This window comes from Acinonyx jubatus, chromosome B3 (assembly GCF_027475565.1).
Source record: "Acinonyx jubatus isolate Ajub_Pintada_27869175 chromosome B3, VMU_Ajub_asm_v1.0, whole genome shotgun sequence".
NCBI classification, from domain to species: domain Eukaryota; kingdom Metazoa; phylum Chordata; class Mammalia; order Carnivora; family Felidae; genus Acinonyx; species Acinonyx jubatus.
The window spans coordinates 107,388,931-107,610,174 of record NC_069386.1 but is presented as its reverse complement, the minus strand read 5'-3'; the positions used below and the strand labels follow the sequence as shown (position 1 = coordinate 107,610,174).

General features: G+C 41.1%; 2 protein-coding genes, 1 long non-coding RNA gene and 1 pseudogene across 3 annotated transcripts; 2 read left to right on the top strand and 2 right to left on the bottom strand.

Annotated features, from left to right (window-relative positions):
* Positions 1 to 4,932: 4,932 nt before the first annotated feature.
* On the top strand, positions 4,933 to 43,329 carry LOC113601333 (uncharacterized). The gene is made up of 5 exons (XR_008299450.1): positions 4,933 to 13,613; positions 13,993 to 20,396; positions 24,848 to 25,536; positions 36,382 to 36,542; positions 40,999 to 43,329. It is a non-coding gene; the product is annotated as an uncharacterized LOC113601333 (long non-coding RNA).
* Positions 43,330 to 45,357: 2,028 nt separating this feature from the next.
* Positions 45,358 to 53,303, top strand: GPHB5 (glycoprotein hormone subunit beta 5). Its single transcript, XM_053224533.1, has 2 exons — positions 45,358 to 47,726; positions 52,542 to 53,303. Exons 1-2 carry the CDS (start codon positions 47,523 to 47,525, stop codon positions 52,728 to 52,730), a joined length of 393 nt encoding a protein of 130 aa, XP_053080508.1. The 5' UTR covers positions 45,358 to 47,522; the 3' UTR covers positions 52,731 to 53,303.
* LOC106971298 (60S ribosomal protein L21-like) lies at positions 50,972 to 51,467 on the bottom strand (annotated as a pseudogene).
* Positions 53,304 to 63,150: 9,847 nt separating the features above from the next.
* Positions 63,151 to 150,914, bottom strand: RHOJ (ras homolog family member J). Its single transcript, XM_027065871.2, has 5 exons — positions 150,112 to 150,914; positions 90,921 to 90,979; positions 80,648 to 80,812; positions 78,206 to 78,301; positions 63,151 to 68,349 (listed from the first exon to the last, which is right to left on the bottom strand). Exons 1-5 carry the CDS (start codon positions 150,353 to 150,355, stop codon positions 68,203 to 68,205), a joined length of 711 nt encoding a protein of 236 aa, XP_026921672.1. The 5' UTR covers positions 150,356 to 150,914; the 3' UTR covers positions 63,151 to 68,202.
* Positions 150,915 to 221,244: the final 70,330 nt, after the last annotated feature.

The following is a 221,244-nucleotide window of genomic DNA, read 5'->3' as shown; positions in this document are numbered from 1 at the left end:
TGACCTGACTGTTGCACTCTGTGACATAGTTAAGGCCGTACTTGCTGCATTCACAGCAGCCCCCTCTCTCTGTCCTTTCCCACATTTCTGCTGTTGTTGCAGCCTGACTTAATTGTGACAAATGCATCTTTGTGTTCTATTTTGTTGGCTTCATAATTTCCAGAACTATATATAAATATATTTTTTAAATAGCAAATATTGTAGTTAGTGAGTGACGATCACTCCAGCCTCATCCCTACCATATTGGTTTCAGGGATAGGATAAAGAGTGTCTTTGGAAGAAAAAAACAAAAAACAAAAAACAAAAAACGAAATCAAACCAAACCCTGTGGTTTTAGAATGATGCCGAGGTCTTAGGCTGTGGGCCTAGAACAACCATGTGAGTGAACTGACCCATCTCATACTTTGAATCAAGCATGCATTCCTTTTCTCGTTGTGCAAGTGGTCCCCAGTTGTTTCCCTCCCGTGTTGCGTTTTTGTTCCTTTACATTTTATTATATTTTGCTCTCCCTGACATCTGACTTTTTTATAAAAAATAAAATAAAATAAAAAATAAAAAAAGTAAGAAATAACTAATACCCTCGATGCCGCTGGATACTCACAAGCAGGGTTATGCTCCTTCATCTTGGGCTTGCTTGCCTAAATGGAAGGGTTTAATTTATTTTGTACCTCCTTCTATGCGTGGGACAGTCCAGGAAAGAGCCAGGAATTGCTTGTAATTGCACCTGCTATACAGAAATGTATAGCCCTAGGCTCAATCACACTATGGAAAGAAAAAAAAAAAAGTATATTTAGAGCTTTAAAAGCTTTTTTATTTTTTTGTGGGGATCGGGGGGTGGGAAAGGGAAGATGTATGGATGTTACTGGCATTTTTAAGTCTTCAGAGTTTTTCTGTGTTTTTTTTTCCCCCTTCTGTTTTGTCCTTTGCCTTTAATTAGGTGCACTGAGCTGGCCCAGGAAGTGAAGAGATTCTCTCTTTTGATGCTATTACCAATGTTATCACAAAGTTGTGTCACCTGTAGCAAAAAGGTGGCACCAGACATGATCAGTGGTGTTTTATTTGCACATCAATATTTTTATTTTTATATTCTGGCTCAGCTGCTTCTCTGAGTGAAGTTAAGGAGTGACCCACAAAGGATTTTTGTAGTAGGCATATTGGCAATGTGTTTTATATTTCTCAGTATTTAATTTTGAAAATCTAAAAGGATTGTGTATCTTGAGAGAAAGTTGAGCAAATTTTGATCTAGTGGAATGTTAATTTGTGCTGCTTCCTGTGCACGATAGCAGCAGTAATCTCTCTCTTGGAAATAAACATCCCAGTTTATGATGTCTATGAATATAGGTTTCCTTTTCTTCCCTTCCTCCTTCCCACCCTTCCCCCCGCCCCACCCTGCCTCCTTCCTGCCTTCCTTCCCTTCTACCTTCTCCGTTCCCTCCCTTCCTTCTCTTTCTTTACTTTTTTTTTTTTTTGAAATCACTTATTGTAAATAAGTTGTAATCCAGACCTCATGTATCAATGGGGAACTTTCAAATATAAATATTACCAATACATTTTCTGGTTGTTGTCTGATTTTTGATTGAGGTCTCGTGAGAATGACATATCCATTGGTTTTCGTTTGAAAATTTCGCTTTAGCCTCATCAATCTTTTGGTATTGTAGTATTCTGTTGTTTTAGCAGGAGAGGGCAGCAAAAGTTTATGTTCCCTGTTAGAAATGCCGTGGTTCGTATTGGTTTTTCAATTTAATTGTGTGTGTGTGTGTGTGTGTGTGTGTGTGTGTGTGTGTGTGTGTGTGTGTGTGTTTAAAACAGCATCTGTTTGTCGGCAGAGGTAAAAATGAAACATTTTTGATATGAAAAGTTGCATATGAAAATTATAGACTGGTTTAACCAGACAGTGAAGACTTCTGATCCACATCAAAGTTCAAATGCCACAAAACAATCTTCCAGCTCTGGCTAAAATATGCTACTTCCTTTTCAAACACAACAAAATGCAAGCTGAATCTGAAACACTTGGAATTTAAGATGTCTTTCTTTGAAAAATGATTTACTTTCTTCAAAGTGGTAACAGAAACAAAAATGAAGGTGCTCCCAAAGAGAAATGTAACCTTCCCCTTTCACAGCCATGTGAGAGGCTCTGTACTGTGGGTGCATCCTAATAAAGCAGTGAAGAGTTTTCAGGTGCCTGGCGGTGTGTGTGTGTTTGTTTCTGTCCTCCGTGGCCATTTGAACCATACAAATAACAGATTTGATCTGCTTAGTTATGAGGCAGTGGGGTTGGTATGTTCAGGCTTTCATCTTGAGATGATTAGGGGGATGTAATGTTGGGCAGTGGTCCAGCGTCTTTTGCTTTATGGGCAAACTACTCCAAAACTGAGTGGCATGGTCCAGCAGTTCATTGTTTCATTCACAAGTCTACAGTTTGGGTGAGCTTGGCAAGGACATCTTGTCTCTGCTCCTCAAGTGTCGACTTGGGTTTATCAAGTGGGGCAGGAGAATTCACTTCCAACGTGGCTGGGACTCACATGGCTGGCAAGTTGGTGCTGGTTGTTGGCTTCAGGGTCAGCCAGAGGCCTCAGTTCTTCAAGACATGGGCCTTCTTGGGCTTCCTTATAGGGTGGCAACTGGGTTCTAAAAATGATTATTCTAAGAGACAGGAAATGTAAATTGCCAATTCTTTGAGGCCTGTGCCCAAAGACTGTCATGGCATCACTTCTGATGTATTTTATTGGTCAAGGAGTCACAGGGTCTGCTCAGAATCAAGTGCAGGGGACATAGACCTCACTGTGATGTGACAAGAGGGGTGTCCTCTTTAATCAACCATGGTATACTTTGTAAAGCATTTGATTTCAATGTGATCTGCTCTCTTGGCTAATGAAATCAGATTTGGAACTATGTGGAGTTAGTTAATGTTTCATGTTCAGATTTGGGGAGGGAAAAATCCTTGTAAATTCAGCAATTTTATATTTCAAAACATAACCATTTGTAACATCCGAAGATCACCCTGTTGGTAAGTTACAAGGAAAAGAAACTGGTAACAAAGAATTTTAGGGTTCAAAGAAATCTAAGTTGATTTCAATGAAATATCTAATTCTTTGTATAATATTGCCTCCTGCCTGTAAATAAATATTTATAATAATGGAGGCAAAGTAATGTATAGTCCAATTCCTGTTTCACAGATCTTTATATAATAGTGTGTCCTGTTAGGGGTGCCTGGGTGGCTCAGTCGGTTAAGCATCCGACTTCGGCTCAGGTCATGATCTCGTGGTTCATGGGTTCGAGCTCTGCGTCGGGCTCTGTGCTGACAGCTTGGAGCCTGGAGCCTGCTTCGGAATCTGTGACTCCCCCCCTCTTTCTGTCCCCTACCCAGCTCATCCTCTGTCTCTGTCTCTCAAAAAAATAGACAAATGTTAAAAAAAAGAAAATAGTGTGTCCTGTTGTTTCTATTAGATCAAGTTCACATTAGATTTGTTTTTAACAGGGACTAAACTATGGGATAGCTAGGGGAATTCAATTTTTTTTTTCAATGATACATGTTCATGATATAATTCCTTAAAAAGGCAGATTAAAAAAAAAAAGTTGCATAGTTGCTTCTCAAACCTAAAAGTCTGCTACAAGGTGTGCATTTGTAGATTGATTGGACCAGTGTTTTTTGATTGGCTCCGTTCATGGTCTCGCCCATATCCTGATGTTCATATTTTCTGTTTCTTCATTTTCTAATTTAGTTCACCTGTTTTGAAACCATAGTCTGAACTGGTCATATAGTTTGAGTCAAACTTTGCTGCCATTAGATGATCTAAGGCCTCAGAACCAGGATGGATGTCAGCCACAGCCCCCTTCATCCTTGCCAAATCTCTCAGGTAAGAGGTCTCTGGCTGGAGCACCCCACACGACAGCTGTGGACTTGGAAATCAGAGACCTTGGAATCGTTTGGCTTCTACTTTCAGCTGTGTGACTTTGGAAAGTTTCTTGATCTAAGCCTCAGTTTCATTTGTAAAGTGCAGGCAAAATGGTACTTTATAGTATTGTTGTATTTATTACATTAGATAATATGTATAAAGCAATTAGCACAAAGCTGGGCACATGGTAACCTGGGATTATTACCTGCAATAAATGCTTGTGTTATTTGCAGTAGTGACGTAACTATGAATGAATAACTACAATAGCTATCATTTATCAAATGCTATATGTCTTGTATTATGCGAAGAATTTTATATTTATCGTTCGGTTTTCACAACAGTCCTGGCGTAGAAGTCCCCATTTTGTGGATAAGGATAAGATAGCTAAGGCTTAGAGAAGTAGCCTTTCTGAGGTCACACAACTACCAAGGATTGAAGGAAGATTCTGACTCCCAAATTGCTCTAAACAGTGATTGCTGTCCAGTAGGATGACTGACTTATTCTGAGTACAAACACAACATTTTATGCCCCATAACTTAAAAGATTGAAATTTACTCCCTTGCAAGAAAGAACCATATTTCCTTTATCCTTGCATTTCCACTCACCATCCTGTCCATTCTAGGAGCTACCCCAAACTTCTTTTTTTTTTTTTTAATTTAAAAATTTTTTAATGTTTGTTTTTTAAGAGAGAGAGAGAGACAGAGTATGGGTGGGGTTTGGGGCAGAAAGAGCAGGAGACACAGAATCTGAAGCAGGATCCAGGCTCTGAGCTGTCAGCACATGGACTGACTCGACATGCGACTCGAACTCATGTACCATGAGATCGTGACCTGAGCCGAAGTCAGACACTTAACCCACTGAGCCACCCAGGCATGGAACTACCCCAAATTTCCGTGCCACACTCTTCATGTTCTTCATCCCAACCCCACCCCCTTTAATGTCAGTAGAAAATAAGATTACCAGCTGCAAACTTCTTTTACACTGACAAACTTAGCTGTTTTAGCCGCCCGCCCCCCCCCGCCCCCAGCCAAGGCTTCTGCCCAACACCCTAGGAAGACCTCCCTTCCAGTCTTGGCTCATACCCCCTTAGAGGGCCCCGTATCCCACTTTTGATTTTTTTGTTGCACTGTCAATTGTTTTCTCTTAAAATTACTGTTTGGGAAAATATTATATTCCCATGAAAATAATTCAAACATTATCTAACGTCTTTCCAGGCCTACATCCTTAGCCTCTCCCTTAATGTAGTCACTATTCAAATTCTTTTTTTTTGTTCTTTGTTTTGGGAAAACCCAACTTGAGTGAGATACAGTTCACATACCATAAAATTCACCCATTTCAAGCAAGTGAGTCCGTGTTTTTAGGATATTCACAGTTATGCAACCACCACCACTAATTTCATAAAACTTTTATCAACTGAAGACAAAAGCCCTCAAAATCATGAGCAGACTCACTCTTCATTTCTACGTAGTCCCTCTCCCCCCAGCCTGAGGCAACCACTACCTATTGTCTCCATAGATTTGCCTTTTCTGGATTTTTCATACAGATGGGATCATACAACATGTGCTCTTCTGTGACTGGCTTCTTTAACCTGACATAATGTTTGCAAGGTTCAGCCATGTAGCATGTTATCACTGCCTTATTTCTTTTTATTATGAAATGATACTCCATGTTGTGGATTTACCATATTTTGTTTTAAAGGTTTTTTTTTTTTTGTAGTCATCAAGAAAACTTTTAATGTATGTCTCAGCATAATTATACTCTTAAAAATCGTAAAAGTGTATGCTGATGGGATCACACACATTGTTCTGCCTTTGTTCCCCATTCCCCAGCTTTTATTATGAAAAACTTTAACCATTCAATGAAAGTAAAAGAGTCTTACAGTGAACACCATATATTCGCCCTTAGCATTTTACTATGTTTGCATTTACTGCTTTTGTATCCATTTATCCTTTATCCGTCCATTGATCCATTTTATTTTAAAAATACATTTCAAGGTAAATTACAGACATAAGTAAACTTTCCTCCTAAATACTTCAACATGTATATCAAACAGAATTTAATATTTGTTTATAGTTGTATTCTTTTGGGGTATAATTTACATACAGTGAAATGAGTTATGACAAACCCATACACCTGTAAAATCCAAATTCTTACCAAGATAGAGAACATTACCATCATCCCAGAAAGTCCCTTATGTGCCTTCCAGTTAATTCCGAAAGCTCCCTGATATGAGAGAACTATTGTGCCTTTTTCTCACCGTAGATTAGTTTTGCCTATTTAGAATGTTGTAAAAGTGGAATCATGAAGTGTGTATTCTTTTATGTGAGGCTTCTTTTACACATTGTATTTTTGAGATTAATCCACATTGATGCATGTGTCAGCTGTTTATTCCTTTATATTATAGAGTAGCATTCCATTATGTAAATATAGCACAGTTTGTTTATCTAGTCTCCTGTTAATCGACACATGGGCGCATGGGCTGTTTACAGTTTTTGGCTTCTGTGAATGAAGGTGCTATGAACATTCTTGTACAAGTTTTTTTTTGTGGATGTGCTGTTAGTTTTCTTGCAGATATATCTAAAATGGAATATGGGGGTCAGATAGTAGTGTATAAGACACTAGGACTCTGGAAGGAGGGCAGAGTAGGGAGCATCAGGAATCTGTTCCCCCCAACCCCCACCCCACCCACCTAGACAACAATTGCGTTGGCAAAACATGAGGTAACTATTTTGGAACTCTGGAGCCCATTGAAGGCTTCTTAATCCCAGAGGAGGTTGTGGAGGGAAAATTACAGTTAGTTCTGGTCAATTTCAGCTTTTAATTACTCATCCCCCACTCCCAGCCACGTGACAGGCGACTATGTACATTCCTGGAGTAGTGTGCACACAGTGTGGGAGCACTAGGGTGGGAAAAGGGGGATCTGTCCTCCAAATGTTAGAGATCTGTATTCTGATTGCCAATTGCTGTTTCTGATCATGAAGTTGCAAAGAGGCAGGCAGCCATTGTTTTTGCACACCTCCATTGTCCCTGCCCCCTCCCCACCCCCCCACCCCCCCCAGCTGAAGTGACTTCCAGAGGATTTGAAGGGCTGGATCCCTTTTTATTGCTCTTTTATGTTTCATTTTTCTCCCTTTCAGGAGCCAGCCATTAAAAGCTCAGACTTTTTTTTGTTTATTTTTATTTTTATTTTCATTTATTGTGAGAGAGAGAGAGTATGAAAGCAGGGAGGGGCAGAGAGAGAAGGGAGAGAGAGAACCCTCAGCAGGCTCCACACTGTTAGTGCAGAGCCCCATGAGGGGCTCCATCTTACAAACCATGAGATCATGTCCTGAGCTGAAATCAAGAGTCGAACACCTGACTGACTGAGCCACCCAGGCACCGTATGTCATTATTTTTAAATGTCTTAGCCTTTGGGCTTGATTTCAGCTCAGGTCATGTTCTGATGATTCATGAGTTCAAGCCCTGCATTGGGCTCTGTGCTAACAGTGCAGAGCCTGTTTGGGATTCTCTTTTTCCCTTGCTCTCTTTCTGCCTCATCCTCCATTCTGTCGTCTGTCTGTCCCTCTCTCTCTCAAAAATGAATAAATAAACTTAAAAAAAAAAACAACCTAACGATAACAACAAAAACCAATGGCATATATGGGAAAATAAGAAAGTGACCACAAATGCCCAAGAAAAGGCTCAGAAAAGACGTGAGAAGACATTAAGTTTCAAGCCAGGCTGATCCTCAGCATAGAAACAGCCTACAATAATTAAAATGACAACAACAGCAAACAAAAACTAATAAAATATAGTTAACCCTGGAGAAAGAGGAGAATCTGATTTCCAGTGTTACCACATCATTAGATACAAATGTCTATGTCCAACAAAAAAATTCCCAAAGCATACAAAGAAACGAAAATATGGCCCGCTTAAAGGAAAAAAATATATCAACAAACCTCCCAAAAAAGACCTAATGGCAAGTATACCAGGTAAAGAGTTTAGGGATGCCTGGGTGGCTTAGTTGGTTAAGAGATCAACTCTGGATTTTGGCTCAAATCATGATCTCGTTTGTTCATGAGACTGAGTCCTGTATCGGGCTCTGCGCTAGCAACACAGAGCCTGCTTGGGATTGTCTCTCTCCCTCTCTCTGCCCCTCCTTTCCTCTCTCTCTCAAAATAAATAAACTTAAAAAAAAAAAAAAAAGACTTTAAAACAACTGTCTTCAAGGTGCTCAAAGAAAAAGAAAGATGTGGAGAAATTCAGAAAAATGAACAAGCAAAATGGAAATAATCAATAAAGACATAGAAAACTAAAAAAAGAACAACCAAAAAAGACATTGTGGAGCTGAGAGTTAAAATAACTGAAATGAAAAATTCACTAGAGAGATGCAAAAGTATTTTTGAGGAGGCAGAAGAAAGAATGAGCGTGCTCAAGGATAGGACAATAGCAATTATTAAGGCCAAGGAACAGAAAGAAAAATGATTGAAGAAAAGTGACTAGAACCTAAGGCAACTGTGTGGGTCACCAATAAGTAGACCAACATATGCATCATGGGAGTTCCAGAAGAGAAGAGAAAAGGGCAGAGAATATTTGAGGAAATAATAGCTGAAAACTTCCCAAATTTAATGAGAGATGTGACTATAAATATCTAAGAACTTCAATGGACTCCAAGTAAGATGAATTCAAAGGGATCTAGACTGAGACACATTATAATCAAACCATAAAAAGCAATAGAATCTTGAAAGAAAATATTGAAAGCAGCAAGAGAGAAGCAAGTCATCACATACAAAAGACCTTAACACAATTATCAGCAGATTTCTCATTGGAAACTTTGAAGGGCAGAAGACAGTGAGCCAACATATTCAAATGTTAAAAGAAAAAACCATCAACAAAGAATTCTGTATCCAGGAAAACTGTCCTTCCAAAGGGAGAGAGAAATTAAGACATTCCTGGATAAACAAAAGCTGAGGGGGTTTGTGAACATTATACCTGCCTTGCAAAAAAATGCTCAAGGGCATCCTGCAGGGTGAAATTATTGGTTTACGTTTGGGGTACACAATGTATGTAGCTAAAATTGTGTGTCATCAACAACTGAAAAGGGTGGGAACAGAGCTATAAGAGAGCAGTATTTTTATATTGTTGAAGTTAAGCTGGTATAATTTCAAATTAGAGTGTTATAACTTAAAGATGTTAAATGTAATCCCCATGATAACCACAAAGAAAGTAGCTATAGTATATACACAAAATGAAATGAGAAAGAATATAAACAGTTCAGTATAAAAAATCAACTGAACCCAAAAGAAGATAATGCAGGAAATGAGGGATAAGAATGCTATAGGGCCTAGAGAAATAAATAGCACAATGACAGAAGTAAGTCCCTCCTTATCAGTAATTACTTTAAATATAAATGGATTAAATTCTCCCTATCAAAAGACAGAGATTGGCAGAATGGATAAAAACATATGACCCAACTATATGCTATCTATTAGAGACTCACTTGGGAAACAAAGACACAAACAGGTTGAAAGTAAAAGGATGGAAAAAAGACATTTCATGCAAATAGTAATCAAAAGAGAGCAGGGATGGCTATAATATCAAAATAGGGTTTAAATTAAAAAAAACTTTACAAGAGTCAAAGAAAGACATTTTATATTAATGAAAGGTTCAATACAACAATAAGATGTAACAATTATAAACATATATGCATCTAACGATAGACCACAAAAAGATATGAAGCAAAAAACTGACAGAACTGAAGGGAAAAGTTTACACTTATGAATAATTTTATGGCAAAAAATTTAGATAACCTAGACAAATTTATAGAAACACAAAATTTACCAACACTAAATTACAAAAAATAGAAAACCTGAATAGACCTATAACTATTAAGGAGATCTACCAGTCATCAAAAATCTCCCAACAAAGAAAAGTTCTGGTCCTAATGGTTTCACTGGGAACTTCAAACAAACATTTAAAGAAGCATTAGTATTAATTCCAGAATTAAATAATTATTAATTAATTCTAGAATTAATACTAATTCTTCTTAATTACTTCCAAAAAATTGAAGAGGAAGGAGGATTTTCCAACTCATTTTATGGCCAGCATAATCCTGATATCAAAGCCAGGAAAAGATAACTACAAAAAGAGAAAACTATAGATCAATATCCCTCATAGGCATTGATGTACAAATCCTTAAAAAAAATACTAGCAAACAGAATTCAGCAGTGTTTTAAAAGGATTATACACCATGACCATGTGGGATTTATTGCTGGAATACAAAGGTGATTAAACATGGGAATATCAATCAATATGCCAGATCAACAAAATGAAGGGAAAAAAACACATGATCATCTTAATTCATGCAGAAAACTCATTTGACAAAATTTAACATCCTTCTTAATAAAAATACTCAACAAAATAGTAATAATAGGGAACAACCTCAACATAGTAAAACCACATATGAAAGACCCACAGCAAAGATGATACTCAATGGTGAAAGACTGAAAGTTGTTCCTCTAAGGTCAGGAACAAGGCAAGCATGCCCACTTTCACCACTTGTATTCAACACAGTACTGGAAGTTCTAGCCAGAGCAATTAGGCAAGAAAAAGAAATAAACTGTATCCAAATTGAAAAGAAAGAAGTAAAATTATCTCTGTTTGCACATAATACAATCTTATGTGCAGAAAACTCTAAAGACTCCATAAAAAAATTTTTAGAACTACTAAATAAATTAATACAAAGCAGAATACAAAGTCAACACACAAAAATCAGATGCATTTCTATACACAATGAACAATCTGAAAGGGAAATTATAAAACAATTCCACATACTGAATAACATCAACAAGAATAAAGTCCTTATGAATTAACTGAGGAGGTGAAAGATTTGTACAATGAAAACATAAAACATTGCTGAAAGAAATTAAAGAAGACATAAATAAATGGAAACATATACCGTGCTCATGGGTTGGAAGACTTGAATTTGTTAAAATGTCAATAGTACCCAAAGTGATCTATAGATTCAATGCTACTACTATCAAAATCCCAATGAAATTTTTTTTTTAGAAACAGAAAAATTCTTTTAAAAATTCATGTGGAATCTCAAGGAATCCCGAATAGACCAATCTTGAAAAAGAACAAAGCTGGAGGACTCACACTTTCTGATTTTAAAACTTACTACAAAGCTACATATAGTATTGGCATAAGGACAAATATATAGACCAGTAGCACAGAATAGAGAGCCCAGAAATAAACCCTCACATATACGGTCAAATGATTTTGCCAAGGATGCCAAGACTATTAGATGGAGAAAGGACATTCTTTTCGACAAGTAGCGCTGGGAAAACTGAATACCCACATGCCAAAGAATGAAGTTGTGCCATTGCCTAACACCATATTAAAAAATTAACTCAAAATGGATCAAGATTCCAAATGTAAGACCTAAAACAAAACAACTCTTAGAAGGAAACTAGGACAAAATCTTCATGACATTGGATTTGGCAATGATTTATTGGAGATGATATCAAAGGCATAGGTAACAAAAGAAAAAATAGACAAATTGGACTTAATGAAATTTCAAAAAAATTTGTGCATCCAAAGACACTATCCCCAGAGTAGAAAACCCACAGAAAGGGAAAAAATGTTTACACATTGTATATCTGATAAACAGTTGATAGCCAGAAAAGACAGAGAGCTTCTAAAACTCAATAACAAAACAACCCAATTTAAAAATGGGCAAAAGACTTGAATTTCTCCAAAGAAGATACATGTATGGCCAATAAGCACATGAAAAGATGCTCAACATCAGTAATCATTAAGAAAATTAAGAAATGTAATCATTAAGAAAATTAAGCAATTAAGAAAATTGCTGTGGGTTTTTTATATACGGTTTTTATTATACTGAGGTCGTTTCCCTCTGTTCCTATTTTGTTGAGTATGTTTATCAAGAGAGTCCCAGGTCTTTCCTTATCTTTCATGACTGACACTTTTGAACAGTACCAGTCAGTTATTTTTTTAGGATGTCCCTCGATTTGGGTTTTCTGATATTTTCTCATGATGAGGTTGAAGTTATGCATTATTTGGAAGGATGCTTCAGACACGATGCTCCTCTCTTAGTGCATATATTATAGGTACATGATGCCACTGTATGTTACTAGGCTGCAGAGAATATTCACATAGTCTTATTAATGTAATCCCTGATTACAGATGCAATTAAAATGGTGATAGAACTATGTTAGGAGGATGGGAAGCATACATAGGTCAGGCAAAGTTAAGCTAAATCATTATTACTAGTAATGTGTATAGAGTCGCTAAATCAAGGAATAGTAGTAAAAAGAATTGGAAATGTGGGAGCAACCATTGACAGTTTAAGGAGTTCAAGTTAACTAAAAGTAGTCAAAAAGGACGGGAGAGAGTTATCCTACAAAAGAAGCATGACTGTCTTTCACCAGAGTCTTAATGCCTGAGAAATAGGTCAAATAAATCGTGTGCATTCTTTTTTTCAAAAGCCTAGTAAGACAGACCGCAGACAGCCTCAGCAGCAGATTGAGACGTGCCTGTTGGTATAAAAGGGGCTCTCTCTCTGAGGCCAGAGTAATTACGATGTGGAAGGATAAAGCAGATCCAGGTCAAGCATTACGGAGTAACATGTTGAGCCCACATCCCCCTAAATACATAACTTTTTTTTTTTTCTGAGTTTTTAAGAAGGCAAGCGTCAGGGATTGACCTGTGCCACTGTTTACTGTATCCCAGATTAGAAAGAAAGCTGGCACGCAGAGCCTTCTAGCTTGCTTGAATGAGGAAATGTGAACATCAGATGGTGTTAATTAGTTAGGCATTTCCAGGCTATTTCACGGACACAAAAAGGATATTATCACTGTTCCACACGGCACTGCAACACCTGGTGTACTCAGACAATAGCGAATTCACATCCCAAGCCATGTGAAGTGTCAATGATTGTGATCAAACAAATCAAGCCTGTGGAATCTCGAAGGCAAGCCCTTGCCTTGTGGAAGCCCGGGGGTGGCTGCAGGAGGGTCTGAGAGGAGGCAGTTGGAAGATGGAGGGGAGCTTTCATTATCGCTTCCCCAGCCTCTAAATCTGAGGCCCCCAAAGGTCGCGAGGCTTCTTTGTGGGGGTGTAGTCCTGCTCTCTTCTAATTGGCAATTTGGTGAGGAATTATCACAGAGGGAAACCTCTGGAGATTCATAAAACGCGGCATGAACAGATTAGCTAAATTACAGCAGTGAGAGAGGGAAGGGAATTGCTGGGCAAAAGCACTTTTAAAAGCTCATGAATAAAAAGCACATCAGTTTGGGAGGCTTTGTTTTCATTATGAAATTGCATGTCTCTTTTCATCTTTACTGCTTCCTATAGTATCACAGCTTTGCAGGAAAGTGTGCACGTCCCACATGAACAGCTCATGAGGGTATTTACTGATCTCTTTTTAAAGATAAAAGTGAGAAACCAAAGTGAGAAGTAGAGGACAAGTTGGGAGAGACTATATTCTGCTGTCACCATCCAGGGACCAGTGGCTCGATGCTCCGGGGTACACCAGGTGGCCAGGGGTGGCCGCACCTCTCTGGAATTGTCTCCACTCCTTGAAGGGCCTCACGCATGAGCCCCTGTGGGGATGCCCGCAGCTGTCGTCCTGCTAACTTCATGCTGCAGCCAGCAACACCTCGGAAGGTAGTAAAAGTCTTCAGGTGCGGCCTGAACAAGAAATAGGACTACAAAGTCTTAAAAACTGAGAACAAACTGAAGGTTGATGGGGGGGTGGGGTGGGAGGGAGGGGAGGGTGGTTGATGGACATTGAGGAAGGCACCTTTTGGGATGAGCACTGGGTGTTGTATGGAAACCAATTTGACAATAAATTTCATATTAAGGAAGGAAGGAAGGAAGGAAGGAAGGAAGGAAGGAAGGAAGGAAGAAGGAAGGAAGGAAGGAAGGGAGAGAGAGAGAGAGATAAAGAAAGAGAGAGAGAAAGAGAGAGAGAAAGAAAGAAAGAAAAGAAAGAAAGAAAGAGAAAAGAAAGAAAGAAAGAAAGAAAGAAAGAAAGAAAGAAAGAAAGAAAGAAAGAAAGAAAGAAAAGAAAGAAAGAAAGAAATAGGACAAGTGAGTAAAGGGATACATGCAAAGGCCCTGCTGTGGTTTTCCCAGGAAACTCATGGTTTGTTTCCATCCCATGACTCATCACTGATTCAGTAAGTGAAAGAAAGCCTGAAGGAAAGCCAGTGGATTGTTCTGAATATCACTGTTCTGGGATCACAGGGAGCCATCTTTGAATCTGCTCACCACTGTCTGCCTCCTGGCTCCCAGTGGTTTACCCCCTTCTGCGTATCCCTCCCATACACAAAGTACATTCACCTCCTTCCAAGGGGAGCCAAGAGCCTCAACATCCAGAATCTCATGATCTAAGTCAGGAACTATAGTCTTTGTGTGAAATTCCACCAGATTTATCAATTGTTTAAACCAGAGAGACAAGTTATCTGCCCCTTGCCTCTGTGACCTGCAATTATGGAATAGGCATAGATTAATACCTATGGACACTTCAGTTCAAAAGGCAGAAATGGGAGGTACAGAAGAGTGCTGGGAATAATTCTCCTTGGCTCTGCCTCCTGGGTTCTTGATTCCATCCTGTCTTTTTAAATGAAAGAAAGGACATATTTACAGTGTAATAATGCCATCAGTCTGCTTCCTGCAAGTGGGATTTTGTGAGTCCAAACGCCTCTTTTCTTGGTACTATTTCTATCCCTTTCAGCCCAACGTGGTAGTATTTTTGATGAAATAACTTTCTCAAAAACTTTAGGCATCTTCCATGGATTTCACTGGGGCTCGTTCCATTCAACAAGAACCACTTCTTACAGATATTTTTGAGATAAGCCCTTTTGAGATACGCCCTTCTCCACCATCTCCTGCTGGGATGGCTGTGGGACCAGGCTCCTAAGCTTCCCCCTGGCCCTTTGATTTGATTTAGAGGATCTGGGAGACATAGCCTTAATGTCTTGAGAGGACCCTTTACGTGACTCTGCTTTTCTGATCTGTCTTGAGATTTTAACAAAAGGTTGTAAAGTCACACTCTTGGTTTTTTCTCCTTGCCATATTTTCCTGACAGTGCAAGGAAGCCATTCCTTAATTTTAACATCATTTGCCATCTGAGAAGTCTAATACTTTTCAAAATTAAGTGCTGTTCTTTGTGTAACGGGTTTCCCTCAATTTATCTGTCATCCTTGTGCATTTTATTATTATTATTATTTTTTTTTTTTTAATTTGAGAGAGAGACAGAGAACATAAGTGGGGAAGAGGGACAGAGGGTGTGAGAGGGAGAGAGAAGCAGGCTTCACGTTCAGTGCGGAGCCTCATGTGGGGTTCAATCCCACAACCCTGGGATCATGACCTGAGCTGAAATCAAGGGTCAGACACAACTGACTGAGCCACTCAGGTGTCCCTTCCTGTACATTTTAATATGAGCAGCAACAAGGAATCAGGTGATACCTTCTTCACTTTGCTTAGAAATCTCTTTAGCTAACTAATCAAGGTCATTCCTTACATGTTCTGCTTTCAGTTTAGCTGCAGGAGACAACTTTGCTGAGCTATCTGCCACAACGTGGTAAGCATTTCCCTTTCTCTGTTTTCCAATAACATGTTCCCCACTTCCTTCTAAGACTTCATCAGCAGTGTCCTCAGAATCCCTTCTACTAACAATCTATTGAAGCCAGTTTAGGTTTTGCCTCTCATATCCTTCAAAATTCTTCCAGTCTCCACACAGTTCCAAAGTCACTCTTGTATTTTTATGTATTTGTTACAGCAGCGCCCCACCTTCACATACCAGTCCATATTGATAGGTTTTATGTACGTCTCCCAAGCTGAGTTAAGGGAAATTGAAGGTTGACGCACTCTGATTTATTTTGTTTTTTATTTTTATTTTTAACATTTATTTATTTTTGAGAGACAGAGCATGAGCGGGGGAGGGCCAGAGAGAGAGGGAGACGCAGAGTCCAAAGCAGGCTCCAGGCTCTGAGCTGTCCACACAGAGCCCGACGCGGGGCTCGAACCCATGCACCGTGAGATCATGACCTGAGCCGAAGTCGGACGCTTAACTGGCTGAACCACCCAGGCGCCCCAACTCACTTTGATTTCTTAAGTGTTGAATGAAAGCTTAGCGAACTTCAGCAGCATGTTAGGTGTAAGAAAAACAATTTGATGGCATTTACCTTTTTGTGAAATGTTGGCACTATTGTCCTGACTCTATTATTCCATCATAATAGATAGATTTCTTTTCTCTGCACATTTATAGGCCTGTGGGGTTCAGTCTGTCTTCTGAGTGGGTAGGGAAAATTTCCTTGAAGCAAAGCCACCGGGTAAAGATTCTAGGCTTAGCATCAAGGACAATGCGTAAGTGGCTTAGAGGGTATTAGGGATGGAACATTTGGTGCTGGGTTTGTGTTTTCTGATCTCCAACCCATTTCAAAACATGGATTCCCCAGTAGGCCATTGGGCCACTGCCTGCATGTTTCCTCCAGCACCCTGACCTTTGAGCAGGATGAGAGTTCCTATGATGGCTGTCCCCTGGGGTAGCAGCCAAGGTACCCAACCATCCTGACACATGATAAAGAAGCTTCAGGCTAGAAAGCACTCCTGGCAACCCTGTTCTGCCTCTAATGAGTCAAGTTGGCAGTGAGATTCCATGACCTGCGTCCACTTCTGGGAATACACCCAGAAGCCCTGGGATCCCACCTGGGGGCTTCCCACAGCTCAAGATACTGCTTGGTATTCATTCTTGGTCCCCACTAATCTGGAACATTTCCTGTAGCAAATACCAGGATGACAAATCTATAGACATCTGAATGCCCTAAGAATCATGCCTGTCTAACTTGGTCTGTATCACATGAGCTTAATTCAGCATGATCTCATGAGTGCCACGGGCACATCCTTATAACTTAGTGTCCTTATATCTGAATTGATTGAGTGAATCATTCTTCTGCATGGGAAATTGTTATTACACGTACGGCACCCATCTTTATAGATGTTTCCATTTCATCTAGGTCAATGTATTCCTCAGTTCTAACTAGGATCCTGTTCTCCACTCTCACATAAATATATTCTCTTTCTTCTTTGAAAGATTAGTTTTTACTTCTTATATATTAGGGAAGCTCTCTCAGTCATGGGTGGCCCTGTCTTGTAATTACCTCCAGGAGTTTTCGTCCAACTTTCCAATCAGTTTTAATTAAACTCATTATCTGTTTTCCTTTTTAGGTGGATAGGAGGCAGAGTTCCCAGGAACAGGGTTGTATGGTAATAATTGTTTCAGTTGATGTGAGAAATAGGCAGTCTTAGAGTCTCTTGCTAAGCAGAAAATGCCAATTCTTTAAGAAGAAAAGTACTTATAAAGGTAACTCTTGTTTTATTAATTATTTTAGAGTAGGTTCCTAGGCAAGTCAAGATGAATCACATTATTTTTGATCATCAGTCCTGGAGTGTAAGTTGTCCACAGGAAAACAAAGGATAAGCTGGTTTGGTAGAGACAAGCATACCATTTCTTCATCTGTGCCTGTCTGCTCTCAAGAACAGATGGGCCCTTCTCTTTTCTCTTTGCCTAAGGTGTAGTGAGTTTAATGGTAGCCTCTAAAATATATGTTCAACCAGAACCTGTGAATAGGACCTTATTTGGAATGGGTCTTGGCTGATGTAATTATGTTAAGAATCTTAAGATGAGAAGAGTGCCTGGGTGACTCAGTCAGTTAAGCTTTTGACTCCTGGTCTCAGCTCAGGTCTTGATCTCAGGGTCATGAGTTCAGGCCCCACATTGGGCTCCACACTGGGCATGGAGCCGACTTAAAAAAAAAAAGGATATTAAGATGCGATCATCCTGGGTTTGGAATAAGCTCTAAAATCAATGTCAGGTGTCTTTAGAAGAGAAAGGCAGAGGGAGACAGAGACACAGACACAAAAATATGAACACACAGAGAAGGTGATGTGAGGACAGAGGCAGAGATTGGAGATATGCAGCCAAGGAACACCAAGGGTTGCTGGCAGCCATGAGAATCTAGGAAGAAGTCAGGGAATGGATTCTCCCTCAGAGCCTCCAGAAAGAACCAATCCTGCCCACACCTAGGTTTTGAACTTCTGGCCAGAATTATGGGAGAATAAATTACTGGTTTGTGCTAATTTATTATTGCAGCCCTAAGAAACTAACACACATGGCATGTGGCAGGGATGTGGTGGGTTACTATTTGCAGTATCTTTTGGTATCATGGGATAATCTGGGTTCCCTTCAAGAGAGAGATTTGGGGACCAGAAGGTTATTTGGAGCTGGTGGGTTCAGACTGGCTATTTCAAGGCCTTTGAAGTCAAAGGAGGCCAAGACAGGGGCTGGAGGTCTCCTGGCCCCATAACACCAAGCACTTGGCTGAAGGAGGATCAGAAAGGAGTCTACTTCTGTCATGTGAGACCAGTCCATGCTGTCTGGGTGGAAAACTAACACTTGCTGAGACAAGATTTATTTGGGCTTAGATAAGCATAAGGAGATTTCCACAGATTGTCCTCTCCTAGGCAGTACTGCAGGCCAGAAAAGAGGTAGCCAGGCCCATTCTGGGTATATTTGAATCTTAAGAAACACTAGCCTACACTGTGGAAAACAGTATAGTGGTTTCCCAAAATATTAAAAATATTACCATATGATCCAACAATTCCACTTCTGGGTACATACTCAAAAGAATTGAAAGCAGGCTCTTAGAGATATCTGTACACCCATGTTCATAGCAACATTATTCACAAAAGCCAGAATGTGAAAGCAACACGAATGTCCATCCACAGATGAATGGGTAAGGAAAATGTGGTATGTGCATACAATAGAATATTGAGCCTTAAAAAGGAAGGAAATTCTGACATGTGACAATACAGATGAATTTTGAGGACATTATGTTAAGTGAAATAAGCCATTCATAAAAAGATAATACCTATATAATTCCACTTAGATGAAGTACTTAGACTAGTCAAAATTATATTTGAGATTTTCCTTGCTTTTTGAGGTAGGCTGTATTGCTATAAACTTCCCTCTCAGAACCACTTTTGCTGTATCCCAAAGATTTTGGACCATTGTGTTTTCATTTCATTTGTTTTCATGTAATTTTTAACTTCTTGGTTGACCCATTCATTGTTTAATAGCCTGTTATTTAACCTCTGTGTATTTGTGCTCTTTTCAGACTTTTTTCTTGTGGTTTATTTCTAGTTTTGTAGTGTTGTGATTAGCAAAGGTGCATGGTATGACTTCGATTTTTTTGAGATTTGTCGTGTGGCCTAACATGTGGTCTATTCTGGAGAATGTTCCATGTGTATTTGAAAAGAATGTGTATTCTGCTGTTTTAAGATGGAATGTTCTGAATATGTCTGTTAAATCCATCTGGTCTAGTGTGTCATTCAAAACCACTGTTTCATTGTTGGTTTTCTGTTTGGACGATCTGTCCATCAATGCAAGTGGGCTGTTAAAGTCTCCGACTATTTTTGTCTTACTACCAATTATTTCTTTTATGTTTGTTATTAACTCCTTTACCTATTTTGGTGCTTTCATGCTGGGTGCATAAATATTTACAATTGTTATATCTTCTTGTTGGATTGTCCCCTTTATTATTATATAGTGTCCTTCTTTGTCTGTTGTTACTAGACTAGTCAAAATTATAGAGACAGAAAATAAAATGGTGGTTGTCAGGGGCTGGGGAGAGGGAGGAACAGAGGAGTTAGTGTTTAATGGGTACAAAGTTTCAGTTTTACAAGAATGAAAAGATTTATGGATACAGATGATGGTGATGGTTGCCCAACATTATGAACATACTTAATATCATTGAACTGTATGCTTAAAAATGGTTAAGATGGTAAATTTTGTATAATACATATTTTATCATAAGAAAATAATTGGAAAAAAAAAGAAACACTGGACTAATGGACTAATGCCTTGGCAGAGTCCCCTGAGAGAGAAGTTGAGAGATAGTCTATTTGACATTTTATCAGTCAGGGCTCTCTACAAACACTGGCACATTTAGATCCCTACAGAGTAAAAATTAATTGGAAATAGCTAATCTTAATAGAGAAAGAGGAAAGAATGGCCACTCTCCCTTGCTGGTCACCTGTTGTGGAGAATCTATAGACTTCCACTAGTGATGTCATCCTCAAAGCTGCCAGAGGGGCCAGAGGATCTGAGTTCTAACTGGGAGCAAGTTTGTGCAGGTACTGTCTTCACTGAGACAGAAAAACGTGCTACACAGAGGGGAGAACAATTCACTTATGCCCATGAGACCTGGGTTCTAATTCTGGCTGTGCTGCTAATTTCTGCTTGGTATATATCCATTGGATTTTTGACTGCCAACATCTGAATCCCCTTCCTACCCATGGGAGAATCCACAGAGCTCATCTCCTGCCACTTTCCTGGGCTTTAGGATCTAGAAGATGTGTCCATTTTTCATCCAGTGATGAGGGTCCACTGTGTGCATCCGGTGTCCAACGGAGAAGGTCCAAGCAGAGCTGGTCAATATTATGTGGTGGTGGTGCCTGTGGTGGCTTGTGACTAGGTGGTCTCCCTGACCAGGTCATTCCTGCTTTGCTTGATACCTGAACCTAGGCTCCAGCCTTTCTTCTCTTTTCTCTTAAGTCTATCAAAGTTGGTTTCTCCTGTTTGCACAATAATGTAATTTTGTATAAATTAAACTTGCTGGCATTCAGTTTCAAATTAAGCTCCTTGGAGTTCTAAGATGAAAGATTGGAGCTAAAGGGATCAAGTTTTTGGCCATGGGGTTAGAATATAAGCATGCTTATACCTTCCCCCGACCAGGAGATGAAAGGCTGGGTTTAAGAAGCAGTCACGTATGTGTTCAGTTATTGATTACGGCATGGGCTGGGGTAGTAGAAGACTGGCGACCATGAAGCAATAGGGTATTACATATGGAATGCACTATGGCACCAGAATACGCTAGAGCATACCATACAGTTAGTAATGAAGGATGAGGGAGATGTCTTAGAACTGATAAGAAGAGAGCTCCAAAATACATCACTGGGTAAAAAAAGCAGTATTAAAGAGTTTATACAGCATACTTACATTTTTTTGTAATAAAAAAAGAGGGAAAAATAAGATTTAAAAAAAAGTTGGTTTTTTTTTTTTTTTTTGTATTTGCCTAAAGAAATATTGGAAAGACAAGTAAGAAATTAATATAAATGGTTACCTGTAGGGACGAGAGCAGAAAATGTGGGAGCAAGACTTTTAATATTGGTCTGCGTTTTTAAATGTTTGTTTGTTTATTTATTTTTTAAAGTTTATTTTGAGAGACAGAGGGAGCCAGGGAAGGGCAGAGAGAGAGGGAGAGAGAGAATCCCAAACAGGCTCCACACTGACAGCATGGAGCTCTATGTGGGGCCCAAGCTCATGAACTGTGAGATCATGATTTGAACCGAAACCAAGAGTCCAACGTTTAACTGATGGAGCCCCCTGGGTGTCCCTAATATTTATTTATTTTTGAGAGAGAGAGTGCGAGTGGGGAAGGGGCAGAAGCAGATTGGGTTGGAGGATCCAAAGGGGCTCTGCACTGACAGCAGAGAGCCCAATGTGGGGCTTGAACTCAGAAACCGTGAGATTATGACCTGAGCTGGAGTCTGACACTCAACTGACTGAGTCACCCAGGCACCCCAATATTGGTTTGTTTGTTTTTTTGGTTTTTTTTTAATAATTTTTTTTCAACGTTTATTTATTTTTGGGACAGAGAGAGACAGAGCATGAACGGGCGAGGGGCAGAGAGAGAGGGAGACACAGAATCGGAAACAGGCTCCAGGCTCTGAGCCATCAGCCCAGAGCCCTACGCGGGGCTCGAACTCACGGACCGCGAGATCGTGACCTGGCTGAAGTCGGACGCTTAACTGACTGCGCCACCCAGGCGCCCCTGGTTTGTTTTTTAATTAATAAAATATGTAACTTTTTCAACAAAGGGTATGGATTTATAAGATTTAGGCTTTTTCTTCAAATGTAACATATATCATATATATAAATAAAATCTATCTCTATCTTTCAACTAAAACAGCTTTTTTAAAATCTATAGAAGTTTGATTTTGAGATTCAAGAAGAAATCTCAATAATCAATGCCAGTCCATATACTACTGACTTCATAACCATTAGTGAAAGCTAGTTGAAATTGTGTTGTGATGTATTTATTTTTAGTTCCACCATGAATAAGTGTAGGTAAAAAATGACAATGAATTCTAGAAACAAATTAACCAAAAATCAAATTCCTCTCTCTCTTGCTTCCCTACCTCTCCCTTCTAGTTTCAGTTTAGCCATCTTTTCTCGTAGGGTGGTGCTTCTCAAAGCATGATCTTTGGATTCTGAGATCCTTTTGGTGTTTGCAAGGTAAAAATTATTTTCAGAATAATATTAAGGTGTCACTTGCTCTTTTTTCACTGTATTGACATTTCCACTGAGAGTGTAGAATCAATGGAGATTAAAGTGCTGGCACCTGAGCATGAATTACGACAGTTGCACCAAACCATAATACAGTAGCAGTCATTGGCATTTTCACCCACGCATACTCTCAGTTTTAAAAAATGATGCCAGTTTCAATTAAGAATGTCTTTGGTAGAAAAAAAAAGAAGGTCTTTGATAAAGCAGTATCAATGATTAATTTGACTAAATCTCAATCCTTGAATCATTTCAATATTTGTGTAATGACAATATGGGAAGTATACATAAAGCACTTTTGTTGCATATTGAAATATGACGTTGTTGAGGAACAGCGCTTGTATGATTGAGCTAAGAGTTGAGTAAGTGGATTGCTTTTCATGGGACACCATTTTTACTTGAAAGGATAACAGGCAAACTGGTGATTTAGAATTGGATATTTGGCAGATATTTTCTAGAAGATGAAACCAGTGATCTGTCACTTCAAGGAAAATAACTGGCAGTGTTGGTTGCCAGAATGAAATTTGAGACTTTAACGGAAAATGGGAATTTTGGAAAATTTGTATTCAGTACGGTGAGATTCTCAGCTTCCAAAAATGTAAAGACTTTTACAATAAGAGTATTGATGAAATTAATGAATGTGATTTTGTGATGTGGTATGATGAAATGTGCGAAAATTTGCAAGATGTGCACCATTTAGTGAGTTAATGGTCTCTAAATGATCAGTGCAGGATGTTACGATATCACGCATGGGTAAACAATCCATTCAAAGTGCAAGAGAGACCAATGGATTTTTTTTTTTTAATTTTTTTTTTTCAACGTTTATTTATTTTTGGGACAGAGAGAGACAGAGCATGAACGGGGGAGGGGCAGAGAGAGAGGGAGACACAGAATCGGAAACAGGCTCCAGGCTCTGAGCCATCAGCCCAGAGCCTGACGCGGGGCTCGCACTCACGGACCGCGAGATCGTGACCTGATTGAAGTCGGACGCTTAACCGACTGCGCCACCCAGGCGCCCCAAGAGACCAATGGATTTTAATGTAACTCATTCTGAAAAGCTTATTCGTAGGGTTTCAAATTCTGAATTACAACCAACCTTTTAGAAACCACTACATGTTGACTTTTGGCTTAGTATCAAAGAATACACATTATCTGAAAAGGGTATTAAAATATTCCTCTCATTTCCAACTATGTATCCTTGTGAGGGTATATTTTCTTTATATACATCAACAAAAACAGCATATCACAACAGGCTGAGTATAAAAATATGTATGAGAATCCAGATGTTTTTATATGCCAGATAGTGAAGCAATTTGGAAATGTGTATAACAGAGCAGTTTCTCTATTTTATTGGAAAAAAAAATATTTTCCACAAAATGTGTTATTTATGTTAATATGTAATAGGCAGGGAGCCTGGGTGGCTCAACTCGGTTCAGTGTCCAACTCTTGGTTTTGGCTCAGGTCACGATCTCACAGTTGGTGAGATTGAGCCCTGCATCGGGCTCTGTGATGACAGCATTGAGCCTGCTTGGGATTCTCTCTCCTTCTCTCTCTGCCTCTCTCTCTCTCTCTCAGTAAAATAATATAAACATTTAAAAATATGTAATAGGCTTATTGTTACTTAAAAATGAATTAATTGGTAGATATTTAAAACACATCCATGGTTTTAAATTCTGCTATGGTAAATATCCATGGATGAACAAAAGCTTTTGGGAGTCCTCAAAAAAATTTTTTTTTTTTAGAGAGAGAGAGAGGATGCAAATGAACAAGGGGCAGAGAGAAGAGGGATGGACAGAGAGAAAGAGAAGTGAGGCTCACCCAGGGCTCCTGCTCACCTGAACAGGGCTCGTGCTCACCTGATGTGAGACTCGAACTCACCAACTGTGAGATCATTACCTGAGTGAAAGTCAGATACTTAATGACTGAGCCACCCAGGGACCCAGGAGTTCTCAAAAAATTTTAAGAGAATAAAGGGATCCTTAGACCAAAGCATTTGAGAACTAGTGGTCTAGAAAAGATTTGTGTCCATTCATGTGCACATTCAATGCTATTCTTATGCTCAGTGATTTCATGTGCTAGTCTTTCATTTCAAAAGTCTCAGTTGAAATGCAGCACAAACTAATATGCACCCAGGATAGATGATGAATGAGATTTTTAAGATTTTAAATATCACTCTTGGCAGTTTATTATTTTCTTTTCCTGTAAAATAAGGTTAACATCACCCATTTCATAGGGTTGTTGCTGGAATTAGATAATGCATGTACAAGCATGATGTGATTCTACTTGTCTCTTGATGGTCTTGATTATAGATGTCCAAAAATGCTTAAATATATTTACTTTATCTGGATCTTATATTCCTCTCTGATGGCTTTACTAGTACATTCCTGGGATATGGACAGTCCTATATCTCCCCCCCCCATTATCAAATGAAATTTCCATATTAAGAATATTTTAGCTATTTTTCTTGATGTCCCATAAGGAGAATGAATTCAAGTGGTAACCTCTAAGTAACGATTGTTGTTGCTTTTCTAAACAGAAAAAGTGATGAAGCCTGCCACAGAATATTCTTTATGGAGCGCTGAAAAACCCGCTATGACACCATAGTATCCTAAAGCTATCCTGGAATGTTAGTGATCTTGAGTTACAAGTTCTTAAGAGGAAAGATTACAGAACTCTGTGATGCTTTGAAAAATTCCTACTCACAACCTTTTCTCTTTTTCCTCCACCTGACAAGCTATTCTTAAAACCATTGTCATTACTACTATTTTCTGTTTCTTCAGATTCACCTGCAACCCCTCAAAAATCCTTGGTTGTGACATCTTGAGATTTTGGAACAATCTGGCTCATTATTGTGACTAGAAACCAGATAATGAATTTTGTGTTTGGCTTAACTACCAGGGAAAGGAGCATGGAGACATAAGCCACACATAGTCTTTCTAGTATCTTACTTTGATCAAATGTCAGGGTTATGAATAATAGAAATCCTGGTTTAGTTGGGGAGTTGACTAAATATCACAGAGTTACTATGTTATTCTAAAGTAAACAAACATGTCTTTTGTTGTCTTTGTCTTTTTGTCCTACAGATGTATTTTTAAAAGCTTTATATTTTAATAATGTGGATTCATTGCTATTGATGACATCTGATCAGTAGCTTACGAATATGAATTGGAAGATTAATTATCTAGGGGAAACTTTGGAAAGGGCTGGAGAATGTTTCATTAACAGGTAGGTATCCTTTCTGAAGGGAACTTTCCCAGTATCTAGGCATGGGAGAGGTGAGATAGAAACCCACTCAAAAGTATGCTAGAGAGAAATGGGATAATGGAATTGGAAGAAATGGATGTAAAGTTGATTTTTCCATATTAGCTTGTTCTAAATTCTGAATAAGTTGGCTTTATTTGCCCAGGCCCTGACGAATTTATTCTAACGTTGGGTTGTTAGAGTCTCCTACTTTTCCATCTTTTTTCTTTTACTTCGTGATATTTTTGTGTATTTTATTACTTACAAACATTTACAACCAAGAATGAAGGTTATCACAGAGAAGAAATATATGGCAAGATGGAAGTCTGATGGCTACTTTCTGCTTGCCCTTCCTCATTTATAAAATAAGAATGATGATATTTCTTACTTTCTAAGGCTGTTATGAGGATTAAAAAAGATAATATGTGTAAAGTGCTCAACACAGTGGCCTGTACAAAGTAAGATCAACAAATAAGAATTGCAAACCATTTTCTGTGAATTAGTTTTGTTGATTGAGAGGAAAAAGGGGGTCAAATTATTGGGTGGCATGAGACTTAGATTTTATCTCCGTTTCCATCAGTCTCTCTTGAATTAGCTGGTTAGAAATGTTATCAACAATATATTCATGAACCCACTCAAGTAATGGTGCAACTTTGTAAACAATGTTTATTTATTTGTTTATTTTGAGAGAGAGAGAGAGAGAGAGAGAGAGAGAGCAAGCCAGAGAGCATGCGTGCAAGTTGGGGAGGGGCAGAGAGAGGAGAGAGAGAATCCCAAGCAGGCTCTGCACTCTCAGCTCTGAGCCCAAGTCATGAATGGTGAGATCATGCCCTGAGCTGAAATCAAGAGTCAGATGTTCAGTTGACTGAGCCACCCAGGTACCCCAGTAATGACGCTTCTGAACTGCCTGATGTAAATGCATGAATATTTCATTTAAGTGACTTCAGTGCTGGGGCCCCTGGGTGGCTCAGTCGGTTAAACATCCAACTTTAGTTCAGGTCATGATCTCACAGCTCGTAAGTTCAAGCCCCACATCAGGCTCTGTGCTGACAGCTCAGAGCCTGGAGCCTGCTTCAGATTCTGTGTCTTTCTCTCTGCCCCTCCCTTTCTCACGTTCTGTCTCTCTCTCTCACACACAAAAATAAATAAACGTTAAAAAAAAGTTTTAAGTGAATTCCGTTCTACCTCCTCACCACAACAGCCTTTGTTCTTGGTCTCATTGTATGTTGTTGGGTGGGATGCGGCTGCAACTAACAGAAACCTGACTGATAGTGGCTTAAATAGTGAACATATTTAAAAATTCACATAATTAGAAGTCTGAAGGTTGGTTAACTTAGTGGAACAATGAGACCCGGGGACTTCCATCTTCTCACTTGCTGTCTTCCTCACACTGGCTTTTGTTCTCAGGCTTGTCTCCTGATTGCTAGATGGCTGCCACAGCCTAAAGAATTAATCTTGTGCTTTCTACGGAAATGATGTGAAGCTACTGTTGACCCCATCACATGCTTAGGAAGGGATGATGGGAGAAAGTTCTCATGTCTCAGAACTAGGAATAGCTGTGATGCTTTTGAACAACTTGAAAAAAAATTTTTTAATTGAGTATAGTCGACACACGTTATGTGAGTGTCAGGTGCACAGCATAGCGATTCAGCTTCTCTGTATGCGATGCTTTGCTCCTCACAAATATGGCTACCATCTGGAACCATAAGACGTGATTACAGTATCGTTGACTAGATTCTCTTTTGAACAACTCTGTGTTGCATGTATCTGTGTATATCCTCATGGTTAGGTCCATGTATGTCCTTAAGGGTATTTAGATCTTCACTAGATCTTTGCTTTGGATGAAAAAAAAAACCTCGGAGCTGAATTTGTGTTTGACTATAGGACATGACCAGGAGTTTTACTGTTTGTATAGCAAGACACATCAGAAAGGACCTGGCTGCCTGGCTGAGGGAGAACTTTGCCACAGCAGGAGTAGTGTTGTAGCAGAAGGAACCCTGAGTAGGGAGCCGTCATCCTAGAGTCTGCTTTTAGCTCTGTCCCTTGCTGGGTGCCTGTTCTGGGGTAACTTGTATCCACTTTCTTGGCTGTGAATGCAACGCCGTGCGTCTTCCTATCTTACACTTTTTCCTTTCGTTCATTGCCAAATTGGTGGATGTTCTTCAAGAAAGAGCTTATAAATGCCGGATAAGGTTGGGGCTAGTGTCTTGTGAGTTAACAGAAGCCCTTTTGAAGATGATACCCTTGCAGGACAATTAGAAAGAGCAGGAAAGTTATACTCAAAGCCTTGTCTTTTCTGTGTTAGAAACTAAAGGCTTGTCTTGGCTGTGCATCGTTTGCAGCCTCTTAGCATTGGGAGTGGGGGAAGGAGGCCAACTTGTAACGGTGTTATTGTATCTAATGTTGAGAAAATGGCATTTTCAAGTCACCCCCAAATTTTTTCGTGTAGTGAGCAACAACCCAACAGCTAATTAAAAAGACACGAATTATATGGGATTTAAAGCTTCTCAGTGAAGGAGTCACAGTGTAATAAAATGATCAAATATCTTTCAGGGGTGATATATTAGAAGTCAGTTTGTGCTTTTGCAGCAGGTGACATAGGATATTGTAATATTGATCAAAAGGACAGACAATACTTAAGATGATTTTCCATGTCTCCTTGTGGCTCTATTCCCTGGTAAATCACCCTGATGCAAGAGCTGTGCCCCGAGCAGTTTTTTAGTCAAACTATTTGTTTACCAGTTCAGGGTATCTGGCTGGTGATACGTTCTCAGTAATTCACAGGATTGCCCATTTTGCTGACAAAATATTTTCTCCTGTGCCGAATTGCTGTCTCTATTCACTTTGTCTGAATGTGAATTAAATGACCTTTAATTACTGTGGAAGAATATTGTATTTTTGTGTATGCTTCACGTTTTGATACCGATTTGCAAGAAATGCTCTCCCGTGAAATGTGGTTTGCATTGCTGTTTCCATCTCCTTTTCCCTCCTACAAAAGGCATGTATTTGGTTCCCTTTCTCCCAGGGCTCAGGCTCTTCTGGGAGGAAAATTTTTGAGGCAGCTCCCTGATCTAAGAGGGGTATTTAGCTCAAGAAATATCCCAAGGAAACGATCATGTTTTAAGATCCCTAGAGGCCAGTTACTCTAGAGAGGGTTCCAGGGGCTTGAGGAGTTCCCTGAAGTCAGAGATTGTCGCACTCCCAGCTGGTTTTCTCTCTAGGACAAGCATTCATCCACTCCTTCCTCATTCCCATGGGAGGCAGTGGAGGCTGACTCAGCTCTTCTCCAGCAGCAGGTCCTAATTCACATGAGCCAAACTTGGAATTCGTGCCTCCTTTTCAGGGATTGGTTGTAATAAGGAGGCTCAATCAGACTGAAGGGAATGACTTTTATTCTCTGATAGGAGTGTGATGGTTAATTTTACGTGTCATCTTGAAAGAATTCTGACTAACACAGGGGGAGAGTCTTGTTTTCTCTCAAATGGACAGGAAAGAGAAAGCACATGGCTCCAGTTGCTAGAGCAGCCATCTTGTGACCCTGAGGGCAGCCTCCATATGAGGACAAAGACGACATTCAAAAAAGGGGAGAACCCAGAGAATTGCAGAGAAAGAGAGAGAAAGCCTTGGGCATCTAGCCTCGTGAGATAATAAATTCCTTAACTGTTTAAATCTGTACGAGTCAGAGCTTCTTTTGCTTTAGCAACACATTTAATGTATTTCTACGTAGCAGCTGTTAGGTGTGAGGTACTGTCCTAGGTACGGGCTGTGCAGCAGTGAACGATATGGTCAAAGTGCCTACCCTCATGAAATGTCCTTTCTGGTAGGAGAGAAAATACCACATGAATATGTAATATGATGTCAGGTAGCCAAGCAGAGTATGAGATAAGGAGTATTGTTGGGCGGTCAGGTGTCTGTGAGGCATGCCATTTGGGCAGGGAAGTGAACAAAGTGAGGGAGCCAGCCATTAAAACATTTGAAGAAAGAACTTTCCAGGCAGGAGGAATAGCAACTTCCAAGTTCCCAAGGCAGGAAAGTGCTTGGTGTGCTTTAGAGAAAAACCTACAGCCGAGTGAGATGGAGCTTGGTGGTAAGAGGGAGGCAGTGGTGAGAACACTAGAGTGAGTTCCTAGAGGCTGTAGGAGGGACTTGGAGTCCCCTGTCTATGTGATGGGAAGCTATTGGAGAATACTGAGAATGGGGGTTATTTGCAGCTCAAGGCATCCTAACGGTTACAGAGTAAAGTAACTTGGACCCAAAGCTGCAATCTGCAAACAGCAGGCCACTGTGGTACCAAGGCTTGCCTTTGAGCCTTGGAAAGGTGGTTACACTCACTTAGTCTTCAAGGAACTCATCAGATCAACTAACTGTTGCTGCATTTTTATAGTTCTGAATAACCAATAGCTATATATATAGGGGAATAACTATATACACATGGGAATATACATATGATATTGAGAAAGTACCTATTTTCCTATTTTACTAAGAATTTAAATACTACTTTAAATCAAGAATAATAGTGTTCATTTTATCACATGCTTTGGCAGCCTCCACCGAAATGATATCATGCGTTTTTCCTCCTTTGACCTAATAATGTGGAGAGTTATATGAACAGACTTCCTGTTACTGAATCATCCTTGCATTTTGAGAATGGCAACTTGGCTGTAGTATATTATTTGTTTAATATATTGTTGGAGTCAATTTGCTAATATTTCATTTAACATTTTTACATCGGTGTTCATAAGAGAAATAAGATTATAGCTTTCTTTTCTGGTGCTCTCTTGTTCTGGTTTTAGGATTAGTGCTTTTATAAAAAGAATTGGGGCATTTTTTTTCCCCCTCTCTCTGGGATTGTTTAAATAGTGTCAGAATTTTCTCTCCTTGAAGATTTGAAATCATTCAGTTTTTACAATTGGCACAATCTACTCACCTCAATAAATTATTTGTATGATTATCCAGTTTTTGTCCATAGGCTTGCATAACTGTTTAACAGATGTAGTTATGCCATATATTTTTGCATTCTGATTTTTTTCCATCAACCATATTATAAATGCTTTTCTACATTCTACCGTATTTGTAATAATTTTAATTGATAAATCTCATTCCATTTTGTAATAATTTTAATTGACAAATATTATTCTGTTGTGCAATAATTTTAACTGATAAATATCATTCCATTATGTGGATGGACCATATTTTAATACTTCCCTGTCCTGTGTGAGTAGAATATCTCTTGTTGCTATTTTTGTAAAATAATGCTGCAATAAATGCATATTTGATAAGTTTTATTCATATTTTAGAATTTTTTTTCCCCTTAGGACAAATTCCCAGGAATAGGAGAGTAGAAAACTTTCAAAGACTTTGAGACATATGGACAAAGTGTTTTCCAAAGGTTTGAGCCATTTTATGCGGTCTCCAGAATCCATTTGCACAGCATTCTTATCAGTATTGGGTGTTTTATATATATACATATTTTCTTCTGCTATTAGGTATGAAATGGCATCATCAACTTCCCGATTCTGGTCTCAGAGGTGGGAGAGTGAGCGCACTTTCCATTAAAAGTTGACCCTCCTATTGAGATTCTGGAGTTGACTTAGTTGCTGAGGTTTCACGGTGCAGTGAGAGTTAGTCCTGAGCTTCTGAGTTTAGTCTGGGCCCCTCGTCTTGGCTCTTGGCTGCACTGTACTAACCGAAGCCAAAGCCAGAACTCGAACCTTGTCCCCTAACCTTGTCACCTTTTTGTTTTTATTTGTTTTGCTTTTTCGTTTACAATATGCCCAGCACAAAGTCTTAACTTGCATTTGCTTAGTTAGTTACCAAGCAGGACACAGCGGCTGAGGAACATGAAGACTTCTACAGGCAGATGGAGCAGGAACCTGCCACTGGTGGCCTCTTTTCGAAGACACAATGCCTTCTCTCTTTACTGTCTTTCAAACTTGCTAATTTAGTGACTGTAAACACAAATCATTATCTTCTAAATGGGCTGGCAACTGGCTCAGGGAGGGGGAAAAAAATCTTGGCTCTTTGACACTGAACTTGTGGTTCTTCCCTGGTTAATCTGTATAAAACAAAACACTACTTACCACTTCAGCAAAGAAGACCTCTTATTTTTGTGAGATCAAAGCACTTTGTAACCATGACGAATTTCCAGTGTCAGTAAACTGTCCCAGGGAGAGGTTCTGATTAAAAAGCCTCACGTACTTTACCTTGAGCTGGAATTGTTACACACAATTCCACATAGTGTCTCCAGATCTAATCCTGCCCACTAGGGGCTCAGATGATGGTTAACTGAGAGCAGAAGCCAATCGGAATTATTTCTGTGGTTTTTAAATTTAGTTTAAAATTTTTTAATGTTTATTCATTTGTGAGAGACAGAGCGTGAGGGGCAGAGAGAGAGGGAGACACAGAATCCGAAGTAGGCTCCAGGCTCTGAGCTGTTGGCACAGGGCCTGATGCAGAGCTCAAACTCACGAACTGAGAGGTCATGACTTGAGCTGAAGTTGGACACTGAACCAACTGAGCTACCTAGGCACCCCTAAATTTAGTTTTAAAAGTGAGCTCAGGGAAGCCAGAAAAAGGGTGAGGAAAGGAAGCAAATGGTAGAGAATAGAACCACATTTTTGTTCTGAAGTGGGTAAAGAGAATGAGGGGCAGAGAGTAGAGGTGTGTTCTTAGATTAAAATTCAGTTGGCTGGGACGCTTGGGTGGCTCAATAGGTTAAGCGTTTGACTTTGGCTCAGGTCATGATCTCGGGGTTCGTTGAGTTCGAGCCCCATGTCGGGCTCTGTGCTGACAGCTCAGAGCGTGGAACCTGCTTCAGATTCTGTCTCCCTCTATCTCTGCCCCTCCCCTTCTCACACTCTGTCTCTCTCTCAAAAATAAGTAAACATTAAAAAAAATCAGTTGGTTAAGTGGATCAGTCAGTTAAGCATCTGACTCTTGATTTTAGCTCCGGTTATGATATCATGGTTCGTGAGTTTGAGCCCCACATTGGGCTCTGCACTGACGGTGCAGAGCGTGCTTGGGATTCTGTCTCTGTCTCTGTCTGTCTCTTTGTGTCCCATGCATGTGTGCGTGTGCTCTCTCTTTCTTTATCTCAAAATACATAAATAGTCTTTAAAAAAATTCATTTTGAATGACATGCTAAAGCCTCATGTTTTCCTGAATTTGAAGCATACCAGACTTCCTATTTTTTGTCTCTTCCATAAACTATATGGAACTATATACAATCATGTTTAATAAACATTTATTGAATATGTTGTTGTGTACTTAACCCTAGGGATTCTAAATCAAATAAGAGTTTGTCCCTACCTTCAAGTTGATTGTGCCTAATTCAGGGAAAAAAAGTATGTGGACATAAAAATGAAGGAATTTAGGTCAAGGTGCTATGGGAATCCTGAGGAGATAAGCACTTTGGTCCAAGTGAGCCACGAGCCTCCTTATTTGACTTCTTGTCCCTTTTCTTTACTACACGTCTTTCCTGGGAGATCTCATTCATCCCCAAGGGCTTTCACCACCCCTGTGTGCAGATCACTCAAATGTTTTCTGTCTTGCCTAGACTTTTCTCTGGATGGCAGATCTCCGTGTTTACCTGTGAGTAGACATCTCTACTCAAAAGTCTGGGGGATATTTCAAAATCAAGACCAAGTGAATTCATGTGACCCCAAACCTCTGTGGGAACAGAGTCCCCTGCTGGCCAGTGGTACCACCACCTATTGACCCAGCAAAGTCAGACACTTGTACCATCTGAGATGCCTCCCCTCCTTCATCCTTTATAAATAGATCTGGTTGGGTTAACCTCCCAAATAGATTTCAATTGCTCTCTCTTCTCTTTTATCCACACTTCCATGTCTTAGTCCACACTCTCAGGATATCCTCCCTCATTACCTCAATGGTCTCATGTCTTCTCAGGGTCTGCTTTCTCCAATCTCTCCCTCCTTCCCTTACATATACCCACTTAAGTTCTCTGGGTCAGCAAGATCTATTGGAAACTCCTATCTAATCACATCAATCCCCTGAACAAAATCCTCCAATGTCTGCCCAGCAGAACATATCCTTGCTCTTCTCTGAATATGCCCTCCCTCTCCCATCACTCCTTCCTATGCCCAAATGACTTTTCATTCCCTGACTCTTCTGAGTTCTAACTTCTGAACTTTTTCATACTCTTTCCTCTACCCAGAGTGTCCCTTTCCTTTCTCTCAACATGTTCACTCCTAAGTCCTTCACATGCTCACAAGCTCAAAGGATGCTTCATCCCAGGAAGGCCTTCCTTCCTCCTTGAGGATGCCTCAAGTGTCTTTCTTAACCCATAGTCTTCATGTCTACCAAAGCCCTTATCACTGATGAAATTATTGGATTAATTTTCAGGGTATTCCTTTAGACTAAGAGCTCCTCAATACAATAACTCTGACTATATTTTTTCATTTCTATGCACCCATACCTAGAATGATGTTCAATAGATGATTGCAGGGTGAATGTTGTTGAAGAGGCGGCTGATACCCCACACATTCAAAAGTGTGGTCAAGTATTTAGGAACAAGTAAATAATATTCAAATCAGTCTTCTAGAGCTGACACTAGAACCATTGTTAGTTAACTTTTGGAAGCATGGATAGCATCAAGAGAGCCAAGAAATGGACAAATGTTGCCTAACTTAATAAAAAAAACCCCAAACAGATGAATTATGGAATAAGACAGGTAAGATTGATAGGTGACAAATACTTAGGAAGTATTTGACAAATACCCACTTTAGGCTTGCACAGTCTTGGTGGCTCTCTCTTCCCCTTGCAGGGCGTTCTGTAAGCCACATCATGAAGATGGTGACATCATCAGATGGGTTCTCTGCCCCTTCATGATTGAAGAACCCTGCCCTCTGCTTCTGCTGTGATATTGATTGATTGATTGATTGATTGAAGTATAGTTAACCTACAACGTTATATTAGTTTCAGGCGTACAACGTAGTGATTCAATAGTTCTATCATTATTTAATGCTCACTGTGATGTAAGTATAGTCACCATCTGTCATCATACAATGTTATTATAGTACTATTGACTATGTTGCCTATGCTGTACTTCTCATTTCCAAGACTTACTTATTTATCTTTTTAACTTTTTTTTTAACATTTATTTATTTTTGAGAGACAGAGCATGAGCGGGGGAAGGGCAGAGAGAGGGAGAGACACAGAATCCAAAGCAGGCTCCAGGCTCTGAGCTGTCAGCACAGAGCCCGACGCGGGGCTTGAACCCACGAACTGTGAGATCATGACCTTGGTCGAAGTCGGATCCTTAACCGACTGAGCCACCCAGGCTTCCTGAGACTTATTTATTTTATACCTGGAAGTTTGTACCTCGTTTTATCGTGAGTCATTGAGACTTAGGAGCTGTTGTAGTTGACCCTGGTTAATAAGTAAGTCATATGCCACTCTGATTCTAGTTCCTTCTTATGTGACTTGTTTTCCAATCTGTTTTTCTCTTTGGAAGATGAATGGGAACTACACAGCAAGGGTATGACATTTCAAGATATTCCTGAAGGAAGAGTAGGAGTCTCCTGGACAGAAGGAGCCGTATAAGCTAGGTCAAGGTGGTATAATAGAGTGTGTTTGCAGAAGACTGAAAAGTCTGCCCAGGAAGTCATTCATTCATGCATGCATTCTTTCAATATTTATGGTAGCATCTACTAGCTGTCAGATATAAAACTAGGGAATGAAGAGAAAATGGCTCTTATGTATTAGTGCAGAAATAGAAACGTAAACAAAAATTTAAAGAAATATTTAAATATGGTCAGAGAAATATAACAATGGTTAAGGGCATGGGCTCTGGACACAGGCTGCCTAAATTCAAATTCTGGCTCGACCACCTTCAGCTCTGTGACCTTGGGTACGCAGTTCATTCATATGTAAAATGAAGATGATCTAACAATAACAATATTCTTGTGGTAAGGGTTAAAAGAGACAACTAAATGTAAGGTGCTTTGTATATATTGAGCCGGAGTAAGACTTCTAAAATATTAGCTGTTGTTATTTGTATTGGGTATGTGTGGATGTAGAATGGTGATAGTCTGGAAAGGACCTTTTGTAAAACTTGTCAGGGTTTTGGGGCTCTACCCTGTAGACATTAGAGGTTATTCTGATACAGAGATGAGGAGAGATCCATTTTTAGTGCCTTGTCATTCTGTTTGCCTTACGAGGCGCCCCTTTCAAAGGAGCAGTGATTTTCCTAAACTCTTGTAAACCCATTATGTGGCAACTCTCAGTACCATGCCTGGGGCATGGTCACAAGTTCTTTTTATTATTAAACTGACACTGGCTTTAAAGTTCATCATTATTTACAAGTTTTCATTCCCTAAGGCTAATGTGAGTCAATGTGAGTCAAATTTCTTCTTTTCATAATATTTCTTAGGCTACTTATGATTTAATTCACTGCTTGGAGACATCTAAATGCACAGGCTTAGAACCAGAGACTTTCAGGGCTGGAAGGGGCTTTGGAGATGCACTCATCTAACCCCCTTGCTTTCCAGACCAAGAAGCTGAGGTCCAAAGGGATGGTGGTGGTTGATTTTCCCAGAGTCAACAATGCTTCTGGCAGTCGCGTCAGGGTTTGGGGGTGATGAGTAACCATGACCCTCTCCTTGCTCTGAGCTTGGAACTAATAGAAAAATAAGACACGGGAATCTGACAGGAGGAGGTAAAAATATTGGCTTTCTTACCGAATGAATTTAAATTGGAGAATACAACTTGATATGTAGGCAAATGGCCTTAGCTCTGAATATCAATACATTTGACAGGCACTGGTGATGATTTCCGCTACAAATATTCCTCACTTTTCTCCTTTGCCAGCAGAGCTGGGTTTCCACGTAGATGCCGAAAGCACTTCCGTTCCCAGACCTCCTTATAGCTCTGATTATGTGTCCTGATTCTGGCCAATGTGATTAAAGAGGAAATCAGCAGGAAACTTCTGTAAGGCCTTTCCTCTCTTAAAAGAGAAATGCTTGTGACAGGTACTTTCCTCTCCTTATTTCCTTTATTTATTATTATTTTTTGTCTTTGGACACTGTTACCTAAGGGCACTCAGTTTGGAGCTGGAGCAGGTCATAAGGGGAGGCATGTCGGCACGCTCAGATGGCAGATCAGAAAAGTGCAAAACACCTGGGTCCTTGATGACATTGTTGGGCAGCCACACCAATCCCTTCCCCCTGATTCTGGACTTCTTCTTCCTTAAACTTAAGTATGTTTATGCCACCTTCAATGGTTTGTACTTGTTACTTGCAGCCCAAACCATCCTAACTGGTAAATCTACCTGAACTTGGAATGTCCATGGTGTTGAGTCACCATGTTTATTCCCCAGTCACACCAACCGATCAGATAAGAGATTCATGGCGGGAGTGTGGAGTAGAGAGAGGGAGCCTGAAGTGTCCTAGGCATACTCTTCTCTCTTGCCCACTATGGGAAAGTGGGAATGGGAGATGAGCACCCCCTCTCCCCAACAAACCCTGATCATAGCATTGGAAGAAAAAGATTAGACTAGAGTCCAAAAATAAAAAGGTTTTGTAATTCTTTAAGTTGAGGAATTAGATCCATAATTTTACGTGAGGAACAGAACTGAATTGGGTGTATGTGTGTATGTGTGTGTGGATTCTGACAGTACTTCTTAAAGCTTCCCGCTTCTGGCTCAGTCTGCCTTAGGCCTCATCAACCTTCAAGGCAGTTCAGAAAGTGAAGCATTAACGACAGTGTTAGGCATGCCTGAAATACGCATCTTGTTTCCAGAGCGCTGGACATGAACAATGCCAAAAGGATGAATCTAGCGACTCCATCTTTGAGGCACAGTCATTTCATTGTGAAGTCTTTTTCTTTAATTTTGCCCAAAGAGGAGTGGATTATTAAAATTATGTCATTGCCCATCAGGCTGTCAGAAAAGCCTGAACTCCTTTTTTCAAAGAGAGCTATGGAAGAGCAGAAGTAGGGAAGCAGAGAGCTGGCTGCCCGTCAAATCTAATTTCCACACTCCCCACATTTCTTTGATGAGATATTCCACGCTGCAAAAAGGGGAACTGTTTTTTCGCTTCCAAGTAATTGAAGTGAGTCATGAAACCCAACCAACCAGACCGAGGTGCCAAGAAGTGCCAAGAAGTGCCAAGAAGCATATGTATGCCCTGACTGACCACTCACATGGAGGAATCTATCAACATGGGAGCAGGTGGCAGGGGGTGGGGTGGGGGTGGAAGCCACCAGGGTTAGTGTCCTGGGATCAGAAAGAAGATGGTGGGGGAGATGTGCACTGACCCACTGCCTTCTTATTTACATGTGGGAAGGCAACTCTTGTTGGATTGACTATTTGCTGTTCTGGAAATATTTGCCAAACTTTCATGGAGACTGGTAAAGTTTTGAGTTGGGGGAAAGTGGGAAGAAGTGGCATCTGGCATTTTCCACAATCATTCAGCCATTTACTCATTTACTTCAGTGTTTATTGCCTACTGTGTGCAAGCGTTGCCGATGTAGGAGTGGACCTGAGAGTTAGAGTAGGTGCTTGTAGCTGAGCATCTAGTAAGGGTTGGAGGCAAGCTAACAGTACTGACAGAATCCTGTGGTTGTATGTGGTGGGGAGTGGCAGGGTTTGGGACAGGAAAGAGCCTCGAAAGAATCTCGAGGGGTTTCATTCCAGAGATGGAAAATGCCAGATGAAGGGTGGGGGGTGGAAAGAACCTGGAGAAAAAAACACCCAAACAACTTTGTTTGGGACATAATGAGGTTGGAGTGTTCGTTTCTGTGACATCCTGATAAAGAGGTCATGTAGATAGTGAGGAAACCAAGGAATAGTATTAAATGGTTATTAATATTCAGTCCGTTTAAGCTTTATGCTCTGGGACTAGTTTGCTTTTTACCCATGACTTGTTAACTTAGAATCATGGGTTTGAGAGCTTTGCTTTGCTCAGCTCTTAAAAATCTTCTGATTACCTCCCCACCCAAACCTATTTATTATGAAATTCCTCTATCCCCTCGATTATGTAAGTTTCCCTTCTCTGGACCTGATTACCCTTGTGGCTTCATCACTCAATAAATGTCAGGGCCGCCTCTACTTAGGAGAGATATCTCTCTGTAATTTATTTTGATGTAGGCTCTTCAGCAATGTTAGGTAAGAAAATACTGAGACTCTCAAATCATGTAATTAGGCCCAGCAGATCAGAAATCTGAAAAAATAAGCATTTTCATAAATTTCACTCCCCCACTCACCTTTTTTTTTATATACTCTTTACTGCTTTAAGTTTTGAAATTTCACATGCATCAGCCACACAGGCTCAGCTGGTGAGAGTTCAGGTATTTCTAGAAGATTGAGCTAAGGATCCCCTCACTGTAAGAAGGTTTCTCACTGGAACAGCATAACAATGTGGCTAAAGCAGCTGGATATAGTAAAACTCAGCTGAGTTTGAATCTTCAAAAAAAATTTTTTTAAGTTTATTTACTTTGAGAGAGAGTGAGCACAAGCCAGGGAGGAGCAGAGAGGAGAGACAGAATTCCAAGCAGACTCCACGCCATCAGTGAACTGTGAGATCATGACCTGAGCAGAGATCAAGGGTCAGACGCTTAACCGACAGTGCCACCCAGGTACCCCAGCGAACTTGAATCTTAGCTTCATCACTGAGCACCTGGAAGGCCATGGTCACTTTTTTTTATTTTTAACTTCTTTTGACCTCAGTTTGTTTCTCATAAAGAGTAGATAAAAATACTTCATAGCATTATCGTTGTCGTGAGAAGTAATAGATGTGACACATGGAAAGAGTCTAAGAGTTCAGATAATTACTCCTTGCCACCGTGTAGCACGTCTGTGATTTAGACTTGTGCTGTCCAACATGGGAGCCACTACAGGAAGTTCTTGAGCCCTTGAAATGTGACAGATGTGAACTGAGATGTGCAGCCAGTATGTATCAATACAAATCAGACTCCAAAGTCTTCGTATAAGAAAAAAAGGATGTAAAAAGAGCGTACAATATTCCATTAGTGATGTTGATATTGATTACATGTTGAAATGCAGAAATTTTGGATATTGGGTTAAATACAATCTTATTTCTGGCACTTTAGTGGACACCCCCGCCTTGCACATAGGACTTAACCCAAAGGACTTCCAACATTTGAAGTTGTGAACAAAGTGCTCACCTGGATCACCACAGCAGCCTCCCCAGCCAGTGTCTCAACTCCAGTCTATCTCTTCACTAAGCCCATGGGATCTTTCTAAAACACAGACTTGGCTCCTATTTGTTTTTAATTCTTTTTTAAATGTTTATTTGAGAGAGAGAGAGAGAGAGAGACAGACAGACAGCACGCAGGGGATGGGCAGAGAGAGAGGGAGACACAGAATCTGAAGCAGGCTCCAGGGTCTGAGCTGTGAGCAAAAAGCCTGATGCCTGATGCGGGGCTCAAACTCAGGAACAGTGAGATCATGACCTGAGCCGACGGCAGACGCTTAACTGACTGAGCCACCCAGGTGCCCTTGCCTCTAGTTGTTTTAATTCAATTTCTTAACAGTAATACTTAAAAATGAACTTCTTTGTTTTGCTTTTCTTAATGCAGAGTAATTCTTTTTTTCATTAAAAAATTGATATATAATTGATATAGCATTGTATTAGTTTTAGGTATATAATATAATGATTTGATGTATGTATATATTATAAAATGATTACCACATTAAATTTTGTTAACATCCATCACCACACATAGTAACACATTTTTTTCTTGTGATGAGAACTTTTAAGGTCTACTCTGTTAGCAACTTTCAACGATACGATACAGTATTGTTAACTATAGTCACTATGCTGGAGAGTGCATCCCCAGAACTTATTTATCTTATAACTGGAAGTTTGTACCTGTTGACCACCTTCCCCCATTTTGCCTACCCCCTAAATGAAATGTTGATTTATTTGTATTTATTTTATTTATTTATTTTTCAATCAAACTTTTGGTTTTGAGATCATTGTAGATTCATATGCGGTTGTAAGACATGATACAGAGAAATTCTGCGTGCCTTTTATTCAGTTTCCTGCAAGGTGTTTTATACTTAAAACTGGAGTACAATATCACAACCAGGGTACTGACATTGACATAGTCATCCACCTTATTTAGACTTAACCAGTTTTACTTGTGTTTGTGTATATGTGTATATTTCGTTCTCCGCAACTTTGTTACGTTTTGATCTTCTATCCACGACCACAGTCAAGAGATAGAACATTTCCATCATCAGAAAAATCCTACAATGTTGACCCTTTGTAACGACACGCACTTCCCCCCTTCCCTGAGTCTCCTGGAAACCATTAATCTCTTCCCCATTTCTATAATTTTGTGATTTCCAGAATGCTATGTAAATGGAATTATACAATATGGAAGTTTTTGGGATTGACTTCTTTTCGCTCAGCTTGATTTTCCAGAGATTCATGCAAGTTGTCATGTGTTTGTTCCCTTTAGGGTCGAGCGGTATCCTGTGGAATGGACGTGCCACAGTTCATTTAACTACTCACCGCTGAAGGACACCTGAGTTGTTTCCAGTTTGCAGATATCATGAAGAAAGTTGCTGCGAACATTTGTACAGATTTCTGTGTGAAGATAAATCTCCATTTCTCTGGGATAAATGCCCAAGAGAGCAATTTCTGGGTCATCTGTGTGTTGGTTTATTTATCATTTTCACTGGAGTATTGACTTTTGAGGACAGGTTCTTAGCTCTTGGATTTGCATCACATATACTCAGCATTTGTGTGACATATGGTGATACTCAATAAAAAATATGGAAGGGCAGAAGAAAGGAAGAAAGAAAAGATAAAGAAAGGCCAGGAGGAGAGAAATCTATCCTTCCCTTAAGTTGTTAGCTATTCCACTTCCAGACCTCCCAGCATCATTTTTTTTTAATGAGTCCGGTAGCTCCAGGGCTGGATAGTGCCCAGCACAGAGTAGTTGCTTACTAACTATGTGCTACATTATGCAATGAATATTCTAGAGAGTAGAGCAGCTCTTCTCTTCTCTGGCCCCATCCTCCCTTTGCCCTGCGCCGTCACTCAAGCCCAAGCACGGGCACACAAAGGCACACGCGCACACTCTGGGGCCATGTCCTAGGGATCTTTTTCTGGAACCAAGCCAACAACTAACAAATGAGGTGCTGTTGCTTCGAAGCTGAGCTAACAACAGCCTTGGCCTTGTCTGTGCAACTGCCTAGGAAATTACAAATGCAGGATTTGGGGACCCAGCCGCTTTGTGGACTCATTCCAATGAGAATACAGGATGCACTTGAAATAAAGAATGCTTCTTTGTGACTCATTAAGCTCTTCTCCGTTCCTCTCTATTAGGCATGTGTCTGCCATGCCAGGCAAAGCTATGACCTTCAAAAGTGGAAGAGTCAGGCGGAAATAAAAACATTCCACTTCAGCGCCTAAACCATGTGCCCCTTAATCTGAAATAAATCTGTGACAACTGACAGCTACTTCTTTCAGACAGTTGTGGAGAAAGGCTTGACTTGTCCTAGTAAATCAGACACAGGCTTCATTATTTTTAGTCTCGTTAAAAAAAAAAAAAGTTACCATAGCAACTGCACCATCATCTAGGGCAAATATTATCTAAGTCAATAAAAAGAAGAGCTGTCCCAAATACCCAGTACTTTGAAAGGAAGAAATATCTTTTCAATAAAATTAATTTCTTCCAAGACGTCACCATTTGTCTTCATTTATAAACCCAGATTTTCCCCCCTCTGAATAAGGGACATTAAAAGCAACATACAACTTTGTAAAATCTAAGGCTGACCTCTCTTGTATCTGTTTGCAGAAAATCATTAATTCTATTAATTCCTTGAAACACATAGCTTCATTTGTGGCTTTTTAATTCATCCACAGGAGGCATAATGCTAATCGATTTGACCCTTGGTTAGAGCATTGTGTATTCTGAGAGGACAATGAGGAAAAATGTATCAGAGCACGCACATCTCAACTCTTAAGAGATCATCGGAAGTTATACAGCCAACAACTCTGTGCCTGTTGGCCCTCACTGAGTAGCTGTGGAACAGAGTGGGTATTCAGTACACGTTGGATGACTTGGCTAATTTGACTCTGTTCCTGGTCAGAACTGAAATGGTTTGGGAGTCTTTATGAAGATTTATCCATATACTGAATTTTAGAAACATGGTAAAAAGAGTGTACCCCCAAAGTGTGAGATTTGGACCTTAAAAAACTAAATCTTACCCTGCAGACTTTTTTCCTACTGAAAAACGTGTTGTTAATTTTAGCGTCACATCAAAACACCATAGGCTGGCCGGGGAAGCAATTTTGGTGCCACCCCATGTCTCCTGGTTTCAGATGCTGGTGGGCTCTCATAGTCCCCAACGACTGCTTTTTCTATTCTCAGACTTACACTTTTTTCCTTTTTTCCACATTTAGTACCTTTGAGGTCAGGGTATGTGTAACACCGATTGGCGTCGTATAATTTCTTATTGGCAGCTTCTTATTTCTTAGAAGTACACACAATAATGACGGGAAAGAAAGAGAAGCAACATTTGTCGCCTGCTTATCATGTAAAAAGCACTGAGATGAGCAATTTATAGGTGTCATTTTGTAGAATCGTCACATGAAGCCTATGAAGGAGGCATTTTCTGTTTTGTAGAGGGCTGAGACCCCGGGGGTGACGAGACTTGTCCAAGATCACAAGTTGGCAAGCGTCAGAGTCAAGATTTGTGTACAAATCTGGACGACTTTATTGTAATAGGACACTTTGGGTTTTCCGTCTGACTTGCCCTCAGCTTGTTCTGTTCACAGAACACTTTAAATTAGTGTTAGGTGGGGGCGCCTGGGTGGCTCGGTCGGTTGAGTGTCTGACTTCGGCTCAGGTCATGATCTCACACTCCGTGAGTTTGAGCCCCGCGTCGGGCTCTGTGCTGACAGCTCAGAGTCTGGAGCCTGTTTCAGATTCTGTGTCTCCCTCTCTCTCTGCCCCTCCCCTGTTCATGCTCTGTCTCTCTGTGTCTCAAAAATAAATAAACGTTAAAAAAAAAAATTAAAAAAAAAATTAGATGTTAGGTGTTACCTTGGCGTTAGGAAGGACCTTATGAGTCATAGGGTTCAACCCCATCATGTTACAGATGAGGAAATTAAGGCTGAGGGAAGGGATCTGCCCAAGCCAGCTAGGAAGCTGTACCACTGAGAGGCAGCATGCCTGAGCCAGGGAAGAGAGTTGCCAGGCTCTCGTAATGTCTTCATCTCCTGCATACACTGCCCACCCCCAGACACTCCCCGTTTGGGGCTGTCTCCATGGGCCAGGCCTCGGTTGCTTAGTCTCCTCCTTAAGGCACTCAGCTCATTCCTCCTCTGTTGTCCTGCCTCCCCAGACCTCAAGACGATTGCTCATCTACGCCCCTTCTCCCCTCTCCTTGTCCCCAGTGAAGCTGTTTCTCGTCACTTATCCTCCAAGGTGACAATGAATCCATATGAAGTTGAAAATAAAGCAAGATAAGAAAAGGCTCTCCAGGGCCTGTGCCTGGAGACATCAAGTTACATCTTTGTTTGCTACCTCAAGAGAGTGACATCAACGGTGTAAGTGTCAACAGAGGTAGAAGAGAAGGTGGCATATGCCCAGACTATGGCACCAAGATAGTCTGTAGGTATTAGAGCCTTGCGTAGCCTTTAAAATCCCAGAGCAACCTCTCGCTCTGCTTGTAGAGAGGCAAGTGGTGTGGCCTAGTGCAAGGATTGCAAAAAAGTGGCATCCAGACGTCATTCCCCTTTCCCATACCCGTGAAGAAGGTGATGAGCCTCTGCCCTCCGCACTGTGACCATTCGGACGTCTTCTTGACACAGTGTCCCAGGCAGCACCTTCTGACACTTGGTTGTAGAGATGAAACAAGCTTATTTACCATCCCCAGTGCTGTCGAAGGCTTTGGAGAGGAGCAGATGACAAAATAACTGAGCCTCTACTTCTCCCAAAGGAAAAGGGAGAAAAGAATCACTGATTTACGGAATTATTGTAAGGCTGAGAGATAACATATGTGAGAACACAGCAGATTCCAAGGATCCTGGTACACAGTAGGTGCTCAGTGACTATAAACTGTAATTCTTATTAGGCTGATGCTGATGGGGAGGTAGGTGGGATGCACAGCTCTATACTATGAGGAAATTGGAGATTGTGAAAGAAAGGTGCTCTTGGTGTCTCTTTGTTGTCCTTCTCTTGTGACATTGCAGATGGAACTATGTATGTCTCAAGTCTAATCAATAAGGGTTGAAGAGTCCTCTTTGGAAACATGGCTCAGGATGGCAACTCACCATTGGCGAACTCTAGGCCCAGCAGGTTAAGAAGATCACACCCGGGGGCGCCCGGGTGGCTCAGTTGGTTGAGCGTCCGACTTCGACTCGGTTCATGATCGTGCAGCTCGTGAGTTCGAGCCCCGCGTTGGGCTCTGTGCTGACAGCTCAGAGCCTGGAGCCTGCTTCAGATGCTGTGTGTCCCTCTCTCTCTGCCCCTCCCCTGTTCACGCTCTGTCTCTCTCTCTCAAAAATAAATAAACATTAAAAAAAAAAAAAAAGAAGATCGCACCGGGTAAGCAGTCTGTCCCACAGTACCCCAGTTCTGGTTATGCTACTCACAGGCTGAAGGGCTGAAGAAAGCCCTTTATTCTGAGCCCAGTTCAATTTTCGATTAAACACATAATAATCTGACTCTAGAGATAGGTATATTGATGGTATAGTGATGGATTCACTGAGGGTAGTTACATGTTTTGAAAAAAAGTCAGGCTCTGAATGAGTAGTTTGTATTTAAAGAACACTTTTCTTTGCAGAAAATAAGAATTCTTTTTTTTAAAAAACTTCTTTATTTAGTATTATTTGTTTAATGTGCTTCTTATATGTCTCTGGCTATGTCATTATTTGCTGTGATATGTAAACTCCTAAGGGCAGGGATGATGTCTGCTTCATTTATTTTTTAGAGCACCCAGAATAATGCCATGACCAACAAGGTTTTTAATCCATTTGTATGCTACTGTTGTAGATTGGAACAGAAATTGCATCCCATGCTCATAAAGAATACTCTTTCATTCTTAGACTTTCCAGAGCCAGAAATCTAATGAAATATTTCTATTAGGACACCATTCAATATCATTACATGCAGCACAAATGTATACTTATTGGTTTATTTTAATTCCTGAAGTATCAATATTAATTGATTTTCTGTTATAAAAGCTGCCCAATGTAGAAAATGCGAAATATGCTGAAAACTATATGAAAGAAATGAAAAATCATCTTTAATTCCCATGCCAGAAGGTAATCACATCAAACATTCAAACTTTTTTTTATATGACTCATTTTAAAGTGTTAATATTATCTAATACTTAACTGATTTTAAGACTTTCAAAAGGTTTCGTCCTTTTGATTTCCACCCTTTCAGTTAGTGATCCTGTGTTCTTTCCAGGAAGAATTATCGTTTTGTTATTTTCAATGTATTGAAATGTTCTGTGAATTAAGGGAAAGCGTTTGCTGTCAGCTGCTAGTAACTGACTCCTGCTTCGAAGGAAAAGCTGTGGTGCCCGTGAAGGGAAATTAATCCATCTTGCCCCAGTGCATTTGTTCCCCTGAGAACCAGGTGAACTACTTTTGACTGTTTCCCTAGGATTATGTCACCCACCAAGGTAACTTTCTGTTTCAGCAGGTGATGTTAAGAAACAAAACAACACCCTGTAAGTTAATCAGTTTTGGAAAATAGAGACTGGCTTTATATCCCAAGGCTTTGATGTGTTTAGTGGTTCCTGTAGGGATCTGCCTCTCTTTTGTTTTGATTGACAAGACCCTTCCTATATATTTGAGCAGTCAAGCAGCCCAGTGACAGAGGGTAGAGACATTTACCCAGAGCAATCTTCTATCACTCATCGTGATTTTCAGGAATCTTGGGTGCAAGTGTGAACCTTAAAAGGAGTTAGCTCCAGCAAGATCAGGTAAGTGCTTCTCCATATTTGTAACTTCATTCCACCAGAAGGGAAGTCTGAAGAACCCTGCTAAGGTGACAGATCAGAAGTGGATCAGTAGAAGTGCATCAGACCGAGAGATCAGATTTCAAAGTAAATAACTTTGCAGCAATAATGAATGATTTTAAGCAACAACAAATTGAGGATGTTCCATAAATGCAGTGTCCACTCTTACTTTAACATCCAGGTAGGCTCTGTCCAGCGGGCCAAGCGTGAAGGGAATGATTCTGGCTCCCGGAAAAGCACAGAAAGTGACCAAGACCCAGAAAGAATAGACCTGACAGTAAATTGGGATTATGTTTTAAACACTTCTAATGCTTTCCAATATGTAGGTTTAAACCGAATCACAACCGGGTGCCTATTACAGGGGAGGCATAGAGCAGAGGCAATTGGTAGCTAATACGATACATTTTTATGATGTCGCCAAGTCAGGTGCCAGGTTTCATAATATCTTGTGCATACCCATGTTTTATGGTGGGTTGGGTTAGTAACCATACATCTGGGGCATACAGTTTTCATTTATCTACGCCCCTCCGATTTTCCAGCCACGACACTGAAAGTGTAATTTTGTGTAGGTAGGTGACAGGGCACCAAGTACCCTAGATCTGAGCATAAATAATTTCATGTGTTATGTTAGGGTATGCATTACTTTTGGTGTGACTCATATTTTGAATTTATTTTGAAGAGACCATTGGAACAAACTTCTTGAACACATAAGTTAAGTCCAGCAGTTGGGTTGCAACAAGGAAAAGCCTGAGGATGCCCTGGGAGGTTTGGGTGTCTAATGAGCACAAGGAGTCCATGGAAACCATACTGGAGTCAGGGAGAAGAAAATTCGGGCACTGTGTTGGGAGTCTGTGGGCGTTTACACATACTTGGCTCATTTCTTCCGAAATGCTAAGAGCAAGGTGCCTTTGACAATGACCATCATATCATTGGTCGCCCCCTGGAAGAACGCTGGCTCTGTTAATAAACTCTCTTCCCTTTCCCTCTCTGAAGGAACGCCATGAAGCTGGCATACCTTTTCCTCGGCCCCATGGCCCTCTTCCTCCTAGCTGGCTGCAGCTGTGTTCTCAGCACGTCCAGTGGGAACCTGCTCACCTTTGTGGGCTGTGCCGTGAGGGAGTTTACTTTCCTGGCCAAAAAGCCTGGCTGCAGGGGCCTTCGGATCACTACGGATGCCTGCTGGGGCCGCTGTGAGACCTGGGAGGTGAGTCTCAAGACAAGCCCAGGTAGCAAAGCCTTCAGGGTCGGCCACCTGGGTTGAATCCTAAGTGTTCACTTTTTAAACAAAATGAGGTAGAGTGGGGGCATTTCTGCGGAATTTCTTTAAAATAACAATTATTTGGCATTCTCCAAAAGTAATCTGAAAGAAGCATGATCTTGCCCCTGTAACAAAGCACTGATAAAATTAATATTTTTATTTTACACAGTGTCGTATATTTGGGAATCATCTTTAGGGGGTTATGATGTGCTATTATTCTATCCATTTTACAGATGGCAGGAGAAATTCAAGGAGTAAATGACTGCAAAGTTACATAGACAGTCAGTAGAAAGTTAGGGATAAATCCTTGGTTCAAGCATGTAACCCACACTTCTCTATATTCCTCTACCTGTGATACGGCCAGCCAGTCACCAAGAGGCAGGCCTTGAACTATCTAGCAGGTGAGGGCAGGTCCTCAATTCTTCCCTCAGTGGCTCATGCACAGCCCTGCCCTGCCCCAACTCCCCATTGCAATTTTTAGGGACCTCAGGGATTATCATCCACAGATCCACGAAGTCCCTTTGTATTCAATGATACCCAGCCTTTTAAGAGGCAGTGCATTAAAAATGAGGATACAAATCTTGGACAAAGTTCGAACCCTATTGGGCTGAGATGAGGAGATGTTTGCCAGGTGAGCAGAAAAGAGGCCCATTTAGCACCCTATCCCATCATACCCCAGAGTGACTGTTGACTCTTTCTACTGAGGCCTGGCTTGGTTACTAAGCACAAGCTCTGATTCAAAAACCATCACCCTGGCTCAGAAACCTTAGATGACTCCCCACTACTGCAAATTCCAAAACCAACTTCCGAGGTCTTCAGCAATATGAAGTCTGCCCATTTTCCTGGGGTCTGTACATATTCCGAGCCCTGGTCTTGTCAGACTGAGTTTGAAAAGGGTTATTAAGCACCCCTCATGAAATCTCACTTTTGGTCTTTTTCTCATGTCCCTTCTCATGTCTGTCATTATGAAATAAATTCTTTGATGTTTGCGTCCAGTGCCAACTCCTTCCCCAGAGGTTTTCTGAGTTGCTGGCCACCCCTGACTTGTGTTCACCTGTTGCCTTATTCTTTCCCCCACCACACAATGCTAGGTTCTAAGTTTTTTGAGAGCGGAGTTTCATTCCTTTGCCTTTGCCAGCCCTTGTTGCAGTGTCACGTATGAAAGAGACCTTCAATAAATATTTGTTGAATTATGTGGGATTGACCTCTATCTGGAGGCATACACTTTTTTTTTTTAAAGTTTATTTATTTTCTTAAGTAATCTCTATACCAGACATGGGGCTTGAACTCATGACCCTGAGATCAAGAGTTGGATACTCTTCCAACTGAGCCAGCCAGGTGCCCCTGGAGTCATACATCTTTTAACCTAATTGATGCCAACTTAGAAGTCTGTGAACACCATGAGAGGACACTGCCATTGGAAAAAACAGCCATCCATTCAGGGACTCAAAGAGCAACCTGCTGTCACTTAGATACAATTATGGCCCCATAAACGGATTGGGTCCTGGTGACAAAATTTCCAAATTACATAAAATGACTCCACCTAATTAGCTTTATTTTTGCATCATCCAGGGGCTTGAGACTTAAGAGCCAAATAAAAATTCAATTGCTAAGGATACTGTGGCTATGACTTGACATCAAACTTACTTGGGCGGGGGTGGGGGGCGGGGGGCGGTTGGCATCTTCTCATACTCAGGGCTCGGCCTGGCCATGCCTATCCCCACTCAAAGTTCATCTCTCTGGTCTTTGGAACTCTCTCTGGGCCTACATTTCAAACCTTGTTTCCTTCAACTCAGCTCGTTTTCGCTTCTCTTTAAAAATTGATGAATGTCTTTACTTGGATCCTCGTCACCCGCAGGAGGTCAGGGACTGTCTCCTCACTGGAGAAATAGAAGCACCAAGACCTTTAGACAACAAGATTCTCCTTAATGTTAGCCAGCTTTTATTTATGCCCTTACTGTACTAGGTACCGGGAGGTTATGTATAGAAAATTTAAGATAAGAGGCCAAGATTTATTTTCCCAGTAATCTAAAAGTTTCTGAGATATAAAGTGCTTATTTTTGGTAACTGGAGAGCATGTCTGAAAATGAGGATGTCTGTGACAGCAAAGCAGCTGGATTTACTTCAAAGGTGGAACTATTGCTGAAAAGAGCCTTTGTTCATGGCCTGGGGTTAGGGTTGCCCGATTTATCAAAAACCAAGTCAAACCAAACATGATTTCACTTAAATGTGAGTGTCACATAAACAGCAATTGTTTTTTGGGACCCAGCTGGTCCCAAATCGAGGCCTGGCAGGGAGGGAGGGGAGGGAAGAAATTACCCCAGTCTCACTGTGCTCCGTGCCCCGATCTTCTGCTGAAGCACATGGGAAGGAAGGGAGCACGGGAGCTCGTTGATTCGGTCCATAAATATTCAACCTGGGTAGGAGGTTGAGTAAGAGCAGAGAGTGGGTCTGAGGGAGCTCATGGGTGAAGTCCAGCATAGCTATCTTCTGGGGTGCTTAACCAAGATGCCACAGGCAGGGTTGTTGGCTGTGAGAGTCATAAGGCATCTGTAGGCATCTTATTACCCATGCAATGAGTAGAGCCATTCTTTATACTAAAATTTTTTTTGTTTATTTGACATTCAGATATTACTGAGTGTCTTAGATTTTACCTGGCACGCCTGCTTGAGATTCCAAATTACTGAGGGTAAGAGGACGTGCAGCAAACTGAGGAGGGTAAAATGCTACCTGAAAAGTAGGAGGAGGCAGTGATATCGGATGGAAGTCCTTGTCAAAGGCAGAGCCATTATTCCCGCGACAGTCACGTAAGAAGTTCATCCGGAGCCTCCGTTTAACATATTTTATTTACCCAATACAGGTGAAGGCGTTGGTTTTTGAAAGCTTGTAAGTTGTTATTTTTATTGTTACTTCCTTATCCTTGCAACTACCCTGATAAGAACAATAGATTACATTTACTGAGCACTTACTTGGTGCTGGGCCTTGTGCGGTGTGCATGTCATCCTACTGTATCTCCACAACATGGCTGTGAAGTAGAGATTTTGTTTCACAGAGGAGGAATCTGAGGCTTCAAGAAGTCAAGTGGACTTTCCAAGGTCTTCAGCAAGTGGAAGAACAGGGGCTCAAAGTCAAGGGTCTGACCGCAGTATTTGAGATTGTTTTTTTTTTTACATGGTCTTTTGGTTATTTATTTATTTATCAACACTCATGGCCATGAATTCATAGGGAATGGGCCCCAGCAGCTCAGGCTCCTTCCCACTGGTTCTCACAAGGCGTGCTACTCTGGGCAGAGCAGGCTGGCGCTTCAGCTGGACCCAAGGACCTTTCTCTTTGGCTTCCTTCTGTTTCTGATCATTTTCCTTCACGCACTTCAGGAAGCTGTCTCAGCAATTTGAGTGCTTAACATGCTCAATACGTACATTAATTTTCTTGGCGAGAATATTGCCCTTAACTTGTTTGCTTACAACAATGCCAAGAGTTTGCTGGGTGACACCGTAGACTCTGCCAGTCTTGGCATAGTTAACATTTGTGAGGCACTCTGTTTTGAATAGCGCCCATTCCCTTGATGTCCACAATATCACCTTTCTTGTAGATTTGCATGCAGGTGGCCAAAGCAACTCCATGTCTCCTAAAAGGCCTAGAGAACACATAGCGGGTACCTCTTCTCTTCCCCTTCGTGGTGGTCATTTTGGTGAATTATTGGAAGACGGGGGTTCCGCTACAGGGTTTGGGATTTTAACTACTACTTTGTGCCGATTTCCTGATCTATATGCTCTTCATGAAATTATCTTTGAATTCAAGATTTACGAGAGTTGAAGGCAGGAAGTGAATCCTTTGATTATCAGAACAGCGCACAGGGCATTCCAGAAGCTGCCTTGCTGTTTTCTGTCATTAAATCAACAAATAGTTATCGAGAACCTCCTGGGTGACAGATACTACTCTGAGTAGTAGAGGCGCAGCAGTGAGTAAAATGGGCAAAAATCCCTGTCCTGATGGAATTTGCTTTTTAGAGTGGGAAAAATACAACACAAATTAATAAAATAATGTAATATGTCCTGTGGTACTGACAGGTGCTATGCAGAAGAAAAAGCAGGAAGATGGTGGGAAGTGGCAGGGTGTGGAGGTGGGGTGTTGCGATTATAAGTAAGATGGTCAGGAAAGGATGTTCTGGGCACTGGGAATAGCAGGCCAAAGACTCTGGGGCGCTGCTGTTCTTGGTGGATCTGGGGGACAATCAGGAGATACTGTGGCTGGAGCAGAGTGAGGAAGCCAGCAAGACAGGGTGGCCGGAGACTTAGCAGGGGGTGCAGGGGTGGGGAAGATGATGGAGGGTCTTGAGGCTGAACGTCTTTGACTCTTACTCTGAGTGAGATGGGAAATCATTGGGGCTTTGAGCAGAGAAGAGAGAGGAATCTGACTTACATTTTGAAAGAATCACTTGGGGCTGCTGTGCTGTAAATTGACCGTAGGGGGTGATGGTAGAAGAGAGACCAGTCAGAAGACTTTTGCAATGATCAGGATTATTCATTTGCTAAATATTTATTGAGCACTTGCTATGTGCCATGCGCTCTTTGGGAGCTCAGGATATGGTACAGAAAGCAGGTTGCTGCTCTCAGGAATTTGCTTTCTGTTGGGAAGAGACAGATTCACAAGTAAACAAGTGACTAACGAGTTAATTTCTGAAAGTGATTAATGGTACGGAGGACAAGAAACAAGATGGCATGTTCTAATGGGTTCCCTGTTTTCTACCCGTGAGGATAGAAGCCCATTCTGGAACCCCCCTACATTGAAGCCCATCATCGAGTCTGTACCTACAACGAGACCAGACAGGTGACGGTCAAGCTGCCCAACTGCGCCCCTGGAGTGGACCCCTTCTACACCTACCCCGTGGCTGTCCGCTGCGACTGCGGGGCCTGTTCCACTGCCACCACGGAGTGCGAGACCATCTGAAGCTGGCGTGGCCTACAGAACACAGCTGGCAGCTTTGAGCTTCACGGACCCAGGTGCACGGGCAGCCTGAGCAGCTATACCCCCTGGATTCAAGGACTGTTTAATTCTGACCACCTGTGGAGGAGGTTATCCATCTCCCTTAGGCCCAACTCTGGCCTAAGGCCCAGAGGCAGCATACTGATGCTAAAAATCCAAAACAACATTTGTGTTTTCGCTGAAATAATTTCTCTGGTTCACACACTTGCAAATTAATTTATCTTTGCCTTGAATCTCAGAACATAATTTGTATATACCACAATCCTCCTCCAATCTGGATTTATAATACGCCAATAGTTTGAGGGCAGTGGGAGTAATTAGGAAATGGGTCTAGAAAGTCTTTAAATTCCCATCTCTTATTTAACAATTGGTCTTCAACTAGATTTAGGATCAAAGGGCCAGATATTAATAAAACCAAGGCTTTGTCCTCAAGCCCCCAAAGAAAATCCAATTGCAAGCTTCCTTAGAGAAAATACTCCCTCCTTCCTTTAACTGAGCACTTATCTCAGGTTAAAAAGTGCTCAGATTAAAAAGAGGAGGGCAATAGTAGCTCAAATTGAAACGTGTTTGGTTCTGGGTGATTCTTTTCCCGAGCAAAATTCTTGAAGCTCCTCCTTAATGAAGAGGCCCCTTTGTGATAAAAACAAAAACAAAAATGAAACAACACTCAGGAGAAAATGTGAACTGGGTCCATCACTTAGGTTTAAAAATGTACAGAACTAAACTCTGGTTTTAGACTCATGGGATGCTCTCCCAAAGCTATGGCCAAAATGATTAATCACAAATATTCTTTCCCATTTAGCATATTTTAAATTTAAGTTGTAATTTTTTAAATTTGGAAATTTTGCATGTTTATAGGGGTAAAACTGCATTGCTAGCTTGGGGGAAAGTCCGTGATCATCTAGGCCTTGTGCTAAAATCTTACAGCAGCTGATTCTCTGTGACTTTTTTTTTTAAACTCTGGTATTGTGCAAGTGTCTTTAATTCCGACATTTTGAGGGTTGAAATGAACTCTGTTCCTTTTTTCACAACACGCCAGGAAAATCTGTGTTAATGCCAATAAAGCATGTTCTTTGTCTTTTGGATTCATGAAAACTTTCAAAAAAGTCTTTTTAGTCTTTAATAGACTTGGAATAGCAATAGCAAGCACATTCAAAACGAATTTAGAATGTCACGTTTAGTAAGAGACACAGACAAATGACTGGATATGGTAAGTCCCAAGGTGGCTCCATCTGGACTCACATCCTTGGCATATCCGAGCTGGGAGCCAGGAGCCCCCCTTGAGAGAGGAATTGGAAAAGTCCTCATGAAAACAGAAATGTGACTGTTGGGGTTGACGGTCAAGGACTGGGATGCTGAGGTGAACACCTGGGAACAAAGAACAGGAGCAAAGTCCACCCCAGTCCTTAGTGCAGATCTGTTGTTAGGCAAAACACTCTAACACAAAAAGTAGTGGGGAGCCTGGGATCTCGACCGGACAGTGGGTGGCGATTGGGAGTAACCCTGGGTGACACCTCACGAGTGTTTTCAACCCATCCCTAAGAACTTCCCTCAGAATTTTCTGACAGAAACGGCGGCTTCTTAAAGAAACTTAGGGAAAAAGGGCAGAAGCAGTAAGGGTTTGCCACAATTTGAGAAGTGACTACAGCATGAGTAAGGGGCCAGGCAGGAAACGAGTGATACACTGTAGCCAGACACTGAGGACAAGTGAATGGAGTCGCTATTTATAAATGTGCTGGCAGAGTTAAGGAAACCAACAAGGGGTGATAAAACACTCTGAATGCTTGTTTAGAAGCAATGAACATCCCTAGGCTGAAGGAGAAGAAGAGGAAGTGACCATCAGACCCCAGAGAGAGCTGTGACCTTCCTTTCTTAGGACCCAGCTGGTCCGGAATCAAGGCCTGGTAGGGAGGGAGGTGGGGGAGAAGATACCCAGTCTCACTCTGCTCTGTGCCCTGATCTTCTGCTGAAGTACATGGGAAGGAGGAGAGCACGGGAGCTCGTTGATTCGGTCCATAAATATTCAACCTGGGTAGGAAGTTGAATAAGAGCGGAGAGTGGGTCTGAGGGGGCTGATGGGTGAAGTCCAGCATAGCTATCTTCTGGGGTGCTTAGCCAAGATGCCACAGGCAGTATTGTTGGCTGTGAGAGTCATAAGGCATCTGTTGCATCACAGTTACTAAGACTCCTTGTGATGAATTGGGACGGGATACATATGGAAAGGTATGTACTGGCTAATCAATATCTTTAACATTGGAGAGATGTGGGAACAATGATAATTGTCAGGACTGTGGGATTAGTTAGTTGTTAAGTACAATCGAAGCACTCAGGGGATGGTGTAAAAGCCACATTTGAAGCCACCCTCTTCTCCTGGAGCTGAAGGACAGACTGTGCTGAACAGCAGGCCTCAGACCTAAGCCGGAGAGCAGCTGAATTATTAAAAAGGCTTGGGGCATGTGGGCGGCTTAGTTGGTTGAGCATCTGACTCTTGATTTCAGCTCAGTCATGATTCCAGGGGCGTGGAATGGAGCCCCACGTGAGGCTCTGTGCTGAGGGTGGAGATTCTCTCTCTGTCTCTCCCTCTGCCCTTCCCCTCTGCTTCCTTTCTCGATCTCTAAAAATGAATAAATAAAGAAAAGAAAAAAGAAAAGTCTGGATCCCCAGCCGTCTTCTATCCTTAAGTCAAGGTCCTCCTAGGGAAGGAGTGGGACAGGAAGACCTGGAATGGGGACAATTAGTGGATGAGCTTGAGGTTCCCTTACAGAAGGGGCCCACTCCTCCTTGCGAGAGATCAGCTTCCCCTTGCCGAGACTCCATCCACAGAAGATGTTTTATATGATAATACCTGCCTTCCTCAAATACTGCCCATGACCTCTCATGGATAATTAAGGTCAAGTCTAACGATGACTCCACTGGGGAAGGACTCTCTGTATGATGGGAGAACAAGATCTTCCATTGAAGCTTCCTGAGGACCTGATGAACATAAACAGAGATGGGGTAGAACACAGTGAGGATGGACCTGCAGGGCGTCAAACTCTCTTATCTCAATGGATGAGGGGGAGGGTGGCAGAATATAAGACAGGACAAGAGCTTTTTAATGGGGACGTCGACCCATGAATCAGCATTTAACATCTTTACCAGGGCACGTGGATCTGGTCCCAATGCGCTATTGGGATGGCTCTTTAAAGTTTGGGGGAAATGTGGCTTATATTAATGGATAGAAGATGCCAGAACTGTCCTGGAAGGATATTTGAGGATAAAAGGCTCAAGGAAGTGGGCCTGCTAGAATGGATTTATTACATAAGACCCGAGAACTCACCAGTGGCTATGTTCATCTGGAGGTTCAATGGACTCCCTTCGCTAAAGTGCTAAGGAATGCACCTGTGAAGCTGCATGGTGGTTGTCCTTTGCAGACTGGGGTGGAGGGCGGGAGAAGCCGCCATGGAACCAGGCTTTCTGGTTTTGGCAGAGATGAGTGGGTCTGGAATAGCAGAGACCCAGCAATGACATGTAGCTCTAAGGGGCAAGGTAAACGTAATTGCTGTAACAGGCAGCACAAGCACAACAGCAATCAGAAGACTCTCATCCACAGGCCCTGTGGTGCTGGGTAGTATTCCACGATGTTCCTGGTCCTTGGTATTAAAAGACCTTCTACAATAAATATATATTAGAACTAAAAAAGCTATTAATGAAAAAGAGTGGCTCAGTCGGTTGAGCGTCCGACTTCAGCTCAGGTCATGATCTCACGGTTCAGGAGTTCGAGCCCCCCATCAGGCTCTGTGCCAACAGCCCAGAGCCTGGCGCCTGCTTCAGATTCTGCGTCTCCCTCTCTCTCTGTCCCTCCCCACTCACACTCTGTGTCTCTCTCTCAAAAAATGAATAAACATTAAAAAAAATTAAAAAATAAAAGAAAAAGAGTGAAATACCTCTCTCAATGCTAACCTTGAACCTTTTTTCAAAGCTCTTTCTTCCCTCTCCCTTTCCCTCCCCTTCTCTCTTCCCCATCCCTCACTTCCACAAATATTTTTTTTCCCACAAATACTCATTACCCCTAATTTTGTGCAAGGCACTGTTTGGGAAATAAAGATATAAATATTATTACCATTTATGGATTTTTTTCACTCTGAGCAGGATCCTTTCTGTTAATTCTTCGGAATTCTTGTGTTGCCTATGCTCCTAGTCACTGGAATGGCCATGTTACCATTACCACCTTACACCTGATGAAAGCGAAGCTCAGAGAAGTCAAGTGACTTGCCCAGGATCCGACCGCTGATAGGCAGCATGTGCAGGTTTCACTGCACACTCTTAACACTAGAGCATGATGCCTTTTTGGAGTGCTCCTTCCTAGTCGTTACTGCTTGGGGAAGTCTTTGAAGTCATTGATGTTAGACTATCTCTTGCCATTGGTTAGCATGTTGGCAGCCCCTCCTGGAGGTGGCTCAGTGCAAGTTTGGGTTGTTTTATGGAGATGGCAATTTTTTTCTAATTTCCTGTATAACCTTTAGGAAGATCATGCTTTGCGGTAGCCCAAATCAAAGCTTACAACAGGAGAGCTGAGGGAGAAAAGGATTGGAGCCTCGAAGGGAAATTCAAAGACACTGCTGTGGAAGTGAAGGCTATGTGCTCTCAACTGATTTCACAGGCACTGGGAGCACCGGGTGCAGAGTGATGATGGTTCAGTGCCTTTAGGCGAGCTCTAGATAAATGCTCAGAAACTCCTTACTCTTGGAAATATGTTTATTTTGCAATAACAAAAGGTGAGGAGAAGGGGGATTTCCTGAAATTTTTTTTTCTATGGGAACGCTTTGAATGAAAACTATAAATTCTCACAGCTCATTCTACTTCTGGGTTTATTAGCTCCATTGATTGAACCAGTAGGTCATGCTTCTCTTCTTTTATTGATTGGGAAGTGAAAGGGCCACCCGGAGAGTACCAACTTTTGCTGCAGTGACCCAATGAACACTTCAAGCTATTTAGGTTTTAAATGTAATAAAAAGCATTTCTGAGATAATAAATGAAGTGTATATCTAATTGAAAACAATGCGGCATTAATTAATAATTGTTATTTCACAAAGTTTGCCAGAGGACTACTTGTAGTCTTCATCCAGGAGATGCTTCCTATAAAATAATGTGCGCCTTATCTTTTTAGTTTTCTTCAAAACATTAAAGCAAATTATTAAGAAGCAACTTTGAAACCATTCTTTTGCAAATTCTGCAAATTTTATTTTCTGTGCAAAATTTCTACTAGTGAAAGTTTACTGGAGTAGAAGAATTTTGGTCGTTATTTGCTAGATGAACCTTCTGGCATTTCTTTTACAATGAGTTTCCTTTGTTTTAATGAATGGGATTGTTTGGAATTGTGTACAGGGAGATCCAGAAGGCTTAGTGCCTTGTTGTGATCCCAGAGTATCTGAAAGGACGCTGAAGACCTCTGAAGAGGTGATGTCTAATAGCTCGAAAAAGAAACAGAGAAAGGATGAGAAAAGAAGGAGCAGGTGCAAAGCACTGTAACTGATAGTGTATGGCAGAGACTTGTCTCTAGTGTTAAGGAATTTAGAGGGATTATTCTCTCCTCTGTCTCCTCCGTTCCTGGTCCTCATTATCAGAAGTAAAGTAAACATTTCCTAAGCTCTTTGGCTTTATAATTGACTCTAAGTTCCCCCAACTGTACAATTTCTTTAGCATACTGAATAATTGAGGTGTTTTTTTTTAAAGGCTTCCCAATATACAGGATCAGTTATATGCTTCAACCTTGATTGTGGACCATTGGGGCTTCTGGAAAGTCATTCAAACCCCAAATACAATCATTCCCCAACAAACAAACAAACAAATAAACATTCCCCAAAAGAGAAGAAATTTTGCTTTAGCAGCAAGATGAGAATGGTAATATTCTTTTGGTGATGTGGAAGATATGATTACCAGCAAGAAATAAATATAGCTATCCCTGAGTCATAAATAATATGCAACATGAAGTTACTTAAAAGAGCATTTATTCACTTAAAATAAACTTAAAATATACATACACAAAAAAGGTTATGATGAATTATTAATTGCCATTAATGGCAATTATCTTGAGGAAGCATACATGCAGAGCTATGCACTTAAAATAGAAATTTAATCCTGTGACTTTGTAGGTTCTTTCTACAGGAAATGTATGAGCTGATCACGCTTTCTTGGCCTCACTGTATTCCTCATGCAGAGATTCCCAAGGCTCTACACTACAGTGAGGTACACCATCTAAGGAAGATGATCCAAGCTTCCAGGCTGTTTTGAACCTCCATCTTCTTTTTTTTAAAAAATTTTTTATGGTTATTTATTTTTGAGAGAGAGACAGAGCACCAGCAGGGGAGGGGCAGACACACACACACACACACACACACACACAGAATCCGAAGCAGGCTCCAGGCTCTGAGCTGTCAGCACAGAGCCCCATGAGGGACTCGAACTCACAAACCATGAGATCATGACCTGAGCCAAAGTTGGACGCTCAACTGACTGAGTCACCCAGGTGCCCATGTTTTGAAACTCCATCTTCTGTCTCCCTCTTGAAATTTGCATATCAAAATTAAAACATTGGTGAGGCGGGGAGCCAATTTTACTGAGTGGAATTAAGACATCAGCACTTACAAATATGTTGGAAATGCTTCGAAGAGGAAGATTTTGTTCAGCTTTTAGCTCCTGCTTGAGCAAGCTCGGGAAGCTAGTGCTGAAACATTTCCCTATTGAAACATAAACATCAGTTAATGAGAATAAAGTCCAGTTGAAATGGGCTGCAAATTTCAGCATTAACAAAACCTGAGCCAACTTCAGGACAGAGCCCAAAGGAACTAACGTGCCATCAATCTGCTCATGCCAATCTCTACGGCATAAACCGTAGACAAGCGGAGGAGTAGAAGCAGGCGGCCTCTGAGTAGGGGACTCTCTTCTTCAGCACTTGATCATTTCAATGTGCTTAATTTAGTAGAAATGTTTTTATTCCAACAGGGGGAGGCTTTCAGATATCTCAAACTGGTATTTTCCATTAGCTTTGCCGTGAAGGGACTGGAAATCAAACATTCAAAAATGATGAGTAAATGGATTCTTGACGAGAGATTGGTTGTTGATGCCAGTTTTCTTCCTCTATTAGTTTTTTATGAAGAAGAGAAGATAGGCTTTACTTTGTGGCCTGGTGAAGGAAGTGAAGGGTGGGTGTGCAGGGCTGTGGTGGTCCCTGGTGTAAGAAGCACTTTTTGGCAGCTTATACCAGTGGTTATGAGCAAGAAATCAGGAATACATTTACAATAATGAAAACAAGCTTTGGTAGTATTCTGTTTTGGGATTTGACTAGACGCCTCCAAGAATGCTAACCACTTTGGTAGCCAAACTACTCCCACGTGTAAAAGCTGTCCTAGTTAAAATATATTTTCAGTGTTGGGGCACCTGGGTGGCTCAGTCAGTTAAGTGTCCAACTTTGGCTCAGGTCGTGATCTCGTGGTTTGTGGGTTCAAGTTCCGTGTCGGGCTGTGCTGACAGCTTGGAGCCTGCTTCGGATTCTGCCTCCGTCTCTCTCTCTCTCTGTCCCTCCCCCACTTGTGCACATGCTCTCTCTCTCTCTTTCTCTCTCTCACTCTCTCAAAAATAAATAAATCGACCTAAAAAAAAGCGTTTTCAGTTTAAAAGTATCTTGGGACACAAATGGGTTCCTGCAGCCTAGAGCGTGAAGAGGGACCCCTGATTTTGAGCACCAAAGTCAGAACTCTGTCAACAGTGGAAGCAGGAGGTGGTCCTTTGCAGAGTTGGCGGTCCCTGAGTGACTCTGTTTGCACAATGGCATCAAGTCCTTATTCTGGGATGGAATCGCTGATGCCCTAGTCGAAAAATTAATAAGCCATTTGCAGGTATAATTTGCCTTCAGGACCTCTTCAGCAACAATGGGATTTGAATATGATACATTTCAGTGTGTGTGTGTGTGTGTGTGTGTGCATGTATACGCAATTTTTTAAAATGTTTTTTACTTTGTGAGAGAGAGCGCGTGTGTGAGTGGGGGAGGGGCAGAGAGAGAGGGCAGAGAGAGAATCCCAAGCAGGCTCCGTGCTGGAGCACGCAATCCCGTGCCGGGCTCCAGCTTACGAACCATGAGATCATGACCTGAACCAAAATCCAGTGGGATGCTTAACCGACTGAGCCACCCAGGTGCCCCCTGTGTGTACAATTTTTAAAGAGCTCTTATACACTGGGGGTGTGTGTGTGGGAAAAAAAGAATGGTCCACGGTGATGTTCAGTAAAAATACATTGAATAAATGAATACAAGTCTGTCTGTGCTTAGGACTGAGGATATAAATCTGTGGAATGCCCTGTTTGTTTTATTTATTTATTTTTTTAAATTTTTTTTCAACTTTTTTTATTTATTTTTGGGACAGAGAGAGACAGAGCATGAACGGGGGAGGGGCAGAGAGAGAGGGAGACACAGAATCGGAAACAGGCTCCAGGCTCCGAGCCATCAGCCCAGAGCCTGACACGGGGCTCGAACTCACGGACCGTGAGATCGTGACCTGGCTGAAGTCGGACGCTTAACCGACTGCGCCACCCAGGCGCCCCTGGAATGCTCTGTTTAGAGGACACGTCTGTCGTCCATCCTTATTGTGGTATCTACCATGCTCCCATCTTAAGCAATGCAGACAGAAGCTTCACCAAGAGTTTATGCTTCAGAAATTTGTTTTAGCTTCATTTTTATAACTTCCTGTGATATGAGTTTTTCTCATTTCTTCCTGGAAAACAGTTTTGGAGGGCATTTTTTTCTCTCTCTTATAAACACCAAAAAAAACCCCTTTAAGAACAGAAGCACTTCAGATCTTTCAAACCAGATGCTCTGAATTTCTGCTTTGAATTTCAAAATATACTTATTCCTTTAGTGCAGCTGGGCAGCACATGACGAGAAAAAGAAAGGACTTCGGGAAAGCCTTTTTTATTCATCCAATAAACATGAACAACTCAAATATTAGCTTAAGGAGTAGCCAAAGGGTAGTATCACAGAGACAAGCAAAGCTGATGGTTTCTTCATCAGGCAGCTACATGCATGGATGTAAAAACAGAGGGTAAACTTGGTCATCTCATAGATCAGTACCTCTCAAATTTTAATGTGCACACAGATTGCCCGTGGGTCTTATTAAAATGCAGATTTGGGGGCACCCGCGTGGCTAAGTTGGTTGAGCGGTCGACTTTGGCTCAGGTCATGATCTCACAGTTTGTGAGTTGGAGCCCCACATGGGGCTCGTTACTGTTGGAGCAGAGCCTGCTTCGGATCCTCTGTCCCCCTCTCTCTGCCCCTCCCCTGCTTGTGCTCTCTCTCTCTCTCAAAAATAAATAAAACGTGAAAAAAAATGCAGATTCAGATTCATTAGATCTGGAGTGGGCCCAAGTTTCTGTAGTGCCAACTAACTAGCTCCACAGGAATGCTGCCGGTTGGATCCTGAGACACACCTTTCAGTAGCAAAGGACTAGACAAGTTCATTCTAACTGAGGCCTTTCTCAAGTGGCTGATGAAGACACCCTCAGATCACTCAGAAATGAGAGTAAGGGAAAAAAAGACTATTTAATGACGTAAAAGTCAGAACATGGCATAAAACAAAGTGCAAGGTTAAAGAGTACATGAAGTAATATTCCGTTAATTACAAAAGCGTACATAGAACAGCCATTCTATAAGAAGTAGGTTGTAAGAAAGCCAAAGTTATTTCCCTTGTCTATCATTTCCCCTGTAGCGATCACATGGGGAGGCACATGGACTCTTTTCAGTTGGGATAAAATTCTGCTGAGATGGACTGAGCCAGTAATTACTGTTTACTCAGAGCAAAAAACAATTTAAGCCAGGCAATGAGAAGAATGCAGAATTCATTAACCTTCTTGCCCATGGTTCCTCTAGGAGAACAAAATCCGATTGCTTTCAAAAACTTGCTTCAAAACATGGCAGGTGGTGGTAATTTTAGGTGTGTGTTTGCAAAGCTGCCCCAAACATACCATCATGCCATGAAAGTATTACGGTTTTCTCCTGCAAAGAATTAACATAAAGTCTGAAGAAGACTGGTGTGTGCGGGGTTATTGGGAAGCTCAGGGAGCTAATATGGCTTGTGGGTGAGACTCAGTTGTGGGCCTTGGGGACCATCTCCTCATATTGCCCCAAACCTCCTGTCCCCTAAAACACTGGTCAGACCGTGTTCACCAAAGATAACTGCATATACCGAGAGGCTTGGAGAACATGGCTGAAAATACAACAAAATCACTCTGCCTATAGCAGCATGAAGCTCAAGGACACAACGAAATTACCGGGGTAGAACATGTTTAAAGCACAAATGCACAAAACAACTTCAGATTTTGACATAATATTCCCTGGGGAGAAAAAAAAAATAGATTGTGACCAAAATTAATCATGTAGCTTTTATTTTAATCTCCTGTCATGGAAGTTAAAAGCCAAGAACTAGGGGTGCCTGGGTGGCTTAGTTGGCTAAGCATCTGACTTCAGCTCAGGTCATGATCTTGAGGTTTGTGCGTTCGAGCCCCCGCATCAGGCTCTTTGCCGTCAGAATGGAACCCCCTTCGGATCCTCTGTCCTCCTCTCTCTGCCCCTCCCTCGCTTGTGCTATTTCTCTCTCTCTCTCTCAAAAATAACTAAACATTTAAGAAAACAAAGCCAAGAACTGTTGCTGAACTTGCATCCCCGAATTCACAGATGAGCCAAACCCTCCTTGACCTATTCCTCCCCTAACCCACATGGATCTGCAGTGAACACCACCCAGCCTCTGATGCCTGAAGTACCTCTGTCTAGAGCTCGGCATTTCATCTCATTTCTCGGCTTTGTTGACCACGGAGGCACCATGAATTGTTGCTTATCTCATGTGTTTGTGTTACGTTATTGTCATTTTGCATGTCAAATGCCATTGTTCCATTCGGAGATATTCCACTGAAGATGAATAAATGGCATTCCTACCAGTAACTGTCTTTCCAGATATCATTAAGTCACCCTTTTCAGGTTTTACGTCATGTTAGTGCTTCAGAAACTTTCAAGATAATTTCTTCACTCGTATTCCTCGGTAAGTTTCCCTTGACTGTCTGCTTGAGGATGGACAACCGTGATGACCTGCCCGCATTCCTACTGAGGACCCAAAGAGCATTGGCCAGAATTTCATCATTTTTCATGAATGGTGAGGTGGAATTATCTAGAATTATCATATGATTAACCCTGTTGGCTGACTCTGGAACGCTCTTCACACGAACAGGCCTCCTTTCTTCCCTAGGCCTCTGGAGGCCCCGGGCAGAAGTTTTCCACTCTCTGGGAGAATCGTCAGGTTGTGTGTCTTTGCCTTGTGTTTACTTTTAGTTTTCTCTCCATTCTCTAAATGTTTCCTTTTTAAAAGGACCTAACTTCCTTTGTAAGAAACTTGGTTTCCCCATCTTCTTTTTCCTTTTCTGTTTCTAACAGTTGTGGAAATGAAAATATTTTGTTGAGTTTCCTTATGTGTACTTGGGCAGCCTATTCAATGACTCTTAAGAGAATATCTGGTGACCTGTGGCCCTCACCTTTGAGAGAGAATGCACATTTTGCATTCTGGCATCTGATCATAGGGGCTGAAGACATAAATGGCTAGGTAATCATCTCCAGCATGGTGTCCATTTAAACATTCCTTTAAAGCAAAACCTCAATTTCTAATTTTCCATCACTTTGGTCTCCAGGATGAGTTTGCCTTTGTGAATGCAATACTGCATCTTTATAATGCTAATTTATTTTGAGGAGGGGAGGTGAGAGAACTCTTCAGAGAGAGAGAGAGGGAAGAGAGAGAACTGACTGAGCCACCCAGGTGCCCCAATACTGCATCTTTAAAGGTTTACCTCAAGTCCGATATTGTTTTTCTGAAGACTCTCTACTTTGCGAGGTTATTGCTCACAAGAATCTATACTCTAAATAATAACATTTTTGTTGGCCTCAAGTTTTGGGTTTAACTTTCTTTAATTTCTCCTAAAATTGTGAGCATGGTTGTGATTACTTCTTTACTACCATTTAAATATTATTTCCTTATTGATGGTTCTATGGCAATTGCGTATGGTTATATCCACTTTACCTGGCATTTCTCTTACAGACTAGAGATCTTCCAAGTGGTTCTTTGCACCATGATCAGACATATTGTTATTGGAGTCTCAGGACCAAAATTTCCTTCCTGTCATATGTATATGAGTTATTTTTTGGATTTCCCAGTTTAGAGTTTCCTGGTTTAGGGTTGCTGTAGTTATTGCATTCAGTAATTCTTCTTTGAGTATAACTTTTCTTGGCAGAAATCAGCCCAGATTACTTACTGTGACATGCCTTTGACTTGCGTGTATCCTGTGTGTTTCCAAAATAGCCCAAGGAGTCCATTAATTCTACCAAGTAACCAACCATCTGATTGAAAAAAATATCTACCAAACTAGCTACTTGGTTAAGCCATTAGATTGAGATTACATTGTTGTATACTGTGCAGTTAAATTGGGATACAGTATATTGTATACTGTGGATTCCAAGCATACTGTAGATCAAACTCTTGTCTCTAGGTTATTACTAGTGTGACAGATTATCTAATTTATAGGGCCTAAGTTATGCATTTGACATGTGGCTAACGTCTATAGAGTAAACAGATGCAACTCTGGTAATACACCTGCAAAACTACAACTTAACATCTGTGATTATGAATCAACTGTAGTGTGAGGTAAGCATACTCACCTGGGAAGCAGAATAGCTGAGGTCTGTTCCAGCTCTGCCATAACATACCTCTTTTGACCCATCTGGACTTGAGTTTCCTCATCTGTACAATGAGGGGGTTGGACTATATTTTCTGGGGTCTCTTTTAGTCTGAAAAGCTAAGACTTTACCCTCCAATGGAGATCGGCTGCCCCTTCTTGACTTTGGAAGATTGTGTAGACCGTTAAAGGATCCTTCTTCAGATCCTTCTTTCAGATGTCTTCTTATCTTTGGCGTCAGGATATAGTTTTGTTTAATCTTAAGGCACGAAACACTTTTCAGTGAACTACCTTTTGCCTTGAAACAGGGAATACATGGTTAATTTGGTGGAATGACATTAACTCATTTAGGTTGCTTTGTTCTTTGTTATTTTATTTAATAATTAGCTCCTAAGCACCTAAGGGCTGGAGCCTCTCCACCCAGACACTAACGGTCTCTCTCCGGGTTCTTGTTCTAGAGGAGAGAATGATCTTCCCACTGTGGACAAGTTAATCTCTGTGTTCCAGTAGGGAGATGATGGCTTGGGCAACCATTTGCCTGTTGAATGCACACATCTGGAAAATCCTCCTTGGTGGAGCAAATATACAGCATTGGATTTTTCATCCACATCAATGAGAAGTGAGGAGTGGCCCCTTAGCAAGATGTAACTATGCAATCATGCAACAAAAGTGGCTAACAGCACTTCATTTATTACAGGACTAAATGCTCATTGTTGTTTGTAAAGAATGAATCCATAACCTCTGGAGGGTTATAGTTTATGCACAGTTGGTTTTCATTTACAGAGGCAGAAAGTCCTTGTCTTCTCTGTCAAGCTTTGACTTACAAAACTCCCGTTTTCTTTCAGTTTGGGGTGTGTGTGTGTGTGTGTGTGTTTAAGAAAACGTTTAGCAACTAGATGGGAGGGAAGAGAAATAGAACTTGCAATGTGGAAGAAGGGAAACACATTTCAGAAATTCTAAACAAACAAACAAACAAAACCTAAACAACTGAGGGGGTGTCATGGAAAGTCCTAACGGAAAAGACCTACATCATATGCTTCTTTTTTATGTGCTTCCTCCAAGAGCAGAAGGGACTAGAAAGACTGGATTTTTCCAACAGAAGGAGTGTGAATGCAGAGATTCTTCTGCTGAAATTGGTGTCATTTGATGTTGCAAAGAGGCACTTGGCTTATGCAATTGAAATAAAAAGTAAAGTGCCTACCTGGGTGTTTCCAGGGTAATTGTAAGCAAATAAGACTAATTAGGAGACTTTATAGTCTCTAATTAAAAGCTAGGAAAAAACTCACTCTGTGAAACAAGAATCCTAGGATGTTTGGAAGAAGCATATAGAAAGGGCACATAATTACTTTCTGGGGGCTTTTACTTCCCAAGACCGAAATTCCTGTTCTACAGAGCACATCATTTTGGAAGCAGGGGATAAACAGATCCAGAGCTGAGTATACACAGATCCATCCCCTAAATATACATTTGGGATAATGAGTGTAGGAAATAGGGAGAGGCAATATTTTAGTACCAGCTGTACTTGGAAAATGTCGTTTAAATAGAACTGGGAGCGTGCATGGGGTAAGCTGAGAAGCACTTCGGGTTGATGCAAGTGAAAAAATTGAGGCACTTTGCTTAACCTTTGGAGACTTTTAAACATTTGCTTTTTCGTGCCCTGTGGCCAGGTCTTTCTTTTAGATCAGGTTATCATTGGGCATGGGAGTAAGTGTGAATTCAAGGGAGGAAACAGGTCTGCCGTGGGGAAGGGAGGGAGCAGGAAAGTTCACTTTGCTGAATAAAGAATATTTTAAAAGATTTTTAAAAGGTCTGTATATTCCCCCCCGGTCAGTTTGATTGAAAAGCAGAGAAACTACTTTCTTAAACACAGTTCATTTGTAGCTTGCCACAATATAAATATGGAAAAAAAAAATAACGCTACTCATCAGCAAAAGCATTTCCAGGGTGAATCTTTGGCAAAAATGTGGACCCACAACAATTCAACCGGGTTCAAAAATCTTGGCTTTGTAAATTTCCAGAAGTTTAAACATTTTCTTGTTTTCTTCTTACAGTCAGGCAGGCATTCAGAGGTACATATTGGTTCTAATAGCTTTGGTAGAAACAGGCTGAATATGGAAATGCATATAAAATACATTGTCTTTAGGCTAACTTGGTATGGATTTGTAAGGCCTGAGTAAATTGGTATATTAGTAAACTTCTTAGAACAATACAAATAAATGCAAGACACATAGGGGGAACAACAGATTCAGGAGGGAGGGTTAGTATGGTATTCCCGTGTTTTGTAGAAGACACCGGGTAAGGCCACTAATATAGGAACCAAGTTCCTTTTTTTTTTTTTTTTTTTTGGTGATGATTTTCCATCAGCTTCACGTTCATGGGTGGGGGTGGGGGGGGATGCAAAATGCAACATGGTCTTTGCCTTTGTTTTCAGCATGGTCAGCAGCGGCACTGGCTGAAATCCGGGCTCCGCATTCTCCGATTTGGATGCTTCTGGCTGGTAGAGAGGACGGGCAGGTGGCTGACGGGTGTGCTGCTGTGCTCCTGGAGGGCGGTGTGTGTGTGGGGGGGGGTCTTCCTGGCGTGCAAGGGCAAGCCTTCGTGCTTGCGAAGGGACTTCCTCTCTGGTCGTGCCTTCCTTCGTGGTTTGAGCTTGGTCTCACCCTTGGATGCGGGTGGAGGCTGGTCCCCAGCAGCCTCAGAGAACTGAACAGCAGCTGTGACACTCGCAGCAGTGTTTCTTCTTTTTCTTGGGGTGGAAAATGGTGAGGATTGCTTCATCAAAAACTGCTTTGAGACCTTTCTGAGTTAGGGCCGAGCACTCCAGGTAGCACTGCGCTCCAATCTTAAACACAAAAAGAGAGAAAGGCGTGAGGGGGAAAGGAGAGAGAACAGCAGAGTGGTTTCAGCCCCCTGCCCTGCCAAGTGCTACCGCTCCTGGTCCCACAGACGGCGGGGGGTTGGGTTGGATTTTTTTTTTCCCTCTTTTACATTTCCATTTGCATCGGCTATTCTAATTTTTGTATTTTTTACTTTCTGGTATTAGCAATAAATGGCCATGGATTGCCTTTGGTAAGCAGCAAGTTCTGAAAGTGATCCGTAACCACTCATCCCGAATGTAAGAATACAACAAATGTACAAATTGAGAGAGGATTCAAAGCCAGTGATATGGTTTAAATATACTTTGTGAACAACAGGGCTACATGATGTTGTTTTTAGCACCCTTTCATATGCATGCAGAATGTGTAAATCTGGTACAAGTGAAATGTATCTCCTTCTGTATGTGAGAAGGCAGTGTCAGCTTGGTTGGTAAAGCACATAGGAAGCGTGGGGGATGAGGTTTGCTAGGTCATTCTTCACTAACACGCACTGCCGATGAGGTCTCTCTCAGCAAGGTAATATCCAATTGATATTATTATTTGGTTTTAACATACTCATTTTTAAAATTTTTATTTATTTTTGAGAGAGACACACAGAACACAAGCCGGGGAGGGCCAGACAGAGAGGGAGACACAGAATCCAAAGCAGGCTCCAGGCTCTGAGCTGTGAGCACAGAGTCTGACACGTGGCTCGAACCCACAAACCATGAGATCACGACCTAAGCTGAAGTCGGACGCTCAACCGACTGAGCCACCCAGGAGCCCCAGGTTTAACATACTCTAAAGGCATACTTTAAGGAGCTGAAAAACCCAAAACATGTACAAATAAAAATCATAAAATACATTTACTGACAAAGACACCCTCCTAGTTGGTATACATTCTATGTGTATTTAAGTGATTAAATATTTTGTTCTTGCTTAGGGCTTTATTTCAAAGCTGTTGATGATTTCATACTGTGGTGTATTTGGCAATCACAAAATCTCTTTGAGAAATACAGAAATTCAGTCCAGAACTATAGCTTCTTATTTAAAAAATGGCACGCCAGAGGGAGGCCTGCTTGGCTCAGTTGGTTAAACGTCCAACTCCTGATATAGGTTCAGGTCGTGATCTCCCCAGATGGGGCTCCGTGCTGAGTCCAGAGAACGCTTGGGATTCTCTCTCTCCCTCTTCCTCTCTGCCCCTCTCCTGCCTGCTCTCTCTGTCTCTCAAAATAAATAAATAAACTTAAAAAAAAAAAAAGAGAAAAACTGAAGAATTAAAGCAGATGCGGAAGAGGGTAGTTGGATGATGGTGAGCCCCTGGAAACCATAGCAGATACGTGACTAAATCAGGATAGCAAAATTACATGCCTATTCCAGTAGCTTATGTTAATAAGGGAGGCAGGGCTGGTGCCAGACCATAGGGAGAGGTGAGGAATGCAGTGAGCTGTGAAGCACACACCCCCTCTAGAGCTGGCAGTCTTACTCAGTTTTAGACCACTGTTGCCACGGTTCACTCACTGGTGCCCATCTTTGTATTTTTCAAGATGAGATGGACTTTTGAAAAAAAATTCTTTTTAGCCTTTATTTATTTTTGAGATAGAGAGGCAGAGTGTGAGCAGGGGAAGGGCAGAGAGGGGAGGGAGACACAGAATCCGAAGCAGGCTCCAGGCTCTGAGCTGTCAGCACAGAGCCCGACGTGGGGCTTGAACCCACGAAAGTGAGTTCGCGACCTGAGTCGAAGTTGCACGCTTAACCGACGGAACCACCCAGGTGCCCCAAGATGAGTCGGACTTTTGGATTTTTAGTTAATAATTACCAACTTAAAAAATGCTCTGTGGGCCAACCAAGGCAGGAATGTGGGATTTCTTTGTCAGCGACCAGTCGTCTTGCAACTTGTGGAATAAAGGAATTTGTGGTTTAGCTTAGGATAGAGTGGGAACAGCCCCAGAAGGTAAAATGAACTGTTTAAGGGCACCCAGCCAGAAAGCGGAAGAACTGGACTAGAATCTGGGTCTCTTGGTGTGTGTTCTTTTCTTTGTTCTGCGATGATCATCCTTATCCCTCAACTCTGCAGGAAGTTGCTCAAGTCGACGATTAGCCCACATACATGAAAACCACACATGAAGTAAAGTTTTTCTGGCTGTGTCTGGATATAATGCACTTTTCCCCCCCTATAAACAATAGATACTGTATGAGCTAAAGGAAAATACCCAAAGAAAAGATGTTGGCTATTAAAAACCTATTTTGTGGGTTCATTTTAAGGTTTGCCCTTTGGATTAAAGAATGGCTTTTGGAATCATTAAAACTAGTTAGATGCAAAAGAGGGATGAAAAGTAGAGAACATTTTGTTAATAATGTCATGAAATATCTTACATTTTGGGATTGTGGCCAGTGCTTGATTTGAACATGTGAAATGCACCTTACTCTAGTGAAGATGTCAACTGAATGGCTGCTTGCAACGTGCTAGTCCTTCTCTGTCATCCTGAAAAAATACGCAGAGCGTGCTGTGGGGCCGTCCTACCTGGAATACCTCCCTGCTAAGATCACGAGCCTCACTTGATCCTGGAAATCATGGGAGACCTGGGCTCAGCTCACACATGGGGTTCTGGGCCCTCTGATCCTCCAAGATGGGCAGGGGCATTCCATCCCCCTCCCTCACCTCCCAGAGTGCAGCTGACAGCATGGCAGCGCTTGCCTTTTGAAGGTGAGGGAAGAGCCCACACTTGTCTGTCCTAGTTCAGATATTTTGGAAGATAGTGAAACAGTAGATCAAGACATTATTGGGTAGCCGTGTTAATACAGTTTTGGACTGATAGTCCCAGGAAAAGTAGCAAACAGGGTGTGATTTGGGAAGAATGTGTGAGAAACAGAACTCAGGTAAGAGGTGAGTGTTTCGTGGGGCGCCTGGGTGGCTAGTAAGTTCAGCGTCCCACTCTTGGTTTCAGTTCAGGTCATGATCTCATAGTTCCGTGGGTTTGAGCCCCATGTCCGGTTCTGCGGTGGCAGCACGGAGTTTGCTTGGGATTCTCTCTCCTCTCTCTCTGCTTCTCCCCAGCTCACGGTGTCTCTCTCTCTCTCAAATAAATGAATAAACTTAAAGAAAAAAGAGGTGAGTTTTTGTTAACCATGTATCAGTGGTCTGAGGGTCAAAGAACTCGCAGAAGAAGGTACAGCCATGTTAGAGAAATTGCTAAAGAGAAACCACCTCATTTATGACCTCAACAATGTGAAATGGAAAACTGTCCCAAAGAAGCATGACTTCCCTTACAGTTTCATCTACCCCTTGGAACAAAGTGACCTACACAGCCAAATATTTAGAACAATCTGTAAGAACGCAGGATTTGTGGATCCTTGTTTAGATCCACATGTTATCTGTGACGTGCTTTGCCAAAACGATTTATTTTCCAGAAAAAAAATAGAGACTGAGGAATGTAAACTGAGAGAACACTTTCCTAATAGCTTTATAATAGCTCAAATTTATCATCCCAAGGCTGGGAAATTTATCAGATGTGCACAGAACATACAAGAGTCCGACAAGAAGAAATTAAACAAACCAACAGACAAACAAAACCCACGGTGACCAATCGAGTGAAAGAAAACCAACTACTTCTTCCAGGTTGTCTTTGTGGAGGTGGGACATGTTACAGAGTAAGATAGAGCATACCCTGAAAAAGACCATGAAGTCTTCCCGGCTGTAGACGCACCTGAGAGGCACACAAATTTAACAACAATTAGAGTTTCCTGAGCAAACCTCAGGTGTCACTGGGTCACTAAATCGTTGTAAGAACTTTGCAAGGTAGGTCTGTCACCTCGTCTGCAGTTCAGAAGAGTGATGCTAGAGACGATAAGTTACTTCCGTAAGGTCATGCAACTGAAGAAGTGTCAGAGGTTTGAATCTGTCTGTCCCCTGAGCCAGAGTCTTAACACTCTGTGGGGATGACGCTAGCAAAAAAAAAAAAAGAAATGTGTCCGAAAGAGTAAAACTAATGAACAAAAGAGACGTTGTTTTGGAGGCAGTGAAGGTGATAAGAGAGGAAAGAAAGAAAAAGTAAGCCATTTCCCTCTAAATGGAGAGGGGAGCAAATACTAATGGAATAAACACAGTAAGGTGGTATCTAAAGAACCAGCTAATAACAGAGAAGTTCTCTATTTCTTACTTAAGAATTAGGAGAGGTACAGGCAACACGAAAGCCAAGAAAGAAAAAAAGGAACCTAGTGACTTGTGAGAGAAATTTTATCGTAACAAGTTGCTGAAAGAGGCAAACGTTTCTAGGCTGGATGGATTTGCAGCTGACTTTTTTAAAAGACTATAAGGCAGAGATTGCCAACTCAAGGGTGGATAGATAATGTAGTGCACCGCTTCAGTGAAGGTTAGTATGGAGGGGTGGGGATTGTGAAAAACTGAAGGATACATCCCTTGTCTGAAAGACTGTTTAAATGTTGCAGTTGATGAGGAAATGCTAGCCTTGTGTTGCCAGAGCTTTTGGGGTGTGTGTGTGTGTGTGTGTGTAAGAAGTCAGAAATGTGTATCTTTATGTAAAGTGTCCATTGTTCAGTGTTACCCTCTAAATCACATTAAAAACACACATGTGTGGGAATGCAAGCTGGTGCAGCCACTCTGGAAAACAGTATGGAGGTTCCTCAAAAAACTAAAAACAGAACTACCCTATGACCCAGCAATTGCACTAGTAGGTATTTACCCAAGGGATACAGGTATGCTGTTTCTAAGGGGCACATACACCCCAATGTTTATAGCAGCACTATCGACAATAGCCAAAGTATGGAAAGAGCCCAAATGTCCATCGATGGATGAATGGGTAAAGAAGATGGGGTATATATATATATATATATATATATATATACACACACACACACAATGGAGTATTACTCGGCAATCAAAAAGAATTAGATTTTGCCATTTGCAACTATGTGGATGGAACTGGAGGGTGTTATGCTAAGTGAAATTAGTCAGAGAAAGACAAAAATCATATGACTTCACTCATAGGAGGACTTTAAGAGACAAAACAGATGAACATAAGGGAAGGGAAACAAAAATAATCTAAAAACAGGGAGGGGGACAAAACAGAAGAGACTCATAAATATGGAGAACAAACTGAGGGTTACGGGAGGGGTTGTGGGAGGTGGGATGGGCTAAATGGGTAAGGGGCATTAAGGAATCTACTCCTGAAATCATTGTTGCACTAGATGCTAACTAATTTGGATATAAATTAAAAATAAAATAAAAAATAAAATAAAAAAAAAAACTACACATGTGGACTGATCAAAGCATTTGTGGGTGACATTTGGTTCATCACTTGCCAATGTAGTCGCTATGCTTTTTAAAAAAAAGTTTATTTATATTGAGAGAGAGAGAGACAGAGCGAGAGAGCGAGCATGGGAGGGACAGAGAGACAGGGAGAGAGAGAATCCCAAGTAGGCTCCATGCTTCCAGTGCAGAGTCTAAGGCGGGGCTTGATCCCATGAACAGTGAGATCATGACCTGAGCTGAAATCAAGAGTTGGATGCTTAACTGACTGAGCCACCCAGGTGCCCCTGTACTCCCTATGCTTTAAAGGACACCTTTTGCAGGCACTAATTTCTCTCTTTGGAAGTTTTTCCTCCCTTGTCCCTAAGTTTGTCCCCCTGATAAACTTGCCTTTATCCCTCATACTTGGCTCAGATGTCAATTGCTTCAAGAAATTGTCTCTGAGTCCTCCTTCCCCGAATGTGTCCATCACTCCCTGCTCTCTGCTACCTCAGTACTAAAAGCATTCTTGGGGCGCCTGGGTGTCTCAGTCAGTTAAGCGTCCGACTTCGGCTCAGGTCATGATCTCACGGTCTGTGAGTTCGAGCCCCGCGTCGGGCTCTGTGCTGACGGCTCAGAGCCTGGAGCCTGTTTCGGATTCTGTGTCTCCCTCTCTCTGTGACCCTCCCCTGTTCATGCTCTGTCTCTCTCTGTCTCAAAAATAAATAAACGTTAAAAAAAAAAATTAAAAGTATTCATTCAGGTGACGTGCCGTTGTCTGCAGTCACCCTCTTCTTCTGGCCTATGGGCCCCTTGAGGCAAGGAGCTATCTCTCCTTCATTTCTGTGACCCAGAGCCCAGTTGTGGAGTGACCAAGTTTCAAAGACCGTGAGAGAAGGAAGAAACGGCCAGCATACAAAACAAGGAGGGTAACGGTGACTTTTGCAGTCTGTAGGCAGGAATGCAAGACTCAGTTGATTAAGACGACTGAACATTGGGGCACCTGGGTGGCTCAGTCGGTTAAACTTCTGACTTCAGCTCAGGCCATGATCTCACAGTTTGTGAGTTCAAGCCTCACATCGGGCTCTGTGCTGACAGCTTGGAGCCTGGAAACTGCTTCAGATTCTGTGTCTCCCTTTCTCTCTGACCCTCCCCAACTCACGCTCTGTTTGTCTCTGTAAAGTACATAGACATTTTTTTTAAAAGATGACTAAACATTGATTCCAGGATTTCTACAGTGATTTGGCTGCTTTAAAAATTTTTTTTAATGTTTATTTATTTTTTATTTATTTTTAATGTTTATTTATTTTTGAGAGAGAAAGAGAGAGAGAGACAAAGACAGAGACAGAATATGAGCGGGGGAGGGGGAGAGAGAGAGGGGACACAGGATCTGAAGCAGGCTCCAGGTTCAGCACAGAGCCTGACACGGGGCTCGAACTCACTGACCGTAAGATCATGACCTGAACCAGAGTCGGATGCTTAACCGACTGAGCCATCCAGGCACCCCAGCAATTTTGCCGCTTTAAACCCACTGGTGCATACATGTTACAAAACCAGCAGGAAACGGGTACCAAGACAAAGAGTGAGAACAATCATAAGGAAGGCGCGGGGTGAAGAAGATAGCAGAAGAAGGCGAAAAAGAGGCCAAAGGCTGCAAAGAGGGAGAATGGCAAAGCGTTTTGTCAAGACATACCTTAGGAAGTCTGAACTTAGAAAATCATGGTCAGGTTGAATCAGATGGAATTGGGAAAGCGAATGCCCAGTGAATTATAATCTTAGAGCTCCAGTGCAGCAGGGTGGCTGGCGCATGTGAGGTGTTCAGTGAGTTATTGACAAGTGCGGCCAGTAGTAGTGTGGACATGCGCCCATGAGGAAGCTGGCTGGGGATGAACAAATGCAATAACGACAGGAGAGGGAGGATAAAACAAGCAGAGGCGTAACAATGAATATTTATTACCAATGGATGCAAAAATATTTATGTAAATGTGGTAGACTTTTGACAAGTGTAAAGAATGGTAACTATGTATGGTATGAAAGTGGCCTTTGAAAATAAAACGCCCTTTGCGGCCAAAGAGAGGTGATAGAAGAAATGGAAAGGTACTGACCCAAAGGAGTTGAATATGAAAGACCTGAACTTGCAAAGCACTTGAACTACGGGGAGAAGATGCACATTTAAGTACAGGGCTTCAGTGTATAGAAAAGAAGCCCCAAGACTCCAGGTTTCTTTACAGACTACAGGAGGGAGCAGAGGAACATGTGGGTTAAAGCAGCGTCATACCCCAGCTCTGCTGCTTTCTAGCGGTGCGACCTCAGCCTCTCTGAGCCTCAGTTTCCTCTAGGAAACTGGAAATAATAATAGACACACCTCGGGGGGTTGCTGTGAGAATTAATTAAGACATGGCATGTGAAGCGCTTGGCAGAAAGCCTGGCACACTGCAAACACTCCGTAAATGCTAGCTGTTATTATCAACTACTTGACTGGAAAGTCAGGGAGCAGAGAGACTTAAAGCATCTCTATAATTACATGAATTGTGATGAAACAAGTTAAACTCTTGCTTGGATTTCTTCTAAATTGGGTTTCATAAGCTAAACACGATTCTCTCCGTATCCGAGAGCAGTTGCTAGGAGAAACTGGCAAAAGGCACTAAAGTGGTGAACTCAGCCGTTGTTCCTAAAATAAGTACGAGACGAGATGGGAGGCTTTGGAGTGACTTCTTTTCAGAGGGAGAAACAATTTCCTAAATGAGAAGTCAGGCTAGGACACTGACAACCTGATGGTGGAGATAGGACGGAAGCAGGGGAAGCGGAAACCAAGTTCATGCAGAAAGCTGGTGCTGAGCCTCTGGGACCTGCTCGTGAAAAACAGATAGCTGGGAATCACATATGATTGTTTTCGTGGCTTGATGTTTATGTACCTTTAGTGAGAGAAGTTAAGCTGAATGTTTGAGGAATAGGTAGAAGAACCTCCAGACATGCACCCATTTTACAGAAGGCAAGATAAATGGTTGGAGGAGACAGTTTACATCATGGTCAGGTACACAGCGGTGACATCCACAGATCTGGATTAGAGTTGCTTGTGTCATTATCAGCTGTGTGAATCCAACATTTTCATCTCCCTAAGACTCTGTTTCCTTGCCTGTGCGATGAGACAAACACTGTCTGCTTCCGCGGGTTACCATGAGGCTGAAATGAGACAGAGCCTGTAAAGGGCTTAGTATCCCAAGAACTCGATTAATGGCTCATACTAGTAGTTTTAAAATGACATTCACAGAAGTAGGAAGTGTTGTCTCAAGTACTTGTGAAATATCCTCATGTATTGTGTCCATATAAACATAATTCTACTTAGTTCATTTCTATTCGAGTGTATCCCTTAGTTTTGGTGCCTATAAGAAAATTTCCAGAAGAGAAACACACACATTTTTATTTATGAAGAATTTGTACATAATATTTTTCTTGGCCAGTTTAAAAGGGTGACTCCTATTCTGCCCAGGGCACGCAGTTTTGCAGGGTTAGTTACTTTAGGAAGTAAAAGAGGGGCGCCTGGGTGGCTCAGTCGGGTAAGAGTCTGACTTCGGCTCAGGTCATGATCTCGCAGTTTGTGAATCGAGCCTGATGCTGGGCTCTGGGCTCACAGTGTGGAGCCTGCTTTGGATTCTTGCCGTCTCCTCTCTCTCTATCCCTCCCCTGCTTGCGCTTTTGCTCTCTCTCAGAAACAAATGAAAGAAACAAACAAAAAATAATACTGGTTTAAAAAAAAAAAGAAAGTAGAAGCAATTTCTGAAACTTCTAGTCTGGGTCTATGGGTTTGCGACTCTATCAATGAGGAAGTGACTCAGGTTATGGAAATATGATTTAAAAGCCTCCTCTTGCATAAAACACCTCCTCTAGTGTCCATTTTAGTGTCTGTTTTTGCACACATCTTGGTGGTCATTGGGAGACAAAGATTTGGTCTAAAAAAATTCCCCATCAAAATCACCATTCGTGTTAAGCTCTCAAGAATGCAGAAAGGTCTGTGATGACAGTTTCAGCTGTGAGTTAGTTGCTATTATCTGTCCTTAGCCACTTGGATTCTCCAACTAGTTATCTTCTTTCTGGTCCACATGAGTGCTCTAGATGCTGTTTGTGAGATAATCTGGCCGCTCTAAGTGGCTATTCATTATATGGTGAGAAATATTGAACAAATATAACCCTGCCAGATGCTAATCTAAGTTTTCCCCAAGAAAATCACTAAATACCTTTTATGGGGTCATTTAAATAAATTACATTGATAGTAAGTAGTGAGATGAGTCCCTTTATTCACACTAAATACAGAACTGGATATTCTAAATGTTGCTAAATCAAATGACAAGTGCTTCAGGAGTTGAAATTCACCAAGTTTTTTTCTAAAAGAAGAACAGACAATGGTGGCTGGGAAGACGCCAACCAAACGGTCCCTTCCAGTGTCACTAGAACAGAGGGGACAGTATGAAGCAGACAGAGGATCCTTGAACACACTGCACTTTAAAGCAAAAGTCCACGTAGCTCACTCATTCCAAACCATGCACCAAATTCTTCCGTCAGCATATATTTCAAATTAAATCCAAATCTGACTGTACCGCTTTCGCAAGCTTCACACCGTGCTCGTAAGTGAGAGGTTTCTCTTTCATATACAGCAAACGGGCCAAGGTTTTGGGGTCATCGCGGAGATCAATCTGGCAAAACAAACAAACAAACAAACAAACAAACAAAAAACAAAACAAAACAAAAAAAACCCCACGCGTGATAAGCTTACTTATTTTTTTAGGCTAAGTAGATATTTTAAACCGTGATATGGTAGAGATTCTCCCCACCACCACTTTACATCTATGAAGTTGCCGACTGACTTTTCTTTAAGGAGGTGCATACATACACATGCCCATATTACATCGAAAAAATAAAGGGATTTCTTTGTAAATGTCAACATCAGGTTTTCCATGTGCTTTCTTCTCCAAAAGCAATTCCCCCGGGGGCTAGACTCACTCTAATAATTCTGTGGTTGTTTCAGGCGTTTTTGAAATTTCCTACTTATTTTTAGATCCCACTTACAGGATATTACAATGATTGATCAGTCTTATTACCTTGCAGTGATGCCTCATTTGATCCCAAATTATATTACTCATTTCTTAATAGTCTATTTCCTGGCTGTGAATACATCTTTGTCTTCACCCTCATGGGGATAAAGATTTGTCTCCTATGAGGATATTTTAAGGAATGTTGATGCAGACTTGGAAGGCATATCCTAAAGAGGAATTTCCAAAGGTCTACCTAAGGAATGAGCATTAATCTTTTCAAAGGTAGAACTACTTTGAAAATAGCCTGTATGTTGGGATTAGTTTTCATAATTTAAATAAATATTTTAGTTGCTTTACAATCTCACTGTGTTGGGGTGTCGGGTGGCTTGGTTGGCTAAGCATGTGACTTTGGCTCAGGTTGTGATCTCACGGTTTCTGAGTTCGAGCCCCACCTCGGGCTCTGCACTGACAGTGTGGAACCTGCTTGGGATTCTCTCTCTGCTCCTCCCCCACTCCCTCTCTGTCTCTCTCTCTCTCTCAAAATAAATAAATAAATAAACTTAAAAAGATCTCAATGTGTATGTGAACCTATGCACACATGAATGGGTGTAAATGTGACTTTTAAAGAAAAACCGAAATATATATACATTAGAGTACCATTTATAAGCACATTGCTCTGCTTTAGCGATCTGTGGGTTTTTTCTTTTTGGTCTATTTATTTATTTAAAAAATTTTTTTAAAATTTATTTTGAGAGAGAGTACATGCTCATGGGGAAGGGGTAGAGAGGGGCAGTGAGAGAGGGAATCCCCATCAGGCTCCGTGCTGTCAGCACAGAGCCCAGTGTGGGGCTCGATCTGACCACGACCTGAGCCAAAACCAAGAGCTGGATGCTAAACCTATTGAGCCACCCTCGTGCCCCTCTTTTTTGGTCTTGATTGTCCAATGTAGTGCCACCAGCTATAAAAGAGGCGCAAATTGCACAGAGAGGTTTATGTCCTGTCACATATTTTGGCAGCAGGGATCTGGGCTCTGTCAGTGTGGTCAAACATCATCATCTGGAATTAGGGTAAAAGCCTGCTTTTAAACAATTCTCTTTCAGAGTAGAAGCATTAACTATACTCTGATTTTTGGATGTGTTCATCTTCTGTCCATATCTTCTCTAGGAAATGCTTTTACTATTTTTAAAAATTTCTCTTTTCAGTCAGAATATAAAAGGAGAAATAGAAAACAGGAACCTATGAAACAGATAATAATAAAACCCTTCCATATTATTACATTTCTGTGGCTTTGGATAGTAATTTAGCAAAGAACAAAATCCTTTCAAAATTATAAGAAGGAGGAACAATCTTGAACACATTTGTGCAATTGGCTTCCTGTTGGTAATTCAAATTATAGAACTTTATTAGCTTTCAAAACATTTTAAGGCCCTTTACAGCCACAGGTTTGTTTATCTAGTACATCTGTTTTTAACTTCTTTCCTAAGATCCAAAAGACCAAGAGGTTTAAAGGGAACAGAGAAGAGTGAATTTCTGTCTTTCTCCAGTGGCGTTATGGAGCTCCTGGAGTAATGTGCCCATTTGGACTTTTGGGGTCACTTTGACATCCATACCTATTCTGTGACTTTCAAACAATTGTAGATTTCAGATATAAAAAAAAAAAAGATTAGGTAATTAGCGCGATCGACGTCCGCACCTCGTTCCTCTGGCTCAGGACTGGAGAAGGGCGTCTACTTCAAAAAGTACTTTGTTACTTAAAAATAAAGAGCAGAGGGATTAATTTTTAAAGATCACATCAAAACCTCCTCTTCGTGTAAATAGCTCTGTTGTTCTTTCAACCACGAGCTAAATAATCATGCAGATCTTAGGCACGGCTACTTCTGGGGTTGATACATCAGACACACTCTTCCCTAGTGTTGGTGAAATAGGCTGTTCAAGAGAAGCCTGGTCTTTCCTTTTTTGCTGCCCGCCTGCCCTGCCCACCACACCTTGCCATCACCCGCCTCTAACCTGGGTCCCTATGAGGACGTAAGGCACGTGAGGCATGCAGTCCTTCAGCTCCGGGACCCATTCCTCCTGGACGTTGTGGTAAGAGGCAGGATTTACGACAGAGAAGCAGATCAAAAACACATCTGTGTTGGGGTAGGAGAGCGGCCTCAGCTGGTTGTAGTCCTCCTGCAGGTAGAGCAAAGAGTTTGTACAGACTCGGGAAGGCGGGCCCTACGTGCTTGAGTGTTCAGGGCAAGATTCCACCACAGCTCCCCGTGACCTGCTCCTGCTCCCGCCCTGGGATCTGGTGGTTCCCTATAGGCATTGCTAGAAATAAAGGAGCCATCAGTCAGAAAAACACCTTTTTGCTGTGTATAGAGGTTGTAAATAGCACCCCCCCCCCCACAGTTTCAAAATTAAAATTTATTTATTTATTTTGTGAGAGAGAGAATGCACACGCTCATGTGCGTGTGCACCAGCGGGGGATGAGAGAAGGATAGAGAGAGAGAAGGAGAGAAGAGCGAGAAGGAGAGAGAGAATCCCAAGCAGGCGCCATGCTGTCAGGACAGAGCCTGACACGGGCTCAAACTCACAAACTGTGAGATCATGACCTGAGCCAAATCAAGAGTTAGATGCTTAACTGACTGAGCCACTCAGGTGTCCCGTAAATATCTTCCATTTAGGAAAAACTTAGGAAGCAATTTTTTAAGGAGCTTTAGTGAGATAATTTACATACTATAAAGTTCACCCATTTAATGTGTATAATTCAATAAGGATTATTACAGTTCCCCGTTGCATTGTGCTGTATTGAATGGAGTTGTGTTGTATTGAATGTGGACTTAAATTAGTGTGCAATCGGCTAAGGCACAGTAGTTCTCTTCTTACACAATTTTTAAAAATTCCATGCAAATTTAATTTAGAATACGCTAGCTGTAAATGTAAAGCAAAGAGTTGCTGCCAAATCAGACGGCACAATTTTGTAGAAATATATTGGGTGAGGGTTGAGAGTTCAGAATTCGGGGTTTCCTGTGAAGTCTACCTAGAGGCCACAGTGTGGCCTAAATAATAAAATACCAGATTGATTCTTCTTTCCCCAGGTTTCAAACCAGAATACGTTCTGGTTGGAGAGTTCTGGCTTTCGTAGGTTGTTTATGTATATGCTGTCAGAGCAGAAGAAGATAAAGACAAAGTAAAACATTGGAACATCTCACCTTTGGGAAAGTGTCAGCAAGTAACTTTCACCGTATGTGAAATGTTCTAGGAGGTTCCGAGGTAAATCCGCTATTTCAATATAACGTTTATATTTTCGTAGAATTTAGTAACACATAAGCCAAAAGTAATTTTATGTGTGTGTATACTTGATATTACATAAGTATACACTATGTATACATACATATCTGCACACACCACAATATGACATACTTGTCATACACACCATGGATCGTTCATATATATATGCACACTGCGTACATACATTAGGGCAACCAAATCTGTATGTTCACACTTACCACATACACATAGGCATGTGCAACATAGCTATTCATTTACTAGGGTCCTGACTCCTCTTCTTAACATGAAAAAACATTATTAGACTCATATATGCTCGTTGCAATTCAAATATGTAATCTCTAATAGTTTTTCCTCTCTTCCTAGAGGAAGCCATGGTTTAACCGTATCCTTTTGAATATTTTATATTTATTTACATATGTAACAGACATGTGTTCATTTTAAAAAAGATAAATTGATTACATAGTTCATATTGTTGTATCCTTTGATTATGTGTGTGTGTATATATATATATATATATATATAATGTTTATTTCTTTTTGAGGGAGAGTGAGAAAGAGAGTGTGAGCAGGGGAGGGTCAGAGAGAGAGAGGGAGACACAGAATCTGAAGCAGGCTCCAGGCTCTGAGCTGTCAGCAGAGCCCGACACAGGACTCGAACCCACAAACCATGAGATCATGACTTGATCATGGTTCTGAGCCACCTGGGTGCCCCTTGTGTCCCTTGATTTTTTTTAACCTTAATAGGTCATGGATATTTAAAAATATCAACCTTGCTATCTTTCTACTGAGTCTCATGATGTCTTTATAAAAAGGGAGTACACATATATATGTACACGTGTGACTAGAAGGAAGTCCTTTAGTGGGTTATGTGGCATCTCTGGTCAATGAGCATGTGCTGATCTCTGATTCTGTTTAGATACTCCAAGTACCCAGCCCACAGGGAATCAGTACGCATGGCCGCAGCCATCACTCTTGCTAACACTACTAAAACCTAAGCAGAGGTGTTTATTTACTTATTTATTTTTAATGTTTATTTATTTTTGAGAGAGAGACAGAGTGCAAATGGGGGAGAGGCAGAGAGGGAGACCCAGAATCTGAAGCAGGCTCCCGGCTCTGAGCTGTCAGCACAGAGCCTGATGTGGGGCTCGAACTCATGAACCGCGAGATCCTAATGTGAACCGAAGTCGGACGCTTAACCGATTGAGCCACCCCGCCGCTCCTAAGCAAAGATTTTTAGTTACCCAAACAAAATGCAGCATAAGATGGCAAGGATGCCGAAAAATCCAAGTCCTAGAAAATAAACTAAAAGAATATAAAAAAATCACGGATCGTGGCTCATTTATCACTTTTCTATTAAAGCAAATAAGTAGGAGGTGGGTGCATTGCTGAATAAACACTGGTCACAGTGGACAGCTGGGCCCAGCCTACTGGCTGCATAGCAGCTGAATTGTGCCCGTGCGTGTGTGTGCGTGTATGTGGTGGTGGTGATGGGGGGGGGGGGGCGTGACAGGGCAGTGGGAAAGTGGACAGCTCATTTCTTGTCACTCTCCCCTTCTCTTTACCCAACGAGCCCTGTAACCAAAACTTCTTGCCCCTGGTCTCTGCACTGCTTTCCTTACTCTCTGGGGCTTTCTGTTAGAGGGGAGCTGTGAGGCTGACAAGCTAAGAACTCTCCTTCCCAGGCCACAATCTACAGCTGCTCATGATACCCCACCTGCCCTTTGCCACTTCATCTTCCCATCTGGATTGTGATAAATGGAGCAGGGACCATCCTGGCTTTTTTTTTTTTTTTTCCTCATGCCCTGCTTCTACTCTGTCCACAGCGAACATTCCATAAATGCCGTTGACTGATTGGATGACACCAAGTTCTCCGCAGTGAATTGCCAACGAACACGTGACTTTTCTGTGGGGCATTTATTGCAGGGTTTTCTTTAGAATCACCTGGGGAGCTTTAAGACCATCCTGACCCACTGCTGCCTCTCTCCCCACACTCCGGGACCAATTAAATCACGATTTGTGGAGAGTGGGCCTGGGTAGCTGGGCATTCTGATATAATTGGTTGGAACTGGCATGGAGTTGAGAACAAATGATTTGCATTATCTTTATCTTCGTCACTGAGGATGGATCAAGGGCTTATTACGAAGGGCCAGGCATTGTTTCAGGCATTTACGTGTCTTGAATCCTTACTAGCACCGGAGACATGGCAGCATCAACATTCATATTTCAGAGAAGAGGAACGTAAGTTCAGAGAAGTTCAGTAGTGAACGAATGTCTCAGAGCTATTAAATACTGGGATGGGCTCTTTAGCCCGAATCCAGCTCCAGCTCTTCATTGTGACCCCATTATTTGTTTCAGCTCAGAATTTTAAGCAGCAGATTAAGCATTTTTTTGGAAAATTCAGTTATCTGGATACCTTAATACGGATATATATCTTGACCTAGGAATCTAAGAAATGTTGGACCTTCAGATACAGGATCTATTTCATGGCCTGCACTTTCTAGAAATTACCAGCAGATGGCAGCAGACACTGTATATTTAAACCCTCAACGCCAACCAACAAAATTGCGTGTTCAGAAGGGTCACTACTGGATCAGGTAGGAACAAATAACTGGTGGTCTGAAAGGATCATGTTTATCTGATTTTTTACCCAGAAGCCATCAAAGAAATTCTGCTTACATTCTGGAAAAGTTAGGAAGACCAGGGTTTGCCTGTGGGACTGTGGGTGGGCATGGGAGAAGAGTTTGGGTGTTTTTGATCATTTACCCTCCTGGCAGGGTAGCCAAGGCTCTCAGCTGAGTGACTTCTGACCTTCGCCTTTAGTGGGCTTTATCTTGCTCTGTGTTCTGGATATCTCTCCTGTGGAAAGCTTAGTCCAGCTGTGTAACTCTGGGGTGCCAGGGTGGCTTAGTTGGTTGAGCATCGACTTTGGCTCAGGTCATGATCTCACCGGTCATGAGTTGGAGCCCCTTTGAAGGAGGTTCACACCTGGACCGGCAGGACTCCCGTCGGCCCCCATTTGCCACAGGCTGTGGCGATGAAATGTGGCTGAGCGTTCAGCATTAATAAAGGCAAGTGTCCTGGTGAGATGGAGGGCTGGGTGCTGGGAGGCTGGGGGATTTGAATTTGTATCAGCTGATGAGTTTTTCTCAATAGGGCACATTCCGAGCCTGGGTTGGATGACCACATGTTGGGATGATGGGAAGGGGCTCTGGGAAATGGATCAATGGTCTAGCTGGTATTTCACGCCCCCCATTCTCATGTCAAAGCTGAGAATGGAAGACCAGTCTTGAAGGCTTCTTGAGGAGACAAGGTGTTACTCTAAACTTGCGACGTGCGTGGGGCTCTGGAGGGCTAAAATGGGCAAGGAGGCTGGCTGGCTGGGGGTCTCAGGGGATAGGGAAGGATTTGGGGCAAGGTGGGCTCTTGAGTACTTTCCACCAACTTTACCCCAAAGGCAGGAGACTGGTTTGAAGGCAGATCTGGTGCTCTTGGATTGGGCAACTATTAAGAAACTACAGCTCAGGGACAGCCTCATCAGATGGCCAAACACCCTCCACATGTGTCTGGAAGAGCCACGGCATGATGGCCCGGGTGGGGAGCAAAGTGAAATTATTTGACCAGTCCTCCTCAGACCTTAGGCACACTCGAGTCATGTTAATGTGCAGCTTCTCATGCAGCAGCAGGTCTGGGGCGAAGGCCACCGATTTATTTCTGACAAGCTTCCAGGTGACGCCGATGTCGCTGGTCCAGGGACCACATGTTGAGGGACAGGAGAGTTGCACTGAGTCTCCCCTAACCCCACCGCAGCCCACACCCACATTAAATTGGATGTAGAATTCGGCTTCAAAGTCCTCCTGGGCTTAGTGACATTTATCCCAGATTTTAGCACATGTCTCATTTTTGGATTCTCCCATCAAGTACACTCCTATCTGTCAGGCTTGGTTTGGGAAATGTGGGTAACATCCAGAGGGTGGGAGTGTAGCATAGTACTTAGGAGCATGGGCTAGGGGGACACATTCTTTGGGTTCCAATCCCAGTACTTCCTGTGACTACTCTGTGACGCTGGGTAAGTTCTGCCTCAGTTTCTTCACCTGTAAAATGAGGTCACCTGTAAAATGAGGTGCTTGCCCCATAGGGTTGTTTGAGAATAAAACGTGTTAGTATGTGTAGACTGCTTACAGCAGTGTCCTGGATGTATTAAGTTCTTTGGTGGTCAAGAGTCCGTCTTGTCAACAACGGCTGTAGTGTCCCTACCCTCATTGGCTCCTGGGGCTGAACCCAAAATTAACTTTTTCTAAACTGAGTAGTAAAGAGACCCAAGTGCTTGCATACTCCAATTGCACCTCTGAATCGATGTCTCTACGGCTCTATTTTTTTTTTTTATAATTTGAGAAGAAATAAGTTTGTGTCCTAAGGTTACTTTTACCAATAACTTGTCACGTGAGCAAACTTCTTTCACATCCTCCAAATTGCACACTTCTAAAACCACGTTAAGATGCATGTGAGCAAGAAGGTTGGGTTGCTTATTGAGGAAAAACATTTGTGTTGAGGCTTTAGGCAAAGCCTAGAGTTTGTTTTAGGCAAACTTTCCATGGAGGATGCCAGGTTCTGTGCTCTTGATGGCCCCACTGGGTCAGCCGATAGCAAAAGGGAAGGCTTGTGTCCTTCCAAGTGGACCCTGGGTTGCCATTAATGGACCCCACCTGTACTTGCCTCCCTGCCTGGCCACTTGCCTCTTTAAGCCCTTGGGGGCCGAGGGGCTTCAGAAATCTGGGCAGGTGAAGACAAGCAGTGTGTAGTCTCAGCTGAGGGAGGGGTGTGGCTGACGGCCTTTCTGCTCCCACACTTCCACGGTCATGGGTGACAGCTGAGCTGCTGGGGGCTGTGGTTTCTCCGCGTCATCCTGTGTTTGCTGACAAATAGCACTGCATCGTGGGGGGCCTGTGTGCAGAGAATCTGGGGGTTCACCCTGCTGAGAAACGGGGCTCCCGACACCAGGAGATCCTCATTCCTCCCTGGAAGTGCTGCCTTTGAGATATGTCTATCCTGGAGTTGGGTCTGAGAGGCCACAATCTGAGCAGACCTTCACCCACATGGCTCGTGTGCCCACCCAGAGCGGGAGGCAAGATGCCTCACTGCGGTGGCTGGTTCCACTCTATGTGGCCGGCAGCAGGGTGGGAAGACGCCTGGCTCTGAGCCATGACCCGGGACACACCGGTTCGGCGTTCCTCAGCTGGCAAATGCCCAGGCTTTGCCGCAGCGTCCCCACCCCGGCACCCTGTCGTCCCCTAGTCTCTAATGACGCACTCGAAATGGACTGGCCTGCAAGTACGTCATGGAAAAGTTGGCTCTGGGATTCTTTGTAGCTGAGCCAAAGATCTGAGCCAAAGATGGGCCGTGCAGCACGACCTGGCAAGACCTAGATAGGTTTGGCTTTATGGGCCTGGCCTTCTTGCCTCTCCAGCGTCAGCTAGGGGGTAACCTGCAGAGTCAGCCTGCGAACAATCCCTCACGTTGCCTCACTTCGTGTTTGGGATTCCACCTAATAGAGGAACTCTTTGTTTTCAAAGGATTCCACTTGAAGTCCCAATATTTGTTTGCTTCAGGGATTCGGGGCAGGAGCTAATTTAATAGCAGCCGCCATGTGCTGGCCGTGTATGCACGTGGCTTCGTTATAGACCGTCTGTGGCGAATGCTTGGCAGGCTCGTGAAGGGCCAAGAGCACATCCGAGGAGGGCCTGGTGGGGCTGCAGTGGTGTCCGGGGCAGACTGGACATAGCAATGTGGACGGAGCCGCGTGCGACCGTTTTTGCCTTGGGCTGACTCTGAAGGCAGAAGTACTGAGTTCCTATCACTTTTCCGTTCAGAACCTGTGTCTCTTGAGGTTGTTTTCATCAACGCTGACCCACAGTGAGCTCCAGGCACAGAGGAGGGACACTACTCCTTGGTTTACTCATGTAGGAAAATCGAATGATTCACAGCAAGACAGAACTCTATAGTTGGTTTCAGAGATTTATTTCCTTTTGTGCGGTTCGGGAATGAATCAGTTGGTTGTGAGATCACCTCTCTTTCTTCTTAGTAACTCTGGCCATATGAGTATGTTTGAATTAGTTAAATGTTCCTTGAGCATGTGACCTCAGCGACATTTGCTAGAATATAACTCAGGATGATGGATTATCCTGCCTGAGGCTGGGAGTGGAAATTTGGGGATCACGCTTGTAAGTTAAAGCTGTTACAAAGCCTTATTGGCAGAGTTGTAGGACCATGGGAATCCACTCAGGTTAGGGTTGTTTTCTGCTGCAGCCTCTGAAGGGCGAGGAGCCATGCTTCGACCACCAAAGACTTCCAGAGTCGTGTTTCTCAAATTTTTATTGCATACGGATCATGTGGGGATCTTCTTAAGATGAATTTTCAGATTCAGTAGGCTGGGGGGTGGGGCCTGAGAATCTGCATTTCTAACAAGCTGCCTGGTGATGCCGATGCTGCCGGTGGGTGGGCCGCACTTTGAGTGGCAAGGTTCCAGAACAGTGATTCTGACAATACGGTGTTCCGACCAGCAGCAGCAGCACCAGGAAATCTGTTAGACGTGCAAATTCTTGGGCCCCATTCCAGACCCGTAGAATCAGAAATTCTGAAAGTGGGGCTCAGGGGCTGGGTTTTAACAGGGTTCACAGGTGATTCTGACGTCTGTTCAAGTTTGAAAACCACCATTATCCTGCAAAATGAATTGCACATCACCCTTTAGTGTAACGCACTCCAATATTTAACACTGCTTTACTGCTGGGAGGTCTCCCTTGAGTCTAGCCTCCCATCATTTAGCTTAATTACTCCAGATCTTGTAGGCCTTCTTGAAGTCGTCTATTAAAAGTCCTAATCATAGAATTTTAGGCCTAGAAGGAACTTTAAGATGTGTCCTGACTCCTTTTCCCTATGCTGCACGCTCCTCTGTGAACCTTGTCCACCTTTGAGCTTTCAAAGGAACTGATGGAAAGCATTAGAGTCAAAGTTAAGTTGAAGAAGTATCTACAACCCACTTGTTGTGATATTTTATCAGTGCCCATCACTTCACCTCTGTTGGAGGTTTGGATCATTCTACTTCCTTCAATTTGGAGTTTAAAGATATTTCTATACTGCCTTAGAGCTTCAACTCCTATGCTTGTGTTATTTAAAATTTTTTTCTAAAAAGGACAGCAGTGGGAAAGAATAATTAAACTCTATAGGCGCTTTTAAACAGTTTTATTGGATTTGAAATTAAACAGAGGCCTGAGGAGGTTGCTCCGGGGACAGTGAATGCCCAGAAGCTAACAACTGTCAGGGGTTGCTATAGAAGAGGGGAGCGTGGGGGCACAGGGAGCTTTTCAGAAGGCAAGAGGCTTCAGAGTCAGGCAATAATCCTTGCCTCACGGAACTTTTCAAACTAGATTACATTCATAAACTCTGACTACGGGAGTGAAGGGTGTAAACTCCTCTCTCTTTCAGGCTGTGAGTTTCTGATGAATGGGGACAGCCTAATGACTCTACGACTGAATGAAAGTAGGCAAATCCAGTCCAAACAGCAGTGTACCTCTATTGCCAGGAGGCTTTCTGGTGGAGGCACAGTTAAGCAGGAGGTGCCCGGAGACCCTTGTACTTTGACTAGAGGAGCCAAACCAATTTTCCCATTTGGGCATTTGGAGCATCCTTTCTTAGTTGAGTGTCTTGATATTGAGGTGAGAAGTCTCTTTCCCCACCCAGTTCCTGAGAGTAGCTGGCTACAACAGCCATCTGCAAACAAAGGGAAACTGGACACTCTTATGAGTCTTGAGTCTGGTGCAAGATTTTCCAGTTCCCCACTGCCCGGGCCTGCCCGGCATCAGCCTCTGGTGTCCCACAGACATTTATACGTGGTCCTTGCAAATGCACACAGAAATCCCAAAGAGAATTCCATTTATTCTTAGTTTTCCTAGTGGAGAGTTTTCAAGTTGAGCAAAAAGACATATCTCCAGATAATTGTGGGAAAAAGGCCCAGACAAATGCATAACTACAAAGAACAATTAGCAGGAAACTCATAGTGGGAAAGAGCCTGGTCAACGTTCACTCCAAAGGACTTAAGATGTATGAATTTGGACAGACTGAACAACCCGCTGATTTTGACCTAAATAAATGACCCAATGGTAACAAGAGCTCTATGAAAGAAATTGGGCCACGGCCATCAATTGCTTAACCATTTTGCCTCCAACCCATGAATTTATAACATTAGAAGCCTTTCAGAGTGGAGTGTGGGGTGTGAGGAAAGAAAGGTAAGGTGGCATTTTCATCTAAGTAGGGCATGTGCTGACTGAATCAGTGTTGAGGGTTCTTTCTAGTCTATGGCCTTACGTAATTGGTTGGTTACATTCTCCAACCTGAAGGCATCTTTGACAGAGTGAGAATATTTCAAGAATCTCAGAGAATTTAGAGTCAACCTCCAGTTGGGCAGGGGTTGACCCTCACTTCTGGAAACCATTCAGGATTCTGGTTTTTCTTCTTTCCAGCACTTAATCCCTCTCCCGTGCTCCCCCGCCCCCCACAACCCGCCCACCCCCCATCTCTTTTTGGACCTTTCCACAGCTTGTTAGGCAATTCAAATAATGGCTGGGCAAAGAGTATAGCATGAAAAAAAAATAATGAGTGAAACTAATATGTATAAAATTGACTCATTAATCCTGAATCTGGCATCGGTATGGGCAGGAAGAAATTGAGACTCTTGGCAAATGTGTTATTTTGGTTACTGATAACCGTCCATCAATGAACTGTTACTTGCCTATCAACACCTCGAGTAACGTTTCTTTGAGTTAGTTTTTTTGTGATTATAAATGTTTTTATGATATGAAGAATGTGCCTTTAGTTTCACTTAGACAGACCATAAATTTGCCCCAAATGATCAGAAAATGTAATATCTGTACTGCTAGTCCCCCTGTGCCTAGCCAAATGGATCATTCTTCCCACTCCCAAACCCTTGATGAATCAAAACAGCAAAAACGTACCTGTCCTGCCGTGTCATACAGTCCGAGCAAATGTTGCTTGCCTCCCACTGTCACAGTCACTAGGGGAGAAGAGAAGAGGAGAGTCCATAAATGCAAGCTTCCATCAGGAGGCTTCACATGTCTCCATGCCAACATCTTCCTGGGAGGCAAGGATAAGCATATGCCTCACCCATGTATATTCTAAACCAAGCCGACAGCATGATTTGCAAGTGAAAGGCAACCTTGGCCTGCAGTGAGAGCAGATGAGCTCAGCCAAGTCCAAATTTCTCAACTGAAATGAATATCACTTGTGCCACTAGGACACTCTGTAGGCTACTCATTGATCCCCATTAGGCCCTGGAATATCAAGATCCTGAAGCAAAAGCATGCTGGACCCTTTCTTGGTTAGGGTATTTTTTCCTTTTTTTTTTTTTTTTTTGTTGGAGCCACTTTTCAGGATACAGAATCGTGTAAGCAACTTCTCCGTTTGAACTCTCTCTGCTTCTGTCTGTCCCTGAAATATTGATTAAGCCACGAAAGCACAGAATAGAAGCCCACTGACATAGTTTAGAGTCTATAAGGCAAAGCTAATAATGAAACAAGAAGAGCTTCACCTTCATTTTAAAAAGGTTTTTTTTGGTTTGTTTTGTTTTTAAATTGAATAGTCCAGTGCGTTAGCCCAACTGATTTATTACGATTTTGAACCTCAGTTGCCAGAGGAGATGTTGCACGGGTTCGCTTTCACATACCTAAAGGGTGCATATAGAGGGAAAAGTGGGCAGTTTGATTTACCCAGCAGGTTCACTGCCTTGCCAAAAGTGAGAAGTGATATAGGGACACCCACTACTCTGCACATGTCTGGAAATGAAATAAAGTCTCATCTTGAAACTCAACTCAGATTGAACACATGCAATGCAAAAGCAATACAATTCTCATGATGAATGAAAAGAGCCAATTTAAATTCCAGCCCCTCCCCCCAACACCCCCCTCTCCGTTTAATCTCTTTTTAGAAAAAGAAAGTAAAGTATGTGGGAGAATGTGATTTTTTCCCCCTACTTGATCAAAAAATGTGCAAATGCAGGGAAAGATGATTTTTGGCTCCTTCTACCCTTAGCTGTATAGGAAAGACAGACAGACGGCATAGCAACCTTTATCACTGTATCTCCTATAGAGGCTGGCCAGATTCTCCAGTCTGCTCAGAGTTGCTGATTCTGTTATGCTGTTACTTTTATTTGTTTTCAGGTTCCCGGACTACATGTATGCTAAGTACTTCTCAATGGCTCATTCTTTGAAAAGCACTTGTTTAAAAGCACTGCCTCCCTAGACCCCAGGAACGATTTTTCTAATCTACCCAGATCAACATGGGTTCAGCTTGATAACATGGCTGTAGCCACTGCGACGAGCTTTCAAATTGTGTTTTTAAGCAGTGAACCCTGTTCCATGCATCCCTGGTGCCGATGCTGACAGAAGAGGGGGCATTCAAACATTTTTATTTCCTTTCATATTTCCAGAGCTTTGTTCTGTTATATTTTCCTCTTCCTGCATGTGTGGAGCCCAGTCAGATGTTCCTGAAATCTGCCTACATGGTTTCTTTAATGACCAAGTCACTACCTAGTCATGGATCAGGAATGAATGGAACAAATCCAGCCATTACAACATGGAATTTCCTGCCTCTGGTGAGCCCACTACATGCAGGTCAGGGCCAGCTGTTCTGGAGACCCTCTCGGAGCCTCCCACGACCTCCAAGCCCAGAGCCATCTGTGGAGTGAGGCCCAGATGCCTAGTTATCCTCATGGCTCCTTTGGGCCCTGGATATATTCCCAAGAAATGGCACTGACCTTTGTCATGGGGGCGCTGTTGGGGTTTCCCTCCAGGCTGCTTTCCCTCAGGCCCCACCCTTCTCTCTCTGGGTACCTTTGACTGCAGGGACTTGTACCAGGCCTGTGTGAGTGCCAGCCCAGTGAGTTTGGACTGTGGAATGAGAGTCTGGGCGTAGTTTTCCCTTCTGTCTGTCCTTCTCTCACTCAAGGGTTGATCGGGTTCCTAGACCATGCTCAGTGTTTGGTGTGGAAAGACCAGATACAGTTCCTCCTGTCATGGGGCCTGGGGAGGAGGGGTTTAGTGGCAAAGCCTGGGCACCGCGCAATGTAGTAAATGCTATGTCGTAGCATGGAAGGGTGTGGGAGCACACAGCGGGGGTATTACTGTATCACTATGCATGTGTGCATGTGTGTGGGTGCTGGTGGCGTGTGGGAACATGCAGGGGGCCCTACTGCATGTGTGTGCATGTGTGTGTGATGCGTGCGTGCACACACCCCCACGCACCTTCTCTGCTGGAGCTTCATCAGAGAAGGCTTTCTGGAGGACATGTCTAAGCTGAGTCCCACGAATGGCCAAGAGTTGCCCAGGGTGCACTGGGGAGGGGCAAGGGGTGGTTCACCTGCTACCCAGGGTGCACTGGGGGAGATGGGGCCCCATGGGTGAGCATGGAGGGCTGTCCTGACTCACTAATTTAGACATTTTTGCTGAAGGCTTTGTTAAGCCATGAAATCCAGAGTTCTTTTCTCCAGAGAAAATGAAAGAGAAGGAACTGAAATAATTTCCTTGTGTTAAGGCAAAGTGGTGGGAGGAGAGAGGGTGGCATTTTTTGGGCGGAAGCCGTGTTGGCTTTCAGCTTTGCTGTGTAGGGACTGTCTAGTCTGTGTGTTTGGTCAGCCCTGGTAGAAAGAATCCTAAAGAAAGGGGCAGAGCCCCTGGAAGGCGCTGTTATTCTCTCTTTTCTGCCCTCCTATTCTCCTATTCTATTGGAAGGAAGATGAGTGGATCACACAGATGATTCTAGGGAAGACCGAGGGACAGATCCGAGCATTAATCACACCTTGTGGAGATTGCAAATGGCTTTGTGAGTCCGTATCTCAACGTAGTAGTGGATGCCTTATTGCTTGCTATCCTGTATCCTACAAAGTTCCTTGATTTGGAAGCAAATCAGTCACAACAGCACAGAAGGAAGACATGCCCCAAAATGCTAATAGTAAATGTAGTGAGGTTGAAAGAGCAGGATCTTTTAAGTCAGATGGTTCTGTGTTCGACACCTGTCTCTGCCATTCACTATCTGAGTGACCTTCGGAAAGCCACCTAACATCTCTGAGCCTCTCCTTTCTCATTTGTTAAAAATGGGAATAACATCACTTCCCAAAGAGAGCAAATTAAATGAGAAAATGCCTGGTACACAGGCTGGCCCATAGTGAGTGCTCCACAATTGTTACCTTCCCTCCTCGACAGATCTTTCCTGAACCTTTAGTAACGACAAGAGCCAGTCTGCGCTGCTCCACTGTATACGCAGTGCATATTAACTGGCACAAAATTTCATGATATTTGTGAATTACTGGTCACTTTCTATCCCAGATGATAGCTGTTTAGATCTGTGTCTTGTATCTCCTACTGGATCGGAAGACCCTTGAGGACAGACTCTCCATGCTTCACATCCTGCAGAACACACAGCACAGTTGCTGGTATATGCAACAGATGCTTAACACATAGTATAGGAATGGAGCACCAGAGGTGACTCAGGCAAAAGAAAGTCCTTCCAAATGTGCAGAGCCGCGCGCGCGGCTAGAAGCTCTCTGGCAAGACACTAATGCTGGGAAGCACCTGCAGCCAGCAAATCTGCCTGGTAGACAACGTCAGGCTAAAATCCCAGACCACCTTCTATTCTTGGAGCTATCAGAGTTGTTTACTGAGCTTAGAGAGGCTTTTAAGAGAATGGGTCAAAGGACCTGCTAAGGGCTCAGATGGTTCTCTCAGTAGAGTGTGAAAAGTTGTCAGTGACCTGTTAAGTATGTAAAATGAAGGCTGTCTTCTCCAAATCCATTAAACTCTTTGCTTCCTTGTGTTCCTCTGTGCAGATTGGAGTGGTTAATTTTGTGAGCTGGAAGAGGTGCTAATAAAGTCTAAGTCAGGGGTTTGCTCTCTGGAGGGTCGGCTAGCTTCACCCAGGCAGGCTCTGAGCCTTCTCCTCTTGACATTTAGTCACCTCCTGGCACCGAGTGGATGAGGAAGTGTTGGCCATTCCCTGTAAACCAGCTCAAACCGCCAGCCCAGCCCAGCACTAGGAATCTGATCCAACGTCCCTCCCCCTGCTATGTGGTGGACTGGAAGGTCTCATCTGCCAAGAGCAGTCTTTTGAAGTCAATGTGATGAATATACGATGAATCCAAAGGACTGGAATGGTGAAAATTCCAGGTCAGGAGGGAGCTTCCGTTCCTTTCCCAGCACATGCCCTGCTCTCTGCATCGCTCATGTTGAGCGTGCTCTCTTGGAGGAGGTAGGATGAGGCAGATCTGAAGAGGTGTGTGGATGTGATACCTTAAAGGTGCTGTTTCAGAGGAAGAAACACTAGAGGATATACATGGCAGGAAACAGAATTTTAGGCAAGTTAAAAACATGGCTCTCAGCTAAATATAGGATGAAGATATGTCTAAGTTTTATTAACTCATTGATGAGAGAACTAGTAAGATGATAAATCTTGTACAAGGAGCGTTTTGAAGAGCTGACATTTATTTATAGGTACTTAAAAAGCAAAATGTTGACATGAGGTGACTAGCTTCACTAGGAGACTGAATGTTGTCCTATGGAAAAGATAACCTGGGGTGTTCTCTTTTCTACTGAACAGGAATTATTTGCATGTCTACCTGACAAGATTTACAAGTTAACATGCACCTTCAGACCATCTCAACTTTTAGTTAATAGCAGAATCAAACAAAGGTACATTCCCCTGGATTATTAATGCCTGGGGGGAGGGTGCTAACCACTGTCCTGGCATGACAGCAGAAGGACAGTTTCATGCTCTTGGCCTTATATCCAAGCTTCAGAGGAGTTCTGCTCATGTCTGAGTTCAAGTTCATACTTTGTGACTCATTTGGTGAGATATGGGGCAAGACGGTAGGTCTCTATCACCTGGAAATGAACAAATTGCGTTTACCCTAAAGGGGTATAAAAACTCTTTCTTGGGAATGCATGCTGGTGCAGCCACTCTGGAAAACAGTATGGAGGTTCTTCAAAAAACTAAAAATAGATCTACCCTACAACCCAGCAATTGCACTACTAGGCATTTATCCACGGGATACAAGTGTGCTGTTTCGAAGGGACACATGCACCCCCATGTTGATAGCAGCACTATCATCAATAGCCAAAGCATGGCAAGAGCCCAAATGTCCATCAATGGATGAATGGGTAAAGAAGATGGGGTGTATGTGTATATATATGTGTGCATCCACACATATATATACACATACATACATACCTACAATGGAGTATTACTCGGCAATCAAAAAGAATGAAATCTTGCCATTTGCAACTACGTGGATGGAACTGGAGGGTATTATGCTAAGTGAAATTAGTCAGTTAGAGAAAGACAAAAATCATGTGACTTCACTCGTATGAGGACTTTAAGAGACAAAACAGATGAACATAAGGGAAGGGAAACAAAAATAATCTAAAAACAGGGAGGGGGACAAAACAGAAGAGACTCATAAATGTGGAGAACAAACTGAGGGTTATGGGAGGGGTTGTGGGAGGGGGGACAGGCTAAATGGGTAAGGGGCACTAAGGAATCTACTCCTGAAATCATTGTTGCACTAGATGCTAACTAATTAGGATGTAAAAAACAAAACAAAACTCTTTCTAAGCTGTTCATAGCTAGGGGTAGTCATTACAATGGCTGGTCTGGTGTCCAGGGGGCTGCAAGAAACGGAGATTTAAATGAAAACTCTCGATTCTGACTCTTATCATGCTTGCTGACTGGACACCTTCAGCATCAGCCACTGACCTTTTCCCACTCTGAACTTTTCTGACCCTCATCCCCTGCTCTTCTTCTTTTCTGGAAGAATGTGTCTGGGACAGTGATTTACCCAGCTCCACTGGCTGCTCTCAGGCGCTGCTTACGTGCATTTGTGACCTGGTTGAAGCCTCAAAGTGTGCATGTTCATTTTTTAAGGGACCAACTCAGAAGCATCTGAGATTTCCTTCAAGTTAAAATAAGTTAGAAAACTGTATGAAACTAGAAATAAACAATACATTTTCCTAAATATGAGTTGGTTGTGAATTCCTTCCTGGTGGGTTGCAAACTTCCATTGTATATATTTCTCTTCATGTGGCTTGAAACCTTTCTCACCCATCTACGCTGGCCTATCCCAGCCAGCTCTACCCTCTTCTTTGCAAGGAATGCTTCTTGTTTGCTGAGTTGCAGACTCTCCCCACCCTCATTCCCTCCCATCCCCCCTGAAATAAAAGTTGCCTGGGGAAGTCTCTTACTTGATGCGTAAGCCTGAGGTTGTTGTTCCTGCAGAATATAGACTGTGCAGAAAACCAAACAGCCTTCCCGAGAATCTGTTAGGACTCTGAACTGAGGGCTCTTTTGGGGGTTAGGTCTGCAGGTATGTCCTACAATAATGAGAGTTCCATTGGAACAGGGTAACACATATCCGCTATACGTCTCCCATCTCCGGTCCTATTCCTTTCTCCTTTAGGTATTTAGGTATTATGAAGGGGATTTGGTTTGTAGTTGTTTCGGGTTGTACCTGCCCTGGATTTGAAGGCAGAAGAACTGGTTGGAACTGTGAACTCACTCTGAAGGAACTCTGGGGGAGCTTGAGCAAGCCGCAGCTTCCCGAAGTCTCGATTTTCTTCTTGGAAGTTTGAGGAGCAAAAGGGAGCGTGAGCAGGATGATTTTGTAGAGCAAGACTTATGCAGGTGTCAGGTGGCATCACTGAACAAATGGCTTCTGAAATAACAGTACTTTTGAGAACAGAGCTTGTGGGAATGAAGCTGCCTCGGTTCTGGGTTGGGGTGTGTGTTCCGGAAAGGTCTGCCCCCGCCAGTACTTGTTTGACGACGGAAGAGAAGGAGGAGGAGGAGGGGGAAGAGCTTGTTTAGTTCCAGGGCTTTTGGAACCGACTGGGGAGGCTCACATTAATAGTGTGTTCCCATCAAGGGTTTCCAAGGAATTTCAAAGAGCTGTGATTCCATGACGTCCACATCCTGGAATTTCAGAGTCCTGCTTGGCCGCGCTTTTCTTTCCACAGCATTCATTTGGTCGCCACATCCTGCCAATTCCACCTGCTAGGTACCTCAGGAATGGGACTCTTCTTTAGCCTTTTTGTAGCTGTTCCCGTGCAGTCCCTCACTCCCAGCCTTGTCAGTGGCCTCCTGATCCACATCCGGTTCTCCCAGGCTCATCTGCTGGTTTTCCTTCCTGCCATCAGAGTTCATGCAGCTATGGCTCCTGAACAGCTCCAAGATAAACTTCAAACACCTTCCAAGAGTGTACAAAGTCCTTGTAGTCTGGCCCTGGCTTACCATTCCAGCTCTCTTTTATTTCTTACCCGCCAATGATCCAATACTCATGATGCCTTTGCTTAGGCTCTTCCCCCTGGAATTCTGGGAAAAGAAATTCTGGAATGCTTTCCCCACACTTGTCAGTCTGGGAAACTCCCACAGTCATAAACACACTTCCATAATTTTTTCTTGATTCCCCCAAATAACATTAAGCTTCTTTCCATGCTCTTTTGCTCAGTGGGTCATAAAGCGTTGTGTATTCTTTATTCTCACATCTCGGAGTCTAGCATGGACCTTCCATGTAACTCCATAAATATTGGTTGGGTAACTGAAAAGTGTATTATTACCATTTAAAAAAAATTGAAATGTTTATTTATTTTTGAGAGAGAGAGAGAGAGAAAATGTGAGTGGGGGAGAGGCATAGAGAGAGGCAGACACAAAATCCGAAGCAGGCTCCAGGCTCCGAGCTGTCAGCACAGAGCCTGACGTGGGACTCAAACCCATGAACCATAAGATCATGACCTGAGCCGAAATTGGACACTTAACCAACTCAGCCACCCAGGCGCCCCCGAAAAGCGTATTAAACTCATCCCAAAATGAAGGTTTTCTCTGAGACACCTATTTTCTGCAGATGAATCTTTGGCATTTCCCAAAGAGTCACCATGAGTTTTTCAATACACTAGCAAGATGGGGTCACCAGCAGTGTTGTCCTGCATGAGAGCTGGCCTACCTGTTGTAAGAGGATGCCTCGGCAATGGGGGTCCCCTGGGTGGGATCTGTGCTTGGGTCACTCTGCCACTTTTCCAGGCAACCATCATTAGCTACAGAATTGCCAGATTCTAGGCCACTGGGGCAGGACGACTGCCAAGGCGTCCTGAGGTTCACTAAGGCTGTGGAAGCCATTGTAGCCAGGCAGCTTGGCATTAGCCACAGAGTACAGGGGAGCCGTCTTTTAATTAAGACTTTGAGAGGAAGTGACTGAATTATAAGTGAAGCCTGCACACAGGCTTGTGGTGGCAAACCAGAGCATGCCTTTTGCAGAATATCCTATATAAAGAGATACTTTAAAAAATGCCAGATTCTTCATAAATTGCTAAAACCCCCTCACAATTATTAAGTTTCCACTGAGGTATGGTAGAATAAATGCCTAAGATGGAGGAGGAAACTTTTCAATTTTAGCCTTTTGACTGCGTGATCTAAATGTCTCATAGTAGGCCACCAGGGGGAGCTAGTGAAAAAAAAAACAACATTCCCTGGTTTCACACTCACCCCTCAGATTTTGAGGAATAGGTCCCGGGTGGGACCCAGATATCTGCATTTTAAACCAGCTCTCCAGGAGAGTGATTCAGATCTGAGCCTCTGTTTCCTCATCTTTAAGATGAGACTAATAACTGGATTACTGTAGAGAATCCCATCCGCTTTAGACGGGCGTTGTGAAATTAGGTGAGGTAATATGTGGGAAAAACGTAAAACTTACAGAATGCTGGTCAGATATTATCTTTTTGGCCATACCTGACCCACAATCCAGGAAGGAGGGAGTTTGAAAGGAGCAACAGCACGCTCCCCTCCTTGTCTAGAAGTAGTCACTTTGGAAATGCAAACACCTGGTGACGATAAAAGTGGAATAGTGTGTTCCTGTCAAGAATTTTCAAAGAGTTATTAGGCTCATAAAAATTCTATCAGGTGCCAGCCATAACTAGTTAGAAAATATGATGGAAAACATCCTTTCCACAATAACAGCAAAAACTATAAACTGCCTAGTAATGTGCAAGACCTTTCTGGAACAAAGCACTCTGTTGAGCTACCTAAAAGATGGAAATGGAGAAACACTCATGGATTTGGGTGGGAAGCTCTGTATTATAAAGATAACATGTAGGCATCCTCTATTTAATAAGTGTAAAGCGATTCCAATGGGATTTTTGAATTGGGAACACAACAGAGTGATTACAGTAGTCATATAAAAAATTAAACTAGTGAGAATAGCAACTAATTAAAAAAATGACAGGATAGCCATATTAATATATGTTAACATGTATTTTAAAGTTATGAGAGAAGCATGACGCCAGCATAAGAATGAATGAAACAGAACAGGAATCTCAGCCACAGAGCTGTTGCTACATGTGCAAGGAGTTAGGATCTAAGTGGCAATGGAAAAAGATGAAGCATTCAATATATTGTGTTTAGACAGTTGGTTACTATTTGGAAATAAAACAGCACGTGAAGAACACTATGAAGAAAATGATTGACATATTTAATTTTATTTCAGCATGCTGTCTTGACTTGAAACCTGCGTGTTCCTTTCTCAACAACAATACTGGGTTTAAAAATATTTTTTTAAAAAGTTTCTTTTTGGAGCAATTTCTACACCTAAAAGTGGGGCTTGAACTCATGACCCTGAGATTAAGAGTTGCAAGCTCTACCAACTGAGCCAGCCAGGCACCTCTGATGTATTTGAATTTAAAAAAAGAGGGGCGTCTGGGTGGCTCAGTCGGTTAAGTGTCCGACTTCGGCTCAGGTCGATCTCATGGTCCGTGAGTTCGAGCCCCGCGTCGGGCTCTGTGCTGACAGCTCAGAGCCTGGAGCCTGCTTCAGATTCTGTGTCTCTGTCTCTCTCTGTCTCAAAAATAAATAAACATTAAAAAAAAATAAAAAAAGAAAGAAAAGTAAGTGTACTGGGAAAAAAATGGTCACAATATATGAAGTTTAGAGAAGGTTATCTTTGATACATAGGGTACATTCTAATCAATGAGAATAATAATTAATCCAAAAGAAAAGAAATAAAGACCTGGGCCAATAAATATTGGAGTGAGAAATATTCAAGTTAAACAAGATACAATTTCTGGATTATCAGACTGCCAAAGATGAACGGAATGGTACCCAGTATTGGTGAATACACGAGCTGTGGATGCTCATACACTGATGGAAGAAATGTAAGTTGGTTCATGTTTGTCAATATAGGTCAATATAGGTCAAAAGCCTGAACATGGGTCTACCTCTGCAGCGTGTCTCCCCAGCATATCTGTGCACAATAGTACACACACACACACACACACACACACACATTATGACAATTTATCACCAAAGATTTTATAATTGCTAACAGCTGGAAACAATCTAAATGTTCATTGACTGGGGATTCAGTTCAGTTATGGAACAACCTGGCAATGCAACCTTTTAAAGAATATGGAGAAATGAGACAAAATAGGGAGGATATAATGTCTAGATAGGAGGAGGTAAAATTCTGCATTGCATCTGTAAAAATATTTATAGAAAAGACTCTTCATGTTTTCCATACTTTGTTACCATGAACATGTAAGTCAGAAAAAAATGATATTTGGGTGCCTAACAGTTTCATCCTGTTGTGATTATCACTGTTCTATATGGATTAGATTAAATGTCATCTGGGTTGTTTCCCGTCACTTACATTCTACCATTTCTTCCAGTTCACTCTATGATTTTGTCTTAGGCTTATGCAGATTTATTTTAGGCTGTGGGAGCAAGCTCATATTTTTACAAGAAGGCACCTGTGATATCCCTGTGGCAGCGGAAGGTTATAAACTATATTGTGGAGCCCCTCATCATCTTCAGAGAATTATGATGAGCCACTAATGCTCTATCCTTGCTTTTCAAAGGTACCAAGAAAATATTGTACATTTAAGGATGCTGGGATCTGCTGAAATGTATTAGTTGTAAAACACAACAAGTGTATGAGCTGTAAAGACAACGGCAGTAAATTGGTTCCAAATATAGCCCTTTACTGACAATGTCTAGGTGTAGTGAAATACACCAGCCCAGCAAACGGTTAGAGTGTGTGTTTCTGCTCTCAATAACTTCTCTACCAAAGAATTACTAGATAATTTGGAGAACATTAAGCAATTCTTCTGTTTTATACTTTTGTGCATGGTTGTTGTCCCAGATTATATTTACTCGTCTGCCTCTTTGTTATTCAGAAGCCTAGAGTTTTATGCGCTTGAGTTTTTTCCTCTATTTCATTTATTGTAGTCTAGTATCCCCCAACAAAATAGGGGCTCTTTACAGTTTTATTTTTTACCTGTTAACAACTGTCCAGAAATATTAATACTTTCTGGTTAGTTATGATCAAAAGAGGATGTATGTGTGGCAATTTGAGATAAGGCAGATCTTGGAAGCTTTCTGCAATAAATGTCTGTGAGATCATCTTGTAATTTTTAAGTATTTTCTCAGTTTGTATAAGGTAACATCTACCACTTAGATGTCCCTGTTCACATGTTTTTCCCTAACTATTTTTCCTCAAACGATCTAACAATAAAATGGAGTTTTGAAGGATGCTAGCCACTTCTGTTAAGGACACGTTCATAAATAGTAGAGGGATGCACTCAGTGAGGCTACCATCAGGCTTTGTGATTTGCACTGTCACTCGAAGCTAGAAAGAAACCTTGTACAAGGCTTGGTGCCTCAGGGTACCTGGGTCAGCAGATTGGCCACCTAAGGCTTTGAATTCTTATTCTTGGTTTGGTGATGCTTTTCTGACCATAAGCGAAAGACAAAGACACCGAAGGGGGATTCTAAATAAAAAATTGTAGCACCACATCCTAAATTCATCTTCTCAGTATTTTTCATAGTCTACCAACAGCCTCGAAGATCTGACCCATCCTCATTCTTTACCAGCACACCTTCTTTAAATACTTTACTTTTCTTTCTGCAACACAGGAAAGCCCAGGGCTTGCCTGGCACTCTCCTTTGGGCTTTGGAGGGGAGGGACGCTGAACAGTCAAAGGTATTTTCTCTCTTCCATAGCAGTGGGGGTGGAGGCAGGAATGGGGGGAAAGGTGACGATAATACACATTTTTAATTTAATATACTTTCTTGTATCCCTGACACATTTATAATGCAGATATTTGTTTTTACAGCTCAGGGGGTCACCTGCCAAGCTCTCGTATGTCTCGTATGTCTTTCTCTTGGAACCCATAGATACTCAGTAGTTGAAACTACTACATTGCCAAGGATACCAAGGGTAGTTGGAATTGCAGTTTCTACTAGACCAGAAGGTTAAAGACTCAAGGGTTGAAAGGGGAATTAGAGATAAGATGATGGTCCTTCTGAGTCATCACTAATTGGTCAGAAGCAAAATGAGCCTGCCAGTGAAAGTCACGTAGACACAGGACCAGGTGGTTGACAGATATAAGTGGGCGGGGAGGTATACTCCACAAAAGAAATGCAGGAAGGAGCCGGGTGGGACAGCAGCTAGACAGCTCACTCTCACCTGCCCCTTCACTGGTCTTCAGGAACTAAGGGGCCGGGGACATAATCACATCATTGGTCCAACTAAGAGCAAAGCCTCTGGAGATGCCTGCTAGTTTTCTCAGTGGGAATTCGAGGCCTGGAAGGAGCTTGTGCCAAAAACGAGGACTGTAAAAAGAGGAAATTATAAACAAGTAATCTTGAGGTTTGGAAAATGTTGTCTCATTCCCCTGGGTCATCACTGAGAGGAAATTGACCGCAAAATGTGAGAGCCTGAGTAAAGGGAGGGAGACAAGTGATTTGGGCAAATGAGACCATGAAAAGGGCTGATTTCCTCAGTAATTTATTTCAATATTTCAGTAGATTGTACCCGGCAGCGTGGAGCGTAATAAAAACCAATGTGCTTTTTTTGTATATGGGGATTTCTGAGCATCTTTTTGAAGTTCTGTGACCTGTTTTTTTTAAATTTTTTAAATTAATGTTTGTTATTTATTTTTGAGAGAGAGAGACAGACAAGAGTGTGAGTGGGGGAAGGGCAGAGAGAGAGAGAGAGAGGGAGACAGAATCTGAAGCAGGCTCCAGGCTCCAAGCTGACAGCACAGAGCCTGACACGGGGCTCCAACTCATGAACCATGAGATCATGACCTGAGCCGAAGTCGATGCTTAACCGACTGAGCCACCCAGGCGGCCCTCTGTGACCTATTTTAAGAAGTGTGCTTCTGGATCTGTGGAAGTGTCTATTATTGCTGTCTGTCTGTCTGTCTGTCTGTCCAGTGTAAGGTCCTGTGCAGTTGTGGCTTTAGGAGCAGCTGGTGATGTCAGACAAATTTCATTTCCCTGGGTGAGCTCCCCTCACCCTGTGGGTTTTTTTGTTTTTTTTGGTCTCTGGCCTAGTAATTGGTATGTTCCTTTTCCCTGCTCCCTTATCAATACCTATGGATCTCTCCCCCCTCCCCCACTGACGTTCTATAAATGATTAATAACTGACTAGATTGTGAATTTTTTACAGACAAAGACAAACTTCTAGGGTCCAGCAGTGTCTTTATATTCAATAAATGGGTACTGGTTGAATGAATGGATAGCCTAAAATCCACCCCCCCCAGGAGGGTATACATTAAAAATTTTTTAAATATTTATTTTTTTTTAGAGAGAGAGACACAGCACAAGTGGTGGAGTGGCAGAGAGAGAGGGAGACACAGAATCTGAAGTAGGCTCCAGGCTCTGAGCTGTCAGCACAGAGCTGGACGCAAGTCTTGAACCCACAAACCATGAGATCATGACCTGAGCTGAAGTCGGAGGCTTAACCGACTAAGCCACCCAGGGCGCCCCACATTTTAAAGATGATCATGCAACTGATAAAACTCTAATAGGGATCTCAAGAGCATCTGATAGGTTGGAGGGGAGTTTGTGGAGACTTGCAGCTTTCCTCACACTCAGGAAATCACAGCAGAGGTCCTGGTGATAATTTCTGGTGTGGACGCCAGGAAACACAATAGTCGAATTGAAGCCGATCAATTCTAGAAAACAAGGAAAGCTATTGAGCCCAAGGCTTGGGCACACTCCAAGACAGACAACGATGGAGTGTTTGCCTAGTTCCCAGTATTGCCACTTGAGACAACCCTGATCTGGTCTTGTGTGACACGAAGCCAGGCCCTTGAGCTTGTCAATTTCAGGGCCCGGGGGGAGCAGCCCAAACCCTTGACCCCAGCCTCTGCCAGGGACCGGCCCCACCATCACTCCAACCACCATGCTGCCTGGGAGCCCTGAGGGGATGGTGCTGGTGCTGCGGACCCTGCTTCCAAATCTCACTCCCCAGCCAGGAAGCCGAGAGAAAAATAGCAAAGCACATATGCTAACTATGCTCCAGATAGTTTTTTGAAAATATAGAATTGGTGAGGGATGAATGAGCATTAACCATACTTCTTGAGACAAATTCACGCTTTAAAACAAGAATCGTCCCATTGGCTGACCCTTCAACGGTCAGCAAAAGGTTTTCTCTTTTAGACTTTAGATCCAAAGATCAGGTCTTCTGGCTTTCCGTGACTGGCTGTGGTTAAATGATCCCGCGGAAGAGTGAGAAGAGAGCAGCCTTACAGACCAGTAAGTGCTGACCCACCTGAAAATAGAGATGGCTGCAGGAAAGCAGAGGTTAGGCAAGAAGAGGGCAGTGGTCTAAACCAGTGAGAGAAAATACCGAACAAATCACTTACGAGACAGTCTAAAACCTATGTGCTTTTGAAGCATTCAGGTGAGTGTATTTTTAGCAGGTGAGGGAATTAGGAATTAGCACTTGCAGGCACATGACAGCCGGATGCTCATGATTAATGACAAACAAGTATCTATTGAATGTCCCTTTGCACGTCACCACCCTGAATTCTGAAGGGTTTTCACCTTGAGAATCACAGAGGCCTTGACCTTTTGTTCAAGTGTAAGGAAAGGCGAGAGGAATAAACAATATGCATAACAAATCTAGAGCTAACAGCATGGCTAGGAACAGTGTCGAAAAATCCTGCCAATTCTTTTGAAGAGTTGTGGGAATTTCCTAATTTCTCTGTCAAATATGTCATGTTCACATTCCCGTTCTTAGGAGATGCTTCTTACCCTCCCCCGCCCCCCCCCCATCTTCGTGTCCCTGTTCTGATGCTGCTGCATTTCTGGGAAGAGGGCTGTCCGAGTGAGGAGTGACCAGAGGGCAGGAAATCCCAGGAGTGGGGGTGGAAGGGGCGGGAAGGTTTAGAGGACCACAGAGACCGGTTGAGTTCCAGGCTGGGGGTGAGGGAGTGTGGGGTTGTGTGGGGTGGGCAAGTGTGTGTGGGGTGGGGTGTGTGGAGTGTGGGGTGTGTGTGGGTGGGGGGGGAGTGTAGGGGGTGCGGTGTGTGTGAGGTAAGGGGGTGTGGAGGTGTGAGGGTGCATGGGTGTGGGGGTGTGGGGGTGTGGGGGGTGTGGGGGTGTGTATGTGGGGTGGAAGGGGTGGGAGGGTCTGGAGGACACAGACCCTGGTGTGTGGGGGGGAGTGGATAAAAAAACAGTTCTTTTATCACACCTGCATGCTAGAGGGTTATTGATTAGGAGGCAGTGATGTTTTTGTTAGGGTCAAAATCAGCTTTAGAAATATTCCTGGACTACTTTCCCAGGGCGAAAAAGTATTTTATATCATTCTTTGGACTAAACTGTTGGTATAAGGAAGGAATTGATTTGAATGGATGTTTCCAGATACTGGAGACAGTTCTTTAATATGGTTTTAATTATATCTCAAATTCATATCTTGGCATATCCACAGATGCCTAATTATTTAGTGTAAAAATGGTAAGCAGAATAATGGTCCCCCAAAGATATCCACCTCCTGATTCCCAAAACCTGTGAATATGTTACCTCATGTGGCAAAAGGGACTTCGTTAATGTGATTAAATTAAGGATCTGAGTTGGGGAGATTTTCCTGGATTAGTTGGTGGGCCCGATGTAGTCGCATGTGTCCTCATAAGGGAAAGAGAGACACAGGAGTGTCAAGATCAGACATGTCAGAATGGGAACAGAGGTTGGAGTGATATGAAGAGGTCCATAGAAGCTGGAAAAGGCAGGGAATGGGCTTGCCCCTAGAGCTGGTAGGAATACAGTCCTGTTGGCATGTTGATTGCAGCCTAGTGAGATACATTTTGGACCATCGGAAATGTAAAATGAAAAGTTTGTAATTTGTTACAGCAGCAATAGAAAATGAATATAGTAAACTGTATATTGTAAAATATCTACTAGTTAAAATAAATGTTTGGAAGTTAATGATGTTTGGGGAGAGAGGATTTTCTTTGCCTCGGCTTAAAGTTTCCATGTGAAGGGTCTCAACTACTGTTAACACTCTTGGCGTGACCTCTCCGAGGAGAGGAGAGAATTAGGATGTTCTGATTGGTAAATCCGGGAGTGATAACTGGGTGTGCTCAGCCCTCCCATTTTCCCTTTGGGATCTGTCTCTCCAGAAAAGTAAAAGTTCAGAGGTCTCTTTGGATACAGAGGTCTTGGTCTTCCAATGCTTTTTGTGATGGATTAGGAAGCCCACTGTTACCCACATGCCTAAACCCATTCTGGTCTTTTTCTGTTGGATTCTTCCTTCTCTTTCTCAAGCAGGGAAACGAGGTCTTATGTATCGACTCCCCGGAAACACGACTCATCACATAGATATGCTTTCTCTTTTCCTTGAATAACGTATTTGTCATTATTTAATTTATTTATTATGTCTTGCTTAGTTCCAGACAGTATTTAAGATGGCTTATAAATACATTATAATTAAAAATGAGGAGCAGAGGGAAAATGAAGGGAGGGTTGATTAGATGAAACCAGAATGAGGTTAGAATGCAAAATACATATCACGAGAGTCTCCTCTAATGCTGGCAGGGGTTGAGGATGGGGAAGCTCACAAATTTGACCCTGAACTTCTTATCAGTCAAAGTGAAGAGGGAGGCCTAACTGGTTAATGATTTATAGAATCATTACAGAAACAAAATGGAATTATTTATGGAATATGGCAGCAAAATTGGTTAGTCAAGAGAAACACAACTATGCTGAGGACTGAAACTGTGGAAAACTTTGTCCTGGGTCTTCATAATGGGAATGCTTATAGAATATAGTGAACAGGATTCTAAACACTATGTTGAGTAAATATGGCTATATACTTCATGATCCATTTCTTACCTCAGTGTAAGTAAATGGTACAATGGTACAATAAAACACACTTCTTTTCTTTACAGTGAATATTTATTGAGCATCTACTATGGGTCAGAGAAAGTGGTGCTGGGGCATAACAGGTGACCAAAACAGAATTGTCCTTGTCTTCAGGGAGCTTAGAGTCTAGAACAGGATCCAGAGACTGTAAAACTAACCCCACATTAGAAAGGTATAAAATGGGGCACTTAGAGAGTGTAAAACATGGGACTCACTTTAGATTAGGGGTCAGGGACAACCTCTTTGAGGAGGTGACTTTAAGCTGAGATCTTAGCAATAAGCAAAGTGATCAAGGCAAAAATATGTGTGTGTGTAGTGCGAAGATATCAGGTGTGTGTGTGTGTGTGTGTATGTGTATGTGTTTAAGGGAGAATGAACAACATATACAGAAGCCCTGAGATGGAAAAGATGTGGAGGAAATGAAAGGTCCAGGTGGCCAATGTGCAGTAAATGAAGGGAGGGAGCAGACAATGGCCTGGAGAGCTTGTGTATTTTGTAGCATGAGCAGTAGGAAGCCTTTGAAGGTTTTTGAGGAAGGAAGTGACATGTTCTTATTTATATTTTAAGAAGCTCAGTCTGGCTGCTTTGTGACAGCTGGCAAGAGAGAATTAGGAACCTATTGTAGTGGTCCAGGAAGATGACGATGCCTTAGCCCAGGCGATGGCAGCACAGACGTGGTGTGTCTGTGGTGGTGGGGGAAAAAGTATGCACCAAGAGATGGACACTTCTCCCTATTTCTAAACTTTATTTAATCCTATATCAATGTTAACTCTTTACCTGATCGACTATAGCATTTAAGTTAGTTACAGGTGCAAATTGGACATGTTTCCTAGGAGACACTTCATCTCTAACAAGGTTCTACTTAGAGCAGTGGTTCTCAACCTTGGCTGTGCTCTGGACCAGTGCTAACAGAATCTCTGGGGCTGAGACCTAGGCATGGGTACATCAGAGACCTCCCCAAGCGATCACAACGTGTGGCCAAGATGAAGGGCCACTGAGTTAGAGGATTGAAGATGAGGTGTAACAGTGAGATGAGAATTGAATTCAATATATAAGGCTGTAAACAAGGGGGAGAACAAATATTTCTACTAATGTGAGGTTTGAATGGAACCAACTATTCAGTTTTCTGTAACCAGCGCTACATGGGGAAAATTAAGTCGTGATCAACTGAGGAAACTGACATCCGTGCAAACACTTTAACTTTCAGTAGCTCTTGTTAAATTTATCAGAGGCCTCGAGCTTATACATAAAGGTGAATTCTTAGGCACTGCATGAATCAAAGTGTAGGCTAATTGGACATGAAAGGTTTCACCTCTAAATCGCTGCCAGAGGCCAGCAATTTTGAGCATATGGCAGCTGCTTAGTGGTAGTTTTTAACAGAAAAATCAGCCTGAATTCTGTTGCTAGGGGAAAATTTCCAGGGCCTCACACTCGTTAGCCCTCATGTATCAGAAATGATTCATGGATGCACTGAGTTGTGAGTTCCCGTCATCCTGCCAATTCTTCAGACGCTCTTAGCTCTGTAGGGACAGGGAGTGTGGTGGATGTGTCTTGTTTCTTCCAGCACCAATTTCATACCTTCCTCTGTTTTCTAAAAGTGCCCCGAGCTTCTCAGCATTATGCAGTGGGCTCTGACTGGTTGTAAGAGTGAGCTGTGATTACTATAAGCCTATCACATGTTCTATATCCCTTATCTTGTTAACTGGTTGGAAACTGGCATATAACCCAAGTCAGACCAATTGGGACCAATAAGTCTCATTCCAGGTCCTTTATTTGAGCTATAGGGGAATGGACTTCCTTCTGGCTGGAAGTGAGTGGATAAGGACGTACCTCCAGGAGCTTTTGGTAGCCATTTGTAACTATGAAAAGAAATCTGACAGCGGAACCAGGGTTGAGAAGGCAGGGCTGAAAGACGTTGTTTGCGTCATGTTAAGGTCTTCATCTAAAGCTAGAACTACCCCTGTAACTTGTAATGATGCAGACACCATGTCCTTTATTCACTGTGGTTCCAACATGACAATAAATGTTTGTTGAATGAATGAATGGTAAACTGAGGAAAGAGAGCAATGTTAGGAGATAGAAATCAATATTGAATTTATGTAATTACAGAAGAAAAGATCATTTTCTAAGAGACCAAATCCCATCATTTTTCTGACTCTGAAATCTTCTTGGATTAGCAAAATATGGAATTTCCTTCTGATTACCTTACAACAACAAAGGGAACTGAAATGGAAAAGAGTAGTAATAAATAATAATCTGGCCATGGGGTGGATGGGAGGGAACAAATCCTTTTTCCTTAACACTAGTATCAAGGGAAATCTGACTCAGATTTAAGTCATGTAAGTTGATGAGTTCCCAAACCAAAGTATTTTAATTCCTTAGATTTAAAAATGGCTTACTTCATTTAATCACATTTACCTTGACATAAATTATCAAAATTCTGCCCACATATGAATTTGTAGAATCACTATATCATGAAAGAAAATATATTCATGTGTTTCAATACACTAATCAAAAGACAAACATACCTGGTCAATGGTCCACATCATAATTTGTTACCTTATTGGGGGCTATAAGCATACTTTATATAAGGAATCTATCTCATCTCACCCCTAACACGTAGGTGAGAAGAAGGCAAAAGGAACAAGATCTCTATGATGACCAGTGGTCAGACCAGTGACCCCCATGATGATTTTTACCTGAGGACATAGTCAAATATGGGAAAGAGACGATTCACTTTTATAAATGAGAAAAAAGACAGTTTTGCATATGCCAGTAGAAACTTATACAGTCTCTTCCAGCACAAGATACAATGAAAATTTTCATAATTTCTTCCCTTCTCTATTTTTTCCCCCTACTCACTAGACCGCACTAGATCCTGGGCCTACAGGAAAGGAGGAAGTAGATAGGGAAAATGATAAACAAAGGATAGAGTCTGCCAAGGGGAAAAGGTTTTAATTTCCAATTTCATGCTTTGGAAATCCAGATACATTTGGTGAGCAGGGACCTGCCACTGGGGTTGCTGCTGTAGAACTGTGTACCGCCCGTAGGACATACCCTTCCAAGTCTTCTGCCGAAGAGACTTGTTGAGGGTCTACAGAGCCACTGTAACCCTGAGTGTCTACACGGAGAAAACCTCAGTGTATTATTTCACTACAATCTACACAAACTTACTCTTTGATCTGCCTACTCCATTCTTCACTTCATGTAACAATAAAGACTTTTGTATGTCTCTTGGGAGCCTCCCTGATTGGCTCTACTTTCTGATCTTAGCTTTGTTCTGCATCCCCTTCCAATTCTGTCTCCAGACCTGTGACATGGATCTGGGTAGGAACACAGGGAGTAGTTAAAAGAAATTAATGAGTCTATTTCCACTAAGGACTGACTTTGAGATCTCCTACAAGGTGGTAAACGGATCGTGATCTGAAGTTTGTCAAGATGAATTTGCAACTTGGAATATAGTCTCCCCGCCCCCTCAATGTTTAGGTTTCTAGGCTAGCCACAATAGCCTAGATCCTGAACTAGCCTACAGCTGAACTCTTATAAACGTATATAAAAACAGTAGTAGGAAGTATTCCTATTCTACACACTGTTAAACAGAAAAAAATTGTTAAAACTATATCTTGAATCTTAGTGGGCAAAGGAAAGCTAGGTGCAAGAAATAGGAGGAGGGAGCTAACAGGATTAATAATAGCTAACAGTCACTGCATACTTGCCATGTGGGCACTGTGCTAAGTGCTTTACGTGAATCATCTCATCTAATTTGTCACTTTAACAGTTAAGGGAAAAAAAAAGTCTCAGGTTATATGATTTCTCCAAGAACACACTAGTAGTAAGAGTCAGATTTGGGTGTAGAATGGAAGCTTGTCTGGGGGTGCCTGGGTGGCTCAGTTGGTTGAGTGTCTGGCTCTTGATTTCAGCTCCAGTCATGATCCCAGGGTTGTGGGATTGAGCCCCATGCTGGGCTCAGCACTGAGCATGGGGTCTGCTTAAGATTTTCTCTCTCCCTCTCTGTCTCTTAAAAAAAAAAAGAATGTAGGCTTGCCTTGTTTCAAAGTCCAGAGTTTAGCCACTATGTGGTTTTTGTAGAGATTCTGAAGAAAACTTCTGGAAACTTACCAGGCTCTTGATGTCACTGGCTTATTATTAAGGCAATTTTCCTAAACACTCAAGACTCTTGATTTTTAAAATTGCATGTCATGCTTTTAGTTTACACATGAGATGAGAGAGGAGAGCCTGAGACAGAAGTATTTTGAGGCCTAAGGTGTAAGGTGAGTGTTAGAGATGAGCAGAGAGAAGCAAAGACATGACAAGAAGGAAAGAGAAGTGAGTAGTTGAGAAGGTGATGGGAAACAGACATGGGGTTTGGCCCAATTCCCTTGATTGTTGCCAGGAGGGAGATGGGGTGTGGGGAGAGAAGGGAGAGGAACTCCAAAGCTGGGTCTTTGGAACACTGGGAGTCCTTGCGCACAAACTATGGAAACTTCTCTGGGTTTAGGAAAAGTCATCAAGCATCTAATAGTAACAGCAGCTGCACGGGTAACAGGTGACAAAACAAGAATTAGAATCCAAGTCTGTTCAAATTCAAAGCCTTAATCACTTCCTCTTTTTGACGTTTCCAATGGTCTGAGCTACTGTGGGTGGCTGTGGACGTCTTCTATGACGTCGCTACCATTGGTGGTTATGGATTTTAGAAGTTTTCCAGATGCTTCAGTTTGTAAGCATCTCCCCACAAAGAGATCATAGTCCCAGATTTATACTGGTCTACACTTAGGTCAGATTTGGACTATTTAAGACATATATATTTTTCTAAGCATAATTAATTATGCAGCCAATTGAGTATTCTGCCTTTCTTTTCAATGGAACAAAATAATCTTGCACTTTTTCCTACTATTGAGTCCATACTGTGATCACTCAAAGGTAAGACAAAGTGATGCTGAGAAACACCACTGAAAGAGCTGCTTTACTACCTTAGTGCATACAGAACTATTTAGAACTAGATGGAAACACTTTGGGCTTAATATTTCCATAGACACGATTGAGGAAAATTTTGGTTTTTAGTTAGTCAGTGACTTGATATTACTGGTTATTTATCAATAATTGACACGATTCAATTTTGTTCTTTATGCATTCAATATTATGCTTTTCCAGGACCTGTTTAAAGGGGGTTGTTAAAACAAATATAAGATTTTTGTGAAGTGAGGAAATCAGGAAGAAAAAAATTAATGCAGGAAAAATTAAGTGAGGACAAAGATGCTCTTACACAAAATGCACAGTCTAAGCTGGACTTGTGAGAAGTAGAACACAAATTTGGTCCTCTAATTTCTGCAGCCAGTATGAAGAAGGCCATGGGATGACTCACAATGTCCATGTGAGTCCATCTGATAGTTAAGGACACTGAGGTGCAGAGAGGGTCACCCAGCCAGTAAACCCTGGACATTGTATTTAAATTCATGCCAGTGTGGCTTCAAGCTCATGCTGTTTTCAGTAAGCCGTGATGCTTTTATGTACACAAATACCCATGTGTGAGTGGACTCAATCAGAGACCAGTATAATGACATCAAAGGGAAAGCTTTGCTTCCTTGAAAACTCCCTTAATTGTTGAAAATTAATTTTTATGTAATACTCCTTGAAACTGGGATGTTAACACTTTTGTGCAATTCTTGTAAGGATTAGCGATAATGTGTAGACATACCACTAATATAATGCTTGAGATTTGACAGGTGTTCAAAGATGGGAGCCATTATCAATTTCCAAAGCGGCTTGTTTTTGACCAGGCCTTTCCCCAATAGTGTCACAAACTAAAATGCTAACATTTCTTGCCTTCTTGCAATGTGTGAGCTGCCAAGCACTTTTTCTGAGCATACTGTATCTCACCTATTCTTCCCCAAGAGCCCGTGAAGACAGAGCTCTATGGTTCCCACCTTAGAGATGATGAACCTGGAGATGCGGAGTTAATAGAACCATCTCTTTCAGAAATGACTGCGGTACATGTTGTGGGTGGGAATAGGTGCTGTTGACCAATCGATATTGGTCAGTTGTAGGAGTTCAACTGTAAAATATGCTAGCCATGATGCTATCCTTTTAGCAGCATATCAGAGATAGTGCCTTTTGCACAAGTGTGTCAATGACTACTAGTTGTCTTGGAAAAGTCTATGACTCTGACAGCCTAATTCAAAAGAAGGCCATCATTTGAGAGTAGTCACTGTTGTTGTATTTGCCACATCACGTCCAAAGGAGTCATGAGTTAAGCCTTCCTCAGTTGCTGAGGAGTTGTTTGATGGCAATATTTTTCAGGCTATTCTTGCTATTTAAGTTAAATATGGTGGGTGGGTCACTGTGTGGGTCATTAGGTCAAATCCTTTGCTGGTGCATCAGAAATACCAAGTTATGCACAGGCATGTCACTGCAAAGGGCAGGAGAATAAAAGCAACTAGCTTTGGTGCTTATGGGTGGGTCACTGTAATTGACAGACCAGTTAATGATGCTATCTGGGTACCTTGAGATATACAGCGGGAGAAATTCTTTTCTTTCTCTGGCTTTTAGAAGGGTTTGTTCAGGTAGAAAGTGGGGAGAGTCTGAAGGTGTATTTTATCACTTTTTTCCCCTGGGAGTTTTTCTTCAGTTAGTTTTTCGTTTAGTTCTCCATTTGGCCACCCTATCATTTTGAATACTTCTATGCCCACAATATATATTCCAATGCCCCCTAGAATCCAGTGGGTTCCTTGTATTTGGTGATATGGATGACACAGCGCATGCCTTCTATTGATTTGACTGCAAAACTCAATAGGCGATGAATTAAATTCAAATGAGTTTGAATTATTTGGCAGAGTTTTTTATTTGTATAAAAATATTGCATGTAGCAAATAATTGTGGCCATTTAATTTTAAAACTCTGACTTACCTCTCTTGTATAACTATAAAACATAACTGCTTGTATAGGTCTGTTGACAGTTGTATTTGGTTTGGATAAGAGCTTATGGATTTTTCTCTCAAAATGGTGGTGGAGAATGGCTTATTTAAAGAGAATTATGGCAAAGAAACTTACAGTGATTACTAATGTGTGCCTTTTCATCAGGACTGAGCCTCTGAAACTGGGTTTGAGGGATATGGCATGGAGAGAAAAGGTGTGCTTCTTCCTGCAATATCAACTTCCAATAAAACAGCCAAATGACAACACTTCATTTTCACATGAAAACAAAGAAAGATATATGATGGGATAGAATGCCAATTTCAGAAGGGTATTAAAGACAAAACATGGAGCTCTAAAGAAATTTTCTGCTTGTCACTGCTAGGTGCTTGCCCTACAGTGCTCTCTGCCTCTTGCTCCCGCTGTTTCCACCTTGCTCATCCTCCTCTGGGCTTACCCCCAAAGGATTTACTTGGCAGTCTTTTCTACCAAGAGATGGCATTTGGTAGAAACCTTTGAGAGGCACCGGTGATTCCACCAGGACCTTTTAATTCTCTTGAGGGTAATTTGGTCTTCAAAAATGGAATACTTATACCATTTATCCATTTATCTTCATATCATGGAGTCTTCTGACCAGAATATATATTAGCTTGACATTTGGCTACCAAATCAAGCAGCATCGACAGGGGCTGTGCTTCCTCAGACACCCTGCAGGGCGCAGGCTGACTCCCCAGGGTGCCCTGGGTGCCAGCCCGTGCTCTCTCCTTGTAAGTTCTTAACAACATAACTAACTGCTCTGCAAAGTTAACTGGATGTTGATGCCCTTGTCATTGGCAAAGCCGCAGAAAACACATAAAGGTAGTTAATGTGAGTGTCTTTTGCTTATATTTGCTTTTCTTTATATCAATAACTCCTTAACTTTCCCTTGAAGTCACCAAAAACGACTGGCAAGTCATTCTTCTGAATGTATTCCCAGAGACGAAGGGAATACATATTTGTTTAAAATATAAAAATAAAGCCTGCAAATTGTTGCTGGGGCTAGAAAGCTCTTCCTCTCTACCTCTTTCTTTTTCTTTAGTGATTATGGCTGTATCTAAGACATGGGAGGAGGCAAACAACTTTTGGTCCTTGCCTTCCCAGAAAGCTTCAAGGATGGATGACCAGTACTATTGGGATGGCATTGCATTTCTGACTTGCTGTTTAAAATTAACATTTTTTAAAAAAATGCAGACCTCCGATGACCATGGAGTGAATGCATGTATGGTGTGGTCTCCCATTGTGTAAGAGCTGTCCCCAAGTAGCATTTGTGAACCACTCTAGGGAACTGATACTAACTTCAAAGGAACTTTCCTGGGTAGTCTTTGATATCTGGGATTTATATTAGTCATTATTTCTCATGAGTGCTCTGGGAAGAAAGCAAGTGAAATATTGGCAAAGGATTTGCCATGGGTTGAATTTGAAATCAAAAGCTTTTAGATAGTCTACTGTTGAACATATTCTTAACAAAATACAGTTTTCATCTCATGGAACCCTTATCACAAATGAGGAAACAAATACATTGGAATCCTGTTATAAATGTCTTAGATTATCTTTTAAAAAAATCTTTATTTATTTTGAAAGAGAGAGAGTGAGGGTGAGGGGAGAGAGAGAGAGAAGGAGAGAGAATCCCAAGCAGACTCCACACTGTCAGCGCAGAGCCCTTTGTGGGGCTCGATCCCACAAAGCCTGAGATCATGACCTGAGCCGATCAGACATTTAACCGACTGAGCCACACAGGTGCCTCTGGTCTTTTTTATTTTGATTTCTTTAAAGTAAACTCTACCCCCAATTTGGGCCTCAAACTCACAGCCCTGAGATCAAGAGTCACATGTTCTACCAACTGAGTCAGTCAGATGCCTCTTAAATAGCTTGGTTACATTAAATGAGTTGAAAATTTTCTTTCAAAAATCTAATTTCATGAAAATCCTGATACAACTTGATTTCATTATGTTCTTATTGGTTCTACAAAGCCAGGAGGTATTTATGCAGTATCCATTGTGAGGCTTAATCATAGGATTATAAGGTGGTCCTACAGTTTGTGGGCTTGGTGGTTTTTCTTGACATTTTGAGCTTGGCATTTATCATCTCCTCCTCCCTTCTTGCTTCTGCCATGTATACAATGTAAATATTCCAGTATCTTTCTGTTTACTCACTATTTCTCTTCTGCTGCCCAGAGCCCTTCACATCTTCAGCCATATCATTTTTTTTCCTCTGAGATCAATCAACCAGCAAGTATTTGTTATATTGTTGTTGTAACAGGCTTTGCAGGAATTAAGCTATAATTCCTAAAGGACTGTGGAAGATTTCTGTCCAAACTGCTTGACACAGCAACTAATAGAGTAATATTTCATGCCAAAGAGTACTTAATGGTTTTGATGACAATAATAAATAAATACATTAGAAAAGGATGGGATCTTTACTTTCTTTCTTTTAAACACAAGAAAACTTAGACTATTCCAGAAAGAAAGTAGAGTCACATACTCATATTATTAAAACTTCTTATGTTTTTGTTTGACTGTGAGTCACCTCCCAGGCTTTGCTTCTTCCTATTAACCAAATCCAAGTCCTTTAGGGTTTTCTCATGGGTCCTATTTTCAATATTATAAATTATTCACTTTTCTCATTCCACCATATTCACAGAGTATTTACTGTATGGAATCAAATATAAAATGCCATGACACTTTATAAAGGTAGTGCAGGTCAGGGCCATTGGTCCTGAGGATTAGAAATAGTGAGATTCAGATAGCCACAAAGGTTGCTATTTTAGTTTTTCAGAATTTTATCTCTGGTCTTTTAGCCTGGAGCTAACTTGCATGATGACACTTACCACTGCCCTTATCCAGAAAATATCGCAAACGGATTGGTAAAGAACCTTCTGTTTCTCTTCCTCTACTTGTCTTGAGAGAAGTCTGCTTTTGTGTATTTCTGTCCTGAAAGTGGACAGCCATGACCATCACAAAATTACAGCCAAGACATCCTGACCTGTTTCTCTTAACCCCTGAAATGCAGAAGAAGCCCTTGACTGGTGTAGTAGGTAAGTCATATCAGGTTCCGACAGCTAAATTAGGGGTTCTGGGCAAAGCAACCTTCAGAAACAACTTGAGGCCATTTTAATTTCCCAAAAACATTAGTAAAAGTACTTGGACTGCTGGGGCATCTGGGTGGCTCACTCAATTAAGCGTCTGGCTCTTGATTTTGGCTTAGGTCATGATCTCACAGTTTGTGAGATTGAGCCCCATGTTGGGCTCTGTGCTGATAGTGTGGAGTCTGCTTGGGATTCTCTCCCCCCACCCCCTCTCTCTGCCCATACCCTGCTTGCATGCACGCTCTCTTTCAAAATAAACAAACTTAAAACAACGTATTTGGACTGCTGACTTCTAATGTTCTAGAATGACTTGGGACCACAAAGATTCTATGAGGCTCCCTTGAAGTTTCTCTGGTAATATGGGTCAAATTCGTTGGGTGAACTCTCATTTCAATTTCCACTTTAAAAATGATTTGTCATTCATTCAAATAAGTTGTGTTTGGCAGTGTGTAATGATCTAGAAAGACCACAGGCTGAGTTTGGGCCCCTCATTTACCCAGCACTTCAGCCTACGGTGTGATAAGGCAGTGTGGTTTCATGGTTATGAGCATGGGATGGGATGTCAGCTGCGTCACTTGCTCATACAGGACATGACTATGGGCAGGTATCTTGATTGTGTTGCATTGTCCTCCTCTCCAAAAATGGAGAAATCACTGTCAACTCCCAGCATCACCACGAAAACATGCTGACATATATGAAAGTCCTCCTCATAGTTCCCGAAGTACAAATGGCACTCCATAAACTCCATGCTACTGTGTTATCACCCTAAGCACGACTAAAAGGACATAGCTTGAGACTTTCCCTGACCCTAATTTTTGGCAAACTAACTTTATACCGTGCTGATGATGACTGTTGCTTTAACTATTTCCACAACTTCCTAAACGTGGCCCAGTCTAAACTCTATTTTTAACTATGCCTGAGCAAAACCAAGAAACAAGCAAACAAGAAAGCAAGCAGAATATGGGAGCTGTCTTTAATACTTCTAAGATGAATCTGACTTTAGCTTTCTCAATATACCTTAACTCTATATTCCCCACCCGCCCCCCCCCCCACCCTTCAGCTTTCACTTAGGAGTTATTAAGAAAAAAATTTTCCTGTGAAAAATTTGCCATGCTAGGCCAAAGATTTTCTGCTGGAAATCTAGGCCATTATCATGACTCTAAAGTGTGTTGAATATGGTCCGAATCTTGTCAATGCTTAGCAGGTAGAGGACTAGCAGGACAGAGAAGGGTCAGAGAACAGCTAGTTTAAGTGGCAAGGAAAATTCCTCTCACAGCTAAGCTGTACTTGCAAAAGAAGAAAAAGCATGTGAGAAATCCCTTGATCTCCCCGCGCTGAGAGAGCAGGACTGGGCGTGATGGAGATGGTCTGATGAGACACATCCGTTAATTCAGCCTAACCTTCAAATTCAGTAGAGCTTCACAATACAATCTGACTTACACAACGAATATCTCAATTTGCGTCAGCGTTTCTCAATTATAGCTCTTGTTTTTTCTATATTCAGATACTATTGGGAAAACTGAACAAGACATTACCCTTTGGAGCCATAATTAAACCGAAACTTAACAAGAGTGGAATTGGAGTTTTTGACTAACAGCTAGCAGAATGTCGTGTCACACACTCCTCTCCTGCCACTGGCCTAAGGGAAACCAGGAGGATTTCAGAAATCACACAGACTCTCAAGAGCAGATATGTTTTAGTGTTTAAAATTAAATTCTTCCAGCGATTGGTATTGATCTGACTGGTATTGGGTGCCAGGGACTGATATTGAAACATTTATACTATTTCAAGTGCTGTGTAGAACACTTTGGAATCTGAAGAAAGTTATCTTTTCATGTTTTGAAGTTTTTTTTCTCACGAGATAAACTGAGCTGGTTAATGTTTTGTCAAATCATGCTTTCTAGGCTATGTCATCTTGTTGCCTGCTAGCGTCTAGCTCTATTTTTTCATAATAGAGAAACTCTGATTTTTTTCTCTTGCTATATTCTCTTATTTCAACCGGCAAACTATATCTCACGAAATATCCTCTCTTCTCAACTCAAGGCCCATAGACTGTGTGTGTGTGTGTGTGTGTGTGTGTGCACGCGTGCGTGTGCGTGTGTGTGTGTGTGTGTGCGTGTTTCAGACTTCTTTCTACAGAGAGAGAATTTTGGGGCTTTCACTGCTTTTGCCTCTCTCGAGAACATTCCATGCCCCATACAGATGCTGGAAAGAATATCTCAAAAGGCATTCAGCTGGGTCATCTACCATCATTTTTGGTTCACATGGAGGGTTTTGTTGACAAGACTCTGTTTAAAGCAAAGGGACTATGCCAAGTGATTCATGACATCTGCAGCCTCTTCTACAACGTGCCGGCCACTTAAAAGACTTTCTGGAGTCAGAGGAAAGAGAATGGATATAGAAGGGGAGATTTGACGTATGTAGAAAATTTCAGAAACCACTTACAGTCTTTGTGAGAGCTGCATTTAGCTTTTAGAACAATGAAATCATGAAATGTGTTTTTGAAGGAGAATTTCTTCCCTGTGTCCTGTGTGCATATTTTTCCCCTGGGGAAATATTTATCCAAGCAAAAAAAAATATTTGTTAAAGAAAGTAATACATTTGCGTTTTGAAATTTCCTCTCTGGAAGAAAAGAATTCTAACTCCAGGTCTTTTGGATGGTTCTAGAGTAGGATCAGATAATTTAATCTTCTGACTGAAACACAGGTCCAGCATTAATAATCGGAAACAAGCACTCCCTTCTCTGTATCAGTTCCAACAACAGATTTATTTAACTCTAATACCAAGTGACCACTTCAATTTGAAAAACGTGTGTTGCAGCACAGAGCACAACTATTATTTTTGTAAAAAAAACCTTTTTTTGAAGTAGATTTTATCCCAATTTTTTTTGTTTTGAAAACTTTGAAACATACTGAAAAGTTGAAAGAATGATCAGAACACCCTACCCCCCCCAACCTAGATTCAATGATATCAACATTTTGGTGCATATGCATATGCTCTATAACTTCAAGTATATGGAGTACAGATTTTCCCTCTGAACCATTTGAAAGTGATTTGCAGACGTATGGGTGACATTTTAGCCATAAGTACTTTAGCAGCATCAACGAAAAATAAGGACGTTCTCCCCCAAACCACAATACTATTATTATATGCAAGAAAATTAACCTTAAGTTATAATATAACCTAAATTATTGCATATTAAACATATGCATTGCATATTAATTGCCCGCAACATGTCTTCAGTAGTTTCTTTCTTTTCTTTTTTTTTTTAAGTCAGGATCCAATCAGGTTAAAACATAGTATTTAATCTAGAGTGGTCTCCTTACCTTTTCCCTCTCTATGTTGCTTTTATTTTTTTGAAGAGTCCAGACCAGTTTTCTGGTGGAATGTATCATATTTTGAAACTACTAGTAGTCTTGATATGCCTTTGGCTAATTTAGAATCACAAAAGAAGCAAGCAGCCTAAGAACTTAGTTTAATATATTAGTAAAGAGAGAGTTACCAAAGTGGTGAGTGCTTTTATATTAATATAGAAGCCTCAGGAGATTTAGATTAGATGGAATAAATTTGGCAGGAAACATAGGAGTATTTTGGGATCACAATGTTTCCAAGTTTACTGGTTTTTAAATATTCCATAGTCAAAAGAAAGGGAACTGATGTCTTTAGCGGGTCATCATTCTTCAGTGGATACATTTAGTAAATGGCAGGGAATGCGGTTTGCAGTTTGCAGGTGAAACTGATGTTAAAGAAAACAAAGTTTTGTGTAACATTGTAGATTGGGAACTGTGGGGACAGGAAAATTCACCTATCTTTCCATAAGTACAAGTTTATATATGTTTTTTTTAAAAAAAGACCTGAAAAGTCAAATGTGAGAAAGCTATCTTATTTTATTTTTATTATTTCAAAAAATATTTATTTTGAGAGAAAGAGTGCGGGCACATGCGGAGCGGGGGAGGGGCAGAGAGAGAGAGAGGGAGAGAGAGAATCCCAAGAAGACTCCTGTCGTCAGGGCAGAGCCTGATGCGGGGCTCGATCTCACAAATTGTGAGATCATGACCTGAGCAGAAATCAAGAGTGCTGTGCTCAACCAAGCGAGCCACCCAGATGCCCCAGAAAAACCATCTTATTATTTTTTTTAATGTTTATTTATTTTGAAGGAGAGAGGGACAGAGCATGAGTGGGGGAGGGGCAGAGAGAGAGAGAGAGAGAGAGAGAGAGAGACACAGAATCCGAAGCAGGCTCTAGGCTCTGAGCTCTCAGTACAGAGTCTGACACAGGGCTGGAACCCACAAGCCGTGAGATCATGACCTGAGCCGAAGTCGGAAGCCTAACCAACTGAGCCACCCAGGCGCCCCAAAACCACCTTATTTTAATGGTCTATTTCATTGTTCAAATATGAAAGTATATATAATTATATGTGTGTATGTGTATTGCATTTCCGTATTGTTTAGATCTGAACAACCAAAACATGGCATTACTGTTACTAATACCAATAAAACATATCTCTTATATATCAGGCATTTTATATTGAAGTGAAAGGGGGGGAGGTTTGTCAGTAATGTTGGCAATGTTCAAATAATCTCTGTAGTTTCCTTTTTTCATTTATCCACGGAATTATTAAGCATTTACAATGTACCAGGCAGGATACTTGAGGCAGGGATGCGAGGATGGACAAAAGAACACGATGCCTCCTGTTGAGGGATCATAGTCTATTGGGAGGGGCCTGCAATGTAAAAAGTGACAGCTGTATGAGATCTGGTATAATAAAGGGTGCTATGTACAAGGTGCTATGTGTCTGACCTACAGAAGACACTCAAAATATTTTTGGTGAATGAGTGGATGAATGAAGGAATCATAGAAGAGGAATCATCTAGTAGAACTGGAGAAGCAACGATTGTAAGAAGGAGGTGAGGTTTGAGCTGTGTTTTAAAGGATGTGCAGGAGTTTTCCAAGTGGGCGAGGACGGTGGGACGTACCAGGTGGCTTGTACAAACGTGGAAGCGAGAGTGTGGGGAACACATATTGTTCAGTCTGGCCCAGTGTCAGGGTCCACGTGGGGTGGTGGGGGGGGGGTGGGAGGAGTCGGAGCATGAACAATTAAGGACAGACAATTCTATGCTGGAAATGGTTGGGAGCCAGTGAATCATATTGAGTGGAATACTGACATGCTTGGATTTTTTGTGTTTGTTTGGAAAACCTTTCTGGTGGTGGTAGAGAGGATGAATCGAAGGAGAGAAGACAAGCTGATTAAGAGGCTGTTATAATGATTCAGGGAAAGAACAATGAATAAAGCAGTGACAGGAGAAATAGGGATGAGGGCAGACTGAAGAGTGATTTTGCCAAGTAACCAGTTGTTACTCTAGCTGTCAAACTATAGCTGTCCTGAATATGCATTCAGGAATCAAGAACTTTGATACATCTCTGTAAGGGCTAGAAATGAAAATTTCCCTCACGTTATTTCAGTCTTTAGTTACTACCCAGTTTCAGTTTAACTTTTATAAGCAAAGAGGTCACATTAGTATCTTCACTTTTTTCCCGTTCCCGATTATTTTTTCACAGCTTTTAAAATTGAGATATAATTCATATGCCATAAATATAATCCATCCATTTAATGTGTACAATTCTGTGGTTTTTTAGTGCAATCACAGAGTTGTGCAACCACTCCCACAATCAATGTTAGATTATTTTAATCACTTCCAAAAGAAACCTTGTAACCGTTAGCAGTCCCTCCCCATTTACCCATTTCTCCAGTCCCTGGAAACCACTAAGTTACTCTCCATCCCTATGGATTTGCCTGTGCTGGGCACTCCATATAAACAAAATCCTACCATATGTTATCTTTTGTGACTGGCTATTACCTTCACGTTTGCTCATCGTCAGAGCCAGGAAATTGGCAGTGGACTAAAAAATGGAGAAATCGTTTGAGATTCTTCCCACCCCCAACAAGAATATCAAGTTCAGAGAAGGTACAGTTAGTTACTTAGAGCTCTGTAAGAGGCCAGATAGAGATAAAAAATACTTTTTCAGTAATGATGCTACTTCTAAATTATCATAAAAATATATAATAATATTTCCATGCATTCAATGCTTGTTAGATGCTTTATGTACTTCAGCTCATTTATTCCTTACAACGTATCTGTGAGGTAGGTATTTAACTCTTTTACAGGTGAGCAAACTAAGAGATTGGGAAAGAGCTTACTTATTTCTTATCTCACTTTGTATGAGCTCAAAAGCCACGTTTTTGACTACCATTTGAGAATACAAGGCATTCTAATTTTTTAATTCCCAGGTAACCTTTCCATTTCTTTTTTATATGCTACTTTTCATGACCTTCACATTTTCCTCAACTTGGAATGGTTCACCTATCCTTTGACTACTGGCCACTGACCTCACCTTTTAAAGCATTAAGAAAACTCATGATAGATGAATGGATAAAGAAGATGTCATATATATATATATATATATATATATATATATATACATACATATACACACACACACACACACACACACACACATCCATACATACAATTGAATATTACTCAGTCATAAGAAGAATATCTTGTCATTCGTGACAACATGGATGGACCTAGAGGGTATTATGCTAAGTGAAATAAGTCAGATAGAGAAAGACTAGTGCCATACGATTTCACTTATATGTGGAAGCTAATAAAACAGATGAACAAACATAAAGTGGGAGATACAGGCTTCCAGTTATGGAATGAATAAGTCATGGGGATAAAAGGTATAGCATAGGGAATACAGTCAATTGTCTTGTAATAGTGTTGTATAGTGACAGGCGGTAGCTACACTTGTGGTGAACATGGCATCATGTACAGATTTGTCCAGTCACTATGTTGTATACCTGAAACCAATGTAATGTTGTGTGTCAACTACACTTCAATTAAAAAAGAAAATAATAGCAACCAAAGATACTAAGATTTTTAAATAAACACAATGGGCATAGCGTATCAGAGAAGCATAAAATCTCCACAGCGGACTATGGAATAAATATTGCAACAAGCAATAATAAAGAGAACTCATGAAAATATGTCTTTCCTAAGAGATGATAGGATGTAGAATCTCACTGTTTCCCCATCCTTAGATGGGGTTGGGGGAAAACGCCATTGTGAATGTGGGTTGGGGTGATTCCTGATTAATCACTTAGCCAAATGGGTAAGACTCACTACTTGAAAGATAGAGGCATTTATATAATTATTATGACTACAGAAATCACATTTTGTTTATTATTTCTTCTCAATGCTTTATGAGAAACATGGTAATCTGATTTAATGTTAAACCAACTATGGTTTACTGTTTGGATATGGACTGTGCCATGGAGAGCTGCCCATGGGGGGGTCAACTATGTGTCAGCTGTCAGCTCCATATTCTGGCAAACTTCCTTGAGGGAAGTGGCACTAAGAAATAGACTGTGTTTATTTTCTTTCTTTCCCACTCTCCAGGTACCCTAATTCACCTTCCTCCCTTGTGCTGTTGTCTAAATCTTCCTTGGGATTATTGTATCAGCAAAGTGTAGTTTTGGGAGAGTAAGACAGCTTTTCCTATCTTGGATTTAAATTTAATAAGCCCTTGTGAAAATTAATCTTTTCAAGTATCAGAAGGGAAGAAAGTATGCCTGAATGCCCAAGAATGTAAGAATTTACTTGAGATTTTCAGTTAGGATTCTCTAGTCGAAGATGATTTGATGAAACCCACAGCGTGGGGGCGGCTTTACCAAGGAAAATAAAACGCAGGTCTAGAAGGGACCCCAGAAAGTTGTTTTCACGTGATCCACTGCTTTAGGCATGTCAGTGTCCAAACCCCCAAGTACCATGAGTCTGTTCTCTTTATGAAGAAATCTTCATATATGTATATTTCATTACTCCCATCCTCATTGTAGTCTCTTATGAACCAAACCGACTAACATCAATCTAAATTGAGTTACTCTATGGGACATTTTGTGTTGTTTACTCTTCCCTGAAAGGTGGAAACTGACCACAGTTAGGGAAAACACAGTCTAGTATGTCAGATGTTACAGGACAAAGAAGTTGGATCAAGTCTCTCTCCCACATCAACAAAAACAACAAGAGCAAAAGCTACTGACATTTACTCAACACTGTTAAATATATTGACACATTGGCTCAGTTAATCTTCATATGTCCTAGATGAAGTAAGTCCCATTATATCTTCATTTTACACGTAAAGAAACTACAGACTAAGGGCACCTGGGTGGCTCAGTTGGTTGAGGGTCTGACTCTTGGTTTCAGCTCAGGTCATGATCTCATGTTTCGTGAGATTGACCCCACACTGGGCTGTGTGCTGATAGCACAGAGACTACTTGGGATTCTCTCTCTCCTTCTCTCTCTCTGTCCCCTTCCCCACTCACACATACATGTTCTCTCTCTCTCTCTCTCTCTCTCTCTCAAAATAAATAAATAAAATTTAATGGGGCATGTGGATGGCTCAGTTGGTTAAGTGTCCAACTCTTGATCTCAGCTCAAGTCTTGATCTCAGTGTCATGAGTTCAAGCCCTACTTTGGGCTGCATGCTGGATGTGAAGCCTACTTAAAAACAAAAAAACAAAAAAACAAAATCAACTCCCCTCCCACCCCCAAACCACTACAAACTAGAGAGTTAAATGACTTGACCGAAATCAAAATTACCAGTGAATGACAGAACTGTGTGTCTAATTTAGGTATGTCTGATAAAAAGCATCTTCTTCTTCTTCTTCTTCTTCTTCTTCTTCTTCTTCTTCCTCTTCTCCTTTTTTTTTTAAAGATTTTATTTTTAAGTCACCTCTACACCCAACATGGGGCATGAACCCACAACCCTGAGATCAAGAGTAGCATGCTTCACTGACCAAGTCAGACAGGTGCTCCAAAAGCACATCTTCTTGACTATTCTACGTACGTATGCATCCATTCCTAACATGGCTATGCAAGATAATTATATGATAAAAGTTTGCAAAAGCATGGCTAGTTCTTTGCCCATATAGCCAGGAAAAATGACAGCTCAAGCATGGCATGTTATAAAGACAGTGATTTTGATTTATTTGACTAGCTGTTAATGTCACCCAGCAAGATGGTTGGGTTCACTGAATTATGCAACCGGTCAATTTTCTGTGCTTTTTCATAAACATGCTCTAATATCCACTATAAAGGACCCATAAAATCACAGGAAAAAGGTAGAGTGGATACAAATAATTTTGGGAATTAAGGAAGAGCCAACATATAAAAACAATTACAAAGCAACATATCCTTGTGGGGTGCCTGGGTGGCTCAATCGGTTAAGCATCCAACTTCGGCTCAGGTCATGATCACAGTTCGTGGGTTTGAGCCCCGCATCGGGCTCTGTGCTGACAACTAAGAGCCAAGAGCCTGCTTTGAATTCTGTGTCTCCCATTCTCTCTTCCCATTCCCCATTCACACACACACACACACACACACACACACACGCGCGCTATCTCTCTCTCAAAAAGAAATAAAACATCAAAAAACAAAAAAACCCCATACTATTGTAAATGTTCATTCATTCATTCAGAAGATATTTATTGAGTGCCAAGCATTCTTCTAAATGCTAGAAGTATGGCCCCTCATCTTACTAGACAAATGATATAAGAATGTGATGTGTGAGTGCACACATATGTGCGTGCAGTATTCTAGGTGGTTATAAATGCAAGGTAAGTGGAGAGTAGTTCATTATTATACAGTGTGATTGAGAAAGACCTTGCTGATAAAATAACATTTGAGTGGATTCCTGAGGGAAGTGAGCAAGCCAGTCACATGGTTATTGGGGCACAAGGACCAGACAGGGGGAACAGCAAGAACAATATCTCTAAAGGGGAAATGTGCATTCAAGGAATAGCAAAGAGACCAGAATGGATGGATGTGAGAGAATAAAGCTTTTTTTTTGGAAAATACCTCTAATATTTTTCTCTCATCCAAGTGCATCATCCTATACCTCCCATAAGATGTTAAATAATAATGGTAATATGGGAATGTTTGCCTTAATCCTGACGTCAGTGGAAATATTTTTCACCTTTCCCTATTAAGCATGATGATGGCTTTTAGACTAAGATAGATATATAAACAAAATCCCTGTGTGTTTGAGTTGCCTATTGCTGCATAAGAAGACACACCAAAATTTAGAGACTTAAAATAATAATCACTTTATTATCTCATGCTTCTATGACTTAACTGGGCTTGGTTGGTCAGTTTTTCTGCTTTATCATACCTCAGCTTGCCTGGAGGCTTGACTAGGTTGGAGCTACCAAGGTGGCTCATGCACATGTGTATCAGTTGGTGCTACATTGTAAGGAGGCTCAGCTAGAGCTATTGACCAGAGTGCCTTAGTTCTTCTTTTTTCCATATAGCTTGGGCTTCACTGCATTGACAATTGGTTTCTATGAGGAAGGAAATCCTAGGCTCCAATGTGTTAGAAAATCAATGTCTCTTCATGGCTTTGGGCAAGGCAGTCACAGGTCTAGCTGAGATATGTGGGCTGGGGAATAAACTCTACCTCATGATGGTGGAGTGACATATTTATAGAAAGAGGGGAGGAATTGGCAATGGTTTTCTTTGGAGGCTATCACACCATCAATTCCCTATTTTGCTGTTGTTATTAAATCAAATTTTAATATTAATTTTTATAATGCTTTGTCAATCTTTGTGAAGATGACTATACTGTTCTTCTCCTTAGACCTATTAATATGATGAATTTTATGAATAGATTTTCTAATATTGAAGTGTCCTTAAATACTTGGAATAAATATCTTTTGCACATGGCTTTATCCGTATGATTCTTCATGACTAGCTTCCACAATCTGAACGAGGTCTATGGAGGCTTGTAAAACCCTCAGTTTCTTTTCTTTTCTGCACGCACTCCTTTACATACATGGTATATCATTTTTTCTCTTCTACATGTGTCTCTCACCTTAAAAAGTGTATTTTTGTTTGTGGTTTTTGAGACCGGTCACCACTGGGCTCTATCTCCTCAACTTCTTTCCCCCTCCTTCCTTTTTTCTTCAGTGAATTCTGCTGTTTGGGGCACCCTTTTAAAAATATTTTGGAATTTATGTCCTAGCTTTACTGGAAATATAGTTTATATTTTTGTTTACCATTTTTTTCCTTTTGGATGGTTTTCAGGAAGAGGAGAAAACTAGCATCATGGTCATGTCAGAAGCCCCAATATGTAAATATAAAACTTTTACAGAATATACAAATATTAAATTGATTTTCCCAAGCTCTCAATAGGCATTTTAGAGTTAAAATTGAGAAGTTAAAGATGTCATTATTTGTGAAAACAGGGATGAGATTATTACAAGTTAATTGTTTGTCTTCCTTTCTTTGGTAGCAAATACAACCCTCTTGTGGAAAGCTAGAGGCAACTTCTATTGCTTCCATAGAAAATTTCTCTCCACCATCAACTTCCAACTGTATCTTAATTAGGTGTAAAAGTGGTAACAATTGTTTAAGTGATAGTTGGATGCAGTTGGGGAAAATGCCTTTCCTTGAAGATCGGCCTCCATCACTTCCCAAATTGTGATGGGTTGAGGGTGTGAGGAACAATCCTGGGAGCTGGCAAGAGGCTCCAGGATGGGGGTACAGGAAAACGGTGAGCCTTAGCTTAGAAGTGAGAGAATTCTAGGAAATCAAGAAAGAAACTAACACAATCTTCCAAACAGCCAAATTCTGGATCTACCCTAGTAGGGACTAATTGTATTTATTAAGTACTCTGTGCATTTGGTATAAAGTAGGCCTGGATCCTTCACTAGGCAATAGGTTGTTTGAGGTATATTATCAAGAGTAAACAGCACAATTACAATTATGTCTTTAGAATAGAGTGTTTTAATATCCAAATGTTCTTATTGTGAGTCTTTTTAAGATCGTAAAAATGGATTTACATTCTTGATTAGAAACGATTCTTCTGGTAATACAGCTGGGTGATCTGGGCCGTGGAGACCCTCTCTCAGCCCCTCCTCACACCTGCTGCTGAGATAATGCCAACAGTCTTGAGGCATTTCCACCCATAAAAGGAACAGGCAGGCTGTATGTACAAGTTACAGTACGTGAAGCATTTATCTCCGGTTCTGAGCCCTATTTCTGGCACTCACACACCCATATTGCTTATGAATGTGTGAAGGAACAAATCAGGATTAACTGCGTTCTTAGAGATGCAGTGCTGGGGATAGAAGACGTATTTGCTTTTATGCTATTGCTGTACTTTGTGGCTAGTGACATTTTATGTCATTCTACACTTGTGGTGCATTTAATAAATAAAGTGATTTATTACTAGTAGGAAACAGTAACATTTGATAGTGTTTTCCAACACACAAAATATGTTCATGTGCATTATACAATTTGTGATTTCTTGGGGATGTTTGGCTAATATAGATTAGTTGCCTCGGGACCACTACAATGCTGTGTTATTAAGAAGACAGGTTACTTCCTAGACACCTGGTTTTCAATGCAAAATTATGTGTTAGAGAGAGTTATGGTGGTAATAAATTTGCTCAACAAGCTATCTTTAGCGGCTTTCCTGGTGGAATGAAATTGGACTATGAAATGGGACTATAGACATTTTTAAAGAGTTTTAAGTATAATACCATCTTTTCTTTCTTTTTGAAAAATGTTTCTTTTTGGTAGAGAGGATGTGTGCATGTGTGCACGTATGAGAGTGCGGGGGAGGGGCAGAGAGAGAGGGAGACACAGAATCTGAAGCAGGCTCCAGGCTCCGAGCTGTCAGCACAGAGCCTGATGCAGGGCTTGAACTCACGAACCATGAGATCATGACCTGGGCTGAAGTTTGATGCTTGACCAACTGAGCCAGCTAGCTGTCCCTAATACCATCTTTTCTTAAAAACAAACATATTGAAGCTATCTTGTCAGGATGAACCATAATCTGGAAAAACAGAGTTACCTATGTAATGGCAATACATAAGGAATATGTTAATATATATCCTTCTGTCTTTCTTCTACCAAGAGAGTTGGGGTTTCTCTCCCTTTGTCTTCTACATCTGTTTCTGTCTCTGTCTCTGTCTGTCTGTCTCTCTCTCTCTCTCTCTCACACACACACACACAGACACGCAGATTATCAACAATGAGTTGGATTGCACTTATTTCAGTCTTCCAGAGATGTCCATGAAGTTCAAGGTTGGAATGCTCATATTGAAAACATTGCTGCCAGCCTTCAGTTGATAAAATTGGTATGAAAGTTAGCCTCTATGACTAATTCACAAGTTTCTCATGGAATTGCAGACAGTAACCTCCCTGGGAGGAAAACACTGATTTGTGGGTGATAGAATGAAGCTTTTGGGCAATAATCAACTCACTGAATGTGCTCCCCCATTCTGTGCACCTCTGTGGATCACCTAGGATGATGGTAGAATAGGGCATTTGATAAAAATGTCATGTGTAAATGCAGAACTTGGATGGAAATGAGAGAAAAGACATCCGTAACTCCAAGGAAGGGCATCTGTCGATGCTGGGAGTTCACTGCAGAGAGATGTGGTGGGGATCTAGAGACAGGCAGAACCATAAGATCTCTTTCTTAGACTAAGAGGTCCTACTCTAGCAATAGTCTGCATGATTGATCACAATTTCCTATTTTTCCACTGTATGCAGCAGTATGGCTAACACTTGGAGGTGCCTCCAACATCTTCACAAATGGCTTTCAGCTCTGAATTCCAGGAGAAGCAAATTTAAGGTCCATTTATCTGCCCCTGAGCCCCAAATTTTGTTCTTACTCATTCTTGGCACTGATCGTCAACAATGATAGGTGAGCTTAGAGCAGGAGGGGCTACTCCGTGTCCTTCCTTCTCTCCTCCCTAGCTCCTTTTTTCTTGTTCTCCAGATACACAGAGGTGAGGAGAGCAAGAAATAAAACCCGTTTTGAAGAACATGCATTCCTCCGCCTTTGTTCTCTTGACCTTCAGACCCAACACAATACCAGGCTGCTCCCATTATGAAGGGGGTCCATTCACACCCAAATCATCTCAGATCCTTTGAAGGGGGAGATGCCAAAACCACTGTGGAAATTGTACAGCAATGTCATTTTTAAACCTGTCTAGTCTAACTCCTTCATTTACGTTTTAAGACAATCATCTTGGGTGTCCGTGGAGACATGTGAAGCACTTCTCATCAGTAGGGCATCCACTGTGTTCCTCACCCTGGAAAAGGTGCTACCTCCTTTCTTTGGTGTTAGAAATATAATTAGCATTTATAAGCCAGTGCCTACTATACGCCCAAATGTGATGGAGGAAAGAGCCTTGCTTATTAGGAGAAGCAACTTGGCAGAGGGGAGAAAAGCAGCTATTTTAAGGAGGGTATTCACAGCACCGAGAGACAGCAGAGATGGACGAGGAAAGCTTCAGGGATTTTACTGCTTCAAGAGACCAAGCACAACAATATAGATACTTAGAGATAGGCGTAAGGCTAGATTCTTTAGTAAAAAAAATCCACTTCTGCCTTTTGAATGCCTACATCTTTGGTCCTTGAGGGACAGTGTGCATGAAGGAGGAAGGAGTTTGGCAGCCTTTTGTAATTCAGGACACACTTGGATGTTTTCTGAGAACATGTGGTTCTCATGAAAAGAGCCTACTCTGATTTAACGGAATAGAACTCCAGCCCCTACTTTCAAACAGCACGTTCCCTGGGGAGTGGGCTGGAGTTACCCAGTCAGAGACTCCAGGGACCAGGCATTCCTGTGCTTGTCTTCATCCCTAGAATACAAGAAATATTATATTTCTGAGACTTGATGTTCAAATGAGAGAAAAGCAGGAATTTGGGGAGTAACAGGGGAGGATCACCATCTGTCCTGAAGAAAGGATCCCAGTGGATCTTAGTGGAAAAAGTACCAAGAATTTGGGGCTGAAAGAACCCTGTCCTGGGAGAATTATGGAGAAAAATTTTGCTCAATTTTCTCTTTCCAAAGATTGGACAGACATTGCTCAGGGGCAGACTTGCATTATTCCTTCTGAATCGCTGATTCATTCACCGAGGCAGAAATATGCAGTTTTTTCTGAGTTCTTTTACATCACGCTATAATTACCATAACTGAATTTCTATGATTCTCACATATACCATTAAAGTATTTCTAAAGTCTTTTTTTCCCTAATAAAGGACTAAATTTAAATAGTATTAGCATGAAATTTGGCAGCTTGTCAAGTTCATATACCACTGCCTTTCTCTTAGAAGATGTACATTCCCTTTCATGTAGAAGTCACTGTATGGAGGTTCCGCAGAGGGGGAGGAAACCTTCATGCACATACCAAAGAAAAGTTTGAAATCCTTTAAAGAAGAAGTAGGAGGGGCACCTGAGTGGCTCAGTCAGTTAAGCGTCTGACTTAGGCTCAGGTCACGATCTCATGGTTCGTGGGTTCAAGCCCTGCATTGGGCTCTGTGCTGACAGCTTAGAGCCTGGAGCCTGCTTCAGATTCTGTGTCTTCCTCTTTCTCTGCCCCTCCCCCCTCTCTTCCTCTCTCTCTTAAAAATAAACATTAAGAAATTTTTTAAAAAGTAGAAGAACATGGGAAGACTAAATAAGAACGAAAACAATTTTCCTGAGGCTCTTTCTTGAGAATGTCATATATCTTTCAACAGCAGATTATTGATTTTAAGAACCTTGAAAAGAAAAAAAAATGTGCATTAAACCCTCCGAAGTCACCATTTTCAGATACTTTGCTTAAAGGTTGTAGGGTGTCCACTTACAAAGAAATAGAAAAATAGTAACAACTTTTAACGGACAAATAGATCACTCTGCGGGCTGATCCTTCTCACCCTCAATATGCTTTATTTGGTGCTTTTTCTCTGGGCTCTGAGTTAATTGTAGGGTTTGTGGGAGTAAGCAGACATTGGCTGAAAATTGGAGCTAAGTGTCACTGTCAGTAGAATAGAAACTCTTTTCTTCCTGTCACAGGGAACAGGCATTGAAACTGTTCACGAGGTGGTAAAAGATGGAAAAGCTGAGGCAGTGATGTCATCAGAAAGGAAAACCACGGAGAGTTTACTAGCTCCTTGTGACACTGAAAGCAAACAAAATGGGTTCTCAAATGTTGTGTAGATGCTTTGAAAGTCATGTTTCTGTTTGTTTCTGAGTTCCTTCACTCCTTCACCACAGTAAGATCTAACACTTGGACATCTAACCCTTGAAAGCTTGGAAATCATTTGAGGACCCACATACAGAACTAGGCGTGATGTGAAGTGATTTCTTTTCCTGTGTAGATTACTATAGTTAAGGTTAGTTGATGATGCAGTAGGGTCCGAAATAACTCATGATCTCTTGTAAGTATTCCAGGACTCCTATAGCTTAGAGCCTAAGATTCTCCCAGGATCCAGAAAAATCCACTGAGTGCTAGACTACCCTGGAATAGGATGTCTTTTGTGAAACTGAAATTCAATCTATAGTAATTGCTGAGGTTGCCAAATAGGATGTCTGGCTAAAGAAGCTTTTAATGTGTTAACTGGTAGGAACTAAATGAAGCATAAAAGTCATTCAAGATGATTTGTAGTCTATTACATACTAAATCCTAGTAAGACTAGTGGATCTATTACAAGGAGAGGGTATTCAGTACTGTAAAACACAGTGATCTCTGGTAACCACAGGGAACCAAAGGTCTCCTGTAATACCAAAACATGTTTAAACCTATGGAGCCGAGATTAATTTGGGGATTTGAAGAAATCTGGTATTTTGAAACTCTTAACACAATATTATAATGCAGATAAACCTGGGAATAACTTAATAGAGGTTTATTAAAATGCTGGGAGAGAAATGTAGTACTCTCATATTGGTGACTTCAGTCCTTTACGTTAGTCCGATTGACCTAACTTCATTTAAATAACAGGTGAAAAAGGAAACAAGATAGAAGACCTTGAAAAGATTTAGTTTAGACTTTTATATCCTGTTAGGACTGTACCTAACTATTTTGGTGAGATCTCCATTCCTACCAAACCATTACAAAAGCTACTGTGTGTCAGCTGTGGATTTGAAATGCAAGTCATTCGCGATTGATGTAACTGAATTTGTGAGAAGCTACCCATGAAAAATGGGGAAATACAAGGTCAGGTCTTTCTGAAAGGAGCTGGAAAGAGCTGGGTGTATTATATGAAAATTTCCTCCACTTTCAAATACATTAAGAGCCATCATTCTGAGGATGATACTACTAAGGATTTTTCCATCTTTGCTGAGCTTGAGTGAAAGTAGCTTCGATCTGCTGCCTGATGGATTCAGTTTATCTAAAAGGAAGGACTTGATAGGGAGAATTATTAAGAGGATAAATGAACGGAATGAATAGCATTAAACCTCTACAGTAAAGTTTGTGCCTAATATTGACACTTAAGATTTAACATTAATCCTCTCTTTTGGAAAGTTCGGTTAAAAACACATTTACTGTTGAACATTCTTAAGGTTCGTATTTACCAGCTTGAACTATGGCAAGTGTCATGCAAAATTCATTTTGGTTGAGGAAAGAAGCATGTAGGGCTCACAGTACATGTGTATCCAACATGAGCAGAAAGGAATCTTGGGGGGGGGGGGAGAGAGAGAGAGAAAGAGAGAGAGAGAGAGAGAGGCCATAGCCAGTTTTCTTCTAATAACTCTCACTTTGACAAGTATAAAATGCCTCATTATTTTTTTAAAGGTCTATTTACTTATTTTGGGAAAGACAGAGTGCACACATGAGCAGGGAAGGGGCAGAGAGAGAGGGAGAGAGAGAATCCCAAGCAGGCTCCGTGTTGTCAGTGCAGAGCCCAATGTGGGCTGTGAGATCATGAACTGTGAGATCATTAAAAAGCCTCATTATTAATATATACGAACATGTTCATTGAATTTCTTGCAAGCATATCAGCTGAAAATTAGTATACTTTCTAGCTACTGAATGATTACATTTTATAAGTATCAATCATAATTCCTAGGAGTTTTACACCTGTTATACATTTAGGAGATGATCAACTCACTGTTTTTCCTCATAACTAATCTCCTATCTGAAAAGAAAGTTAAACAGCACATACTTTAAGGAATTAAGTTTTTCTTTTTGCCTCTAGTACATAACATCCTGAAAAACAGAGATAAAACGGAAATGCTTTATATAAATAGGAAAACAACTTTTTGCCTAGTTAAATCACTCAGAACTCACAAGATTGAAATTTGACTAGAACAAAGTCTTTTGGATTTTTTTTCCCCAAGAAAAATAAAATTGCTTTATAAGTTCTAAATGAAGCCAATACAACATTTCTGAATGTGTGTTTATGATGCTTAGGATACATCCTTTTAAGATCTGAGAGGATCAAATTTCAACACAGAAAATTATCCTGACTATTCACACAGAATGCTAACCTTAGTGTAAGTGCACTGTGAGACTCTCAGGTGTCATTCATTCACTCATTCATTCAAGCAATCATTCAGTAGACATTTCTGAGTGTCTATTGTGTCCTAGGCTCATTCCCCAGCATTGAGACATAGAGTAAACACGACAGAAGGAAGCTTGCCGTTGTGAAGTGCACATTCTAGAGGGAGACAAGAAATGGACAATTAAATAAATGAGATAGTAACTACAGAGGAAATAAGTAGGTCTCGAAAGGAAGCCCAATTGAATCAGAGTGGTTTGGCCTCACTGAAGAGATAACCTTCGAGCTGATAGGTTGGAATCCTTTCTGCCAGGTGAAAGGAGACTTTCACTACCTAGAGATGATGTGAGGCCCAAAGAAGATAGCAAAATAACACAGGGCTTGCTTGGCACATATTACATACTTAGCTGAATAGCATTAGTGAATTGCTGTTTTTATTAATCAACTGTAGACATGATTGCACAAGGATTTGGAGGCAATTTTGCTCCCTATGTTGCATTCTGCTCAGGCCTCACAGAACATCGTTTCTCCCCTGTTGGCGAGGAGAATCTCATTCTGAGGCTTGGCTTACGAATGTGTATTAAAACAGCTGGAGAAACTCCAAAGGAAGACTTGGTCCCCACTAGCAGCACTGTTTGTCAACTGGTTGACCCAGGAAGGGTGCCTGAGCCCCAGTTCTGAAATTTCTGCCTCTCCCATAATTGACACGCTATCTCTTTCAGGAACCAGATTCTAGCCCAAGAAGTAGCCTTTCTGGACTCTCAGTGATTGCAGTTTAGGAGGTTTTCCATTTTTGTTTTTTCTCCTTTTTCCCAAATGTAGGTCAAAGCATGAAGAGCAGAAGGATTGGCCAAGGGGAAACAGATGTTTATGTTCATTTCATAATCGTAGGGCTGGGTGGATATGGAAGAACAATAAATAGTGTCCAAGACATGCAGAGCTGCACCAAAAACCACCCCAAGGGTCCCAGGCTCCTTCCTGTTTTTCAAGACCCCTTTGCTTCTTCCCACGAGAGGAGGTGTTCTCTAATTTTCCCTCGATGAGGCCACTGAACGTCTTCCAGGCTGATGGTTGTTTTACAGACAGCAGGCTCTACGAACAGAGGTTCACGGTTGTGGGGCCACGTCAGTCACAGCCCAGGCTTTTCTCCCAGCAGCTGGCGCTGGGGCGCCTCAGTTTGCTTAGTCAGCCCCCTTTCTGCTGTTTTACAATTTCTACTCATCTCCGTTCTGAGCTCGGAGGCTCCCCTCACCCCAGCCCTCTCCCATCAGCCCTTCTGATTCTCAGCCTTGTACGTTCTCTTTCTTCCAGGGTCTCTCCAAGCCCCAGCCTGAATTCTGAGGGCATATCTTTGATGAGAACACTCTAGTCCTCATTTAGGCATTTGCTACTTGTTTCTGAGAGGCTCTAAGGGCCTCTTCTGTTTTACACAATTTTCCCTGTTAGAAACTCCCAAGTCAAGAAATTATATATGTGGATATCTGTTTTTAAGTTGCTTTTTAATGATTGATGTATTATCATGGAGTTATTCCTCTTAAACTGGATTTATAGGCATCTTTACAGTATAAAGAAAGGTTTTCTGAACTTGCTAAATTACATTAGATTGAACTACATGAACTTAGGAAATCCGAAAGATTTTGAACTGTAAAATGGCAGTTTAATAGAGTCCATCTAATAAGAAACACTTAGGATGCTTGTTGAAATTTATATCGACAGCTCTTTCTCTCAGTGGGTCTCATACAGCAGACTAAAACTATGGCATGGACTAAAGAATCTGCATTTTCAACAAGCAGGTTTTTCCGATGAGCAGGTACGTTTGGGAAATACAGGTATGTCATCTGTAGCTGAATAAACACCTAATTAAATATGGTGCTTAGGGCAATTCATATTGTTCATGTGGGTCTACTGTATTTAAAAAAATTTTTTTTGAACTTTATTTACTGTTTGGGGGGGAGGGGCAGAGAGAGAGGGAGAGAGAGAGTCCCAAGCAGGCTCTGCACTGTCAGCACAGAGCCTGATGTGGGGCTCGAACCCACAAACCGGTGAGATCATGACCTGAGCTGAAACTGAGAGTCAGACGCTCAACCGACTGAGCCACCCAAGCGCCCCATGTATTTTTTTACTTAAAGTATTTTTTTTTTTTAATTTTGAGAGAGAGAGAGAGAGAGAGAGAGGGCATGCACAAGCAGGGGAGGGGCAGAGAGAGAGGCGGGGAGAGAGAATTCCAAGCAGGCTCCCTGATGTCCACACAGAGCTTGACGCAGGGCTCAAACTCACGAACCATGAGATTGTGACCTGGGTTGAAATGAAATCAAGAGTCAGATGCTTAACTGATTGAGCCCCCCAGGCGCCCGGCCTATTGTAATTGATGCGAGAAATGTCAACTTCGTGATTATGGCAAAGATTACTAAGTGTCCATTAGCATCTGCTCACTTTTTCTTTGGGCATAAAGCTAACCTCTCTCGTAATAATGTGTGGCCGAGGGTTTGGCTTCTCTCCAATGAGATGTGAACAGAAGTGGCGCATTCCACTTGTGGATCTGGCCCACACCGCCACTCCTTGCCTTCACTCCTCCGTATTCTGGGTACCAGCAGAGTCACAAGACAGAAAAAAGTTAATCCTTAATGGCCCATGGAGCAGAACCATTTCATCAACCTGAACACTTGCCCAATCTGTTATCTGAGCAAGACACAGAATTCTCATAGTTTGTATCATTTGATGTTTGGGTCTGTTTGTTATAGCATCCTAGTCTATTGAGTGTGGTGTCATCATTACAAAAACCTAAAATAGTGTGCTGTTGGCTGAGCTGTTAAGTGGCAGGTGGTAAGAAAACAGGATAGGCTGGAAAGACAGAGATCTAAGTTACCCTGTGGCAAAACTGTATTTTTGAAAAACTATTGTCTATGAAGCCTGGAAGGTGAACAGTTCCTACAGAGTTTGTAGCATGTGAAGAAAAAATTGGGAAAAACCAGAACGTTCTTGTATGTTAATTGTTACTGTGTTTAGCAAGGTGTTACAAGAAAGAAAAGAACGGCATTGGTTGTTTTCTTTTAAGCAGAGTTTGATAGAACACAAATATTAATGGACTTACAGAGCCCCTCGAATAAAATCGATTATTTTTGGATTCCACAAATAGAAGATACAATTCAAAAAGGATTTGGGGGCACCTGGGTGGCTCAGTCAGTTGAGTGTCTGACTTTGGCTCAGTTAATGATCTTCTGGTTCATGAGCTCGAGTCCCACATGGGGCTCGCTGCTGTCAGAGTGACATCTGCTTTGGATCCTCTACAGAGGGTGCAAACTTCTTTCACTGCCAGCACAGGGGGTCTTCCCAATGTACACCCCTCCCCCTGCCCCTCCCCTGCTTGCACTCTCTCAAAAATAAACGTTAAAAAAAAAAAAGGATTTGAGCCATAAATGTCCATTTCTCTGTTTAAGCAAGAGAATCAGCTATGTGTCAAAGATCAGGTCCCTTGCATCTAAGCCTGCTGCTTCATATGGCCTCCCAGTAGCTATTGTTAATTTGAGAAAAAAGGGCATTGGCTATCAGAAGCAGACAAATGAAGACTGTTTAAGAATTACGTCTAAGAAAGATATACTTTGGTCTTGGATATGGTTACTGGTACACGGAAATTACCAGAAACCTGGTAAATTTTTGAAAGAGTTGTGTGTCCAAAGAAATGCCAAATGTGGACTAGATATGCTTACAGCTGTGAAACAACACTGAGCCCCCCAAAACTGTACAAGCAAGAAGCAGGCTGTGAAAGTGTTACAGTCCCCAAGAAACACATGCGCCTAAAGGTCTAATTCAGATGTGTATCACAGAGGACAATGGATGAGGAAGAAGAGCCTCCCAGACCTGAGCCAGGAAAAGCGGAGACTGAGGGATGAAGGAATTCCTCCCGGAGAACAGCATCAGGGTCAGTTCAAGAAACTTCTTCCACTGCCAGCACAGGGGGTCTTCCCAATGTTTGCCATCAGGATTCTGTTATTGCTATGTGCCTCCCATTTTTTCCTTTTCTTTTTCCCTTTTTAAAAAATGTTTATTTTTGAGAGAGAGAGAGAGAGAGAGGAGAGAGAGAGACACAGAATCTGAAGCAGGCTCTAGGCTCTGAGCTGTTAGCACAGAGTCCGATGCGGGACTCAAACTCACAAATCGTGAGATCATGACCTGAGCTGAAGTCAGATGCTTAACCGACTGAGCCACCCAGGCACCCCCCCACGCGCTGCCATTTTTTCCTTTTTTGAAGGGGTTTTGAATATTTTGGTTATTTCATCCCTGTTCCACCATTGTTTAAGGGGTGATTGTATAAATGGGACAGATACTGAATTTCCTATTGGACCACAAGGAGCCACATCTCCATCAAATGCAAAGAGCTGTGAAAAAAAAAAAAAGAGTTGTGTATCATCCGCAAACACTGGGCTTTGACCTGGTGCAGTGACAGCGTGGGACTCTGGGCAGTCCTTCTTTGGAAAAGGGCAAGCTTGTTTTACGTGTGGGAAACAGTGTGAAAGGATATTTCGTGGATGGAGAGGCTGATACAAGTGGAGATAGCTGGTTTCTACCGAAATCTCTTCTTTCCGCTCTTGGGCATGTAGGAAAGGCTTCATAGCCCAGCCTCTTTCAGCCTGAAGTGTGACCTGGTGACTAAGTTACAAGGCCTATGGAGTGTGACTGGAAATGATGTCTGTCACTTCCAGTCTTGGCCCAGAAAACTTTCCACTGAGTCTGTCCATGTTCTTTCTCATTAGGCTGGTTGGATGCAGATAGCGATGAGATCCCAAGGGATGGCAGGGTCACAAGATGGATGGAGCCTGGGTGTCTAAAATGACTAAACAGAGGAAAGCAGCCTCACTGACTTGAATTACTTGCCCAGGACCATCACATTAGCAAGAAACATCCTGACACGGTGTTAATCCCTTACATTTTTGGGTTAGCATACCCTAACTAACAGTGGCTTTTAGATTGATGTTATTAGCTACCGAACTCTACACTGCTTGTGTTGTTTGTTTACTGCTTCATGACCTCCACTTCCTCCATTACAAGTTATTCAACTTTGGGAAAATTGGTTAGTGTCTCCATGCCTGGATTTCCTCATCAGTAAAATTGGGAAAATAATACACCTCCCAGGGTCATTGTGAGGAAGCAATAAACTGATGTGTGAAAATATCCCAAATATGCCTGAATCATACCAAAGACTATGGAAGTGCATAGCGACTGTTATTGTTGTTAATACATATACTAGTGGCATTTCAGTTTCATAAATATTACTACCACACTTCTTGTTGGGTCACACATGGCCATAATGAGATTCATGCTCACCCTGGGAATGAAGAGTGCCAGAAATAAAAGCTGTATTTCACAACCAAGACGAAACCGAGCGAATACACAGAAATCAGGTCCTTTTGTTTCATGAAAATTGGACACTTCCAAGAAGCTGGTAGATTTCAGAGCTTTCAGGAACAGTGCCAGGCCACTCTGTGACTCACAGTTGGTCTCTACTGAATTCATGATGGAATTATCCTGACTGCGTTACGGCCAGAGAGTTAACTGTTGGGATTCTGCTGACTCACCTAAGGGGTGCCATGGATTTCTGTATGTGGGGAAGTCAATTTTCAGCATAATATCAGAAGCTGTATCCTTACACCGAGGACAGAGCCTCCATCATAGACCCTTGCAATCTTGTGGTCAGGATTGATGAGGGACACTGTTTCTGTTGATTTTTCTTTCCTGTCCATTCCTGAGAGGCCTTATATTTGTCACCCACCTTCATGCTGCCTTTGTAAAACAGGCTAAGTGTCTCCAAAACATAAACGTCCAATGTGCTGGGCCATCCCTGAGCCAAATTCACTATTTGGCCCACACGAAGTGGGAGAAATGGCAGATTTTGGAAAAGCTATTCCAGAAATAAAATACCGTTTACCTGAAGCCCAACCTCAATGGGTAGGTAGGTAGTAAAATTTATGAAGGGTTTCCTAGCCTGGAAGTGAAGGGAGTGAGGCCAGGCTATGTGAAATGAAATGTCTTGGTCACAGGGAGCCTGTCCGCTGAAGCCTGGACTGGTCTCCCTCCTTGGCTTGTTGCCAGCTAAAACTGGAATGCTGGAGGGCTGGGAATGGCAGATGTGGTGTCCAATGCTGAGGGCATGGTTTTTCTTGGGTCACAGAAACTTAATTTTCTTTATCCCTCTTCTATCTTTTCTTATGCCAAAGAGCATGCGGCTCATAATTGACCATCTCTGCAGCATGCTTTGCCTTTCGGAGTGTAATTTGCACCCTTGAAGCCTCTGAATGTGCTTGCTTTCATAAGCATCTCAGTGTAGACTGCGGGAGGAACTGTCTGTATAATTCCTGCCACTGTGCCTTTGGTGTGGCCTCCAAGGGTCCAGAAAAAGCATCAGCTATACATTACACCACCTCAAAAAGAGACCTTGGGGGGTTGGATATCTATAAGACTTTGTGGGGGTTTTTTCTATGTTTATTTATTTATGTTGACAGAGAGGGAGACAGCACAAGTGAGCACAAGTGGGGGCAGAGAAAGAGAGAGAGAGAGAGAGAGAGAGAGAGAGAGAATCCCAGGCAGACTCTGTGCTGTCAGTGCAGAAACCAGCTTGGGGCTCAATCTCAGGAACTGTGAGATCATAACCTGAGCCGAAATCAAGAGTTGGCTGCTCAACTGACTTAGCCACCCAGGTGCCCCAAGACTTCATGTTTTTGAGCATCACTGCATTTAGAAGGAACAGAGTGAGTGATTCCACTGGTCCATTCATGTCTCCTCTTACACAAACTTCTTTTATATTTTTGTCTAAGGTTAAAATCCTGGTAATTCATTTCATAGTCCCATGAGAGTTGTTTCAGTCTTCCTTTTGGCTTACAGAGAATGAATCTCATCCGTTCTCTAGAGACTCTCAGGTGTCTTCAGAAAAAACAAAAGAGAAACTCCTGAGTAAATATTCACAAATGGGCAGAACTATGTCACAAACCTTTATAGGCCTGGGGCTTTGCTTTCATTCACTTTCTATTATTTTATGTTATTCCTTCCTGCCCCTCTGTGGATTGGACATAGCTTCCCCTCTTGATCTGGCTATTAAGGCCAGGTGGTGATTGAGTCTATCTTGGACTGATCACCATTTAATTTGTGGAAAAATTAGACTGGACTTCCAGCTCTCTGTGAAAACAACTTTCTTTTACATCTTACTCAGCAGATAGAGCAATGAGATTTTCCCTTCTTTCCATAAATCATGTTAATTTCCTGCATAGGTGCCTGGATTTGGAAATAGTGACTTCAAAAATGAGTCTTGAAACACAGGTAGTTTTTGACAAACTCTAGGAGGGGTGGGCGACAGAAGAAAGAGCCACAGACAAAATCAATTCTAAGCCAGAGGATGATGGAAATGGTGAATGAGGTACATGGTGCACAGGCTTCAACCCAATCAGGCTTATTTGACACACCCATGTAGATAAACATACAAACCATGGACATAATCTAACTCAACATACAATCTAACTAAATGCAAAATGGAGGTGTTATCCCTATGTCATATGTTATGTGAAACATCCCTTGATAATAATTTACCAGTGAGGGCGGGGAGGGGGGGGTGGGGAGGGAGGGTGTGGTCTGTTGCAAAACTCAAAGTTCAAGATAAGATAAAGATATGAGGGAAGAAGAAATGTGATTGTTCCATGGTGAGCTGTGAAAGCTCTAAATGTTGTTAGGAATTCTTGAGTCATCCTAGAAGGGAGTAGGAAGCAAGGCCCGGAGATGTTTCTCAGGCTCACTTGTAGAAAGTATGAGTAGTCCTACCTACCTTCATCCCACTGCTCCCAATTTTTAGTCCTAGCCCTTAGTTGAACTTGGGGTTACTCTGAAACATGTTCTGTATATAAGAATTATAAGTCTTGGAGGGAGCCACCCAAAATTTAGGTAGGCTTTGAACTATAATGCATATGGAACAATTTTCAGCTCATCTGCTTCCAAATGAAATGTACACATTGCAGAGTTACATTATTCAACAGCTGTGACAATGGCCGCTTAGGTCAAGAAAACTCAACGCTATGTTACAATTCCAGTAGAGATAAAATGATACTTAAAATATGAACAAAATAGTTCAAAAATAGAATAAATGTAATTAATTTCCAAACATGTTCATTCCTAAAGATCAGACAAGCAGTTTATTCGTTTATTCAACCACGTTTCAATGGGCCAGAAATTACCTAAGCACTGGAGGGACAAAGATGACTAAGACATACTAATTCATTTATGCAATAACTATCTATTGAGAATCTACTGTATGTTGGGCTCTGCTTTAAAAGCTGGAGACAGAGCAGTGAACAAGACAAAGTCCTTGCCCTCATGGAGTTTACATTCCAGTGTGGGATAAAAACGGCAACCAAATAAACGTAAGGGTGATGCCAGGTGGTGTGAAATGTTATGAATAAAGATGTAGCAGGATAAGTGGTTAAAGAGTGACTCTGTGTGTGTGTGTGTGTGTGTGTGTGTGTGTGTGTGTGTATGGTTGTGTGTGAATGTGTTCAATAATGTGGTCAATTGAAGCTGAAGAGGATCTGGGGGAATAGTGTTAGGCTGGGGGAAGGGCAAGTGTGAGGTCTTCAAGGAAAGTGGGATATCGGTGTGTTTGAGGGATGCCAAGATGGCTAGTGTGGCTAGAGCAGAAATACTGAAGAGGAGAGTGTGGCGGTAACAGGGACCAAGTCATGGAGTGCCTTGTAGACCATGATAACTGATGGGGTCTGAGTGTGAAGGGATTGGAGGATTTGGGCCATGGATAGCCCCCGTTCCGGCTGTGTGGGGGGGAACCGACGAGAGGAGGGCAAGTTTGGAAGCAGGGAAGTGAGAGGTGAGCACACTAGCTTAGATGAGAAATGAGGTGAGTTGGACAAGAGTGAAGCAATGTAGGTGGCGAGAACTGATGGCGCTTGAGATGTATTTTGAATGTTGCGCTGATTGGCAGTAGTAACAAAGTAATAACAGTAGTAACAGGGTAATAACAAACGGTTTGAATGGAGAGGGTGGGGGGTATTGTCATAGGATGAAAGGAGTCAAGTGTAATACCAAAGTTTTTGTTCTAAGCAACTGGGTGGAAGGTAGTGGTCGTGTACTTGCACGGGGAAGACTAGGGGAGAAATAGATGGGAGGAGTTAAAGAATTTTCTTTTAACAGCTTGAGAAATTAGATGTTATTATATATTCAAATGGGCAGCTGGATATATGAATCTGAGTCTCAGGGCCAGAGATATAAACTGGGGAGTTGGTGCTATATAAATAATATTCAAAGCTATGAGACTAGATACAACCAACTTACGCATGAGCAAAATAGGGAAGGGAACTGAGGGACCGAACACTGAGGTGTGCCAACATATAATGGGGGGGGGAGGAGATGGGGCAGGCGGCAGAGGAGATGGACAGAGATTTGCCAGGTGAGGGGAATAAAAGCCAGGAGAACCTGTTATCCCAGAAACCAAGCAGAGAGATAGTAATTAGCCATAAAAAAAGCCTCCAAGCCATCCAGTAGATGATGACTGAGAACTGACCGTGGGATTTGGCAAGACACTACCCTCTCTCTCAGGAGCTCAGAGCACGGTGGGAGTGGGAAACACAAGGAAACAGACAAATTGCTCTGCAGGGTTGAAGTCGTTCGTCTTCTACAAAGTAAACACATTTCTGGAGATAGGTTGAAGATGGAACAAGGAGCTCTCCTTATGCAGTCAAGGAAAGATGCCTGGAGGAGACGTACATTTGGGTGGAGGGAAACTAACTAAGATTCAGAAAACGTAAAAAAAAAAATTTTTTTTCTATCTGGTTGTTAACTTTTTTCATAAGGACTCATGCAAAACTGAGATTTCCCCTCCCAATTTAATATCCCGCTACTATTACTTCATGCATATTTGTCAATTATCAATACATGTGATAACTGTATTATAAGACAACACATGCATTTATCACACCCTACTCCATTTGACGAATACCACTAGAATTATAGTTTTCTTTGTTGGAGTCTTCACCTCTTAGTTACATTTTAATTTCCTTTCATAACTGTGTGCAAGTGTAGCAAACTTATTCTTTCTTTTTTTTTTTTTAATAACTTTATTTATTTTTGAGACAGAGAGAGACAGAGCATGAGCAGGGGAGGGGCAGAGAGAGAGGGAGACACAGAATCCGAAGCAGGCTCCAGGCTCCGAGCTGTCAGCACAGAGCCCGACGTGGGGCTCGAACTCACAGACTGTGAGATCATGACCTGAGCTGAAGTTGGACACTCAACCGACTGAGCCACCCAGGCGCCCCAAGAACTTATTCTTAATAATAGTAGCTGCTAGGTACCTAACACTTATCATGTGTGAGGCACTGTTCTAAGAACTTCACATGTTATTATTTATTTTGCCTCACCAACACTCCTAATGCCTTTATGGTCCTTTTTTTGTCCATTTGTGATAATTAAGGCACAGAAAGGTTAAATAACTTGTTCAAGGCCGCACGGCAATGGCAGTGCCCGTGTTGGAAGTGGGCTGTCTGGCTTCAATGCCCGCCATCCTGAGTGGTATGCTTCATACCCTTCTTGTTATATCTCCACTTTCCTGGGATGGGCCACTGTTATGGAAAAATCTTCAAGGGACAGGCTCTCTTTGACTTGAACTGCGTTTTTCTTCTCTTTACTTTTTTTTTGTTTTTTAAGTTTATTTATTTTGAGAGAGAGAGAGAGAGAGAGAGAGAGAGAGGGAGAGAGGGAGAGAGAGAGAACGCACATAACAGAGAAGGGGCAGAGAGGCAGGGAGAGAGAGAGAGAGAAAGAATCCCAATCAGGCTCTGCACTGGCACACGGGACTCGAAGTTACCAACCCTAAGATCATGACCTGAGCCGAAATCAAGAGTTGGACGCTTAACCAGCTAAGCCACCCAGGCGTCCCTTGCACTGCAGTATTTTAAAGACTCGGTAATTCAGTTGCTGCTTGTCCTTTCAGAATGGGCCAGTAGGACCCAGGGACAGGGTACTGGATGCTTTTCCACATGGGGAAGACAGCATTAGTTCTTTGACAATTGACTGAAGGTTTTCATGTAAGGATTTACATTCAATTAGCTCATATATGGGAAGGGCAGTGGTAAAAGGAGCGTGTCTTTATGATGGGGAAGATTTCTTTATGAATGGAAATGTTCCCTTCATTGTGACCCTAGATGTATGAGGCTCATGTCTTCATTTCCTTTATAACCTAACTGAAAGCCTGTGAGATGATTGTGTACCTAGAAAGGTACAGAGTGTAAATCAAAGTAACAGTGTTTGGGAATGTCTACTACGTGCAAAGTATGGCTTTGGGTAAAGTGACAGTGATTTCCTGAGAGGTGAAATCATAGAGTAGCCAAAATCTTTAAGATGCTTCGATGTTCAACTGGGTGTTATACATAGGGGATGAGTCACTGGAATCTACTCCTGAAATCATTGTTGCACTATATGCTAACTAACTTGGATGTAAATTAAAAAAAAAAAAAAAAAGATGCTTTGATGCTCACATAACAGTAAGTATATACACAATTGAAATATAAAATAACTTGGTCCTAGTGGAAACTGGTGGTAGTTCAGCCTTTGCTTGATCTCTAATATTTTTTTTATAAATTGACTTTATCTCTAAAGTTGGTTTTGTCTTCTCTCTTCCTTATACTGGACTGATAATTAGTTCAACCAATAGATGGGGATCAGGATGCATCATTTTCAAAAGCACTTAAGCCTCTCCCTTTAGTGTATTTTGGGCCCTTCCTTTGATCTAAAAGTTGTTGAAATTAGGTACCAGCCAGTTTTTCTTTCCTGGCAGAAAGAGGGTGTCGAATAAAAAACCCTTTGCTAAGAAGTTCACATCTTAGTAACTTACTTAAGTCCCAGACCTCTTAATTTTATTAGTTTCTTTTTTCTCCACATAAAAGTTTTCCTGTTCTCTTTATTCTGTTCTCATTAAAGTGTTCTTCTCTTGGCATAGTCAAGATTAAGGGAATCAGCATGAAAATTTGCTCTAAATTTTTACAAATATAGAAAAACCTTCTGGGAAGTGGATACTATTTTCACTGTGATTCTCTATCTGCTATGTAGTATTGTCATAAATCACGTAAATATAGGCGAAGGGTGGGACTTAGGTGATTGTTTAGCTGTGGAAAAGAAGCTACTTCCTCTAGAAAGAGGATTTCAAATGGCCACATAGCAAAGCCAACATTCACACAGGTTTCCTGTGTCACTTCCCCCCCTGCTGAACCTGACCCAAAGCCAAGGTGAAGGAAGGGAAATTTTCCTCTTGTGAAATCTCAAATCTTTGATAACTCACCAACCTGATCACTCTGTTGAAAAAAGTTGTAAAATTAGGCTACTGTAAACTTGAAGAATTTCATGAACTTGCTTTTGAGAAACAATAAGATTTGTTTTGGAAATTAAGAGAAAAAGAAAACAGAAAAATTGAGATCAGTTATCACATTGACAAATACACCTACAGACTTTAGAACATTAAAAAAAAAAAAAAACACCAAACAGTTAAGTTGTGGCTACAGTAATTTAACTGTCATGCCTTCAAATATTTTGTGTCCGATTTGATCCTTTCTGGATATACTTTAAAATGATTCAAATTTTATTTTTATCTTCATTTTTACTTTAAAAACATATTCATTAAAGATGTTTCTTTTAATTCAAGATACAGATTGCCTAATAGATATTTAAAATCTTTTAATACTCCCCCCATCTATAACCCTAGGAACATAAAAGTACAATAGTACATCACCCAATGAATTCATTAGAAAAATGAGTGTTCTAATGTTTGTTAATCTTACCATTTCATTTATGAAATGGCATGAGGTAAATATATGAAAAGTGGCAAAAATACCTCTCTCACCAGTTGTGTGGTTAGTGGTAACTTTCTTTTTTCAATCAAATCGGACACAAAACATTTTAAGGCATGACAGTTAAAATACTGTAGCCACAACTTCATCGGTTTTGTTTTTTTTTTTGAATGTTCTAAAGTTTGTAGGTGTACTTGTCAGTGTGCTAACTGATCTCAATTTTTCCATTTTCTTACTTTTTCTCTTAATTTCCAAAACAAATCTTGTTTCTCAAAAGCAAGTTCATGAAATTCTTCAAGTTTACAGTAGCCTACGTTTTTCTTTTTTCTTTCTTTCTTTCTTTCTTTCTTTCTTTCTTTCTTTCTTTCTTTCTTTCTTTTGGTGAAAAAGTTGTGTTGCGATTGCACTACATTTTAGAACTTTCACATAAAAAGTTATTAACTCTTCAGGCCAACGTTGAGTAAGATCTCCCGCCCCAAAGCCTGGAGGAGTAGTTCAGGGTTAGTTTCCCAGTGTTACTCATTTGATTGAAGTGGGGAGGAAAGTTTTGGATACGAAGGGATGCACAAAGTGTCCTAAGGGTTGGAGCAAAGCCCTCGGCCGTGGGTTCCGCCCGGCTGTGGGGCCACCGCCGGGCCCGCGCCCATCAGTGCCCCTGGAAATCAAGCAGGCCCCTCTGCGGTTGGGGTGTCGCCGCCCGCATCTTCCCCGCGTGTGCAGGGACAGGCTCCCCCCCCCCCCCCCTTACCTGCATAGTGGTCGAACACAGTGGGCACATATTCCTCTGGGAAGGCGTCGTTGGCGTAGCTCATGAGCAGGCAGGTCTTCCCCACGGCGCCGTCGCCCACCACCACGCACTTCAACATCTTCTTCTCCTCCGTGCTCCTGCAGCCGCAGCCGCTGTCATCTCCCTCCTCGCAGTTCATCCTGGCGGCTCCAGCTGCTGTGACCCTGCAGCTGCTGTTCCTTCTCCTGCCTCTCCCAGAGCCCATGGAGCGCGGGAAGCGAGTGGCAGGCTCCAGATCACGCTGCCTTCCTTAGGTTGCCTTGGATTCCACAGACCTGTCCCAGGCGGCTGGCACCTGCCCTCGTGCTTACCATACTGGCCAAGAAAGGTGGCGCACGTTGGGGAGAACGATTAAAAGCACGTGTCCCCTTTCCCTACAGTTTGAGTTAAGAAACCCTCATTTTCTCTGAATTCTAGGGGCTTCCTGGCAGTCTAGAAATTTCAACAGCCCGAGGGTTTCGCTGTGCTCTTCCAGACGGCTTCAGTTCTGCTAATCTACCCCCCCCCCCCTTTTCCACTTTACATCTAACATGGAGGAAAGCTGGGCTTTTTAATGGAGTTTTCCCCTTGCTTCCTCCAGCTTGCGGAGTATCAGGAAATCATGGGTTTCCTGCTGCATTCCATATTAGGCTCAGTGGGCTGGGGAAGGCTGCAACAATGGGAGCTCTGTGTGTGTGTGTTTGTACTTGCGGGGAACGCGGCCAGGGCATGGAGCGGGGAAAACACTAGGGGTCCCACTGCAGACTCAAGCTGTCAGACTTCCTGTTTCATCTGCTGCTGGGGAGGCTGTTTGCCTGGGGCTGGCTGGGAAGAAGCTGACGAAAGATGGAAACTGGAGAGCGCTGTCTGCCACAGAAACAGAGGGAATGGTTTAAGTGAGCAGAGAGAACCACACCAGCCGTTGTGGGATAACATATGACATCATCCCTCACTGAGTCACCAGTGAAAAGCTCTGCAAATTAAAAATGGACAGTTCTTCACGTACCTACAGGAGAAACCTCAAGCATTTCATCCCGGCGACAGAGAAGAAAACCTTCCAGAAGTGCATTGTTTCAGAGGGAAACGTTCTTATGGATCATAGCTATGATGTGTGCGATCAGGTTTATGAGCTGCCACATTTGAGCACAATGCTCCAGCGGGTATTCCAGACACAGACATCTTTATGGTTGTAGCACCTAAGAAATCAACCAGATGTGAGACGTTTGCATCTTCTTATTAGCGAATAAACACACATGTGCTTGGCTCACACTCTTGGAAACAAGAGTATATGGGAAGGCTTTATTGGTTTGCTTCGGGTCCCCAAATGCTGCTTTTGCTTGGAAGGTTCCCTCTGTGATTTACTCCTTTCCCCTTGGGTCAGCTTGGCTCTCTTCCATTATAAAGGAGCCATTGGCAGCTAATTTATTTGTCTGTCGGGTTGCTCAGAATGAAGCCCCTTTGAAGCCCTGTGTTTGATTAATGTACTTGGTCTTAGAGAAGACGTGGAACTCTGCAAATGATTTTGACAAATGGATCAAGTACTTTTTTTTATGGGGGAGTTGGTTTCTTTGAGATTCGTGAGCACTTATTTTCAAGCAATTTAGATCATCCAATTGATTTGGGGAGGTTTTTTGTTATTTTATGGAGGAGATGGGAGAGAAGTCTACTTTAATTGGTGGCTAACTATAATATATATAATGTAATAATATATCATATAGAATATGTAGCATTATAGTGTGTGTGTGTATATATATATATATATATATATATAATTTTACTTACACATATATATGCTGCAGTGTAACAGATATAGCTGCAAATTTCTTCTGTTTTGGATTATAGTAACATTCGCCATAGTGTTCAGGATCCTGATAGTTTTTTCCTAGGCTGTGTTGCCATAACAAACAACTCCCAAACCTCAATTATTTAAAGTAACACGTGTATTGCTTGCTCGCATTGTTATCTATTTTGCATATTTTTGTCATGCTCATTCAGGGAGCTAGACTGGTGGAGCAGCCACATTGAGAACATTGATGATCACCTTGGCAGAGGAAGAAATTAATGTGGTCAAGTGGCATTGGCTCCTAAAACTTCCTTCTCAAGGTGACATTTCTGCTCGCATTTGTTGACCAAAGCAAATCACATACCCTTGCTAGGTTCAACAGGGTCAGAAGTATAATCCTACCATGTGCCAGGAAGGAGGGAGCCAAATACTGGTGAACAGCCTGAAGAGTTTAGAGGTAGTTTTAGGTAAGAGAGATAGTTTAGTTGGTTGAGGTTATGCTAGCAGCACGAAAGCTGGATTCTTTGTGTTGAGTGTTGTGCGGGAGCATTTGAAGGCACCTGTAACTGCATGTGATTTATATAATTTTATTTTCATTGTTCTACTGGAAACATCTGGCATATGGGATAATAAAAGGGCAACTTGAAAACTTACGTTTTTCTTCCAGAAAAAAACCCTCAAGTGTGAGGGTGGCCTCCAAACGAGTCTATGCAGGTAAAGGAGTGATTGACAGTGTTAAGAACCCCAAACTGAAGATGAACAAGGCCACTTGAGCACACACTGTGCTGATGTGTGTTTGGCAGAACTTTGAAGGGGTTCTGACGTTGAGCTCATCCCTGAGACCAGCCAGTAAATATGGCATGGAGTAAATATTCCCTTCAAATATGTAGTTCTCGAACAACGGCTGCCCAGCCTGCATTCTTACGCTACAGATAGGCCTTGGCCCACTGAACATGTGGCCTAAGAGAACTGAGAAGTTGGATTGGGTGAAATTTAGTCACATCTGTGTATAACCTAAACGTTATGCCATCAGACGCAGATATTTAACTTCATGCCAATTGCTATGTGACTACAAATTGGGACATTTAAGAGACTGGAAGCTGCCGGTTGTGGTCCTTTATCTCTAACTCAAGGGATGGGTACATCTGTCAGATCCAATTGTACGCAAGGATGGGGCATGGCTATTGAGAATGTTGGCTGTGTTTCTCAAAACAAACTTGTTTCTTCACTGTTTGCTGCTCCCAAATTGAATATTTATTTAAAAAAAAAATGTTTGAGACATCCTATGGAAAAGGGCAAAAAAGTTAAAAATTTACTAGTCTGATGATTATATGGATCACACTGTGCATGTGAGAATAAATCTTTTTAAATATCGAAAGACTGACCTGAGCCAGAGTAACAGAATTTAAAGAAAGAAAAGACAATTTAGCCTCGTTTTTCTAGGGTCCATGAGTCCACAGAACTGTGACTCCTTCCTTGTCCAGGTAGAATGGTCAAGAACATACTTTAATTCCAAAATTTGTAGTTATGAATTTACAAGTGGTATGAAAACCATTTGCTGATGCGTTCTCAACCAGATGCCTGTGCTCTAAGGATCTTGGGCCGTTTGAATGATCGAGTGGTGGTTTTGTAGCCATTAATTATTGGTTTACCTCCAGCACCAAGTTCACACAAACTTACCAGTACGTGGTGAAATTTTGTAGGGCGATATTTCCTGCTTTTTCTGAGATCTCAATTCCTTGGCTCCCTCTTGTACTCCGGGCTTTGGCTTCACATGAATTTTCCCAAGTGCCAACAGAGCACTTTTGCCAAAATTTCTGACTCTTCTGATTGCTTTCAGTTTTAGTATGACTTTAATAAAACTGGCCAGAATTTTCTCCCCTGCCTATTTTTTTTCTTTTGTGCTTGAAACTACAAGTTGCACAGGGAAATAAGGCAATTGGAGCAGATATTCTTTTCTTTTCTTTTTTTTTTTTTAACATTTATTCACTTTTTGAGAGACAGAGAGTGTGAGCAGGACAAGAGCAGAGAGAGAGGGAGCCACAGAATCGGGAGCAGTCTCCAGGCTCTGAACCGATGGCAAAGAGCCTGATGCGGGGCTCGAACTCACAAACTGTGAGATCATGACCTGAGCCAAATGCTTAACTGACGGAGCCATCCAGGCACCCCTATTGGATCAGATATTCTGATTCTGGATTAGACTCTACATAGGAGAATGTTTTGACTCCAGTCTCGGGAATGTGAGATGTGCTGTGGTTATGGTGATTCTGAGATGTCCAGCCCAGTCTCGAGTCACCCTCTGGTCCACAGGAAGCCCTCTCTAGGGCTAATGTGGAAATCAGGACTCTAGTGGTGGGCAGGTGGGAGACAGAAAGGGGCTGTGTAGTTCTTGGAGTTCTGACCCAAATCTCCCACAGGACCTAACCCTTAACATCAGTTGGAGCACTGCTAAAACTTAACAGATTGTCCTAGGACTGACCTGGACTGGAACAGCTGCTCCCAAGAAAGGTGAGTCATTATTATCAGGAACCCTCATGTAACTGTGCCTTTTTTTTTTTTTTTGTCAGACCACCTGTACTCAGCCTCTGGCTATTGACCATTTTATAATCATATATCGTGTGATATGATATCATAATCATTTATCAGCCACATTTTCTTGGATATGATCTTTTTAGAGTTCTAGAAATGGCTTCCTTTTTTCTTGCTTGGAGGATTTGTCTTTTTTGCCAAATCTCTTAATTCTGATAGAAGTAGTTACTTGTGAATCTCAGGAAGGTAGAGACTTCTTTCTGTCCCAGAAGAGGCTGATTTGGCCAGTAATGGTATAGGTGTGTGTGTGTGTGTGTGTGTGTGTGTGTGTGTGTGTTCTGTATTTCACTATTGCATACCCTAATTCTGAATACAAAGCTTTGTTCCAGGCTTATGGATGCTCTGATTATTAGAAAAAAAATTTGGCCTCCCTCCACGGAAGCCCAGAGGTTAGGAATCTTTCAAATTCCTACTAACTGGAAAATCTAGAGACAGTTAAGTTTGGAAAGAAATTTCCTTTTTGATTCCTGCTTTTCCAGATTGAAGAGGTATGTTTTGGAAGGTAGACAAGTTTAAGGTTGAGGTGGTGCTGAGTTGTCTCTCTGTTAAGGCCATGGAGCAGGAATAGCTTGTAGAAATAGCCATCTTGGAGTCAAACAAAGATCTTTGTTTTTTTTTTAATTTCAATTATTTTTTATTTATTTATTTTTTAATTTTTTTTAACGTTTATTTACTTTTGAGACAGAGAGAGATAGAGCGTGAATAGGGGAGGGGCAGAGAGAGAGGGAGACATAGAATCTGAAACAGGCTCCAGGCTCTGAGCTGTCAGCATAGACCCCAACGCGGGGCTCGAACTCACGGACCGTGAGATCATGACCTGAGCCGAAGTTGGATGCTTAACTGACTGAGCCACCCTGATGCCCCTCAATTAATTATTTTTTAAAATTTTATTTAAATTCAAAGTAGTTAATATGTAGTGAAATAACAGTTTCAGGAATAGAATTTAGTGATTCATCACTTACATATAACACCTACTACTCATCCCAACAGGTGCCCTCCTTAATGCCCATCACGCATTTAGCCCATCCTCCCACCCAACACCCCTCTAGAAGCTCTCAATTTGTTCTCTGTATTTAAGAGTCTTTTATGGTTTGCCTCCCTCTGTGTTTTTATCTTATTTTTCCTTCTCTTCCCCTATGTTCATCTGTTTTGTTTCTTAAATTCCACATGAGTGAAATCATATAATATTTATCTTTTTCTGACTGACTTATTTCACTTACCATAATACATTCTAGTTCCAACCTCACTGTTGCAAATGGCAAGATTTCATTCTTTTTGATCACCAAGTAATATTCCTTGTAAATATAGATACCACATCTTTATGCATTCATCAGTCGATGGACATTTGGGCTCTTTCCACAGTTTGGCTATTGTTGATAGCACTGCCATAAACATTGGGGTACATGTGCCCCTTTGGATCAGCATTTTTGTATCCTTTGGATAAATAACTAGTAGTGCAATTTCTGGGTCATAGGGTAGTTCTAGTTTTAATTTTTTGAGAACCTCCATACTGTTTTCCAGAGTGGCTGCACCAGCTCGCATTCCCACCAACAGTGCAAGAGGGTTCCCCTTTCTCTGCATCCTCACCAACATCTGTTGTTGCCTGAGTTGCTAATTTCAGCCATTCTGACATGTGTGAGGTGGTATCTCATTGTGGTTTTGATTTGGATTGCCTTGATGATGAGTGATGTTGAGCATTTTTTCATGTGTCTGTTAGCCATCTGGATGTCTTCTTTGAAAGAGTGGCTGTTTATGTCTTCTGCCCATTTCTTCACTGGATTATTTGTTTTTTGGGTGTTGAATTTGGTAAGTTCTTTATAGATTTTGGATACTAACCCATTGTCTGATATGTCATTTATAAATATCTTCTCTCATTCTGTCGGTTGCCTTTTAGTTTTGTTGAATGCTTCCTTTGCTGTGCAGAAGCTTTTTATCTTGATGAGGTTCCAATAGTTCATTTTTGCTTTTGTTCCCCTTGCCTCCAGAGACGCATTGAGTAAGAAGTTGCTGCGGCCGAGGTGGAAGAGGTTGTTGCCTGTTTTCTCCTCTAGGATTTTGATGGTTTCCTGTCTCACAGTTAGGTCTTTCATCCATTTTGAGTTTATTTTTGTGCATGATGTAAGAAAGTGGTCCAGGTTCATTCTTCTGCACGTTGCTGTCCAGTTTTCTCAACACCATTTGCTGAAGAGACTGTCTTTTTTCCTTTGGATATTCCTTCCTGCTTTGTCAAAGATTAATTGGCCATACGTTTGTGGGTCCATTTCTGGGCTCTCTATTCTGTTCCATTGATCTATGTGTCCATTTTTGTGCCAGTACCATCCTGTCTTGATGATTACAGCTTTGTAATACAGCTTGAAGTCTGGGATTGTGATGCCTCTGGCTTTGGTTTTCTTTTTTCTGGATTGCTGTTGCTATTTGGGGTCTTTTATGGTTTCATTCAAATTTTAGAATTATTTGTTCTAGCTGTGTGAAGAATGCTGGTGTTATTTTGATAGGCATTGCACTGAATGTGTAGATTGTTCTGGGTAATGTTGACATTTTAAGAATACTTGTTCTTCCTATCCAGGAGCATGGAATGTTTTTCCATTTCTTTGTGTCTTCTTCAATTTCTTTCATAAGCTTTCTATAGTTTTCAAGCATACAGATCTTCTACCTCTTCAAAGATCTTTGGTGATTATTTCAATTTGTTAGTAATACAGGCCCAAGATGCCCAAGGTCATTGGATTGGTCATTGTCTGAGTGGGAAAGCATCAGTGTCACTGCCACAGGCTGAACTTTTGTGTGCTTGGGGCCCTGCCACATCTTATTGCCCTTTTACATGTGGGATCTATTGGGCAAAGCGAGAAAGATTCGTGTAAATCTTCACCTCTGCTAGAAAAACAACTCCAAATTTGCCCTCCACTTAGGATGCATTGCTATTACATGAAAAAGTAACACATAGCTTGAGGACTTGAAGGGCACCTCAACAACAGCAGGGTACATGGGACTCTGCTGTATACAAGGAGGTGTTTTGGTTGTTGTGACTGAATTAAACCCATAAATGAATCCTCCTGAGAGCCTGCAGGTTACCGACCAACTCCTTGTGGGTGAGACACTAAATGCAGAGGGAAATGTGATTCTACTATGTGTATTTAATGTGTCTGATCACACTTCCTGAACAGCTCCTTTGCTAATTAATTTGCATCTAGAAATCACCTGCATCAATAAAGAGAGCCAGAAAGACTACCAGTGCTTAAATGAGACCTCAGCTCAGATCTCAGATTTGGTGTTTGTGCGTGATAGGGCTTGGGAGGAAAGATCTGGAAACCAAATCCCAGTAGGATAAGTGGAAGAGAGAGGAGAAAGAAGACAGCTTCAAACAAATCTGTGAAAATCCCCAGGACCAAGGAAGGAAGACAATGTCTTCTGTGATTGTTACCCCAGCAACCAGGGGCAGAAGAAGGTAGGCAGAGTCATTATGTGAGAAGACACAGGGCTTTCAGGTTGAGTGCCCTGGAAAAGACTCCCTTCTTATTGTCAAGATGGAGAATTCTTGCAAAGTGTTTATCTTCCGGACAATTTTATGAAATTTTCTTTTTTGTGAATTTTCTATTCACTATTGTGCTGACTTTATTAAAAGCACTGTGGGTATTTTCAACAATGTTAGTGGGTTTTAATTTGCTTCAATTGTTTTCGATCATATTATGTTTGGAAATTATTTTGTACTTTACCTCACTTTTGGGAAAATTAAAAAATTTTTAATCCATGTCGTGAGATGTATATCTCTTTTGTCTACTCTGAAAGTCTAAAGGTAACTTCTTTATACTGCAATTTTGATGATAAAATAATATAATCTTGACTGACTTTATAATGAGAAAATCGGTAATATGCTTAAAATGGTTTTGTTTTTGTAAATTTCACATATGCAAGCTTATATCCAACCTTATTTTGTTCTTTCATATTGAAAAGAAGGTGATCCTTCAAAACTGCCCACATCTCTAAAGCATTCATGGCTAATTCCAATTAAAGCAAACGCTCAATACCGTCCTTTATTTGTTATCTCAAAAGTGGAGACTTCGTGATAATTGCTGCCCGTTCTGTAGATGCCCGAAGATTTATTTCTGTCTTACTTTTATTTTTTATTATGTCTCAAAATCTTTCAAGACCTCAATCTCGAGCCTGGAAGGGGCTTTTTATCATGATCAAATCCAACTTTTTCAACAATAAAGGAATTTTCTTCACAACATGGCTCAGAGGCTGTGCCCTTTTCATGAATGCTATTGTTCACTGTATAAAACAGCAACTACTATTATTTACTATTTGAATACTTAGGGTGTAGCTGGCATTGTAGTGGACATTTGTTGCTTTTGCCAATGTAATGTCTCTTTCCTTTTTTGGTAATGGCACTCCAATTTTCCTTCTACCTTCTACCTTCAGTCCAAGTTGTTCAGCTCAGGCTAACCCCACCACCTAGTGTAGGAGTGGGTACACGATCCAGGTGTGGCAAATAAGAATGATCTCTGGGGCTTTCACTGATGGATGCTTTCTGGAAATAGGTGCTCTTCTCCTCTGGAATTTCTCTCACTAATCATCGCATAAGGATCACCAGGTGGAAAGATCCCACCTGATGCTGACAATGATGATGATGATAAAGTAGTTTATATTTTTAACTCATTTAATCCTCCTCCCAAATCTGTGAGGTGAATATTATTATTTTCTCCATTTTTATGATAAAAAAGCAGGGGCAAAGTGAACTCAGCTGATTTGGTTAGTGGTGGATCCAGGATTCTAAATATGGCAGCCTGCTTCTAGAGCTCATGCTTTTTGCCATTACACTAAAGAAAAATATGGGTGAAAGAGAGAAAAACAGATTCCTGATCACATAACTTGAGCTCTTGGATGTAACTATTCCTAGCATAGCTCTGAATTTCCCTTTTGAACGAGGCATTGCATTATCTTTTTGGTTTAAATTGACTTGGGATGGATTTCTATTACTTGCACTTGCAAGAGCCCTGACTAGGACCTGAAAGCAGTGGGGAAGTCTTGGATAAACTGTCACGTGATTTTCAGACAATGCATGTAGAGAAGACTTGTTTAACAAAGCTGTGAAATGCTGGAGTAGCATTCGGGGCACATGTGATTATAATTTGAGTTAAAGTTGCTCTTCAAATTTGTGCCTTTTTACATGTTTACATTAAGTACGGACTGAGTGTTTATTACCGCCCCCCCACCCCCAATTTACAGGTAGAAACTCAATGTGATGGTATTAAGAAGTGGGGCCTTTAAGAGGTGATTAGGTCATGAGGGTGGAGCCCTCATGAGTGAGATTAGTACCTTATAAAAGAGGCCCTGCAGAGTTCCCTTGACCCTTCTACCTTGTGAAGAGAGAAGACAGCAGTTCATGAACCAGGAAGCAGGTTTCCACCAGATACCAAATCTGCCGGTGCCTAAATCTTGGACTTCCCAATCTCCAGGACTGTGAGGAATACATTTCTGTTGTTTGTAACAGTCTATGGTATCCTGTAATAGCAGCCCAAATGGACTAAGATATATGGTTAAGAACTAGATGCAAGTCATGAAGCCCCCATTTGTGTAGACCCTGAGAGAATCCTCATCAAATAATAGCTCTTTGTCTTTTAAATGTCCCCCCTCCCCTCCCCAGAGAGACAGAGACAGAGCCAGAGCAGGGGAGGGCAGAAAGAGAGGAAGACATAGAATCGGAAACAGGCTCCAGACATTGAGCATGTCTGCACAGAGCCCAAGGCAGGGCTTGAACCCACGAACCATGAGATCATGACCCGAGCCGAAGTCGGACGCTTAACCAACTGAGCCACCCAGGCGCCCCTAAATAAAGATGTATTAATAACATCTCTATAAATTTAATCATAGGTATATACAAGATCTAAGAAACAAAATTAGATCCAAATTAGTGTATGCTACAAAAGATTTACAGTTATGTAACCCAATATTCTAGGGAAGCTGGTTTTGGGTTTGGTTGAACTAGCACTTAATGTTGCCACTAGGATTCATTCTTGGCTTCCTACTTCTGGTGGGCTCTATCCTCAGGGCCTATAAATTGGCCTTTAGCATCTCCAGGACACTCTCCAGCCACAAGGGATATGAATTTGACTTCTTCAGCTACCTAGCCTGGTAGGGAAGAGAGTGTATACCTCGGTATTTCCTATACAAGGGGCCAAGCTTCTCTCTGACTTGGGTTAAGTGAGGTATGCTGATGGGCTTAAGCCAGTTGGGCTCCATACCTGGTTAGGAAGGGGAGTAAAAAAAATAGTAATAATAATATTACTACTTATAGTTGTAATGCCAATAATCATAATGGCTAATAATCCAGTACATATTATATATTGGCATATGTTAGCATATTTCATCCTTACCACAACTGTATGAGATAAGTACCATTAAATTCTCATCTTGCAGATGAGGCCACCAAGACACAGAGAGATAAAGTTGGCACAGCTGGGAAGTGGCAGAACTGTGATTCACACTGGCACTCTGGCCATAGAACCCACACTGTTTACCTGGATGTGTTTAGAATCATGGTGAGTCACAAACAAGGAGTGTCCTACACCCGATTTCCACCCTCCAATGATAATCTTTGGCTTTTCATTTAAGAGTTTGTAAAGCTGTAGTGATGTTCAGTGCTCTGCCCTCCAATCCAAGCCTCCTTTAGGTTGTTTGTGGTGATCCTGTGAACCATGTGGAGTAGCCTATCAGTCTCTGAACTCTCGGACTTTAGGTCATTATCAATACTTCCTTGTTCTTACTGAAGGTATTGATAAAGCACCATACCTCTTGGTGTATCATCTCTGCAGCTGTTTTCAATGATTCCTGAATCCAGATGACTGTTAAATACCCTTCTCCCCTGTATGTGTTCATGCCTATTGTTCGTATAACCACAGCAGGACCAGGACTGTGGGTAAAACTGGAAAACCACTTGGGTGTTGTGATGATATCTTTAGCTACATGTTTCATGATTTGATATAGAACAGGAGCCATGTAACACTTTGTTTGGTTTAATTTTCGTTTTCTTTTTTCCAGGAGATAAATTTGGCACATAATAGGAAACATTTATTTCCTTCTACTCTGGATATAAAAGCTTATTGTCAGATAAGTTGCTGTCTTTGATACCAACTTAAAAAAAAAAAAAAAGAACTATGTACCATTTTCCCCCTCTTTCTTTCCTCCAAAATATATTTTGGGCATAATACATATTTTAAAAAATTTAGATATCACATTCTCTATGCCATGAAAATGTAAGATACTGTTACTAGGCCAAGTCAACTTGATGAATAACCTAGTATCTTGGGAGAATAATTATATTCATTTCTAATGTTCTTTTCTTCAGTTAACATCTGTCTCCTGCACTTTTCTTAGTATTTCTTTTACCCAGCTGGAACCAATACAATGCTTAATCCTAAATTATTCTGGATTGAAGATCTTTTTAAAAAAATGTTGAAATTTTCTCTACGTCATTGGGAAAAGCTCCCTTAGAGTAAATGTAGGCCTTCAAAATCTGCTTGAGGAGATGGTATTTGTGAAGCCTGATTAGCTAACCTTCCATGATTTTAGACCCTGAATATACTGAAATGTGCTGAAAGAGGCAGACTCCATAAAATGGAGTGACGGCTCAATTGTCTTGATAAGCCTTTGTGGAAATATAGGTTTTCTGCTGTCTTTCCTTATGGCTTTCCTTAAGCTCAGAAATAATTCTACAATTGATGCTGGTATAACATAGCTCCTCTCACAGTTATGCTAGAAAAATCACACAAGCACTTTGAGAAATAGAGGGTTCTTCCATGAGGCAGTAGAGTAAGCCATTAACACCAAGAAGGTAGGTTCTGCTCAGACACCACCATCCCCACCCCTCCCCCACCCAAAGCCAGGGTAGATGTCATCATGGTGCAAGTTCTAGCTGACAACATGGCCATCAAAACCTTCTCAACCCAGTGCTCCAGAGCATGTGAAGTAAAATGCTTTTCCAGCCCTGCTCAACCTTTACCAGATTGAGCAAGTAACTCTTCCTGTGATCAAGGAGGAAGAAGAAAAGAGACATTGATCTTTTTATATGTTAGGCGCTGTGCTGAGAAATTTTGCACACTTGGGAGTGCCTGGGTGGCTCAGTTGGTTAAACGTCCAACTTCAGCTCAGGTCATGATCTCGAGGTTTGCTGAGTTCGAGCCCCGCATTGGGCTCAGTGCTGACAGCTCAGAGCCTGGAGCCTGCTTTGGATTCTGTGTCTCCTTCTCTCTTTACCCCTCCCCTGCTCATTCTCTCTCTCTCTCTCTCTCTCTCTCTCTCTCTCTCTCTCTCTCTCTCTCAAAAGTAAATAAACATTACTGGACCTGACTGGAGAGGTTTCAAAGAGAAATCAGATTTTTGTCTTTGAAAGGAAGGAATACCCGCATAGTTTTTATGCTAATGTGAATGACCTAATAAAAAGGGGAAAAATGATACAGGAGATAGAGGGAGAATTGTTGGTGAGAAGGAAGGTGTTCACAAGCATTTGCAATGAGGGAAGAGATAAAAATATTTCTTCATGATGATCTGATAATGACAGCTTTATGTCATTGACATAAGTTTTCAAGTGGTTTGCTCAAATGGTACATATTACTGATAACAGAATCTTAAACAGTCTGATCCAGTATTTGAAAGCTGGCATATCAAGATTTTAAATGTTGAAGGTAAAATGACAGAGTTTGCTCTAAGACTGACCTACAGTGAAAAGAGCTCTGTTGCTGAGAATTTGATTTTTTTCCCAGCACATGATAATATTCTTCACTAGTCCCAGGAAAAACTAATTGTGTGTTATAGGGGTATATCTGAAAACCGTTATCTAAATGCTACCTGAAGAAATGCTGTTAGAATTGGATGCTGTCAGAGTTAGTTGAGAGAACTGGATCAAGTTGCTAACCTTTCTGCTTTTGTGTGTGCTGTGTTCCTTGACTCAGCATCTGACAGAGCTTTAAAGGAATCTTTGGTGAAAAATCATCCTATAATTTTTTGGATCATCTCCTTAATTCAGTTATGAGCCATCTGAAGATCCATCCTAGATTGCCATTCCTGATGTTTACACTTGTATTTTGGAATTTTAAAATTTCTTAGAAATAGAAAATAGGAAAAAACCCATCTTATTTCCATGTGGATAGAAACTGATGTAAGTTGACATAAAGCTAGATGCTTTGGTGAAAAATTGCAAACAATTATACTACCTCTTGCTTACGTGTAACCACTTTCATTTTTATTTTTAAACTGTATTTTTATTTTTTAATATTGGATTAAGTCTTTGCTTTTTTATTTTTAATTTTTAAAAAATTTTAAATTTTTTTAATTTTAGAGAAAGAGCATGAGCAGGGGAGAGGGGCATAGGGAGAAAGGGACAGAATCTGAAGTAGACTCCATGCACAGCACAGAGCCCGATGCGGGGCTTGATCCCATGGGGATCATGACTGGGATCATGACCTGAGCTGAAATCAAGAGTCAGACCCTCAACCAACTGAACCAACCAGGTGCCCTCACTTCTTCTTCTTCTTCTTCTTTTTTTTTTTTTTGACCTAAAATTTGTAGCACTGTGTCAGCTGACTGCCCATTATGTGGTCTTCAGCTGTCAAAGGTTGGAGAAACCTTAGGCTATGTCATGCAGAAACATGTAGGCTTTGGAAAAATGTTTGAATTGTCTTCAAGGGCAACGGGAAGCTACTGGAACACATTAAACGGAGGAGTGAGATACTTACAAGTGTTTTTAATAAAGATCACTTAGTTCTTGTATTGGTTAGAGAGGTACAAATGTGGAATTAGGGAGATCAACAAAAGGCTGGTCTATGTGAGTGATGGTGATTTAGACTGGAGTGGTGGCAAAGGAGACAGTAATACTTAATATTTATTGAGTACTTACTATAAGAATCATATGGAGTAGATACTATTATTTGTCGCAATTTTATAGATGAGGAAACTGAGGCACAATGAGGCAACGTAACGTGTCCAAGGCTACACAGTTATGAGTTTGGAACTTGGATTTCAATCCAAGTATTCTGATTCCATCATTCATGATCTTAATTAGTAAGCTAACTTGCCTCTCTTGGATGGACATGAGGAAGTAGATGAAGATATTTAGAGGTGAGAGCTAGCAGGACTTGATAACTGATTGGCTGTTGGTAGAAGGTGGAAGATAAGATGGAAGATGCAGAGGTGACAACCATGTTTCTCCCTGAGCCAACTGGAAGATTCAACATTTATTAAAACAGAGAAAGAATGGAGGATACGTAGATTTGGAGGAGAATGTCAAGTGTGCTGTTTGGCAGGTACAGGTTAAGATGCCTGTGAGACATCCAAGTGAAGATGTACAGTAGGCTGTGCTCCATGTGGAATGGCAGCTCAGGGGAGGTCTGGGCTGGAGATATCCGAGGACTGGTGGTTCATTGGAAACTATGGTTGTGCTCTGAGTTGACCCACAAACAACACAGTATCTGATGCATAACATGGGCCAGCAATGCTGAAGGAATGGATTTGTAGAGCAGCCATGGATCTTTGGATTTGGAACGTACCATAGATAGTACTGACTCACAAAGTTTGCTTTCTGGCTGTTAGATGGTTAAGAGTGTTCACTCAAAACATTCTCAGGTATTTCCCATGAAGTGAGTGGGAAAGAAGGGCGCTCTGAAAAAATATCTGTTTTGAACTTGTACATGAATACTTAAAACTATCTGTTTAATGAATAGCTCTAATGATCTACATTCTTCGTTTGTTAAGAGATAAACTTTTCTTTTTTAGTTCTAGAACTCACCAGCATTATTAACCAAGCTGGTGCATGTTGAAAACAATGACAAGTTTTCTCATCTTTCAAGTCTTAATAACCTCATATTTTAAGAGTTAAGTTTAAACATTCTAACATTTAAAATAACTATAAATTTAAAGAGAAGTTGCAAGAATAGTACAAAGATCTCCCACAAATCCTTAACCCAGAATCACCAATTAGTAACATTTTTGCCACATTTGCTTTATCATGGCTTCTCCCTTTATACATATATAGTCTTTCCTGAATCTTTGAGACTATAGTGCAGACATCATATTCCTTTACTTCTAAATATTTAAACGTGAGCTCATTCTCATCGATAGCCACAGTATGATTATCAAATCCAGGAAATATATCATCTTTGTAATACCATTTTGTTCTTTGCAGTCTGTATTCAAAGTTCTTCATAGCAATTTTCCCTCCAATAGAAGATCCAACCGAAGATCATGCATTTCTTTTAGTCATTAGGTATCTTTAAGTCTTCTTTAGTTTGGACAGTTACTCAGCCTTTGTCTTTCAAGATGGGATTTTTGAAGAATATACACCGATGTTTTGTAAAATACTCCTCACTTTGTGTTAACTGATGTTCCCTAAGGATCAGATTCAGGTTATGTGTTTTTGGTAGGGATACTATAAAAGTTAGGGTTGTGTTCTGTGTACCATGTCAGGAGGCAAATGATGCCAGTTTACCTGATTATTGTTGGTGTTAACTTTGGTCTCTTGGTTAAAGTGGTATTTAACCACTTTAAGATTCCCTCATAATAAAATTATAAGTTGTTCCTTTATAATATCAAGTAATCTGAAAGAATTAAATGTTAAGGTGATAGTTACTAAATCCACAACTCAAAACTTGGTTTTCTAATTGCCACATCCCTAGGAGGGAGGTGCCTTTAGGAATCTGGGAGCCAGCTAACTGAATCTGCCATGGGGATCCGTGTGAATTTGTTTAGTTTCTAGCATGCAGCTTCTAATATTGTTAGAAATTAGCCCTCCTAATCACACCATAGGGCTAAGTTAGAAAGGGGTTGGTATGTGATCATATTCGTTATGTGGTTCCAGCCCATTCTGGTAGATAGAAGAAAACATCTGGTCTCCTACCTCCTCCCTACTGTGAGGCAAAGTAAGTACTACTCTACTACCCAAAGTAGTACCTACTTTGCCTCACAACCCAGCACTAAAGAGAGGTTGCCAGACGATTATTCAAAATATACATCCGAATTATTTTACATAAACTACTATTGGATTATCTTCCCCCTTAAGGATTTCAATATTCCTAAATCCTGGAATTGGGTATTGGCTTTTTTCCTTATCTTTTGTTTCCTGCACTTATCAACTTTAGGATGCCAAAACGAACCTTAAAACACTAAGAATCTACTCATATAAATATGAAGAAATGTACACTGAAATTATTTTCATTTTATTCTTAAATGGTTATTCTCTCAAGCCTGCAATCATTAGTTTTAACACAAATTCTGTAACAACAATGAAAACATGAAAAAACTACATACTTATCTAAGGCTTTATGCACATTTTATCCATTTTTATTTTATAAACTTCTAATGAGTCATCCAGTATGAATTTTGGCAGACTAGTGTAAAATAGTACAATTCCGTGATTTTTCAGACCCTGGTAACATTGGGTCACATTTTGCCTTTGTTCCACATCTGCTCAAAGCTTGTAACAAATTTATCAAAATCCCTGCTCTATAAGGACTGTTCTAACTGAAAGAGATTTTAGAGAATAATTCCTTTCAAGCATGAATATTTAAATAAGACATTTGTCCTTAATACCCTCCCATGAAAATTGGCTTCTTAGCCTTGTTTCCAGTTATTTAACACACCAATAAGTTCCACTGGGTTAAAAACAATAAGGAAAAATTGGTTCCGTTCAATCATGTTGTTTCCATGATTGACCCCCTAGGTAATGGAGTGGGCCACAAAATAGAAAGGAAAGCATGTCTCATGCTGTTAAGTAGTGTATCAAATCTGGTAAAAATCAATTTCCTCATTTACCATTAATAAATTTAAAACTATGAAAATCCAAGTTGAAACAGGAATCTCTCCTCATTTGGTCAGGTATTGAGATTGGATACTTCAAAAATATGCATTGCTAACATGAGCAACCTGTCTTAGCCCAATAAGAGACTGAATACTTTGAATGCACTTAGAATACTTTTCAGCTAAAGTCAAAATTGCCAGAAAAGTTTTTTGTAGCCTTCAGTACATTGTGCTTTATAATAAGTTATAAGAAATTTTATTGAATAGCATTTTTCAGACTGTCTTACAGTGTGTTCAATTGCAGTAAGACACTTTTCCTGTAAAGGAATATTGAAAGACCCTAATAATTTTATTATGACATTCCTATCATCTTTTCTCCATGAAAAGAATACCAAACAATTTCAAATTGACCTCAAGCATTATTTAAAGCTAAGGCACAGAGGGTATATTAGGATAAAAGCTAAGATGCTATAATAAAGAAAGTGAAGAATACTGTAGCTTATAAGAGCATAGAAGCTTACTTCTCTTGTGCTGTAGTCTAATGAGTCTAGGCGGGGGGGGGGGGGGCAGTGGGCTCCATGGAGTGATTCAGGGAACCACATTCCTTTCATCTTGTTTCTCCTCTACTTTCTCAGATGTTGTCTTTGTCTAGAAGTTAAAGCTAGGTTGTGGGCTAAGTCATGAAGCTAGGTTGCATTGGATGGGGGGGGGCGGGCAGTGGGGGAGAGGGAAAATGGGTGACGGGCATTGAGGAGGGCACTTGTTGGGATGAGCACTGGGTGTTGCATGTAAGCCAATTTGACAATAAGTTACATTTTTTTAAAAAAGGCAATGTTGTCTTTTGTTGAAGCTTGGTTGTGGGCACATGCATCTTCTGGTTCCTCAGGAAGGGAAGGGAGAATGTAGAAGTGCATGTCCAATGTCTTAAGATCAAGAAATGATATACAAATAGTTCATGTTCCTTAGTCACATGGTTACTAAGTGTAGGGGAGGCTGGGAAATGTAACCTAGCTGAGCAGTCATGTACCCAATGAATATTGTGTTACTATGGAAGAACGGGTAGATAGTTAGCTCCACCAAGAGGCTGGATAACTTGCCGAAGGCCACATAGCTAGTAAGTGGAAGAGTAAGTGGGAGCCATACCCAGGCAATCTTGTTCTATAAATATTGCCCTTGAATATTATTTTAGTTTTTGTTGCCATCCCAAGTGTAGTTATTTTTTTATGCTTCTGTGGGTTGGCTGAGTGGTTCTTCTGTTGCCTGGAGTCACTCATGTGAATACATTCAGCTGGCAGATTGGCTCAAGACTGGTTTCAACTGGAGCTGCAAGTGGGGCACCTTGCTTCTTCTTCTTGTAGCTTTTCCACATGACGAGCTTGGGCTTCCTGACAACACTGCATTCTCAAGGCAGCATTCCAATGGGGATTGTTCTAGGAACATAGAAATAGAAGCTACAAGGTCCCTGAAAGCCTAGCGTTAGAAACCACACATCCTTACTTCTACTGCATTCTTTTGGTAAAATCAAGTCAGAGGGCCAGTGTAGATTTAAGGAGAACCTCCATAGCTTTATGAAAATAGTGGGAAACTCTAACTGCAAAGGGTGTATGGGATGAGAACTGTTGTGTCCATCTTTCTAAATAATTTACCACAAAATTCTACTTCTAATCCAGTAGAATTTGGATGGATTCCAAATTGCCTAATACTAGGCAATTCTACTTCTAATAATCTAGATTGAAGAGCACCTGGGGAAATCTGAGAGATCCTCTGATCCAGGTCTGAAATTCATGTGAGAGATATAGATATATGGAATTTGTGGTCTCCTATTTTCATTCTGCCCTAAGGGACAATATGTCTGGTTCTGAATGGGTGACACACACCATTAGCTTTCTATGGTGTAATGTATTACATTTTGGGGTGTGTTCAAGGAACTAGGAGGCTTGATGTGTGGATATACACAGAGGGCACTTGAGGTTGGGAATGACTTCATCAGAGGTAAAATCAGGAGGAGATGTTCTCTGAATGAAAAGACCTGGATCCTGGGGCTATAATGTCTCTGAATTTAGAGGGACAGTCTGTGAGAAGTAGGGTATCTAAGCTCTGTAGGGCAAAGTAAAGGGGCCAGAGTTGCTTCAAGTAGGAGTCAGGGATCTATAAGGCAGTCGATAGTGGGAAATAAAGTTCACTGGGATGATGGGTGAGGGGATTAATTAGGGTTGGGAACATGGAAGAGAAGGAGATTGAACCAAACTAAAACTTCAGATGGAAACCTGAGATAATTAGTCCTGAAATGTTCAAGGGTGGTAAGTGCATCCCATTCATCCTCATATCCCTAGCCGGACTTGGTGTTAAACACGTGGTAGATACTCTTAAATGTATATTTAAATGAAATAATTTTAGACCCAAGCAGAAGTGAGAAAATTCCTAATAAAGTCAAGCAGTAGTGGATGCCAACAAAAAGGCCAGTAGTAGATGCTCAGAATTTGTGATTTTGAAAATCGACATGGGATTTGTCTCTGCCCACTTTGTGGGAAGGGGTTCTTAAAAGGGCCATGGTACTTTTGTGCTCTGGCCTCTGATTTGATGGGAAATACAATCCCTATATGCCTATAGTTGTAGGACATACTTTGACTTCCAATAACAAACAAATTCATGAAATAGTGGAGAATTTTAAAGAGGTTGTCCTAAATTGTACAGCTAAATTCCCAAATCTTGAAGATGGATGATCCTAATTGTGCTAAATTGTTGATTTCCAACTAGTTCAACATTTTAAACTCTCTTTCATTATGGCAATATTAAAAAGGCTTTTTCTTAACATTAATTCCGTAGTTCTTTTCTGTCCTTGGTTTCAAGCATGAAATCAAATCTAACTTGTAAATTTCTTTTTTTTGTCACCGAGGTTTATCATTCTAGGCAAAGTAAAAATTTCCATGGGTTTTCGTCAGTAGCAATGCCAACAACTGTTAGTTGTCTCTTAACTATAATTGTTAGTGTTTAAGATTTGTTGATTATATCCAAAATTTCTGTATGTTTGAGCTGAATTTGGACACATAGCCAAGAATGCAGCTCCTGAGTTTTTGAATAAAATATTTTTGGAGTTCCTATATGCTATCTTACAAGGGCATATGTCCAAATAAGAGTGAAAAACTTTCTACTTTTGGTTATGATATAGAAGACTAGGAAAAATATTTATTTATTCCCTTGATAACAACTAAAAACTCAGATACACTAAAATTATTCTTTTGTATGGGGCTAGGGAAGAAAGGTGAACACAGGAAGTCTTGAAGAACCTAATTCTATGTAAAAAGAAAGAGCTAGAGAAAGAAAGAATGAAAGTAAGCCAGCAGACAGCCTTTTGTGGATAACAGAGAAGTGTGGCAGCTTCCATACGTGAGGCAGGTCCCCACGCCAGGTTTGGGCAGATGGAGTTGCAGACCTGGCATAGATGTAGAAATCTTGTAGGATGAGGAGAAATTGGCCAAGCTTTAGATGACTGTGTGGGCTGGTGGGGTGGACTGAAACCTGGAAAAGCTCTAGAGACAAAAGCAAATTGCATGATCCAAAAATCCTCCCTTTCCCACTCTCCTTGAAGATTGTTGAGAAAACTACAGTGTGCAAGGAGCTGAAAAGCGGAGAGAAATCATATTGTTTCACGTATTCTTATAGGAGTGGGTTCCATGGTTCTACGAGAGTTAAATACGAGATCTGTGCATTTCACTGTATGTAAATGATAATTCAGTTAAAGAACTCAGAATCATGATAAGGAATTGAATGTTCCAGAGAAAAAGGAAACGGCATTGTAGCCCATGTTCTATAATGCCATGGATAAAATTTCTTCAAAATTAACCTGGGCTGGTAATTATTTCATTCAACAAAATTGTATTGAGTACCTGCTGTGTATGAGGCATGTCCTGGGAATTGGTGAACAGGGCAAAGATGAGCCTGGCTTGCATATGCTTTACATTTTATGCAAGGTAAAAGGATGTGTTTGTGTGCAGGAGGGAGAAGAAAACTATAAATAAATGATTTAATGGATACAATTATTTCAGATATATGCCATAAGGAAAACTGGCTGGGAGAAGGGATAAGAGGAGAAATAGATTAGATTAGGTGGTGAAGGATGCCCTCCAAGTAGGTGGTATTTGAGCTGAAAATTGAAATCACTATTTCCATGTCACTTAATATGTGTTACAGTATTATCTGAAAGGTTACATAGTAAACTGTTGCAATATTATAATCCTGTAATCTTGAATATTTAGGTTGTTTTCTATTCATCATGATAAACAATTGTGCATCTTTGTACTTCTCCCTAATTATTTTTAGGATAGATTTTTGGAATTGTTCCTTCTGATATACACTAATTGGCATTCCCAGTGTCAGTAACAATACAATAAACTACCTCAGTGTAACTTTTTCCTTTACAAAATCTACCTGGAAAAAATGATAGTCTTTCTATTGTTTTGTAGGCACATTCTGAACCAGGAAATGTGCTGTTTTCGTTTTTAGAAAATCAAATCCAAGGCAAAAGTTTTTTTTTTTTTTTTGAAAAAAAAGAAGAAAGGTTATGGTCCAGTGGAAAAATTGTGGCTCACAGGTTGACCCATTATGCTTCCTTCTTCCTGTTTGGCCGATGTGTTACTGGAATCATTACGCGGTTGTATTATGAGAGGAAAGAATGAGAGGGAGGTGATGGGTAATAAGATGAAGGGAATAGATAAAGACAGAATCTAGGAACAGGCCAGGGGAGATAGAATGAGCCTGATATGGGAGGCAGAATAGCTCCCAAAAGACATCCACATCCTAATTCCCTAATAGGTGTGGCAAAGGGGACTTTGCAGATGTGATTAAGTTATGGGACTTGACGTAGAGATTATCCTGGATTATCCAGTGGGTTTAAAATACTCATGGGGGGGGGGGGGCGCCTGGGTGGCTCAGTCGGTTAAGCGGCCGACTTCGGCTCAGGTCATGATCTTGCGGTCCGTGAGTTCGAGCCCCGCGTCGGGCTCTGTGCTGACAGCTCGGAGCCCGGGGCCTGTTTCAGATTCCGTGTCTCCCTCTCTCTCTGACCCTCCCCTGTTCATGCTCTGTCTCTCCCTCTCTCAAAAATAAATAAAACGTTAAAAAAAATTAAAAAAAAATACTCATAGGGACCTTTATATGAAAGAAGAAAGCAGGAGAATCAGAGTCAGAGAAGTGACAACAGAATTAGAGGTCAGAGTGGTGTAGTTGCAGGCAAGAAGGGGGGTAGCCCTAGAAACTGGAAGAGGCAAGGAAACCGAGTCTCCCTTGGGGCCTCCAAACAGAATGCAGCACCTCCAACCCTCTGGTTTTAGCCAGGGGGGATCCATTTTGAATTTCTTACCTCCAGAACTTTAAGGTAATAAATTATTTTAAGTCACAATTTTAAGATTGTGGTAATTAGTTACAGCAGCGCTAGGAAAGTTAGGCAGGTGCTGAATGTAAGGGTGGAGTTAGAAAAATGAGTTTGACGTTTGGGTGGAGAGATGCTGATGGAGAAAGGTATGATATGTGAGAACTGCAGGGAGGGGCAGAGCAGAAAGAGAGTGACTCCAAGATGAGGTCATGGCCCCATGCTAGGTTTTCTCAGCACTTTGTAGTTTTCCGTCCTAGCACGGATTCATCTATATGTGCAATTATTCATTTGATCCTGATCTTTCCCTCTAGAACGCAGACTGTATGAGGGCACAAACTGCCTGTTTTGACCATCATAATCTCCTGAGCAGGGCTGTAATAACTAATAAGGAACAAATGAACATCATAAAGATTAACCTCCACGAGTGGATTGGGGGAGAGAGCCGCTGGGCAAATAGAAAATAGAAAATCCGATAAGGAGGGAGGCCTAACCTATAGTCAACTTCTTGTGGATGTAAACGGCATACTGACTGATGCAGATCTACAGGCATACTGATTGATTAAGAGCAGGTGGGAAGGGGCCCCTGGGTGGCTTAGTTGGTTAAATGTCTGACTTTGGCTTAGGTCATGATCTCATGGTTTGTGAGTTTGAGCCCTCCCCCTTCCCCCCCCCCCTCCCCGTCAGGTTCTGTGCTGACAGCTTGGAGCCTGGAACCTGCTGTGGATTCTGTCTCCTGCTCTCTCTGCCCCTCCCCCACTCACACTCTGTCTCTTTCAAAAATAAACATTAAAAGAAATTAAAAAGAGCAGGTGGGAAACTAGATTTCTTTGATTTAAATCCATGTAGCTATACATACTGTCCCTAGCATATTTAAGTATGTCCCTAGGGTATTTAAATGTGATACTTGTTAGATAAGCTGGGCTAAATACAGCAAAAGACTCCATCTATGCATGTATTTATCCATGATCCATCTATCCATCCATCCATCCACCTGGTCCAGGTCAGTGGTTAGAAACACAAGTGGTGGAACCAGGGTTCAGTCGCAGCTCTGCCAGTTACTATATGACCTTGAGCAAGTTACTTAAAACTCGGTTTTTTGATCTGTAAAGTAGGGACACTAATAGGGTTATTGTGAGGATGAGATGTAAATCAATTAGACATAATTGCTGGTACATCGTCACTGATAATATTATCTATTATTATTCGTTGAATAAGATAAATTTTTCTTTAATGGAAAGAAGCAGAGACCAGGTCTGCCACTATTTAGCTGTGTGACTGTGGACAAACTTTGCATCTCTGGTCAGGAAAAAGAATTGTCCTAAACCAGTGATTCTCCGTCTTTAATGTGCGTATGAACTTCTTGTAAATCCTTTGAAAATGCTGACTGATTTCTTAGGTCTGGAGTGGAGGTTGAGATTCTGCATTCCAACAGGCTCTCAGGAAATGCTGACTCAGGTGGTTCACGGACCACACTTCCAGTAGGAAGGAACCACACAACCTGTAAGCCTCCTTCTAGTTTCAATATCTCTGCTGTTTCTATTACCAACCTTCTAGTTTCCCAAGCTATCTATATATCTTGCAATTCCCTTTAACTTTTTCTTCCTTCTCATTGCCTAGTCCAATCTTTTTTTTTTTTTTTTACTGATTCTGTTCATCTTTTAAAATGTCTCTTCTGTGTTCACTGAGCCTAAATTAGGATAGAATGATTTAGAAAATTGATGTAACTACGTGATTAATGTAGCCACTAAAATTGTTAAGAATATTAACATGGCAAAATTTATATAATTTAATATCATGAATATAAAAACATACATCATGTATGATTAAATCTATCCCCCCCCCCCCCACCACCGTGCCCCCAGCATTCTACATACAGAGGAAAAAGGGCAGGAAGGAAATAACCCAAATGGGCTGAGTTTGGATGGTAGAAATATGGTTCTCTCTAGGTATGCATTATTTTTTTCTATAGTTCCTTTAATGAACATGTAGTATTTGGAAAATGAAAACATTGTTTTCAAAGAATTGCTGGACCAGAGTCCTTCCAATTCAAAGGTATTTCTGGAACCTTTAGGGACTACAACAATCCCTTTATAGCTTTTCTTTCTCCTCATTCTTTATCTTTGGGCTTCACTGACAGAAAAGGCCGCACCCTCCCCACTCTTCATTTCAGCTCCTCTGTGAGTGGAAATTCATCCCTCCTACTACCCCTACCCTCTACCCCAGGTTTTGCCTGAAGGAAGAGATTAGCCTCTTTCCTAAACCATAACATGGTACAGAGCACCAGTCCCCACACTAGGGTGTGAGCCAGGTCTCACTTTCAATGGCTACCAGGGCCCAGGGCCAGAGTGCAGACACCATCCAGAATCTCTTGCCCTGACTCCTTTGGCCTCTGCTCCACGTAAAAGGACAGGGGAGGACGTGGAAGGACAAAGCCACGTGCCCATCTGTAGCTGATGTCAGAAGTGACTTGGGATGCAGTGCCACAGCTGTGAAGCAAGTCAAGCAGCCAGCCACGTCCACAGTCACTGAGTTTCCAAGGGGAAAAGAGCCATAGAGCCAGATGTTATTTCTAGAAAAAAAAATTGCTATGGAACTTGGCCCCTGAATGGTGCATCTGTCCAACTTATCTCCATTGGTCATAGATGATGAAAACTCTGCTAGGGAGCCTGGAAAAAAACAAGGAAGAAGCATAACTTGACTATGAAAAGAAAGTCATGAAATATGTTTTTGCCAAAGCACTTATTTTGGAGTTTCTCCTATTTCTTGAATTCATATTGAAATGTCCTCTCTGGCAGAAAAAGTCTGTCAATCAGTCGCTGATACACATTCTGCTTGATTCTACCTTTTATGTCCCAAGGGGTATGAGGAGGAGGCTTGGTTATACCTTAGAGGAGAGAAGGAAACCACTTGCATTGCCCTTGATTCTAGACTTTCTGGAACAAACCTTCTATATTAAGCCACTGTGCTTTCCAGAACTGCTGGATCTGGTTGGATGGGTTGTTTACTGCTGAAGGATGCCTGCTTGAGGAACAAGCAGAGGCTAGAATGTAGCCTGTGCTCCACACACTAGGCTGTGCCCTGCACAGATCTGTGTCCAACTGGGAGGGGTATATTTTTATAGATAACACAAAGATGCAGTGCACTTCCCAAGCACTGTATCCGCATATTTACCTCTGTATGGACAGGATACTGTTTCCTAGTTAGCATAAAGCGTTACATGGGCATAGAGCCCAACCTGACGCCATCTCAGACCTTCAAACTGAGACCAACACCCTCTCAGTTGCTGAGCCAGCAACATCCACATCTCTATCCTGACTGCAAACCAGAGAGCTTATAGGACTCTGCCCAGGAATCTGAATTTGTTTCTCCATTCTGGTCAGGGAGATTTTGTGCTGAGATCAAGGCTCTCTACTTAAGAGAAAGATTCTTGTCTTATTTTCTGAGCCAAGTTGATATCTCAGAGACACGCCTGGTGTCTTGGTTCCTTTGGAGTTAAGGAGCTGTTTTGGTCTGGCCATTCATAGGCCAGGGATTTGAGCACAGCTCTGCTCCCCAGCCTGCTTGCTGCTCCCAGTTTCCCCAGGGGTCCTTTCTGCTTAGATCTTAGAATATGACCTGTTCCAGAGTGAATCTCTTTATTGTTCCACTTGCCTGTATGGATGCTTCTGCCACATTGTGTTATGTTCCTATAGTTGACAGCTTGCCTGGACCACTTCATTCCTCTTTTGCCCTCAATCTTCTGGACATCGTATTCTGTTTCTTGGGCTGAACTTGTCCTTGAGGCCTGGCTCTCTCTATTGGGTGGGTCTGGTCGAATGTCTGTTCTTTCCTAGGCTACCTCATCCTGTTTCAGGATACTTAGCCACTCTGAGATGTGGTAATTAGCTGCCATGCAGGGCCAACAATATATGAGCAAATAATCACTTAAATGTTAAAATGAATACAACTTCCTACCAGGTGCGCCTGTCTAAAGTTCTACCAAAAGCATTTTCCTCTCCAGGAGGGACAGGGTGAGGGACGGTGACCAGTCAGTCACAAATACTTATGGCCATTAGTTAGTAATATCTCTATCTTTCTTAACTATAGGAATCCAGGGTAGCAGGCAGGCACTGGAGGTCCAGGAGAGCAGAACAGGAGAGACTGACACAGATAACAAGTCAGGGAGGCACTGAGGATAATTCTTCCCGTTTTTCTGCCCTTAGCCAGTTCCAGTCCTGAGCTAGCAGATTACATCACTTTAGACATTGATATAGTTTGGATGCTGAAAGAATGTTGGGCAAAAATACTGTCCTTTAGCGTCAGTAGGAGAAAGAAACAGAAACAGGATTTGGCTATTATTTGGAAGTGGGAGGAAAAGCTAAGGAATGAGCCATAACTGCACCACACGGCAATAGATTCTAATGTAAAATAAGGACCAGAAGTGATTAGTGTCAGAAATGAGTTAGGAATAAAGGTCAGGGAAAGGGTGCAGGATCACAGGTAAGACAAAGAGCAGTTAGACCTCTCATCGCTAACATTAAACTTTGAATGTAATGTACACAGATGCTCACGTGAACACTCACCTCTCTGAGACATGCTGGAGTACCTTACTTCCTCCATGTGAATAAGGGCAGTACAGGGTGATGGAAAGAGCCTAACATGTAACTGATAGGTCACTAAGTGGGAATTGAACTTCTTGTGACTTTCTTAAAGCATATGGTTGCTTCATCAAAATTAACCACTCCTGGGAGGTGGTGATCCAGATGGCTGGAACGTGGCTTTGGTGTCAGCCAGAATGAGGCTTTCTCTAGTCCTAGTTCAATCATTTGCTTTGCTAGTTGTCTATGCTTGAGCACTTAACCTAAGCCTCACTTTTGTCATCTGTGAAGTGGGTACAATAATAGTACCTGTGTTAGAAGGTACTGTGAAGATTGCATGGGATCATATGTTATTAAAAAGCATGATAGCTCCATCTAGAATGTCCATCAGGGAGTGAGTGTTTATGAACACTACCTTTGTTTTGGAGGAATAGGAACTCCCTATTTCTCCACAAAACAATCTGCTATTCCTGTCAGCAGAGTTCTCAGATGTCTAAAGACGTCAGAGCACTTTTATTTTTGAATCTTCTGGTATATGAAGAGGTGAAATATAACAGTAGGTTTATAGTTTACATAACTGCATTTAACAAATCAATGCTGTTACACACACACACACACACACACACACACACACACACACCCCGCATTGTGCAACATGATTGTTTTATTCATATGATCCTTGTGGGTCTAGAAGTAACCCAAGTTTAAAGTTATGTGGGGAATGTCTTTCAGTTCTGTTTGGATCTTTCTTTCTTTTCTTTCTTTTCTTTTCTTTCTTTCTTTTCTTCTCTTTCTTCTCTTTCTTTTCTTCTCTTCTCTTTTCCTTCTTCTTCTTCTTCTTATTTTTTCACTATTTTATTTTATTATTTTTTTTTAATATATAATTTATTGTCAAGTTGGCTAACATACAGTGCATACAGTGTGCTCTTGGTTTTGTGGGTAGGTTCCTATGATTCATCGCTTACATACAACACCCAGCGCTCATCCCAACAAGTGCCCTCCTCAATGCCCATCACCCATTTTCCCTCTCCCCAATCACCCACTCATCAACTGTCAGTTTGTTCTCTGTATTTAAGAATCTTTTATAAGTTTGCTTTCTTCTCTGAAACTATTTTTTCCCCTTCTTTTCCCCCATGGTCTTCTGTTAAGCTTCTCAAGTTCCAGGAACGAAAACATATGATATCTGTCTTTCTCTGCCTGACTTATTTCACTTAGCATAATACCCTCCAGTTTAATCCACATTTTTGCAAATGGCATGATTTCATTCCTTCTCATTGCCAAGTAGTATTCCATTGTATATATAAACCACATCTTCTTTATCCATTCATCAGTTGATGGACATTTCAGCTCTTTCCATGACTTGGCTATTGTTGAAAGCACTGCTATAAACACTGGGGTACATGTGCCCTTATGAATCAGCACTCCTGTATCCTTTGGATAAATTCCTAGTAGTGCTATTGCTGGGTCATAGGGTAGTTCTATTTTGAATTTTTTGAGGAACCTCCACACTGTTTTCCAGAGCGGCTGCACCAATTTGCATTTGTTTGGGTCTTTCTATACCTGAATGTTTAACCTTACTGGAGGATAAGGTGAAAAGTCTAAATTTGGGGCTCAGGCTAATGGCCCTCCTAATCCCTTATGTGATAAGCCCCAATGAAAGAGAAATCTGAGCTATACAGACCACTGTTCTGTTTGTTTCTGCTGGTAGAAATCAGAGCATCTGCTGTTCTCTATCAATTCAACAAATACATGCGTGGTTTAGGCTCAACTTGTCTTTATTTCAGGAAAATCATAATGTGGGCCAACCACTGGACCAGGGATGAGCAGAATTGTCTTAAGGTTTGAATCCATCTACCAGTATCAGGAGACGTGGAGGAAGGTGTTTCTCTTCTCCAGGCTCTGGTGCCCTGTCATTCAAATGACAGGGCTGGCATTCCATCTTCCAAGGGTCTAGGCTCTAAGTTTCTGTGATACTGTGTGTGCATGGAGTTTGCATATGTGCATGGGGCTCACTTTCTTAAAGGCTGAAAGAATCAAAGATTTGACCTCGTAATTTTCAGACCAAGTTAATTATACAAGGCGATGTTAGTAGTTAATTGCTAAGTTAATTATACTGATTTCTCCTTCAAATAATCAAAGTTAATGGTTATTTTTAGATCTATTGGTATCTTTACAAGATTTAACATCAGGAAAAACAGTGAATCTGAAGATGAAAGGAATAAGGCATCACAACCGAAAGGGACAATTCTAGGGTAAAAACCACCAGATGACACATGAAAAGATGCTCAACATCACTCATCATCAGGGAAATACAAATCAAAACCATAATGAGATACCACCTCACACACGTCAGAATGTCTAAAATTAACAACGCAAGAGACAACAACTGTTGGCAAGGATGCGGAGAAAGGGGAACCTTCTTGTACTGTTGGTGGGAATGCAAACTGGAGCAGCCACTCTGGAGAACAGTTTGGAGGTTCCTCAAAAAGTTAAAAATAGAACTACCCTATAATACAGTAATTGCTCTACTAGGAATTTACCCAAAGTTTACAAAAATACAGATTCGAAAGGGTACCTGCACCCCGATGTTTATAGCAGCACTATCAACAACAGCCAAACTATGGAAAGAATCCAAGTGCCTATCAACTGATGAATGGATAAAGAAGATGCGGTATATATACAATAGAATATCAGAAAGAATGAAATCTTGTCATTTGCAATGCTGTGGATGGAGCTAGAGTATATTATCCTAAGTGAAATAAGTCAACCAGAGAAAGACAAATACCATATGATTTCACTCATATGTGGAATTAAGAAACCAAACAGATGAACATATGGGAAGGGAGAAAAAGAGAGGGGAAACAAACCATAAGAGACCCTTAACTATAGAGAACAAACTGAGGATTGGTGGAGGGAGGTGGGTGGGGGATGGGCTAAATGGGTGATGGGTATTAAGGAGGGCACTTGTCATGTTGAGCACTGGGTGTTGTATGTAAGCGAAGAATCACTAAATTCTACTCCTGAAAACAATATTACACTGTATGTTAGCTAACTAGAATTTAAATAAAAATTTGAAAAACAAAAAACAAACATAAAAAAAAAAATCCCCAACAACGTGTTCTTCAGATACAACTCCAGGACCCCATCAGATATTTTTTCATTCAGTTCTTACCTCATACATTTTCTCATTGGATTTCCTTTTACTTTATTATCTCCCTCTGTAAGTATATTTTGTTTGTCTACACTATTCCACTTTTATCTTTTAATTTTTTTAAATAAGTCCGGGCATTATGGTGTATACCTAAACTTACATACCACAATAAGTTTACTTAATATCCATCACCTCACCTCATACAGAGAGAAAAAACAAACAAACATTTTTTCCTTGTGGTTGGAACTCCCAGGATCTACTCCTTTACATTTAAAAATTTTATAATCTAAGGTTTAAAGTAGCAGATGCTCAAATATTCTTGGGCAAAAAGAAAATCATATCTATGAAGCAACTATGACTTCTTATTTTTTCTCTCTGCCAACAATGATCAGTTGGAAAGTAGGAAAATATTTTCCAGTAAATAACTCACATATTTGGACATGCCTAGCTGTTTAGATGAGGGATGAGAAAATAAATATATAACTTTATTTGAAGAGAAAGTTAAAAAATCTCTATCAGGTCTTTTGTGAAAGTGATTAAAGCATTTACAAATAGGAAAGATGTGTATTCAGAAGAAAACATTATAAAGAAAAAGAACAAAAATTATGCTGTGATTTTAAAAGTTTGAGAGATAAAAGATATAGCAAAAGGCATTTAACAGAGTTCATTTACTTACTCGAATAAAAATATCTTTTGACTGAAGAAACAGATTTCTTTATAAAGTACTATTCACATAAATTATTCAAAGACAATGGGAAACTTACTATAATTCCAGATCAAGACAGATCTTAGGGTGGGTTTTGGGTGTGACAGTCATGGTTCTCAAATTTCATTCTTAAGAGTTATTCCTTTGGATTCTGAAGATCTTCTGTCCCTCCAAGGTCCCGAGGAAAAATACAAGTATTTCTGGAGGGTATGATTATTGTCCTTTATGTTGTTTTTGAAAGCAAGAGTAGTATCTGAGACTGGAGGAAGAGACGGAGGGGCTTAATCCCTTCTATTTCACAGATAGAGCAAGAGCTGTGTTACCCAGAGCTGTGTGGAAAGTTAAAGGCTGAGAATCAGAACAATGACTTGTTAATTCACATTCTGAGGATTATCTTGATCAGAAGGGCAGGGAACTCATTCTTGGAAAGTGAATGCATAGATTCCAGGGGAAAGAGTAATGACCTCTAAATGCGTGGAATACTTGGCATCACCATTCATAGAGATTGCTTTTGTTCACAACAGAATCCAACCTACTGTCTCGAGAAGTCACTAAATGAATCTTAGGAACTAAAAACTCAGTTCGTGCCTTTGTCTAGGGGGGTCACTGGGTATCTTTCTCCACCTAGTGGCCAGTGCCTGCGGACCACAAAACTAAAAGACAATTGGTTATTGTGGCAATGAAATAAGTGAGGTTTCTTGTTTTGCAAGAAAACAAGGCTATCAAATCCTAGAACGAAGAAGATATTTAAGCATATGTTTGGAAAAGCCAGTGGGCGTATTAATGATTAGGTTGGCTTGCGTCAGGTTGGCTCCCATTGTTCAGATGACGTGCTTTGCATTCCAGTGGAAAAAGAGCAGTTGGGAAAACTTGCTGATCAAATAATGCACACAAGTGGAGTTAAAGCTTGAGGCCAATTTTATAATATGCAATGTTCACATTATAAAGCCCACTTTCCAAGGACAGAAAAAGATGAGATTTAAAGACTCTTTGATTGTTAATGTTATGTGACTTTTGGATACTCTGTCTCAGTTATGCTCTGGGCGTAAATAGGTACTCAGTAAAAGTCTTTTGTATTTAATTGAAATTGATAGATCCCTCTGTGCCTCAATTCTTAAATTGTTCTTGTCTCTCCTTCTCCCACCTAAAATCATATTCCATTAAAAATAAATACATCTTTTAAAATATGCACCTAAGGAGCATGTTTCAGTCGTTTTCATGTTGGTCTCTGCAGAATTTGACACTGTGGAGTGCTCCCTCCTGGAAACTTTGGTCTTCCTCTCTGCTCTGGTTTCCATGACAGCATCCTCTCCTGCTTGCCTCCTACTTCCCTGGCAGGATTATCTTTTTTTTGTTTGCTCTCCAGCATTACCCTTCTTTTGTGGTCTCTTAAATACTACTGTGGCCGAGGTTCTATTTTTAGCTCTCTTTTCTCCATCCCACTTGTCTGCCTCCGTGGTCACTCACCACTGTGTGAACTCTGATGCAGATGCTTGTGGTTTCCAGTCTCCATCTTCAGCTCCCCCCATTCTCTCCTGAGCTCAGGACCAAAGTTCCTGTCTATCTGTTAGATATTTCCACCACCAAGTCCTGCAGGCACCTGGAAACCCTGGGAAGTCCTAACTGACCTCATTATTTTGTGCCCTTCTGCTACTTGCACTCTTGCCTACATTTTCCATCTGGATATATAACATTGCTATTTCAGTAGTCAGGATCCAGAGGGTGAATGGTGTTGTCTTCCTGACATCAAGCACCGACTTGATTCTGATTAAGAAAATTAATGTTAATAAAAAGAACTATGATTTATTAAGCAGTGAAGAATTTCTATACCCTGTTCAGTGTTTCATATATTGTACCAGATAAATTCTGAACCCACGACATATTGCCTATATCAGCTTTATTTTATTTATATATATATGTTTCAATTTTTTAAATGTTTATTTATTTTTGAGACACACAGAGAGAGAGAGAGAGACAGAGCATGAGTGGGGAGGCGCAGAGAGAGAGGGAGACACAGAAATCTGAAGCAGGCTCCAGGCTGAGCTGTCAGCACAGAGCCCGACACAGGGCTTAAACTCACAGAACGGTGAGATCATAACCTGAGCTGAAATCAGACGCTTAATCGACTGAGCCACCCAGGCACCCCTATATTACCTTGATGTTAGCGTGGCTATGGTGAAAAGTTCTGTGCTGGTTGCCATCACCCCACCTTAAGGACTTGCTCTAACTTTCCTGCCTCAGGGCTTCCTCTGAGACTGGGGAAGACTGTTAAGCCAGTGAATAAGACAGCCAGGATGTGAGGGGAAGATAAAGCTCCTTAGCAAGTGAGGAGTGGGAGTTGGTGGAGAAATGTCTCAGCTTCCTATCCTTTAGAAGCACAATTTTGAGGGCCATTCTATAAGATTCCTCCAAAGGAATCTTGCAGGATTCCTCCAAAGACCCCTTGTAGGATTGAGCCCAGGTTGCCCAGAATGGGAACCAGTCCAACAATATATTCTTAGTTGGCTTGACATTCCTCCTTTTCTTGCCCCACTCTCCCTGCTCCCTGGGGAGCACCTCTTAAACAAGCTCTCTGAACCTAGGTCTTGTCTTAGGCTCCACTTTTGGGAGAACTCAAATTGAAACACACACATTTAATCCTCACAATAGGTCTTCCTGTGAGATAATGCTATCCTTAGCCCCATTGTATAGATTGAGGAAACTGACACATAGAGGTTAGTCAATTTAGCCGGGGTTAGTCAGCCTGTTAGTTGAACAGCTGGGATTTGAACATAGGCGCTCTGACTCCCAAACCTTCTGTTTGCCAAAACAACGATCTGATGGGCAAGTGGGAGAATACCTGAGCAATTATACTTGATTGGCTCTGATATCCATATGTCATTGTCCCTTCAATGTCAAGAGATTTTTTTTTTTTCTCAACCTTTTCCAGTTTTGTGATGAGAATTCTCAGGAGATTTTTGGTTTGATGTTGAGTAGAATGGAAAGATTTGCAATTAAAGACCTGTACATCTAAAAAGAAAACAAAGTAGATTTGTATTTTTGGATAAATCTGAAGGACATTAATGTTTTACAAGGGAACTATGTGTGATTTCTGAAACATTTGACACTTTGTTCACTGGAGGTTAATGCTTGGATGTTCTTTTGAATCTCTTTGCTTTTTGTTTCCATAAAATGAGTATGCAGCTTTACTGATAAAAGGCATTTTTAAATGTAGATAAAAATGTGATAATTTATACTAATACATGGTAAGAATTTTGGAAACATTAGTGGCTTCTCAAATAATCTTACTGACTCAGACAAAAGGAGAAATAAAATGTGAGAATTCGCTTTAACTTAGAGTAGCAGATGGATTTTGAAACATTTTTTGAAATTGCGAATAGGACAAGGGAAAGGAACCGTGTGTTTCCCTACATGCCTTAGATATGTGAGCTCCTTTCACTTGCCATGAACCCTGCCAATATTCTTGTCATTTTTCTTGTTTTACAGATGAGGGATTAAGTTTAAAGGATCTGACAAACTCCCTTCAAATCACACAGTTATGAAGTGGGAAAGCTGGGGTTTACACCCGGTCTGAGTAGCTCTCCAAACCACACTCTTATTACCTTGCCTGGGCAATAGAATATAAGTCTAGGATGCAAGGATTTTGTAGTTGCACATTTAGAAAATGCATGTCTTTCCAGGTTACATGACATGTCACCTATAGGCAGATGGTATGGTATATAGAATATGCACAAGTACTGTGGACCTTAGATCAATGCAATGACTTCCCTTGAAATAGCTACCTCCAAATTTCCTCAGTGTTCCCAGGAGCAATCGAGAATTTTACATATAATATAAACTCAAAAGTATTCTAATTTATAAAACTACAAGACTCGGCTAAATCACAACACCAAAAGGAATTAACTTGCATTGCTCTTTTACCAGAAAAATGTCCAACACGGAATGTTATCTTTTATACCAGGGATGGGCACACTGGCCAAATCCAGCCTGCCACCTGTTTTTGGTCAGTCTGTGAACTAAGCATTTTTACATTATTAGATTTTTTTAAGTTTATTTATTTTGAGAGAAAAGAGGCAGTACAAGTGGGGGAGGGACAGAGAGAGAGAGAGAGAGAGAGAGAGAGAGAGAGAGAGAATCCCAAGCAGGCTTCATGCTGCCAGCACAGAGCCTGACGTGGGGCTCAAACCCACGAAGCCGTGAGATCATGACCTGAGCTGAAACCAAGAGTTGGACGCTTAACTGACGGAGCCACCTAGGCACCCACATTATTAAATATTTTTTTTAAAAAGTAAAGGGAAAAAAATACTTCATAACATAAAAGTTATATGAAATTTAAGATTTAGTGTGCATAAATAAAGTTTTATCAGAACACAGCCATACTCATTCATTTGCATATTGTTTATAGCTGCTTTTGCACAACATCTGCGTTGAACAGTTGTGACAAAGACTATATGTCTCTCAAAGCCTAAAATATTTACTATCTGGTATTTTACAGAAAAAGTTTGCTGCCCCTTGTTCTATACTATTTGGTGGCTAGAGGTGAAACTTTGAGCATTGGTTTTCTTTGGCTTTGTTTTTAAAAAATCATTAAAATCCAATGTAAATACAATATATGCTCAAATACTAATGTGCATGTATGCTTTGTTTATACATGCTAGATTTTCTTTGTTACTTTCCATGAAACATTTATCTTCCAGTGTTGGTCCTAATAATAAAGAGACACAGGGATGTGAGAAGCAAATTCATACTGGGACTGAGCCATTCCTTAAGAAGCAATTTTGTTGGTAGGAGTCATATTACCAGTAGTAATAATGGTGACCTAGGCGCTGACAGTTTAGAAGTCACTTTTGGACACCAACTCACATTTAATATTGATTTAACTTAAGTTTGTGAGATATTATTATTACTTCCTCTTTCGTTTACACGTAAGGAAAACGTGAGATTAGCTGACTTGTCCAAGATCCCCAAATCAGTAAGTGTCAGAATCCACACCCAAACACAATGGTTACTTCTTTTTGGGGGGGGGGAGGAGGAGGAGGAAGAGTAACTTCATTATTAAAAGGAAATATTTATGATTTTACATCCATGAGCAATAAGAATATTTTGGTATCAGAAAAACGATGGGGCACTTGGGTGGCTCAGTTGATTAAGCATCAGACTCTTGAATTCAGCTGAGGTCAAGGTCCCAGGGTCATGGGATCGAGCTCTGAGCTGAGACTGGAGCCTGCTTAGGATTCTCTCTCTCTCTCTCTCTCTCTCTCTCTCTCTCTGCTCCCCCCACCCCCACTCATGCATGCCTGCTCTCTCTCTTTCCCTCAAATAAAAAAAAAGTGATGGGAATTTACTTAAAATAACAGATTTTGGAATTTTGATTTTATTTTTGGATGGTTTTACTATTTACAGTGTTCTTTGAAGCAACATCCTTTTATCACCATAATTGCCAATATTTCTTTTATGCCAGTTAAATTGTCAGCACCGAAATAGATTTTGCAAGTAGTGACATATGTGAGTGCATACTGAAATTATTTTTACTTACATGAGGAAAATATGCTCATTTGATTATAGAAAAATGCCATTTCAGTATTTTTCTGAATGAAAACCAATATTTTAAATGAAAAAAATATATTAAAAAGAAAAAAATCAAGTTCCCAAGACATATGACTGAATTTAACAGGATCCTAATAAATGGCTTATTTGGATTTGTAGTTTACATAAACTCATTTTATTTATTTTTTGTATACTCAGAAATATTAATACAGAACAGATGCAAGCACTATGTCAGGTATTGGTGATGGGAGGTTATCCTGTACCTTTATTAAGTTCATGATCTATGGAAAGATTAGCACATGAAGTGATAATTACGATGTAACTCAGGATGATAGGTGCCATCATGGAAATCTATATAAAAGTACTATGGGTACTAATTCAGTCTTATTGGAAAATGGGAATATTGTCAGAGGGTAGGTGGAAGGATTGGGTGAATGGATGGTTCCATCTAAATAGAGAATATAGAAGAGACTATAGAAGGGAAGTTTGGGGTGATAGAAAGTGAAAGACTGGATGAGAGGGTTGGGGTGAGGAGATGTAAGTGACTTTGGTTTGGATATGTTGAACCACTAACAGTCTAGTGAGAGCTAATATAAGACTACAAATGGTTGCAATATTTTGTGTGAAAAGGGCTGTGATCAACAGCATGGGGTACCAAAGGAGAACCAAAGATGGGCACTGATTTTGACCAAATGAGGAAGTACAGAAGAGCTTCCTGAAGGAAGTCACCTTTAAGCAGATACTTAAAGAGCAAGAATTATCTGGATAAGATTGGCAGGTCAGGGCCACCATAGGTGACTGTGTAAATACTACACTACTCCAGGGGATGCTGGTCACATTGACTCAGGTGTGAATGGATTTCCCTGGAGTTTTTCAGTGCACAACCCATGCAACCATATATGCTGGTCCTATATAGCAATAGGTTTTGGATGTTCTAGGTAGAAAGGGATGAAAGAGGGACAGTGTTCCAGGAAGAGTAGGCCACAAGGGCTCTGAAGTAGGAGAAAACATGATATGGTCAAGGAGTAAAAAATGGACTTTAGTTTCTGTTGTAGATTGAAAGAATGGGGTGGAAAGGTAGGGGAGAAATGACCAGAAATAAAGTTACAGTGCTAAGTATGGACTAATCATCCAGATAGTTGAAATCAGATAGGATGTTGGCACTAGAGATGGAGAGAAATGAATATCTCAGGAACAGATTTAAGAAACAAGCTTGAAATGCTTATAGGAAATTCTAGAAAATGATGCCTAATAATAAAATAAGAATAGCAAACACATTGCGTTTATTATATTTCAGGTACTATTCTAAAAACTTTACATATATTACATATAAAAAACAAGCTTTACATATAATCTGAACAATAATCCTATGAAGTAGACATTATGATTTCTCCCCGACCCCCAATATTATAGATAAAACTATAGCAAAGAGAGACCTTAGGTGACTTCCCCAAGACCAGACAGCCCAGGCATTCTGGCTCAAGTCCATATGCTTAACCGCCACACTCCTCTGCCATTCAATAAAAAGTCAAAATAATGGAATTGACTGGAAGTCAGACATGAGAGGGCAGTAGATGTACATTTGGAAATCATCAGCAGAGAGAAAGGGAAGACTCAGAGAGAGTGGTGCCCTGCAAGTCAAGGGAAAAGTTTCACAGACAAGGACTAGTGGACAATGTCAAGGGCAGCAGAATGTTCTACCGAAGAAGTTACCAGTCTTCACAGGCTTTAGTAATAGAGGGTCATGAATGACCCTGGTAGAAGCAATTTTAGAAGAATGATAGGGGTAGAAGCTAGAAGATTCCAGGTTGAAAAGTGGATGGGTACTAGAAATAATGGAGGGAGCCACGACAGACGTTGATGGAAGTGGAGAGGGGGTATTAAGTAGAGGAAGACGTTTAATCAAGGTGTGTGTGTGGGAATCTATTATCTATCTGTCTATCTATCATCTCTATCTGTCTGTCTATCATCTCTGTCTCTCTATCATCATCATCTATCTATCATCATCATCCACCAATCTATCAATCAACTATCTCATGTTAGGTTATTGGAAAGTTGGAAAGTAGGAACTTTTTCCCCATGAGTAGTCACTGATTTTTAGGAAATCTGTGTTTTTAGGAAAATGCTTTTGTTCCACAAATTTTAACTGTTGACATACGAAGAAAAGAGATTTATAAAACTAGAGCTGGTGATTCTGTTAGTCTAGAAAGGTCTATGTTAAGGTTTAAAAAATTCCCTCAATCTTTCCCAGTGACAATCAAAACCAAAGAGATACCTTCTGTGGCTGTGAAAGTGTTCAGTTGTGAAGTATCAATATTGAATATTTGTAAAAGTATCTATGAAGAAGAATTTACTTAGCAAAACTCCCTGAAGTCTTATTTATTTTTTAAATATATACTTTTAATGTGGTCCTTTCCTTCCTAGTTTGCATTTTATTTGATGCTCTTATTTCTATTCTCCGCATCCTTACTGTGCTTTTTATGGGGCCTATTCTTCCCTGCATTCCTTGTAATTTAGTCTTCATTTTTAAATGCCCTCGTCTTTTCTTTCTTTATTTTCCTGTGTGCTGTCAGTTCCTGTTGCACATCCTCCTGTTATCTATTATCATTTCCTCTTGTCCGGCCGCCATCTGTTCTCTGAGTTTTGGTATTTCTTCTTTAGAGTTTCAATTGCTGCAAAGAAGTTTAAAACCCTCAGTTGGAATGTTAGATTGCACTTTTCATCTGCTTTGTGCCAGTATTTTCCTGGTGTTTTCAGGGTCTTACAGTGTCTGTAAGAAAGCTATTTTACTCTTTTTCATCTTTTAATTTTTCTCGTGGGACCTTTGTGTGAATGTAGAGCATAGTACTTTGTTGTTACTCAGATTTCAATTTTTTTTAAGTTTATGTATTTATTCTGAGAAAGAGAGTGCAGGAGAGGGGCAGAGAGAGGGGGAGAGAACGAGTTCCAGACAGGCTCTGTAATGCCAGCCAGCACAGAGCCCGATGTGGGGCTCAAACTCACCAACTGAGAGATTATGACCTGAGCTGAAATCAAGAGTCGGCCATTTAACTGAGCCACCCAGGGGCCCCTGTTACTTATATTTTAATGAGACATATTTTTGTGATGTTTATAGGAGGTTCTTACGGAGGCATATGGCCAGGTTAGATCTCCAGGCTTCATGGCTCAAGGGCATCCTCTTCCACTCCCGTAGCGAAAAACTTAAAGTATGGCTTTCCGGTGTGGTTCCCTCAATTAAAATTATTATTATTTTACTCAGGTGTAATTAACATTTATTTAGGTCTTTGACTTAATTTTTACTTCTTTGATCAGTGCACATATTTTGTTAATGTCGTACCTATTATAAATAGTTCCGTTTTTAGTTCGATTTCCAGGGGTGCCTGGGTGGCTCAGTTGGTTAAGCCTCTGACTCTTGATTTCTGCTCAGGTCATGATCTCACAGTTTGTGAGTTGGAGCCCCATTTCCAGCTCTGTGCTGACAGTGTGGAGCCTGCCTGGGATTCTCTTTCTCTCCCTCTCTCTGCCCCTCCCCTGCTTGCTCTCTACCTCTCACTCAAAATAAAGATAAACTTAAAAATTATTAAAAATTCAATGTCCAATTTTTAATTGTGAAGAGTGTGTTCAAATACAATTGACTTTTGAATATGGACCTTGTATCTTAAGATCTTGCTAAACTCACTCATTAGTTTTAGGCTTTTTTTTTTTTTTTTTTCAGATTCAGTGGGATTTTCCACAATGACTGTCACATTGTCTGAGAATAGACACAATCTGTATAGCTTTATTGCTTTCTTGCCTTATTGATTAGGAATTACTTCTTTTGTGTTCACACTTTGCATGTGAAGTTTAGGTGTTGATCCACACTTGAGGGGGATTTATATGCAGATCACGGGCTTCCTTTCCTCAAGGCTCCCTTCTCTTTGTGATTTTAATGTTAAAGTTTTAGCCCCTGTAGTGCCCAGACTCCAAACTCTTTTCTCCATAGTCCATTACGAGCCATATATTTCTTGTACGGGTCTAATCCTCTGCTTATGGGAAACTGAAAAGCAATCCCAGGAAAAGAGCTGGGTGAATTCGATAAAGCTCACTACCTGTACCTTCTTTCCCACATGCATCAAAACACGGCCTGTGCTTATTTCCCCTCAATCCCTGCAGTAACTTCAAAATATCTTGTCCAGGTTTTGTAATTTTTTTCAGTGGGATGATTAGTTTGGTATCAGCTACTCCATTGTGCCTGATATTGGAAGCTTTTAAGTGTACTTTTAAGTGAAAGAAAAAAAGGAAAATAGAAAAGCTGATATTAAGGATTTGTTTATACAGATGAATTGCAGCCTTTTCCCTTTCTCTATGACTCGGGTTCATGTATAATTATTTAAAAGTGCTTGGGAACGCAGCCAGGTTGAGAAGTGGCTGCTTAGGTATCTGCAGCCTTGATATTGTTTGTTGCCATTGCGCCGTGGTTACCATTTCCAAAATGGAAACCCATAGTATGAATATGCATGTGAGATGCACCGAATGTTCCAACCTTCTCTTGCCATTTCCACCGTGCCAGCAAGTGTTTTCCTTCCCCCTAACCAAGCTCCTTGAAGTATGGATCCAGGCATATATAACACTTGCTGATTTGTTTCACACCTTCTTTTGATAGACTCAGTATTCACCCTCTCAATTTGATTTCAGACTAGTTTATACCTTTCTTTACTAAATCATAGTGTTACCTCCCATGCTCTGGGCCCCATGTGGAGTATACATTTCTTAAAAAAAAAAAGGACTTTGTCATCTATATATTTTGTGCCGACCTCAGATCATGACAGAATCTGTTGGTTCACAGCTGTTCCATAAATATGCTTACCGGCTACATTAGAGTTTTATATAACATTATCTTTTAGTTGCTATAACTAGAGTTTCCCAAGGTTATTTTTTCAGATGTTATTGGTGTTCAATCTAAAATTAACTCCTTCAGTAAACAATGTGAAGCATAAGAGCTGCTCCAAGGAAACCACAAATATCGTCAATATCTATCGCCTATGTAGTGCTACAGAACAGACATTACCAACATTTTTCTATGACCCTTAACTTCAGGGATTTATACAAAAGTGAAATAGGATGTACATTAAATTTCAGGAACTCACAATGCTGAGCTCTCTCAGAAACAGAGTTAGTGAAGGGTGCCTGGGTGGGTCAGTCGGTTTAGCATCCAACTTCAGCTCAGGTCATGATCTCACAGATGGTAGGTTTGAGCCCCGCGTCAGGTTCTGTGCTGACAGCCTAGAGCCTGGAGCCAATTTCGAATTCTCTGTCTCCCTCTCTCTCTGCCCTTCACCTGCTCACACTCGTCTCTGTCTCTCTCAAAAATAAATAAATATTTAAAAATTAAAACAACAACAACAAGAAAATGGTACAGTATGTGTGCTGTAAGTTCTTGCAGAATTGCTGGGCACTTGGGTTATGTTGTGTCATGGCTGAAAGAATGCGAGCGGTCATTCTGCTATGCCCAGGAGTCCTCATTTGTGATCCATTAATCTTTTGCCATTGACCCTCTTGTGAGCAGATTAATTGTAGTAGAAAAGTATGGACATTTTATATCGAGACTCAATTTGTTCTAAAAATGAAGACCATGAATGAATGTTTCTCTTCTTGTGTTTCCTGATAGGACTTCAAATTGAGAGACAAAAATAAATGTTAGAAATATCTAGACGTTGGCCTTAGAAATTGAAAATGATCACAAGCTCTTTGAATTACATCTGTTAGCACCGAGGCCTGTTCCTTATTCTCACCACGCTGAGACTTCCTTTTTTGTCAGAGATTAATGTTCTCTCTTTATTCATACAAAAGATTAAAGAGGACATATGAATATGAAACATATGCTTTTCATTAATCAAAGTTTTAATTCGTCTTCTTGATAGACATCAAAAGATATAAATTGCTGTGTGAGGGGCAGAATTATACAACTAATATGAAGTGGGTAGTTTTATTCGAATTATGTAAAAGTATTTAATGTATTTCTTTCTTCTCATGGTAGATGAGGACTTGAGTGATGGCTGGTGATACTTGCTCAATAGGAATCATTTGCTTTCTTTTCATAGAAGCCTAACCTTTCCTTCTCTTGGGAACAAGCGTGTTTGGCTGGGGGTAAACAAGGGTGTTTAGCTGCGGGGAGGGGAAGAAGGTATGCCAGGGGAAGGAAAATGGAGCTAATTGATTGTGATAATACAGTTAGAATTGCAGTGCTGGAAATGATATTAGAGATGATCTATTCATGATCCTTGTGTTACAGGTGAGAAAAACTGATATTTCAAGCAGAAGAGGACTTGCGTGAGGTTGGCTGAACAGGAACATAGCCAGGAAAGGTGCTCTTTATCACGCCATAATGCTCACGACCCACACTCAGTACTCACGCCGCTCTTCAAGAGTCGGGAGTCCCCCAGCCCCACAGAATATAAAGGATGGGTTAAAGGGGGTAATTCCTGCCTAGGGTGTTCCATGAGCCAGGGAAACAATAACATTCATATTTAGTTTTTAAAGATCTTTATGACAAAGTAAAGTAGGGTCAAATGAGCACTGTAAAGGAGCTTCATTCTCACGCAGGCTGTCTACAAGCTCCCTTCTAGCTTCCTGTTCTCACACCTGGTGAGCCAGATCCCTTCTGCTAAACCAGCAGCATAGCTCAGGGGAGACTGCTCAGAAGGGAAAGTGAAGGGAAATGCAACACCAGTTCTAACACTGCTGAATTTTGCTGACTAGCGTCGGGTGGTTTTGACCTTGTAAATAAAGGCAAAGTGGTTTAAACGTCGAAATGTCTCATATCTAAAAAATCTGTGGAAATTATAACAATGACACCAGGTCAAACCAGAAATGGTTGAAAAATATTTAAATAACACCAAAGAAATCTGTTCTTCCTCCACCCTTCCTTTTTTGCCCCATGGTACCACTGGCATCCAATTAATGAGATTCCAGCTCTTTTCTATGTGTATGCAAACAAAAGAATTAGGACTTTACTTTGTTTTTATAAACATGAAGCTGCATTTTGCACACCCGATTTTTTTTTTTTAGTAGGCTTCATGCCCACCGTAGGACTTGAACTCACGACTCTGAGATCGAGACCTGAGACGAGACAGTTGCTTAACCAACTAAACCACTTAGGTGCCCCTGCACACTTGATTTTTAACCTCAGTAATATTTCTTGGATTGTACCACATATCAGTACCTAGTTACATACTATTCTGTAGTATGGTTATTCTATTATTCATTATAACATTTCTGTGTTGAAGAACATAAAAGTCTATCAACCGATGAATGGATAAAGGAGATGTGGTATATGTATACAATTGAATATCACTCAGCCATCAAAAAGAATGAAATCTCGGGGCGCCTGGGTGGCTCAGTCGGTTGAGGGCCGACTTCGGCTCAGGTCACGATCTCGCGGTTTGTGAGTTCGAGCCCCGCATCGGGCCCCTGTGCTGACAGCTCAGAGCCCGGAGCCTGTTTCAGATTCTGTGTCTCCCTCTCTCTGACCCTCCCCCGTTCATGCTCTGTCTCTCTCTGTCTCAAAAATAAATAAACGCTAAAAAAAAAAAAAAAAAAAAAGAATGAAATCTTGCCATTTGCAACAATATGGATAGAGCCAGGATGTATTATGCTAAGCAAAAAAAAAAAAAAAAAAAAAAAAAAAAAAAAATCTGAGAGAGACAAATACCATATGATTTCACTCCTATGTGGAATTTAAGAAACAAAACAGATGAACACATGGGAAGGGAGGGCAAGAGGAGAGAGGGAAACAAACCACAAAAGACTATTGACTATAGAGAACAAGCTGAGGGTTGATGGAGGGAAGTGGGTGGGAGATGGGCTTAATGGCTGATGGGTACTAGGGAGGGCACGTGTTGTGATGAGCACTGGGTGTTGAATGTCAGTGACGAATCACTGAGTTTTACTCCTGAAACCAATATTGCACTGTATGTTGACTAACTAAAATGAAAACAAAACAAAACATAAAAGTTGCCTCTGGTGTTTTACTTACCAGTAATAATGGAATGAATATTTTACACCCATCCATGTGAACATGTGTGATCATTGCCTTATGCCAAATCTATAGAGGTTGGATTTTTTGTTAATAAATTTAGGCATTGAAAATTTTTTTAGGTTTAGTCAGTTCATCTTGAGGATTTGATATAGAGGTGAGAACCAAGGTAAAAGGATAGATCTATGTAGAAGTCCTGAGTGTTCTCAGTAGCAAATATCTACAGGGATAAAGAAACTAAAGTAATTAGCTTCTCTTGCTCATTTTGGTGTTCACTCAAAGTGGCTCTGAACCAGAGGCATTCAAGATCACGTTCAGACTTGCTGATCTGCTAGAAGGACTTACAGGATTCAGAAAAAGCTACTATGCTCACAGTTATGGTTTGTTTCAGTGAAAGGATACAGATTAAAATCAACAAAGGCAAAAGGTGACTGGGTGAAGTCCAGGAGAAACCAGATGTAAGCTTGCAGGAGTCCTCTCCAGTCGAGTCACATGGGTATGCCTAACTCTCCCAGCAATGATGTGTGACAACATGTATGAAGTGTTGCCAACCAGAGGGGCTTACCTGAGCCTTGGTGTCCGGGGTTTTTAGCTTTATAATGTTTCATATTGGTTTTATAGGCATACAGCCCCCATGTGATTAAACTTAGCTACCTAGTTCCAACCCCCCAGAGGTCAAACTGGTACAAATGGCTCAGGACCTCAAGCATACAAAAACAGGCATTTACTGTGAGTCACATCATTAACTAGCATAAACCATCTGGTCAAACTGACACAGCCTGGCCCACGGCCTTGGGAATATAGGACACTTTTATCGAGCAGGGTATTCCAAGGGCTCAGAAGTTGTCTCCTAGGAGCTGGCTAAAGGCCAGTTCTCCTAGATCAGGCCTTTCTTTGGAATGTGCAGGGCTTGAGCAACCAGGCCTGAGTTAACCCTTTCCTGCATGGTCTCCTTGTACTTTATTGGGGTGATTCTGTGGTCATATGTCTTGAGCCACTCAAAGAGAAGGAGATATTAGGGCTACTTGGAATATATTTGATCATTTATGGGAGGACTGAGTAATTTCTCTTGCTTCATAAAATGGAGCCATAATGCATGTAGTGGAACCACTGTCTGACTAGGCTGACATGACTTGATTTGAGTCCTAGTCTAAGCAAGTCCTGAATTTGAGTCTGAGAGATTCATCATTCCAATAAAGATTAGGGGTTTATATATGGAAGCAAAGTAAGGGATGAAACGGCAGTGATGGAAGTTTGAAAAAAAGATGTGCTTTGGGGGTATTAGTCTTGGTCTGGAGAGAGAGAAATGACATTAACAAATGTTCATTGTCTGACACCAATAAATGTTCAAAAAACACAAACATTCGCTGTATACCCACTATACACAGGTACCATGATGTTCAAGTTAGGGACAAGACTAATAACTGGCAGAGTTTCAAGGGACCAGATATTTACCATTATAAAACTTTGGCAACTTTATCAGTGACCCAGTTCTGAAGAGAGTGAAGCCCAGGGATAAGAATACAATTTGTAGGTTACATTGAGATAGCAGGCAGAGAATTCAGAAACTGTAAATCCTACTCTTAAAGGAAAAAAAAAAAGAATCTAGCCATGAGGTGGTACACCATAAAGTAGGAACTTAGATAAGGAATAATAAGAAGACAGGGTAAGGATTCGATGACAGGGAGCCTGGGTCACAAGTCATGAAATAAATTACTGGCGAACTGAAGTTTTCTGTTAGTATGGAACCAGAAGTAAAGCTTGAGGCCCCACTCTTATATTCCCTGTATAGGAAACAGATTGGTCTCAGAGTCTGGTAGGGACTTTGTGACTCCATTCGTAGATTGGAGCTATTCAGTGGCCAGATGTAAAGAGCTTTATACCACTCTGACATCCATGGGTAGTGACTTTGCTTTTGTTTTATGAAAAAGAAACTAATGCTTTATTTATTAAGTGACTAAAAATTAAATGGTAGACAGGAAGATAAAGATTCGGTTGACTTATGGAAGAAAGGAAGTGGGTGATGTGAGCTGAGGGGTGATCAAACAAACCAACAGGAGGAGTTTCCTTAAGTTTGGTAATTTTGTTAAAGAGAGAACCATCACTCAGCTGATGGCAGGCACTGCCAATTCTATTCTGGTCCATTCTCAGAAAGAGCCATTCCTTCTGTTACGGGTTGTGTACCCCCCCTCCCCCCACCCCCCACCCCCCATTGAAAAATGAAGAAAGATGTATTAGAGTCCTAACCCCTAGTGTCACAGAATGTGACCTTATTTGGAAGTAGGGTCTTCACAGAGGTAATCAAGTTAAAATGAGGTCATTAGGGTGGGCCCTAACCCAATGTGACTGGTGTCCTTTTACAAAGGGGAAATTTGACACAGAGCCAGACATGCACAGAAGATGAGGTGAAGACAGAGGGAGAAGACAGCCTTCCACAAGCCTTTGGATCCTTTTGGCCTGGAGTGGATCTGCCCTCACAGCCCTCAGAAGGAACCAACATTTCTGACACCTTGATTTTGAACTTCGGGATTCCAGAAATGTGAGACAATACACTTCTGCCCAGTCTTTGGTAGTTGTTTTGACAACCCTCCCAAACTAGTGTACCTCCCATATCTGCCTCTTACAGCATTTCTTGTCCTTGACCTCTAACTCCAAAGGGACAGATCTTTCTATCTTTAATCTTTTTCTTATATATCAGGCCCCTTTAAAATAAATGTATTGCAATGGGTCAACAAGATGTCATATTAACTAAATAATTGGATAGGTGGCAGGTAGAATATAGCCTAGGGGTCAGTGAAGAAGAAAAATAAAGAATACATTAAGTAGACCAGAGACCATCATGAAAACACAGAACCATTCAAGGCTCTTCAATTTCAATAGATTGGTGGTGGGGATAATAACAAAGAGGGAGAGAGAGAAGTGATTTTAAAATCTTTGTCCTGGGGTAGTTTGTTCCTTCATTGAATAAATGACTAAAACAATCCTCTATTATATTAACACTACGTTACTGATAAGTTTTGGCACGTAGTGATTTTATTTTTGTTGTCAATCTGAAATAATATTCATGAATAGTTTTCCTTCTTATTTACAGTAGTTATCGCTTTATATAGTTCACTTATAAAAATTTATGGTGGTTTGTTCTTTTTGTCAACATAATTCTCTCTCTTTGTGCTACTTAAGTCTTTGTGTGTAATTGGTATGGGTCCCTTGATTACTTTTTGTTTCTGTATACCTGATAAATATACATCATTCTCTTGTTTTTGACATGAAGTGCTCCCAGTTCGATCTCTAGAGTCTGGTAGGCGTTCATGTCTTGTGGCACTGCCTGGTTGACGCAAGATCTCATTGTTTTCCCACTGCCTCTGACTCTATGAATCATTGTGGCACATGAAAAATTATAATCACCAGCATTGACTTCATCCAGTGTTCTTCCTTCCTTCAAGGTTTTACACCGAGGACGGTACCTCTCCAGATGAAATACACTGTCTCAACCTCCTTCCTCCTTCCTCCACCTTCTTGTTGTTCCCTTGAAGTTACGGCCTCCTGATATGTGTGGGTAGAAATGTAGTAGTGTTTGAGCAATCTGGGAAGTGATGGCTTAGAATGGATTACTGACATAGGAGAGGGATTGTGGCTAGTTTTCCATGACTGTGGACTCTGAATTTCAGACCTGAGGGTAACAAAGGTACAATGGAGGTGATTTTTGCGCCCCCTCTATGCATTTTTCCTTTTCCAGGTATCCAATTCAATTTTTTTCCCCTGAGAAATATTCCTTCTCTAGTTGCCCAGAGCTGATATGGGGGTGGGGATAGGGAAGCAATTGGTTTACTGGAGCATATTTCCCCAAGGTGATGCCTTCTCAGAAACTTGAGAAAGTTTCCATTGAGAAAGTGGCTAAGGTGTAGCTTTGTATGTCCTTACTCTCCCTGCTGGTAGAACCTGGCAATAAGGGATGCTGTTTCGAAAAGGCTATGCTTTTGAAAAGGCTCCTGACCTAGTCCTAGTCCTGGCATGGCAAATCAGAGGATTGCATGCTCCCCTGGTAACAGTGATTCATTTAAGGATGGGAGGTGACCCAGGCAGAGCCAATGAGCCATAATGGTCCCAGACTGAGAAACATAAGAATGTTCTTCTGCCTTTGAACTCAGGGGAATATGACCCTGGAGCTGCTAGGGACTGTGCCATGAAGCCTGCGAGCTATTCAATTTAGCCAACATAAGAAAGGACAGACAAAACATGAAGGGGAGCTGAGTCTTAATCATAGTATACGAACTTCTACGTTAATCTCTGCCTGAACTTTTATGCTAATTTGAGTTGGGCTTCTATCATTTGGAAACAATTAAGCATTGGCCAGTATGGTGGGAGAGATATGTATTGTCCCTCTACCTTCTTTTTGCTCTTGTTACCTATGCCTCTGGTAGCAAAGAGTAACCCACAGGCCAACAATCACTTCTCATTTCTACTTTTAACAGCTGGACAGTTAATTGAAATTCCTTCCTGATTCTTAGAATACATTCACAGTAAGCTCTGGTTTTCTCTTTCTGGTCCTTATAAATGTTTAGTGGGAGATTGAGAGAGAGTTAATGAAGGACTCTTAGATATACTTTAAACCAGAATGGTGATGCTGATGACTGAGGCCTATCATATTCTCATTTGGCACTCTTTCCCAATCGTCTCATGCTCATCCCTTTTTAATTAGGCTTTTTAAGTCTGGCTTCATGCAGCAGAGAATCCAGGTGAGAATAGTTTAATCTAATTTTATGTCTTAAAATTTTTCCTCATGAAATGAGGATTAGAGGTAGGCAGTGTAGAGATAGAAGGGTACTCTATGATGTCATCAGGGAACTGACCTCTATCTTTCCGTTCCAATATCTCAGGTATGGATCTCTAGTCTTAAGATCTCAGGGCCTTGACACAGAATTCCAGATAGGGAGTAAAAAGATGAAGGAACAAACATTTGCAGTTGAATGAATCCTTTAGGAAAGCCTTCTTGGAAGCCCTACCGAGTAACTTCCACCCACTTCTCATTGGCTCAAACTGCCACATGGCCACCTGTAGCTGCAAAGGAAGCTGGGAAGTATACGTTTTTAACTGGGGACATAGGTGTTCCAAATCATAATGACATTCTTTTAGTAAGAAGAAAGAGAAGAATGGGTATAGGGTAGATAGCTTTATAAGTTTCCTTTATAAGAATAGATATTGATTGGATAGTTACTGAAAGTCTCATCTATGGAACCCTTAAGGCAACAATCCTTTTCTTATATACTCACTGCTTTGTATCTCTTCCTGTAGTTTTTGGTTATTATAAATATTCTCTTTTTGTTGTTTTCGACAGCCTTGTGTCTCTTTCCTACAGTGCTCTGTTCTTTGAGGTCTCTGAGGCCACCAGTACTCATATGTTGAAGGACACTAGTAGATTGCATATTACTCTTGTTCAGGATAGTATTTTACATATTTAAGCCATGGCTGGACCAGGGGTGTGCCGATCTATCTCTGGTGTCTCCAGGAGTTGGTTGTTGAATTTTCAGGAATTTTCTAAGCCAGCTATTAAATACAGTCATCATTAAAAAGTAAATTATGAAAATTTACACTGAAATAAATTTTATTAAAATCAAAGGAAAAAGTACCCACACTCATCACTTCTTAATTATTTCACTCTGTAGTTATTATCTATGCTCTGAAGTTATTTACGTTTATTTTATCTGCATGGTAATTTAGATAAGAGTGTGCTACTGTGCATCTCTTCCCAATTCTGTAGCCGATGACATCATGTTGGTAGCTGGAAGGGGCCATGGTGTAAGTATTTATACCATGGAAATCAGCAAACACTACAGCTTAGGGCTTGAGTTATTGTTTTGTTGCTTGTCTATCTAGACCTAAGAAAGGGATAGAGAAAATAATGCAGATTAGACCCAAGTGTGCAGTTTCTGGTTGTTTCATTATGAATGGCACAAAAAAGTGAGGAAACATCCTTCCAGTATTAGAAAATTATTATCTGATTCAGCAAAGCAGTTGTTCACATAAATGACAAACTTGTGAAGTTTAAAATATCTTAATTGTTTCACATCTGTCTTACTCACTAAAAGTAACCAAAACATCAACCAACTTTCAAGTCAGAACTATACCCAGAGAGTCAGTTGCTAAACATTTACCAGCATATCCTGGCTGGAACCCAATGGGGAAGAAAGTCATGTTCTTGGTCTCTAGGCTAGAGTTGGTTTATGTTGGAAAGAAACACTCAAGAATTTGGTTTTCTTTCTTGTGGTACAAGAGTCAACACAGCATCAGAAGAACCCATTCTCTAGCTTCTGCCTGCCTCTGATGCTCGAATTGCCTAGGTTCACAGACTCACTTCAATAATATTCCTTACTTGGTGAGTGGTTTTCTTAAATCTACTTATCCTTATTTACTGCTTTATATAATATATGGATGGTCGATTGCATATGACCTCCCATGCACTGTGCTGCAGGCTTTTTGGACAATCCCTAGTGCCCACACACTGTCCTGGGAGGAGGCTGGGACCTGCAGAACTTCTCACTAAATTTAGAGATGCCCTAGAGAGCAAGTATGCAAATTTGTTTCACATTCACCATATCAAGCCGTATCCTTATTGCAGTGTACCTGGGTGCTCCAGCTTCTCCAAGATTTATCACTCTAAGGAAACATATCCAAAATAAGCTGAAATTTGTAGTTAACTATTTTGAAGATAAGAGAGGCAACAGGAATCTTTAGAATACTGGGTAGAAAAAAACTGGACGTGGTCCATCAGCTCAGTAAAATAATTTTAATGAATCACTTTTTCTTGCCAGCCATGATATTGTTGGCTACTAAGCTGGCGATATTTTTCAAATAAGTAGAGAAAAATCTCAATAATTTACATGCTAGTGGTGTGTAATTTGAACAAAGGCTGGTTTGGAGTTTTTCTTTATACTCTTTGTGATCAATAAAGACTACTAAATGGATAGTCAAACAAGAAGAGAGAAACAAGAGTACAAAAATTTTCAAGTACTTTCACAGAACACTTGTAAATGGTTTTGTTTGCTAGTGTTGCTAATTAGCTAACCATTAATGCAGATCTTGTAGGATTTCACTTGGCAGAGCTCTGTCAGTCATCAGATATGTTCAACTTACTCAAAAAGAATGTAATTATATAACCTTAAAAATCACCCATGATTAGAATTTTTCACTAGTGCAGATTGACATTTTTTTTCAAGTAGACTCAATTAGATTTCATGGTATAGATGTAGGCACAATTCTAAAATATTACACAATGACTTGCATATATGCCCATTGAAATATATTTCTTACTATTATCAAAATATTAGTATTTTTCTTCCTTTGAGAGTCATCATCCTCTCATATCTTTGTGTAGTTGTGGGTGTGTGCATGTGTGTATGTATGTATGCTAGAAATCCTTGGATCTCTTCCTCTTTCCTTTGCTAGATCACTGCTTTTCTGGGTTTTGTCTTCCTACCTACCACTCTTCACTCTTCCCTGGACTGGCTGTCTTTGCTAAAAGTTACATACAGCAACAAATAGTCCCCAGTTCCTTGGAGACAAATATTGTTTCTGTGTCAAGGGCCATCATGGAGAGGGTTGGTGGAGAACACAGCGGAGGTAGTAAACACATGGCAGCGTTCACTTCTCTTCTTTGTGCTTTTCCTCATTTTTCAGGACTTCACTAAGCAAAGTTGTCTAAACAACAAGAAATTAATTAAAGGAAGACTTTTACAACTTTCTTCAATGTGTTCCCTTTCTCATGGCTCAATAGAAATCCATCCACGAAATTAAACCTTTGTCAAATAGGCACTTTGTGAGCCATCATCATTCCCCTATAACATTTTGTAACTTTATTCTTGGCTTCTCAGGTTTACCTTCTCTTCCTTTTTTATGTTTATTTATCTATTTTGAGAAAAAGAGTAAAAGCATGAGTGGCGGAAGGGCAGAGAGAGAGAGGGAGGGAGAGAGAATCCCAAGCAGGCTCTGTGCTATCAGTGCAAAGCCCAACATGGGGCTCGGCCTCATGGACTGCGAGATCATGACCTGAGCCAAAATCAAGAGTCTGACACTGAACCGACTGAGCCACCCAGGCACCCCTACCTTCTCTTCTAATTTCCTTGAGGTGAATGTCTATTCATCTTTTGGAAAACCTCTCCACAGGGCCAGGTACAGCCTCAGGATCCATTTCTTGGACCCAATAGTACATTTCTCAAAGTTTGAGCAATGTAGTCTAGAAATATGCCTTAAGGGCTCTGGGAGGACAGTGTAGGATGGCCTTTGAAAGTACTCCAGTCGTGGGGGAGGGGGACTTGAGTCCTCAGGGTTTTTTTTTTCCCTTCAAATTTCTCCCCTAACATAAGCTGCTGATATGCCCTTTATGCTATTCTCTCTCTCTCATTGCCCACTCCCTTCCCACACACATACACTACAACACATACCTTCTAAAGACACATATAAATTCTCGGATCAGAGCTGTATAGTGTAGTGTAGTGTAGTATAAACTCACAAGAGGGAAGAATATTCCCAACTACATTATAATTTGTGAGGCTACTTATCTCAAAGTATAGATTTCACCCTATTAGGCAGACATCATTCATTCATCTTCATACAGTCCTCTCCATTCCCTCTAAAGTGTGCCCTGTCAGTCCCACTGAGGATAAAAGACAACCAAATGATATATACTTCTTAAAAGAAAGCATTCAGTGACACAGAGCCCCAACTTGTAAGAGCTTCATTAAACTTTCGGATGACTTATCAACCACTTCTTTAGATTCTGGCTGTGCTAGAGAAGTTTAGTTTTTCCATTTGCCCCACTCTTACCAATCAAGAAATTTCCTACTCATTCTTTGTGCCCACATCCTGGAAACTTCTCCCCAATTCCAAAAACAATTGGTCACTCACTCCTTTGCTCACATGTGACTTTACACATATGTTGTCCACAGTCCTGGTCACCTGATAATTATTTCTTTATATATTGGTCTAGATTGTGCTGTCCAATATGGTAGTCACTAACCACATGTGGCTATTTAAATCAAGTCAAATTAAATACAATTAAATATTTATTTCATCAGTTGCAAGAATAGTATTCCAAGTGCTCCATAGCCATATCTAGCCAAATGCTACAATATCGGTCAATGAAGGTATAGAGCACTTGCATAATCACAGAAAGTTCTATTGGATAGTGCTGGTCTGTGAACTTTCATATTACTGACCACTATATTCCCTGTCCTAGAGTAGTGCCTATAGTAGGTGCTCATCAAATGCTCTCTAAATGGATGAATGAATGATTAAGAATTCCTTTATGTTGGCTCTGCAGTTTTAAACACATTCTTTTGCAAATCTTCAATTTCCTTTTTTCTTTGTTGAAATGGAGAGTTAAGAGTTTGATTCTGAAGTTATAAGAGTCCAGTATAAGTGACTTTTCAATGGGGAAGGTGATTTAAAGAAGATACATAGACACAGGAACAAAAACATCAGGTTCAAAGAAATCTGGAGTGGCTGGTACATGAGATAGTAATTACTATTGGGCACACACTTTACATACATTACCTCCATTAATTTTCAGATAATATTATTATCTCCATTTTATGAATGGGAAAACAGAGGCACAGAGAGGTTAAATAACTTGATAAAGTAACTCAGTAAAAGACAGAGCCAAGATTCAAACTCAGGCAGTCTGACTTCAAAGCCTGGGCTTTAAATCAATAAGTAAGATCACCTCTTCTCACAAGTAGGAAAGGCTCAGGAATTAGATTGGAGAGGAAGGGAACCAAATCATAATGGGGTTTTCAGGGCCCCCTGAGTAGTTAAACTTTATCCTGTAGCTCTGGAAAAAAAATGTTAAGAAAGAAAATTACTTCGGATGTTTGTTTTAGAAATATCATTGTAGTTAATAGGAGGGAGGATGGACTTAGGGGGAATATGTACCACCAAAGGACTTACTACAAAAAACTGGAAAAGAAACAGTGAGGGTAGTATGCAAGGGGCAGGGTGAAAAGGAGTTCGTTTGAAAGAGATGTAGGAGTTAGAAGTGACAATATTGGAAATTTTTGATATGAGGGTGAGGAAAAGAAAGGGTTGGGCATGACTGGCCAGCTTTCTGGCCTGGTTCTTTTTTAAAGTTTATTTATTTATTTTGAGAGGAGTGGGGTCAAAGTGAGAGCACAAGCAGGGGCGGGGTGAGAGAAGGAGAGAGAATCCCAAGCAGGCTCTGTGCTGTCAGTGCAGGACTCAAATCCATGAACCGTGAGATCATGACCTGACCTGAAATCAAGAGCCAGATGCTTAACTGACGGAGCCACCCACGTGTCCCCTGGCCTGGTTCTTCATGCATGGGGAGACATTTTATGGGCATTAGCAACACTTGAGGAAGAGCAAGTATGGGCAGGGAGTGAAGAGACATGAGGTGTTGGGTATAATTTTTAAATGCGTAGATTTGTAGGTGTTTGTGGGATATTTAGTCGGGGATGACCAGTGAGTGGTTGCAAATTCATATCTGGAGCTTGGGAGAGAAGTGTTCAGAAGAGAAATTGCTGTTTATCAGAGAAAACTTGGTAGTTGAAACTGAAGGAAAAACAACCTCGTGAGGCAAAAAAAAATATGGAAAGAGGAGTACGTGGTACGTTAAGTTTTAAGGAGCATGTAGAAGAGATGGGGAAGGGATGTTAGAGAGAGGAGGAAAAACAAGAGTTGTAGGACAACTGGTGCACGTCTCAACCCCCAAACACTCCCTCTGATAAGGTGTTACCTGTGCCTGGAAGCCCAGCACCATATCCAGTCTGTGACTTAAACAAATCATATATCTCTCTGGAACTTAATTGCATGTTTGGAAAACATCAGATCAGTAATTCTCAAATTCCTTTTGTGGGCCACAGGACCCTTTTCTCAAATAAAATAGTTTGTGTAGCTTCACTCTATTAAACAGAAAGTAGGTATAGCTGCTTTGGTTGAAGTCAGGTCATGTATCACCACATCCTGTGCTCTCACATAGCATGCTCTCTACCTCAACAGCTGTTTGTAATTAAGCTTAAGTCTTTGCTTAGAGACCCAAGGCTTGAAAACTCACTTAAATAGAAGAAATGTATTTTGGCCAACAGTATTGGTCAACTTTGATGATAGTGATGTTCTTCTGTGGCAGGCACTTTTGGTTGCCCATCTAATAGGCTTTTCCTTGCAAATTCCATTTCTTATTTCGCCCTGGCCCTCAACTTTTCATTGTTGATAGAGCTCTGATTTTGTTTTACTGTTTTCTTTGGATTGCTTACGAAAAGTAAACTGTATTCCAGCTCCAAGGGAAATTGATAATTGGTCTAATTGTGACAGTGTTATTCCCTTTTTCCAGTGATTTGGTTAGAAATGGGTAGGGCGTGTATCTCAGTCTCAGCCTGTAGAACTGAGGATGATTGAGCTGAGCACTTTCTTGGAAAGGTTTTTCTCGTTAATAAAAAGAGCTGAATGAAGAAAACACTCCTATTGTTAGCTGGATGTTGTTATCTACCTGCGATGTCTGAAATGCTCTAGCCATCTTATGACCATAAGGGGGATGGTCTGTTCATGCAGACTGAGCATGCAGAACAGAGAGGAGGAAAGAACCTGGAGGCTTAAGATATTCTAAGAGGATCTGGGGTGGCTCAGCCGGTTGAGCATTGGGCTCTTGATTTTGGCTCAGGCCATGATCTCACAGTTTGTGAGATCGAGTCCTGTATGGGGCTCTGTGCTAATAGCATGGAACTCTCTCTGCCCAACACCCTCTTGTACTCTCTTCATCTCTCTCTCTCTCTCTCTCTCTCTCAATATAAAAATAAATAAACATTTGAAAAAATATTCTGAAACTGAGGTAATTGACCCAAAGCTGCCCAGCCCATGGTCTTCTAACTGTATGATATAATAAAAATTTTTATTGGTTACCTCCATTAGTTGGATCTTCCATTACTCGCAGCTAAAAGGATTATAATGGGTTCACTGGCCCTTCTGGCATAAAGGTGATAATCTTCAAAACCTATTCATTCTTTTACACATTCAGTAAATATTAATTGAACAGACATATGCAAAGCATTGCTTAGGTGCTGAAGATACAGGAGAGAAGAGCGCAGATATGGAACTGACATCATGGAAAGCTGTAAAAACAAAGAGAAACTTAGTGTGGCTGGAGCATAGTGACCAAATTATGCATGGTGTTATAAGCCAGGTTGAGGATTTATCATCTTATTCTAAGAGGGGTAGAAAGCATGAAAGAATTGAAAATGAAGGAAACATAATCAGATTTGCATTTTTAAAAAGACATGCTGGCTTCTGTGTAGAAAATGCACTGAAGAAAGTCTAGAGTAGAAGCAGGAAGGATGGTTATTTGCAGAGGTCCGTGAGAGATGAAGTTCACTTGAACTAGGGTTATAGCCTTAGAAATGGAGATACATATGTGATTTCAGGTAATAACTTTTTGGTGGAATCATGAGGATGTGCTGATCAATTGGATCTGGGTAATAAGGAAGAGATCATTGCCAAAGTTGTCTCCCAAGTTTCTGGCATTGCCTGGATAATGGTACAACTTTTTGAGATGGGAACGCTGGAGAAGGAGGAGACTGAGGTAGCATAAGAGATAAAAGTTCAATTTTTTAAAAAAATGTTTATTTATTTTGAGAGAGAGAGAGCAGGAGAGGGACAGAGAGAGAGGAGAGAGGGCATCCCAAGCAGACTCTGCACTGTCAGTGCAGAGCCCGACATGACATGGGCGGGGCTCCAACTCACAAACCATGAGATCATGAGCTGAGCCAAAATCAAGAGCAAGATGCTTCACTGATTGAGCCACCCCGGTGCCCCAGGAGTTCAGTTTTGGACGTGTTAAGTATGAGATAGCTGTGAGACATTCAAGTGGAATTTTTAAGAAGGAAAGTGGAGATGTAAACCTGCATCCTCAAAAAGGTTGTGTCTCAGGAGAGAAAGAATGTAAATCATCTGATATTCCGATAGTCGTGATAGATTTGTGTAATCACACTCTCTGTGCCTGACAACCGAGCACATGCAACTACAACGTGTCTGCTCACGGGGTCTTTAACCAGAAGATCTTTAACCATAGAGAGGAGAAAAGTTAACAGGGAATTGAGTCCATGCTCTCAGTGTTGTCGTGTTAGTCTTCTAATAATGTGAACTGACCTGCATTTGTATGTCAGACACTCCTATTGACATAACTCCCAAAATATGTCCCAAACCGTTTCTTTTGCCCGCCTTCACCAATACAGACCTAATCTGGACCCCTGTGGGTTATAGTGTTTCATCCGGACCAATGCCGTAGGCTTCTAATATCTCCTTGTGAAGATAGATGTTCACAAGGCAGTTGGGTGGATGGTTCTGGGGTCAGGAAAGAATCTGGGATTGATGATATAAATTTAGAGTCCTTGGAACGAGGTAGGAATCAGTAGACAAGCAATCAAGGCAGGGACTATTCTAAGGATGAAGAGAATATGCAAAAGTGCAAAAGCGTAAGATAGTATTGGTTTAGGGAACTAAAAGTTAAAAAAGGAAAGTAATGTTAATCAAGTATAATTAGTCACTGAGATAAACACTTATACTGTAGAGAGAATTAGTAATCTGTTTAAGGTTACGTAATTTGTTCCTTTAAAATACTATGGTACATTGTTATTTAATCAGTGTGGCTTAAAATACATATGGCTTTGTCACATAGTTTGGGTGGATGGGAAAGATTCAAGCTTAGAAGTGAAGCTGTTCTAGGGAAAGTATATGGTCAGTCTTGTGTGCTACACAAGGTATTGAGATTCAGTGCTGTAACTCAGTTTGGTTGAACTCAAGTCAGAGGAGGCTTGGATGATGATGAGAAAAGCACCTGAGTTCAAATTCAACAAATAGTTATTCAGAACCTGTTGTATACATTCTGGGTGATATAGAATGAGGTCAGACAGACTTGGCTCTGACCTTTGAGACGATCATCTGGGAGAGAAATGCGATATACAAGCTAATAACTACATCACAAGGTAGAATGTGACACTAGAGGGCTTTAAAGTCAGGGAATGCAAAAGTCAGGGAATGGAGGGGGGTGGTGAGGGGGAAATGAGGGAGTTCCAGGGAAGGGGGAGGGGGGATGAAAGACAAAGCTTTTGCAAATTTGCAACTGAATTTGTTGCCTATACAAAAGTAGAGTAAAGGGCTGGTGCCACATGGCATGTGGTGAGATCAGGAAGGGATGAGTGAGTGAGTCACTCCAAGAAATCCAACAAATAAAGATCCGGATTTAAAAACAGATAAATTAGAGTAAGGTTAACTATGTTACCAAATAGTATTTGGCCTTATAAAAGAATTCACCCTAGAAGACATAAGCAGCCCTGTCCCCAAAGACAAGGGAAGGTTTTCTTTAAAACATTTTCTTTCTAGGAGTTCCTGGGGGCGCCTGGGTGGCTCAGTTGGTTAAGTGTCTGGCTTTGGCTCAGGTCAAGATGTCATAGTTTGTGAATTCCAGCCCCACATCGGGCTCTGTGCTGACAGCTCAGAGTTTGGAGTCTGGGTCTCCCTCTCTCTCTGCCCCTCCCCACTTGTGCTTTGTCTCTCTCTCTTCGTCTCAAAAGTAAATAGACATTAAAATTTTTTTTTAAGACATTTTCTTTCTATAACCCTCCACTTTCTCCAGCTCTCCAGCTCTCACACAAAGCAAGGTTCTTCTGTTAACTCCACACACAGCATATACCCACCAGCAAGTTTTCTTCTTTGGTGCACAGGGCTATGCTCCTATAGCTCATTTCCTGAACCCGTAACTGTATCAACTCAAAGGCAACTAGGACACACATAGAGCAGAATAAAATTGTAGGTAATAAAAAGAGACTAATAGCCTGAGGAGGTAGTTGGGCGACTGCTTTGAGGGAAGCTGATCACTTTGCCTTATAGGATAAGGTCATTGTGATAATGTTGGTCAAAATCTGCCCTGGGGGAAGCAAACTGCTTTCATCTGCACTGCTGTTGGTTGGCAAACCATTAGACTGATTTTTGTGTTTGTTTGTCTGTTAATTCTCCATTAAATCTGGATAATACTATAAGCATAAAGCAGCAAGCTTAAAATTATAAAAAAAAATTGAATTTTGTCTGAAATCATGGTAATATAGTGCACAGGAGAAAAAAAAAGCCAAATTGAGTTCGTCAAAGCTAGCCATTTTTGCTAGAAAAAATTTGGGAGATTTCATCAGGTACAACAAAAAAGTTATATTTTGATAGTCTGAGATTCAGAACAAATGAGGGGAAAAAGAAAGTCTAAAGATCTTAATACTCATTTAATAACCAGTTCAGTGTCTATTTAAAACATTTGCAGAATTAAGACTTCCATTGTGAAGTTGTGTGGTTTTGGGGAATATAGACTTCTGTCTCCTCCTGGCCCCTGTTCGCCGTGAACTTCCTTGATTGCAGGTACATCGTATGGTGTGTGGGTCTGTGTTTAAAGCTTTTGCTAAATTGGATTTTTTCGTACCAATCTTACAGGAGGATTTGTGGAATCCTTTCCAGATATGATATTACATTATTGTAAAAGCTTTATTCCTCTTATCTTTGTGGGCAGAAGGTCAGAATGGACTGCACATGAGGATTAAAATCAGCCTGCGCCAGAGCAGAATAAACCAGGATGGATTACCCAAAACACTTTAACAAATGCTGGAGGTCCTGGCTTGCCTTTATCTTTCACCTCTGAGATTTCAGAAAATGTTTCAAGAACATCATTCGGAGGAAAGCAGAAGTCAGAAGTATAAAATTCTAGCAGCAACGAAGGCTGAACTTAGGTAAAACATTGATTTCAGTTTTAGGAACCACTTAAATGCTTACAAAATAATAGTAGCAATATTCTTAGCTCTTTCTGCACTGAGGAGAGAGGGCACCCCAAGACTCTGCCTTATGCTCCTCTCCCCCACTCCTTAAAGGGGCTGATTTCCCTTCTCGAGTTTCCTTTGTAACCTGCAAGTGAGGGTCCGGGAAGTGTCCAGCTGCACTTGTGAACTCACCTCACATCCTGGGGCGGTCTGCCTGCCCGCCACGCTCTAATTGGAAGTTCTAGAACTGTCTCTCATCCCATGTGGCTGAAATATAGATCAATCCCTTTGTTACAAAATTGTTAATGCTAAAGCTTTTGTGGGAAAGTATTAACTTATTAACTCAAGAGTATATTAATAGCGTGGCCTAGGGTTAATATAATACCTTTTCCTCTGCAATATTACAACTTAAGACCTGTATTGGCCTGCCAGTGACCCTGGAGAATTAGCAAGAGCACCTCTTGCCACTTCCATTGGAAGAGACAGATGTTTTCTGTGCAATTAAAGTGTAAGTTATAATTAATTAAGGTGCTAGTAAGAGACTTTAAAAAAATGAAGCTGAAGTTACAATGAGCTGCGTCTTTAAAAAAAATTTTTTTTAATCTTTATTTTTGAGAGAGAGAGAGAGAGAGACAGGCAGAACAGGAGTAGGGGAGGGGCAGAGAGAGAGGGAGACAGAATCTGAAGCAGCCTCCAGGCTCTGAACTGTCAGCACAGAGCCCAATGCGGGGCTTGAACCCACCACCCCTGAGGTCATGACCTGAGCTGAAGTTGGACGCTTAACCGTCTGAGTCACCCAGGCCCCCCTAAACGCATCTTTTTAAAAATGTTTATTTTTTTATTTTGAGAGAGAGAGAGAGAGCGGGTGTGTGAGAGTGAGTGTGAGCGGGGGAGGAGTGGAGGGACAGGGAGAGAAAGAATCTTAAGCAGGCTCCACTCTCAGCATGGACCCGGGGCTCCATCTCACGGGCTATGAGATCGTGACTGTGAGATCATGACCTGAGCCAATATCAAGAGCTCAATGCTTAACCCACTGAGCCACCCAGGTGCCTTGAACAGCATCTGACTTTTACTGTGGTTAGAATAATTTACATAGGTGAGAGAAATAAACCTCTATGTGGGAGCTGTTGGGGGAGAGGGAAAGAAAAGAGAAGAAAATGGACATCTGTCCTGTTCTTCTGGACACATAAATCAGGGAAGCCAGAGAAACTGGTCCATTGTTGAGCAAAGAACATTAACGAATCTTAGAACATCAATGAAAGGCCCAAGCCAAGCCACAGGGAGGAGAGAGCTAAAGTGTTCTGCAAATTAAAGATGGGATTGAATTTCCAGAGGATTCCAGAGGGAGGGGGCCTTGGGAAGCAGAGATGCATGAAGTCTTCAGGGAATATCTAATGTTCAAGATTTTTTTACTTTTTTTTGGTCATGCAATACATGCTATTATTCAACTTAATGCCTTGTGCTTTGGGTAGAAATCAAAGTGGCAAAGGGGTGGTGGTCTTTCTCTGACACAGAACTGGGAAGACAGAGTAAGTGTGACTAGAAGGGACAAAGGTAGCTTCTTTTCCATTTCCCCTCTCTCAGTCCTGCCTCTTGTCAGGGGGAAGCCCCTGAGAGGATGGGTAAAGTGGCCCACTTCTCCCTGCATTGGGGATGGGGGTCGGAAAGCATCTTCCTAACTTCAGAGGGGATCTGCCTTACACCCAGCTGTAGCTGGCTGCTTGCTAGGCATTTTCAAAGGGAATTCTAGAAATGGTAGGGAAGAACATTCTTAGAGAATAATCTTTGGAACCAACCTGACCTGGATTTGACTCTTGGATTTGACTATATATAAAATCTGATGAATATGGACAAATTTTAAGACTTTTTAAAAACGTTTGACTCCTCACCTATGAATTAGTATTGTACTGAATTACATAATACTTGCCAAGCAAGTGACACTGAGCCTGGTACATGACAGATATGTAATACATGGTACGTTATATTCAGGTCAGCAGTTTGAGTTTCTATAATGAAACCTCAGGATGCATTAAAGCTGAGGCCAGAGGACTCATGGAGGAGGCTCACCTATTTCTCCTCTCCTCTCTTTTTTACCTTCCTTCTTGGAACAATCATCTATTCTGTGCTGAGATGGTGTAAGAATTAAGTCAGGAGGTAGTTCTAGGTGGGTAAGGAATTACTAGCAGCGAGAAAAGAGGAAAGAAAATGCAAAGGTGAGTGCTTAGCAGCAGAGAAGAATTTCCTTGGTTTTTCGGTCAAGGCAACACTTCCTGTGCTCACTTGGCTGACAGAGAGGGATGCTCTCCTCCTCTCCTCTACCTGACTGCATCCCAAGCCCTCCGTACCCTCAGGGCACTTCTGGATAACTTTGTCTCCTGCATGGTGCTTTTCAAACAGATGTTTCCCATAGTTGTCATTACCAAGCTTTAGGGTTGGATGGAGGTGGGATGAGGGACTGGCCCATCCTGGTTGTTGGGTCCCACTGCAGCTGGCTGATTATAGGTTGGCCTGTAATTTAATATGCAGATCATATCAGGAGGGAAAATGGCTTCCCATTGTCTTTTCTGTCTATGGTGCCTGGCCCTCTTCTGCTCTCAGCTGCCTTTTTTTTTTTTTTTTTTTTTTAACCACCTGTAGGTCCTGACTTCTATCTTCACAGGGGTTTCTCATGGATTTTGGTCTTCTGAGTTCTGCCAATTTCTTCCAGTGCATCTCCAAGGCTCAGTTCAAGGGTAAGAAAGACAACATCTTACGTGTGTCATCCTTTCCTCTAACTCTCTTTGGAAATGTCCTTTTTTTACATTTTTAATTTTGCTCGGGTGTTAGCCTATTAGAAAGTTTAATTTTGTAATAGGCCTTTTGAATCTGAATAAGTCTACTCAGTATTGTGGAACCTTGGTTATACTGATTAGGTAGGAAGGGAATGGTGACTTTGAATTCAGATAAGGAGAAACTCCATTAGGTGGTCATTCCATACTTTGGAGAGATATGTTTTAACTTGTTAAATGAATAATTTAAAAAATGGTTGCAAATTGTCCCACAATCCAATTTGAGAAAATGTCCAGCTTATCACTAAACTCTGTAGGATGGGTATTATCAAAATCATACAATAGAGGCATTATGTCTTTATCCTAAGACCACAACAAAATATTCTAGATTCAAGATAGAATGAGAGCGAATTTGCAACATGCAAATAAGCTGTCTTGAGTAGTGGCAGAGGTGAAGAATGTTGGACATTTGGTTGATTTCCCTTCCTTTCTTGAAGGGAAGGTTTGATCATCTGAAGGCACTGTGTGAAGGAAAACCTTGTAACCGCAAATCATGTCTTTACGAGAAACAATGAAAAACCTATTCAAACTGGCTTACTTGCTACATCAGCTTCTCTGGGCTGTGGAACTTCAAAATGTAATTACTGGCCAAGCAAAGACAATGAATTAAAAAAAAAAATCCATACCACCAAGACAAGCACACTCCCCAGTGTTTCTTTGGTTGTGTGTAATCCCCATCGCCTTCTCACTAGAAACAATCCTTTGGGTTTTCTAAAGCTTTATTAATATTATAGTAAATAGAATATCCCCAGGGAAGGATTATTTTCCCTTAATGAGTAATAATAATTGTTCTGTACTGACCTTTTGTGGCCACATTTCTCCAAAGAATTGATGATCCCTGTACTTCTATCATACTTTTTTTGTTTATATTTGTGATTTTATGCTGAGTCTGGGATATTTTCCATTGAGATTATTACATATGCCATATCTATACCATTCCAGTGAATCTGTGAGACTAGAGAAAATAACATTAAATGTTAGGCTGGCAATAGCTGTGTTGTCTTGGTGAAGTTGATTGTATTTCCATTTCTTCATCTGTATAATGGGAATAATAACACTTAATGCATGGAGTTTTTAGAAGGCACAAAAGAGACTATAAATATGGAAGTAGTTTTTATAGCATGATGGAAAATATAGTTATAAGTTGTTTCAATTATTCATGAAAGGATAATCATTATCATATGAGGAACATGTTACTATCATCTAGTGAAAACTTTCAGTTCTAGAGCATTTCTGTCTGGACTCAATGGAATCATTGTATCAAAATACATATTGGTAAAAGTCCTTGTTTCTACTTTGAACTTCCAAGTCAGATGCCTTTTCATTGCTCAGAGGTATATCCCACCAATGCAGGGTCTGATGGAAGACAAACTCTGACACCACCCCACATACCCCACATGCATCATTGTTATATCAGTCCTTTAGTATGTACAGATATGAGAAGATTTTTCATCGTAAGTACCAAAATTCATGCCAACAGTTTATTTACTTTTGTGAGATTTATCCAATCTGGTTGATTGATTAGTCATCAAGACTCCAACTTGGGCCTTAGACTTATGTCCACTAACCATTTGGTAAACTGTTATTTTATCACATCCTTGGGTTCTGCATTCATGGTTTGTGTGGTTCAAGTGGTCCCCTCATGTAGCATATTTGCCCTTATCTGTGGTCACTATATGAAGAAAGCACACCAAAGACTCAAGATAGTCATCTGCCTAGAAGGTTAAATTTGCTTCATTCCTTGAATTTGTTTTCAGGACAAATGGCCTTTCAAAGATGCCTATGCCAGTACCATTTGCTTTATTTTGTTTGATTGACCTCCCCCAAGTTCAAACAACTTTCAAGAAGTTTGTTTAATGAATTTTATTGCTATTACTTAGGTTTGTGAACCTCTAGAACTTATAACAATGCTCTTTTAAGGTTTATTTATTTATTTTGAGGGAGAGAGACAGATGGTGAGTGGGGGAGGGCAGAGGGAGGGAGAGAGAATTCCATGCAGGGATTGCTGTCAGAGTGGAGTCCAACACCCGACTTGGTCTCATGAACCTTGAGATCGTGACCTGAGCCAGAGTCAAGAAGCAGACACTTAACCAATGTGAGCCACCCAGGCACCCCAACAATGCTCTTTTAAAATGATATAGGACCCATCTTTCTGACATGGTGTAAGTCACTCTATACCTGAGTGCTGCAAGATTCACAATATCCTAGACATACTGCCTGGCCTAATAGTTATATGAACCTCTAAAGAATGTCATAATTAACTGGAAAATGAGATATTTCATGGTACCTTCATACCCTTCCATAGTTTTCTTTCTTCAGTATTGCAACTTTATACAACAGCTTCTCTCTTCGACCTACCTATAGAAAGTGTTTACAGATAAATTCCATGTCTTCCCATTTGAATTAAACTTCAAGTTTCAAGTTGGTGAAAGATGAATGTTTAAAGTCTATTCCTTAAAGCAAAATATCTCAAAGAGATAATTTCCTAGAAAAGATACACCTCAAACAGACACTTACAATTCATTTTCATGTGAAGAGAGCCAGGAATTATTTCAATTTTAGGCAATCTTATTCTGAATCCCTAGAATTACATACGATTTTCCAGGCTCTTGTTATATGTTTTTGCCTCCACAGATTCTTCAGGATCATTTCAAATGCAAGTTGGTGGCCCACTTACCTTTGTGAAACCACACCTTTGTAAACTTAATATTTCCTTCCAGTCTTCTTAGACAAGAGGGCCTAACATTTGTTGAGTACTAGGTGCTAGGTACTGTGCTAGGTGCATTACCTACATTATCTAATTTAATCTGTAAAGAAATATTATGAGGAAATGCATTATTGTCTTTTTTATACAAATGAAAAGCACACAGAAAAGGGAGGCTTAGCAACTTGTCCCAGAAGAGTAATAAACAAAATAGTATATGGCAGAACTTGGATTTGTATTTAGATATTTGACTCTGAAGTTTGTGATTTTTCTCTATACCAGGGAGTGGTAAGAATGTTTTAAAGAAATCATCAAGTTATAGTAAATTACTTCAGAGTCCATAAATCTAATATGTATGTTTGTATGTTTAATTATAGCCTGCCAGCTAGCAAGTAAAGATTTGAGGTATCTCAGAATCCCAGTGCGTCTAGTGACCACAGCTGTAGAACCCAAACATGGACATAGTCTACCATTTGTCTATACTGCTTAGTCAACACGGATATGATCCCTTCACATGACTTTGGGAGCAAAGATCTTGCCCTGGGGCTTTTCCCTCTGCTAACATCTAGTGCAAGGGTATCATTGCTAACAAATGCAAAATGAATTTGAAAAACTCTAAGTTACCATGAAATTCAGTGCTGTCCTGCTGGTATGACTTTAAATCCCCATGTGACCTAAACATATAATCATGTAATCAGCATGAGATGAAGCCAGTGGTCTAGTTATAGACAGCTTTAGCAAGCAGCACCCGGGGCCCGATATTGGCAATGGTCCACCCTTCCTTTCTCTTGGAAGGAATAAGAATCATGAATGCTGAACAATGACAGGACCGGGTCTTTTCATGCTGACTCAGATTTTACCCAGAAGAGGATTTTAATTTCTCAGATGAACTGAGACTTGGGAAATGGAAGCTTTTCTTGTGGCTCTAAGTTAGTAAGATGGAATATAGATAAAATAACCCGGATAATATGTGGCTCTATAAATACTTCTACCTTTGCTTGAATGTGGAGGAAGTGGTCACATAAAGTGTAGTAACTTCTTTTATGCAGGGGAAATTGTATATGTGTATAGCTAGGCAAAGAGGGAGATGCATCAATCCATAGATCCATTGATCCATCATTTATTCACTGATCAATTAATCGATTGATCCATCCATCCATCTGTCCTTCTATGTGTAAAGTAGATAATGAGATTTAAGTTATTTTTCTTCTGTGGTCAATGTAACAACTATAATAGTAAAATGGAATCAGTGCTACTAATATCTGGGTTAAGACCTCAATACTTGCAACGACTCCAATAAGGAATTCTCCTGGTCTCAGTTTCTTTTGGACTTATATATCTTCATCGGAGAACAATGGTATCCGTGTCCTCACAACTCTCAAAGAGTCAGGAATCAGAGTTTCTCTTTTAACTTTTAATTATTTTTCCCACATGTAAAACCAAAGGGTGAATTGGATGGTGTCTAAGATCCTTGTAAACAGCACAGGATAAGTGGAAAGAACTGAGTTTTATTATTTTATTTTTTAATTTTTCTTAATGTTCGTTTATTTTTGAGACAGAGACAGAGCACAAGGAAGGTAGGGGCAGAAAGAGAGGGAGACACAGAATCAGAAGCAGGCTTCAGGCTCTCAGCTGTCAGCATAGAACCTGACGTGGGGCTCGAACACACGAGCTGTGAGATCAAGACCTGAGCTGAAGTGGGACACTCAACTGACTGAGCCACCCAGACGCCCCATGAAAGCACTGATTTTTAAATTTGACCTATGTTTGAATCCTGGCTTCATTCCTTTCTAGTTATGTAACTTTTCTGTGCCTTAGGATTTTTTCCTGTAAAATGAGAGTGTAATATTATTTCATCTGGTTGATGGGAATATTAAATTAGAATAACAAAAAGAGCTTAGCACATTGTAGATAAACAAGGGATTTTTTTTTGTTCTCTTTCTATGACTATAGGGACTAATTGAGATACTAAAAGTTAGCTATTATTCTTGCTCTTGATTTTAATGGTTCAGCTGAAACTGTTAAAGTTGTATAATATTACATGAGCCAATAGACAATTGCATTGCAATAAGCCGTGGTTAGGAGAGAAATATCTCACATAGCTGCTGTGGAAATTAAGTAAATTAAGACATTTTAAAGTGATTTGTTGATTCTTCTATTCAAAATATATTTCCTAAGAGCGGATATGCAAACTGGGTGTGCAAACTCAGATGAGTCTCCTATCCTCAGGAAGCTTACAGTCCAGAATGGGGAGACCATTATTATTCAAAGAAACACACTGAAGAAAGAATTTTCTAGCCTTTTCCCTTGGGAGAATTTATCAACATTGGTTCTTAAGAGATACTGAATATGGTAGGCTTCCGGTTACTGGGTGGTGAATTGGGGGTAGTGCATGTGAAGTGAAGTGCTTTTGATACAGGAAACTGAAGTTCAGTCAAGACCTTTACAAAAACATTTTTTTTTATTGTTTATTTCATTTTGAGACGGAGAGAGACAGAGTGTGAGTGGGGGAGGGGCAGAGAGAGAGGGAGACACAGGATCTGAAGCAGGCTTCAGGCTCTGAGCTGTGACGTGGGGCTTGAACCCACAAACCAGGAGACTGTGACCCGAGCTGAAGTCAGATGCTTAGCTGACTGAGCCAGCCAGGCGACCCTGAAGTTCAGTCAAGATCTTGTTCGCTCCAGTTTATCATGAAGGTAGATGCCTCTGAGCTGATAAAAGAAAGCAGCCAAGAACTGTGGCCACTTTACAGACTTGGGGAGACTCTGCCTCCTTATCAGCTGCCATGGTCTCTTTGCTTATAGTGTCTTGCTTCTCTCTATGGGATTTTTGCCTTATAACATTTGCGTTCTGTGACCTACCATGGTCCTGACAAGATATCACGGCCTGGTTCCAGCTTCTGCTCACTAGCCACCTCATTATCTTCATAACACCTAATTAAAATTTCTAAGAGCAGCAACTTGGGTTATCTCTATTTTTTGGTCCAAGTCACCCCAGAGTCCCTGACCAGCACCTGGGTGCTGATTTCAAGTCAGGTGCACATTTTTTGTCTTACCAGTTGTGGCCAGGGCTACTGGACTGACTCCCAGCAGGACTGGTGAGTAAGGGAGGCCCTGGGGTGTCCATTGTGCTTCATCAAGACTCACCATAAAGCCTGGGTTAAATATTTGTCCAGACTATCTGATCTGTATCCTCACTAAACAACCTTCTGTTAACTTACATGTCTTTTCAGGTACCTGGCCTTGGGACTACAAAGCTGTGAGTGAGTTATGAATGGAATGGTGGCTGGAATGTAATGGTCACTCCACTGGCAATCAGCATGTGGATATTTGATCTGTAGTTTCATCTCTTGATGGTCAGTGATCGCCAGTCTGACCAGCTTTATGTGTAATGACGAAACTGAAGGTGTAACATCTGTTAAAATGGCTCAAATAAAAAATACAAGAAATAACAAGTGCTGGCAAGGATGTGGAGCGAAAGGAACCCTAGTGCACTGTTGGTGGAAATGCAATTGGTGCAGCCACTCTGGAAAACAGTATGGGGGTTCAAAAAGTTAAATGCACCCCTATGTTTATTGCAGCATCATTTGCAATTGCCAAGATGTGGAAGCAGCCCAAATGTCCACCGATAGATGAATGGATAGAGAAGATGTGGTGTGTCAAACACACACACACACACACACACACACACACACCCATCCACAATGGAATATTATTCAGCCATCAAAAGAATGAAATCTTGCCATTTGTAACACATGGATGGACCTAGAGGGTGTCATGCTAAGTGAAATAAGTCAGAGAAAGACAAACACCATATGGCTTCACTCATATGTGGAATTTGAGAAACCAAACAAACTGAAAAAGAGACAAACAGACTTGTAAATACAGAGAGCAAACTGGTGGTTCCCAGAGGGGAGGTGGGAGAGGGGATGGATGAAGTAGGTGAAGGGGATTAAGAGTGCACTTATCTCGATGAGCACTGAGAAATGTATGGAAATGTTGAATCATTATATTGTATACTTGAAACTATATCACACTGTATGTTAATTTTACCTGAATAAAATTTTTTTTAAAAAGAAACACTTGAATGTATAAAGTGGAAGACAATGCATTGGGTGGTAACTTCTCCCAGAACCAAATTTGTTGCTGGAATAGTAACTCTTAAACCTCACAGTATTGGAGTATGGTCACACAATTTCAGTTCAGATTTGAGAATTAATTCGTTGGGGTGTAATGTTTGAAATTACTTCTTTATAAATGGATAAAATATAGAAAATAAAAATAGTTATACCCCTGATGAGAAATAGCCAATATTTACATTTTATGTACATCCCTCCCAAAAGGGGATAAGAAAGTGTGCAACAGATATGTACTGCTACATTTGTAAAAATGGGATTATGCCGTTCATACTTTTGTAGTCTGTTCACATTACAGGATTTCTCAAATTTATTTCCGTTTCTTTAAATGGTCTTCTCTATCTTTAACGGATAATAGCATCCTTCTGTAGGAACAAAGCTTGTACCACCTAAGTTGTTGGAAAATTATATGTAATTCTTGTTGTTACAAACAATATTGGAATGAACTATTTTAGCTCAATATTTGACAGTTTCCACAAGGACTCCTTTGGGGGTACCGAGTACATTTGGTTGATGCCCTGCCCAGACTCCCTTTACTAGACTAGTGCATCTTCCCCCCAGCTGCTGCATTTTGGCTGCTAATGACTCACAGCTGCTCCCTTTCACCAGCTAGGTAACAGGTCTCAGCTAACGGGAACCTGCTTGTCAAAAGGTTACAACTCCAGGGTTGGGGGCAGCTGCAGCCAAAACCCGACTAATACGAGGATCCGTAAGACCAGCCTTCTTGATTCAAAGTATGGGGCAATTTAGGTTCCAGAGCTAGCCTTGATTCTTGCTTGACTCTTTTCTCTTCCAGAACTGCACTCCTCACTTCCTTAAGTGTTTCCCTGAAGAGTACTTCCTCAATACATTATATGCACTTGCATCTAAAACTCTGGCTCTGTTCCTAGGGAACATGACCTGAGAAAATGATGAATACCTACATGATGTGTATAAGAAAGAGGGCATACATAAAGGAGAACTGATTTAAAAAATTTTTTTTTCATGTTTATTTATATTTGAAAGAGAGAGAGACAGAGAGCGAATTGGGGAGGGGCAGAGAGAGAGAGAGAGAGAGACAGAATTCCAAGCAGGCTCCATGCTGTCAGCACAGAGCCCTATGTGGGGCTCAAACTCATGAAATGTGAGATCAT

Bases quoted from the DNA above. Each gene is read 5' to 3' on its own strand.
- GPHB5 (XM_053224533.1), top strand. From the start codon at position 47,523: ATGAAGCTGGCATACCTTTTCCTCGGCCCCATGGCCCTCTTCCTCCTA. The intron at 47,727-52,541 runs GTGAGTCTCAAG...CCGTGAGGATAG, and splicing joins GCCGCTGTGAGACCTGGGAG to AAGCCCATTCTGGAACCCCC.
- RHOJ (XM_027065871.2), bottom strand. From the start codon at position 150,355: ATGGGCTCTGGGAGAGGCAGGAGAAGGAACAGCAGCTGCAGGGTCACA. The intron at 78,302-80,647 runs GTTAGAGGCGGG...TTGTTTTGCCAG, and splicing joins ACGTCCTCATAGGGACCCAG to ATTGATCTCCGCGATGACCC. The intron at 68,350-78,205 runs GTACAGTCAGAT...TTTGTGTTTAAG, and splicing joins GTGTGAAGCTTGCGAAAGCG to ATTGGAGCGCAGTGCTACCT.